This window comes from Pezoporus flaviventris, unplaced genomic scaffold (assembly GCF_033815535.1).
Source record: "Pezoporus flaviventris isolate CSIRO_AGI_PZ_B2104156 unplaced genomic scaffold, CSIRO_AGI_Pfla_v1 ptg000002l, whole genome shotgun sequence".
Lineage (NCBI taxonomy): Eukaryota > Metazoa > Chordata > Aves > Psittaciformes > Psittacidae > Pezoporus > Pezoporus flaviventris.
The window spans coordinates 61,899,767-62,121,617 of record NW_026892550.1 but is presented as its reverse complement, the minus strand read 5'-3'; the positions used below and the strand labels follow the sequence as shown (position 1 = coordinate 62,121,617).

Sequence of the window (221,851 nt, the reverse complement as noted above, 5' to 3'; positions counted from 1 at the left end):
TGGTGTAGTAGAGATCAAAATTTAAGGTGAGTTGTTTTGAATGTTTATTGACACATGTTTTGAAAATCTCTTTCTGTCTAAGGAAAGCAAAGAATTTTGGGAAGGGATGTCTTCAGATCTTCAGGTGGAAAGACAGCAAGATGGGGCATTTCTGTCAGCTTTACATAAAACAAATAGGTAGAAAGCAATAACAAGTGATATAATAGCTGTGTTATTCTGCTACTCTACAAGTACTGGTAGTTTTTGAAGGGTGTTGAAAGAAAGGGGTTGATTCTTCACTATACCTGTTTTGGGTTTTTTTATAGATCTCTCATATTGAAGGCCTAAATATTCATTTCTCAGAAATAAAGGCTTTCTAGAGATCTTTAAAAAATAGACATAGTTTAAGATGCTGCGAAAAAGATCACGTCTAATTTGCCTTTTAGGTGGCTATCTAGCTAAGTCAGTGCTGACACTGTGGATATGTTTGCCAGCTGCCCCTCTGGAAGTAACAAATGCAGAAGAGTGTTCCACTATTTTGTAAATGAAATTACATACTAGTTAGCTGAGGTGCGACACTGCCAGTGTACTGCAGCACATAATTCAATCTGATTTAATTTTTCTCTTCATTCTGTGCCACTCGTACAATCCAGCTCTGCTGCCAAGCTCTTCAAACACATTTCCAGCAGCGGCATGAGCTGAACAAGAGCCTCTCATTCTCTGACAGGCTCCTCGGGCAGCTGTGTGGGTGGCTTTGGAGTTTTTGTGGTCTTTCATGTGGTTGAGTTGCTGATGGGCTGTTTTGTCTGCTTTGCCCTCCTGGGTATCAGTTCCCTTTGATTTTGAGGAATTTACACATCTTTATCCATCTGAGAGTATGGTTCTGTATAAAAATCTCCTGAATTATGCAAAATGCACTTCTTCATAAGAAAAATTTATCTTCTAAATCCATGACCTGGATTCCAGTTGGATTGTGTAAAAAACTCAAAATATGATATTGAACATTTTATTTTTTTTATTTCCCTGTTTATAATACAGGGAGTCCTTAGAAAGCACAACCTGATTATAGTTTATTGACTATCAATAGAGAAACAAAAATACAAGTTATATGTTTTTCTGCAAAATTTCTCAAACTAAATTTTGTGACTTTTGCAGACAAATCATATGCAAAGATACAGTTGAGTAGAAGCAGTGGCACCAAATTGTGGTTTTAAACATAATTTCAAATATTTCAAATGATAGCGAGATTTCAAGAGTCGTCTTGTTCTTCCTTCTCTTTGATCAGCTGCAACGCCAGTCTGTGCTCCCAAGGGTTTACAGGCACTGATCATTTTTACGTGGTTGCAAAATGGTACCATGTATAACCATATTAGCTCTCATATTTGCTTGGAAAGAAAAAGGTATATTATTTCCCTGCAGATAATAGAAAATACAGGGTTAAACTGCATAGCTGATATGTTAATGAAGATCTAAAAAATAGTTCAGATTAGTCCTATGCTCCTGAAAATCTTTATTTTTATCTTTATAATATTGAACTGCCAATGTATGATAAGCTGCTAGATGGAAAAATCTTTGAGTGCTTGTTACCACTTGTTACTGAGCTGCGGACACTGTTTTTCCCTAAGGGTGGCTGTTTGTTAAAGGGAAGCTTTATCGCAGTAGGGTTCCTGACATAACAATGTTTACCATATAGCAAGAACACATAAGTGCTTACGGCATCTGCAGATAAACACAGAGAATGTGGACAGTGATGACAGGAGGAGAATATATTTATGATTGTTCAGCTAATTAGTATGATTAAATTAGAGACAGATGGGATAAACTGCAGCATATAGTAATTTTTTTGACTCAGTTGTTTTAGTTCAAATGGGCTTCTAAGGGGTATGGAAGAAGCCTCTAGACTGAACAAAACACACTGCTGTAGTAAATAGGATGACTTAATAAATCTTTTTACCACTGTCTGACTCCTAGGCTACATTGTTCTAAGTCTTTATGATCTAGGGATTTAGGAAGCTCCCTAACAGTACAAATGGTAGTATTGAGCTTGAGAATATGTTTATTTTTCCCTGACAGACTTACTCTTGTCTGCCAGCAAATCTTAGTTTTGGAGGTCTGTTGAAATTATGATCCCATAAAGTGGTTTATATTCCAAGTATAAATTTTTGACATGCTGTTTAAAAAGGATGAACTCATGGTGAATTAAAAAGTCCTAAAGAACTGAACTTGTAAATGCACGTTTAACAAAGCTCTATCATAGTAATGAGACTCTTCAGAGCTAGTTCTGTCCAGCCATAAACTATATAAACTGGGATTTGTTAAAAGGGTTGCAGCAAAAAGGTGGGTTTCAGGGCTGCTTTGATATGCCATTGAAACCAACACCTATCCCTCTCCAACCTCTGAAATGTTTGTCTGGTTAAGGTGAGTACAGGTGAGAGCTATCTAAAGGGAAGTTGGAGGTGATGCTAGTCCACTAGAAGCAGACATAAGTAAGGTGAGAATTGTATTTGTTTCTTTTATGGATGGCATATAGCTGCCACTTGTGTTCTTCAACTGAATGGTTTTAGTTCCTCAATGGCAGTAAAGCAACGGCATTCATTTCCAAAAAGGCTTATGTTCTGTCTGTATTTAGTCATAAAATAGGAATCAGCATGGGCCTGTAAATCTTTAACATTATCTACTAATGGATAGATTATTGAAATATACAATACTGGAGCTTATTTAATATATCAACACAGAAAAGAAGAACTGGTACAGAAATTGCTTGCACTGTGTTTGGTTAGGATACCTAAGCCTTTAACTCAGGTCTGAATTAAAGCTACAACAATTATTGAATGCTATTTCTTCTCTGGCTCTCAGCAAGCAGACAAGCAGAGAGGGGAAAAAAAATGAATGCCAGTTCTGCCTTCTGACCAGATGCATACCAACTCTGTCAGTGAGAACTGTTAAACTGTGCATGGTTATTCTAACTCGGTGCTTCATAGGCATGGTCTCTTTTCCTTTCATGAAGCAATGAAGAGAACAGGGAGGAAAACTGGGGTCCAGAACTCATATCTCTGAGTGGAAGGGCCTCTCAGTGCTTCCTCTGACAAATAAATCAGTTTCTACTCCTCCCACCCACCTTGTTAAAAGGAGGTGCCTTAAGCCACTTACTGGGCCTAAAATAGGCAAGGCGTGGATGAGAGTAACAAATGCATCAGCTGCTGCATCACAAAATAAGAAGGAATTAGTAGTAATGTTATACTCTAGTAGTTCTGTCTGCATTGATGATAGCGTCACCGTATAACAGACAGACTATAAAGAGAACACTTTTTCAGTAATGGTGCCTGTGCAATTGGATTTAGATCTGTCAAATTCCGGCAACATGAGATGTTCAGACACACCATCTGAGGCTGCATTTTTCAGTTTGTTGTGGTATTTTTTCAGGCAGATGTTATAAATTAACTATCAAAATATTGAAAGCAGGCAAAATCCTTTCTGGTAGTGTTCAAGTGTGATGTGGAATCCACACAGACACTGAAACTGATATGACTCAGCAAAGATCCTGAAGTGACTTCAAATGATTTTCTGCTGCCATTTGCCCATTTCTTGGCATGCAGCATCAACCACGCATCTTTTTAGCTTCCCAGAAATCTGTGAAGTGTTGAGCTCTGATGCTTTCCGTCAGCCACAAAGGGATGTGAGTACTTTAACCATTAGTCTCCTTTTGCACAGCCACATAAATAGAGTCTAGTGAATGTAACATATGTCAATATAGAGTTGCACCACCATGGCAGCTACAGTTTAGAAGTCAGATTTCTATGATGCTTACCAAGTAACTTTAAGGTAGCCAAACTTTTGCTCCATCTTTTAAATAAATATGACTAATTTACCTGGTAATTCACCAGCGAGTTCTCAGGCATTGCTTATTGAATACATAAAAGATTGTCTCCAGTTATGGTAAAATATGCACACTATTTTAATCAATACTGAAAGTAGTTATGGAAAGGTTTTTAACTGTATCTGCTGACAGATAAATGTACATGAATAATGTACACAGGTAAGCTTTTATCTGTTCTGTAAGCATAGATACAAGTAATACCAAGCAGCTTGACCATAAGCAGGTTTTTGCTCCTATTACCCTGAATTGCTTGTCTAGTAACAAAAAACAGTTAATAAGCCCAGTCCAAATCATGGTCTTCTATTCAGAAGCTACATCAGTGTGGCCATGTTGTTAAGCAACTGAGTTTGAGCTCTGTGATAATGTGACAGAAATTTGTTTCAGCCTTTTGCCTTACAGAACATTAAGTGTGTGATAGCTGGTGATATTCTGATATGAACAATTACATTTCCCTCCCTTCTGTCCTCACAGTAAATTGCTTTCTTAAAAGGCTTTCCTGATGGACTCTTTAAAGTAGGAGAGATGCAAGTATTTTAAAAATACTTATTCTTAAGGGAAAATAGAGTCTGAAAAGCAGGGACTCCACGAGCATAAAGCTACTACTTGAAAGCACTTTGTCTCACCATCTGTGTCAGTCCCCAGAGTGTCAGAAGAGGCAGACTGTTATGTGTAAGCAGTTTGCCTCATCAGAACCCAAATGGTAGTGGCTATTTATTTGCCTTACTTTCAGAGGAGTGATCAGAACATGAGCCTCAGCACTTTTTATGGTTATGGGTGAAATGACAGAGCTGCTGCTGTGAGTGAAGCCCAGTAAGTATCTCTGAAATACCTTAGTGTCTCTTAAAGTGTCTCTTAAACCTTAAATTTTAATTAAATTTGGACTTTTAAATATTAACACAAATTAATTTAAGTTTTTTTCCTAGCATCAGGGGACAGATTATGTTAGGTTACGCATGTAACTGTGCTCTAGGACAGTGCTAAGTGCTTTTCTCTTTATAATTGAGAACTACTGGTTAGGAGAAAGGAAGTAGTGGTAGTGCTACGTACTAAATGTGGCACCCTCAATGATATCAGTCAAGTCTCTGTCTTCAAAATTTGCTTGTTTGCTGCTGTATTTATGACACGCTTTCCAGATCTCCTTAACATCACAGACAATTCCCCTGCTTTCCCATTCAAGTGTGATAATTACTGAGATTTAAACATGGCTAGAGATGAAGTTTATTCATTTACTTGGAGCAGATTATCCTTGGAGAAAATGACAATATTTGAGCTAACTAGCAAGTATGTTATTGTTGCTTGTACCAGACCTGCTTAATGGTCAAACTGTAAACTATACCAGTGTGGGCTACTACAGTCCTTATCGTATGTTGCTGCTCTTATAAATGACTGTAAAAAATATGTCTTGAAGGAATCCCATAATAAAAGTAACTATCTTGCAAGAAGTCAATTTCAGAAAGAAATCAAAAGCTTACTTTAGTTACTGAGACAACTGGAATTCGTAACACAAGGACCATTTCTGTTAAGCCAGAGTTTGCTGAATATACATGCCACTCAGAAGAGATGCTTAAATAAACTTCCTAACAGTGTTTCTTTCTTCTTCTTACCAAACAGTCTGTTATATATTAAGTGATGTCTATTTAGCCATGAAGGCCTAGCTTAGCATTTACAACATCTAAAAAGCAGGTATTTAGCCCACCAGAATGGCTCAGAATACCTGTGTCAGTCACCCAGACCCTAGGTAGTGCCTGTGGGGAATCAGAACTATTTCTGGACCTAAAGGTTACTTTGGTGATAGTCTAAGCATAGAATCGTAGAATCACAGCAATACAGAATGGTTTGGGTTGGAAGGGACCTTAAAGCTCATCCACTTCCAACCCCCAGCCAAGGACAGGGACGCCTTCCACTAGAGCAGGTTCCTCCAAGCCCCATCAGCCTGGTCTTGAACACTGCCAGGGACAGGGCAGCCGCAGCTTCTCTGGGCACCCTGTGCCAGTGTCTCACCACCCTCACAGGGAAGAATATTTTTACCTGTGCTTTGGCTATGCAATGGGGAGCATTTGCTTAACAAACACTACTGTTGCTTTGTCAAGTCCTAAAAAGACCACAAAACCCACACACTTTGGTTAGAAATATCATCTTTTCTATACCTATTTCCACATCTATGTGGGGCAGCTGCCATGGCCATTAAAGGCCATAAACATCTCTTCCTCTATATTCTTGCTAAACCCCCAATAAAATGTGTTTGTTAAATCCCTACTTTTTTAACATCCTGCAGGCTGCTGTTGACGTGTAGTCCCAGAATTGAAATGCTCTCCTTTTTTTAACTACATTTTTCTTTCTCTCTTGGATTTTTGGTACTTTGCTTGCATCTCTTAGATACTGATTTTTCCACAGAGCTTCTCTATCTTGCAAACATAATTCCAGCAATTACAGTGACTTTTTAGGTATATGTTGTTTATGGTTGTAAAACTTATTTTTTCAGTATAGGTACTACTATGTTTTGGGTTTGTTTTTTTTTATTCTAAATAGAGTAGTATATGTTCCTTCATCTTGTGTGTTATATGTATTCTATGATTCTATGATTCTATGTATGCTGTGTACATAAGTTCTCAGTTTTCTTCAAAGGGACTACCTTTTCCAATGCTTCATGTGTTAAAAGTAGGGAGAAATGAAGGTTGATGAGTTATACAAGATACAGTAACATTTCTTTCTAGCTCTTCTTTTAGTGGCTTCCAACTCTATCCAGGTAATCCATGGATAACAAAATTTGTACAAGTACTAGCACTGTAGCGCCTTTTTTCAGATTCAGAGCCAGTACTCAGCCTAGGATGGCTCAAGGCAGTAGTACACACAATTTCTTAGTTACTCTTCCCAGTTATCAGTATCCTTTATTAATGTTAATTTTTACATAATTGTTAAACAACAACAATATGCTTGCCATAAAATAAAGATCTGAAGTGTTCATTACATTAAAAGAAATACACTGAGGATATAGGCGCATTGGCAAGTCTGGAAACAACTAAAACAGAGAGGACTGTTTCATATTATGGTTGTTTTCTTTATAAGCAAAATAGCTAGAAATTTTCTGAAAACAGTATCTGAGTTCTGTAGAGACTGAAATACCACAAGGTGGCTGCAAGATTTTACTATATTATTAGCAATTGTTATTATATTTCTGTAGTTGCATGAAACTGGAAACAAAGTCCAGTGGCTTTTTAAATTGGTTGGAAACAGAAGTGCCAAGGCATTAACAGGACTGTTTCTTCTTATCCCACAAACAGGCAATTTTAAGGAATGTTTATCAGTGTGAAAATGTCTGTGTGTGTATATACAAGTTCTGCATGACAGAGCTAAATGACTTGACAGCTATTTCTGTCTCTCAGTGTGTTTCTGATACCACAGCTCACTTTCAATAAATGCACAAATAAGGCTTGGATTATTCTGCAGTGTACTCAGTTCAGTGGAAGGTAAGCTGCAGACAGGATTTACATCCATGAAGATCGTATGAACTGTTTGTTCTCTCCTTTTTTAAACAAACTCCCTCATTATCAAAGATGCCAATTCAGAAAACAATATGAATCTGAGTATAAAGTTCGGCATTTTAAATATCATTAGCTCCAGTAAATCTCATACAGGCTTTTTAAATGATTTGCTGAATAGGAGACAGAGTTTCAGCTACATTAGGGTTAATATGTTTCTCAATTTTAGCCTTTCTAAGCAGTTATCTTGTGCAAAATCCACCTTCAGTCTTCTGATAGCTCTCTATTTGTTTTATTTTTATCTTGTTTATGAGAGCTTGCTGAGATTTTTTTTGGTTTTAATTTATTTGTGCATCTGAAAATATCGGGGTATCTGCTTGGCTATCACACGTTTAACCTTACTGCTGAGGCTTGTTTATGTGTCATGGGTAATGGAGAAAATGTAACTATTGTACAGTGCTTTAAAGCTTAATACCTTTGAATGTGTACCCAGCTGCAGAGGAGTTTATACCTAGCTGTTGTAGTAGCATCTACTACTACTTTTTCTGTTTATCTCATTTTTTTCAAAACCAGTTAAGAAAAATATATGTGCATATTTATGAAAGAGATGAAACCTGTTTGTCACAGAAATTCTCGTATAAATACAGCTGTGGCCTCTGAGAAGAATATAAATCTAGAACAACAGATATGTTGTTCATCACGGGTATTTTTCTGTTTGTTTTATTGCTTCACTCTTAACTTCACCACATGACTTTTAAAGCTTGTTGCCTATGTGGTGTTAGAAGTTATGAAGTATAAACCCTTTAGCTTAAAGTCTGGCATGTTCATTTTCCTGAAAAAGCAGTAAACACTAAGGAATTTTTTACATCCCAGCTGGAACTGATAACTGTAGTCTTGAAAACTTTTCAACAATATTGATATTTCAATCTGTACAGATGATAGGATTCAAGGCTAACAGACAACAGTGGCCTTGCAAACTTCTGTAGATGTTTCTGTACATGGACTTCATACAGGCACAGCTGACTCCTCTCTAACTGTTGATAACAGTCCATATCAGCCTCCCTATTTGCAAAGTCAGAAAACATCTCTTACAGCTGTGCAGCTATCTGGCTAGCAAACTTGCATTATTTTTCTTTCTTATCTTTCTGTGACCCCCTGGAAGCAGTCCAGGGACTTCTTGAATTCCACAAGTTCCCACAGTTCTGTGGCTCACCAGATGAAAATTGCTCTAGGCTCTAGGCCTATTCACAGATCTGCTTTAAAAAAATGGTCAGAAAGATTAAGTTATCTTGAAACTCCTTACTGTTTCATACATGCATAGACACAATAACTTTTGTTTTCAGTATAAAATGTTAACTGACCTTTATCAAAATCCAGTTAATTTTTTAGCTAGTCAAAATATGAGGAGGAAAACTTAGGAAAGTTTTCCAGTTCATTTTCTCTTGGTTTTAATCTGCATTTAAACCTTAATAGGTTTTAAGAAGGGAGTTTATGTTTTTAAATAAGCTGAAATAAAATACTGCTAAGATAAATTTTAACACTTCAGACTGCCCTAGCTACAGTCCTGAGCCTTTGTGCTGAGATTTGAGAGATTTAAACCACAATCTTCCCACAGATTTTGAAGGGAGTCAGACAATAGTAAAACTGCATATGGCTCTGAAAATCACTCCATGCTTGCCCGCCTAGCATTGTTGGCCAGAGTTATTCAGGGTAATTGTGCATATGTGTACTGTCTTCCAAAATATATCAATGATTTTGTGGAATAAAAATGTCACAGTGGGGAGTCATTCCAGGCTTCCACCACCAAAACCATTCCAGAATTGCTGCACTATTTGCTTTTCCCCTGCAGCCCTGCAGTGATATCCATGCTTTGTCCATGTTTTGTTGGCTCATCTGATTAACAGCTTCTACTTGTTCACATAAACTAGATTTTATGCTAACAACAAATAGCTGCAACCAAAGGCTAGGACATTTAAAGCCAGTGACATTATGAAAAGGTGCTTCTCTTTTAATCTACACCATTATATACAGTGACACTTTTTCCCTAGCATGTATCAATTAAGTATTTCAGGTTGCATGTTCAATAAGCAAAAGGTGACCTTGCACAAACAACACTGACAATGTGATTTGAGCATAATTCTTTGCTCAAAGCTAAAAATATTATCTCACATTATAGAAACTGCAGGTATTTCCACCTTGTAAAATTTCAGTATGTGAATGTTTTTTTTAAAGTGTTAATAGAAAAGCAGGACTATGTCCCAATATAGAAGCTGCATAAAGCAACAGGTATGGCATGGCTTATGATACTATCTCTGGACAGTGACACTAAAAGAATAGGCTGATGAAGACCTAGAGGGTAATCATGGAATCGCATGTATCATAGAATGGTTTCAGTTGGAAAGGACCTTAAAGATCATGCAGTTCCAGCCCTCCTGCTATGGATGGGGACACCTTCCACTAGACCAGGTTGCTCCAAGCCCCATCCAGCCTGGCCTTGAACACTGCCAGGGGCAGCCACAGCTTCTCCTACTCCCATGAACATAGACTAATGCATGTAGTGTAACTTCCATTTTGGAGCAACAGTGGCCAGTCCTAAATTCTTAGGATAAAGACAATAAGAATAAGCAAACACACAGTGATATCTGCTCGTTAATCCTCTGAGCTAGTTTGTCATCACATTCAAAACAAGCTGGAAATTCAAGTGACCCCTGCAGCTGTGTGCTAGAACATTCTACATAGTTTACCAAATTTGCCCCATTAAGATGATAGGTCAGGGTATGATGTGCTAGTACAGACAGTCATTGCATACTTGATTTGGAAATTAATTCAGAAAGCTGGTATGCCAAGGCTAAAGGGAACCCAGTAAGATAAACCTGACTATTCAAGGTCAAAACCTAGGAAAATAATGACTGTGCTATTCAGGCCAAGTGCTGGAATGAGATGTGCTGGTCTGTGGGTGTGTTTAGCTAAATGCTGGGATTAGTTTTCCCATTGGTTTGCTCTTGTTGTTGTTTGACATAGTGTCCAAGAATGTGCAAGATCTGACTGAGGTTTGTTTTTCTCATAACTGACGCAAAGTGTCAGAACAAGGTCAACAAAGGGGGACTCTGTGGATTCCAGGATATTTAATAATTTTGTGCTTCAGCCTTTCCCCAATACCTACCTGATTGATAAGCATACACACAGAGATACTTTCAGGGTCTTTGTGCTTTGTGCATTCCCTTTCTGCATAAAACTTGTAGGAATGTAATTGCCTTGAGACCTCTATGCTTTCTTAAATCTAGCTGCAGCTGCCACAGGGATGCAAAAGCTTGGGAGAAAGGCATGTGTAGAGACACTGTGATCATAATGATTTTGTTTCCATGAGGACAAAGAATAAAGAGAAATTTTATAAGTAATTCTTAACAAGTTCAAGAACTACTCAGCTTTCTGAAACTCTTTCGTGATAAAGAAGAAATTTCTTATGTATTAATGCAACGTGCCTATCTTCACCTTCTCTGTAATGGGTCTTGTTGCAACATAATTGAAGCTGACATAAGGACAGTGGTTCAGCCTAAAAACAGAATTTTATCAGTGTGATAAAACCAAAAAAGCTCATTCTCAGACTGTGCATTTATCTTAGTAACCACAAGGAGGGGAGAGATACATTAGTGTTGAAGTGGGAGGTACCGAAATTCTATCAAGTAGCTGCTCATCTGGAGTATGCATCAAATTGTTTCCTCTGTTGTGCTCAAATCATAAGTCATCTAGACAATGGATCTACAGTTAACAAAGAGGGTATGTACATACTATGAGTGGTATATACGGGTGCTGGTAGTGCCTTTCCAGAAGGCAAGGTATCACTATGAGTTTACTGCATGTTTACTGTATTTAAGAGAAATGGCTACTTAGCATGATCTTACACACTAATTTGGGAACGAAAAAATACAGTCTGGGACATGTCTCTAGAAAGCTGTCAATCTTCAGTTTCTTTTAGCCATGTAGGTATCTTTTTCATATATTATTGATTAGATTAGATTGGTCTGCAATCTGGATGTGCTGCTGTGGAAGATTTTTTGGTCTGGCAGCAAAATCATTATAACTATCATCGCAGTTATTACCTTTGCTAGTAGTCAGAGTAGGGAGATAAAGTGTCAGCTTGAAGTAGAGGCTAGCATTTTGTAGCTTCCCAAAGCCTGTGACTGCCTATCCTCTCCAATTTTTGAGGCCTGGAAGATAAAAGAGATTTTAGAATGTTTCTCATCTTTCTCCTTACAAAGAGAACCTTGAAAATATGGCATGATTCAAAACCAAGAAATCACTGAGGTGGCAAAGCAGCCAAGATTTTTCTGAGAGCTAACAGGTTATTTGCGGTTCTTAGAAACTCAGTTCTGGAAAGAAGAACATAGCTATATGCTACAGGATTGCAGGGAAGGCAGCATGTGATGCTATCAACTGGAGCATGAGGTTACAGCAAGCTCCATAGTAGGTAGCAGGAAGGAACATCTCATCTCAGTAACACAAGATGCAGTTTGGATCAGGTGGAGCAGACAGCACTGATAGTAACTACCTGGCTGACCTAATATAGGCCAAACATTCAAAGGAACTAAAATTGCATTATGTATGGTATTACAGTAGTACCGATTACAAGATTTTCTTGTTCCAAACAGCATTACAGGATAGGAAAGCTGGATTTTTTCCTATTATGGAAGACAAATTAAGGTTTCAGAAGCTGCTTTATGAAGCAGTGTTGACAAGTTTTGTAGGCATTACACCTTTGGAAGATTTAGGATGAAAATGAAAAGTGCTTCTTTCTGGCAATAGGGAGAACACTTTCAATCCTGCGCTCTTATTCTGAAACCAGGTATAAACAGATATATTAAGAACAGCTCATAGTTTGTGCCTTACAGGCTCCTTTTTTTACAGAGAGGTATCTTTGTCTTTGCCTGAACAACTTTTTCCTGTGGGCACTGACCAACTCCACATTGCTGCTTGTGGCATTACAGGATTCTCTCAGCTGAAACTCCGCTGTAGTTTCTTCTGAGCTGGCATATCTACAGCCACTAAATGTATTGACTGGTTATCCTGCTCTGAGGTTAGGGTTAGGATTAGGGTTAGGGTTGCCATCAGTCTCATTGCTGTCACTGCATCTTTATTTGTCTGACTGCTTCTACAAAAGGTGCTCTTTAATTGTGGTGGCAGCTAGTTTTTGGGAATTTGATAGCCAGACACTGAGATACCAAAACAAAATAGGCGTGTTTGAAAATTTAGGCTTTCCATCTTAATCCCATGCCAACATCCTGGCATCAGTGTAATAGCGATGTTTCTGAAAGTCCTGGATCTTTGTTACTGTTCATACTTTATTGTTTCTTGTATTTCTTTCAAGTGCTGCTTATGGTTTTCTGCTAGTTACTCTTCATGATGTACTTTTCCCGTTAGCAAGGCAACCATATGTGTACTCCTGCCTGTCTTAGGAGTGAAGATACGCAGTAGCGTGGAGTTGAAGCTATTCCACTAGCCTCTGCCTGACATGACTGAGAAGCAACAGCATGAGCTACATGTGTTACTACCCATGTTAAATCAAAACTACACATAGAGGCAGCACTGAAGACATTTGGGGCTTATTTTGAAACATTTGTGGTCAAATGGCAGGGAAAGTGTATGGCAGAGAAAGTGTATGGCAGAGAAATTTCCTTTCACATCTAAGCAATAGATGAAGTTAGATACCAGTACATGCTGTGGAACTGGAAAAACTGAAGGTAGAGGAATGCACTTCTGTTGTGGACAACATCAGCTATAAATCTTCATTGTCTGCAGCATTTAATAACGTAGAATTCAGCTAAATACGTAGACAGCTACTTTTCACCTTTCACTGCTAGTAACTCAGGCCCTGGCTTGTTTGGAGAATTGTCATTTGAAAATATTATGTATGCCAGCAATTACGCTAAACTGTTCTGTCAGTAGAATGCATCAAGTAGTCAAAATGATGCACCATTTACAAAGTGCCTAGTTCCTCATTTGCTTACAACAGCGTATGAATAAACATCAAGCCAAGGTCTACACTGCAGAAAAACTTTCTCACAAATTCTTAACACATCTAACCTGTATTTGTGAAACAGATTTTAAAATCGCTGGTGGTGTGTCGTTTCAGTTCTGGGGACACACTGTGCTTGCAAAGCTTTTATGGGGTTAGGAGACCCTTCTTCAGTCTGTTTCTATTTCAGGAGACTAATGTCTCTCAGGCTGTGGTAACAAAAGGGTTTCCTTTCAACAGCACTGTGGGAAAAACACAAGTACATTTGAATATTGTCTGTATGACAGCTTCCTCAGGCTCTACAGCTGACAGCTATACTGACTGAGAGCTACACATTCAAAAAACCTCACAGTAGGCAAAGCTCTGCTGACTTTAATAGGAGTTACTCACATGATGACTACAAAATCAACAGTTGTTATTTTTCCCATAAAGACTTGTTTGAGAAAGCAGGTCTTGTGGAAGACTTGTTTAAATACAAACCAAGTATTGGACCCTCTTAAGAAGCTGCCCGATTCACACTAGTATAAGTCAGAATCATTCATTCACGGATTATTTCTTTGTCACTAAAACATTAGGTAGATTAGCAAAACAAAAGCATTCGTAGCTCAAGGTCCTTTCTGCCTGTTTAGCTTTTAAACAAACCCATTTCTGAGTTTTCCCTTTGCACCTTCTCCCTAGACTGATTAGCCAATGTTTGTTGTCTGTAGTTTTGCAATTTCCACTTCTTGGAAGATATGTAAATTAAGGAAACTTTATTATCTCAGAGCTTTGTGCTTCCTTGAAAAAAGCAAAAGGTTTACTGTTAAGGTTATGTGTGAAAAGTCACCTTCTCATATGTAAAGAGCTCAGCCGTCTGTCTTTGTTTTGATGTGGGTGCGGATTAACCGTTGAACAAAAAGTGTTGGTAAAGTTCACACTACTTAATGCTTTTGTGAAGACTTGCTTAAATACAAACTTTCTAAAATGAAATGTAATTCAAGTCTTCTCAATAAACAAACATATTTTAATTCCTTCTTTAGCTCATTGATACTCACCTGGGAGCCTTTGCTAAGTTTAAATACTGTCTACATCAAAAAGGAGTTCTGACTTTTATATTTGAAAGCTTGGGTGTTTTTCCCATCTCTAACATTTGTTCTAATAAAAGACATTATCTCTTCCTGCAAACCTTGCTTCATTATACTGTAAAATGTAGCAGAACTAGAAGGAATCCAAGAGGTTATTATGGAGAGATTTCTGAAAGGTGGACCAAAAAGAACACAACTTTTTTTAGAGAAGGAGCCAAATACCTGACAGAGGTTTAACAAATAATAATAATAAAAAAAAGGCGGAAAGGAAATAAATCGAACACACCTGATGACCTCTGGCACTCTCAGGATGCCGAACAAAGGTTTTGCAACTAAACTGAAGAGCAAAACTAAAAATGCTTGTTTTCACTGGAGAAAAACAAATATATTTCTATGTCTTCACTAAAAATGCCCCGTCCTTATTGACTGTTAGCTTCTGATCTCTCTTGCAAGAAAAGATGAATTTTAATACTCATCTTTTTGCAATGAATTTGATTCATTGATTGCAATGAACTGCAATGAATTTGATAACTCAGTATATTTATCATTCAACATAGTCTCCCGACTGGGTGCTGATTTGTCTTTCAGCCATTCCCTAGCGTTTGCACATGAATATAGTTCAACAGCAATCACTTCAGAAGCTGGTTAAGAAGCAGCATGGAGATGCCATCACCAGCCCCATCTGTTGAGAGGAGATTCGCCGTGGGATTTAATATGAATGTTCTCTTCTAACGACCGGCTGCCTCTCTAGGGAGTGGCATATCAGACTGCACATCAGAGTGTGAAAAGAGACATCATCCAGTACTCCTCTTTGGTGCTAGTAGTCCTACCTCTATTTTTGGATACGTGCTTCTTACCTTGTGCTCTGTTAATTTTTTTATATAGACTGTGGGGTTTATACTAGGTAATGAGTGGCAGAAGGAGCAAAGAAGCAATTAGTTTGCCCGTTCAGAAAGCAAGGAAATAGCCAAAAAATGAAAGCCTTGTGCACCTAATTGCCCTGGAGACACATCCATCAAGGACATTGCAAATGCAAATCTATGTAGATTCTTCAGGGTAAACTACTGTCAACTGTACTGATACCTGACAAGTTCTTTGATCTATTTTAATTGCACCAGTTTGTAGCCTGGTAAACAGATTAAGGTTTGAGTTCACCATATTTCTGTTGCAGTTTGGAAATGCAGTTTGTTTTAATTTAATCATGATATCGTAAAGGCGGTATGCAGCATTTTCTTTGAAATATGAGGGATTAAGAGTTTCACCCGGAAGCTTACATGATTTGAAAACTTCTTGGAGAAAGATTGGCTTCCATTTCTTTTGCAGTCAAATTATCACTTCCTCTGTCTGCATGGCTGTATCATTCATATATAATGTACACAGGTCATCATGATTTGTCATTTAGACACGTTTTGGGGACCCAGGATGGTCTTACTTTCCAACATCAGCTCTGCCACTGATTTCATGAATAATGGCGGGTGAGTCATTTTGTCTTTCAACTTCAGTTGCTGTATTTATGAACAGGAATAACATCTGATGAAGTTGTGCATGAGGATTAATTTAGGAAGGCAGGCAAAATTCCCCTTATATTAAAAAATAAAGTTTGTCTGATAGCTGTTACAGGCAAAATCATTATAGACTATGAACGTATTAGAATATCAATGTACAATGGGAATATCTTCTGAACTCTAACAGTAAGGGGATTTTGCTGTGGGGTTTTTGTCTTTAATAGGAGGGAGAGCCAAGCTTGTCTTACTCACAGTTTTGATGCCAATGTGACTGATATCTTGTGGGATGGAACTGGTGACTCACAGATTAAAAGCAGCAAAGTGATGCCCTGTGAGGATAACTTTCTGCAGGATGCAAAAGAATTTTGTGGTTTCTTGCAATGCTAATGGCAGATGGCAGTCATGGGGTGAAAAATATTGCAGATATGAATTTTGACTCACATTTTTTTAAGTTAACATCCATTATTTCTAACAAGAATTATATCCATAGTTCTTTGCATTAAAAATGGATTTGTAGGGGAAATAGGAATGACCTGTTCAGGTTTTTCATTTTCACCAGGCTAAACCTATCTGCCTAATTGCATAACTCAGCATCCAAACTGTAGAATTGTTTAAAACAAAACAAAACCAACAACAAACTTATCATTGCAACCAGCTTATCCTGTGGCATTTGAAATGTATCTTTGCATAGCCTAGTAAAGCAAACACTTCAACCCTTTAGCAGTTATCGTAATTAACTGTTAACAGTGTTCTCAGGAAAAGCGTGACATTTTGTTAATGTTCTACAGAAACATAAACATAACCAAGGGAGAAGTTTGTTGTGAGCATCACAAAGACAGCTGACACAGAACTGGGCTAGACTGTAATGGGAAAGAAAAGGAAGGAAGATTAGTTACTAATACATCTCCTGACATTCACCTTTATAGTCTCAAATCCTGTGGTAGCATCTCTTCTCCAACCTGTGAAGAAATATAAGGGTCTGACTCCCTTAAATTTAGTGAGTTTATACCAAAGATGTGTTCTGTGGCTGGCATCTTATGTGAAAATGAAGGAATATTTCTCTGGAGTTTTCAGAAGCAATTGCCTTTTCCAGGTGGATGATTTCCATTTGACCTACCCAGGTCAAATTCTTATTTTGCTAGCTTAGTGCAAACTCTAGCAACTGAAGGTAATAAGCGCATTTCGGTTTCCTCATACTGACTGCGGCCTTTTTAAGAGGATATTCTGCCAAGCGGAGGAAAAGGCTTATGACAAACTGATACAAATCTCATAGACAGCTTTTAAGTGCCAGGCCACTGTCTCATAAGGACAACACTGCATATTCGCAGCAGGACACTGATGTTATGTGTATTTCAGTCTTGCACTTCTGCTGAGTGAGGATAGCACATCCTCAGGGAGATCTGCCTAATATTTGAAGAAGCTTGAAAGAGGGAGAAAAAATAATATGCGTACCCTGGGAGATGAGAAAAGACGAGTGGGAAAAGAGAAGAGGGAAAGGCAGCTGACTGGAGAGAATATAACAGTAGGCAGCATAGGAAGTTGAAATTGGGGCATAACATGGCTCATGGAAAAAACCTTTGCTTTCAAGTGGCTGGAGTCAGAGAAAATGGTGACAAACATCAAATATGATGTTAAAATGATAAACAGAAAGCTCTATTGTTACTCTGCCTGTGATGCTAGCAGGTGCTCACATCTGATGGAGTGGGAAGGAATGGCTCACCCAATAAGGATGCAGGAAGGCCATGAATATTCAGCTTTTGTCTTTTCCCACCTCATTTTCTCTCTCATTCTCCAAATCCCCACCCCTTTTAACCTGCCCCCCCCCCCCCCCCCCAAAATTTCCTTCTTTTCAGCAGTTTTGCAGAGAGTGTGACATTTCTACCAGCCCCCTCAGGATGGCTGGAAAGTAGCTGAATGGGCAGGGTGGAAGAAGGGTGGAAATTAGGGCTGAGCTGCTCTCTGTGCATGCAGCCGTGCTAATGGACTGGGGAGAAACGGCCTCTTCTGCCTCTGTGCTTTTCCCTCTCCTGACCCATGGCAAGCCATGCTGGTGCCGTGGTGCTGCAGGCCCAGAGGTGCTTCCTCTTCTGCTAGAGCCGGCTTACCAGTTTGGGCATGGCAGTGGTGGAATGGAGCTATGAAGGGCAAGGCTGTAGGGCAAGAGGCAGTTGTCTCAGGAGGTGCCTTTGCAAGCAGAAGATGCAGGTATTAGGGAAATCAGGGGAAGGCCCTGGAGGCAGTGCTTTGATGAGGCTCTGAGAGGTGCAGAGAGCCAGCTACCAGGTACAAAGGGCCCCTGCTGTAACACAGGCAACAGGATTTGAACAGCTTTGCCTGGATGGAGCCTGCACGTACTTTGCTGTATACTTGTACATGCAAAGACTTGGGGCAAGGAGAACAGAAGGTGTGAGCCATTTCACCTAGAAAACTGGGACACCGGGGTTGGGGCAGGCAAAAAAGTGGAGGTGTGAATAAACAGGAACAGAAAAAAGAAAGATGACAAAAGCACTGAAAAAGTGAACAGTATTTTTCCAGAGCAAATGGGAGTTGGAAAGCTTCTCAAAGCTGAACTGTGAAGGATATATAAGCCTTGGACTCCTTGTTTTTTTTCTTGCTTTCAACGACAAATGAAGACTGTTTTGGGAAGCAAAGCTGGAGGTAAAGAAACCGCTGGTCATTAGCTAGCTGAGCGGAACAGCTTTCTGGATAGCTAGGGATGGAAGAAGCAATTTTCTTTGTTCATTGTTTCCCCACAAATGATGTTTGGTCATTTTAAAGTACTTTGACATAAAACCTTTTATGTAAGCAACACACCACTGTGACCTGCTGTCCAACATTAGTGATGACTTTGTCTTGATTGCGCAGTTGTCTTTTTGTGATACAGAGTGGTTAGGAAATACACCTGCATCCTTGTGAGGCAGCTCAGTGAAAAAATGCAGGGGTTTGGAATACCTTACATTTGTGTTACTTACATTAGATCAAATGTCCCAACTCCCTCAATGGGCTGCTATGGGAACAACAGTCCCATGGCAGGAGCAGAGGAATACTTTATGCCAATGTTTCTGTGAAATCCACGTAGTTCACTGTATCATTTAGGATCCGAAACTGTACTTCCACAGTGGGTATATTAGAATATTTGCAAATTCCTCAAAATCTTTCCTTCTTACTGACATCAGTTTCTTTTGAATTTGCAAATTGCTTTTCCTGCAGTCATTGATCTCTTGCTAATACTGTCTTTCTCATTGACCGTACCTGAAAATGCAAAAGCATGATACAGTGGATTATCAGCTGTTTATTGGTAAAATCAGTATATGAGCCTGTGGAATTTCTCACTCTTTAGATGTGAATATCTAGGCTTGGGTAAAAGATGAATTTTTGAGAACATGTTAGCTAGCTTCAACCTACTTCTCTAATCCCATGAACATGCTAATGAAGTTTGCCTTGTCAATATCAGACCATGTTAGTATTAGACCACGTTAGAGTTTACTCACAAAGAAGTAATAAAATAACCACTTTGTTATTGCACCAAGGCAAAACTGGACTAGTTTGGGGCAGGTGATACAAAGGAAAGGGAGGAATCTTGAATCTTTATGGGCTCTCCGTAGTAGGAAGATAATTATTGAAAACTACTTCCACTGCTTTCAGCTGTGTGTTCTCCCACCACCTTTGAATCACTTCTGATATATGTTGTATGCTTTTAAACTCTGTTCAGATCCCTTGCCTAGTGAAAGACTAGACACCACCTTTTTTTTCCTGGATCACTTTTCTCCTGGATTTCTCTTGGAAACTAAGCTAAGGCATATGGAAAATCAAGAGGTTATTGGTAACAGCCAACATGGCTTCACTAAGGGCAAATCATGACAAATTTGGTGACCTTTTATGATGGGGTTACAGCATTGGTGGGTAATGGAAAAGTGACGTATGTTATCTACGTGGGCAAGGCATTCAACAGCGTCACACATGACTTCCTTGTCTCTAAGCTGTAGAGGCATGGATTTGACAGACGGGTCACTCAGTAGATAAGAATGGCTGGATGGTTGAACTCAAAGAGTTGTGGTCAACAGCTTGGTGTCCAAGAGGAGACCAGAGCCTGACGGTGTTTCTCAGGGGTCGGTATTGGCACCAGCACTGTTAAACATCGTAGCAACAGGGACAGTAGGACTGAGTGCATCCTCTGTAAGTTTGCCAATGACACCAAGCTGTGTAGTGCAGTCAGTACTCTGGAGGGAACATAAGATAGATGTGGACCTGTTGGAGCAAGTCCACAGGAGGCCACAAAGATGATCAGGGGGCTGGAGCACCTCTCCTATGAAGACAGGCTGAGAGAGCTGGGCTTGTTCGGCCTGGAGAAGAGAAGGCTCTGGGGAGACCTTGGAGCAGCTTCCAGTGCCTACAGGGGTGCTAAAGAAATCTGAAGAAGGACTTTCTCCAAGGGCATGTAGTGATAGGAGAAGGGGGAATGGCTTTAAACTGGAAGAGAGATACAGATTAGAGATTTGGAAGATCTTCACTGTGAGTGTGGTGAGACATTGGCACAGGTTGCCCAGAGGAGCTGTGGCTGCCCTGCCCCTGGCAGTGCTCAAGGCCAGGTCAGACAGGGTTTGGAGCAACCTGGTCTAGTGGAAGGTGTCCCTGCCCATAGCAGGGGGCTGGAACTGGATGAGCTTTAAAGTCCTTTCCAAACCAAACCATTCTGTGATTCTATCATTCTGTGATTAGTGATTTGAACTGTCTGAAGAAACAGGTCTGACAGGTTCTGAGAACAGCAGCAGGTAGACAGAATAATCACACTGCTTGGAGAAGAGCAGGGAGACAAGGTGAGCAGCTGTGGTGAGCTGTGAGCTGCTGGCTCCTCTGGCCCCGTCTTGTGTAACTTCATTTTTACAAAGAAATTGAACATTTTTGGAAGGGTGAACAAAGGGTGAACAAAGCAAAGCAGTGGAGTCCAGAGGCAAGTTGACCACTCTCTTTAAAGTCCCACTCACAAATGAGCCCTTTTCACATGGGTCATGAAAAGGTAGCAGGCTGTGATGCTGCTTTTATTGCCTGGACATCTTGATTTGACTTGAATATGTTTTGAGTTCCACTGAGCTTCTTTCTTGGGAGGCACAGAAATCAGATCACATATCATTTAACCGTGGCACCAAAAGGAGACATTGCTCACAGTTAATTGAGCAGACCTGTGACTTTATCTCCTCCCTACTGCTGAAACAGTTAACGGTGTTGACATGTAAATTATCCTTACTGTTTGTTTAATAAAGAGCAGAAATTGTTTCTCCCAATCAAGTACAGTCCACCCAAGGAACTATTACACAAATGCCCCAGGACTTGCTCCCAGCTACTTGGTTGGTAAATTACATAGTTAATATGTGCCCCACCTCTTCCTTATCAGACTAGGAACCCTATTTCATCATCAGGAAAACTACCACTGATGCAACATAGCCAGCAGTGTTTATAAGATAACTGCAATCCCTACACCTGACATGCACTGTCAAAACCCTGTTGGCCAACTCATCATCAGAGTACACCAACTGCCATACTCCCTATGGAGAGATCAGTGCTGTGCAGAACCTGCCACTGTGCAGATTTCACCTGGGGTGTAATATTTGGACATACCAGAATTACCATCTCCACAGCTCACATACTTCCCAGTTGTACTTGTCAGCTTAGCGACACTGGCAATCAAAAATACAATAGGAATGGGAAAAAAACCCTCTGACACTGTTTGCAGCTTCTGTATCCATCCCAGTCAGATGAACAGGTACCTGCCTTTGGGCTCCTGCGGTACTTCTGGAGCCAGTTTAACTGGTTCATATATGGCTCATCTGCTCTGCCAAAGCCAATAATGCCTGGGGCACCCAGGGTAGCCTGTTGTGCCTGTTGGTAGTGCCAAGGGTGCTTCACTCTTGCTAGGTAGCTTTTCTTTTCCAGGCTGGATGATCTTAAGAAGATCACTACAGACTCTGATGCCGTTGATTGTTTTGTGGCTGAGGGAGCTCAAACTGTTTTGAACCTCAGCTTGTTTAAAAATACAAAACAAGCATTATACGAAATGCCTGCATAAATAACAAGGTGTGTAATGCATTTCTGTTTCTCACAGCTATCTGACATTATGGACTTTAACACAGAAATCTAATTGCCTGTTTTCTGGCACAGTGCAAAAAGAAGCTTAAGGATGAGAATATGCCACCGGGGAAGTGAAAGGAACAGTAGGGATCTCCGCAAGTCAAATGCTTATAGATACCTGTTTAACCATGGCCTCAGTCATACCAGCATATCACACTACCTGTGTACCTTTGCTGTGAATCAGAGAAGGGAATTAAGTACCTTTAGCTCTTTTTCTTTTCTAGACTACATTACAGCTTGATAGGTCCTTTATTCCCATTCCCAGTTCGGACGTGCACGCTGACGCAAGGGAAAGGGTGTTTGTTATAAGTGAAATGTGGGCACGTATAAACTGTGTGTGCATGCAGGGGGGAAATTATGGTGTTTGGCTATACAATAAGCCAGTATTACTGCTGAAACTACAGCCTGAGGCACTGCCTTCCCCCAGAATAATACATAAAAGGGGGCAGCTGGAATATTTTTATTGTGTCTGAGTTTGGTTATGCGCTTTGCAGTGTAGCCCCACAGAGTGGCCATGCTGAAAGGGACAGGATGCAGCAGCATGAGGTCAGGACAACACAGAAGTTTGGGGGAGTTCCTGCAGCTGGCAGTGCCTGCATGGGGAACCACAGCTGTGGACCTCTGGCGAGCTGATGAAGTAATTTACATGAAGGCTTGGACAGTAACACAGCATAAATGAAGCCATAGGTGTAATGATGTTTTGAATCAAAACAAACCAGTCCAAAATTTAAATCAATAACAAGTGCTTAAAGCTATCATCAAGGAGAGAATTACCACTGACACAATGGTCCACAGTTTTGTAAGGCAGACCAGTGAACTTCTCTGAAGGCCACTTTGTGGGGCTTCCTGTGAAATTACATGTGGCTCCTGAGATAGTGCTTTAATGCAAAATGTGTATCAGCATATTCTTAACTGTAGGTATGTGAATTGCTCATTGAAGTCTTGCTTACCTACATGGCTGAAATGAGACATAGGATGTTGTTTCACAATACTTTTAGCTGACATAAGCCAACACTGCTGCCCAGAACAGCTCTAGGGTGAAGTTAGAAGATCCAGTTGAGCCAAACTAACAGGCAATTGCTGCTGAAAGGAGGTGTTTTTTCCTGTCTGCCCCTCTGACCTGCCTCCCTGCTGCTGGCCCTGCCCTCCTTATACTTCTGCTGCCGTGGCTCTGCTATTCCTCTGACCCTTCAATGAGCCATTCCAGCTCCCATGCAGTTAAAACACCGCAACAGTTGTCCAATGGTTTAATGAGCTGAGCTGGCTCACGACAAGGTCACTCGGGCTTTAGGGCTGCACAAAGAAGGACCTGGATCCACAGCTGCAGACAGGTGTTGAGGAGAGGGGAAGGAGGGTGTTGGACTGATGTTTTTGGCAGCAACAAGCTATTAAATTGGCTCTGCTGCATCTTCCAGCTGCACCCAGAGCTAGCCCTGCTGCAGTCCCACCTGGCTCTTGTGTTTTGTTTCCCCACCACCTAGCTCCTTGTGCCAGCACCAGCGTTTGCACAGCCAGCTATTGAATTGTGCCAGGCATCAGAGCCAAAGCAGCAAAGACATTGTTTAGCTTTAACCAAGATCAGCTTTTCAGATGAGTGGCAAGGGGGCAGGAAGGAGTGGGGTATGGGAGCAGAGGAAAAGGGTTTTATTTTTCAGGCGCACTGACTGCTTGAGGTATTAGTGAAAGTACATCCCTGGAGGTCTGGTACTGTGGTTGAGTCCTAGAAAATGAGACATACCGAATTTCCAGAGCATATTTGCAAGAAGCTCAAAGGGGAAAGGCAGTGGATTTCTCTGTTTCACATTTTGTTTGCTGACTTCTTCCAAAGGGTAACTTGACCCAGTTACCCATCTCAGGCAACCCCAGATTTCCTATTAAAGTCACCCTGAGATTTAGTAAGGAGTGCGTAAATGAATCATCTACACTGACTTCCTCTTTTGAAATACATTTGACCTGTTTGTTTGGTAGATATTTGGTTTAAAACATAATAATTGTTATTACTGCTGAGACAAATGCAACACAGTGCCAAAACCTAAACTGGATCAGCTCTCAGTTTTGCATTTTCAAGTTCCAGTTACCCAGGCTGTCTGTTTTTAGTTCCAAATCATCACAAAACAACCAGATTTAACTTCTCAAGAAATGCTGGATTTACTTGAAAGAACTTTGTAGATATTAAGAGATTGCTGGATGTGTTTTAGTGTTGGCTGTAATGGCTGATGTTTAAAAGCTTAAATTTTAGATTACACAAGACTAAAGAGCATAGAGCCAAAAACAGAAAAGCTGGACTGATAATGTGAGTGTAGCCCACACATCAGCTGCAGAATAGAGTTCAGAAACACAGTTTTCCTTAAAAATAGCCCTGATAATCTACTGCACAAAGAGTTGTCATGACAGGACTGAGGAGGGAGCAGAGGGCAGGAATGAGGTGGTGAGGTTGGAGGAGGAATGGGATAACAGCCAGGCCCCTGAAAGAAATGTCTGTATGGTTGTAACCTGTGGAGATGTCCTGGTGGGCATCAGTCAGAAAGAGAGAGTAAGTGGAGGGGTGCAAGCAGGAGCAGTGACACACTACACCTGCTACCAAACACCATGCTCAGGGAAACCTCATAGCAGCCATGGGCTTGTTTGCAAGTATTTAGAATAACTATTTTTCTGTCTGTGGTTGGGAAAAGCCCCCACTTTGCCACATTGCAAACTCTTTACTGCACTTGAGTGCAAAGTTCATTGGCCAGGTATACTATTTTAACATGGAGGTATTTTTTCTTCCATACCTGTCCTTGGATGTGAAAAGAAATTGAGCTTCTCCTGCCGTTCCTGCAGGACACTGAAATTTGCTCTCAGTATATATGTATACAAGAGCAGCTTCAGTGTTTGTGAGGAAAAAAAGAAGGGTCAAAAAAAAAAAAAAGAATGAGGAAAATTAATTTTAAAATTTAAATTCACTTTAGATTTGTAATATTTTTTCTGCAGTAATCACACTTCTGTGTTCCCTTGCTCTAAGTAATCCATTCCATTAATTTAATGTGTTAGTTTTCAAATTAACCCTTGGAATCACACATTAGATGAGTTCAGGTTAATTTAAAGATGTATTTTATGAGACTCAGAGCTATAGATGTCACCAAATGACATGCAAGAAGTTATTATAAGTCAGTCAAAACTTGGGCCAAGTAAGCCCAAATCCCAAGCATTCATTCCACAAGCAGACCTCATCCTTAACATCACCTTAAACCAGGTTGGCCGTGTACATATATTTTTAGCATGATATAAAATGCCTTTAGGAACAGACCATCTTTGGGCAAAGTCCATTATCTTATAAGAAACAAGAAGAACATTTTCACCAAAGAAAGAAATATCGAGAGGTAGGCTCATGTTACCACATTACTAATGATAAGATGGAGAGATACTGCATGGTATTAGAGCTATTTAGAAAGCCTATCCTCAGTCAAAACCAGCTTGCTGGTTTCCTTTAACAAAGCTGTTGGATTCCTCCAGGCTCTTTTCAGTTGTCTAAACTGATCTTGCTGCTGCAGCTCTTCTTTTGCACTAGTGCTGCCATTTGTCTGAGCTGATACGTTCTGGTAATCCAGCAGAAAATAAATTCAGTAGAAAATAGTTTTCTGCCATGAAAGGAATATGTCTATTACCTTTCACATATGTCACTACTACTTTTGTTAAGCTTGTGCCTACAATCCTTTTCTCTATTCTTTATTCTTCTGTATAAAATTGTTGTTTGCTTCCTGTAAGATACAAGTTATATTGGTGGCTCTCTGGAAGAAATCACATGAAATTTCTTCACCTTTCCTAATGAGTATAAATTGAAGTTGACTTTTTTTTTTATGTCTGTGCATGCATAGATGTTTGATTTTGGTTACGTGTTTATGGCTTATCTCTTAGTACATTAAAATTCCATCAATTTGCATTACCCATTTGAAATTTCACCTTTTTTTTTTTAACCTAAAATGTTCTATGTTTTATTATTGTTCTATGAAGATATAAAGAATACAAAATTTTTACAAATTAAAAGTTCAGCTGCTCAAAATGAGGGCAAAAACTATTGCATTTTGGCTTGGTTAAGGTTTTTATATAAGCGCAGAACATAATTTAAGAACAAGCCCCGTATTTTGCAAGCATGGGGCAATAACATATAAATATCCCACTGACACCTGAAGATTTAGAACCATATTACTGAAGACTGTTATAGTTTAGGGATTTTAATATTTTGTGTCATGCAAGCTGCTGAAATAAAGGCATGTTACACCTATGCAATTTCATCACCTTGTCATTTAGACTGGACCATAACATAACCTGAGATGATGCAGGTAGCGGAAATACAACATACCACTCATTTCACTAACTCAAATGCTACATGCTGAAAAAAGTTGTTACTCCTGTTAAATAACCCTCTTGTGCCCATTTCTATTAAGGCTTCACAGTTTAATCTTTGAAAGCTGCTAGTGATGTTGAAAATTATGAAGAATTATGAAAATACTGTGCAAACTAAACTGCGGGTCTGTCCTCTCCCAGTCTGTTCCTACTGTTGCTTTCACTCACACATGGTGCTGTAAGGCAATTAATATGAATTTAGTTTATTCATTTTGCTCATCCCAGAAGTATGAAGTTTCATGCATGTACGCCAAACTCACTGTTTCATATACTGTAGTTCTGTTTACCCATGTTTGGAAGTTTCAGAAAGCTCACTACAGGAAAACAGGTAAAGTTTTTCCATTGCACAGTGGAAGAGGCATAATGGTAGGCCAATATTATACCTGTCACGAAGAGAATATTATACGTGTGTCCCATTGTAATATCTGTGTTAGTTTAAAGACCCCAAGTCCCTCAGGGAGCACCACAAATCCATATAATATCCCTTTGTGCCAGAGTTTTGTATTTCTATCTCTGATTTAGTAGACAGATGTGAAAAACCATATGAAGCCAGATAACTCCCTAGTAACTACACAGCTGCAAATGTTGAAGAGAGCAAATCATTCTGGCTAAGGTCAGTATTAATTTATGCTCAAAACTTTCCTTCCAGACATGACATTTTTTGATGGTATAATATATCTTTCTGTTATTTTGGGCTGATCCCTCCCACATTGATCAAGCTGCTTCCCCATCTGTGGCCTCTTCTAGCATAAAGTTGTAAAGCATTCGAATCCCAGTATTTGCTTTTCCTGGGCAAGGGAAATAGTCTTAACTCACAGACTAGGTTAAAAAAGTCTCAAGACAGTGGAATTTCAAGGCTTTATGATATCTTACATCTATAAGAGTTTGCAAAAACACTTTCTTCTCTTCTTTCATCTTGTTATTTCTGCTCAGGAGGGCAACACAACAGAAAAAAGTTCTAGTTTGCTTTTGTCACTGGCCAAATTCTGAATGTTCATGTCTTTTTTTCCTCCCTTTGATCTGCCTAAAACCCCTACCAAATTCCTATTCTGCTATGACCCCAGGTTTGGCAGAACCACTATATGTACTCTGTATAATATAAACAGATAGAGCAAAATAAAGTACTCCTTTATAGACAATTGGCGTTAGCTAGTGGTCATTCATGGCAGGGTAACATGGTTGCCTAATGCTTTAAAATTTGAAGTGGATTGAATAACCACACAGTTTTAGAAGGTATTTTAATGATGAACTGATCTGATTTAGCTTGGACACCTGCCTTTCCCATAAAGGAGAACATTAGTTTTATTTTTTTCTTAAGTATATTTGGAAAGATACTAGGTTAAAGAAGGTCATTCAGAAGTTTTAAAACCTCTTATGTCATCCCTCTGTGTTTAGTTAGGAGTCTTTCCACTTTCTTTAAACATTAGCGAATCAGTTCTTGAAAAAGAACAAGCAGCTGGCCTTCAATGGGAAGGCTTCGAACACAGCTTGATGTATTGTAGACATATGCCTTTTTGCTGTCAACCAGACAATAAAGTTATAGGTCTGTCCTAACTTGGCACATTCAGCAGTTCTGTCTAGTTTCAGCCCAGCACGATGCTTATGAGGCTGAAGGGCTTTAGGTCAGCTTGGAGCATAAGTGGGAACAAACTGTCATCTGCACAAAATACATTGTTTAGATATACCTGCAAAAGATTACCCCACATACACACTGTCCAATGCTAAATGAATCTATCACATTTTGACAGCATCCCAGCAAATGATCTTATTGACTCTGGGAGTAGAGCAAGGGGAATTAATGTGGAAAGGAAATGATTCAGGTTCAGAAAAGTATTGCAAAAGAAATGTTGTAACCTACTGATGTAGGTGACGCATGGTATGAATGCTACAGTTCTCCTTGGTATTATTTCATAGAAATTAATTATGCCTTGAGAAAAACACCTGTCTGTGTAACATATCTTTTAACTCTTCCAACCCATGGTACAGAAATACCAGATTCCTCACTGGAGAATCTCAGACAATCTCAGTACAGGTCCAAGATCATGACTGGGAACAGACTTTTTAGCAGGGCCTGTAGCAAGAGGACAACGGGTAATAGCTTTAAACTGAAGGAGGTTAGATTTAGATCAGATATTAAGAAGACATTTTTTATGATGAACATGGTGAAACACTGGAAAAAATTGTAGATGTAGATGTTATAGATGCACCATCCCTGGCAGTGTTCAAGGCCAGATTGGATGGGGCTTTGAGCAACCTGGTCTAGTGGAAGGTGTCCCTGCCCATAGCAGGGGGGTTGAACTAAATGAGCTTTAAAGGTCCTTTCCAACCCAAACTGTTCTATGATTCTCTGATTCTATGACTTGTGTCACAACACACCGTGTTGTGGTGTTCATGCCTGGTTTTGGAAATAGCTATTTTATTTCTGCTAATTACCGATTTTGCCTGCAGGATTTCCTCCATATGCACAAAGGTGCAGTGTTTGCATATAAGGCAACATAAGAGGATTTGTTTTTTTTTTTTGTAGCCACTTGCACTTCAAATTAAAAAGTCATAGGGAAAGCATATGGTCTCAGAAAAAACAAATGAATAAAGATGCTTGCATTTGCAAAATTCAGATCTGGAGTAAATACAAATAGACTGTTACCTGTCAGAATTTAGGGAGTATGCTTATTTTGGTCTGGGTCATCACGACGTGAACCCAAAGTATTTACTTCTTTTTGAAATGAAAAATTTCACCTCTGAGAAAGCTTTAGGTTATCTTGAAAAAAGATAGCATAGCTCTAAAATTGAGATATCCAGCAATTCTAAAGGATCTAAACCCTATAAAAGTCACTAGGACAATTTCCATTGATGCCCACTGAATTAGTGTCCAGTCTTAAGAAACAACAACTTTAGTTAGCTTAATCTTTAAATATTCCCTTGATAGAAAGTGCCATGTAGTGTTGAGCAAATAGTAAATAGAAGTTACTAAAGTGAAAAGGCCTTAGATGACAATCGTGCTCTTGGTCTCCCAGCCTTCTAGACCAGAGGCCTAGCCAAAGAATGCCATGGCTCCTTCTGAGCTAACATGCCTGTTTCTCTACCTGTAGTGAAAGCCAAAGTGGGGGCCTGATGAATGGGTGTGTCTCTGCTATGAGCTTGTGACATAGCTGGGATGCACATCCAGGAGTTTGGGGGTATTCTGAGTGCTCAAGTTAAGGTATAGTTACTGTGATCTTTGAATACAATAAACCAGCAAGTTAACTGAGTGGGTTGAGTATGGTTGTAGCCTTTTGCATTCTTTGGACTTTGTTGTTTAAACTAGTATTTTTGCTATTAGAGATACTTTCAAGACACTCCCTATGTCCTTCTCAGTTTTATTAGTGTCTCTCTACTGCTTATGCTAGTGGTTGTATTCTATTCTTAGAGATGTTACTTCGCCAATATACACTGCCCCTTAAAATCACTCTTATTTATTGCCTACAGCATACATGTAATATCCATCTCTAGTAATTTGCAGATGATCTCTCAAAAATGCTGCCAAAATTCCAGGAAGCTTCAGGATGGTCCCCCTTATGTGTTGGATATAGTGTTTAATGGCAAACCCATTTCAGAAATGCTTGTCACGTTTTTTCAGCTGTGCACCTGCTTTGGAAAGGAATCTGAAGTGGAGACTGATGTTGCCTTCACAAGATAGAGCATCCTAACTCCAGGCACAGTATATCACTCAGCAAGCAGAGTCAGCAGCAGAAATTCCAGTTACTGTGTTTTGTAAATGCCAGATGTTAAGCTTCAGCTCTGTAGCACTAAACTGCAAAGTGCCACGGATCTCATGCCAGAATTAAGGTTGCCTGTTCATAGTACAGACATGTCTTTCATCTAAGGAAGAACCAGAGATAAGACAGATACTGGCAAAGGGAGAGAGGAGAAGGGAATTTCTACATTTATTAGTCATGTTGTTAAAGAAAGAGGAAAGATTTTATCATGCCTGCCTTGCTGTAAGCAAGGCTCTGGGTTCACAAGATCGGCTGGTAAGTGTGTAATTGAGTCTTGTTTCGTACATGATAATGCTAGAAGGCTGACATCACTTTTCTTACAGTAAAGAGGAAGAAAGTTGTGTCATCAAGGTGCTTGCTGCACGTATACCTCTGTATGCATGATCAGTAGGTGAGCATTAAACTGCCAATTGCTCTAGCAGCCATTAATAAAATGTGACTGGGCATAAGACAGCGGTAATCTAAACAGGGAGGGGAGGAAAGCTACGTCATGGACACTCCACTGGCCCAGCCTGATGAAAGGGCCAAAGTCCTCCTAGCTACTACCCACTGCTTCATAAATGTGTACCTGGTAATTAAAGCACTTAGCGTGAACGAAATAAAAGCTAATAATGTGAATGGAATGATAGCATTCTACTTATGGTAAGCCCTTTAATGGAAAATAGACTTATTTACTAATGGGTTTTGTTTCACTGGTAAGAGGAGCGTGGTCCCTTTAAAAGCCTTGGCCTCCTTTTCTAAACGTTGTTGCTGAGCTGTGCCCCACCCCTGCATAAGCAACACCTGCATACCTGCAGGGTACTTTCTTCTCTATAGCTTGTACACCTTGATAATGTATGCTGGTGGAGTGGTCTATGTTCGCAATGCTTCGCCATCTGTTTTATTAATATAAGGACATTGATCTAACATTTGCCAGATTCCCAGTGATGTAACAACTTAAAGCACTTCTAATATCCTTTCTGCGGCATTTGTGTTCTTGGTAGCCACTGGGCTGATGAGTTTTAAAAGGAAAAAAAGGCACACACACACACAATACAAAACAATTCCGTATGGCTTGGCACTGCAGGAGCTGTGTACCACAGTCTTATCAGCAAACTGATAGAGTTTCAGAGTGGTTTCTTAGTGTTGACTGACTGCTTCTGACATATGTTAAGCTGAATTGGGGTTTATGCAATTGCTGTGGATACAGAAATGTGTTAACATGTCCAGGAATCCTCACAGTACAGATCCTATGAGGTCTAAAGAAGCATGTTGGATTTTAAGGAGGAGCGAGGCACTTGGGATTGATACAGTATTCAAAGCTTCCAGAAACCTTTCTTCACCAACCTGTACATATGTGTATTGCTCTAAGAAGAAATCATTAGCTCGCAGAAAAATATGCAGAGGATCGTGTTCTTTGCCTCGTGACGTGCATGCTGCTGAAGTTCTGCAAGGGACCAGGCTGCTGCTTTGAGGAGCAGTAGGTTTACTAACAGGCTTAAGGCTACTTTCAGCCATTTCCTTTTCTCACCAGTAGTGTGGAGCGGAGCATTACTGAAGCACTCTGATGGTTATCTGCTTTTGGTAGGGCTCACCAGAGTAGAGCAGACATCCTCCAACAGGTATTTTGGGTCTCCAGCACACTCAACACACAGGCAGCGTATTTATAGATTTAGGTCACATTTTCCTTGTTCAGTGGAGGAATAGGCGAATAGGGAGCTCCAAGAGTGTATGTAAAATGTAAATGGACTAAATAAGATACTCCTTTGAAACAATGTGATCTTCATTCTGTGAGAAGGAGGGAGAGAGAGAGAACAAAATGTTAGGAGTGAGACCAGGGAGGTAAATACATGGAGGAGAATAATAATCATAGAGCACAGGCACAGTGTAAACTGCAGAAAGAGGCAGAGGAGAAACAAATGTGGGGTTTACTGGGTTAGCACAGCAGGAGATAGAGAGATGGTTAGCAAAGAACAAAAATGAAGGCATGTGCATGCCCACCAGCCGGAGCTGCACAAATATCAGCTGGGGAGGAGCTCTCTGCCCATGCTTTACAGGATCAAAGAGCAAGTGCAGTGTTTTGGTGTATGTACAGTGTGTAACACAATGCAGTTGCAGGCCTGATTACCATTAAACGATAGTGTAGACACAATCAAAAATTACCACCCCAGTAGGAAAGGCAAGACAAGGGCTTGGCAAACCACTGGCTGACCTAATCTGTCACTCTTTGTTTTGTTCCCAGTTATTCATTGTAGAGCTAATTAGTGGCATGTTGAAGAGCTGAGCTCATTACAACTTAGACTTCTTTGCATCTTCTTCAGCTAATCTTCAAACCAACTACAGAGTTTTGGTGCATTTCATTTTTGTAGACAATGCCACTGTATTCAAACCCCGTTGTGCTTTCTTTTGGCATTTGCACATTGTCACTGCCATTAGTAGGGCTTCTTTCAGTGCAATGGCTGGAGATTGCCTAGTGTAGAAATGCTGCTGTTCTTTTTTCTGGACTATAGTCCTTGCCTGGAGTAGGTGGGAGCAGTATACAGATTTTGCCCCACACACTTCATATCACAAGGACCTCACTGGTGTGTAGATGGAGAACTGAGCTGCACTAGAGAGAACTTCCAGGTTGACAGACAGCTCTGGAAAATCAAATCAGATTTAAAGAGAAACACACAGCATATAAGGGCTCTGCACTGATAACAAACATTTACAACCACTAGATCATGACAACTGCAGCACGCAGGGATAATTGTCTGTTATAAATGGCACTCTAGTAAGGAGGAGACCAGTGATCTGTCTTTAACATGATTATATACCACAAATCAACGATAAGGCAGGCACTGCTTCTGTGATTCACTTTTGCCAAAGATGAATGACCATAAAGCAAAGAAAAACAAAAGTCAAAACAAAGCATATAATATGTGGATGCTTTTCAGCCTAAAAAAAATCTAGAAATTAATTCTCTTGTAGACTGATAGACTCGTATATCTAAGCAATACAATCATAGAAAGAATGTGAGGTTTATGAATTCATTTTGGCCTTAGCATTCACTCTGCAGCATCCTGCACCATGCAGCACACAGGAGCTGTTACACTGGGGAGACAGGAGAGTAGAGTCCTGACAACTTGCAAGTCCCAGAATCCTTGTGTGCACATTCTTTGTGAGCCAATGGTGCCATTTCATGGCTAAATTTCAGGTTAATTAGTTACATCTATTGTATTTCCCCAAAAGCGTAACTGTCATTGTCTTTAATTATTTGGAGATAAAAATTTGCATTCTTTTTTGAGTATGACAGTTACGTATAAAATTCTGCATGCATACTGTGTTTTTCAAGCAAAGAAAAAGATACAGTATTTGAAGCAAGGAGCTTAATATCCACATAAGGATGAAACCACATTAGAACAGCATCTGGGGAAATGAGCTGAGGTAAAGGTTGGTAACTGGAAGAGTGAATGGATGGGAAATGTGAATGTAAAGGAAAATAAGTGTATTTGTAAAGCAATAGATTATATAATTTATTTTGCATGTGTCTGGCTAGAAAGTTCTCATGATGTTTGCAATCTTAATGGAATTAAAATTTCTTGCTTTTGGTGCCCTAATATTGAAAAGCTTTCAAACGGGATTTTGCAGAGACAGCAGGCAGGTTGTACCAGGATCACAGAAACCAAACAAGCTGCTTTTCTCTGTTTAATGTTGCTTCTGCAAATGCCATGTCCGCAAAGACAAGAATGATTTATTTAATTAATCACAAGGCATGACTGTAATTTTATTTCTCATCTGAAAAATGAGGAATATGGTTACAGCAGTACAGTGCCCCATCTCCATGACAGACCTTTGGGACTCTAGCCTAAAATTGGGACAGTGCCTTAGCAGTTTTGTCAGCTGAATCCTAAATCTGAATCCTAAACTGTTTCTTAGAGTCTCTGTGTTTTCCCTAGAGTGTATCTCATCTAAACACTGACCAAGCTTGACCTATTTTGTTCAAGATTTGATGAGATCACAGTGCAAGCCTGTCTAACTGCAGGCCATAAATTGTTGTAATCCTCCATCTGGTTGCTCTCTGACAAGCATAAACTTTGCTCAGCCAGGTTGATAAAGTCTGCCAGTGCTGTCTTCTATGTGCCTTAGGCATATGAACAGGGTGGGGTAGCAAGAGGGTTCCCCAGGCTGTAGGGCTTATATACTGTGTGGCTGGACTTTGCAGGAGCTGGACCAACTGTTCACTCACTGTAAGTCCACTTCTAGATTGCAGTTTTTGAGACAGAATAAGGCAGCATTGCTGTCGCTTATGATTTGCAGTTTTCTGGGGACCTTCCGTGGTGATGTCCATGCTGAGTGTTTGATCCTTCTCTATAAAGAGGATACTTTTAGACAACCAGATAAAATGCTTTACACTGAAAACTACTTTATACCTTATTGTCTGAAGAGGAAATGGGTGCCTTAATCTTGCCTTTTGGGTTTTTTTTTTTTGTCCTTCCCCATTTTAAAGAAACATTGACTATGGTATTTAGAAAACCATTTAGTTTTCTTAAGTGCTGGTAACCTGTGTAGTCCTTTACCTTCTCTCTGATACCTCCACCACCAGCAGAATCTCTAGTATGTGTAGCATGCTTTGGTCCTTTAACTGTATTATTAGTAGACTGAGATCGTCACTTGTAATTCAGGTTGCCCAGTACTTCCTACATTGAGACTATATTGATTTTATGTGTTCAGAACTTCATCAAACATTAATTGTCCTCCCTGTGTACTTCAGGCAGGATATGTGTAGAAAATGTCAGCTAAAAGTTCAAGTATTTCTGAAAACAGGATAAAGAATAACAAATTGATTTGCCAAAGCTGAACGTATTAGAGAACCCTTTTTTCAGAGAGAGAGGGTCTAGTGCTCCTGTCCACTCAGGAAGAGAAATGAAATCTGGCAGGCAAAGGAAAGATGAATTTTGTGTCAAGAGATCAGCTATGAGCTGTAAGCCAATCTCAGTTTTGCAACTAAATATTGCAAAACCAGTTTTCATAATGGCTACCTGCAGCATGAACCTGGGGAGAAAGGAAAATCACTCTCCATTATTTGACCTATTTGTTCTGTTCACTGAATGAGACAGGGGTCTTTAGGAAGGAACATATATGAGCATGAAATTAAAGATGCACCCAAACTACTGGTAAGATTATATCAGCAACAATAATTTTGATCAGTCACAACTTTTAGGTGCTTTTTTTTTGTTTTACAATTTTTACTTGTAAGAGGGTTTACAGATGTGATTTATCCAATAGTGTATGAAGTGTGGAGGTGGTTGCTTTTAAAACTAAAGCTTTTAAAGCTGCTCAAACTTGTTTGCAAAAAATTTGGTTCTTCTTGGTCAAGCAAGAAAACAGTGGAGTTTAAAATTGGTCTAAACGTTCTTGTATTGTGTGCAACCTTGTTCAACACTTGGCATGACTACCAGGATGTTTGAAACCTACAAGGTAAATTCCTCCTGCAGGTGCAAATGGAAACTGATACAATACTGTACATTTATTATCAAGGCTGGCTGTGACTGAGAACTCGCAGAGAACCCATTGTTTTGGGATGACTAATCAAATACTGATTTGCTTACTCTCTGGAGTTCAGTTTCTTCCATACCTTATGCAAAGAACAAAGAAAAACTCTGGAACTGGAGAATATAAAAGAAAAAAACATGGGAATGCAGGCGTACGCACTGCCCAGATACTGGCTTCTTTAAGCCAGCTGAGCACAGTTCTGCCTTTTGAAGAGTCAGTTAATGATTTTTGATGGGATCCTTGTGATTCTTTGGCCTCTCTTGGTTTATGAACAGCAGAGGGGCAACAGGTTTCTGCTTTTTACTATATAAAGCAGTGTCCAGCAGTTGCCTTTTCTAATATGCAGTAATCATACCAGCACACTAAATTCCTCAGTACTACCATGCTTTCTCCTAGCTGCCTGTTATTCACCAGTGAGCACTGCTCCTATGCTTAGTATAGTTCTTCTCTAAGCATGTTTGCAGAATTGTTCAACATGAAAATATTTTTTCCTTGTTTAAAAAAGAAAGTTCACAAAGTCTACCACAAATAACCACTTTAAACTGGCTGAAGCCAACAACATTATCAAAAATATAAGTTTTGCCCTTTCTCCCACCTCAGTCCTGCCCCTGCACAAGATCAGCACAAGGATTTGGACAGCCACACAATGAACCAGATCAGGGAATTGTTCCAAATTAAAAATGTGCTTGGCCCCAAAACATTTGTTTTCCCCAGCCAGATCAGTTCCCTGGGCCTGTTCAGCTCGCAGCTGCACCAACAACTCTGCCAGCACAAAGGGGATGGGTGACATGGGGTTAGGGATGAGCAGCTGTTGTGGAGGAGGAGGAAGGGTGGGACTGTTTTACTACTGACTTATACAGCCAAGAGTGACACTGAACTTGGGCACCATGACTTAGACTTGCACCATTTCAGACAAATTGAAAAGAGGTTTCTAAATTACTCAAGATAAGTACCATTTATATGGGGAATTAAAATAAGACATGGTGCCTTTTTATTTTAAGCTTTTGATCATTATATAAAATGGGCTCAGTATTTTGTCACAAAATATCAACAAAACGTGGAAGTAAAGGGATGCATTTAGGTGCAGTGTGTGGGGTTGTTCAGCCTGGAGAAGGCTCAGGGGAAACCTTGCAACAGTCTTCCACTACCTTAAGCAGAGCCTACAAGAAATATGGAGAGGGACTTTTTACAAGGGCAGGTAGTGCTGGACAAGGGGTAATTAATGGCTTTAAACTGACAGAGGAGAGATTTAGATTAGATGTTAGGAAGAGGTTCTTCCCTATGAGGGTGGTGAGGCCCTGGCACAGGTTGCCCAGAGAAGTTGTGGCTACCCCATCCCTGGCAGTGTTCAAGGCCACACTGTATGGGGCTTTAAGCTACCTGGTCTAGTGGAAGGTGTCCCTGCCCATGGCAGGGGGTTGGAACTTGGTGAGCTTTAAGGTCCCCCCCAACCCAAACCATTCTGTGATTCTATGATTTTGCTAGTCTTCAATGGTGTAATATAGTTGTGTCCTCTTCAGGTATAAAGGAGGTAAGAGCCCTGCATGCCAACAGTCGTCATGGTTTTCCCAGCCTTCATCCATTGCCATGATCCAGTCCTCCCTATGGCTTCTTTAGCCTGTGGATGCTAGTGCAGCTACTGACCATGGCACTCCCTAGCCCTGCATAGCCACTTGCACAGTACTGGTCATTAGTACACTAGTAGTGCAGCCAGTGCAACCAAGTGACCATGGTGTAAGAGCTCAGGATAACCAAACCACCTTTGATTCATTTTCTCATAGAGTTATTAGTTTTCATTTTATATCTGCCACTTGTCTGAATAAATTTTAATATATCGTTCTCTGGCAGTTTCTGCAACAAGATATAACTGGGACAAGGACTGTAAGAACTTGAAAACAGTAATTAAAATAGGAGATAAGATTACTTTTAGTGGTGTCTTCCAAGAAACCAGTAACAGAGCTAGGTTATTCCAGTTAAGCTGAGTGACTGAAGAGGAATTTAGTTTTAAAAGAACTACTACATGATGTCCATTATCTCTTGCTGAAGTGATAGCCAGGAGAAAGTGAAACTACCTTCAGAAGCTTCTACCTGGATGCAGGCAAGATCAAAAGGGACAATTTTGTTCTTTAGAAAGTACAGTACTGGTGCGGTACAGTGGGCAGGAGTACTGCGCTTCGTGGCAGCATGTGATTAGGCATCAGAACAGAGTGCAAACTCCCTTCTTTACCAGCAATATATTGCCGGAACAAAGTCCTTACATCAAAGTCTATAGACAAAACAACCAATAAAGGAGATAAGGGAGGGCCCTGCTTATTACTTTGTTTCGGCCCAAAACTTTTGGATTCATAACTTTTAATAAAGATCTTGGCAGCTTTAGCTGGGTACATTACTCTTCAGAAAGTAGCAAATTTTGGTCTGAATCCCATCATCTCAAGGGTGGAAAAGATGAACGACTGCTCATTCTGATCAAAGACCTTTCTGGTATCTGCAGATTTATGGCAGGAGCCTTATTTAATGTAACAAAGGGAAATACATGTCATAACCTTGTAAACTTATCAGTTCTACATTTATTCTATATGAATACCACTTAATCACAGTGGGCCATTTTAGGAAGAACTTCTAAAGGCAAAATGGGTTCTTTGTTCTTTTGCATATGAGAGTGAGCCAGGAAACTAAGGCAGGTCCCAAGCAGACATTTGACTCTACAGAGACAAACTCATGAAGGGTTCATTCTAGAAAATAAACAGATACACCAAAGCAGGAGTATAGAGAGACCTCATGTCACAGCTTCTGTCTTCAAGGCCTTTCACAGCTTAGTTCCTTTTTATGTGTGATCTACACAGTGCCAGCTCAAAGCTTCTCTTCCATGAGGTAAAACTGAATCTTGGCCCTCAAGGATGAGAACAGATCGACTTATGTAATAAAACGGCTTACTTTGTCTTCCACTGGGGGATGCAGAAGTAATTTTTGTGAGGATGGCACCAGAACAGTTCCTCCAAGCACCAGTTTCCTTAAACAGCTCAAAGTAACAATATTTCTGCATGCCCATTACAGTGCCGGTGATGGGCCTCTGTGCTCAGCCCCACTCAGCCAGCCTTAGGCAGGTGCTTAGGGTGGCTGAGGCTGCTGGGGAGCAGAGGAGTTGGTAGGGAGAGAGGTGGATGGGAAGGAGAGGAGTCCCAACAGCCCCTTCACTCCAGCTGTGCACAGAGGCCAGTGGTGACAAGAAGGCCACTGAGCCCTCTTTAATGGGGTCAGGATGTCGGATGAGAAGCTTTGCTGCTGCTATTTTGCTGCCCTGTTCAGTCTGTGTCTGGAGGCCCATCCCACCATACTTGCATGGGCTGAACACTTCTGCAGTGGTGCAGGACTGAAGTATTCAAACTAGTTCAAACCCAAGTGCCTTTCTCGACAGTGGAAATCAGCTATGAACTCTGTGCTGCTGTGGCTAGAGAGCTCCTTGTATCCAGATGGGTGTGGAAAACAATATGCAGCTTTGCACAGTTACGATGACCTCCTAAAAATACTCCTTACCTTCTCCCACATGCTGTCTTCTGCCCGAGGCATCTTTCCCAAACACATGTGTGTTGTTGCTAAACAGTCTGCATATCCTATTTTAATAATGCTGAGGTGGGAGGCTTGCTTAATACCTCACCTGTGCAAAGAAGAGGCAGACAAGCCATGAAGGATAGGGGTTGATAAACTTTACCAGCCAGGCCAGGTAGCAAGGAAATAATGAAATAAAATATCCTTAGAAAGCTGTTATACTTCTTGACAGAACTGCCTCTTCTCTCTGAAAATATTGTTGGTATTTTCCCACACCAGGGCAACACTGTAATGGCTAAAAAGTACTGCAGTGATTTTAATGTAAATAATATGTGTTTGATACAACTTAATTATCCATGAAACTGCTTTCTTGCAGAAAGCTGGTGTACATAAAGTTGAAGCAAAGTTACTGAGTTTGGAGCTAAACTGTCTCCAGAAGGCATTCTATCCCTGGAAGCTCCTGAATAAGCCAGAAGAAGCCTGGCTGAGGCTAACAAGAAATACTAAATCATAATCTGCATATGACCTCTAAATTTAGAGGAAGATTGAAAGCTAATAGTAGTAGTAGCAGTATTAGTAGCAGTATTTCTTACATATTTGTTACATAATACAGTAGTATAAAATATGCAGCATAATTAATATCTTTTTAGCACTTTGCCTTCTGATATGCTGATTCTGAGACAGATTTTAAAGGTGATTAGGCAGGTGCCTGGTGGTGCCTGGTGAGATGTCAAAAAGTGCCTATGAGATTAAAGTTCCCTTTGAGAATCTTGTTAGAAGTTTATTTGCATAAGTGCCGCAGGTCCGTTAAAATACAGGTTCACAGGCCTTATGACTGATGGGGTCATTGGATTGTACACCTGATCTGTTGAAAAGTCAGGCTGTTTACAGAAGGGATAGTTCATCTTTTTCTTCATTTCCCCAGCCTCATGGCCTGTTTTCCTTGCACCAGTCTGAATGATCATGTAGTTGCAGAGGAAAAAGAGGAAAAAAACACAAGTTCTCTGTCACCTCTTGATATAGCACAGTTATTCAGGCCAATGCAGAGGAGGAACGCTGTTATAGAAGTAGAATCAAGCAAGACACCCAGGTGTATGTGCCCCTCTCCTTTCCTTTTTTCATCTTCCTCATGTTTTTCAGAATACCTAGGCAGATGCTAATGATGTTTAATTAAAGTATATTAAAATAGCCAATGGAGTTAGAAGTGGTGAACGTACAAGTAAGACACTCCTGATACTACTCACACACAGAGTAATGGGCTTGGACAGTTAGCTACGAGTTGGACATCTTAACCTGAAGTTTTGACTCAGCTGTGTACCAAAACAGCCCAGCCAGGGAAGCCTTATGGCAGATTTGACCATGGAACACTGCTTCTGCTTGCCCTCTGGTCTTCTCACGCAACAAGAACCCATTTCTAACCAGCTCTCTCCTGAACAACCATTCTGGTTGTTAAACATCGGCAAAAGGCCATACTTAGCTGTTTTAGAGCCCTTTTTAGGTAAAGGAGCATATTAATGTGATTCTCTCCAAGCCTCAATGTAAGTAGAAAATAATTTGATTCTCTTATGCCAAAGCAAACCAACCAGTCAACCCTAACAACAGCAAAAGCCATAAAAATGCAGTTCTAACAAGACACCTGACAAACTGCAGTGCTTCCCTAATTATCTGCTTGTCATATCTGTTTAGTGTGAATCATGCACTAAGATACTCAAGTAGTGAGGATCCAGTGGGTGGAGCTTGATGCCACCCATGGTCCTGCCAAGTCAGGCTGCAAAGCACAGCAGACCTCAGGCACATGTAAGGCCTTTCCTGTGTATTTCTCTCTGTGAGACCGTATCACCGAGACTGCCAAGCTCTTGGGGCAGACACTACTGCTGCATTCATCACTCTTTACCCAGGACACGTGGCCCTGATTTAAGCATTGCCATAGTACAAAACCCAGAAGCAATCTCATGTTTTTCATACCTTGCTTGCAAATATCCCCATTACATTGACAAAATTTAAAGGCATTTTAGTTTGTCTTGAGATAAACCCTTATCAGTTATACCTGCAGCCCAGTGTTGTACTGTATCTGTGCATGACTGCATGTAAAAAGTATACTTGCTAACTGTAATTGCATACAGTACCACCCCAAAATACGAGTTAAAACTGATTACCAAAGCTCACTCATCTTGAATCACTTAAGGCTCAAAATTTAAGCAGTAAAATACTAATTTTATTCCAGACTTCCCCCATCAATATTATGGCATCATTCTTTGTGGGAGTTCCTCACTGTGCTTCTGTTGTAGCATGCTGCTTAGCAATGTAGTAGAATTTACCTGTTTGCAATTTATGTAGTATTTCCACAAAGCAATTGATGAATTTTAGATTATGAAGTTAAAAAGAAGTGCTAACATCACAGCCATAACACTGGGTGTTTTTTAGTGCTGCTGTCATGATCCTTCTGTGACCTTGGGCAAGTCATTCCAGTTCTGCATCTTAAGACTTCTAATGAACCTGGGTGGGAAGGTGGGTGACTCCAGGACTACTGGTCATCCTGTAAAAAACTCAGCCTTAGCTTTTCTGGGCCTCAGTTCTGATAGGTTTTAAAGAGAAGTTAATACGTACCTAGAACTTCATATACATGTGAAAATTCACTGGCGTAAGTACAAGGTGTAATTACACCAGTGTATTGTTATATTTTGCCATGTGGAAATATCTCGCACATGTTACTTCATATCTCCTTCCAGGAAGCATGACTTGGTAAAAGCCAAAGGAATTGTTAAATAATCAGTTTCAGTTCAGCCCAGCTTGCACTGTGCACACCCAATTACTGTCAGCATTCCTGTAAGCACAGCAGGTAAGAGAGGCTTTACTGTTCCTCAGGTGGGCTGTGAACTTCCAGGTAGGTCCACTTTCGACCAGACACTTGCAGATTCAGATAGAGTTCAGGTTTTCACTTCAGAGGGCCACCAGGGTAAGACCTCATTGCTGTATATCTGATTGCACAAGAAGCCTCAAGCACTTTAATAGTTTCACTTGCATAAAGCAGGAGTAACCACAGCAGTACCTATGGCCAGGATGAGGTCCACACGTAAAGCACGTGGGGACAGTGACCTGGTATTGGAAGGTGTTACAGCAGCTCCTGCAGTATTAAGCACTGACCAACCTAGGGGCTGAATCACCTGTAAGCAAGAGACAGGATGGATGGACTCCAGCTCCATCGGAGCCTTTCAAGACTGAATTCTAATAGCCAGTGTCGCGGCACTTGGAGCTTTCCCTCACCCTCGGCCGCCACAACATCACGGGCGGATCCATGAGCGCCTTTTTGACCTCCATAGGCCCCGAGGGCGGCCGCGCCAACACGGGTTGACACCGGGACGGAAGGAGCGTGGGTGACAGGGGCTGAACCCACCCGAGCTCCTTCCCGCCTCCACCTCCCCTCCCCTCCCCTCCCCTCAGGACGGCCGCTGGCCGGCGGCGCGCGCAGCGCTCCTAGTGGGGCCCGGCGGCGGGCGGTAGTTTGGAGAGGATCCCTTGCCGGGCCGGTGCAAGGAGGGGGGGGGGAGGGGGAGGGGGGGGGGAGGGGGAGGGGGAGGGGGGGAGGGAGGGAGGGAGTGGAAGAGTGAAGGAGCGCAGCAGGGCGTGTGCGCGCGCGTGTGCCGGGGAGCTACGCGCTGGTGGCGCGGCGCGCGGCGGGGCTGGGCGGCTCCGACTGCCTGACGCCAGCGAGACCGGATCGAGCCAGGCGCTGAGGCAGGGCGAGCGAGACCCCGCGCCGCCGGTAACGGCAACTTCGCGTTACCCACCCCGCTCCCATAACCAGCCCCTTGCTCCTCTCCCCGTTTATCGCGCCGGGCGGCACAGCCTGCGGCGCTCTTCCCCTTTCTCCTTCCCGGCGGGCCGAGAGAGGTTGCTCCGCGCCGTGGAGGGAGCGCGGCTCCGCTCGTTTCCCCGGCATGATGGCGTCCCTCCGGTTGCCCGGGGGAGACCCAGGGCCGCTTGCCAGCCGGCCGTTCCCGGCTCGAAGTTTGTGGGTAGGTGCCGCGTCGGGCCCGGCGGGAGGGAGAGCCCGGCTCCACCGGGAAGCCGCCCTTCTGCCCCTTGGTGAACGCGGGGTTGCTCCCGCGGCGCAGCCCCGGCCGTCCGGAGCAAGCTCTCCTTTGTGTTTGTGAGGAAAAGCCTGCCCCGGCCGGCCCGTGTCCCTGACCGCTGAAGGTGGGGGTTCTTTCCTCATTCCTTTCTTTCCACAGCCCCTTCCCCTCCTTTTTCTTATTTTAACCTCCCCCCTTTAATGACAAATCTGTGCTTAGAGGTCAAGGTAAGTTCAGTAATTTTTTTCCTCCTCCCTGTTACAAGGTCTGAATGCATGAGATTTTCCCGTCCCCAGTGTAGTTTCTTCATATACTCGGACTCTACAGCCAAGCTGAATATAGATCTTTAAAGCCTATTATAACTTACTGGTGTGGAAATATTCAGTCATGCCTTCAAAAGGATCTTGGCCAAATCTTGACTTTTTATTTTTTTTAATAAACTGAAGTCATTTGGAGTCCTGAGTGAGAAAGGGTTGCCGTGCTTGCTCTTTTTTTAGTAGATCAATCTGACGAAGATGCATGGTCAGACCTTACAGTTTGCTTTTACGGTGTCTGAATAATTGGAGTTTATTCTGAGCAATAAGACTTATTTGGGTGTATTTTGGGAAAAAGTGCTGCTTGCTGCATGTTAAAACGTAAAAATTTTATTCAGGGAAGAAGTATTGTTAGATCCAGGTGGGGAGGAATAAAAATAGATGATGTGTATTTCAGATACAAGCAAATGGAAAAGCTCATCGCATGAAGCATGTCAGTGTTTAATGGATGTAAGCGTTTAAGGATATTATATCTTGAAACTAATGTGCTTAGGAAAAAGCTGTATTTCAGACATGTTATAGCAGGTAGTTCAGATCTCTTTTGCACCCAGAAGTCAACTTTGTATTTTCTCCCCCAACAGTTATATGTGATTTTAAGCAGTGTTTGAGAATAAGAGTGAAAACTGCAGCTAGCACAGCCCACAGAGACTACGTTTCTTTGCTGGCATGTGTCTGTAATTCTGCTTAGGCTTCATGTGGCTAACAGTGTGCACCTTGTCCTGTCAAACAATAGGAGCTAGTCATGTGAGGGAACCTGAGGTGTTGACTTCATTTTTTTTCTTTTATTTGTCAGTAACTGCTGAATTATGGGAGATGAATTTCTATTTGCAACTGATTAATACTTACTTTATTTTCCATAGAACCAGCGAACAGTGCTGTGATGCTTTTTAGAGGTTCTCATTGGATTTTAGTGCAAGTTTTGTGTGATCACTTCTTTACTATGACTGGAAGACTGGAAGAGAATCATTATAAAAATGAAAGATACCTAGCCCTTTCTGAAGTTCTTGCTGTGTTCTTACTGATGAAATCTTGCAATTTACTTCAGGCTGTAATTGGGCACTTGAGAGAAATTTCTCTTGATTTGGGTGATCCAGAAACCTTCACAGCTACCAGAGAAGATTTGTTCAAGGCATGATCAGGTTACCCTAAGGGTAGGGATTTGTCCTTCCTTTGGTTTTGATCCCATCAACTGTTGGATATGTAATCAAATACATTTTTTTTCCTACTCTCTTCTGTTTGGTTTGTCTTTTTGTGTACCCTTGAAGATGTGATGATCCAATACATTTGAGAAAAGGTGACTGAGTAAGCAGATGGAGATGTTTCTGTATAAATATTAACTATCAAATGTTTGAAAGCTGATGAATGTTTGCTTTTCCTCTGTTGTTTGAACACTAAAGAGTTGAACATAAAGAAAAGCAATACAGAGGTTAATAAAAGTGCTGCTAGTGTTTCTGTGTATTGGGAAATTACTCAGATTAAATGATGAGGTTTTGCTTAGTATAAAGATTTAAATTTTAAAAAATGACACTTCCTTTTATTGAAGTGTGAATGCTTCAATATTACAATGCATATTACATATAGCCAGTGTTCTGCTCTACGAAGCCCAAGCTGTGTGTGTAGAATAAAAGCTCATTTGAGTAGTCTTGCAAGCCTAATGGAGGCATCATCTCAGCTTTATAAATAATGTAAGTTGTGTATAATGTGGGGTCCCCAGAGGCTGCAGAGAAAGCATCATTACCAGCCTTTTCAACCTGCTGGAGATCTTAAATTGATTTGCAGCACTAAACTGGTGCAAAATGATACATCAGGATGACACAGGGTCAACCTGTAAAAGTCTATGATGTGAGCCCGTTAGTTCAGTCATCATAATTAAACTGTATTATGAGGGCAGCAAAGCAAGTGTCTGTGACATGTCCCATTGTGCTTCAGATATGGGTGGCTGAAGAATCAAATACAGAGAGCACCGTGTGTATTATTTAACTTATGCAGGAAGTGGTTGAAATTAAAGCTTGCGGCCCTGTCAAGAATAAATGCTGAACTAGTTTAGGTTGACTCTTAACCTCTTTCTTGCAGTCACTGGCAACTGGAATAGATGAAGGCATGTACAGGTTGGAGGTGTATGTGGGGGAAGTGGTTGTGAGTGAATCTCTCTGCATTTTGTATACCTTTCCAAGCCTGAAAATCAGCTAGACTGTACCTGCAGACTGTGCTAGCTGGTATTAAAGGGAAAAACAGGCATTTCCTAGTATTTTATTCTACTGAAGTTTGTAACAGCCTGTTGAAGTGTTCCTGCTGATCTGAGTTCTTGTATAAGACAGAATTTTAGTCATATCTTGAGCTATATGACCAATTTGATTTTGGAACAGAAACTGTAATTTTGAATATGGGTTGGCATAGGTCACTGCTCTTCTTAGTGAAGGTATCTGTGGCCTTGGATTCATGTTTCATCTCTAAGTAGCTTAGGAATTTGCATGCCACAGATAGGAAAACCTTGATTATATACCAAACAGATCTTGTTGTTCCTGCTGATAAAATCACTGTGCAGTGTGTTAGGAAAGTTTAGAGATTTAAGCAGAGAAAATAAATGGTCAGTAATGGCAAGAGATGTGTTGCTCACCAAGTTCAGTTGCATCTTGATAGCATGCCCTTTAGCTTAGGTGCTTTCTGAGTGGCAGATAAAAGAAAGCTCGCTTTCGGTTGCAGCGTCTTGCAGAATTTGTATATGGAACTCTCTTCTGCTGTATGAATGCAGATGAATAAATGGAGCTACTTTATTGAAGAGAGAGCGATAAAATCAGATTTCACAAATTACCGTCTAGTTAATAGATTCTACTAATTTTTGTTTGGTTTTAATTTCTGGTTCAGGTTTTGATGACAAACTCACCCAGTTGTGCTTTCGGAGTGGGGAAAGGTGTGTTCTGCACATAAAAACTTCACTTGTTTTCCTCCAGTAGCTGCAGACTGGTATACTTCCACAGGCCTTTCCTCTGTGTGTAGCAGTGTCTCAAAAAATTGAATGCATACAAGTCTTAAAAGGTGATACGCAGTTCCTAGAAGTTTACATTTGAAGTTACTGAATAGAAAATTTGAGTTTGAAACATAAACACCAAGTTGGCAAGTGTGGCTTGAAATGCTGGTGACTTAAAGGATTTCTGCGCAGGCATCTTGGACTTCTGTAGCTATTTTGCCCAAGCTACGATGGTGTAACTTTAGAACAGCACAGAGGATTTTTGTGTTAGAACAGTGTTTTTAATTTGGGATGGGAAAGATTTTAAATTGATACTTTCTAATTGCTAGAGTTGAATCCCTGCAGGCTGCCCTATAACTGTTTCCTTTAGAATGTCACTATTTCTTAAGATTCAAAATAAGCAGAGAATATGTTAGATTGGGCCTTTTGTGAAGGGCTTTGCAGAGGGTGGATTCGGGGGTGAGGAGGAGAACACTTTTGGCAGCTAATGGCTGCCACAAAGATCCCTATCCTCCTCAGAGGACAAATGTTAATTTGCATTACAGAAGGTTTTGGGGTTTGTGTGTATTTGAGTGGGAGATGTCTTTGTTTTTTAACTGAGAAGCCAAACATTTCATAAAATAAACAGGCTAATTTCAAGGAACTTAAAACGTTCTTCAAAGTGAACCCAGATTGTACAGGATTTCTCCCTCCTTCAGCTTTATGTGTGTATGTATTGGCTTTGAGAAGTGCCTTCTGGCCGAATAGGAGCAAAGATTGAGCACACTACCTCTAATTAGACTGTGTGAGGTCAAGCATTCAGTGCAAGTAAGGCTGAACTCTGCTGAACTGTGTGAATGGGTCCGCGTTTATTTATGTTTTATTCTGGGGGAGGAGGGAGGATGTGTATCAGGTACTGTGGCACTGGGATTATGATGGTGGAAGTGTTGCACAGCTGTGTGACCACGGTGCTGCCCTCTTATAGCACTAGTGTGTGAGACACAGTTGCTGGGTTGAGCTGTCGTTAAGTTACAAAAGCTTTTCTGCAAGTACAGATTCCTTTACTCAGTTGTACTCTTCTTGCGGGTGCTGTCTCTTGCGAAACTGCATAAAAGCTGAGTTCAGATCAAGAGTTGAAACTTTTTTTCCCCTCTAGACTTGCAAATGCAGGGAACTTGACCAGTACAGCTATTCTAGTCACTTGGGCAGTTCAGTCATTCAAACATAGATCTGTAATTGTTCTAGACTATATATCACTTGTATTTCAAAATGAGATACCCACTTGGGAGACTGATACTAGATGTCACCAGTCTTTCTCATTTTAATCTTTCCCACTTTTTCCCCCAGCATGCACAGGCAAAGTCTAGGGAGTAGGGAGGGAAAAAAATTATTTTAAAACATGCATTTTTATAAATAATTATATTTAGGCACTGTTCAAAGCAATATCATCTGATACTGCTGGCATGTAAGCAAATCATTAACGTGGCTCACCAGTGATTTCTGAAGCATTATTTCATATTTCTGTGCTTACAAAGGGAACACTCATCCCAATATGGCAGCAGATGAGACTGAGAGCAATATAGACAGTCTGAGTTCTAGCACTTAATGGTATTCAGAAGCATTTAATTTGCAAGTTTTTGCCATTGAAATCATTAAAATGCCAATCCACATCAAAGTGATGTATGGACTATTGGTCCGGTATTGAGTAACTTGGAAGCAAGATACCCATTAAAAATTTTTGTACAATGCTGAAGTGATTATAGACAGAATTGCGAGTTTTCACTGTCTCCTTGCTGCTGTCCCGATCATGAGTGTAGGGTAACATCTGCCCTCCAGCTTTGACTGGTGGACCTTCACTCAGTACTTGGTCTGATGTACTGTTTGAGGAGAAGCTGAAAATGTATCCTCTAAATACAGATTTTGTGCAAGAGTAGAAGTTGAATTTTAGGATTTACAGCATTACAGTTTCTTCTACAGAGATTGCAAGACTGATGTACAGTTTAAAAATTTGTGTAGGTAAGTGAAAGCAAAAAGGTGTGTGCACACAGGGCTAACATCTTGACACTGATACAGCAGGTCAAAAAGTCTTCGATGAATTCAGAGAATTCTTTATGTTCAAAGTGCTTGGGGCAAGTTGATCGTACTTCTGCTTGCTTTTCTTTGTCACGTTGTTAAGTACTGAGAATTACTGTCTCATTTGTCTGTGTTTACATGAAAGACTGACTTACTGAGGATATTTTTCTTAAAAATAATTTCATATTTTTGATTTCAGGCATTTTAAGGCATTGACAATAATAGCAGCATTCTGTGTGGTGTTGTGTGATGAAACCAGGGCATGAGACTCTTGAGGACACCTTATTCTTATGCTGGTATGTATATAGGGTTATTCACACTTGATAGCTGTGCTGTATGTCCCTGTGCACCTATGGGTGCCTAAAATAACATTCACTGCTGTTGCAAGTTAAGTTACTTGGATCAGATGAAAGTAGACTAAACCTATATATAGTTGGGAAAAGCTTGTAAATTCATCAAGGTGTGTCTATGTAATACTATTTACACATAAATATTTAAATACTGTTTAAATGCTTAAAACCATAAAATCAGTTTTAGTTAAAGATGAATTAAATAACTAGAAATTCATGTTGCAACAAATTGTGGCTTCCACTTAACTATGTTTCTACGGGAGATAGGAGGAGGAAACATCTGCTGTTTGGTTAGATGCTGTTAATGAGCTGCATGGTTGACTTTATTCTACCAATACATTTCACCTTTGTACCTGTTAGGTTTCATTTGAATATTGACATAAGAGGAATTAATCTAATGTCTTTGTGGACTTACATGTACCTTACTAATAAGGACTTTCAGCTGGCATGCTGGGAGCAAAATACGTGGCTTGTAAGTAGTCGTATTTCCAAGACAGGTGAAAGAGAGCTCTCAAAAATTTTCTCCAAGACAAATTTGGAAGAGTGTGTGTGTGAGAGAGAGAATGGAAGATAGTGTGAAACTGACACATCTCATGTTATTTCACTTGATGGCTTAATTCTCTGTGGTGTCCATGTAAATTAGAAAGCTAAAGAATAGCAAAAGTGCATGGGTTGGGGTTTTTGTGGTTGTTCTTGTCTGTTGTTTTTAAATTCTGTCCTTTTCTTTCTAGCTCCCTCAAGGTGTTACAGAACAAACTGCTAGTGTTCTGGTAGGACAGAAAAGTTGGCACCTTTGCTCACTGTTGGCCAGTTGTTTTGTTTTTTTTTTCCAAGGGCTTCTGAGCTGCATGCTATGAGGCAAGTAAGTTATTTCCAAGTTAGGCCACTAGTGCCGACTTAGGAGTGTAGATTCTGCTCACAGGTCCTGGGAGACAAACATGACAAGGGTTAGTCATGGTTACTTAAGTTACCTGGTGCTATAGTGGTCAGGATGGTATAGGAACCTCTATAGATCAGTAGCTTTCAGTAGGTCACAAGCAGTGAAAAAAGGGGTAGAAAAGCATCTTCATACCAGGGCTGTATGTGAAGCAAGGTGGCAGTAGTGAGGACTTGCATTTGAATGGAATGAAGCCATGTGTGAAGCCAGACTTCGAGGTTACAAGCAGTGGAGGAAGGATGAGCGAGGCAACTCAGACTTCTGGATGCTTTGAAAATATTCTGAAATATTCTAAAAGTTACGTAAAATTTGGAGAGGGATTATTTCTTGTGGTATTGTCCTCTGCTTTGCCTTCTGCTCCCCCTTGTTTGGATTTGAAATTCTTAAAGGTAGTACTTGCTTAAGTATAGTTCTTACTGTTAAGTTGGAGGGCAGTTTTTAATAGGACTTGGTGAAGTGGTCAAAATCAGGGAAACAGTGATCTGATTGAGATTTTTATCATTATTTATGAGAGTCTATTATTTGTCGAATTACTTTAGCATTACTAGAATATTACTTTAGAAAGCAGTTCTTCTGTGACTCTGCCTGTGAATGGCAAATAGAGCTTGGGCCCTACCTCTACCTGGTAGCAGTTGATGTGATTCTGTATTTGTGTCAAGGCAAGCAGAGTTCTCTCCAGTTTTCCTGGAACAGTTGTTTTTTTGATGTGGGCCAAATTCTTGCTTTCAAATGATTAGCACATGGTTGTGTTGAGAGCTTGACAGAATCACAGGGTGGTTGAGATTGGAAAGGTCATCTGGTCCAGCCCCCTGCTCAAGCGTAGTCGCCTAGCTTGCCCAGGACTATGTCCAGATGACTCCTTTTTATCCAGTTGTATAACAACAGCATTATTGTTTTATCACAACAGTAATGAAAGTTGATTTGAAATTTACCCGACCTTCTCATAGATATGATGGCTTCAGGGATTGTTAAATGCCTAATGTGATTACAGTGATTTAATTTCAAATGTGTAGTTTTGGGGAATTTCAAACACATCTGAAGTGTGTGCTTCCCTGCACAGGTTGGAAAGAGATGAGGAGCACAGACTCAACTTGTGTGGCTCTACTGAGGTCTCACCATGGATCTCCAACATTTAGGAGCAGAGTTTCATCTCCCATCACACAATCTTTTGGTCTTTCCTCTTGCTGTCAGATGCTTCTGCCTTTTTATCACTGAGGAGACAGGTAGATAGCTAGCGTGCACAGACATTGGTTATGTCTTTGTCTGTGTTCTGCTAATTACCTGGTGAATGTTGTGATTTTGAAAAATGTGAATTTTGACCTTGCTGAATGTCTTGGAAAACTTGGCTTATGTCCAGGTTGCCATCTCGGGTATTGCAGATTCCTGTTTTGCATTTTTTGCCCACTACTGGCTTTACAGTCTGCCATACTTAATAATAGGCCCTTTATTATCCGTGCTAGTTAGTGTCAGTGTTAAATGCTTCCACTTGGATGTGGTAGCCAAATAAAAAATCTTTGTCTTTATTAACTTAAAACCTTAAGATAATGTAATTATAGCTTCTGTAATGTGTCATATTAGATTTCGTCTGGAAAATATTTTAGAAATACTCTCAGAACTCTGTGGTGTGTGGTATTTTTTTTGACAGATGAATAGGGGATAATTTTTCTTTTTGCTGTAGTTTGCTGTCTGGTTACCTAGAACAGAAGGCACTGTCAGCAGCATGGGGGGTGAAGTGCTTCCTAGGGTGGTTATTCAGAACCAGCTGGGGCAGAGCTCATTGCTCTGGGGATGAGATGAGGTTTTGCAAATCAACTGAAGTACTCATGTCTGAGTGTGAGCTAATCTTTGTCTGTGTATCGTGTAAAATCAGAGGGGTGTCAGTTCTACAAGACAGAGAGAACTCTTAACAGTTTGACTCCTCTCAGCCTCAGCCACAGGTTTCTTTGCATATGCTGGCTGGTGACTTGGGTGCTCATCCTGCTCTGAGCTGTTCCAGCTGTTCTGCTGGACCACAGCAGTGGTTTTTGTTGTTGTTTTTGCTAGGTTAGGAAGGTGAATTGGCCAACAGAATGTAAGCAGATGGGAAATTATGTTGGGAGTACCAAAGCTGGCACAAGGGAGTTAAGGGAAACCTTTTCTCTTTGGGTGGGAGCAAGCTGTTGAGCTGCTCATCTGCTTGTGGACCTGTGACCTTGCTGGCCCAAGGCAGCTGTTGGAGGTAGCCAGTTATAAACGAGCACTGTAGTACTCCCAGATGAAGACTTCCTTAATACGCTTGCCAAGCAAAGGTCTAATTTACAGGGTTTTTTCCCAGATACTTAGGTTGGTGATTAGCATGGTGAGGTTAGACTGCCAACAGTTACATCAGCCACAAAGCCCCAGTGTAGTTACATTGGCAGCAGAATGACAGTGATTAATGATACAGTATATTTTATGGGGGTGAGGGAGGATGGATGGGAAGGAGCACTTGAACAAGCTTTTCTGTTGAAGTGCTGTTCTGCTAGTATAAACTGCAAGCTATATTAGAAATGTTTTTCTGGTTTAATAAAACTGTATGAGCAGAGCACATCTAGTGCATGTATGAGACAGGACCAGTGTTTTTCCTCATGGGAAAAGTGTCCTCAAACTTTTAACTTCTTAGTAGTGGAAACCTCTTTTTCCTCTTTAGAGGATGAAAATAAATTGAAACAACTGGCCAACCAGGTACTGTTAGCAGCATTATCAAGAAAGTAAAGAAAAGCTAAATATTAAATCCATTAGAAACTCTTCTGTAAAAGCAGACTGATATTTCCAGAAATCACTGCCAGTGAAGACAGTTAGGGCACCTGAAGCTGATACGTTATGTAAACTAGTGCACTGCTTGTGCATCTTCTGGGTTGTGTACCACTGTGTAAGTCACTTTCAAATTTTTGGCTTTCAATCCGTTTTTCTCAAAAAAAAAAAAATTTAGAAAGCACTTGTTTTAACGAGATAAAGTAGATATATTTAAACCCCCTTTTTCTTGTTACTGCTAGCTATTGAACATCTTCACACACTGCACCTTTGTAATATATTTCTTCAAGGAATCAGACTATGTAGAAATTTAAAATAGAAACTTGAGTTTTTTTTTTTCTCTAGAGGCAGTGCTGGAGTGATTGATGTTCTTGCTGAATTCCCTTGTAACCTTCTGTTATGTGGGAAGTTTTTTTTACTCTGACTTGGCTACGGGCTTCTTTGAAATTTTGTTCTGTGCAGAAAGCATCAGCTAACTTAATTGGCATAAGCACTCCAGAGCTGTTTACTACGGTTTACTGGATAACTGTTCCCTTTGCCTTTGTCCCCACTAGTTTATCAGCTGTGACTGTTGCTCATGGTCAGACCCAATGTATTTCCTGTGATTTGTGAATTGGGAGCATTGGTGGCAGGCTGCTTTAGCTGAAGTCTTGTATTTGTGAATGCAGGCAGGTTTCCATCACACCTTTGCCTGGCTTCTGGCCTTCCCTGACTTGGGACACAAGGGCTCTCAGTCTTCTAGGCCAGCAGTCAGGGTTATTTGAGCCTAAAGGCTTGTTATCTCAGGAACTGGGGAGTACTGGTTTTATTCCCAGAATTAAAGGCTTAATTTAGATTGTTTAAAGCCAAGTAATCTGAAATCTTCATGTGCTCTTTTTGTGCGCTGGCTTTCAGCCTGGAAGTAAGTAGTCATGGAGAGTTGTAAGTTCTCGAAGTTCATCTTTGCAGTCTGACTCAGCAGCGTGTTTGGGGCTTGGAGTCCTGTCCTCTGTAGTAGGATGGCTGTAACTGTTCAGTAGCATAATGTAGTGGAAAATTTAGAAACTTTATGGCTGTTTTAGCTTTCCTACTGACGACCTCACAGAACCTGTCTGTGGTGTTTGGGAATTACTGTGTCTTCTTGTCTCAGCTGTAAGGTTGCAGTAGTGTAACTTTGCAAAACCTGAATTTTGAAACTTGAAACTGGTCTTGGAAAACTGTTGTGGAATGAATAACAAGTTGCCTTAATTCCATATGCGGAATCATATAGACTCTGTTATTAAAAAAAGGTTGCAGATAAAGAAAGGGTACCAAGTAATCCTTTATGTGGCTCGATTCCTTTTCCAAAGTCATAAAAAGCTTACAGATAACCAGGGGATCAGATAGATAAATTACAGCCATTTTCTCGTATTGTAAAACTTCCGTATTTTCAGTAAGCAATGTAGGAGGATGTCTCCCACTTCCTTTCAAGTTATGCAGTTTCCAAGTGCTGTATGAATTATCAGTTCCTATCTGTGGGTTGAGGCCTTTGTACAAAACCCTCCAAAGCCTTGATCTCAGGAATATGAGAAAACAGTTTGACGTGAGATTCTGCAGATGTTCTGGCACAGGGCTGTGGCAGCTGCTTTTGCCTCATCCCACAGTTTTCTTGGAGCTTTCTGGCTTTTCACATATGGTCACTCCCTTGTTTTGCCCTTTCAGAAGAGTGACTTTTGGATCTGTGCTCAGCCGTTCCCTGTTGGCAGTAGTTTGGAGGCACTTTTGTTGGCTGTGGTGAGTCTGATAGTGCTGGTACATACTTCAGCCTCAGTCCTGGTGCCTTTGCCCTCAGGCCCCTCGATGCAGTGGTCCCTTCGAGATCTTATGTTCTTGCTCAGGGCAAGCTGCCTCTGGCTGAATGACTTGCTGCCCTCTTCCTCTGTGGTGTGAAGGCGTTGCTTGGGGGAATGGCATGTGCTCTCACAGAGCTGTCTCGATGCTGCACTGCTAACAAATGTTTTGTGCTGATGGTCACCTCTGTGGCTTTCTTTGTCTAAGACTTGCCTCTCAGTCAATAGCTTTCAAGAGGTTCATTCTCTGTTTGTTAGCAGGAGAAGCTAAGTCTTGACATGAGAAAGTGGCATGCCCAAGGGAAATGGGAGCTAAGTATCCTGAGCAGCAGCCCAGTGCCCTTCACAACAGTACTCCTGCTGACAGAGTTTTACAGGCTCAGGTATGGCAGGAAGAAACTGCATTGATAGCAAAACCAGTTGCAGTCAGTAGACTTGTTTGGGTTAAAATGATCCTGAGAACAGAGCTTTTGGGCTTTGGACTTCATTGGTGAAACGACTGTCATCTGGAAGGTTGCTGGCCTCCAAGCACAATAACATGAGATGCCTGTTTTGTTCTAAGTGTGCCTGCAGGTTTGGGGGAAAGCTAGTGCTCTTAATGCCTGATGTACAGGTGAACCAAGAATTGTTCCTTTGGTTCTATAGAGTTAATTGTCTGATGGAAAACATTTGTAAAAGTAAGAAACCATGTAGATCCTTTCATTCTAGTGTGTCCATAACTTTATTCTTTCACAAGTATAGGTTTTAGTATTGATGAAATGGTACCTTGATCTAGGATTACACTGGGGTGTAGTTGAAGGCAATTCAAGTTTTTAGCATAGGCTCAGACTTGTACCTCACATGCCAGTAAAGGCCTTGATCAACCTAGATCTGGGCTTGCTGGTATATTTTAAACACAAACGTGAAGTTTCCTTGACCTGATCGTCAGGAGGATCCCTACAAATTTGTATTTGGCTGGAAATCGTAATATTTAAAGAGTCTCATTTTCTTGTGTGTAAGTGGCATCTTGAAATACTGTGATCTTGGCTGCTTCCATTTGTAAAGGGTCTGTTGAGTTCAGGTGGCTTGATGCATACCAAGATACTCAAGGGAATCTGCTGTGATGTGGTAGTGCAGCTCTGCTCACAGGGACCAGAAACAGACTGGGTTTTGTGTCATCTGAAGTCCAGTTCCTGTTTTCAGCAGGCCACTAGTCATATGCTGCCATGATTGAAATCTGGCAGATCTTCATGTTTGTTTCTGGGTTGTACTAACTTGGTTTTGAAAGCTGTATCATCTTTAAACACTTACTCTGTCCAGAATGGTATTTGTGAATTGCAGGACACTTCACAAAATTTAACCTATATATTTTGCTCTGCCTCTTGACATTTTAAAGACATGATAAAGGTACAGTGCTTTAAAGGTCTATCTAAGGGAAAAAATAGCTCCTTAGTTTTTGCAAATAAGGCAAAAAATAGGAAAGCTAGAGAGATACTTTTAAAAAAGTAAAGCATGCATCTCATGAAATGCATTGAAATATCTTCAGTATTGGCAAACTGAAGAGGCTGTTCTTATTTCAAGTACATAAACGGTGGGTGGGGGACTAATGTATAAGAAGATTAACTGATTTATTTTAATGATGTTCCTTTTTGGTTTAATTTTCATCATTTTTTTCTGCTTTGTTGAGGCTTGACCTTATAGTGTTTCTATTACTGGAAGAGTAATTTTTTTCTCAGCTTTTGTTGTCTCTTGCTTTGGTGAAACATTCTGCTCTAAAGCTGGGGATCTTGAGCTGTAATTTAACATCTTTACTTAATCTCTGATAAATGAGGTCTGGGTCAGTCTTTAGAAGTGGTTTAATGCAGCTGACGTAACTGTATTGGCGCATGCTCTTGGTAAAATGAGTCATTTGTAGGAGCAGCGGCTTGCATAAGCTGAGCATAACTGGAGTGCTAGTGGGGTTCCCTTAAAAAATACCCTGTTGTGGCTCTACTGTGGTTGGGGCTGACAAATTCCTTTCTAAATCTGTGCAGCCTGTGCTAGGCTTTGCTGTTCTGTGAAGACAAAAATGTATCTTGCATTTTATAAGCTTTACTCAAAAAATCTCGATGCCTGGGTGGTGAGGGGCTTTTTTTTATTGTTTTAAAAGGTTTTTCTTTATGCTGCAAGTAGATGTTTTAACTACTGTAAAAAAAACTCCACAACCTGAATCCCTGAAAGTGACATCAGTAAATTTTCCCCATCTCACCTGTGAAGGAAGTTCCTCCCGCCCTGTGCTGATGAATTGGAGGGAAATGCTTTTTTCAGCTGATAAAAAGAAATAAAATTCCATGCCCTTCCCAAAGGAGGAATTCAACAATTGGACAAGTGGCGTGGGACCATGTGTTGGTTTGTAAAAGGATATAGTTTGTAAAGATGTTTCCTTTGATGCCTGTGATGAATATAGATGTGTTTCCGTTGGAGAGGGTTTTGATTAAATTATGCAATTAGAGCTGACCAGACAGATCTAAATATAGGAAGAGGTTTCAGTTATCCTGCCTTTGTGTGTATTAACACACCCACACAGATGTGTGTTTGTTATTGTTGTAAACAACACCTGTTTTCTAAAGACAGTTCAAAAAGTCAGGAAAGGGAATGGTCTTTGTGGAAAAAGGGAGTTATGCAGGAGTTTTATGATTAAAGGGAAAAAACCTCCACTGTTTTCCTCAGCTTTTTGACCTTTTAGAAAAGGACTTCCAACTTTAATAGCTAGAATAGTCATGGCATCTTTGCGGATATCTCATGTTCACAAAGCTGTAGTCAGTTCTCCAAAGCTGGCTGTCAGTTGTCCTGCATTTGTCAGGATATTTCCTGTGTCATCTAACAATGCTTGGCCAAGCTCCTTGCACACTTCTGTACTCCATAGTGCTCCTCATGCCTGGTGGGACAATGTGTGGAGTTAAATACCGACCAGCACAAGAGGATAAACCTGCCCCAAATTTCACAGTGAAATACCCACTAGGATGGCTGGTAACTCATTCTGTCTCATAACAACTGTTCATATAACTTTTTCTTTGTAATGTTTTGTCTTAATTCAAGAATTTCTTTGAGCTCTTCAGCTTGGAGAGAGTGTGAAAAATGAAGATCATTTTCTTCATAGTATTTGGGGGTGGGGAAGCACACCTCATGAACACCAATCTGGCAAGTTTTGTGGTTCATAGCGTTTTATTCATTTTATAGGTTATTTCAGTGAAGCTCATGGTTTTGTAATCCCACCTGTGCTGGAGTTTTGACTGAATCATCAAATTACAGTTCCTTCCTGACTTCAGTCAAAATATTAAATTGCTGTTTTAGAGTTATCTTTGATAACACATTCGATTTAGTCCCAACTGCTTGCCAACACCAGAAGGGATTTGTCCACACCTGAGTGTACCTTTTGATGTATCCTACTTGTACTAACCCTGGTGTGCAATAGGCTTATCCATCTTCCTGACCAAGTAATTTGGCAAAGTTGGTGTTAGATTTTTTTTCTGTGGTCTTGGCAAGTCAAACTAGCATGGCAAGGAGACAAGTGGGTGTTGGAGGAAGAGCTGGCAGTTTGTGACTTTGTGGAGTCTTATAGTTCATCTGAACACAGGAATGCATAAAATTCAGCAGTGCAAGCTAGAAATCTACCATTGTTTCTCAACTCTGGTGAGAACTGCATGATTTGAGGATCTGGTGATCATTTAAGAGGCTGTATGTGTTAAGTGTTTTTTGTAAACAGGCAGGAGCTGTCCTTTAATGAAGGTGTAGGTATGACTCTTGCGAGATGTGTTCAAATTCGTTTCCAGTACAGTTTTTAATACATCAAAACAGTTGCAAAGGCATTGTGAAGAAGTAATCTTGATCAGAAAAAGGGCAGATTTAATTCTTGATGCATCTCTTAACTGGGAAAGCACCTTTGCTATGTTCTTTACTCACAATTACGCATTTGCTTACAAAGACTTATGCCATTTTAGTGGAATTGTAACACAGGATTCAGTTTCTAATGTATATGGAAACTTGGTATTTTCTCTGGAGATGCAATAGTGAAGACAAAAATAAATCTTTCATATCTAGTAACTTCAATTTGAGAAGGCAAAGTACAAATCCAGAAAACCTATAAGAAGAATTTGCTGCTGTTTTACTCTTGGAATTGGCATAATGGAGACTTCAAGGGCAAGGAGGACCTTGCCTGCCAGGAGCTGAGTGGTGTAGATGGAGGAAAAGCTGTGGTTCGTTGTAGAAACTGGCTGGACATTGTGTACTTGGTTTGAACTGTGGTGAGCATTGGGAAGGAGCTGTCAGATAATGATAGTATGAAGTTATTTCTTCATGCTCTGAAGTAATTGGGCAGTGGGGGTTTTATTGTTTGGGTCACTGTTACCCCACTCGTCTCTCTCAGTAAAACATACGCTGGCCCTACTCCCTCATTTTGACCAAGTGGTGAATCTGCTCTTTGGTGTTCAGGTCACACTCAGAACTCATAGATTTGATTTGTCTTATCAAGTAAGTTAGAAGTTGTACAAGTCCTTCTTCTAAAGTCAAATGTTACTGCCCTGTTGGGAACATGTAGGTGTTTCTTACAAGAAGCTCTACGAGCTGCTGTTACAGTTAGCTGGGGTGCAGTCAGCACCTGCTCTTTACATAACACTCTTGCTTTCCTACTGCCTGCTGAACTAAAGGGTGCATGTAGGTACCTAAAAGGATTTTCTCTCTGGGCAGGAAAATGATATATGGGAGGTTTTCTTGGAAGGGAATCCCTCAGGCAAGTAGCATGAGCAGTGGGCCTAGAGGAGGTTTCACAGACCTGGGTTTTTGGTTTCTCAGGATCCAAGGCAGAGAGAGGCTGCTTCACAGAACAGGCTGGAAATACCCTCCCTGCCGTTACTGGGCATAAGTAAGGGAGGTCTAATGCAGCTTGAGGGGAAAAAAGCTGCCAACTTCCAATAAAGATGTTAAAAGTGTTTCAGCACCAGTATGCTCCTGTTTCCTCAAATAATATGATATGTGTCAGAAATTAACACAGAATCACGTATTTGTTTTCTTTAATTCTTTCTGCCATGCCAAGAAGACACGTAAAAAAGTTTTGGTTTTCTTCTTCTTTTCCTATTTCAGAAATACAAGGGGAGCCAAGTCAGGTGCTGTATAAACTCTCTAAGGAGTTTTGCAGTACTTTGAAATGAAACTTGATTTCTTTTGCATCTGTATTGTAATGCCACTGAGTCTTCTACTGGATTTCTGTGCATTTTTCCAAGATGAGCAAGATCTGATCTTCTACTATAAGAAAGTGCAAAGAAAGAACTTTTTGATTAAAACCAGAGTAATTCAGCAGAAGACTCTGGACTTTTGTTTTACAAGTCACATCTCTTGAAGAAAGAAGTCAAAGCGTTTTGCTGTTTGCTCTAGAGAATAGGGAGTCAGAGGAAGTTAGTGCACAAGCTTTGTAACACATTCTAGCGTTACAGCTGCTTAGACTGTGTGCTTAGTAAGACATAGAAATCATTCTTGCAGGAGTAAAGTGACAGCTCCCTGGCTTCTATGCCAAAATCTGATCTTTTTTTTTCTGTTTGTAAAAAAGCTCTAAATACTGTACTGAGTACATGAGTTGCTGAAAAGATGTGTCTTTCAGAGAAAGTAAGTTACTAAATATTTTTGAGAAGCAAATTAAAAATCTCTCTGCTTGTTATTCCTTTATATTGTCAGTAAATAATGGACTCTAGGAAGAGGTACATTGAATAAGTAAGATAAATTGAATTTTTGTACTGTAGTCAAAGGCTAGGCAGTTTTCTCTCTTACAATTATGTAGATTCTCTTCACTGTGGTTCCTGCCACTTATGTCAAACTGCTGAGTGTATATTAAAAATATTTAAAAGAATACTTTTTGCCTGCATCACTGAGCCTGTAATACAAACAATGAAATTAGTAGAAAAGTTAGAACTGCTTCTTGTTTGCCTGAAACTTGGGCTAGGATTTGTTTCACTTCCCATCCTCCAGGAGAGGATCATCTAATAGTCCTAACCCTTTCTCCACCCACCAAAACCAGTCATTTATGCAAAGTGAGACAGTTTCCTATGGGCTCTCCTTTGGGAATTTGAAAACATTCTCTTTGAATATTTTACTGTCAGCTTAGTATTGCTGACAGAATTAACTATCCCTTCTTTGAGGGCTAGAAAAATAGAACATTCCATGACATTTTGCCTAAATATATTTGTTTAAATACAAGGCTGGCAAAACATCTATATCTGTAATGCTCACCTTTTTTCTTTTTTTTTTTTTTATTAGCTTCTCACAGGCTTCGTACAGGTTTGTATGTAGTCCAAAGACTACAAAAGAGACGGCAGCAGTGAAGGAAGACAAATAAAGCAACATTGGCATTTAAAATAAATTTGTTGATTTCAACTCATCTATCACCAGGCAGAACATGTAATAAAAAGTGCATGGGTTTTGATATGTAAAGAGTGGCAGATAAGTGGGTAACAACTCGATTTCCTTTAAACTGACTCCAGGCTGCCATTTGGGGGGTGTCCTGTCACTTGGTTTAGGCTTCTGTTTCACCCATACCTTGTGAATAAACATACCCTTCAAGGGCTGGTGGTCCTTCAGTTACTGGAAATACTAACTCCCACTTTTCCAGAAGGGCACAACGTATTTGGGGAAGAAGCATGCAGGCTGTGTCATCTGCTGACTCGTGGTTTAATCTTTATTTTGCACTTCCAGCTGATAAGACCACTTTGTGCAAAAGTTAATACAGGAAATGATGCCCTGCAAAAACCAAGAGTGACAGAAAGGGAAACGGAATGTACTGGCAAGAGCTCAGCACTCTGGATGTGCTCTCTGCTTCTTGGAAATTAAAAACTCCACCTACACTGCCTTTTAAACTTTTTTTTAGCTTAATGCTGGTATTGGAGTTTAGTGTGTGGAGTGTACAGTAGCCTGTGGGTTTTCTCCCCTTTTACTTTATCTTGTGGCTTGTTCAGGGTTTGCAGTGTGCTTAGATTTGCAGGCAGGACTTCAGCAGGAGTCCCTGAGCTGGAGGCCTGTGGCCAGCTAGGTCCTGCTGAGCTGCATTACTTCCAAGCATATCCACAGTACCTGATACTGCTCCTTCTGCTCCTATTGGATTTCTTGCCACAGTTGTTGCGACAGATGCCAGCTGTTAAGATAATACGTTTGATTGTGATGGTGAAATAGTTTTATGATTTTGGGAGTGTGATGTGTGTATGTTGGGAGGATTTGATCCAAAAACTTTGGAAAATCTGTTCCTACGGCCTGACTACTCGGGGCTGCAGCTGAATGTCATCTTAGTCTTTGCTGAGTTTGTATGCTACTAGCTCATGTTAGGGTTGCATTTTCAGGCTAGTATAAACACAGTCTTACTAGACAGGCAAGTAGGTTGGCCACTTATTTTTAAAGTAGTTTGGTGAAAATGGGTCAGGCCTAGGTAGAACCATGTCTGCAGTCATTGTTAATGTTGACAGAAGTTTGGATCAAGATTTATACTTCATACTTCCTTTTTGATTAGAACTTCAATCAATTCAAGTCTCTTAAATATTTTTTTGTTTCATTTGAATAAATGTGAAGTAGAAAGCTCGGCTTGATTTCTTCACGATACACCACTGGAATTTCTAACTTTTGTGTGTGGAACCTGTACATTTTGTGTGAAATAACATTTATGATTTTAAGAGCAGCAATCTTTTCTTAGTATAACTATGGAATTGTGTCTGATGTGGGTGTGCTGCCTCCTATTCTCTGTGTGTGTGTAGGTTGCTGGTTGTTTAGGGGTTTTTGTGTCTTTCTGATGGCAACAAAAACATTCATATCCTTTTCCCCTTCTCCCTTCCTCTGCAACCTGTTGGTATCCAGTCCAGGATGCGTTTCCTGTCTGTCTTCATGCTCTGTTTGAAAATTGGTGGGTTAGTGCTCTTTGTCTCATTTTCTCCTCCCTGACAGTGCAGGGTCTCTCTTGCTTCCCTTGGCAGAGCCTTTTGGCTGATCCCAGCCTGGACAAGTGTGAAACAACAGGGACTTCTTCATACGTGGTGTTCCTCTCCTTCTTCACCCATTGCTGCATTCCATTTCATGTTTCCCAAGTCAAGGACCACTGTGCTGCCTGAAATCTTCTTATCAGGACTTCCTTGTCCTTCCCACTCTTTCATATGTCCATGAGTGCACTGGGCAGGCAACGTGCTCAGCTTGCAGTGGGAAGGGTCAGGATGTAATCAGTAAAAGTTCATGATATCTTTCCCTCACAGTCTGCTTATGAGCTATGTGAGGGATTTTTAGTGTGATGAGAAAGTGTAGTTTTCTTTCTTATGTGAGATGAGTGAGGGTGAAGATCTTTCTAGTTTTTTTTCTTCCTTTTGGTTTGTTCCTCAAAGCAAGCCAACTGCTTTGAGCTCAACTGGTTTTGTTTCAGATCATAGTATGTGCAAGTCTGGTGCAGTGATTTTTAAGATGCATCACTGGTATTTATATATATGGTATATATATAAAATAAATAAGTAAAGCACCAGTGATCTTGCACAGGTTCCTTGGGACATTTTGCTCTTTAAGGTCACAACAGGTAATTGGTAGACAGGAGTGCCCTTCACACTGAACAGTGAAAGATGAAATCTGGGGAGCTTGGTTTAATGCGAACTGCATTTCTAATATAGGACTAGATGATCTCCAGAGGTCCCTTCCAACCCTAACTATTCTGTGCCCTTTTGTGGAGTATGTGTGGAAACATAGCCATGTCTTCTTGTGTTTTAGCTTTTTTTTATCATGCCTTTTGTGGTACTAACTGAGGCCATGCTCAGACATCAAGCAGAAGTATTGTTTGAAGTTGGCAAATGCAGTTGCTCTCCCTCTTGCTGCCTGGCACAAAAATCCAGGGTGACCTGGGGAGAAGGATATACAGGGTTCAGCAACAGGCCCTGTGGCTTAAAGGTCTTCATCAGGTGTGCCTTGAGTACAGTTCTGGAGGCTGTCAACCCTTTTTTTTTTTTTTTTTTTTTTCGGTTGGTTTTGGTCACTTTTGTGGGTGGGTGGTGGATGTTTTAATTGTTGCTATGTTAATTTAATATTTTTTCTATCCCTCTGATATTCTCCTGTAGGTTGTTTGCCAGAAGGGTTTAGAGTCATGAGGAGGTTGTGCCTGTCAAGGGGGGATGTCAGCCCCGCCTTCCTGGGACTGGAGGACTGAAAAGGGGGAAGGACCAGAATTATTTCATACAGGCTGCTTTTAACTACTGACACAATCTGCTGTACCCTAGTGGTGGTGGAAGAACAGGAGAATCTGCTGCTTGGTTCTGTGGTACCACCACAGTGGGGTCACCATGAATGTGACAAGTTTATTCTCCTTCACCAGCCCAGCAGTGAAGAGGCTGTTGGGATGGAAGCAGGGGGATGAAGAAGAAAAATGGGCAGAAAAGGCTGTTGATGCATTAGTGAAAAAACTGAAGAAGAAAAAAGGTGCTATGGAGGAACTGGAAAAAGCATTAAGCTGTCCTGGTCAGCCCAGCAACTGTGTCACAATTCCTCGTTCCTTGGATGGTAGGCTTCAGGTTTCGCACCGGAAAGGGCTACCACATGTAATTTACTGTAGAGTGTGGCGCTGGCCGGACCTTCAAAGCCATCATGAACTGAAACCACTGGAATGCTGCGAATTTCCCTTTGGTTCAAAACAGAAGGAGGTTTGCATCAATCCCTACCACTACAAGCGGGTAGAGAGTCCTGGTAAGTTCTTCCTTGTCTGTACCTTTACACCTTATCTGAACAATGCAAAGTATGGCAATTAATCCTGTGACTGCCATCTTAAATAAGCAGAAGTGGTTGTTTGCACATGTCAGATTCTTCCTCTGCAGTTTATCTGGATGTAAGCATTAATAAGCAGTTCTCTGTTTCACATGGCAAATGCTTCACTTGTGTAAATGTTTTATCGCTATACAGAGGCATAGTCTTAATATATGCCTTAGGCTGCTAGGCTTGGTATCACCTGGTTTTGTTGGTGACCACTATCCTTCAATTAGTTTGGTTTTTACTGTGCGGACCAATGTATAAAACCCTGCAAGCTAATGTAAAGGATTACTGCAGTCTGTGCATGAAAGCCATTCTAACATATTGCAGTAGCGGTATTATTTCCAAATTACTGTTATCTTCAGTCACTTCTGTTTCTTCAGACCCCTGAAGAAAATACTGTCTTTAGGATGTCCCAATTTTGTCCTTTTGAAAAGACTATAATTTTAGACAGCAGAATATAATTCCATCAGTTTAAAGCTTTGATAGCAGTGTTTCATTGTATGTGAAGTTCTACCATCAGCCTTTCTGTAAGCACAGTTTGTTTACCTGTTACCCACTTCTTTTTCAAGTTGTAACCCATTCTCGCTGTCTTCTCTTAAAAGGCCAAATCTCTTTTTGATAAATCTGTGCTAAACTTATGCAAGTTTGTTATCAGGGAATACTTACTCCCAGGGACTAAGATGAAATGTGCTTGGACACATCTACACTAGTTTCCAGCTACTGAGGTTGTACAGGGACATCTGCAGAAATGCAGTGCAGGCATGGGTGGACTTCCCCGCTTTAAATGTGTTAGGCATTCCATAAACTGCAAAGCTGCCTCTCCAGACTCGCATGGACACTTTGAGAACTACACTGAAAATCAGGTTGTTGCAAGGTTGTTTTTCTGGGGATGGACATTGCATTTGTCTTGGATCTACAACAAATAATGCATATAGAGATGTTAAATATTTCACTTTGGTGTGTTAGTATTAACTTGGAAAGCATGTGAATTGCAGAATACCCATAATGTATGTATTTATGCAGCAGAAGCTTGAACAAAGGAACTCTGCACTGGAAAAACAGTTCTTAAAAAGTTTAAAAAAAATAAAGGTTAAAATTGCTAACAATTCCATGTTAGGCAGAAGTGGGATAGTAGAATAGTTATGTCCTTTTACTGCTGGCTGTTTGCATATCTCTGTGCTAGTTGTTTACATTCAGTGTTCCAAAATATTGAAAATTAAAATTCCTGAAAGAGATTTATTCCTGTCAGATTGAGCAACAGTTGGGCTTTGTTATTGTAATGTCAAATGGCATGGTCTAACTCATTTTGCTGTAATCTTGAAAACAATTACTCAGTTTCAGAACATTCTCATTTGAACCATCTATACCATATTTAAAAATAGGTATTTGTAAACCTGTTGTCATTTTAATAAGATATGTAAATTAAAAATAGTTTAAAGTTTTCAAAAGATGGCTGAAATATGCATTTTAGTTGAGTGCTGCTAAGTAGCTTAAGTGGTTAGAAAGCTGGGGTTTGCATGTTAAGTCATCTTACGAATTTTGTGTTTGGGAAATGAAGCAAAAGTTATTAACTGTAAGCTTAAATTCTGGGTTGCTCTTTAATTGGTTTTGGATGAGGTAAAAATCTCTACATTCATGTAGCTACAGAATTTTTGTTGGGGGAAAAAAAAATTCCAAACCAGTAACTTAAGTTGGAGATGGTAGAAATAAAATGCTTTCTGTTTTGTCCAGAGAACACCCTTCTTCCGGAAAAGCTAGATATGCTGCCTAAAGGGCAGCTGGGCAGTTTTCCTGTAAGCATGCTGGTTATAATCAGTTTGACAGAGCTGGCAGAAGTATTCAGTCTTCCACAAGCTAAATGTGTTGCTTTAACCACTTAAAATATCCTGGAGGTAGCTGCTGACCAAGAGCTACTGTTGACCTCTGCTGAGGTGCCCTGTTAAATCCAGGTCTGGAGGTACAGTGTTACATGCATGATGAAGTTATGTCTTGAACTTTATAAACAGCTTGTGTGAGTGAGAGTGGGGCTGAAGCCCATTGTGGCTTTACTGAGTTCTCTGGCTGGCTGTGTAAAGGAAGAAGGGTATATATTTAGTCATCCACAGGCCTGCTGTTGTTTGGGAGGATACTACATGGGGATGGTGGGAAAGCATGGCTTTTGGAAATGGGTGGTAGCTGAACTCCTGTTTGGCTTGGAGAGCTGTGCTTCATACCTTTATGACTTCTTTTCCTGCCCCTTCCCTGTCCTTGCTGTCCTCCAAATGTCATCTTTATCTTCCTTTCCTGACAGTCACTCCCAAATTCTGCTAACCATTTTTTCCCATTTTTGCCAGGACATTAAAACACCACTATTGCTGCATAAGTGCTTACACTTTGAGATTAATGGGTAGTGGGAATTCATGCATGAGCCACTGTTTCCAGCAGTGTATGGGCACGAGCAGATATCAAGGTTTGCATTTCCAAGGCCATCATAACAGTCAGGAGGGTTTGAAATGTACTGTCTCTTGACAAAATAAAATTGAAGCTCATATTGCATATGATGCACATTTTGTGTGCAAGGTACGTCATGAAATTCTGGTCTGATAGTGTGGTCTGTATTTAAAACTCCTTTGTGCAGATCCAGTTACTGGAGAACTGAAGCGTACAGTGCATGCATTGGGTGGCATCTATGTTAACTCTTCTGGTTGTGTGTGGTTTGTTTCAGTGTTGTGTAAGTTTTGAGGAACAGATTAGCAGTAAATCCTCAAATACATAAAATCAGGCAAAGCTCTGTGTTTGGAAGTTAGTGCTATGGACGCATCACTTTTTCTCCTTGTGCCAGAGGGATGCATGGATTTTCTATCTTTATACTTTAATTCATCCTTGCTGTTCAACTTGAAGATAAGCTTGGAAAACACGAGAATTGGCATGCTGTGGTGTCTGCAAGCTGCAAATCTACACCTGAATGCAAACAGGAGATTTTTCTGTTAGTAGGGTAGATAGGAACCAGTTGTAAACAGTCAAAGGAGGTGGAAAACTATCCGCAGTCTCAAATAGGGAGCCTCCCAGTGTCCCTGAGCACAGGCTGTGCTGCTGCATCTGTGCAAAGGGGGATGTGGCATCTGGCAGGGTAAGGTGTGGTGGTACATATGAATGCCTAACCTGACCTGGAGGTTCTGTGCAGGCATGGATGCCTATCTGATCCTGCAGATCAAGAAAACTAAACGGAAAACTGCATTTTGTCACAGTTAGCTTGGCAAGCTTGGTGCCCTTGTCTCACTCTCTGTGGGGTCAGTTGGGGCAAGGCAACATGGGGGCACGGGGTGAAGGCGAGGAAGGGTGGCCTTCCTGTCATGGTCAGCTTGGTATCAGCAAGCCCCCCAGGCGATAAAGACCTGGTCCATAACTGGGTACATAAACAGCTCCTGCTCGCTGTGTTGTGCCAGCACAGCTGTTTGTGTGGCCTTTGCTGAACCGGCTCACAGTCACTTTTTCCCTCCCTGGCTGTGTTGTCTTCCAGGATGATCAGAGCAGCGCAGGGGCTTGCTGTGTGATTGGGGGAACATCAGTACTAACAGAGCCCTGCGGATGATGTGGGGAGGAGTGGAGGTAATGGAAAATGTGAGGAGAAAGTAGAGGCTGCTTTGTTGCTGGGGATGGGAACACAACCTTGTACTCGACTCTTGGGAAGAAGTATTTCCTTGAGGTGTGTTATGGTAGCTCACTGGTGCTGTTTCATATGTCTCTTGTGTGCAAAATTATTTCTGGTGCAGGGTAGTTAATGGCTGTCAAATTTCTCCTTTGGCAAGGCAAAGCAAAGCTTTTAATTAAGGAGGGCAGGGTCTAAATTTGATGCCTTTTATAAACTGGCATGCTCAGCCTAACTGGTGTGCTCACTTGGCTGAATCTGCTTTTTCTTCTCAGTGTTTTTTACTTTTGTTTTGAGATATCTGGAATTCAGGGTTGTACCTGGCTTGGGACTATCCTTAAGCATGATCAAGACTTGACAAATAATTAGGTGTAGAGTGTAGGTAGGGAGTGTGAGAAAAAAGTGAACACGATGTTCTTCATCTCTCAAAAAATGCCCCAAATAATCTCTCAGGTTTTGCTGGCGAACATGTGAAATGACGCTTGGAAGTTCTTCCTGGGATACTCCCTTCCCTTCTTTTATTCCTTTGGTTTCTGTGGAGAAACAGCCTCTGTCACTTGCCTCTCTCCTCAGTTATGTCAATAGGATCAGGTGAAAGATGTCATCCAGAATTTAGGGGGGCAGAATGGGATTTGTCTTTTAAATCTTGATCCTGTTTGCTCTAACAGCAGAACAAAAGGAATGGGATAGGGAGCATGGAAGATGAAAGGTGCTTAAATTGACACTGCTATTAAAGATGTAAAAATAAATCAGACCTATAATGTGACTTTAGGAGACGTAGTTAAGTTCTTTTGCCTTAGCTAACAGGAAGGAAGGAAGATGAAGAAACTGAATATTTCAGTTTATTAAAATACTAGTGAACACTAGCTGTTGGTTCCATCTGGTGCAGAATTGTGTTCATTTGCATCTTGCTCATCAGCCTCCTAGGAGGCTAAAGAGGATTTGAGTTTATAATATGTAACAAAGGAGGAAAAAGAGGAATTAATTTCACTTCTGTGCTTTATATGTGGAAGTAGTTGAAGGTGCAGAGTGTTTATGTAAACTCTTACATGCTGCCGCACAGCTGCATGATGTCTCCTCAGAGTGTCCAGAATCTGCTGATGCCTCCTCAGGGGTCAGGTTTGGGAAGAAACTGTGTTCATTGATCTGAGTGAGCTTAAACCTCCCTTGGGAAATGCAGTTGTTAACTTTTCAGTATTCATTTCTGGAGGTGCCTCTGATGGTCTGCTGTGTTTGCAAGATGCAGTGCTGGGGGTACTAAAACCAGTCAGTCTAGAAGCAGCCAGTCTGTCCTCTGAAATATTCTAGTTCCGTGGATCAGCCTGTCAGCACAGACACTTGGAGGTAGAAGATAACTACAGTGGTTCAGGTGTTTTTGCAATTACCAGTAAAGTATAGATAAATAAGGTTGGATGTTTTCTTCTGTTAAGCATCTCCTCTTTGGGAAGGCTGGCTGCAGTCTGCTCTACGTCATGGGGCTTTATGAAGCCAATGGTGACCGTGTTCCACCCCAGTCAGGCGATGAGCAGCAGTTACTTTTTCATGACACAGGCAAATACAGTTGAATTGTCAGTTCTGCTTAAAGATCATGATGTTCCTTTACATTATAACCAAGAATTCAAAGTGGACATGTGCTCCAGCAAGCTTGCTGTTGGCAAGGAATGTTTTACCTTATGTACAGCTGTTTTTTGCCACAAGAAGAGGCCAGGTCCCCAGGCTCTGCAGGAACGGTAGGTGTCATGCTGTTTTTTGCTCCCAGTGTGGACTACTTGCCTGTGACTTTAACCTGATTGTTTTCATATTTGTCTTTGATCTCCTCTGCTGTTTGCTCTAAGCAAGACTCCATGAGGCTGCACACTTACTGCAGGCACCAGGGGTGCAGAAAGAAACTTGAAATGGTGGAAATCCTGGGTAAGGCAGGTTTAGACTCATGTGGTCCTGGAAGTAAATGTTCCTTGAATGCTCCACTGTACAATGTTGCAGCTGTGGTCCTCAGTGAAAGAAAAATAAGGCATGTTTAAAGGACCTTTTTAATGCTATTTGAAATAAACAGATTTCTGTTTGTGTATATTGGTCTGGTAATGCTTTTGAGTTCTCTTTTTTTTCAGTACTTTACAGAAAAACGGAATGAGTTAGTCTGCTTTATCTGCCTGTATTCAATTGTCCCAGGATCACTGCATAAAAAAAGGATATTCCTAAGCTAGTTCTTGACTTGGATCGAGAAATGAGAAGAGGATCTTTAAAACCTGTCATGGCATACTCCCTCTGTGCTTCCAACCTGACTCAGCCTGTTGCAGCAAGTCACCTCTCAGATTGCTCACACCTGCAAACAGCAGGGTTCAAATGTGGCTCCTGGGACTGTCAGATTGAGTCTGTCCAGATCAAATTTGGAACCAAGAGAGAAAAATTGGGAGTAAGAAGCAAGTCCCTTTGGGTCTGCAAGCTTGTCTGGCTGAGCTCTTTGGGGTCCTGGCACTTGCTTGCTGTCTCCCACCACCCAGCACCTGGGAGACCAGGGCTCGACATGAGAGCCTCCGTGCCACTTCCAGCAAGATGAAAGAGCTTTGATGGCCCAGGCCAGAGGGAGCCCAGTGGAGCGGCTCCTGTCAGCACCAGGCCTGGTGGAGGATAATGGCATCAGTGCCAGGCATTGGAGAGAGAATGGCCAGGAGACCAAAGGCAAAGAAGAAGGTGCTGTGGGGGATGTAAGGGAGGAGCATCCCTTTGGAGTTAATATGTAGAACGCAGTTAGAAAAATCCTTGTTCCCTCATGGGAACAGCAGGATTTGTGCACCTCTGCAGGCTGCACCTGAATTTTGCTGTATTGCTGTGTAAGGCTGCTTGGTGTAACTTTAAAAATAGCATGCTACAACAGGTGGGCACAATTACAGGGCTGTTTCCCAAAATAGCAAGCAACTGTCAGTGTGCTTGGCAAGCAGGGTAAAACTTTCTTCACTTTTGCAGGATTCAGTTCTAAAATTTTCTACCGTAACTATGGGTGGTGACATGGGAAGCAGGATTTGAAATCAGGAGGCAGAAAGGAGGGAATAGTCTTAACAGCAGGGTTTTCTTGTCTCACCTCACCCCATGTCAGAAAAATGAGCTGCAATAAAGGAATAAAAGTTGTCAAGAAGGATATGTTTGTGTCTTTTTTTTTTTTTCTTTAAAATTAATCAGATTCAGAAGTTTCTTCTGACTAAAAGACCAGACTTCCAAGTTTTAACCTACTTGGTAGGATAGTGGCCATGACTTTCATACAGGTAATTTGAACCCTGATCTGTGTAAATGTCCAAGTTAACATACAGTATCACTGTAACTTCTTCCTGTATCAGGACTGCTTTTCCCCCAGATCTGCTTACAAGAACTCCTTTTGTGCATACAATTAGTACTAAATTCTGAAATTTGCCTTGACAAATGTCAGTTTAATCAAAATATTAGCTTATCAGAGCATCTGCAAATAAAATCTAATGTTAGCTGAATATTGTAATGCAGGAAATGTACTAATATTACTTGCCAAATGCATTTAGAACAGATGTCTGATGTAAAAGTAAAGTCAGTAAAAAGCAACAACTGTTCTGTCTTTTTAAGTGCAGTCTTCAGTGGTAACTATGTAAAATGACAAATCAAGCCATGGGGTCTATTGAAACTGTAAAATAAAAGAGTTGAGAAAACAAGAGAGTTTTCAGCTTTCTCCTGGAAAAGGAAGTCTGGCATGTTTGTTACCCAGAACAGGCTGCTGAATAGCTATTATTGAGCCTTTTCACTGGCAATTATTAGAACATAGGTTTGGAGCAAAAGTCCAAAAGGCTGGCATTTCTGCCTTTTTGAGAGAACAGTAAAGCAAAGTTGTGCTACCACAGTCAGTAGCACAGCCTTGCTTAAGCCAGGTGGTATTGGAACAACCTAAAGTAGTTAGATCCTCAGAGACTGCTTTTGCCAGAACGCTATTAATCTTTTTTTTTAACCAAGAGTAAACTCTATCCTAAGTATAGCCATGTAAATGTCTTTGTATGTGAGAACTTGTCCTCTGGTGAAATAATACTTAATTTTGCCAGGTCTTGTTTTAGGCAGCATGGGAAAATCTAATGACATCAAAACTTTTCTTTCTACTTGGCGCTTTCTTGTTTACAAGCAAGATGTTGAAAGTCCCATTTCAGTCAGCATGCTTTGGTGACTCTCTGCTGCAGGCAGAGAGCCAAACTAAGCGTGCTGAGCTGAGCATATGGTGGTACTTGTTCTGTTCCCACTGTGGGACTGGGCTGCTCACCAGGATGCCACAGCCCACTTCAGCTGTTGTGGCCTCAAAGCCAGGAAAATAAGCTGTCTTTTAGAGGGATGAAATTCATTAGGTTAACTGCTGCTGTGTTTTGTTTCCCTTTCTCCTACTAACACGTCATTTTTTCTTACTGCTTCATTTTTGCAGTATTTTGTATCTAGTGTGGAGTGCAATCCTCAAGCTTCTCCCCCGTCCATGTTTTTGTACCCATTTCAAGGTAGCACAGACTGGTGTGTGAGGATTTTCCTCCTTCCCAACAGACAGTTCTATTTTCCTACTAAAACAGAAGTGGCTTTGCATAGATTCATATGAAAACACAGCTATATGGTGCTTGGAAATTAAAGCATGCTGTCTAACAGTAGTGACCTCAGGTCTTCACTAGGGCTGAGGGCCCTGTTGTGATAAGAAGCTTGTATAAACACTTCTACAAACATACTTCGACCAAGTTGTCATGATTTTTAAGAGCAGAAAGTGCAGCAGCAATTGCTTATCTTTTTCTTTCTTTTATTTTGTAAAGCTCACAGAAGAAATGGAATCTACTTCAGCAATGAAAGGTGATCAAAGTCTGCTTTCTTATATATGTGGCCCCTTGGTGTATTTCATTACTTGGTCTTTCAATTGCCAGATGTGCAGACAGATGTACCTTTGCAAATCTTCATGTAACATGCAAAGGGGGAACAAAAATGAGCCCTCAAGGGAAACTAGCTGTCATCTGGGCTTGTGCATCTGTGTAGAAAATATGCTACTTTGAAAGTACAGTAGGTCCTTCAGCTTGGATTAGGTGTGGAGTTCAGGTTTGGTTTTAATAGAAAAACTTAAAAAGTCATAATAATAAATTGCAGACTTTCTAATTTATTTCTAAAATTATCTCTGGAATGTGAAAACAGAACAAAAAAAAATCTTCACTCTAGGACAGCACACCTGTTAGTTTTCTGAAGAACAGCATGATGTGCTAAGAGATTAAAAAGAGCAGAGATCAGTAGCTTTCTTCAAAGGCCACAATTACATTTTCATAAAAGCACTTCTTTCTTGGTGTGGTTAGTTGGAACATTTATCTGAACAGTCAGATTGTCTTAGATCTATCTTCTATATTTTTGGCATTCTTGGCTCTTAGATGGAATAGCCCTGTGGGTGAAGTTGCCCTGTAGCTGTAATTTCTTGAATACAGCTGCACTTGCTTGGTGCTGGCATACTCTGGGTATTATTTGCATGGTAAAAACAAGCTGCCCAGTTCCCAGGCTGTCTTGATAGATGCAGGATTTCTTCTTAGCTAGAGTTCCAAAAACATACCCATCCAGGCAGCTTATGTTCCAGGTGGTTTATCTTCCTCTTCAGTACTAGTAATATTACTGCTAGTAATCACATATTAACTCTCAACTCCAGGTCCACATTGACACAAAATCTTGGAGCAAAATTTAGCCATGGTATAGCCCATAAAACCTTTAAATCTGGTGTTTGAGAAAGTACAGAAATCAAGGTGTCTGATGACTTGTAGTTCTATTCCATTAACTGGTTTTCACAATTCTAATGAGGTTGAATTTGCAAATCTGTTGCAGGAGCTTTTTAAGCAAATGGTGTATTCGATAGTATGTTTCCCTTAAATATATGCATCCCTACTGAATATAGAAACAGTTATCTTTAAGAACAGATCTTACTGTCTTTTTTTTGGTATCCATGTTCTGTTCCGTTGAAGAAGGTAAAGAGGAAGGGAAAATTCTGTCTGCAAACTGTTAGGGCAGCACCCTGCAGAGATCAACACAGCAAAGATGTGTGTGGCTTCATTATTCTATAGCAACAGGTGTGTTGGCTTAGCGCAGTATAACTCTCGCATGCTTTCTCCACTTCAATTATACCTCTTCCTGGAGCTGGCAACTGCAGCAGAGATCAGCCTTCTCCCCTGCTGAACTGAGCCTCAGTAATTTGTTACTCCATATGGTTGAGGTCTACAGCCTGACCAGAAGCTCAGCGCCTTACACAGGGGAGTGGGAAGTAAGAAGGGTATGTATCCCCGGTTAGGTTTTGAACTCCTGGCATCCTTCCATACTTGATAAGGTCCCAGTCCGTGCTCATGTCTTCACTCCTGAGTGAGCAGGATTCACATTAATCCTTCTGTGACTCCAGTAGGAGCACCTAGCCTGCGAAGAAGCCTGAGAGCTGCAGGGAGATCAGGTTACTGCAGCAAGTGACTGTCTTGAACTAGAGTGCTGTAGTCTCTGTCTTACCTGACTTGGCCTTTCAGGGCTATTGCTCCTCATTTAAGGTTGTATACAGAGGGAGGATGTGAATTAGGGGCAGCTCTCAAAGTAAATTATGCAATGGTGTTTTTGAGACTGTGGTGTATCAGTAACAGTTGTATTCTTCCCCTCTTCCCTTTCCACCCTTTCCATGTTCTTTTTGAAGTTGGCATTTAAACATTTGAGGTAGTTGGAGAAAAAGTGTAGGTATGTGTGAAGGAGAGCTGGGAAGAGACTTGTTCTAATTTTGAGTCCTTCTAAATGTCACCAGTGATTCTGCCCAACAGGAGAAAATATGTGTATATACCATGGGAAAATTTGGCACTGCTTTATTTTAATTGCAGAAAACATACAGAAAATATCCTGTTCTGCTATTTTAAAATGCTATAAATTGTGTGGCTTCCTGTGATGTCATATGTGTCATTGTTTAATGTGAGGTAGGGGGTGGGAAAGGTAGGTGATGTACTTTCTGCACAAATTAACTTCAGCAAAGTAATGGTTTGACCTTCATCCACAGGAAAGGAAGAGATAGGAAAGCTGTGTTTTTAATGCTTGGAAAAGTAAGGAAGAATCATAAAAGCAGGAAAGGGAAAATACTTTTTAACACATGATCTCATTGTTACTTTTTTCACTGGTAATTTATTAGCCCAGCAAATGTTGACTATGACAGTTAAATAGGGCTTAGCCTCACTGCAAAAGGACTGTGAGGTTTAACAGAATGAGCTTATTTCTGAGAGATCCTAATATTCAGAGAGATTGGGTTTGACGTGCCACGTTGTGAATGAGGGGTTTTGCGATCCTCCCTGAATGTTGAGTAACTTTTATTTTAATATTTTTTCTCTGTTTTTTTTCCTAGTGACATATAAAAATGAATGGCTACATTGGAGGCAAGGGACAGTCTGCACAGCCAAGGGAGATGCAGCTTCTCCTTGGGTGTTTTGCAATTGAGAACTTCTGTAGGATGGCAGATGGTTTGGATGTTTTGTTTCAGAAAATGTTGTAATTACAAACTTCATATATTCCTTGTAAAGTGGGGTTAGTTAAAATTTTCACATCTAAATAAATCCACTTAGGCTGACACCTCCCTCAAATACTTGAGATCTGTTGGAATCTCAGTGAAGCCGCTCTAAGAAGTGAGACATGAGACATCAGAATAAATCTTTAAAACCTGCTCCTGACTTTTAACAGGCAGCCTTAATTTCAGTAGTGAGGGATTTGTTTGGTTTTTTTTTCCCTCAGTATATGTTCAATGAAGATTTCTGGGATCAGGTTTTACATGCATTAATGCCACTAGTGGGCAAAAATCAAGTGGCTTAATTTCTCTCTTAGGCATATGCTGGGAAAAAAAAGGGTAAGGCAAACCTGCCTTTTTTGTTGTTAATCTATGACTTCCTTTAGGAATAAAGGGCAGGTTTAATGTGGCAACTTTTTGTATCCATTTTAAACATAGATCTAGACCTCAGGCCTGGTGCACTGAGCAGTGTCCTGGCACTGTCAGACTCCAGGACACTCACATAAATATCTGAATGCTTTTGGACAAGTAAAGATGCCCCATTGTCTTGGAAGAAGCTGTTTTGACAAGATGTAGCAGCAGATGTCTGGGAAACACCTTTCTTAATCTGAGTGATGATTATGTCTGTATAGCATGGTTCTGAATACATGCTCCTCTTCTGTGTGCCCACCATGTGTTGAGGACAGGGCAGGGGCCTGGCTTGCTTCCACAGGTTTTTGTGGATTTTTGGCACCCTGTCTTGAAGGCAGACTATCCCAGGGGGTTTCTTCCGGTTGCCCTTAGCCACAGAGCTGGGAAATGAAGGTGCTGAAAGGAGGCAGGTGTGGAAAGGAGTAACTTCATTATTTCATTTCTGCTACTTTGTGCATGGATCTCCCTCTCCCCAAAATCTCAATCTATAACAAGCCTAGATTTTAGTCCTTTGAGTTGCTTGGACTTTGCTGTGAAACATTCAAGGATAGAAGCTGAGGCACTGGAAAAAGAGCTGATTCTTTTATCTTAGTGTATCTGGTATCATGTTTGTATTCCAAGTTAAAGAGAGAGCTTTGTTTCTCTGCTGGTGAGGAGGCTTTTGGAGTGTGGTGAGACTAGACTAGTAGTTTCTGATGTGTGTTTCTCTGATCCCACAGTAGTATATGGTTGGAGCTCAATTGCTGTTCAGTTGGGTTTTTTGAACTACGTAATTTTGTTTAAATTGTACATTTTGTAAACTGACTTGAAGAATTAATAACTGTTTTAATACTAACTTGTAAGAACATAGTCCATGTTAAAAATAAAATTACAGCTGTTGGGACCAGCCTGAGTTCAAGGCCTATTAGTATTGTCTTCAGGAAAAAATATGTGTCCTTATTAGCAAGGGTTTGGGTTACAGGCCATTACGTGATTAGCAGAATCACAACTGCAGCAGAATGAACTGCATGTCAGCATCGTAGTGTGCTTACTTCCCAGCATTTCTGTGTGCAAATAAAACTAGACTGCAGAACTATGGTTTGTTCTTGGCTCTTCTTCCCTGGCCTTCTGTGAAAACAAGCTCCCATCTGGCAAACCAGGTAGCTAGCACAATTGCTATGAATTCAGGCTATGCAGTAACTGGATATAAGGAAAAGAATTCTTGCTTAGACAAACACTCCTAGATTTGATTACCTTGTTTTTAAGGCAGATGTGAATATGCCCTAGAGGAGGAAGAATGTGTTTTTTTTTCCCCTGTATAACCTAGTCCTTCAGAACTGAGTGTCTAATGCTGTGCCTTTTCTCTTTTTCCCTTTCCAGTCCTTCCTCCAGTGCTGGTTCCAAGGCACAGTGAGTACAACCCTCAGCACAGCCTCTTGGCCCAGTTCCGCAACCTGGGACAAAACGAGCCCCACATGCCGCACAACGCTACTTTCCCGGACTCTTTTCAGCAACCCAGTAATCATCCGTTCCCCCACTCGCCCAATAGCAGCTATCCAAACTCACCTGGAAGCAGCAGCAGCACCTACCCACATTCTCCAGCCAGCTCAGACCCTGGAAGTCCTTTCCAAATGCCAGGTACAGTCAACTTCGGTTCTCCTTCAGAAGGAAGAAGGTGGTTGGCCATCTCTGGTATTGTGATTTTTTTTGTTTAATAATAGCAAATTATCAGCCAACAGTTGTGTTCAATAGTGAGCTGAGAGATGCAAGGTAATAATGACTAAGTAAGTGCTTTCTAAGTATTTTAATATCGTGACACAATTAAAACATTACAGTAAAACTTACGGGACGGGGGAGAGATTCAGAATGTTGGGGACCAGTTGAACAATTTAGCCCACAAAACATAGTGTTTAATGAACAAGAAGTGTAATGCTAGAGAGAATCGTTGCTTAGGAAAGAGATCATCATAAATTTGGCACAAGGCTTTATTTCTGCTGAAGAAGGATGTTTCTCAAGGGCATCATGCTGTTGCTACTTGAGAAAAGTTCTTCACATAAATGTAATTTCAAGAAACAAATACACTTCAACTGAAAACCAGGTCTTTAAGGCCCTGGGAAGAAATCTTCAGGCTGTTTTACTTCCTAAATTCAAAGAAGTAACAATCTTTCTTTGTTGACTGATGTCCATAGAAAATTCTGTGAAGCTGTCTTTTTTTAGTCTTTGTGCGTGGGTGGGTTAAAGTATTACAGAAGCAGTCTGAGAGAGATTTCTTTATCAAAATGCTAGGAGAAGGATGCCATACAAATACTTAACTGATGTTCTGTTTGCATGTTTTATTCGAGGGCTGAGGGAAGGTGTGTGTAATCAAGGCGACAGACCTGTGAAAATCTGTTTCCTATTACATGAAGTTAACATCCTTAGATGTCTGCTGCTGATAGTTGTTTCTCTTTAAAATTTTTCTCTTGTGAGTGGAGACTACTGAATTTGCAGAGGCAGGAGGGAAGGAAAGTTTGTGTTGGCTTTCTAACAAATGTGAAAAGTTGTTGCAAAATCAGCTGCCTTTCCTTCCTTTCTTTCTTAATATGATTGGTGTGGTTGGGGCTCATCCAGCAGAGATAAAGGCTTCTCTAAGAAGGTCTTCCTGAGCACTGGCTTGTAGAAGTTCTCTTGATCTTTTGAGGGTCTGTACTGCCTACATGCCCATAAAGACAAGTCAGCAGCTGCAGTGAAGAAATTGAATTAGGGGGGAGGTGAAGATACTGATGTCTTTGATGCTTAGCTCTGTACAATTGTTAGTCTTGTATTAGTAGGGAAGGAGGCTGAGTTTTGGCAAATACAAAAAAAAGGAGCAGCGCAGTTACCCAGAGATCTTGAAAACTTTCTAGATAGTGCCTGATTTGTTGCCTGTGGCCTTACAATTTTGTTTCCGTGCCTGTGAATCACTAACAGTATGTTTGAACACACACCAACATTTAAGGCTTAGTGAAGCCCAAGACTTAAACTCCAATGCAGGTTGTTAAGCTTTTAATGCAGCCTTGGTATCATCTCCATCTTTCTCTGCTGCTCATCATCCAATTGAGGGTATACACATAAGGGAATTAGCAAGGTACCTGCCAGCATTAGATGTAAAGCTCTCAACAGATTATCTGCTAAACAATAAGTAGTTAATAGATTTAAATGAAAACTAAAAAAATCCCACACAAAACCCCTGCCACCCCACAAAACCCAGTGCTTACATAGCAGTGATTCTCCTGCCTTTTGTTGATTGCTAATTTGATTTTCAGGGTTTTGGAGGCCCGTGTGATTATTTGCTGTGGTAGTTTGCCATCAATGTTCTCAGTAATGGAAGTTAATGTGGGGTGAGCAGCAGCCTTGTTTGCCAGAGATAGTACAGTGGTAATCTAATCTCCCTTTGCATGAACCTCTCTGCAGTTGATTTGGAGGAGAGTGTCCTCTGGTCTATTGGAAAATGGTGACATTGGCAACTTCCTGCAACTTCTAAGAAGCCATTTGGGAAGCTTTCCCAGAAGTGAATAGGCCACTGAAGAGCAACTTGAGTACCTGTCTGGGAAGCTTCAAATAGGGCAGTGTGTTAGTGAGTATAGTCATTGTGCATGGGCTGGTTTTATGCTAGTGATTCAATCCTGAACAGGTCAGTAAAACCAGTAAGAGACACTAAGATAAATTCCAGACCAGGGTGGCTACTTCTGTAGAATTTGGGTTCCTGAACACTACTGTTGCCAATGTAGGGAAATAGAGCTAACACTTTGCAATGACAATAATAAGGTCCTTGGATATATCTGGGATGTTTGCACACTTTTCTAATGAAAACATCTTGGCAACAGGAAAGTTCAAACTGGAAGTTTTCTGCTCTGACTTCTGTTCACATTTACCATATCTACTTCTGTCCTGGTGCTGAGACCTTTGCGCCTTAATGTCTATATGTCACTTTCAACCAAAAACTGTGGGTTGGAAACACAGCTGAGCTTTCTTTTGTGTCTTGGCAGGGGTGAAGTGACTTGTTTTTATTTCAGTTGTGCTTAATATGCACAGTAATTCTTTGCTTTCCTGATTCAAGGTCTGTGATTGCTTTCTCAGATTTCTGGTGGGTGGAAGTTTATAGCTGAGTCAGGCTGGAAGCATTTCCAGGCTTAAACTGTTTATGTAGGTATGTAACTATACTTTAAAGAGAGGAAGGACTCGTGTATCTCTGTCTTTTCTACATTTAGCTGATACACCACCTCCTGCTTACCTGCCTCCGGAAGATCAGATGACACACGATACTTCCCAGCCAATGGATACCAACATGATGGCACCTGCAATTCCCCCTGACATACACAGAGGAGGTAAAAACACTTCCTTCTTGTCTTTTGCTTTACTTCTTAAAAGTAAAGAATTTTCAGAGCTTACTTTTAATAACTGAGTTTCAGTTTTGGATGTGTGTTATGAAAATTTTTATCTTTATTAAAAAACAGTCGTAATTATTTCTGTTGCTGTAAGGGATGAAACAGTGAATCTGGAGATAAAAAATTGTAAATATTAATTTAGGACAAGTCGCTATCACATGACTCTTTGAAAATGTAAACTGTATGGGGCTTATTACTTCCTTACTCCCAACCAATTCAATGACCAAGGTCATTTTATGTTTTGTACCTGGAACTTCCACTAATCCCCAAACAGAAGGAATCCTATGATGCTGCACGTTTCTGCATGTGATGCTGAAACTACAGGTGTGCAAGGAAAGGAATCTCTTTCTGTCTTATGATTACATTGATTTATTGGGATAATGCAGTTAATACTCTATAAAGCCTGCTGAATTGTGGATGACAGTTGATATGGTCATGCATAACTCTCCAAGCAAAGATTAGATGGATGCTGATACTGTCAGTTATGTAAACTCTCAGAGATATTTTACATGGGCAGCTGGAGTATCTGTATTTTTATCTGTGAGACAGTAAATCTTATAAAATTGCCTTTTCTTACTAAGTTTTTATCCTGAATTCCAAACTTCAGTATGCTGTGCTTTTAACAATTTACCCTTCTGGTCATAAGGGCATTGGAGGGTTGTGGGTTTGGTTTTGGTTTTTTTTTTTTGTATTTTGTGTTGTTCCATGCTATCTTCCCATTTTTGTTCCATCTTTGCGTCATGCAGTGATGGTACTTGGTTCAGAATTCAGAGCTGTTGGCCTGTGGTGTGGCATTGCCATAGACTTCAAAATTTGTATTAAAACCCTGTTGCTTTATGTGCTATCACACAGATATCGTTTACACATTGCTTTTTAAAGCCTTTGCAGCCAACCATGACTGCTGACTAAAGGGTTTAGTGCATTTATCACATGATCACAAGTATATGAAAAATTTAATTGTTGTTTGATTTTTTTTTTTTAATTTTTAGTTTTTCTTTTAACTTGCTTTGTTGTGAAGCTTAATGTCCGGTTTCAGGAAGTATATTTGCCCTCTTAGAACAATTTGGATAACTTTTGTATAAGCCTGTTTACTCTTTGCATGGAGTGAGTTTTGCATGTGATAAAACCCATCTCTAGCATTTCCACTTTTCCTTGGCTCCTTACACTCTATGTGTAGTCCTTGCTGGCCTGAAGTACATTTATCACCGTTTATGCCTAACTGCAGTCCTTTGCATGTTTGTCCCTTAAACAAAATATACAAGTACTGTAGAATTCCTCTAATACATGACAGTTGATGAAAAGGGTTTGCATTTTTCTTCTTGCTTTTTAACATTTCACCCTCTAAAAATAAAACCTGTGTCTATTAGCATTTTTCCCTCCTAGTAGTTTAGTAAATGGATTTTCATCTCTGTTCCGTCATTTAAACAAACTGACCAACCCTTACATCTCTGTGCCTTAATGTGTTTATTATTCATGTATTTCTGCTGGAATAGCGCTACTTTAAAAAAATCTGCTGCAGGTTGTACAAGAAGAGCTTTTACTGTGAATTTATTGCAGCATTTTAGTTGCAGACTTTTTAGAAGCATGTTCTTCATGGTGATTTGTTAGTCTTAGGAGATTTGATTTAATAAGCTGCATCCTGTCAATGAAGTTGGGTGATTTCCATTGCTGGCCCATGCTGGGAATAGAGAGACTGAACACACCTGCTCTGCATGACTTAAAGCAAATATAAGGAAGTTAGTATGAAATCTGTGTGAGAGAGATATGATTAATTCTGTAAGAACGGCCAGCTGGCAAGATTTCTTTCTGACTTTGAGAACTGGGACAAAGTTGCAGCTTTGATAATGTGATAATCTTCATGGGAATTAAAAGGGTAGCAACATCTTAGTGATAATTAATTAGTGGTAGGGGTTTTTTCTATTTTTTTTTTTTTTACAGTGACATGAAATTATAGACAATGCAAGGGTATCAGGAAAGATCAGCTCATTTCTACCAGGGTTTTAAGGAAGTTATTGGTCAGCAGTGCACGCTATGCTCAGAAGTTTGGCAGTGATAACACAGTGTGTTATCCTGCTCTTGATTGTTTGCCACCTTTGTATCTGCTGGGTTGGGGGGGGTCTTTTTGGTTTTTGTTTTGCATGTGTCAGAAAACTCATAGTGGTGCGATCTGTGAACAGAGGAAAATACGAACTCTAGTCTTAGTTTGCTGATTTCAGTAAAGATTTGGGGCTTGGAGAAGAAAATCTGTGGCCAGAGAAACAAGTTTTCCTATAATACCAATCTGGTTTACATTTTAGCACTTCAGCCTCTAGTTGGAACTTTAATCTCCAAACTATCTTCAGCATCAAGTCCAACTGTGCTAGGCTTAGCAGTGAAATAGTCTCTTTCATTTAAAGAAAACCACATAAAGCAACTGTATCCCTTTACTAGCCTCCTTTTATTTGGATGCAGTTTAGTAATTTGTAGCTGTATTTGTCACTTGAAAGAATGTGCACTGGGTGGAGATGTCCGAAGAAACCTATGCCATTGTTGGACACCCACAGGGAAAGAAACTCTTTGGTAGACCTTTGGTATCATCTGGAGAAATTGTTCCCTGTCCACAGTCTCAAGTGTTACCTCAAGACTTAATGTGTTTCTAGAGCTTGATGGGTGGAAGTTGTGAACCAGGAATTTCCTGTTGGCATTCTGCGTAATTCCCAGCTTCAGTGAGGAGCTGCTTGGTTTTAGGGTAGAAAACCATGTTCCAGGAAATCCTTGCTATTGCTCAACAAGTAGTTCTTTTGATGATGAACAGTTGCAGATTTTGGGTTTGGTAGCACTTGATGAATAAAAGATTCTAATTAAATAATGTCTTCCTCTATTTCATCAGCTCTTCAGCCCAGCATAATTGTTAGGATCCTGCACATTATACCCTTTTTCATCCTTCAGTCCCAAGCATTATCTATTCGTACTGAAAATGTGCTTCATGCGTGTTCTGCAGACAAATGTCTCTCTCTCTTGGTTTTTGAAGTCTCCTACCCTTCCCTCGAGAAGCTCAGGAGAAAGATTTGTGCACACCCTGAATGCTGAAAGATTGATCTGCCAGCTATATGTATTTAAGTTACCTTGCTATGCTTCTTGGTATCCAATGTTATAAATGGTCTTTTGTGCAATGGTGTGATGTTGTTTCTCTCTGACACTATGCAACTTGCTGAGGAAACTTGGAAGGAAAAAAGGGGCTTATAAAAGGTGGAAACAAGGACAGGCGGCCTGGGAAGAATAGAGGGATGTTGTCTGGGAATCTAGGAACCAGGTTAGGAAAGCTAAGGCCCAGTTAGAATTAAACTTGGCTAAGAATGTGAAAGATAACAGGAAGGGATTCTACAGTTACGTTGCAAATAAAAGACAGACTAGGGACAGCATAGGCCCCCTCCAGAAGCTATCGGGAGAACTGGCTACCCTGGATTTGGAGAAGGCTGAGCTTCTTACTGACTTCGATCTTCACTCTCAAATGCTCTGAGCACGCCACTGAAGTCTTGAAAGGCAAATGCAGAAACTGTGAGAATGAAGACCCTAGGCCCACTGTAGGAGAGGAGCTGGTTCAAGACCATCTTAAGAAGCTGAACATACACAAGTCCATGGGACCTGATGAAATCCATCTGCAGGTCCTGAAGGAGCTGGCAAATGAAATTGCTAAGCCACTGTCCATCATATTTGAAAAATCATGGCAATCAGGTGAAGTTCCCAGTGACTGGAAAAAGGGAAATATAACCCCCATTTTCAAGAAGGGGAAAATGGATGACCCAGGGAATTACAGACCAGTCAGTCTCACCTCTGTGCCTGGCAAAACCTTGGAGCAGATTCTCCTGGAAGGCATGCTAAAGCACATGAAAAACAACAAGGTGCTTGGTGACAGCCAGCATGGCTTCACTAAGGGAAATCCTGTCTGACCAATTTGGTGGCCTTCTATGATGGGGCTACAGAACTGATGGACAGCGGTAGAGCAGTTGATATCACCTACCTGGATTTGTGCAAAGTGTTCGACACTGTCCCACACGACATCCTTGTCTCTAAATTGGAGAGACATCAATTTGATAGGAGGACCACTAGGTGGATAAAGAACTGGCTGGATGGTCACATGCAAAGAGTTGTGGTCAATGGCAAAATGTCCAGCTGGAGACCAGTAACGAGTGGTGTCCCTCAGGGATCGGTGTTGGGACAGGTCTTTGTTGATGAGAAACTTAACATGAGCCGGCTTCAGTGTGGGTTCGCAGCCCAGAAAGCCAACCACATCCTGGCCTGCATCAAAGGAGCGTGACCAGCAGGTCGAAGGAGGTGCCCCTCTCCTGCCCCTCTCCTCTGCTCTTGTGAGACCTCACCTGGAGTATTGTGTGCAGTTCTGGTGTCCTCAACATAAAAAGGACATGGAACTGTTGGAACAAGTGCAGAGGAGGGCCATGAGGATGATCAGGGGACTGGATCAACTCTTGTATGAAGATAGGCTGAGAAAGCTGGGACTGTTCAGCCTGTAGAAGAGAAGGCTGCATGGAGACATCATAGCAGCCTTCCAGGATCTGAAGGGGGGCTATAGGGATGCTGGGGAGGGACTCTAGCAATAGGACAAGGGGTAACGGGTTAAACGGGTTAAAACAGGAGATCTTTAGATTGGAGGTAAGGAAGGAATTCTTTACTGTAAAGGTGGTGAGGCAGTGGAATGGGTTGCCCAGGGAAGTTGTGAATGCTACAGCCCTGACAGTGTTCAAGGCCATGTTGGGCAGAGCCTTGAGTGACATGGTTTAGTGTGAGATGTCCCTGCCCATGGCATGGAGATTGGAACTTGATGATCTTAAGGTCCTTTCCAACCCTAACTATTCTATGATTCTATGAACTTTGCAGTAAGCACTGAGGTGGTAATTTGGTAGCTGTTTAAAATAAAGTAGAAGTTCATTTACTAGATTAGAAAGGAAGCTGAGTTACATAATCACAGCATTTTCTGCTGTTCAGGGCCGCATCATAATGTGGTGTAGAAAACTGAGCAGGGATACTGGGGCCCTGTTTTTTGTGTGCCCATGAGCTTCCTGCACTTTTCTGTTGATACTTCATGCCAACCCTTGTCTTTTGTGAGTATTGTGCAGGTAAAGGTATGGTGAAATATTCTGTTATATGTCTGTGGCTACGAAAAGTTCAAATATAATTGATAATACAAAAGCCTTCATTTAGCTGCAGTTGCTTATCCAGCTCATCTTTCAGTGATCTGCAGCCGAAATCTGAAGCTTTGTTAATCTTTACAACCTGAGCCTGTATTCCAGTGCCATTAGATTGTAACATTTTCTGTCGTTGCTTTACAGATGTTCAGGCAGTTGCTTATGAAGAGCCAAAGCATTGGTGCTCCATTGTCTACTATGAGCTGAATAATCGTGTTGGGGAGGCGTTCCATGCTTCTTCCACCAGTGTCCTGGTGGATGGCTTTACTGATCCTTCCAACAACAAGAACCGATTTTGTCTGGGACTGCTCTCGAATGTTAACCGCAACTCCACCATTGAGAATACAAGGCGGCATATTGGCAAAGGTAAGGTTTGGATCTTTCCATCTGTTTTTGGGTTTGGGAGAGGGTGGGCATTTCCCCTAGACATGTGACAGCCTAGGTCACTTGTCTCAAGATGAAACTGGTCTTCCCAAGTACATGGACTAAGTGCTTTTGTTGGTAAGTATATAATTTTCTGGCCAGTTCTTATGAGCAAAGTATTGTTCTTACCTGGTGTGTAATTACAGGAACCTTTTACACTTAATCAGTTTTTAATTGCCAGAAGGCTTATGGTCTTAATTAGAAGGAGAGCTTAAGGAAGTTTGTCTAATTAAATGTCTTGACTTACCTTGATTATTGGTGTATATTGTAACTTCTAGTTCTTGGCGTGAGATCTTCAGCTAGCCCTAGTTCCAACATAAATTAACTATCCTAACACGCATTTAGAGAAACAAACTGATAAAACAGTTTTTCCAGTGCATTTTTCTCAGGATGGTGATTCTTTCAGTGAGAATTTTGTGCTTCCTTTCTATGGCTGTGACAGTGTTCCATGTATGAGAAAAGTTTCTGGGTTAATACAGTTTTATAAGAACTTGCCATACAAATGACACACAAAGCTTGACATTGCCTTCTGCAATGGAGCATTCCTGTGATACATTTTTTAAGGTGTTTACACTAGTAGTAAACTCTAAATCTCCTGAGACAGTTGAAGGTTCAGCGTGCCCTAGGCAGTGAGGTGTGTTGTTGAGCATGTCCCAGGCAGTGGGATGTATTCTTGTAAGTGCCAATTAATGAAGTATCTTCCTCCTTCTTAGAGGAGGAAAGAATTGAAACTGAAGAGAACTGTTGGGTCTTCCAAGTTTGAGCCCTTGATCTGGAGAGCTTTACTGTACATGAGGACTTGTGCAGCTCTCATGCAGTACACCAGACCTGTGTTATGCCACTCAAGTCCTAATATTTCTTTCTTCTTTTTCTCCCCATCCATCTTAGCAAGTATCAGGATATTTATTTAACACCTCATTCATTTTCCTGTTAAAAATAACCCAGCTGCAAGCAGAGTTCTGCCTATGTACTGAAGCAGAGTGTGGAAGAGACACACTTGAATAAGTAAATGTATGCAGCTAATGATGATGTAGAACTGTTAGTCTTTGAGGAAGGAGGGAGGAGTAAATCCCAAACTTGAAGACATAGGCGTAAATGTTATTGCAGATCAGGTGGAAGTATATATGTACTCACACAAGTACACGCATAGTAAGTGGTAAAATCTTACATGATGGAGCACATCATGTAAGACTGGACCTTGGTTTAGTTTTTAAATTCTGTCTGTTCACTTCTCTGACTTGTGACATTGTGGGAGGTTAAAGATCTAACTAGCAAATAGTCCATTTTTGAATGTGAAAGGCAAATTTTCTTGCTTTCTCAAAGCCTTCGGAACTGAGTCCTATTGACAGCAAATCTCCACAAAGGTTCCATATATGTTGCTCTTCTGGGGCTTGCTGCCATCAGTGGCAGGTGAGGGAGCAGACAGTAGAAGGGGAAGGGCCTATAAGATTTGTGTATATGCCTATTTGGTGGCTAAATCTGAGGAATGTAAAGGCCAGACTTTTTCCCCAGTTTTCTAGAATTAAACCAAGCTGAAAAAACTCATGCTACCCAAAATAGCATTGAGGACATTTCCAGAGAGAATCCAGCTTGGGGCTGGTTTAGTATCTACAGATTATGCAGTAGGTTGCTGCTCTCTCCACCTGCATTCCCAATTATTGTTTTATATAAATATAATGGGAAAAAGTTCAGGTGGTCAAGCCATCCAGTGTACTGCATCAAAACTACTGCTTGTTCATTTCTGTTGAATATACAACATGTTAAAATGCAGGAATTGCCGATTCTCCTTACATATACATGCATACACACCCTCTTTTCAAGTTGTCTGCTGATAAAACAAAAGTAAAGATGAAATTTAAAGACAGATGATGCCCATGGCAGGGGGGCTGGAACTAGATGACCTTTAAAGTCCCTTCCAGCCCAAACCGTTCTATGATTCTGTGGTCTGATATGCAATTGTTTATCTCTAAGCAGAAATATATCTCTGTTGAGGCAGAGCATTAAAAGTAGATACACAGTGTGAATTTGTCTAACCTCTTTATGTCAACCTTCTTCTCTCAGGTGTTCATCTCTATTATGTTGGTGGGGAAGTGTATGCTGAATGTCTTAGCGACAGCAGTATTTTTGTGCAAAGTCGCAACTGCAACTACCATCACGGGTTCCATCCCACAACGGTCTGCAAAATCCCCAGTGGCTGCAGTTTGAAGATTTTCAATAATCAAGAGTTTGCTCAGCTTTTGGCTCAGTCGGTGAACCATGGCTTTGAGACAGTGTATGAGCTTACAAAGATGTGCACGCTCCGTATGAGTTTTGTAAAGGTATGTGAAAATTTGCTTGAGATTATTTTGTAAGCAAAACACATTGTTTTTTCTTAATGACATGATTTTGAATGGACCAGTGTCTCCCTCAATTGACCTGTTAGTAAATTTGGAGTCTTAGGTACAGAATAATTATTGTTAAGTGTAAGACCATACAGATTGTCATGAAACAAAGTTGCCTTTCTGGACAAAAATCTGTCTTGATGCACATACTTTGAAAGCTTGAGGTGACTTGCAGAAGGTGTTCACATAAGTCTGTAGTCACTTGTGAATCATTTCTGTCATGTCTGTTGGCTGTTTTAATTTCCTTGAATTGCCACTTGTAAATTTTTAGTGTTTCAGTTGAATTCTTGCATTTAATACGTGTATAAATTGTATGTATGTAGAATTGTTTGCATAATTACTCTGGAATTATGGGGCTTGTCTTTTTAATTTGTGGGATATGGCAAGATACAGTACAAGTAAGTTTTGAAAAGAATTGAGTCATTATTATGTGACCTGAAAGTGGAAAAAACACCAATTCATTATGTAGCATCATCTTTTGTCCCTTTTTTTGTCCATTGTTACTGTCCACGCCATCTCCTGCTCTTTAAGAGGCCCATTGGAACTTCATGCTCCTGTTCCTGGGGATAGTGTTTTTGGATACTTGAGCTGGGACTGCATTGTATGCCATTACAGTTGTGGAAGTGTAGATAGAATAGCCCTCTAAATCGGTCTTGACCAGCAGCTGCCAAATATATATAACTTTCAACTCCCAAAATATACAGAACTTTCTATTTTAGGGGGGCATGCAAGGTCAAGATTAGTGATGTGGCTGTGTCAGCATAGGCAGTGATATAAAAGGGCTGGTCACATATGTAAAAGTAGTCAAATGAAGATGGTAATACGCTGAAGTGTTCTGCTTGACAGGAGGATAAAAATTTTCAGATCTGTTAGGACAGGGGTTCCTAAAACAGAGTGAATTGTTTAGAGCTCTACATCCTTAAGAGTTGTGTGGCAGTGTTGCCTGAACAGTTGCATAGGACTTTGTGTGTGTTGGATGTTGTGCTGCACAGTTTAGAGCTGCTGACACCTGTGTTGGAGTTGGGGAATTCCTTCATTAGAGGTTAAAGCAGAGCAGAGCAAAGTGTACCTGTGGCTGTTTTAGTCTTGTCTCCAGACCTACCCCCAAAACGTTTCACTTAAAAAAAGATTTTGCATGCTGTTTAAATATCTGCTCATATCTGTGGTAATTACTGCAACTGAATCAGGTATGAGCTGAAACAAGACCTGTTTTCTCTTAATTTGAAGAAATAGCCTACTGGGGAATGATCATGCACTCTATCTCCAAAGAGAAATATTTCTCATTTATCTCTCTGTTTATCATGTCCATTCTGCGAATAATGCTTTGGTTCTTGTCAGACAGATGCCTCACCCCCACTTCCATGGTGTCAGTTTATGACCCCTTTTTTTAATTTACTGATCTGTTTGGCAGCATTACCCCCCTAGTTTGTTCTGGTTTTGGTCCTGGCAGAGAAGACTTGATTATCCTCCTCCTCAGAGGCTTTACTGGGACATCATGCAGCTGGCAGTGAGATATGGAGAAATTTTGCACTGCCACAGGTTATGTCTTCAAGAATTCAAGACTTCCATTCTATGAGATGAAAAGATCTCAAAATGACACTTCCTCCAAATTTAATTATTTAAAAAAGAACGAACCCTTCAGATTTGTTTGTTGAAATGTGTTAATAGTTGGTGCCTGAAGGGTATTATGCTACTCTGCTGATAATGACTGTTAAAGCTAGATTATTTTGGTAAGAAGGAGGATGATTGAAGTATGCTTGTAGCATGTTTGATATTATAAAATAAGATGATAATTTTCCTTTCCCTGCTTACTACCATTCTGTTTACAGGGTTGGGGAGCTGAATATCATCGCCAAGATGTGACAAGCACTCCATGCTGGATAGAGATACATCTTCATGGTCCCCTTCAGTGGCTGGATAAAGTACTTACTCAGATGGGCTCTCCTCATAATCCTATTTCTTCAGTGTCTTAAAAGGTCCCAAGCTCCTGCCTTTTGGAAACAATTGAGCCTTGCGTATACTTGAAAGATGTATGAGTCAGACACACACATTTTTATTCCCCCTCTCTTCTCACCCCAAACTGGCAACAGCTGAATAAGAGCCATGAAAAGACTTGACTTCTGTGACCAACTGTTGGATTCAGAAAAAAAAAAAAATCCCTTTGACATACTGTTCCTATCAAGAATTTTAGCTTACATTGTAATGTACTCTTGCAAAGTTGATTTGCGGGGCTTAGTGGAACGGGGATGACCGAGCCAAAACCACAATCTGTCAGACCAATCTCCAGAAAGATCTTCCAGTAGCTGGCATTGTGAGATTCTCTTTCAATTTCCTGTTGTTATCCCCTTGTCCTCTGGCGTGATGTTGGTGAAGCCTGCTCTTTGCAGGCTCTCTGCAGTACATTTTAAAACCATTTGTCTCAGCTGATGGTTGCTTTTCTCTCTAAAAGAAAAAAAAAAAAAAAACAACTCATAAGGTTTAATCTCAGTAACTGTGTAATAACCTTTGAAACTGTGTCCTGACCATACTGCTGTAAGAATGTTAGGTATGTTTTTTGCTAAATGTATGTACGGTGTATTTGAAAGTTTAGAAATTAACTAGATTTAGACCATAAAGGAATTAGGAATATTTGAAGGGGGGGGAGGTGGCAGTGGGAAGGCAAAATGACAACTGAAATGTAGGATATATTGTAAACATAGCTTGTTAGTTTAAACTAAGGTCTGAGTTTTGCTGTGCATTTCATTTTTATAATGGCTTCATCTTGTTAATTCTAACTAATTTTGCCTCTTCATTTCCCCCCCCAAAAATCATGCAGCTGGCTAATTCTTTTAACCATGAAGAGGGCAAAATGATTAATTCCTGCAGTTTGTGAGATGCAGCTCTATGTATTTCAAGACAAAATTGTATAGAGTGCTCTTAAACTATTGAGTGGTTTTATACAGTTTATGTAACAGAAGTAGGCTTTTAATTTTGTAAGATAATCTTATTTTGCCAAACCTAGTAACTGTTGATTGTTTGGAGGACTTAAAAATCCCTGTGTGGGTCTATTTCAAACTTTAAAGAAAACATATATTTTTAATTTTTTTTTTTTAATTTTTTTTTACTGCTTGGTTTATTTTCTTCTCATTGATCTTTTATATTCATGTAAGCTGTAGTACTTCAAGTACCTTTATTCCAAAACTGGTGGGTCCTCTTTACTGGAAGTTTTGAATAAAACCTGTTGTTACTGCTTACATTTGATTAAAACCTTGTCTTGTCCACTTCTTAGTAGACTCTTAACAAATAACATAAAGATACGGTCTTGGAGAAGGAACAACTAAAAATGAAGATATGCTGAGCTTAGACACTTACGATCAGTACAGGTTAGTAACCCTGCTAAACTCAGTATATGAGATAAATGGGTACTCTAAAGGGGTACTCTAGAGAAAGATTTGTTAGCCAGGAAAGATTAGAATGGTTGCAGTACCACTAAAGTATTCTGGCCACTTAATTAAATGTCTGTGAGTTTTCAACACACAATATTTGTATGAGAGGAGATTTTGCTGAGGTTGCATGGTCAGTGGGCTCTCACTGCTCCTTGCCATGGTTGTGGTGGAGAGCCTCCATGTTCCTTTTCCCATGCCTCTGCCTTTGCTCAGGGGAGGTGACGGAAGGACTGTCCCTACAGCTGCCAAGTGGCTGTCAAGTGCTGAATGATGGGAGTTTGAGAGAACTGGGGTTTGGTTAGAGATCCAGTGTCTGTGCCTGGCTATAATGGTCCATGCAGTGCTTGAGCATGAGGGAAGGCTGAAGAGCAGAGATGAATGTGTGTCCAGCCACATGTATGTATGTATGTTTATGTCACTGTACTGAGTAATAAATAGCCCTTTTGGGAAAGTCAGTCCCTGTTTTGTTGTTTTGTTTTTTTTTTATAAAGTTAATTCCTTTGCTTGGTTCAGTATACATACATACATTTTTTAAACTAACCCTCTTTTCTCTGCTGAAGGAGAAAAATGTCCATAATGTTCAAGTTCCTTTTTTAGGAGAACATGGTTAGTGACTTTTTTTGTATTTATAAGTTCCATGAACAGATCTATTTGTTTTTTTTTAATTCAGTTTAACACATCTTTTTCATAAAGAAGCATTCATAGCACAAATGTAAGTCTTAAACATAAGTAGAATTTAAAGATGACCAAAAAGAGAAAAAATGCTCTTTGCTGTTCAGTCACTGTCTTTGTTTTTTCCATTTTCAGCCCCTGCTACATTAACTTCCAGTTGTTCCCAGCCACTTTCCTTTCTTTAGCTGGAATGCAGCACTGAGGAAGTTACTTTTTTTTTATATCAATGCTGTAACTATCCATCATGCAAGTTTTAAGAGCATTTCTATTTGGATGGTTTCATATTTGGATGATTCTGTGCAGGTTTGAAATAGCTTTGGAGTAAGAAAAGACAGCTTTACACTGTTGCTGGTTTTGAATGCGAGTGTCTTCTACGTTTTAGGCTGTAATACCTCTCTGGTTTTCCTAAACAGGGATTAAAATTAGAAGATACTAGCTCTGCAGTGTCTCAGAAACCTTCAGTGGTAATATTTCTGATAATACTTTCCAGTCTTTGTAGCTGTTGATACTGTTGAAGTGTACATTCCAATTTCTTTCATTGTTACCCTGCTTTTTGTTTGTGGTGAGGAGGCATTAGATGTAAGGAAAAAGTGTGTCTTCATGTAATGGCACAGCTGCACAGTATTAAACCAGTTGATTGGATTGGAGTAGCACCTGAGACTGTGTGCTGGTTATGGCTGGGGTAGATTAGGTTAATTTTCTTCACAGTAGCTGGTATGGGGCTATGTTTTGGATTTGTGCTGAAAAAAGTACTGGTAACACAGGGATGTTTTTGTTGCTGCTGAGCAGGGCTTACACAGAGCCAAGGCCTTTTCTAACCCTCACCCCACCCCATGAGCAAGTAGGCGGGGGGTGCACAGGAAGCTGGGAGGAGACACAGCCAGGACAACTGACCCCAACTGACCAAAGGGATATTCTAGACTATATAGCATCATGCTCAGCATATAAAACTGGGGAAGAAGAAGGAAGCAGGAGTGCGCATTGGGAGTGATGGCATTTGTCTTTCCAAGTTACTATCAAATGTGATGGAGCCCTGCTTTCCTGGAGATGGTTGAAGACCTGCTTGTCAATGTGAAGTAGTGAATGAATTCCTTTTTTTGATCTGCTTGTGTGTGTGGCATTTGTTTTACCAGCTGAACTGTTTTTGTCTCAACCCACAAGTTTTTTCACTTAACTATTCCAATTTTCTCCCCCTTCCCTGCAGGGGGGAGTGAGCAAGCAGCTGTGTGGTGCTTAATTGCCAGCTGGCGTTAAACCACAGCAGACTAATAGCCAGAAAAATAGGAGGTAGGACAGAAGTTACCTTGGAGGAGGTAGCTGCTAGCCTGGTGCTTTTGTGAAGACTTTTGGAGTGCCTTGGATAAATTTTCTTACTGATTTTCTCCACTTTGTATAGTTGGAGTCAGAAAGGACTGAGAGAAGGACAAGACAGAAGGAAAAGTGTCTTGCTGACTTCTCACAAAGCAGAGAATTATGAGAGCTAGAAACTCAGTCTGCAGTGTCAGTTCTGTAACCAGGTGAGTTCCTGCTACCTATTTGGTTTTCTTTCCCCATAATGTCCTGGGTCTAGTCTTCTGAACAGCAGAGTTAAACACAAGACACTACTTCAGGTTGAAAACCCAACATGGTCCCTATTAGGAGAAACTGATAAGGTATGGATAAGTGCTTTAGAAAAAGAATTTGGGGAAAAGCAGGGAACATATGTGCAAACAAATACTTCCATGGAGCTAAATCTGTTTTGAAATCTGTGCTTTGGCTTTTAACTGCTGGAAAGAAAATAATTCTACCCAGGTGGAGATGGCTTTTTAACCATTTAAGTCTCTAGTGAATCTTTAAAAGACTTGTTGAAAGCTAAGAGAGCTAGTCATAGTTACTTGTGTGGTTTTAGGAAGATATGGAGAGAAATAATTAATGTTTTAACATATCGTGTATCTGAGTTCTGGACCTGATTTTATAATGCTCGCTAACTTTGTATTGCTGCCTAGTTTGATAAAGCTACTTTCTTATTTAATCGCTTTTCTTGCTACTGTAGGTATGTTTCCACAACTGCAGTTGTATTTTTTAGCCTCAGAGTGCAGTTCTGTGTTTGTTGTCAATTGAAGACAATAAATCAGTGCAGACATGTATGAAATTTATATGGTCCTTTTTTAGTGTGCTGTCCTGGGTTCAGCAGTAGCAGTCATTTTTCCCCTTCTTGGTAGCTGGTGCAGTGCAGTGTTTTGACTTTTGGCCTGGGAGCAGAACTGATAGCGATGTTTTGGTTTGGCCAAGGACTTTGTGAGCCTCATGCTCTGCCAGGGAGGAGGGGAAGCCAGGAGGAAGCAGAGACAGGACACCTGACCCAAACTGACCAAAGAGGTATTCCATACCACAGCACGTCATGCCCAGGATGTAACTGGGAGTCAGCCGGAAGGGCTGGGGGACTGCAGGGTTGGAGGAGGTATCGGTCGGAGCTTGGTCGGGCTTGGGGGGCGAGTTATCAGTCAGCTGGTGCTGAGGTGTTGTATTCTCTTCCCTTGTTATTTCCTTTATCATTATTATCATTGGTGGTAGCAGTAGTGATCTGTGTTACATCTTAGTTACTAAACTGTTCTTATCTCAACCTGTGGGAGTTGCATTCTTTTTGATTCTCCTCTCTGTCCCTCCGGGAGTAGGGGGAGGGAAAGAAGGGGGGGGGGGGGGGGTGTGAGTGAACGAATTACCTGTCTGGGTTTAAACCACGACATGTGCCTATCTCAATTTTTTCCTCTGTCTTGCCACACTAAACCTTTGAATTGACATTATGGAAGTTAGCTGTGTTTTGATGGTCTCTTTGTTAATTGCTGCTGGTTGGTTCTGTTCAGCACACTGTAGCCTCTTATTCTGCTCTTAAAATTCATGATTCATAACTGTGAACTGGCAGTCACGTTTTTCTGGATGTATGCCTAAATATACAACATAACTCTACCATCACCAGTCATGGCAGAGCAATGTATCTTTTACATGTATCATCTCACAGTTCATTTTCTTCAAATACATTTATAATTCTGTGCAGAAGAGAAGTGAAAGTGAAAGAAAGTGTCTTTACTCTGTCTCCTTCTGTCCTTGACTTAAACAGTTTGACCTGGGTACAAAGATGAGCAGGTCTGTTGCAATGAATGGACAAGATGGGTATCATTTTCAATCTGGTCTGATAAATGCTTTACAGTTAAAAATGACGTGGAAACTTGGTGTATGTTTACTTGTCATGTGCTGCTGAAGTCATCAACAGTAATGTCAAACAAACCCCCAGATTTTACTGAGTCTAAAACTCTGAATTTGATTCAGTCATTTTTCAGGAATACAAGAATTCTTATTCCAATGGGTGCAGATTCCTAGTTTTCTCTTGGAAACTGGTTTGTGATTTCCCCTTTTCATCCTGCTGCTAAGGTGTGAATTGAAAAATTGATACCATCTCTTCATGATTCTGCCAGCTCATCTGAGACTTTAAATCCATAAAGTTCAGATGAGGCTACTGTGGAGAGAGCATTTTGAAGAAATGAGCATCTTCATATGCTTCAGATGGTAAACAGGACTTAAGATCTCTCATTGCAGTGATAAAAACTCCCACTTACGACTGTCTATTGCAGTATATGTAAAATGAGCTATAATTGTATTACAGAGGGGATTCTGCCAAACGGGCTGTTCTTGCTCAAAGAGTTTGGTTTAAGTAGACAGGTCGCTTGCTTAGATGTGATAGTAACAACACAGTTTGCCTTTGTAAAGAATATTCTAATTTTCCCTTTGCAGCTTCTTCCTCCCCCCCCCCCCGCCATCCGTGTGACATGTAAAAACATTCCTTTATATGAAGATATGTTTTAGGCATTCTCCAGAAGCTATCGGGAGAACTGGCTTTGAAGAAGACTGAGGTTCTTAATGATTTCTTTGCCTCTCAGTCTTCACTGGCAACTGCTCTGACCACACCACCCAAGTCTTGGAAGGCAGATGCAGGGACTGTGAGAATGAAGACCTGAAGACCTTAGGCCTACTGTTGGAGAGGATCTGGTTCGAGACCATCTTAAGAACCTGAACATACACAAGTCCATGGGACCTGATGAAATCCATCTGCGGGTCCTGAAGGAGCTGGCAAATGAAGTTGCTAAGCCACTGGCCATCATATCTGAAAAATCATGGCAGTCAGGTGAAGTTCCTGATGACTGGCCAGTGTAGGCACGCAGACAGAGCAGATGAGAGGGGAGGCTGCAGTGCAGAGCTTGGAGTGTAGAGAGTGCCTGCGCTGGTCTTGGGAGGTGAGGGTGCACAATGGGCAGGGCTGCACACGGTGGTCCCTGGTGGAGGTCCTCCTGCAGCAGGTGGCCGAGCTGCGGGACACTGTCAATAGACTAAAAGATGTCAGGGAAGCTGAGAGGAAGCAAGACTGCTTGCTGCAGGCCCAAACTGTGCAGGGGCCTCAAGCGTCCCATGTATTTAGGGTAAAGAGCTGCTGATGAAAATTCGAAGGAAAGAAGAGGCTTATAAAAGGTGGAAACAAGGACAGGCGGCCTGGGAAGAATACAGGGATTTTGTCCAGGAACCTAGGGACCAGGTTAAGAAAGCTAAGGCACAGTTAGAATTAAACTTGGCTGGGGATGTGAAAGATAACAGGAAGGGATTCTATAGGTACGTAGCGAATAAAAGACAGACTAGGGACAACATAGGCCCCCTCTGGAAGCTATCCCTGGATTTGGAGAAGGCTGAGCTTCTTACTGACTTCTTTGCCTCGATCTTCACTCTCAAATGCTCTGAGCACACCACCCAAGTCTTGAAAGGCAAATGCAGAAACTGTGAGAATGAAGACCCTAGGCCCACTGTAGGAGAGGAGCTGGTTCAGGACCATCTTAAGAACCTGAATGTACACAGGTCTGTTCATGGCTATCAGGTGAAGTTCCCGACGACTGGGAAAAGGGAAATATAACCCCCATTTTCAAGAAGGGGAAAATGGATGACCCAGGGAACTACAGACCAGTCAGTCTCACCTCTGTGCCTGGCAAAATCTTGGAGCAGATTCTCCTGGAAGGCATGCTAAGGCACATGAAAAACAACAAGGTGCTTGGTGACAGCCAGCATGGCTTCACTAAGAGGAAATCCTGTCTGACCAATTTGGTGGCCTTCTGTGATGGGGCTACAGAACTGATGGACAGGGGTAGAGCAGTTGATATCACCTACCTGGATTTGTGCAAAGTGTTCGACACTGTCCCACACGACATCCTTGTCTCTAAATTGGAGAGACATCAATTTGATAGGAGGACCACTTGAAGGATAACTGGCTGGATGGCCACACGCAAAGAGTTGTGGTCAATGGCAAAATGTCCAGCTGGAGACCAGTAACGAGTGGTGTACCTCGTTGTTGGGTCCGGTCTTGTTTATCATCTTTGCTGGTTACATAGACAGTGGGATTGAGTGCGCTCTCAGCAAGTTTGCCGATGACACCAAGCTGTGTGGTTCGGTTGATACCCTGGAGGGAAGGAATGCCATCCACAGGGACCCTGACACGCTTGTGAGGTGGGCTGATGCCAACCTTATGAAGTTTAACCATGGCAAGTGCAAGGTCCTACAGCTGGGTCGGAGCAATCCCAGGCACAGCTACAGGTTGGGCAGAGAAGAAATTCAGAGCAGCCCTGCAGGGGACTTGGGGGCGCTGGTCGATGAGAAACTTAACATGAGCAGGCAGTGCACATGCGCAGTCCAGAAAGCCAACCATGGACATGGAGCTGTTGGAACAAGTCCAGAGGAGGGCCGTGAGGATGATCAGGGGACTGGAGCACCTGTATGAAGCTAGGCTGAGAAAGTTGGGGCTGTTCAGCCTGGAGAAGGGAAGGCTGCATGGTAACCTCATAGCAGCCTTCCAGTATCTGAAGGGGGCCTATAGGGATGCTGGAGAGGGACTCTTCATTATTGACTGTAGTGATAGGACAAGGGGTATCGGGTTAAAACTTAAACCGGGGAAGTTAAGGTTGTATATAAGGAGGAAGTTCTCTACTGTAAGGGTGGTGAGGCACTTGAATGGGTTGCCCAGGGAAGCTGTGTATGCTCCATCCCTGGTGGTGTTCAAGGCCAGGTTGGACAGGGTGACATGGTTTAGTGGGAGGTGTCCCTGTCCATGGCATGGGGGTTAGAACTAGGTGCTCTTAAGGTCCTTTCCAACCCTAACTATTCTATGATTCTAAAATCCCATTGTCCTTATGTAGAGTAAGTGACAGGAACAGATAGGGATGTTCAGAAAAACACAAGCTGTGAAATGACAGGTCTAGGAAAAACTCAAAGAATAATGAGCAACCCACCCTCAGCGGCTCTATGAGCTCTCAGAGCAAGAGCAGGCATAGAGCCAACTACAGCAAAGTTCAGTCCAGGCTTAGAGACCAGTAACTGTACCTCCATGGAGCTCACGGGTCCAGGAGTAAAGCACGTGTGTGGAAGGCCCAGGTGTGAGGCTTTTCAGGGCAGATGGAGCTTATTGGTGCAGGGGGCACTCAGGTCCCAGAAAACTCCTTTTAAGACAGCCCTTGACACTTGGTTTCCGTTCTTTGCGCGCAAGGGCTGCTGTCTATGTTCTCAGTGTGATGAGACAGACCTTGGTGGAGCTGGGAAGTCTAAGAGTTATTTTTCACCAAGGAATAACAGAAAGAAACTCTATCATGAGTTCTCGGCTGCGTAACCAGTTGCTCAGAACAGGATAGATCTCTACTGAAAACCCAGCTGCTGAGGTGTGAATTGCACAGCTCTGAGAAATACATCTGAGAGAAAGAGCAACAATGAGACAAATAATGATACATGTTTCAAGAAAGGATCCCAAGTAAGAAGCTTATGGATGTGAACAAAGGAGTCATCTTCCAGTACTTGACTTCTTCCATCCCAAGGAACCAGAAACGCATACATACACAATAGTACATTTGAAACAGAACTTGCTTTCTGCTGCTAACAGGCGAAACGTGTAAAGAAGCATTCTTTGTCTCATGATACGAGTGAAATAAGGGTTTTCTGTATTTAGCACCTGCATATCTTTGACTGAGAAGTAGACTGATGTCCACAGTCTTGCAGACCTGCCCTAAGCTATTTGACCGGAAAGTTCTGAGCGCACATTGTCCGCAAAATAGGAATCTTCAAGATATCTTAAACTGGACACCCGGAATCATTGAATAACCGTAGGTTCCAGTGGATATTTTCAGTGCTCCAGAGCTGAGAATAACAATCTCCAACGGGCTTTGGTTTAATTAGAAAATCTTAACATGAACACCAGTAGTGATTGGCATATGTTCCTTTGTAAGATCAGATGGCATATTAATATAGGTAGTTAAAACATTTAGCTGCAAAAAGACCACAGTGAATCTCATTTTCATACAACTGGCAGTATGTTTTAGAGGATAATCTACACATTTCTTACCTTTTGCAGATGATGAGGATGACTGTCGCTAAACTTTTTATATAACAGCAACTAAACGGTGGTATTCTTGTCCACCTGAGCTCCTTACACCTTCCCACTGCTACAAATACTTTTAAAAGGCTTTTGCAACAGGAGAGCTGACCTAAAGCTTTCAGCAGGTTTAATAGATTTTGTTTAAAGGTCAGAATAAGATGAGACTGATATCATTCTGTTAAATAAGTTATAGTGATGATATTTCAATACAATCACACAATCACTTCTGCATCGCAACTATGGTGTGACAACAGGGCTACAACTTAAAGGGGAGGGAGACACTTAAATCACAATGCGAAGATCTGGGGTAAGAAAAATACAGCTTTTCTGTGAAAGAGCACTAAATAGTTGGTCTGGACAAGATAAGCAGATAGGGGATCTACAATTCTGGCTACTCAGGATTGCCTCAGGCAAGCAAGGACTTACACTTGCATTTCAAGTGATCTCACAAAGGACTCCTTGAGTTTGGCTGGAGTTAAGGTACAGTACATTAAAGCCTACTCACCTTTCTGATCTAGTCCTGGTTCCAGTCAGAATATTTTTGAATGTTTCCAGCTCTTTAAGCCCCTAATGTATTCACATTTTGAACTAATACAGAGGAGAAAAACCCCATATATCATGCTGGGAAAACACACAGCTTGCATGTGTATTTGTATTCATTTTTCAAACTATTTGTATTTCCTTTCACCCAGTGAGGGCTTAATAGTTTCACCATGAATGCTTGTCCATTCACATGCAAATTTAGCATGCAGATAAAATACGACAAAATTTTCCACAAAGAAGAGATTGTATTTTATGCTGTGACATTTCTGTTCATTATTTCCTGGGATGTTAGACACTTTTAAAAGATAGATAAATTTGGCATGGAAACCTTCATTTCAGAGGGAAGTGTGCCTTTTTCAAAACGAAGGGAAAATATTACCATAACTAAGAAAATAATACTTAGCATTTTTAAACTGTCTTTTCTCCATGTGTCTCAAAAGCATATTGCAAAGAGTAGCCAAGACTGTGTCTTTCCCCCCCCAAAAAAAGGATTTTCTGTAGCAAAGGGAAAGCTGGTGCCCATAAGAGCACGTACTTTGATGCAAATGTGAGAGATGGAAGCCCACAAAAGCACTGAAAGCACACAGAAGAACTGAAAAGGTGCCTAAGCATCTGAGAGCCCCTTGAACAAGATCTGCCTAAGCGAGCATCTCCACGGAAAGCACGTTCCTCAGTGGATCAGGGACTCACGGCAGACAGTGGCATACAGTGGAGTTTTCTCGAGGCGGGGAAACCCAGGCAAGCATCGAGACCTGCTGGGAACCGGGTGGGACCACCCTAAGCTCCTGCAAAAGGCAGCGCTGGGAACACAGAGAACATGGCATAGAAGGGTGTGCGGGGAGGACAGGCACCTCTTGGAAGGAGAGACATTCCAAGGCCGCCTGCACAGGTCCGAGCACACATGCCACGTAACCCTGAAGGAAGAAAGGTGGGCACTTATCAGAGAGCAAATGCTGCAGCTCCAGCAGGGGTGACCTACACCATCTATGTTGGTGGTGGCCAATGCCTTCGCTCAGATGGAGTGGCTGAAGGGGGTGCCTGCAGTGGAGGGGGTTGTGAGGCACTGGAACAGGATGCTCAGAGAAACTGTGGAGGTGTGGCCCTGACTTTTGTGCACTCTGGCGGCGGTGCTCCCAAAGACCGTGGCCGGGCCGACGAGGGCGGCCGGGGCGCAAAGGCTGCCCGGCAGCTCCTGACTGGCCTTTCCGCGCCGCGTGTGAAGAACACAATGGCCTTGGAATTGTGGTTAGAACTTTAATCCGAAAGACCCATTTTCTTAAGCAGGGCTTAACTGCTGCCTGGCTTTTCAGAGGCAGCAGCACAGCGCCTGCAGGATCCATCTCCGTCTTGGCCGCGCGTGTAAACAGGTGAGGATGTGTATTGTCTGAGATGCCAGGGAGGAGACTTGGGATTCCTCGTGGCTTCTCAGAGCATGGAGGGCTGCAAGAGAAGGAAAGAGAGCAGAGCTGAAACCCACCAATCTGCAGAGACCAGCAGGCATCCCTTCCAGACCATGCCAGCCCCAGCCATCCCTTTCCCTGGTCAGGAGGCGCAGGCGGGGCAAACGGATCACCTGGAAGCTGCTGCTCAGGAATGCAACAAATGCCCCCGAGATGTTCCCTGGAGCAGGACAGGGCATGGCAGCACGCTGCCCAGGCTCTGTCCCCTGCCCCACCAGCCCCAGCACACACAGCACTGTCCCTGCTTACCTTCGCAAACCTCCAGGAGCGTGTCCGCGCGGCTCTCCTTCAGGCACCGAGCGGCCATCCCTGTGCAGAGAGCTCCATCAGACCTGCTGCTGCCCAGCACGCTGCCGGCAGCACGGCCCCGCCTCTGCCGGTTTGGCTGCACCCCTTCCTCCCCTCAGCAGGGTGACCCCAGGGAAGGACAGGACGCAGGGGGAGGTGGCACTGAGCAAGGTGCCACTGAGCCCCGCTGTGAGGGCAGGGGTTGGAGAGGGAAGCACAAGAGCCCCTGGCTGCACAGGCCTTGCACGGGGCAGTCGATGCTCTGGCAGCCACAGGGCTGCTCCTCGCTGCCAGTGCAGCAGATGGGACTGGGGCCAGGCTGCCAAAAGAGGGACTCCAGGGGCCGCGGCTTACCAATGAACCTCACAGCTGCCAGTCGCACGCTGACCTGAGCGTGCTGCAGGTAAAGCAGGCTCTGACGCACATATTCTTCTGCTCTGCTCTGCTCCTGCTCCAGCTGGAAAGAGCACAATGGCCCAGGGCTGACACAGACCTTCCCCAGTTGCCTGGGCCGTTCCCTCCTACCAGCACCCCACACCTCCCCTTGTTCCTCAGGCCATGTGTGTCTCCCAGCCAGGAGCCCTGTGGGGCTGAGGTTCAGAGACAGCTGCAGGCAGAGCAGGGTCTGGAGCTCCTGAGAGCCCCCTGTGCCACTGCCAGGGCCCAGATGTGCCTCCTGCAACATCCTGAGGGTGGGGAGGTGAGAGGAGCACCCCGTGTCCAGCCTGGGACTTGTCCTCACCAAGCGCTGCACAGTTTGCCATCTCTCCAGTGTCTGCACGTGGTGACTGAGCCATTCCCATTTGAGCACCTTCGCAGCTGCACAGATGGCTTCCTGAGAGGCCTGCAGAGGGGGACAAGGATTGGGGAGATTGTGGACAGGGCCTGAGACCCAAAGGCCTGGCCCTCAGCACTTGCAGGGACAGCTGGGAAGCCCCTGCGGACTCCGCTCTTCAGGCCTTGGTGGTCACGGACTGCTGCTGAGCCCTGCTGGACCACGTAGGGCAGGTGTGGGAAATGTCTGTGTCAGCTGCTCCTGCCCTCACTGATACCCAGGCCACCCCTGCGGGCTCAGCACACCCTGCCCCGCACCACGGCTTAGGTTTGGAATCCGTACCTTGGCCACGCTCTCGATCTCGTCACTCATGTGCAACATGAGTGGGACCAGGCTCCTCCGCACCTTCTTCTGCATCTGCCGCTTGTCCTTCCAATCCGCCATCTGTATTGCATCTTTGAAGAGGCAGATGGAGAGCTCTTGCGTCTGGCTGCACTCCTGGTAGGGAGGAGGACAGGAGGGCTTCAGTAACAGCTGCTCCCTGAGCCAGGGCGTCAGCGTGGCTGAGGGGAGGGGCCTCAGGTCTCCCAGAGCCATCAGCCTGTCGGGGAGAAGCTGGGCTGGGCTGCAGAGACCAGAAGCCATCCCCACGAGAGCGCGGGGGCAGAAGGAGAGGCTTAGCCCTGGGCAAGCGCTGCCGCCAGGCTGTGCTGCCGGGCAGTTGCTCTTGCAAAGGGCCCGTGAGTGGGACTCAGGTTTCCATAGCAGCCTTACATCATCAAAGAGTTGAAGGAGCTTCTCGGCCAGCTCCAGAGCGATGGAGCTGGCCTTCTTCTTCAAATGACCTATTACGTTTCTGAACGTGAGCAGGGCCTTCATCTTGTTGTCGCTGTGGGCGCTCTGCAGGGCCTCCATCAAGTCTGGCAGCATGACCAGTATTTTCCTTGCCTGTAAGAAGCACAGAATTTCTTTCTTGTGAAGTGGTGAAAGACCACCCAGGCCAAAATGCTCTGGCCATTAAGCACCAGCCTCCTGTCCGGCTGCATGGGCGGTGGCACAGGAATTCCTGCAGCAGCCTCCTGGCAGGCCTTGCCTGTGGGCGCACTGAGGGGATGGGGGCACGTGAGGGGACTTTGAGGGCATCTAGAGCCGTCACCCCAGGTCCCGACTCCCAGCCCAGGTCAAGCCACCGCGTTCCCCACTGCCCAGCACCAGGTGGCCAGCACGGCTTCACTTGACTATGCCCTGCTCACCGAGTCAGGTGACTGTGACAGTGTGACGAGGCCTTGGAGCACCAGGGAGAGCAGCCTTGGAGGCATCAGCAGCTTCCGGATTTCGTACACCCCAGCAAACATTTTTGGTGTCACATGGCTGGAGGCGAGCAGCTGAAACAAAGATGGCAGTGAGAGATGGACCAAGCCTGCAGGGCTCCCTGCACAGTACGGCCCCTGGGTCCCACTGGCAGCTCAGGGCAAGGGCACAGGGGACGGAGAGCCCATCCTGGGGGACACTCAGCGCTTGTGGGACACACCACACGCTTGTCTGTGCTGGCTCCGCCTGTGCAAGCAGAGCACTACCTGGGCAGACAGGGGCTTTGCGCACCCGCACCCAGTCAGCGTGGCCCTGCGTGGCTGGGGCAGGGGAACTTGGTGCTGGACTGGCCCTAAGGGGCTGTGTCCTCCTCTGGGACCGTATGGGGCAGATGGCAGGGGTGAGGGCCGTGCCCATTTTCCTGGAGAGGCAGGCACGGCCCTGAGCATGAGCAAGGAGTGGGCTGGTTACTCACAGCCAAGAGCTGGATGCAGGCCTCCGCTTTGTAGGTGCTGAATCTCCATGGCACACTCAGGTAGTGGAACCTGATGCTCAGCTCCCTCAGGCTGTTCTCCAAGATGAGGCGCTGGGAGAGCAGCACTTCCCACATGGCCATAGCAACACTGCAGACGCAGAGCACTCTGTCGGCAGGGCCACCTCAGCCACCACACGGTGCCTGGGCCAGTCCTGCAGCAGCCAGGCTGTCCTGCAGCAGCCAGGCTGTCCTGCAGCCCTGGCCCTTCCCGACCCCTTGCTTGGAGTGCCTGGACAGGCAGGAGGGGGCTGAGATAGTGTTCCCCATGGGGTAGGGAGGAACCTCGTGCCGGGACTCGGATCTAACTTGGCTAGCTTTGGCTACTGCAGGCCTGGCCGACCCAGCAGGGGTGGAGAGAGTGGGGGGGTGCAGGGCCCTGCTCCTCAGGGGTGCCCTGTAGTTTTCTGTGGGCCTCCAGCCCCTTCTCCCTGCATAGAACAAACCCACAAGGGCTGTGGGGGTCAGTACCTGTCACATTCTGGAGAGAGATGCACGAGTCGCAGGATCACATCCCCTGGCCACTGCTCTGCCATCATTAGAAGCAGCATGTCCAGGGTGTGCCAGACTGACAGTGTGTTGATGTGCTCCAGGTTATTATAGATGCAGCTAACGATGACTGGCACCTGGAGGGCACACGAGTGAGGGTGGTGCTGCCACCAGACTGCAGCCGTTTCCTCAGCTGCCACTGAAATGGCCGCCCCTCCCATCCTACTCTGCTGGTGTGAAATGGCTTCAAGGTGCCTGAGGCACCTGGGTGAGGCAAGGCCGATGTAGGGAGGAACAGTGCCTGAAAGGGCTCAAGGGCAGGGCAGCCACAGGCTGCTTACCTCCGTCAGCCAGGAGGCAGGTTCTGTCATGGCCACATCCACAATGCTGATCAGTTCCTCCTTGTCGCATGTGCATGAGTCTCTCATGGCCTCGATGGCCTTGACAAGGATGACCGTCTTATCAGGGGGTCGGAGGTCTTCCCCAAATGCCTGCGGGAGGAAGGAAGGCAGGGAAGGCGTCTCACACCGAGTGCCCTGATAGTGCTGCTCAGCTGAGCAGCGAGAGCAGCTCTGGCGAGAGTACCCACAGGAAAGCTGGCAGCAGGGGCTGCAGTCGCTGCAGGGTGGAGGATGAGAAGAGAGGGGCCTAGGGTGAGGGAGGAGGGCTGGGGCCGTGGGCACGGTGTGCTGATCCTACAGAGAAGCGGGGCTTCCTGGTGGCCAGGAGAGCTGGAGCTGCTGCTGGGACACCGGAGTGCAGCCCTCTGGAGTCCCTGCTCCAGAGCAGCAGCAGCCCTCTCACCAGGGACAGTGAGACCATGGCAAGCCTGCTCGTTCTGGACCCCTTTGCTCACACCAGTCTCCTGCTGATGCCCTGGACAAGGCCCAGCAAGGGAGAAGCTCATTACCTTTACAATGCTCCTGGTGCTGCACACGGAAAGCCAGGAGGGTTTCCCAGCTTTCCTTTCGCCTCCACACTGGGGATGCTTTAGATCATCCTCTGGTGATGTCACACCTAAACAAGAGGGGATCACAGGAGGGTCATTAGGACACAGCATTGCTTACCATCAATGATGGCTTTGGCTATGGGGACCACGGAACAGCTGGGTTCTGAGAGGTCCTGAGAAGAGTGGGAAGCAGAGCAGCACAGTACTGGACTTGTGGTGAGCATTCAGCTTCTGCAGCAAACCAGTAGCTGGGATGCTATTGGGAAAAGCTGGGAAAGCAGCTGTGAGGGGCAAAGGAGGTGAGGGAAGAGGGCAATCTCTCCTGGACAGCCTCCAGCAAGTACAAAAAGAATCCACTGCAGTGCTCAGGGAAACAAGCAGGACTACGAGGAGATGTCTGTGTGTGGAGGGATGCAGCCCAACACAGCTTCTCTTACATTTTTGCTGCTGGATGCATCTGCAGAGGTAATGAAGAGTATCCAAAGCCTCATACTGGATCTCCCAGATCTTGCTAGTCCAGCAAACAATGAGATGTCCCAGCAGCTGTCCCAGGAGGCGGTCATGGATAGCGTCGCCGTGGGAAGAGCTGTTGTCATCTGTAAGCAAGCTCCAGACCTGGGCAAGGGAGGCAGGATGGGTAGAAGGGCTGAGAGGCAGCAGCTGCGACAAAAGCCCTGAACCCGAGAGTCTGCCCCGGGGAAGGATCCTGGCACGTCAGAGCTCTGCAGGGCCCTCCCAGAGCAGCGAGCTGGGCAGCAGGGCAGGGAGAGCTGCCAGGCCTGGCCTCCCGCCATGCTCCTTGGGCAGTGCTGTCCTTCACAGGACTGGCTTCTGGAAGAAAGGGTGCTGGGGAGGAAAGACTGGGGGAAAAAGAAAGAAGCCGAGACCCTCGCCCAGGGCAGAGCTGTGCTGAATGCCTCAGGCATCTCGAGCTGCAGGCTGCTGCCCACGGTGGGCAGGGAATGGGAGACAGCCTGGCTGGAGGGTGCCTGCCTCCTTACCTGCACCGAGGAAGAGCTGTCCATCAAATCGACCAGCTTCCCAATCCTGACCACAGCCCTTTCACATGCAGCTGCATTCTTAGTGTCGGTGAAAGGCAGCAGCATCTGGAAGGAGAGAAAGTGCTGCTGTGCCCTGGGAACTGGTGCCTTTGCCAGCAGCAGCAGCAGCAGCAGCACTTCTCAAGTCCCGACTGGACCCATGCAGTTTTTGTGGCCCTGAAGGGAGGCAGAGGCCACCCCAGGGTAGAGTCTGCTTCTTTCTGCGCCCTCCCCGAAAGCACAGGCCTGTGTCCCCTCTCCATGAAGGCTGGGCTTTTGGGCAGCACCCTGCAAGGGGGCGGTGGGTCTGCAATGGGGGAATGGGCATACTGCTCTTTGGGAAGCCAGGAGTGCGGAGCGTCAGGGCTGGGCTCCCTGTGCAGGACAGGCAGGTTCCAGTGGGTCTCTGCCCCAGTCAGACCTGGGCAGAAAAGCAGGAGGGACTGCGAGGCAGGGGAAGAAGGACAGCAGCCACAGCCACTGCTGCGGTGCCTGAGGAGAGGGGTCAATGCTCCCCACTCCTTTGGTGCGAGGAAAGCTCTGGGGATGGAGCTGGCCCAAAAGTGCCATGGGCCAGGTTTTGCCATGGCACAGAAGGAGGCCGCAGAGGAGAAATGACGTTGACTGCAGCCAGGGGACACGCTGCTCCTGGAAGAGCACGGTGGGCCGTGTCTGAGTCCCCCAAGGGAGCCGAGCACCCTCTGTGCGGTGTGCTGTGTGCATGGTGCTGGGGAGGACACCGTCCACTCCAGAGTGGACACTCCTGTCCCTCCAGAGTGAGGAACAGCCCCTGCGAACCCCGCTCTCTGCCAGTGCCGCACCTGCAAGATAATCCTCAGGTCCTTGCAGCCAGGGGAGCTGAGCACCAAGCTCTTAAGCAGGATGTCCATGGCATCCAGGGTCTGCAAGGAGGAGAAAGGTTGTGTCAGTCTTTCTGCAGTCCCTCTCTCCCTGGGAATGGATCTAACTCCCCACGCCAGAGGAGGACACCCCTGCCACCTCTGGTTGGCCAAGGGAGGCCTTGGGGCAGACAAGCTGCGGCGGGCAGAGGAGCCAGTCCAGAGGCACTGGACATGGTGAGGCCCAGGGGAAGGAGATGAAGGGACGAGGGTGGGAAAGCAAAGCTGACACCCTGCCGTGCCTTGGATCTCTGGCTGTGTCTCAGCACGTGGCAGCCAGGGAGCAGCTCTGAGTGCTCCTGACAGCACAACAGCACTTACCTTAAAGTAGAGGAAATTGTCTAGGCCCTGCATGTCTGTTTTAGGAGGAAGCAAGAAGACACTCCTGAAACAGGCCTCTAAAAGGCTTTTCTTCTTGCCCCCCAGTGCCATCTCCACTTTGCTGAAAAGAGAGAGAGAGGGGCCTGTGAGACGCGGGTGCTGGGAGCGCTGCCTCCATGCCTTGGCCAGGTGGACACAGACCTCTGGAGCAGAGGCCCCCAAGCGGGATGGAGCCCTGGTGTGTGGGCAGCATTGCCAGGAGGCACCTCCTCCCTCCTTGGCATGGCCCAGGCCGAAGGACAGTCCTGGCAGGAAAGTCTCCCGCCTCCCACTTTTGGAAGCAGCTGAGACGTGGAGGGGCCCTGCAGGATCCCTCTGCTTTCCCCTCCATCTCTCCGCAAGCCGCGAGCAGGGCAAAGAGCAGGCCCTCTGAGGGCACCACTGGACTCTGCCGGGATGGGAGATGCCCATGGGCAGGCCCAGGGCCACGGACTGTGCAGAGGTGTCAGCCAAACCAGGGGTTGGGCACATACCTCATATGGGCGAGGGCAAGCATGGCTTGCTGCCGCACGGCCGTGTGCAGGTGGTCCACGGGCTCCTCTTCCACCAGCGCCTGCAGAACACAACCGGGATGGGACCTGGTGGCCGCAGGCACCAGGCGGCAGGGCTGGTGGAGACCCTCTGTCCCCAGCCCAGCACCGGCCCCCAGCACGGCCCTGCTGCAGGGCTGCTCAGCGACACCCGCATCCCCTCAGGCAGCTCAGTGTCTGTCCGCGCACGCTGGTCCCTGCCCTCCCCCTGCATGGGCCCCGTGTGTCCTCACAGTGTGCCGGCGCCTGGCAACTTGCCCCCTTCCCCAGAGCAGCCGGGGGTCCCCTCACCTCGATGTTCTTTGCCACCTGAAATCGGTGGTAGAACTCCTTCAGTTTCTGTGTGAAGCCCTCATCTCTGGCATCCTTGCTCAGGGTGGAGACGGTCTGCAGGAACCGAATCTTCTGAGCCTCCTCCTGGGCAGCCGGGGAGCAGAGACACAAACGGGCAGTGTGAGAAGGGGCCAGCAGGACTGGAGCACTGGGGCTGCAGTGCTGTGCAGGAGCCCGGGGGTGCAGCCGCGCCCAGCCAGCAGCCCCCAGCAGCCCTGGCAGCAGAGCCGGTGGCCCCGTCAGGAAACGCAGGCACTGCTACCCTGGAAATGGCTGTAATTACCTTCACTGAGCTCTCCAGAAAAGTCTGGATGAACTGCATGGATGCAGCGTGTCCCTCCGCCATCCTCATCAGACAAGGCAAAGGTGTAGCGCGGGGAACGAAGAATGTTCCAAGAAGTGTCTCGGCACCGCAGGGCTGCTGGGGCAGCGGGGAACAACGTGGGCTGCGCTCAGGGGTCTGCGCCAGCCTTGCGCTCCCGCTCTGTCCCGTCACTGTCCTGCCGGACACTGGCATGAGCGGTATGACCCGTTGCCTTTTATACGGTGGCCTGGGGGGTCACCTAGGGCACGTCACAAAGGGCACCATGGTGGGTCAGAAAGGGAACGTCACTGAGGGCACCATGGTAGGTCATAAAGGGCACGTCACTAAGGGCACCATGGTGGGTCAGAGAGGGCGTGTCACTAAGGGCAGCATGGTGGGTCACGACGAGAACGTCGCTAAGGGCAACATGGTGGGTCACGAAGGGCACGTCACAAAGCGCTGGTCACAGAAGGCACCACGGTAGCCCACCACTCAGACCGTGAGGGACAGGGTATTCCTGTGAGGGGCACAAGGCCTGTTCTCCCCGGTCACTTGAGTCCCCCCGGGGTGCCCTGAGCCCCATGTTTCGCTCATGTCGCATGGAATCTTGTTATGGCAAGATAACTGGCGTGTGTCATGATGTTCACAGCCAGACTAGTCAAGGGGTCTCAAAAAGACCATGAGTAGAACTGCACGCACACGTTAAACTGAACGAGAAAAACTTCTAAAGCAGATTTTTTCACTTGCTTTTTCTGTTTTTCAGGTACAAAAAAGCAATGATTAGGCTGCATTTTTAGGAAGAAAATAACTACCAAAAGCTTCAACTAGATTTTGAAAATATTCTGTTTCTCTGGATGATAACCAGCAAGTTTTCTGCAGCAATGAGCTCTGCCATTTAGACTCGAGGAAAAATGTTGCTTGATACTAAGCTTTTCTGGAGTAGCGGGTGTCAATTCAATGTGATTTTTGAAAGCATAAGGAGTCTTTTCTGAAAGTGTTTTATGAGCCTGTCCTCCCAACATGGTATCCCCTCATCGCTGGTACCCTGACAATTTTTATCAGGCGGATGTTTCTTTTGGAAAAATCCAAATTTTTTAGAATAATGTTATGTTTCAGAGAGTATGTTCTGGCATCTGCTGAGCCCTGGGGAGGAACAGCTTAATACTGGTTGATAGGCGAGTTTTGATGGGATCCTGTGATTTCAGATTTCCTGAAGCAGTGACCCTAAGTGCCTCAAAAAGCAGCAAGCAGGGATTTCTGCTTGTACCTATCTCTTCTGGAAAGCCCCAGTTATAATCATCGCTGCTCTGCCACAAAGCTGCTTGATCTGTGGGAAATCACTAAGCCTGTGTGTGCCGCTAGGACCTGTCAGCCCATTGGAGATTATTCTTCCCTGCTTCACAGAGCTGCGTATTAAAGTCTAGGAGATATGTAGACGTCGTGACAGTATGCAAGGAAAACCAATTGAATGACTGGGTCAACTGCTGAGGTGGGGGTCAACTGCTGATTTGGGGTCAATTGCTGAGGTGAGTAGCTGGATAGAGGACGCCTTCAACACCTGAGCGGGGGGAAGCTCAGCGTCCAGGAGCCTCAACTCAGAGCGGCACCAGCCACCGAGGGAGCCTCACGTCCTCGACAGGACTTGCCCAGGAGCCGGCAGCTCAGCTGACGCGAGCAGGGACTCACAGGGGGCGGTGCCCGGAGGAGCGGCACCAGCCCTGGCTGGGTAAAAACCTGCCCCGGGGATCGCGGCGACCAGGGCGGGTGGAGGCAGTTAGCGCGGGCAGGCCTGCGGGATGGGGAACGCTCGCCTCATGACCAGGGCCTGGTCTGGGAGCTGGGCTCTGGGTGCCCCGGCGATGGCCAGCGTAGGCACCCAGACAGAGCCGATGAGAGGGGAGGCTGCAGTGCAGAGGTCGGAGTGTAGAGAGTGCCTGCGCTGGGCTTGTGAGGGGAGGGTGCACAATGGGCAGGGCTGCACTCGGTGCTCCCTGGTGCAGGTCCTCCTGCAGCAGGGGCTGAGGTGCGGGATGCTGTCAATAGACTGCGAGATGTCAGGGAAGCTGAGAGGAAGCAGGACTGCTTGCTGCAGGCCCAAACTGTGCAGGGGCCTCAAGCGTCCCCTATAGTTCACGGAGGAAAGAAGGAGGCCGTTAACCCAGGAAGCTGGGGAACAGCACCAACAAAAAAAAGGAGGAAGAAGACAAAACCAAGGGGCTTCCTCGTAAATCTGTTGTCCCCACCCAGAACCGCTTTGCTGTCCTGCGGGGGGCTGATGAGGAAACACTTGCATCAGAAACAGCCGGCTGGGGTACTGCTAAAGAAGATCACTACTGGTGCTGCCGGGAAAAAGCAGCGGGTCATAGTAGTAGGGGACTCTGAAAGGCACAGAGGCACCCATCTGTCAGCCTGACCCATTCTCAAGGGAGGTGTGTTGCCTACCAGGGGCACGGATCAGAGATGTTGCAGAGAGGCTACCTGCTCTTGTAAGTCTCACTGACTATTACCCACTTCTAGTGATCTATGTGGGTGCTAGTGATACAGATAGCAGTAGCCTGGAGAACATAAAGAAGGACTACAGAGCCCTAGGAGAGGTGGTTAGGGGCTCTGGAGCGCAGACAGTCTTCTCATCAATTCTTCAGGATACAGGGGAGGACCCCAAAAAGGCTAGGAGGATTGGCCAGGTTAATAAATGGTTAGAAGGGTGGTACCATAGTCAGGGGTTTGGGTATCTTGGACACGGGACCCAAGTAAGTAGGCCAGGTCTAGTGGGGTCTGGTGGAGCTGGTCTGATAAAGAAGGGAAGAACAGTTTTGGTAGGAGGCTTGCCAGACTGGTCAAGGATGCATTAAACTAGATGTGTTGGGGGAGGGGGGCATCATTCCATCCCAACACACCCAGTCAGTTGCCAGCACCTATAATAAATGCTTGGAGCAATGTAGAGATACTCCAGCTGCTCCAGCCAATGAGCCGGCTTCATTTGGAGCTTGGCTCAGGTGCCTCTATACAAACGCCCGTAGCATGGGGAACAAACAAGAGGAATTAGAGATGTGTGCACGTCTACGGGGGTCGCAGAAACGTGGTGGGATGGCTCCTATAACTGGAGTGTTGGAATGGAAGGTTGGGCAGAGAAGAGATTCAGAGCAGCCCTGTAGAGAAGGACGTGGGGGCATTGATCAATGAGAAACTTAAGATGAGCAGGCAGTGTGCACTCGCAGCGCAGAAAGCCAACCGTATCCCGGGTTGCATCAAAAGGAGCGTGACCAGCAGGTCGAAGGAGGTGATCCTGCCCCTCTCCTCTGCCCTTGTGAGACCTCACCTGGAGTATTGTATGCAGTTCTGATGTCCTCAACATAAAAAGGAACATCTCCAGGGAAGGCACATTCCTCAGTGGATCAGGGACTCACGGCAGACAGTGGCATACAGTGGAGTTTTCTCGAGGCGGGGAAACCCAGGCAAGCATCGAGACCTGCTGGGAACCGGGTGGGACCACCCTAAGCTCCTGCAAAAGGCAGCGCTGGGAACACAGAGAACATGGCATAGAAGGGTGTGCGGGGAGGACAGGCACCTCTTGGAAGGAGAGACATTCCAAGGCCGCCTGCACAGGTCCGAGCACACATGCCACGTAGCCCTGAAGGAAGAAAGGCGGGCACTTATCAGAGAGCAAATGCTGCAGCTCCAGCAGGGGTGACCTACACCATCTGTGTTGGTGGTGGCCAATGCCTTCGCTCAGATGGAGTGGCTGAAGGGGGTGCCTGCAGTGGAGGGGGTTGTGAGGCACTGGAACAGGATGCTCAGAGAAACTGTGGAGGTGTGGCCCTGACTTTTGTGCACTCTGGCGGCGGTGCTCCCAAAGACCGTGGCCGGGCCGACGAGGGCGGCCGGGGCGCAAAGGCTGCCCGGCAGCTCCTGACAGGCCTTTCCGCGCCGCGTGTGAAGAACACAATGGCCTTGGAATTGTGGTTAGAACTTTAATCCGAAAGACCCATTTTCTTAAGCAGGGCTTAACTGCTGCCTGGCTTTTCAGAGGCAGCAGCACAGCGCCTGCAGGATCCATCTCCGTCTTGGCCGCGCGTGTAAACAGGTGAGGATGTGTATTGTCTGAGATGCCAGGGAGGAGACTTGGGATTCCTCGTGGCTTCTCAGAGCATGGAGGGCTGCAAGAGAAGGAAAGAGAGCAGAGCTGAAACCCACCAATCTGCAGAGACCAGCAGGCATCCCTTCCAGACCATGCCAGCCCCAGCCATCCCTTTCCCTGGTCAGGAGGCGCAGGCGGGGCAAACGGATCACCTGGAAGCTGCTGCTCAGGAATGCAACAAATGCCCCCGAGATGTTCCCTGGAGCAGGACAGGGCATGGCAGCACGCTGCCCAGGCTCTGTCCCCTGCCCCACCAGCCCCAGCACACACAGCACTGTCCCTGCTTACCTTCGCAAACCTCCAGGAGCGTGTCCGCGCGGCTCTCCTTCAGGCACCGAGCGGCCATCCCTGTGCAGAGAGCTCCATCAGACCTGCTGCTGCCCAGCACGCTGCCGGCAGCACGGCCCCGCCTCTGCCGGTTTGGCTGCACCCCTTCCTCCCCTCAGCAGGGTGACCCCAGGGAAGGACAGGACGCAGGGGGAGGTGGCACTGAGCAAGGTGCCACTGAGCCCCGCTGCGAGGGCAGGGGTTGGAGAGGGAAGCACAAGAGCCCCTGGCTGCACAGGCCTTGCACGGGGCAGTCGATGCTCTGGCAGCCACAGGGCTGCTCCTCGCTGCCAGTGCAGCAGATGGGACTGGGGCCAGGCTGCCAAAAGAGGGACTCCAGGGGCCGCGGCTTACCAATGAACCTCACAGCTGCCAGTCGCACGCTGACCTGAGCGTGCTGCAGGTAAAGCAGGCTCTGACGCACATATTCTTCTGCTCTGCTCTGCTCCTGCTCCAGCTGGAAAGAGCACAATGGCCCAGGGCTGACACAGACCTTCCCCAGTTGCCTGGGCCGTTCCCTCCTACCAGCACCCCACACCTCCCCTTGTTCCTCAGGCCATGTGTGTCTCCCAGCCAGGAGCCCTGTGGGGCTGAGGTTCAGAGACAGCTGCAGGCAGAGCAGGGTCTGGAGCTCCTGAGAGCCCCCTGTGCCACTGCCAGGGCCCAGATGTGCCTCCTGCAACATCCTGAGGGTGGGGAGGTGAGAGGAGCACCCCGTGTCCAGCCTGGGACTTGTCCTCACCAAGCGCTGCACAGTTTGCCATCTCTCCAGTGTCTGCACGTGGTGACTGAGCCATTCCCATTTGAGCACCTTCGCAGCTGCACAGATGGCTTCCTGAGAGGCCTGCAGAGGGGGACAAGGATTGGGGAGATTGTGGACAGGGCCTGAGACCCAAAGGCCTGGCCCTCAGCACTTGCAGGGACAGCTGGGAAGCCCCTGCGGACTCCGCTCTTCAGGCCTTGGTGGTCACGGACTGCTGCTGAGCCCTGCTGGACCACGTAGGGCAGGTGTGGGAAATGTCTGTGTCAGCTGCTCCTGCCCTCACTGATGCCCAGGCCACCCCTGCGGGCTCAGCACACCCTGCCCCGCACCACGGCTTAGGTTTGGAATCCGTACCTTGGCCACGCTCTCGATCTCGTCACTCATGTGCAACATGAGTGGGACCAGGCTCCTCCGCACCTTCTTCTGCATCTGCCGCTTGTCCTTCCAATCCGCCATCTGTATTGCATCTTTGAAGAGGCAGATGGAGAGCTCTTGCGTCTGGCTGCACTCCTGGTAGGGAGGAGGACAGGAGGGCTTCAGTAACAGCTGCTCCCTGAGCCAGGGCGTCAGCGTGGCTGAGGGGAGGGGCCTCAGGTCTCCCAGAGCCATCAGCCTGTCGGGGAGAAGCTGGGCTGGGCTGCAGAGACCAGAAGCCATCCCCACGAGAGCGCGGGGGCAGAAGGAGAGGCTTAGCCCTGGGCAAGCGCTGCCGCCAGGCTGTGCTGCCGGGCAGTTGCTCTTGCAAAGGGCCCGTGAGTGGGACTCAGGTTTCCACAGCAGCCTTACATCATCAAAGAGTTGAAGGAGCTTCTCGGCCAGCTCCAGAGCGATGGAGCTGGCCTTCTTCTTCAAATGACCTATTACGTTTCTGAACGTGAGCAGGGCCTTCATCTTGTTGTCGCTGTGGGCGCTCTGCAGGGCCTCCATCAAGTCTGGCAGCATGACCAGTATTTTCCTTGCCTGTAAGAAGCACAGAATTTCTTTCTTGTGAAGTGGTGAAAGACCACCCAGGCCAAAATGCTCTGGCCATTAAGCACCAGCCTCCTGTCCGGCTGCATGGGCGGTGGCACAGGAATTCCTGCAGCAGCCTCCTGGCAGGCCTTGCCTGTGGGCGCACTGAGGGGATGGGGGCACGTGAGGGGACTTTGAGGGCATCTAGAGCCGTCACCCCAGGTCCCGACTCCCAGCCCAGGTCAAGCCACCGCGTTCCCCACTGCCCAGCACCAGGTGGCCAGCACGGCTTCACTTGACTATGCCCTGCTCACCGAGTCAGGTGACTGTGACAGTGTGACGAGGCCTTGGAGCACCAGGGAGAGCAGCCTTGGAGGCATCAGCAGCTTCCGGATTTCGTACACCCCAGCAAACATTTTTGGTGTCACATGGCTGGAGGCGAGCAGCTGAAACAAAGATGGCAGTGAGAGATGGACCAAGCCTGCAGGGCTCCCTGCACAGTACGGCCCCTGGGTCCCACTGGCAGCTCAGGGCAAGGGCACAGGGGACGGAGAGCCCATCCTGGGGGACACTCAGCGCTTGTGGGACACACCACACGCTTGTCTGTGCTAGCTCCGCCTGTGCAAGCAGAGCACTACCTGGGCAGACAGGGGCTTTGCGCACCCGCACCCAGTCAGCGTGGCCCTGCGTGGCTGGGGCAGGGGAACCTGGTGCTGGGCTGGCCCTAAGGGGCTGTGTCCTCCTCTGGGACCGTATGGGGCAGATGGCAGGGGTGAGGGCCGTGCCCATTTTCCTGGAGAGGCAGGCACGGCCCTGAGCATGAGCAAGGAGTGGGCTGGTTACTCACAGCCAAGAGCTGGATGCAGGCCTCCGCTTTGTAGGTGCTGAATCTCCATGGCACACTCAGGTAGTGGAACCTGATGCTCAGCTCCCTCAGGCTGTTCTCCAAGATGAGGCGCTGGGAGAGCAGCACTTCCCACATGGCCATAGCAACACTGCAGACGCAGAGCACTCTGTCGGCAGGGCCACCTCAGCCACCACACGGTGCCTGGGCCAGTCCTGCAGCAGCCAGGCTGTCCTGCAGCAGCCAGGCTGTCCTGCAGCCCTGGCCCTTCCCGACCCCTTGCTTGGAGTGCCTGGACAGGCAGGAGGGGGCTGAGATAGTGTTCCCCATGGGGTAGGGAGGAACCTCGTGCCAGGACTCGGATCTAACTTGGCCAGCTTTGGCTACTGCAGGCCTGGCCGACCCAGCAGGGGTGGAGAGAGTGGGGGGGTGCAGGGCCCTGCTCCTCAGGGGTGCCCTGTAGTTTTCTGTGGGCCTCCAGCCCCTTCTCCCTGCATAGAACAAACCCACAAGGGCTGTGGGGGTCAGTACCTGTCACATTCTGGAGAGAGATGCACGAGTCGCAGGATCACATCCCCTGGCCACTGCTCTGCCATCATTAGAAGCAGCATGTCCAGGGTGTGCCAGACTGACAGTGTGTTGATGTGCTCCAGGTTATTATAGATGCAGCTAACGATGACTGGCACCTGGAGGGCACACGAGTGAGGGTGGTGCTGCCACCAGACTGCAGCCGTTTCCTCAGCTGCCACTGAAATGGCCGCCCCTCCCATCCTACTCTGCTGGTGTGAAATGGCTTCAAGGTGCCTGAGGCACCTGGGTGAGGCAAGGCCGATGTAGGGAGGAACAGTGCCTGAAAGGGCTCAAGGGCAGGGCAGCCACAGGCTGCTTACCTCCGTCAGCCAGGAGGCAGGTTCTGTCATGGCCACATCCACAATGCTGATCAGTTCCTCCTTGTCGCATGTGCATGAGTCTCTCATGGCCTCGATGGCCTTGACAAGGATGACCGTCTTATCAGGGGGTCGGAGGTCTTCCCCAAATGCCTGCGGGAGGAAGGAAGGCAGGGAAGGCGTCTCACACCGAGTGCCCTGATAGTGCTGCTCAGCTGAGCAGCGAGAGCAGCTCTGGCGAGAGTACCCACAGGAAAGCTGGCAGCAGGGGCTGCAGTCGCTGCAGGGTGGAGGATGAGAAGAGAGGGGCCTAGGGTGAGGGAGGAGGGCTGGGGCCGTGGGCACGGTGTGCTGATCCTACAGAGAAGCGGGGCTTCCTGGTGGCCAGGAGAGCTGGAGCTGCTGCTGGGACACCGGAGTGCAGCCCTCTGGAGTCCCTGCTCCAGAGCAGCAGCAGCCCTCTCACCAGGGACAGTGAGACCATGGCAAGCCTGCTCGTTCTGGACCCCTTTGCTCACACCAGTCTCCTGCTGATGCCCTGGACAAGGCCCAGCAAGGGAGAAGCTCATTACCTTTACAATGCTCCTGGTGCTGCACACGGAAAGCCAGGAGGGTTTCCCAGCTTTCCTTTCGCCTCCACACTGGGGATGCTTTAGATCATCCTCTGGTGATGTCACACCTAAACAAGAGGGGATCACAGGAGGGTCATTAGGACACAGCATTGCTTACCATCAATGATGGCTTTGGCTATGGGGACCATGGAACAGCTGGGTTCTGAGAGGTCCTGAGAAGAGTGGGAAGCAGAGCAGCACAGTACTGGACTTGTGGTGAGCATTCAGCTTCTGCAGCAAACCAGTAGCTGGGATGCTATTGGGAAAAGCTGGGAAAGCAGCTGTGAGGGGCAAAGGAGGTGAGGGAAGAGGGCAATCTCTCCTGGACAGCCTCCAGCAAGCACAAAAAGAATCCACTGCAGTGCTCAGGGAAACAAGCAGGACTACGAGGAGATGTCTGTGTGTGGAGGGATGCAGCCCAACACAGCTTCTCTTACATTTTTGCTGCTGGATGCATCTGCAGAGGTAATGAAGAGTATCCAAAGCCTCATACTGGATCTCCCAGATCTTGCTAGTCCAGCAAACAATGAGATGTCCCAGCAGCTGTCCCAGGAGGCGGTCATGGATAGCGTCGCCGTGGGAAGAGCTGTTGTCATCTGTAAGCAAGCTCCAGACCTGGGCAAGGGAGGCAGGATGGGTAGAAGGGCTGAGAGGCAGCAGCTGCGACAAAAGCCCTGAACCCGAGAGTCTGCCCCGGGGAAGGATCCTGGCACGTCAGAGCTCTGCAGGGCCCTCCCAGAGCAGCGAGCTGGGCAGCAGGGCAGGGAGAGCTGCCAGGCCTGGCCTCCCGCCATGCTCCTTGGGCAGTGCTGTCCTTCACAGGACTGGCTTCTGGAAGAAAGGGTGCTGGGGAGGAAAGACTGGGGGAAAAAGAAAGAAGCCGAGACCCTCGCCCAGGGCAGAGCTGTGCTGAATGCCTCAGGCATCTCGAGCTGCAGGCTGCTGCCCACGGTGGGCAGGGAATGGGAGACAGCCTGGCTGGAGGGTGCCTGCCTCCTTACCTGCACCGAGGAAGAGCTGTCCATCAAATCGACCAGCTTCCCAATCCTGACCACAGCCCTTTCACATGCAGCTGCATTCTTAGTGTCGGTGAAAGGCAGCAGCATCTGGAAGGAGAGAAAGTGCTGCTGTGCCCTGGGAACTGGTGCCTTTGCCAGCAGCAGCAGCAGCACTTCTCAAGTCCCGACTGGACCCATGCAGTTTTTGTGGCCCTGAAGGGAGGCAGAGGCCACCCCAGGGTAGAGTCTGCTTCTTTCTGCGCCCTCCCCGAAAGCACAGGCCTGTGTCCCCTCTCCATGAAGGCTGGGCTTTTGGGCAGCACCCTGCCAGGGGGCGGTGGGTCTGCAATGGGGGAATGGGCATACTGCTCTCTGGGAAGCCAGGAGTGCGGAGCGTCAGGGCTGGGCTCCCTGTGCAGGACAGGCAGGTTCCAGTGGGTCTCTGCCCCAGTCAGACCTGGGCAGAAAAGCAGGAGGGACTGCGAGGCAGGGGAAGAAGGACAGCAGCCGCAGCCACTGCTGCGGTGCCTGAGGAGAGGGGTCAATGCTCCCCACTCCTTTGGTGCGAGGAAAGCTCTGGGGATGGAGCTGGCCCAAAAGTGCCATGGGCCAGGTTTTGCCATGGCACAGAAGGAGGCCGCAGGGGAGAAATGACGTTGACTGCAGCCAGGGGACACGCTGCTCCTGGAAGAGCACGGTGGGCCGTGTCTGGGTCCCCCAAGGGAGCTGAGCACCCTCTGTGCGGTGTGCTGTGTGCATGGTGCTGGGGAGGACACCGTCCACTCCAGAGTGGACACTCCTGTCCCTCCAGAGTGAGGAACAGCCTCTGCGAACCCCGCTCTCTGCCAGTGCCGCACCTGCAAGATAATCCTCAGGTCCTTGCAGCCAGGGGAGCTGAGCACCAAGCTCTTAAGCAGGATGTCCATGGCATCCAGGGTCTGCAAGGAGGAAAATGGTTGTGTCAGTCTTTCTGCAGTCCCTCTCTCCCTGGGAATGGATCTAACTCCCCACGCTAGGGGAGGACACCCCTGCCACCTCTGGTTGGCCAAGGGAGGCCTTGGGGCAGACAAGCTGCGGCGGGCAGAGGAGCCAGTCCAGAGGCACTGGACATGGTGAGGCCCAGGGGAAGGAGATGAAGGGACGAGGGTGGGAAAGCAAAGCTGACACCCTGCCGTGCCTTGGATCTCTGGCTGTGTCTCAGCACGTGGCAGCCAGGGAGCAGCTCTGAGTGCTCCTGACAGCACAACAGCACTTACCTTAAAGTAGAGGAAATTGTCTAGGCCCTGCATGTCTGTTTTAGGAGGAAGCAAGAAGACACTCCTGAAACAGGCCTCTAAAAGGCTTTTCTTCTTGCCCCCCAGTGCCATCTCCACTTTGCTGAAAAGAGAGAGAGAGGGACCTGTGAGACGCGGGTGCTGGGAGCGCTGCCTCCATGCCTTGGCCAGGTGGACACAGACCTCTGGAGCAGAGGCCCCCAAGCGGGATGGAGCCCTGGTGTGTGGGCAGCATTGCCAGGAGGCACCTCCTCCCTCCTTGGCATGGCCCAGGCCGAAGGACAGTCCTGGCAGGAAAGTCTCCCGCCTCCCACTTTTGGAAGCAGCTGAGACGTGGAGGGGCCCTGCAGGATCCCTCTGCTTTCCCCTCCATCTCTCCGCAAGCCGCGAGCAGGGCAAAGAGCAGGCCCTCTGAGGGCACCACTGGACTCTGCCGGGATGGGAGATGCCCATGGGCAGGCCCAGGGCCACGGACTGTGCAGAGGTGTCAGCCAAACCAGGGGTTGGGCACATACCTCATATGGGCGAGGGCAAGCATGGCTTGCTGCCGCACGGCCGTGTGCAGGTGGTCCACGGGCTCCTCTTCCACCAGCGCCTGCAGAACACAACCGGGATGGGACCTGGTGGCCGCAGGCACCAGGCGGCAGGGCTGGTGGAGACCCTCTGTCCCCAGCCCAGCACCGGCCCCCAGCACGGCCCTGCTGCAGGGCTGCTCAGCGACACCCGCATCCCCTCAGGCAGCTCAGTGTCTGTCCGCGCACGCTGGTCCCTGCCCTCCCCCTGCATGGGCCCCGTGTGTCCTCACAGTGTGCCGGCGCCTGGCAACTTGCCCCCTTCCCCAGAGCAGCCGGGGGTCCCCTCACCTCGATGTTCTTTGCCACCTGAAATCGGTGGTAGAACTCCTTCAGTTTCTGTGTGAAGCCCTCATCTCTGGCATCCTTGCTCAGGGTGGAGACGGTCTGCAGGAACCGAATCTTCTGAGCCTCCTCCTGGGCAGCCGGGGAGCAGAGACACAAACGGGCAGTGTGAGAAGGGGCCAGCAGGACTGGAGCACTGGGGCTGCAGTGCTGTGCAGGAGCCCGGGGGTGCAGCCGCGCCCAGCCAGCAGCCCCCAGCAGCCCTGGCAGCAGAGCCGGTGGCCCCGTCAGGAAACGCAGGCACTGCTACCCTGGAAATGGCTGTAATTACCTTCACTGAGCTCTCCAGAAAAGTCTGGATGAACTGCATGGATGCAGCGTGTCCCTCCGCCATCCTCATCAGACAAGGCAAAGGTGTAGCGCGGGGAACGAAGAATGTTCCAAGAAGTGTCTCGGCACCGCAGGGCTGCTGGGGCAGCGGGGAACAACGTGGGCTGCGCTCAGGGGTCTGCGCCAGCCTTGCGCTCCCGCTCTGTCCCGTCACTGTCCTGCCGGACACTGGCATGAGCGGTATGACCCGTTGCCTTTTATACGGTGGCCTGGGGGGGTCACCTAGGGCACGTCACAAAGGGCACCATGGTGGGTCAGAAAGGGAACGTCACTGAGGGCACCATGGTAGGTCATAAAGGGCACGTCACTAAGGGCACCATGGTGGGTCAGAGAGGGCGTGTCACTAAGGGCAGCATGGTGGGTCACGACGAGAACGTCGCTAAGGGCAACATGGTGGGTCACGAAGGGCACGTCACAAAGCGCTGGTCACAGAAGGCACCACGGTAGCCCACCACTCAGACCGTGAGGGACAGGGTATTCCTGTGAGGGGCACAAGGCCTGTTCTCCCCGGTCACTTGAGTCCCCCCGGGGTGCCCTGAGCCCCATGTTTCGCTCATGTCGCATGGAATCTTGTTATGGCAAGATAACTGGCGTGTGTCATGATGTTCACAGCCAGACTAGTCAAGGGGTCTCAAAAAGACCATGAGTAGAACTGCACGCACACGTTAAACTGAACGAGAAAAACTTCTAAAGCAGATTTTTTCACTTGCTTTTTCTGTTTTTCAGGTACAAAAAAGCAATGATTAGGCTGCATTTTTAGGAAGAAAATAACTACCAAAAGCTTCAACTAGATTTTGAAAATATTCTGTTTCTCTGGATGATAACCAGCAAGTTTTCTGCAGCAATGAGCTCTGCCATTTAGACTCGAGGAAAAATGTTGCTTGATACTAAGCTTTTCTGGAGTAGCGGGTGTCAATTCAATGTGATTTTTGAAAGCATAAGGAGTCTTTTCTGAAAGTGTTTTATGAGCCTGTCCTCCCAACATGGTATCCCCTCATCGCTGGTACCCTGACAATTTTTATCAGGCGGATGTTTCTTTTGGAAAAATCCAAATTTTTTAGAATAATGTTATGTTTCAGAGAGTATGTTCTGGCATCTGCTGAGCCCTGGGGAGGAACAGCTTAATACTGGTTGATAGGCGAGTTTTGATGGGATCCTGTGATTTCAGATTTCCTGAAGCAGTGACCCTAAGTGCCTCAAAAAGCAGCAAGCAGGGATTTCTGCTTGTACCTATCTCTTCTGGAAAGCCCCAGTTATAATCATCGCTGCTCTGCCACAAAGCTGCTTGATCTGTGGGAAATCACTAAGCCTGTGTGTGCCGCTAGGACCTGTCAGCCCATTGGAGATTATTCTTCCCTGCTTCACAGAGCTGCGTATTAAAGTCTAGGAGATATGTAGACGTCGTGACAGTATGCAAGGAAAACCAATTGAATGACTGGGTCAACTGCTGAGGTGGGGGTCAACTGCTGATTTGGGGTCAATTGCTGAGGTGAGTAGCTGGATAGAGGACGCCTTCAACACCTGAGCGGGGGGAAGCTCAGCGTCCAGGAGCCTCAACTCAGAGCGGCACCAGCCACCGAGGGAGCCTCACGTCCTCGACAGGACTTGCCCAGGAGCCGGCAGCTCAGCTGACGCGAGCAGGGACTCACAGGGGGCGGTGCCCGGAGGAGCGGCACCAGCCCTGGCTGGGTAAAAACCTGCCCCGGGGATCGCGGCGACCAGGGCGGGTGGAGGCAGTTAGCGCGGGCAGGCGGGCGGGATGGGGAACGCTCGCCTCATGACCAGGGCCTGGTCTGGGAGCTGGGCTCTGGGTGCCCCGGCGATGGCCAGCGTAGGCACCCAGACAGAGCCGATGAGAGGGGAGGCTGCAGTGCAGAGGTCGGAGTGTAGAGAGTGCCTGCGCTGGGCTTGTGAGGGGAGGGTGCACAATGGGCAGGGCTGCACTCGGTGCTCCCTGGTGCAGGTCCTCCTGCAGCAGGGGCTGAGGTGCGGGATGCTGTCAATAGACTGCGAGATGTCAGGGAAGCTGAGAGGAAGCAGGACTGCTTGCTGCAGGCCCAAACTGTGCAGGGGCCTCAAGCGTCCCCTATAGTTCACGGAGGAAAGAAGGAGGCCGTTAACCCAGGAAGCTGGGGAACAGCACCAACAAAAAAAAGGAGGAAGAAGACAAAACCAAGGGGCTTCCTCGTAAATCTGTTGTCCCCACCCAGAACCGCTTTGCTGTCCTGCGGGGGGCTGATGAGGAAACACTTGCATCAGAAACAGCCGGCTGGGGTACTGCTAAAGAAGATCACTACTGGTGCTGCCGGGAAAAAGCAGCGGGTCATAGTAGTAGGGGACTCTGAAAGGCACAGAGGCACCCATCTGTCAGCCTGACCCATTCTCAAGGGAGGTGTGTTGCCTACCAGGGGCACGGATCAGAGATGTTGCAGAGAGGCTACCTGCTCTTGTAAGTCTCACTGACTATTACCCACTTCTAGTGATCTATGTGGGTGCTAGTGATACAGATAGCAGTAGCCTGGAGAACATAAAGAAGGACTACAGAGCCCTAGGAGAGGTGGTTAGGGGCTCTGGAGCGCAGACAGTCTTCTCATCAATTCTTCAGGATACAGGGGAGGACCCCAAAAAGGCTAGGAGGATTGGCCAGGTTAATAAATGGTTAGAAGGGTGGTACCATAGTCAGGGGTTTGGGTATCTTGGACACGGGACCCAAGTAAGTAGGCCAGGTCTAGTGGGGTCTGGTGGAGCTGGTCTGATAAAGAAGGGAAGAACAGTTTTGGTAGGAGGCTTGCCAGACTGGTCAAGGATGCATTAAACTAGATGTGTTGGGGGAGGGGGGCATCATTCCATCCCAACACACCCAGTCAGTTGCCAGCACCTATAATAAATGCTTGGAGCAATGTAGAGATACTCCAGCTGCTCCAGCCAATGAGCCGGCTTCATTTGGAGCTTGGCTCAGGTGCCTCTATACAAACGCCCGTAGCATGGGGAACAAACAAGAGGAATTAGAGATGTGTGCACGTCTACGGGGGTCGCAGAAACGTGGTGGGATGGCTCCTATAACTGGAGTGTTGGAATGGAAGGTTGGGCAGAGAAGAGATTCAGAGCAGCCCTGTAGAGAAGGACGTGGGGGCATTGATCAATGAGAAACTTAAGATGAGCAGGCAGTGTGCACTCGCAGCGCAGAAAGCCAACCGTATCCCGGGTTGCATCAAAAGGAGCGTGACCAGCAGGTCGAAGGAGGTGATCCTGCCCCTCTCCTCTGCCCTTGTGAGACCTCACCTGGAGTATTGTATGCAGTTCTGATGTCCTCAACATAAAAAGGAACATCTCCAGGGAAGGCACATTCCTCAGTGGATCAGGGACTCACGGCAGACAGTGGCATACAGTGGAGTTTTCTCGAGGCGGGGAAACCCAGGCAAGCATCGAGACCTGCTGGGAACCGGGTGGGACCACCCTAAGCTCCTGCAAAAGGCAGCGCTGGGAACACAGAGAACATGGCATAGAAGGGTGTGCGGGGAGGACAGGCACCTCTTGGAAGGAGAGACATTCCAAGGCCGCCTGCACAGGTCCGAGCACACATGCCACGTAGCCCTGAAGGAAGAAAGGCGGGCACTTATCAGAGAGCAAATGCTGCAGCTCCAGCAGGGGTGACCTACACCATCTGTGTTGGTGGTGGCCAATGCCTTCGCTCAGATGGAGTGGCTGAAGGGGGTGCCTGCAGTGGAGGGGGTTGTGAGGCACTGGAACAGGATGCTCAGAGAAACTGTGGAGGTGTGGCCCTGACTTTTGTGCACTCTGGCGGCGGTGCTCCCAAAGACCGTGGCCGGGCCGACGAGGGCGGCCGGGGCGCAAAGGCTGCCCGGCAGCTCCTGACAGGCCTTTCCGCGCCGCGTGTGAAGAACACAATGGCCTTGGAATTGTGGTTAGAACTTTAATCCGAAAGACCCATTTTCTTAAGCAGGGCTTAACTGCTGCCTGGCTTTTCAGAGGCAGCAGCACAGCGCCTGCAGGATCCATCTCCGTCTTGGCCGCGCGTGTAAACAGGTGAGGATGTGTATTGTCTGAGATGCCAGGGAGGAGACTTGGGATTCCTCGTGGCTTCTCAGAGCATGGAGGGCTGCAAGAGAAGGAAAGAGAGCAGAGCTGAAACCCACCAATCTGCAGAGACCAGCAGGCATCCCTTCCAGACCATGCCAGCCCCAGCCATCCCTTTCCCTGGTCAGGAGGCGCAGGCGGGGCAAACGGATCACCTGGAAGCTGCTGCTCAGGAATGCAACAAATGCCCCCGAGATGTTCCCTGGAGCAGGACAGGGCATGGCAGCACGCTGCCCAGGCTCTGTCCCCTGCCCCACCAGCCCCAGCACACACAGCACTGTCCCTGCTTACCTTCGCAAACCTCCAGGAGCGTGTCCGCGCAGCTCTCCTTCAGGCACCGAGCGGCCATCCCTGTGCAGAGAGCTCCATCAGACCTGCTGCTGCCCAGCACGCTGCCGGCAGCACGGCCCCGCCTCTGCCGGTTTGGCTGCACCCCTTCCTCCCCTCAGCAGGGTGACCCCAGGGAAGGACAGGACGCAGGGGGAGGTGGCACTGAGCAAGGTGCCACTGAGCCCCGCTGCGAGGGCAGGGGTTGGAGAGGGAAGCACAAGAGCCCCTGGCTGCACAGGCCTTGCACGGGGCAGTCGATGCTCTGGCAGCCACAGGGCTGCTCCTCGCTGCCAGTGCAGCAGATGGGACTGGGGCCAGGCTGCCAAAAGAGGGACTCCAGGGGCCGCGGCTTACCAATGAACCTCACAGCTGCCAGTCGCACGCTGACCTGAGCGTGCTGCAGGTAAAGCAGGCTCTGACGCACATATTCTTCTGCTCTGCTCTGCTCCTGCTCCAGCTGGAAAGAGCACAATGGCCCAGGGCTGACACAGACCTTCCCCAGTTGCCTGGGCCGTTCCCTCCTACCAGCACCCCACACCTCCCCCTTGTTCCTCAGGCCATGTGTGTCTCCCAGCCAGGAGCCCTGTGGGGCTGAGGTTCAGAGACAGCTGCAGGCAGAGCAGGGTCTGGAGCTCCTGAGAGCCCCCTGTGCCACTGCCAGGGCCCAGATGTGCCTCCTGCAACATCCTGAGGGTGGGGAGGTGAGAGGAGCACCCCGTGTCCAGCCTGGGACTTGTCCTCACCAAGCGCTGCACAGTTTGCCATCTCTCCAGTGTCTGCACGTGGTGACTGAGCCATTCCCATTTGAGCACCTTCGCAGCTGCACAGATGGCTTCCTGAGAGGCCTGCAGAGGGGGACAAGGATTGGGGAGATTGTGGACAGGGCCTGAGACCCAAAGGCCTGGCCCTCAGCACTTGCAGGGACAGCTGGGAAGCCCCTGCGGACTCCGCTCTTCAGGCCTTGGTGGTCACGGACTGCTGCTGAGCCCTGCTGGACCACGTAGGGCAGGTGTGGGAAATGTCTGTGTCAGCTGCTCCTGCCCTCACTGATGCCCAGGCCACCCCTGCGGGCTCAGCACACCCTGCCCCGCACCACGGCTTAGGTTTGGAATCCGTACCTTGGCCACGCTCTCGATCTCGTCACTCATGTGCAACATGAGTGGGACCAGGCTCCTCCGCACCTTCTTCTGCATCTGCCGCTTGTCCTTCCAATCCGCCATCTGTATTGCATCTTTGAAGAGGCAGATGGAGAGCTCTTGCGTCTGGCTGCACTCCTGGTAGGGAGGAGGACAGGAGGGCTTCAGTAACAGCTGCTCCCTGAGCCAGGGCGTCAGCGTGGCTGAGGGGAGGGGCCTCAGGTCTCCCAGAGCCATCAGCCTGTCGGGGAGAAGCTGGGCTGGGCTGCAGAGACCAGAAGCCATCCCCACGAGAGCGCGGGGGCAGAAGGAGAGGCTTAGCCCTGGGCAAGCGCTGCCGCCAGGCTGTGCTGCCGGGCAGTTGCTCTTGCAAAGGGCCCGTCAGTGGGACTCAGGTTTCCACAGCAGCCTTACATCATCAAAGAGTTGAAGGAGCTTCTCGGCCAGCTCCAGAGCGATGGAGCTGGCCTTCTTCTTCAAATGACCTATTACGTTTCTGAACGTGCGCAGGGCCTTCATCTTGTTGTCGCTGTGGGCGCTCTGCAGGGCCTCCATCAAGTCTGGCAGCATGACCAGTATTTTCCTTGCCTGTAAGAAGCACAGAATTTCTTTCTTGTGAAGTGGTGAAAGACCACCCAGGCCAAAATGCTCTGGCCATTAAGCACCAGCCTCCTGTCTGGCTGCATGGGCGGTGGCACAGGAATTCCTGCAGCAGCCTCCTGGCAGGCCTTGCCTGTGGGTGCACTGAGGGGATGGGGGCACGTGAGGGGACTTTGAGGGCATTTAGAGCCGTCACCCCAGGTCCCGACTCCCAGCCCAGGTCAAGCCACCGCGTTCCCCACTGCCCAGCACCAGGTGGCCAGCACGGCTTCACTTGACTATGCCCTGCTCACCGAGTCAGGTGACTGTGACAGTGTGACGAGGCCTTGGAGCACCAGGGAGAGCAGCCTTGGAGGCATCAGCAGCTTCCAGATTTCGTACACCCCAGCAAACATTTTTGGTGTCACATGGCTGGAGGCGAGCAGCTGAAACAAAGATGGCAGTGAGAGATGGACCAAGCCTGCAGGGCTCCCTGCACAGTACGGCCCCTGGGTCCCACTGGCAGCTCAGGGCAAGGGCACAGGGGACGGAGAGCCCATCCTGGGGGACACTCAGCGCTTGTGGGACACACCACACTCTTGTCTGTGCTGGCTCCGCCTGTGCAAGCAGAGCACTACCTGGGCAGACAGGGGCTTTGCGCACCCGCACCCAGTCAGCGTGGCCCTGCGTGGCTGGGGCAGGGGAACCTGGTGCTGGGCTGGCCCTAAGGGGCTGTGTCCTCCTCTGGGACCGTATGGGGCAGATGGCAGGGGTGAGGGCCGTGCCCATTTTCCTGGAGAGGCAGGCACGGCCCTGAGCATGAGCAAGGAGTGGGCTGGTTACTCACAGCCAAGAGCTGGATGCAGGCCTCCGCTTTGTAGGTGCTGAATCTCCATGGCACACTCAGGTAGTGGAACCTGATGCTCAGCTCCCTCAGGCTGTTCTCCAAGATGAGGCGCTGGGAGAGCAGCACTTCCCACATGGCCATAGCAACACTGCAGACGCAGAGCACTCTGTCGGCAGGGCCACCTCAGCCACCACACGGTGCCTGGGCCAGTCCTGCAGCAGCCAGGCTGTCCTGCAGCAGCCAGGCTGTCCTGCAGCCCTGGCCCTTCCCGACCCCTTGCTTGGAGTGCCTGGACAGGCAGGAGGGGGCTGAGATAGTGTTCCCCATGGGGTAGGGAGGAACCTCGTGCCAGGACTCGGATCTAACTTGGCCAGCTTTGGCTACTGCAGGCCTGGCCGACCCAGCAGGGGTGGAGAGAGTGGGGGGGTGCAGGGCCCTGCTCCTCAGGGGTGCCCTGTAGTTTTCTGTGGGCCTCCAGCCCCTTCTCCCTGCATAGAACAAACCCACAAGGGCTGTGGGGGTCAGTACCTGTCACATTCTGGAGAGAGATGCACGAGTCGCAGGATCACATCCCCTGGCCACTGCTCTGCCATCATTAGAAGCAGCATGTCCAGGGTGTGCCAGACTGACAGTGTGTTGATGTGCTCCAGGTTATTATAGATGCAGCTAACGATGACTGGCACCTGGAGGGCACACGAGTGAGGGTGGTGCTGCCACCAGACTGCAGCCGTTTCCTCAGCTGCCACTGAAATGGCCGCCCCTCCCATCCTACTCTGCTGGTGTGAAATGGCTTCAAGGTGCCTGAGGCACCTGGGTGAGGCAAGGCCGATGTAGGGAGGAACAGTGCCTGAAAGGGCTCAAGGGCAGGGCAGCCACAGGCTGCTTACCTCCGTCAGCCAGGAGGCAGGTTCTGTCATGGCCACATCCACAATGCTGATCAGTTCCTCCTTGTCGCATGTGCATGAGTCTCTCATGGCCTCGATGGCCTTGACAAGGATGACCGTCTTATCAGGGGGTCGGAGGTCTTCCCCAAATGCCTGCGGGAGGAAGGAAGGCAGGGAAGGCGTCTCACACCGAGTGCCCTGATAGTGCTGCTCAGCTGAGCAGCGAGAGCAGCTCTGGCGAGAGTACCCACAGGAAAGCTGGCAGCAGGGGCTGCAGTCGCTGCAGGGTGGAGGATGAGAAGAGAGGGGCCTAGGGTGAGGGAGGAGGGCTGGGGCCGTGGGCACGGTGTGCTGATCCTACAGAGAAGCGGGGCTTCCTGGTGGCCAGGAGAGCTGGAGCTGCTGCTGGGACACCGGAGTGCAGCCCTCTGGAGTCCCTGCTCCAGAGCAGCAGCAGCCCTCTCACCAGGGACAGTGAGACCATGGCAAGCCTGCTCGTTCTGGACCCCTTTGCTCACACCAGTCTCCTGCTGATGCCCTGGACAAGGCCCAGCAAGGGAGAAGCTCATTACCTTTACAATGCTCCTGGTGCTGCACACGGAAAGCCAGGAGGGTTTCCCAGCTTTCCTTTCGCCTCCACACTGGGGATGCTTTAGATCATCCTCTGGTGATGTCACACCTAAACAAGAGGGGATCACAGGAGGGTCATTAGGACACAGCATTGCTTACCATCAATGATGGCTTTGGCTATGGGGACCATGGAACAGCTGGGTTCTGAGAGGTCCTGAGAAGAGTGGGAAGCAGAGCAGCACAGTACTGGACTTGTGGTGAGCATTCAGCTTCTGCAGCAAACCAGTAGCTGGGATGCTATTGGGAAAAGCTGGGAAAGCAGCTGTGAGGGGCAAAGGAGGTGAGGGAAGAGGGCAATCTCTCCTGGACAGCCTCCAGCAAGTACAAAAAGAATCCACTGCAGTGCTCAGGGAAACAAGCAGGACTACGAGGAGATGTCTGTGTGTGGAGGGATGCAGCCCAACACAGCTTCTCTTACATTTTTGCTGCTGGATGCATCTGCAGAGGTAATGAAGAGTATCCAAAGCCTCATACTGGATCTCCCAGATCTTGCTAGTCCAGCAAACAATGAGATGTCCCAGCAGCTGTCCCAGGAGGCGGTCATGGATAGTGTCACCGTGGGAAGAGCTGTTGTCATCTGTAAGCAAGCTCCAGACCTGGGCAAGGGAGGCAGGATGGGTAGAAGGGCTGAGAGGCAGCAGCTGCGACAAAAGCCCTGAACCCGAGAGTCTGCCCCGGGGAAGGATCCTGGCACGTCAGAGCTCTGCAGGGCCCTCCCAGAGCAGCGAGCTGGGCAGCAGGGCAGGGAGAGCTGCCAGGCCTGGCCTCCCGCCATGCTCCTTGGGCAGTGCTGTCCTTCACAGGACTGGCTTCTGGAAGAAAGGGTGCTGGGGAGGAAAGACTGGGGGAAAAAGAAAGAAGCCGAGACCCTCGCCCAGGGCAGAGCTGTGCTGAATGCCTCAGGCATCTCGAGCTGCAGGCTGCTGCCCACGGTGGGCAGGGAATGGGAGACAGCCTGGCTGGAGGGTGCCTGCCTCCTTACCTGCACCGAGGAAGAGCTGTCCATCAAATCGACCAGCTTCCCAATCCTGACCACAGCCCTTTCACATGCAGCTGCATTCTTAGTGTCGGTGAAAGGCAGCAGCATCTGGAAGGAGAGAAAGTGCTGCTGTGCCCTGGGAGCTGGTGCCTTTGCCAGCAGCAGCAGCAGCACTTCTCAAGTCCCGACTGGACCCATGCAGTTTTTGTGGCCCTGAAGGGAGGCAGAGGCCACCCCAGGGTAGAGTCTGCTTCTTTCTGCGCCCTCCCCGAAAGCACAGGCCTGTGTCCCCTCTCCATGAAGGCTGGGCTTTTGGGCAGCACCCTGCCAGGGGGCGGTGGGTCTGCAATGGGGGAATGGGCATACTGCTCTCTGGGAAGCCAGGAGTGCGGAGCGTCAGGGCTGGGCTCCCTGTGCAGGACAGGCAGGTTCCAGTGGGTCTCTGCCCCAGTCAGACCTGGGCAGAAAAGCAGGAGGGACTGCGAGGCAGGGGAAGAAGGACAGCAGCCGCAGCCACTGCTGCGGTGCCTGAGGAGAGGGGTCAATGCTCCCCACTCCTTTGGTGCGAGGAAAGCTCTGGGGATGGAGCTGGCCCAAAAGTGCCATGGGCCAGGTTTTGCCATGGCACAGAAGGAGGCCGCAGGGGAGAAATGACGTTGACTGCAGCCAGGGGACACGCTGCTCCTGGAAGAGCACGGTGGGCCGTGTCTGGGTCCCCGAAGGGAGCTGAGCACCCTCTCTGCGGTGTGCTGTGTGCATGGTGCTGGGGAGGACACCGTTCACTCCAGAGTGGACACTCCTGTCCCTCCAGAGTGAGGAACAGCCTCTGCGAACCCCGCTCTCTGCCAGTGCCACACCTGCAAGATAATCCTCAGGTCCTTGCAGCCAGGGGAGCTGAGCACCAAGCTCTTAAGCAGGATGTCCATGGCATCCAGGGTCTGCAAGGAGGAGAAAGGTTGTGTCAGTCTTTCTGCAGTCCCTCTCTCCCTGGGAATGGATCTAACTCCCCACGCCAGGGAAGGACACCCCTGCCACCTCTGGTTGGCCAAGGGAGGCCTTGGGGCAGACAAGCTGCGGCGGGCAGAGGAGCCAGTCCAGAGGCACTGGACATGGTGAGGCCCAGGGGAAGGAGATGAAGGGACGAGGGTGGGAAAGCAAAGCTGACACCCTGCCGTGCCTTGGATCTCTGGCTGTGTCTCAGCACGTGGCAGCCAGGGAGCAGCTCTGAGTGCTCCTGACAGCACAACAGCACTTACCTTAAAGTAGAGGAAATTGTCTAGGCCCTGCATGTCTGTTTTAGGAGGAAGCAAGAAGACACTCCTGAAACAGGCCTCTAAAAGGCTTTTCTTCTTGCCCCCCAGTGCCATCTCCACTTTGCTGAAAAGAGAGAGAGAGGGACCTGTGAGACGCGGGTGCTGGGAGCGCTGCCTCCATGCCTTGGCCAGGTGGACACAGACCTCTGGAGCAGAGGCCCCCAAGCGGGATGGAGCCCTGGTGTGTGGGCAGCATTGCCAGGAGGCACCTCCTCCCTCCTTGGCATGGCCCAGGCCGAAGGACAGTCCTGGCAGGAAAGTCTCCCGCCTCCCACTTTTGGAAGCAGCTGAGACGTGGAGGGGCCCTGCAGGATCCCTCTGCTTTCCCCTCCATCTCTCCGCAAGCCGCGAGCAGGGCAAAGAGCAGGCCCTCTGAGGGCACCACTGGACTCTGCCGGGATGGGAGATGCCCATGGGCAGGCCCAGGGCCACGGACTGTGCAGAGGTGTCAGCCAAACCAGGGGTTGGGCACATACCTCATATGGGCGAGGGCAAGCATGGCTTGCTGCCGCACGGCCGTGTGCAGGTGGTCCACGGGCTCCTCTTCCACCAGCGCCTGCAGAACACAACCGGGATGGGACCTGGTGGCCGCAGGCACCAGGCGGCAGGGCTGGTGGAGACCCTCTGTCCCCAGCCCAGCACCGGCCCCCAGCACGGCCCTGCTGCAGGGCTGCTCAGCGACACCCGCATCCCCTCAGGCAGCTCAGTGTCTGTCCGCGCACGCTGGTCCCTGCCCTCCCCCTGCATGGGCCCCGTGTGTCCTCACAGTGTGCCGGCGCCTGGCAACTTGCCCCCTTCCCCAGAGCAGCCGGGGGTCCCCTCACCTCGATGTTCTTTGCCACCTGAAATCGGTGGTAGAACTCCTTCAGTTTCTGTGTGAAGCCCTCATCTCTGGCATCCTTGCTCAGGGTGGAGACGGTCTGCAGGAACCGAATCTTCTGAGCCTCCTCCTGGGCAGCCGGGGAGCAGAGACACAAACGGGCAGTGTGAGAAGGGGCCAGCAGGACTGGAGCACTGGGGCTGCAGTGCTGTGCAGGAGCCCGGGGGTGCAGCCGCGCCCAGCCAGCAGCCCCCAGCAGCCCTGGCAGCAGAGCCGGTGGCCCCGTCAGGAAACGCAGGCACTGCTACCCTGGAAATGGCTGTAATTACCTTCACTGAGCTCTCCAGAAAAGTCTGGATGAACTGCATGGATGCAGCGTGTCCCTCCGCCATCCTCATCAGACAAGGCAAAGGTGTAGCGCGGGGAACGAAGAATGTTCCAAGAAGTGTCTCGGCACCGCAGGGCTGCTGGGGCAGCGGGGAACAACGTGGGCTGCGCTCAGGGGTCTGCGCCAGCCTTGCGCTCCCGCTCTGTCCCGTCACTGTCCTGCCGGACACTGGCATGAGCGGTATGACCCGTTGCCTTTTATACGGTGGCCTGGGGGGTCACCTAGGGCACGTCACAAAGGGCACCATGGTGGGTCAGAAAGGGAACGTCACTGAGGGCACCATGGTAGGTCATAAAGGGCACGTCACTAAGGGCACCATGGTGGGTCAGAGAGGGCGTGTCACTAAGGGCAGCATGGTGGGTCACGACGAGAACGTCGCTAAGGGCAACATGGTGGGTCACGAAGGGCACGTCACAAAGCGCTGGTCACAGAAGGCACCACGGTAGCCCACCACTCAGACCGTGAGGGACAGGGTATTCCTGTGAGGGGCACAAGGCCTGTTCTCCCCGGTCACTTGAGTCCCCCCGGGGTGCCCTGAGCCCCATGTTTCGCTCATGTCGCATGGAATCTTGTTATGGCAAGATAACTGGCGTGTGTCATGATGTTCACAGCCAGACTAGTCAAGGGGTCTCAAAAAGACCATGAGTAGAACTGCACGCACACGTTAAACTGAACGAGAAAAACTTCTAAAGCAGATTTTTTCACTTGCTTTTTCTGTTTTTCAGGTACAAAAAAGCAATGATTAGGCTGCATTTTTAGGAAGAAAATAACTACCAAAAGCTTCAACTAGATTTTGAAAATATTCTGTTTCTCTGGATGATAACCAGCAAGTTTTCTGCAGCAATGAGCTCTGCCATTTAGACTCGAGGAAAAATGTTGCTTGATACTAAGCTTTTCTGGAGTAGCGGGTGTCAATTCAATGTGATTTTTGAAAGCATAAGGAGTCTTTTCTGAAAGTGTTTTATGAGCCTGTCCTCCCAACATGGTATCCCCTCATCGCTGGTACCCTGACAATTTTTATCAGGCGGATGTTTCTTTTGGAAAAATCCAAATTTTTTAGAATAATGTTATGTTTCAGAGAGTATGTTCTGGCATCTGCTGAGCCCTGGGGAGGAACAGCTTAATACTGGTTGATAGGCGAGTTTTGATGGGATCCTGTGATTTCAGATTTCCTGAAGCAGTGACCCTAAGTGCCTCAAAAAGCAGCAAGCAGGGATTTCTGCTTGTACCTATCTCTTCTGGAAAGCCCCAGTTATAATCATCGCTGCTCTGCCACAAAGCTGCTTGATCTGTGGGAAATCACTAAGCCTGTGTGTGCCGCTAGGACCTGTCAGCCCATTGGAGATTATTCTTCCCTGCTTCACAGAGCTGCGTATTAAAGTCTAGGAGATATGTAGACGTCGTGACAGTATGCAAGGAAAACCAATTGAATGACTGGGTCAACTGCTGAGGTGGGGGTCAACTGCTGATTTGGGGTCAATTGCTGAGGTGAGTAGCTGGATAGAGGACGCCTTCAACACCTGAGCGGGGGGAAGCTCAGCGTCCAGGAGCCTCAACTCAGAGCGGCACCAGCCACCGAGGGAGCCTCACGTCCTCGACAGGACTTGCCCAGGAGCCGGCAGCTCAGCTGACGCGAGCAGGGACTCACAGGGGGCGGTGCCCGGAGGAGCGGCACCAGCCCTGGCTGGGTAAAAACCTGCCCCGGGGATCGCGGCGACCAGGGCGGGTGGAGGCAGTTAGCGCGGGCAGGCGGGCGGGATGGGGAACGCTCGCCTCATGACCAGGGCCTGGTCTGGGAGCTGGGCTCTGGGTGCCCCGGCGATGGCCAGCGTAGGCACCCAGACAGAGCCGATGAGAGGGGAGGCTGCAGTGCAGAGGTCGGAGTGTAGAGAGTGCCTGCGCTGGGCTTGTGAGGGGAGGGTGCACAATGGGCAGGGCTGCACTCGGTGCTCCCTGGTGCAGGTCCTCCTGCAGCAGGGGCTGAGGTGCGGGATGCTGTCAATAGACTGCGAGATGTCAGGGAAGCTGAGAGGAAGCAGGACTGCTTGCTGCAGGCCCAAACTGTGCAGGGGCCTCAAGCGTCCCCTATAGTTCACGGAGGAAAGAAGGAGGCCGTTAACCCAGGAAGCTGGGGAACAGCACCAACAAAAAAAAGGAGGAAGAAGACAAAACCAAGGGGCTTCCTCGTAAATCTGTTGTCCCCACCCAGAACCGCTTTGCTGTCCTGCGGGGGGCTGATGAGGAAACACTTGCATCAGAAACAGCCGGCTGGGGTACTGCTAAAGAAGATCACTACTGGTGCTGCCGGGAAAAAGCAGCGGGTCATAGTAGTAGGGGACTCTGAAAGGCACAGAGGCACCCATCTGTCAGCCTGACCCATTCTCAAGGGAGGTGTGTTGCCTACCAGGGGCACGGATCAGAGATGTTGCAGAGAGGCTACCTGCTCTTGTAAGTCTCACTGACTATTACCCACTTCTAGTGATCTATGTGGGTGCTAGTGATACAGATAGCAGTAGCCTGGAGAACATAAAGAAGGACTACAGAGCCCTAGGAGAGGTGGTTAGGGGCTCTGGAGCGCAGACAGTCTTCTCATCAATTCTTCAGGATACAGGGGAGGACCCCAAAAAGGCTAGGAGGATTGGCCAGGTTAATAAATGGTTAGAAGGGTGGTACCATAGTCAGGGGTTTGGGTATCTTGGACACGGGACCCAAGTAAGTAGGCCAGGTCTAGTGGGGTCTGGTGGAGCTGGTCTGATAAAGAAGGGAAGAACAGTTTTGGTAGGAGGCTTGCCAGACTGGTCAAGGATGCATTAAACTAGATGTGTTGGGGGAGGGGGGCATCATTCCATCCCAACACACCCAGTCAGTTGCCAGCACCTATAATAAATGCTTGGAGCAATGTAGAGATACTCCAGCTGCTCCAGCCAATGAGCCGGCTTCATTTGGAGCTTGGCTCAGGTGCCTCTATACAAACGCCCGTAGCATGGGGAACAAACAAGAGGAATTAGAGATGTGTGCACGTCTACGGGGGTCGCAGAAACGTGGTGGGATGGCTCCTATAACTGGAGTGTTGGAATGGAAGGTTGGGCAGAGAAGAGATTCAGAGCAGCCCTGTAGAGAAGGACGTGGGGGCATTGATCAATGAGAAACTTAAGATGAGCAGGCAGTGTGCACTCGCAGCGCAGAAAGCCAACCGTATCCCGGGTTGCATCAAAAGGAGCGTGACCAGCAGGTCGAAGGAGGTGATCCTGCCCCTCTCCTCTGCCCTTGTGAGACCTCACCTGGAGTATTGTATGCAGTTCTGATGTCCTCAACATAAAAAGGAACATCTCCAGGGAAGGCACATTCCTCAGTGGATCAGGGACTCACGGCAGACAGTGGCATACAGTGGAGTTTTCTCGAGGCGGGGAAACCCAGGCAAGCATCGAGACCTGCTGGGAACCGGGTGGGACCACCCTGAGCTCCTGCAAAAGGCAGCGCTGGGAACACAGAGAACATGGCATAGAAGGGTGTGCGGGGAGGACAGGCACCTCTTGGAAGGAGAGACATTCCAAGGCCGCCTGCACAGGTCCGAGCACACATGCCACGTAGCCCTGAAGGAAGAAAGGCGGGCACTTATCAGAGAGCAAATGCTGCAGCTCCAGCAGGGGTGACCTACACCATCTGTGTTGGTGGTGGCCAATGCCTTCGCTCAGATGGAGTGGCTGAAGGGGGTGCCTGCAGTGGAGGGGGTTGTGAGGCACTGGAACAGGATGCTCAGAGAAACTGTGGAGGTGTGGCCCTGACTTTTGTGCACTCTGGCGGCGGTGCTCCCAAAGACCGTGGCCGGGCCGACGAGGGCGGCCGGGGCGCAAAGGCTGCCCGGCAGCTCCTGACAGGCCTTTCCGCGCCGCGTGTGAAGAACACAATGGCCTTGGAATTGTGGTTAGAACTTTAATCCGAAAGACCCATTTTCTTAAGCAGGGCTTAACTGCTGCCTGGCTTTTCAGAGGCAGCAGCACAGCGCCTGCAGGATCCATCTCCGTCTTGGCCGCGCGTGTAAACAGGTGAGGATGTGTATTGTCTGAGATGCCAGGGAGGAGACTTGGGATTCCTCGTGGCTTCTCAGAGCATGGAGGGCTGCAAGAGAAGGAAAGAGAGCAGAGCTGAAACCCACCAATCTGCAGAGACCAGCAGGCATCCCTTCCAGACCATGCCAGCCCCAGCCATCCCTTTCCCTGGTCAGGAGGCGCAGGCGGGGCAAACGGATCACCTGGAAGCTGCTGCTCAGGAATGCAACAAATGCCCCCGAGATGTTCCCTGGAGCAGGACAGGGCATGGCAGCACGCTGCCCAGGCTCTGTCCCCTGCCCCACCAGCCCCAGCACACACAGCACTGTCCCTGCTTACCTTCGCAAACCTCCAGGAGCGTGTCCGCGCGGCTCTCCTTCAGGCACCGAGCGGCCATCCCTGTGCAGAGAGCTCCATCAGACCTGCTGCTGCCCAGCACGCTGCCGGCAGCACGGCCCCGCCTCTGCCGGTTTGGCTGCACCCCTTCCTCCCCTCAGCAGGGTGACCCCAGGGAAGGACAGGACGCAGGGGGAGGTGGCACTGAGCAAGGTGCCACTGAGCCCCGCTGCGAGGGCAGGGGTTGGAGAGGGAAGCACAAGAGCCCCTGGCTGCACAGGCCTTGCACGGGGCAGTCGATGCTCTGGCAGCCACAGGGCTGCTCCTCGCTGCCAGTGCAGCAGATGGGACTGGGGCCAGGCTGCCAAAAGAGGGACTCCAGGGGCCGCGGCTTACCAATGAACCTCACAGCTGCCAGTCGCACGCTGACCTGAGCGTGCTGCAGGTAAAGCAGGCTCTGACGCACATATTCTTCTGCTCTGCTCTGCTCCTGCTCCAGCTGGAAAGAGCACAATGGCCCAGGGCTGACACAGACCTTCCCCAGTTGCCTGGGCCGTTCCCTCCTACCAGCACCCCACACCTCCCCTTGTTCCTCAGGCCATGTGTGTCTCCCAGCCAGGAGCCCTGTGGGGCTGAGGTTCAGAGACAGCTGCAGGCAGAGCAGGGTCTGGAGCTCCTGAGAGCCCCCTGTGCCACTGCCAGGGCCCAGATGTGCCTCCTGCAACATCCTGAGGGTGGGGAGGTGAGAGGAGCACCCCGTGTCCAGCCTGGGACTTGTCCTCACCAAGCGCTGCACAGTTTGCCATCTCTCCAGTGTCTGCACGTGGTGACTGAGCCATTCCCATTTGAGCACCTTCGCAGCTGCACAGATGGCTTCCTGAGAGGCCTGCAGAGGGGGACAAGGATTGGGGAGATTGTGGACAGGGCCTGAGACCCAAAGGCCTGGCCCTCAGCACTTGCAGGGACAGCTGGGAAGCCCCTGCGGACTCCGCTCTTCAGGCCTTGGTGGTCACGGACTGCTGCTGAGCCCTGCTGGACCACGTAGGGCAGGTGTGGGAAATGTCTGTGTCAGCTGCTCCTGCCCTCACTGATACCCAGGCCACCCCTGCGGGCTCAGCACACCCTGCCCCGCACCACGGCTTAGGTTTGGAATCCGTACCTTGGCCACGCTCTCGATCTCGTCACTCATGTGCAACATGAGTGGGACCAGGCTCCTCCGCACCTTCTTCTGCATCTGCCGCTTGTCCTTCCAATCCGCCATCTGTATTGCATCTTTGAAGAGGCAGATGGAGAGCTCTTGCGTCTGGCTGCACTCCTGGTAGGGAGGAGGACAGGAGGGCTTCAGTAACAGCTGCTCCCTGAGCCAGGGCGTCAGCGTGGCTGAGGGGAGGGGCCTCAGGTCTCCCAGAGCCATCAGCCTGTCGGGGAGAAGCTGGGCTGGGCTGCAGAGACCAGAAGCCATCCCCACGAGAGCGCGGGGGCAGAAGGAGAGGCTTAGCCCTGGGCAAGCGCTGCCGCCAGGCTGTGCTGCCGGGCAGTTGCTCTTGCAAAGGGCCCGTCAGTGGGACTCAGGTTTCCACAGCAGCCTTACATCATCAAAGAGTTGAAGGAGCTTCTCGGCCAGCTCCAGAGCGATGGAGCTGGCCTTCTTCTTCAAATGACCTATTACGTTTCTGAACGTGAGCAGGGCCTTCATCTTGTTGTCGCTGTGGGCGCTCTGCAGGGCCTCCATCAAGTCTGGCAGCATGACCAGTATTTTCCTTGCCTGTAAGAAGCACAGAATTTCTTTCTTGTGAAGTGGTGAAAGACCACCCAGGCCAAAATGCTCTGGCCATTAAGCACCAGCCTCCTGTCCGGCTGCATGGGCGGTGGCACAGGAATTCCTGCAGCAGCCTCCTGGCAGGCCTTGCCTGTGGGCGCACTGAGGGGATGGGGGCACGTGAGGGGACTTTGAGGGCATCTAGAGCCGTCACCCCAGGTCCCGACTCCCAGCCCAGGTCAAGCCACCGCGTTCCCCACTGCCCAGCACCAGGTGGCCAGCACGGCTTCACTTGACTATGCCCTGCTCACCGAGTCAGGTGACTGTGACAGTGTGACGAGGCCTTGGAGCACCAGGGAGAGCAGCCTTGGAGGCATCAGCAGCTTCCGGATTTCGTACACCCCAGCAAACATTTTTGGTGTCACATGGCTGGAGGCGAGCAGCTGAAACAAAGATGGCAGTGAGAGATGGACCAAGCCTGCAGGGCTCCCTGCACAGTACGGCCCCTGGGTCCCACTGGCAGCTCAGGGCAAGGGCACAGGGGACGGAGAGCCCATCCTGGGGGACACTCAGCGCTTGTGGGACACACCACACGCTTGTCTGTGCTAGCTCCGCCTGTGCAAGCAGAGCACTACCTGGGCAGACAGGGGCTTTGCGCACCCGCACCCAGTCAGCGTGGCCCTGCGTGGCTGGGGCAGGGGAACCTGGTGCTGGACTGGCCCTAAGGGGCTGTGTCCTCCTCTGGGACCGTATGGGGCAGATGGCAGGGGTGAGGGCCGTGCCCATTTTCCTGGAGAGGCAGGCACGGCCCTGAGCATGAGCAAGGAGTGGGCTGGTTACTCACAGCCAAGAGCTGGATGCAGGCCTCCGCTTTGTAGGTGCTGAATCTCCATGGCACACTCAGGTAGTGGAACCTGATGCTCAGCTCCCTCAGGCTGTTCTCCAAGATGAGGCGCTGGGAGAGCAGCACTTCCCACATGGCCATAGCAACACTGCAGACGCAGAGCACTCTGTCGGCAGGGCCACCTCAGCCACCACACGGTGCCTGGGCCAGTCCTGCAGCAGCCAGGCTGTCCTGCAGCAGCCAGGCTGTCCTGCAGCCCTGGCCCTTCCCGACCCCTTGCTTGGAGTGCCTGGACAGGCAGGAGGGGGCTGAGATAGTGTTCCCCATGGGGTAGGGAGGAACCTCGTGCCGGGACTCGGATCTAACTTGGCTAGCTTTGGCTACTGCAGGCCTGGCCGACCCAGCAGGGGTGGAGAGAGTGGGGGGGTGCAGGGCCCTGCTCCTCAGGGGTGCCCTGTAGTTTTCTGTGGGCCTCCAGCCCCTTCTCCCTGCATAGAACAAACCCACAAGGGCTGTGGGGGTCAGTACCTGTCACATTCTGGAGAGAGATGCACGAGTCGCAGGATCACATCCCCTGGCCACTGCTCTGCCATCATTAGAAGCAGCATGTCCAGGGTGTGCCAGACTGACAGTGTGTTGATGTGCTCCAGGTTATTATAGATGCAGCTAACGATGACTGGCACCTGGAGGGCACACGAGTGAGGGTGGTGCTGCCACCAGACTGCAGCCGTTTCCTCAGCTGCCACTGAAATGGCCGCCCCTCCCATCCTACTCTGCTGGTGTGAAATGGCTTCAAGGTGCCTGAGGCACCTGGGTGAGGCAAGGCCGATGTAGGGAGGAACAGTGCCTGAAAGGGCTCAAGGGCAGGGCAGCCACAGGCTGCTTACCTCCGTCAGCCAGGAGGCAGGTTCTGTCATGGCCACATCCACAATGCTGATCAGTTCCTCCTTGTCGCATGTGCATGAGTCTCTCATGGCCTCGATGGCCTTGACAAGGATGACCGTCTTATCAGGGGGTCGGAGGTCTTCCCCAAATGCCTGCGGGAGGAAGGAAGGCAGGGAAGGCGTCTCACACCGAGTGCCCTGATAGTGCTGCTCAGCTGAGCAGCGAGAGCAGCTCTGGCGAGAGTACCCACAGGAAAGCTGGCAGCAGGGGCTGCAGTCGCTGCAGGGTGGAGGATGAGAAGAGAGGGGCCTAGGGTGAGGGAGGAGGGCTGGGGCCGTGGGCACGGTGTGCTGATCCTACAGAGAAGCGGGGCTTCCTGGTGGCCAGGAGAGCTGGAGCTGCTGCTGGGACACCGGAGTGCAGCCCTCTGGAGTCCCTGCTCCAGAGCAGCAGCAGCCCTCTCACCAGGGACAGTGAGACCATGGCAAGCCTGCTCGTTCTGGACCCCTTTGCTCACACCAGTCTCCTGCTGATGCCCTGGACAAGGCCCAGCAAGGGAGAAGCTCATTACCTTTACAATGCTCCTGGTGCTGCACACGGAAAGCCAGGAGGGTTTCCCAGCTTTCCTTTCGCCTCCACACTGGGGATGCTTTAGATCATCCTCTGGTGATGTCACACCTAAACAAGAGGGGATCACAGGAGGGTCATTAGGACACAGCATTGCTTACCATCAATGATGGCTTTGGCTATGGGGACCACGGAACAGCTGGGTTCTGAGAGGTCCTGAGAAGAGTGGGAAGCAGAGCAGCACAGTACTGGACTTGTGGTGAGCATTCAGCTTCTGCAGCAAACCAGTAGCTGGGATGCTATTGGGAAAAGCTGGGAAAGCAGCTGTGAGGGGCAAAGGAGGTGAGGGAAGAGGGCAATCTCTCCTGGACAGCCTCCAGCAAGTACAAAAAGAATCCACTGCAGTGCTCAGGGAAACAAGCAGGACTACGAGGAGATGTCTGTGTGTGGAGGGATGCAGCCCAACACAGCTTCTCTTACATTTTTGCTGCTGGATGCATCTGCAGAGGTAATGAAGAGTATCCAAAGCCTCATACTGGATCTCCCAGATCTTGCTAGTCCAGCAAACAATGAGATGTCCCAGCAGCTGTCCCAGGAGGCGGTCATGGATAGTGTCACCGTGGGAAGAGCTGTTGTCATCTGTAAGCAAGCTCCAGACCTGGGCAAGGGAGGCAGGATGGGTAGAAGGGCTGAGAGGCAGCAGCTGCGACAAAAGCCCTGAACCCGAGAGTCTGCCCCGGGGAAGGATCCTGGCACGTCAGAGCTCTGCAGGGCCCTCCCAGAGCAGCGAGCTGGGCAGCAGGGCAGGGAGAGCTGCCAGGCCTGGCCTCCCGCCATGCTCCTTGGGCAGTGCTGTCCTTCACAGGACTGGCTTCTGGAAGAAAGGGTGCTGGGGAGGAAAGACTGGGGGAAAAAGAAAGAAGCCGAGACCCTCGCCCAGGGCAGAGCTGTGCTGAATGCCTCAGGCATCTCGAGCTGCAGGCTGCTGCCCACGGTGGGCAGGGAATGGGAGACAGCCTGGCTGGAGGGTGCCTGCCTCCTTACCTGCACCGAGGAAGAGCTGTCCATCAAATCGACCAGCTTCCCAATCCTGACCACAGCCCTTTCACATGCAGCTGCATTCTTAGTGTCGGTGAAAGGCAGCAGCATCTGGAAGGAGAGAAAGTGCTGCTGTGCCCTGGGAACTGGTGCCTTTGCCAGCAGCAGCAGCAGCACTTCTCAAGTCCCGACTGGACCCATGCAGTTTTTGTGGCCCTGAAGGGAGGCAGAGGCCACCCCAGGGTAGAGTCTGCTTCTTTCTGCGCCCTCCCCGAAAGCACAGGCCTGTGTCCCCTCTCCATGAAGGCTGGGCTTTTGGGCAGCACCCTGCCAGGGGGCGGTGGGTCTGCAATGGGGGAATGGGCATACTGCTCTCTGGGAAGCCAGGAGTGCGGAGCGTCAGGGCTGGGCTCCCTGTGCAGGACAGGCAGGTTCCAGTGGGTCTCTGCCCCAGTCAGACCTGGGCAGAAAAGCAGGAGGGACTGCGAGGCAGGGGAAGAAGGACAGCAGCCGCAGCCACTGCTGCGGTGCCTGAGGAGAGGGGTCAATGCTCCCCACTCCTTTGGTGCGAGGAAAGCTCTGGGGATGGAGCTGGCCCAAAAGTGCCATGGGCCAGGTTTTGCCATGGCACAGAAGGAGGCCGCAGGGGAGAAATGACGTTGACTGCAGCCAGGGGACACGCTGCTCCTGGAAGAGCACGGTGGGCCGTGTCTGGGTCCCCGAAGGGAGCTGAGCACCCTCTCTGCGGTGTGCTGTGTGCATGGTGCTGGGGAGGACACCGTTCACTCCAGAGTGGACACTCCTGTCCCTCCAGAGTGAGGAACAGCCTCTGCGAACCCCGCTCTCTGCCAGTGCCGCACCTGCAAGATAATCCTCAGGTCCTTGAAGCCAGGGGAGCTGAGCACCAAGCTCTTAAGCAGGATGTCCATGGCATCCAGGGTCTGCAAGGAGGAGAAAGGTTGTGTCAGTCTTTCTGCAGTCCCTCTCTCCCTGGGAATGGATCTAACTCCCCACGCCAGGGAAGGACACCCCTGCCACCTCTGGTTGGCCAAGGGAGGCCTTGGGGCAGACAAGCTGCGGCGGGCAGAGGAGCCAGTCCAGAGGCACTGGACATGGTGAGGCCCAGGGGAAGGAGATGAAGGGACGAGGGTGGGAAAGCAAAGCTGACACCCTGCCGTGCCTTGGATCTCTGGCTGTGTCTCAGCACGTGGCAGCCAGGGAGCAGCTCTGAGTGCTCCTGACAGCACAACAGCACTTACCTTAAAGTAGAGGAAATTGTCTAGGCCCTGCATGTCTGTTTTAGGAGGAAGCAAGAAGACACTCCTGAAACAGGCCTCTAAAAGGCTTTTCTTCTTGCCCCCCAGTGCCATCTCCACTTTGCTGAAAAGAGAGAGAGAGGGACCTGTGAGACGCGGGTGCTGGGAGCGCTGCCTCCATGCCTTGGCCAGGTGGACACAGACCTCTGGAGCAGAGGCCCCCAAGCGGGATGGAGCCCTGGTGTGTGGGCAGCATTGCCAGGAGGCACCTCCTCCCTCCTTGGCATGGCCCAGGCCGAAGGACAGTCCTGGCAGGAAAGTCTCCCGCCTCCCACTTTGGAAGCAGCTGAGACGTGGAGGGGCCCTGCAGGATCCCTCTGCTTTCCCCTCCATCTCTCCGCAAGCCGCGAGCAGGGCAAAGAGCAGGCCCTCTGAGGGCACCACTGGACTCTGCTGGGATGGGAGATGCCCATGGGCAGGCCCAGGGCCACGGACTGTGCAGAGGTGTCAGCCAAACCAGGGGTTGGGCACATACCTCATATGGGCGAGGGCAAGCATGGCTTGCTGCCGCACGGCCGTGTGCAGGTGGTACACGGGCTCCTCTTCCACCAGCGCCTGCAGAACACAACCGGGATGGGACCTGGTGGCCGCAGGCACCAGGCGGCAGGGCTGGTGGAGACCCTCTGTCCCCAGCCCAGCACCGGCCCCCAGCACGGCCCTGCTGCAGGGCTGCTCAGCGACACCCGCATCCCCTCAGGCAGCTCAGTGTCTGTCCGCGCACGCTGGTCCCTGCCCTCCCCCTGCATGGGCCCCGTGTGTCCTCACAGTGTGCCGGCGCCTGGCAACTTGCCCCCTTCCCCAGAGCAGCCGGGGGTCCCCTCACCTCGATGTTCTTTGCCACCTGAAATCGGTGGTAGAACTCCTTCAGTTTCTGTGTGAAGCCCTCATCTCTGGCATCCTTGCTCAGGGTGGAGACGGTCTGCAGGAACCGAATCTTCTGAGCCTCCTCCTGGGCAGCCGGGGAGCAGAGACACAAACGGGCAGTGTGAGAAGGGGCCAGCAGGACTGGAGCACTGGGGCTGCAGTGCTGTGCAGGAGCCCGGGGGTGCAGCCGCGCCCAGCCAGCAGCCCCCAGCAGCCCTGGCAGCAGAGCCGGTGGCCCCGTCAGGAAACGCAGGCACTGCTACCCTGGAAATGGCTGTAATTACCTTCACTGAGCTCTCCAGAAAAGTCTGGATGAACTGCATGGATGCAGCGTGTCCCTCCGCCATCCTCATCAGACAAGGCAAAGGTGTAGCGCGGGGAACGAAGAATGTTCCAAGAAGTGTCTCGGCACCGCAGGGCTGCTGGGGCAGCGGGGAACAACGTGGGCTGCGCTCAGGGGTCTGCGCCAGCCTTGCGCTCCCGCTCTGTCCCGTCACTGTCCTGCCGGACACTGGCATGAGCGGTATGACCCGTTGCCTTTTATACGGTGGCCTGGGGGGTCACCTAGGGCACGTCACAAAGGGCACCATGGTGGGTCAGAAAGGGAACGTCACTGAGGGCACCATGGTAGGTCATAAAGGGCACGTCACTAAGGGCACCATGGTGGGTCAGAGAGGGCGTGTCACTAAGGGCAGCATGGTGGGTCACGACGAGAACGTCGCTAAGGGCAACATGGTGGGTCACGAAGGGCACGTCACAAAGCGCTGGTCACAGAAGGCACCACGGTAGCCCACCACTCAGACCGTGAGGGACAGGGTATTCCTGTGAGGGGCACAAGGCCTGTTCTCCCCTGGTCACTTGAGTCCCCCCGGGGTGCCCTGAGCCCCATGTTTCGCTCATGTCGCATGGAATCTTGTTATGGCAAGATAACTGGCGTGTGTCATGATGTTCACAGCCAGACTAGTCAAGGGGTCTCAAAAAGACCATGAGTAGAACTGCACGCACACGTTAAACTGAACGAGAAAAACTTCTAAAGCAGATTTTTTCACTTGCTTTTTCTGTTTTTCAGGTACAAAAAAGCAATGATTAGGCTGCATTTTTAGGAAGAAAATAACTACCAAAAGCTTCAACTAGATTTTGAAAATATTCTGTTTCTCTGGATGATAACCAGCAAGTTTTCTGCAGCAATGAGCTCTGCCATTTAGACTCGAGGAAAAATGTTGCTTGATACTAAGCTTTTCTGGAGTAGCGGGTGTCAATTCAATGTGATTTTTGAAAGCATAAGGAGTCTTTTCTGAAAGTGTTTTATGAGCCTGTCCTCCCAACATGGTATCCCCTCATCGCTGGTACCCTGACAATTTTTATCAGGCGGATGTTTCTTTTGGAAAAATCCAAATTTTTTAGAATAATGTTATGTTTCAGAGAGTATGTTCTGGCATCTGCTGAGCCCTGGGGAGGAACAGCTTAATACTGGTTGATAGGCGAGTTTTGATGGGATCCTGTGATTTCAGATTTCCTGAAGCAGTGACCCTAAGTGCCTCAAAAAGCAGCAAGCAGGGATTTCTGCTTGTACCTATCTCTTCTGGAAAGCCCCAGTTATAATCATCGCTGCTCTGCCACAAAGCTGCTTGATCTGTGGGAAATCACTAAGCCTGTGTGTGCCGCTAGGACCTGTCAGCCCATTGGAGATTATTCTTCCCTGCTTCACAGAGCTGCGTATTAAAGTCTAGGAGATATGTAGACGTCGAAACAGTATCCAAGGAAAACCAATTGAATGACTGGGTCAACTGCTGAGGTGGGGGTCAACTGCTGATTTGGGGTCAATTGCTGAGGTGAGTAGCTGGATAGAGGACGCCTTCAACACCTGAGCGGGGGGAAGCTCAGCGTCCAGGAGCCTCAACTCAGAGCGGCACCAGCCACCGAGGGAGCCTCACGTCCTCGACAGGACTTGCCCAGGAGCCGGCAGCTCAGCTGACGCGAGCAGGGACTCACAGGGGGCGGTGCCCGGAGGAGCGGCACCAGCCCTGGCTGGGTAAAAACCTGCCCCGGGGATCGCGGCGACCAGGGCGGGTGGAGGCAGTTAGCGCGGGCAGGCGGGCGGGATGGGGAACGCTCGCCTCATGACCAGGGCCTGGTCTGGGAGCTGGGCTCTGGGTGCCCCGGCGATGGCCAGCGTAGGCACCCAGACAGAGCCGATGAGAGGGGAGGCTGCAGTGCAGAGGTCGGAGTGTAGAGAGTGCCTGCGCTGGGCTTGTGAGGGGAGGGTGCACAATGGGCAGGGCTGCACTCGGTGCTCCCTGGTGCAGGTCCTCCTGCAGCAGGGGCTGAGGTGCGGGATGCTGTCAATAGACTGCGAGATGTCAGGGAAGCTGAGAGGAAGCAGGACTGCTTGCTGCAGGCCCAAACTGTGCAGGGGCCTCAAGCGTCCCCTATAGTTCACGGAGGAAAGAAGGAGGCCGTTAACCCAGGAAGCTGGGGAACAGCACCAACAAAAAAAAGGAGGAAGAAGACAAAACCAAGGGGCTTCCTCGTAAATCTGTTGTCCCCACCCAGAACCGCTTTGCTGTCCTGCGGGGGGCTGATGAGGAAACACTTGCATCAGAAACAGCCGGCTGGGGTACTGCTAAAGAAGATCACTACTGGTGCTGCCGGGAAAAAGCAGCGGGTCATAGTAGTAGGGGACTCTGAAAGGCACAGAGGCACCCATCTGTCAGCCTGACCCATTCTCAAGGGAGGTGTGTTGCCTACCAGGGGCACGGATCAGAGATGTTGCAGAGAGGCTACCTGCTCTTGTAAGTCTCACTGACTATTACCCACTTCTAGTGATCTATGTGGGTGCTAGTGATACAGATAGCAGTAGCCTGGAGAACATAAAGAAGGACTACAGAGCCCTAGGAGAGGTGGTTAGGGGCTCTGGAGCGCAGACAGTCTTCTCATCAATTCTTCAGGATACAGGGGAGGACCCCAAAAAGGCTAGGAGGATTGGCCAGGTTAATAAATGGTTAGAAGGGTGGTACCATAGTCAGGGGTTTGGGTATCTTGGACACGGGACCCAAGTAAGTAGGCCAGGTCTAGTGGGGTCTGGTGGAGCTGGTCTGATAAAGAAGGGAAGAACAGTTTTGGTAGGAGGCTTGCCAGACTGGTCAAGGATGCATTAAACTAGATGTGTTGGGGGAGGGGGGCATCATTCCATCCCAACACACCCAGTCAGTTGCCAGCACCTATAATAAATGCTTGGAGCAATGTAGAGATACTCCAGCTGCTCCAGCCAATGAGCCGGCTTCATTTGGAGCTTGGCTCAGGTGCCTCTATACAAACGCCCGTAGCATGGGGAACAAACAAGAGGAATTAGAGATGTGTGCACGTCTACGGGGGTCGCAGAAACGTGGTGGGATGGCTCCTATAACTGGAGTGTTGGAATGGAAGGTTGGGCAGAGAAGAGATTCAGAGCAGCCCTGTAGAGAAGGACGTGGGGGCATTGATCAATGAGAAACTTAAGATGAGCAGGCAGTGTGCACTCGCAGCGCAGAAAGCCAACCGTATCCCGGGTTGCATCAAAAGGAGCGTGACCAGCAGGTCGAAGGAGGTGATCCTGCCCCTCTCCTCTGCCCTTGTGAGACCTCACCTGGAGTATTGTATGCAGTTCTGATGTCCTCAACATAAAAAGGAACATCTCCAGGGAAGGCACATTCCTCAGTGGATCAGGGACTCACGGCAGACAGTGGCATACAGTGGAGTTTTCTCGAGGCGGGGAAACCCAGGCAAGCATCGAGACCTGCTGGGAACCGGGTGGGACCACCCTAAGCTCCTGCAAAAGGCAGCGCTGGGAACACAGAGAACATGGCATAGAAGGGTGTGCGGGGAGGACAGGCACCTCTTGGAAGGAGAGACATTCCAAGGCCGCCTGCACAGGTCCGAGCACACATGCCACGTAGCCCTGAAGGAAGAAAGGCGGGCACTTATCAGAGAGCAAATGCTGCAGCTCCAGCAGGGGTGACCTACACCATCTGTGTTGGTGGTGGCCAATGCCTTCGCTCAGATGGAGTGGCTGAAGGGGGTGCCTGCAGTGGAGGGGGTTGTGAGGCACTGGAACAGGATGCTCAGAGAAACTGTGGAGGTGTGGCCCTGACTTTTGTGCACTCTGGCGGCGGTGCTCCCAAAGACCGTGGCCGGGCCGACGAGGGCGGCCGGGGCGCAAAGGCTGCCCGGCAGCTCCTGACAGGCCTTTCCGCGCCGCGTGTGAAGAACACAATGGCCTTGGAATTGTGGTTAGAACTTTAATCCGAAAGACCCATTTTCTTAAGCAGGGCTTAACTGCTGCCTGGCTTTTCAGAGGCAGCAGCACAGCGCCTGCAGGATCCATCTCCGTCTTGGCCGCGCGTGTAAACAGGTGAGGATGTGTATTGTCTGAGATGCCAGGGAGGAGACTTGGGATTCCTCGTGGCTTCTCAGAGCATGGAGGGCTGCAAGAGAAGGAAAGAGAGCAGAGCTGAAACCCACCAATCTGCAGAGACCAGCAGGCATCCCTTCCAGACCATGCCAGCCCCAGCCATCCCTTTCCCTGGTCAGGAGGCGCAGGCGGGGCAAACGGATCACCTGGAAGCTGCTGCTCAGGAATGCAACAAATGCCCCCGAGATGTTCCCTGGAGCAGGACAGGGCATGGCAGCACGCTGCCCAGGCTCTGTCCCCTGCCCCACCAGCCCCAGCACACACAGCACTGTCCCTGCTTACCTTCGCAAACCTCCAGGAGCGTGTCCGCGCGGCTCTCCTTCAGGCACCGAGCGGCCATCCCTGTGCAGAGAGCTCCATCAGACCTGCTGCTGCCCAGCACGCTGCCGGCAGCACGGCCCCGCCTCTGCCGGTTTGGCTGCACCCCTTCCTCCCCTCAGCAGGGTGACCCCAGGGAAGGACAGGACGCAGGGGGAGGTGGCACTGAGCAAGGTGCCACTGAGCCCCGCTGCGAGGGCAGGGGTTGGAGAGGGAAGCACAAGAGCCCCTGGCTGCACAGGCCTTGCACGGGGCAGTCGATGCTCTGGCAGCCACAGGGCTGCTCCTCGCTGCCAGTGCAGCAGATGGGACTGGGGCCAGGCTGCCAAAAGAGGGACTCCAGGGGCCGCGGCTTACCAATGAACCACAGCTGCCAGTTCGCACGCTGACCTGAGCGTGCTGCAGGTAAAGCAGGCTCTGACGCAATATTCTTCTGCTCTGCTCTGCTCCTGCTCCAGCTGGAAAGAGCCACAATGCCCAGGGCTGACCACCAGACCTTCCCCAGTTGCTGGGCCGTTCCCCTCTACCAGCACCCCACACCTCCCCTTGTTCCTCAGGCCATGTGTGTCTCCCAGCCAGGAGCCCTGTGGGGCTGAGGTTCAGAGACAGCTGCAGGCAGAGCAGGGTCTGGAGCTCCTGAGAGCCCCCTGTGCCACTGCCAGGGCCCAGATGTGCCTCCTGCAACATCCTGAGGGTGGGGAGGTGAGAGGAGCACCCCGTGTCCAGCCTGGGACTTGTCCTCACCAAGCGCTGCACAGTTTGCCATCTCTCCAGTGTCTGCACGTGGTGACTGAGCCATTCCCATTTGAGCACCTTCGCAGCTGCACAGATGGCTTCCTGAGAGGCCTGCAGAGGGGGACAAGGATTGGGGAGATTGTGGACAGGGCCTGAGACCCAAAGGCCTGGCCCTCAGCACTTGCAGGGACAGCTGGGAAGCCCCTGCGGACTCCGCTCTTCAGGCCTTGGTGGTCACGGACTGCTGCTGAGCCCTGCTGGACCACGTAGGGCAGGTGTGGGAAATGTCTGTGTCAGCTGCTCCTGCCCTCACTGATACCCAGGCCACCCCTGCGGGCTCAGCACACCCTGCCCCGCACCACGGCTTAGGTTTGGAATCCGTACCTTGGCCACGCTCTCGATCTCGTCACTCATGTGCAACATGAGTGGGACCAGGCTCCTCCGCACCTTCTTCTGCATCTGCCGCTTGTCCTTCCAATCCGCCATCTGTATTGCATCTTTGAAGAGGCAGATGGAGAGCTCTTGCGTCTGGCTGCACTCCTGGTAGGGAGGAGGACAGGAGGGCTTCAGTAACAGCTGCTCCCTGAGCCAGGGCGTCAGCGTGGCTGAGGGGAGGGGCCTCAGGTCTCCCAGAGCCATCAGCCTGTCGGGGAGAAGCTGGGCTGGGCTGCAGAGACCAGAAGCCATCCCCACGAGAGCGCGGGGGCAGAAGGAGAGGCTTAGCCCTGGGCAAGCGCTGCCGCCAGGCTGTGCTGCCGGGCAGTTGCTCTTGCAAAGGGCCCGTCAGTGGGACTCAGGTTTCCACAGCAGCCTTACATCATCAAAGAGTTGAAGGAGCTTCTCGGCCAGCTCCAGAGCGATGGAGCTGGCCTTCTTCTTCAAATGACCTATTACGTTTCTGAACGTGAGCAGGGCCTTCATCTTGTTGTCGCTGTGGGCGCTCTGCAGGGCCTCCATCAAGTCTGGCAGCATGACCAGTATTTTCCTTGCCTGTAAGAAGCACAGAATTTCTTTCTTGTGAAGTGGTGAAAGACCACCCAGGCCAAAATGCTCTGGCCATTAAGCACCAGCCTCCTGTCCGGCTGCATGGGCGGTGGCACAGGAATTCCTGCAGCAGCCTCCTGGCAGGCCTTGCCTGTGGGCGCACTGAGGGGATGGGGGCACGTGAGGGGACTTTGAGGGCATCTAGAGCCGTCACCCCAGGTCCCGACTCCCAGCCCAGGTCAAGCCACCGCGTTCCCCACTGCCCAGCACCAGGTGGCCAGCACGGCTTCACTTGACTATGCCCTGCTCACCGAGTCAGGTGACTGTGACAGTGTGACGAGGCCTTGGAGCACCAGGGAGAGCAGCCTTGGAGGCATCAGCAGCTTCCGGATTTCGTACACCCCAGCAAACATTTTTGGTGTCACATGGCTGGAGGCGAGCAGCTGAAACAAAGATGGCAGTGAGAGATGGACCAAGCCTGCAGGGCTCCCTGCACAGTACGGCCCCTGGGTCCCACTGGCAGCTCAGGGCAAGGGCACAGGGGACGGAGAGCCCATCCTGGGGGACACTCAGCGCTTGTGGGACACACCACACGCTTGTCTGTGCTAGCTCCGCCTGTGCAAGCAGAGCACTACCTGGGCAGACAGGGGCTTTGCGCACCCGCACCCAGTCAGCGTGGCCCTGCGTGGCTGGGGCAGGGGAACCTGGTGCTGGACTGGCCCTAAGGGGCTGTGTCCTCCTCTGGGACCGTATGGGGCAGATGGCAGGGGTGAGGGCCGTGCCCATTTTCCTGGAGAGGCAGGCACGGCCCTGAGCATGAGCAAGGAGTGGGCTGGTTACTCACAGCCAAGAGCTGGATGCAGGCCTCCGCTTTGTAGGTGCTGAATCTCCATGGCACACTCAGGTAGTGGAACCTGATGCTCAGCTCCCTCAGGCTGTTCTCCAAGATGAGGCGCTGGGAGAGCAGCACTTCCCACATGGCCATAGCAACACTGCAGACGCAGAGCACTCTGTCGGCAGGGCCACCTCAGCCACCACACGGTGCCTGGGCCAGTCCTGCAGCAGCCAGGCTGTCCTGCAGCAGCCAGGCTGTCCTGCAGCCCTGGCCCTTCCCGACCCCTTGCTTGGAGTGCCTGGACAGGCAGGAGGGGGCTGAGATAGTGTTCCCCATGGGGTAGGGAGGAACCTCGTGCCGGGACTCGGATCTAACTTGGCTAGCTTTGGCTACTGCAGGCCTGGCCGACCCAGCAGGGGTGGAGAGAGTGGGGGGGTGCAGGGCCCTGCTCCTCAGGGGTGCCCTGTAGTTTTCTGTGGGCCTCCAGCCCCTTCTCCCTGCATAGAACAAACCCACAAGGGCTGTGGGGGTCAGTACCTGTCACATTCTGGAGAGAGATGCACGAGTCGCAGGATCACATCCCCTGGCCACTGCTCTGCCATCATTAGAAGCAGCATGTCCAGGGTGTGCCAGACTGACAGTGTGTTGATGTGCTCCAGGTTATTATAGATGCAGCTAACGATGACTGGCACCTGGAGGGCACACGAGTGAGGGTGGTGCTGCCACCAGACTGCAGCCGTTTCCTCAGCTGCCACTGAAATGGCCGCCCCTCCCATCCTACTCTGCTGGTGTGAAATGGCTTCAAGGTGCCTGAGGCACCTGGGTGAGGCAAGGCCGATGTAGGGAGGAACAGTGCCTGAAAGGGCTCAAGGGCAGGGCAGCCACAGGCTGCTTACCTCCGTCAGCCAGGAGGCAGGTTCTGTCATGGCCACATCCACAATGCTGATCAGTTCCTCCTTGTCGCATGTGCATGAGTCTCTCATGGCCTCGATGGCCTTGACAAGGATGACCGTCTTATCAGGGGGTCGGAGGTCTTCCCCAAATGCCTGCGGGAGGAAGGAAGGCAGGGAAGGCGTCTCACACCGAGTGCCCTGATAGTGCTGCTCAGCTGAGCAGCGAGAGCAGCTCTGGCGAGAGTACCCACAGGAAAGCTGGCAGCAGGGGCTGCAGTCGCTGCAGGGTGGAGGATGAGAAGAGAGGGGCCTAGGGTGAGGGAGGAGGGCTGGGGCCGTGGGCACGGTGTGCTGATCCTACAGAGAAGCGGGGCTTCCTGGTGGCCAGGAGAGCTGGAGCTGCTGCTGGGACACCGGAGTGCAGCCCTCTGGAGTCCCTGCTCCAGAGCAGCAGCAGCCCTCTCACCAGGGACAGTGAGACCATGGCAAGCCTGCTCGTTCTGGACCCCTTTGCTCACACCAGTCTCCTGCTGATGCCCTGGACAAGGCCCAGCAAGGGAGAAGCTCATTACCTTTACAATGCTCCTGGTGCTGCACACGGAAAGCCAGGAGGGTTTCCCAGCTTTCCTTTCGCCTCCACACTGGGGATGCTTTAGATCATCCTCTGGTGATGTCACACCTAAACAAGAGGGGATCACAGGAGGGTCATTAGGACACAGCATTGCTTACCATCAATGATGGCTTTGGCTATGGGGACCACGGAACAGCTGGGTTCTGAGAGGTCCTGAGAAGAGTGGGAAGCAGAGCAGCACAGTACTGGACTTGTGGTGAGCATTCAGCTTCTGCAGCAAACCAGTAGCTGGGATGCTATTGGGAAAAGCTGGGAAAGCAGCTGTGAGGGGCAAAGGAGGTGAGGGAAGAGGGCAATCTCTCCTGGACAGCCTCCAGCAAGTACAAAAAGAATCCACTGCAGTGCTCAGGGAAACAAGCAGGACTACGAGGAGATGTCTGTGTGTGGAGGGATGCAGCCCAACACAGCTTCTCTTACATTTTTGCTGCTGGATGCATCTGCAGAGGTAATGAAGAGTATCCAAAGCCTCATACTGGATCTCCCAGATCTTGCTAGTCCAGCAAACAATGAGATGTCCCAGCAGCTGTCCCAGGAGGCGGTCATGGATAGTGTCACCGTGGGAAGAGCTGTTGTCATCTGTAAGCAAGCTCCAGACCTGGGCAAGGGAGGCAGGATGGGTAGAAGGGCTGAGAGGCAGCAGCTGCGACAAAAGCCCTGAACCCGAGAGTCTGCCCCGGGGAAGGATCCTGGCACGTCAGAGCTCTGCAGGGCCCTCCCAGAGCAGCGAGCTGGGCAGCAGGGCAGGGAGAGCTGCCAGGCCTGGCCTCCCGCCATGCTCCTTGGGCAGTGCTGTCCTTCACAGGACTGGCTTCTGGAAGAAAGGGTGCTGGGGAGGAAAGACTGGGGGAAAAAGAAAGAAGCCGAGACCCTCGCCCAGGGCAGAGCTGTGCTGAATGCCTCAGGCATCTCGAGCTGCAGGCTGCTGCCCACGGTGGGCAGGGAATGGGAGACAGCCTGGCTGGAGGGTGCCTGCCTCCTTACCTGCACCGAGGAAGAGCTGTCCATCAAATCGACCAGCTTCCCAATCCTGACCACAGCCCTTTCACATGCAGCTGCATTCTTAGTGTCGGTGAAAGGCAGCAGCATCTGGAAGGAGAGAAAGTGCTGCTGTGCCCTGGGAACTGGTGCCTTTGCCAGCAGCAGCAGCAGCACTTCTCAAGTCCCGACTGGACCCATGCAGTTTTTGTGGCCCTGAAGGGAGGCAGAGGCCACCCCAGGGTAGAGTCTGCTTCTTTCTGCGCCCTCCCCGAAAGCACAGGCCTGTGTCCCCTCTCCATGAAGGCTGGGCTTTTGGGCAGCACCCTGCCAGGGGGCGGTGGGTCTGCAATGGGGGAATGGGCATACTGCTCTCTGGGAAGCCAGGAGTGCGGAGCGTCAGGGCTGGGCTCCCTGTGCAGGACAGGCAGGTTCCAGTGGGTCTCTGCCCCAGTCAGACCTGGGCAGAAAAGCAGGAGGGACTGCGAGGCAGGGGAAGAAGGACAGCAGCCGCAGCCACTGCTGCGGTGCCTGAGGAGAGGGGTCAATGCTCCCCACTCCTTTGGTGCGAGGAAAGCTCTGGGGATGGAGCTGGCCCAAAAGTGCCATGGGCCAGGTTTTGCCATGGCACAGAAGGAGGCCGCAGGGGAGAAATGACGTTGACTGCAGCCAGGGGACACGCTGCTCCTGGAAGAGCACGGTGGGCCGTGTCTGGGTCCCCGAAGGGAGCTGAGCACCCTCTCTGCGGTGTGCTGTGTGCATGGTGCTGGGGAGGACACCGTTCACTCCAGAGTGGACACTCCTGTCCCTCCAGAGTGAGGAACAGCCTCTGCGAACCCCGCTCTCTGCCAGTGCCACACCTGCAAGATAATCCTCAGGTCCTTGCAGCCAGGGGAGCTGAGCACCAAGCTCTTAAGCAGGATGTCCATGGCATCCAGGGTCTGCAAGGAGGAGAAAGGTTGTGTCAGTCTTTCTGCAGTCCCTCTCTCCCTGGGAATGGATCTAACTCCCCACGCCAGGGAAGGACACCCCTGCCACCTCTGGTTGGCCAAGGGAGGCCTTGGGGCAGACAAGCTGCGGCGGGCAGAGGAGCCAGTCCAGAGGCACTGGACATGGTGAGGCCCAGGGGAAGGAGATGAAGGGACGAGGGTGGGAAAGCAAAGCTGACACCCTGCCGTGCCTTGGATCTCTGGCTGTGTCTCAGCACGTGGCAGCCAGGGAGCAGCTCTGAGTGCTCCTGACAGCACAACAGCACTTACCTTAAAGTAGAGGAAATTGTCTAGGCCCTGCATGTCTGTTTTAGGAGGAAGCAAGAAGACACTCCTGAAACAGGCCTCTAAAAGGCTTTTCTTCTTGCCCCCCAGTGCCATCTCCACTTTGCTGAAAAGAGAGAGAGAGGGACCTGTGAGACGCGGGTGCTGGGAGCGCTGCCTCCATGCCTTGGCCAGGTGGACACAGACCTCTGGAGCAGAGGCCCCCAAGCGGGATGGAGCCCTGGTGTGTGGGCAGCATTGCCAGGAGGCACCTCCTCCCTCCTTGGCATGGCCCAGGCCGAAGGACAGTCCTGGCAGGAAAGTCTCCCGCCTCCCACTTTGGAAGCAGCTGAGACGTGGAGGGGCCCTGCAGGATCCCTCTGCTTTCCCCTCCATCTCTCCGCAAGCCGCGAGCAGGGCAAAGAGCAGGCCCTCTGAGGGCACCACTGGACTCTGCTGGGATGGGAGATGCCCATGGGCAGGCCCAGGGCCACGGACTGTGCAGAGGTGTCAGCCAAACCAGGGGTTGGGCACATACCTCATATGGGCGAGGGCAAGCATGGCTTGCTGCCGCACGGCCGTGTGCAGGTGGTCCACGGGCTCCTCTTCCACCAGCGCCTGCAGAACACAACCGGGATGGGACCTGGTGGCCGCAGGCACCAGGCGGCAGGGCTGGTGGAGACCCTCTGTCCCCAGCCCAGCACCGGCCCCCAGCACGGCCCTGCTGCAGGGCTGCTCAGCGACACCCGCATCCCCTCAGGCAGCTCAGTGTCTGTCCGCGCACGCTGGTCCCTGCCCTCCCCCTGCATGGGCCCCGTGTGTCCTCACAGTGTGCCGGCGCCTGGCAACTTGCCCCCTTCCCCAGAGCAGCCGGGGGTCCCCTCACCTCGATGTTCTTTGCCACCTGAAATCGGTGGTAGAACTCCTTCAGTTTCTGTGTGAAGCCCTCATCTCTGGCATCCTTGCTCAGGGTGGAGACGGTCTGCAGGAACCGAATCTTCTGAGCCTCCTCCTGGGCAGCCGGGGAGCAGAGACACAAACGGGCAGTGTGAGAAGGGGCCAGCAGGACTGGAGCACTGGGGCTGCAGTGCTGTGCAGGAGCCCGGGGGTGCAGCCGCGCCCAGCCAGCAGCCCCCAGCAGCCCTGGCAGCAGAGCCGGTGGCCCCGTCAGGAAACGCAGGCACTGCTACCCTGGAAATGGCTGTAATTACCTTCACTGAGCTCTCCAGAAAAGTCTGGATGAACTGCATGGATGCAGCGTGTCCCTCCGCCATCCTCATCAGACAAGGCAAAGGTGTAGCGCGGGGAACGAAGAATGTTCCAAGAAGTGTCTCGGCACCGCAGGGCTGCTGGGGCAGCGGGGAACAACGTGGGCTGCGCTCAGGGGTCTGCGCCAGCCTTGCGCTCCCGCTCTGTCCCGTCACTGTCCTGCCGGACACTGGCATGAGCGGTATGACCCGTTGCCTTTTATACGGTGGCCTGGGGGGTCACCTAGGGCACGTCACAAAGGGCACCATGGTGGGTCAGAAAGGGAACGTCACTGAGGGCACCATGGTAGGTCATAAAGGGCACGTCACTAAGGGCACCATGGTGGGTCAGAGAGGGCGTGTCACTAAGGGCAGCATGGTGGGTCACGACGAGAACGTCGCTAAGGGCAACATGGTGGGTCACGAAGGGCACGTCACAAAGCGCTGGTCACAGAAGGCACCACGGTAGCCCACCACTCAGACCGTGAGGGACAGGGTATTCCTGTGAGGGGCACAAGGCCTGTTCTCCCCTGGTCACTTGAGTCCCCCCGGGGTGCCCTGAGCCCCACGTTTCGCTCATGTCGCATGGAATCTTGTTATGGCAAGATAACTGGCGTGTGTCATGATGTTCACAGCCAGACTAGTCAAGGGGTCTCAAAAAGACCATGAGTAGAACTGCACGCACACGTTAAACTGAACGAGAAAAACTTCTAAAGCAGATTTTTTCACTTGCTTTTTCTGTTTTTCAGGTACAAAAAAGCAATGATTAGGCTGCATTTTTAGGAAGAAAATAACTACCAAAAGCTTCAACTAGATTTTGAAAATATTCTGTTTCTCTGGATGATAACCAGCAAGTTTTCTGCAGCAATGAGCTCTGCCATTTAGACTCGAGGAAAAATGTTGCTTGATACTAAGCTTTTCTGGAGTAGCGGGTGTCAATTCAATGTGATTTTTGAAAGCATAAGGAGTCTTTTCTGAAAGTGTTTTATGAGCCTGTCCTCCCAACATGGTATCCCCTCATCGCTGGTACCCTGACAATTTTTATCAGGCGGATGTTTCTTTTGGAAAAATCCAAATTTTTTAGAATAATGTTATGTTTCAGAGAGTATGTTCTGGCATCTGCTGAGCCCTGGGGAGGAACAGCTTAATACTGGTTGATAGGCGAGTTTTGATGGGATCCTGTGATTTCAGATTTCCTGAAGCAGTGACCCTAAGTGCCTCAAAAAGCAGCAAGCAGGGATTTCTGCTTGTACCTATCTCTTCTGGAAAGCCCCAGTTATAATCATCGCTGCTCTGCCACAAAGCTGCTTGATCTGTGGGAAATCACTAAGCCTGTGTGTGCCGCTAGGACCTGTCAGCCCATTGGAGATTATTCTTCCCTGCTTCACAGAGCTGCGTATTAAAGTCTAGGAGATATGTAGACGTCGAAACAGTATCCAAGGAAAACCAATTGAATGACTGGGTCAACTGCTGAGGTGGGGGTCAACTGCTGATTTGGGGTCAATTGCTGAGGTGAGTAGCTGGATAGAGGACGCCTTCAACACCTGAGCGGGGGGAAGCTCAGCGTCCAGGAGCCTCAACTCAGAGCGGCACCAGCCACCGAGGGAGCCTCACGTCCTCGACAGGACTTGCCCAGGAGCCGGCAGCTCAGCTGACGCGAGCAGGGACTCACAGGGGGCGGTGCCCGGAGGAGCGGCACCAGCCCTGGCTGGGTAAAAACCTGCCCCGGGGATCGCGGCGACCAGGGCGGGTGGAGGCAGTTAGCGCGGGCAGGCGGGCGGGATGGGGAACGCTCGCCTCATGACCAGGGCCTGGTCTGGGAGCTGGGCTCTGGGTGCCCCGGCGATGGCCAGCGTAGGCACCCAGACAGAGCCGATGAGAGGGGAGGCTGCAGTGCAGAGGTCGGAGTGTAGAGAGTGCCTGCGCTGGGCTTGTGAGGGGAGGGTGCACAATGGGCAGGGCTGCACTCGGTGCTCCCTGGTGCAGGTCCTCCTGCAGCAGGGGCTGAGGTGCGGGATGCTGTCAATAGACTGCGAGATGTCAGGGAAGCTGAGAGGAAGCAGGACTGCTTGCTGCAGGCCCAAACTGTGCAGGGGCCTCAAGCGTCCCCTATAGTTCACGGAGGAAAGAAGGAGGCCGTTAACCCAGGAAGCTGGGGAACAGCACCAACAAAAAAAAGGAGGAAGAAGACAAAACCAAGGGGCTTCCTCGTAAATCTGTTGTCCCCACCCAGAACCGCTTTGCTGTCCTGCGGGGGGCTGATGAGGAAACACTTGCATCAGAAACAGCCGGCTGGGGTACTGCTAAAGAAGATCACTACTGGTGCTGCCGGGAAAAAGCAGCGGGTCATAGTAGTAGGGGACTCTGAAAGGCACAGAGGCACCCATCTGTCAGCCTGACCCATTCTCAAGGGAGGTGTGTTGCCTACCAGGGGCACGGATCAGAGATGTTGCAGAGAGGCTACCTGCTCTTGTAAGTCTCACTGACTATTACCCACTTCTAGTGATCTATGTGGGTGCTAGTGATACAGATAGCAGTAGCCTGGAGAACATAAAGAAGGACTACAGAGCCCTAGGAGAGGTGGTTAGGGGCTCTGGAGCGCAGACAGTCTTCTCATCAATTCTTCAGGATACAGGGGAGGACCCCAAAAAGGCTAGGAGGATTGGCCAGGTTAATAAATGGTTAGAAGGGTGGTACCATAGTCAGGGGTTTGGGTATCTTGGACACGGGACCCAAGTAAGTAGGCCAGGTCTAGTGGGGTCTGGTGGAGCTGGTCTGATAAAGAAGGGAAGAACAGTTTTGGTAGGAGGCTTGCCAGACTGGTCAAGGATGCATTAAACTAGATGTGTTGGGGGAGGGGGGCATCATTCCATCCCAACACACCCAGTCAGTTGCCAGCACCTATAATAAATGCTTGGAGCAATGTAGAGATACTCCAGCTGCTCCAGCCAATGAGCCGGCTTCATTTGGAGCTTGGCTCAGGTGCCTCTATACAAACGCCCGTAGCATGGGGAACAAACAAGAGGAATTAGAGATGTGTGCACGTCTACGGGGGTCGCAGAAACGTGGTGGGATGGCTCCTATAACTGGAGTGTTGGAATGGAAGGTTGGGCAGAGAAGAGATTCAGAGCAGCCCTGTAGAGAAGGACGTGGGGGCATTGATCAATGAGAAACTTAAGATGAGCAGGCAGTGTGCACTCGCAGCGCAGAAAGCCAACCGTATCCCGGGTTGCATCAAAAGGAGCGTGACCAGCAGGTCGAAGGAGGTGATCCTGCCCCTCTCCTCTGCCCTTGTGAGACCTCACCTGGAGTATTGTATGCAGTTCTGATGTCCTCAACATAAAAAGGAACATCTCCAGGGAAGGCACATTCCTCAGTGGATCAGGGACTCACGGCAGACAGTGGCATACAGTGGAGTTTTCTCGAGGCGGGGAAACCCAGGCAAGCATCGAGACCTGCTGGGAACCGGGTGGGACCACCCTAAGCTCCTGCAAAAGGCAGCGCTGGGAACACAGAGAACATGGCATAGAAGGGTGTGCGGGGAGGACAGGCACCTCTTGGAAGGAGAGACATTCCAAGGCCGCCTGCACAGGTCCGAGCACACATGCCACGTAGCCCTGAAGGAAGAAAGGCGGGCACTTATCAGAGAGCAAATGCTGCAGCTCCAGCAGGGGTGACCTACACCATCTGTGTTGGTGGTGGCCAATGCCTTCGCTCAGATGGAGTGGCTGAAGGGGGTGCCTGCAGTGGAGGGGGTTGTGAGGCACTGGAACAGGATGCTCAGAGAAACTGTGGAGGTGTGGCCCTGACTTTTGTGCACTCTGGCGGCGGTGCTCCCAAAGACCGTGGCCGGGCCGACGAGGGCGGCCGGGGCGCAAAGGCTGCCCGGCAGCTCCTGACAGGCCTTTCCGCGCCGCGTGTGAAGAACACAATGGCCTTGGAATTGTGGTTAGAACTTTAATCCGAAAGACCCATTTTCTTAAGCAGGGCTTAACTGCTGCCTGGCTTTTCAGAGGCAGCAGCACAGCGCCTGCAGGATCCATCTCCGTCTTGGCCGCGCGTGTAAACAGGTGAGGATGTGTATTGTCTGAGATGCCAGGGAGGAGACTTGGGATTCCTCGTGGCTTCTCAGAGCATGGAGGGCTGCAAGAGAAGGAAAGAGAGCAGAGCTGAAACCCACCAATCTGCAGAGACCAGCAGGCATCCCTTCCAGACCATGCCAGCCCCAGCCATCCCTTTCCCTGGTCAGGAGGCGCAGGCGGGGCAAACGGATCACCTGGAAGCTGCTGCTCAGGAATGCAACAAATGCCCCCGAGATGTTCCCTGGAGCAGGACAGGGCATGGCAGCACGCTGCCCAGGCTCTGTCCCCTGCCCCACCAGCCCCAGCACACACAGCACTGTCCCTGCTTACCTTCGCAAACCTCCAGGAGCGTGTCCGCGCGGCTCTCCTTCAGGCACCGAGCGGCCATCCCTGTGCAGAGAGCTCCATCAGACCTGCTGCTGCCCAGCACGCTGCCGGCAGCACGGCCCCGCCTCTGCCGGTTTGGCTGCACCCCTTCCTCCCCTCAGCAGGGTGACCCCAGGGAAGGACAGGACGCAGGGGGAGGTGGCACTGAGCAAGGTGCCACTGAGCCCCGCTGTGAGGGCAGGGGTTGGAGAGGGAAGCACAAGAGCCCCTGGCTGCACAGGCCTTGCACGGGGCAGTCGATGCTCTGGCAGCCACAGGGCTGCTCCTCGCTGCCAGTGCAGCAGATGGGACTGGGGCCAGGCTGCCAAAAGAGGGACTCCAGGGGCCGCGGCTTACCAATGAACCTCACAGCTGCCAGTCGCACGCTGACCTGAGCGTGCTGCAGGTAAAGCAGGCTCTGACGCACATATTCTTCTGCTCTGCTCTGCTCCTGCTCCAGCTGGAAAGAGCACAATGGCCCAGGGCTGACACAGACCTTCCCCAGTTGCCTGGGCCGTTCCCTCCTACCAGCACCCCACACCTCCCCTTGTTCCTCAGGCCATGTGTGTCTCCCAGCCAGGAGCCCTGTGGGGCTGAGGTTCAGAGACAGCTGCAGGCAGAGCAGGGTCTGGAGCTCCTGAGAGCCCCCTGTGCCACTGCCAGGGCCCAGATGTGCCTCCTGCAACATCCTGAGGGTGGGGAGGTGAGAGGAGCACCCCGTGTCCAGCCTGGGACTTGTCCTCACCAAGCGCTGCACAGTTTGCCATCTCTCCAGTGTCTGCACGTGGTGACTGAGCCATTCCCATTTGAGCACCTTCGCAGCTGCACAGATGGCTTCCTGAGAGGCCTGCAGAGGGGGACAAGGATTGGGGATTGTGGACAGGGCCTGAGACCCAAAGGCCTGGCCCTCAGCACTTGCAGGGACAGCTGGGAAGCCCCTGCGGACTCCGCTCTTCAGGCCTTGGTGGTCACGGACTGCTGCTGAGCCCTGCTGGACCACGTAGGGCAGGTGTGGGAAATGTCTGTGTCAGCTGCTCCTGCCCTCACTGATGCCCAGGCCACCCCTGCGGGCTCAGCACACCCTGCCCCGCACCACGGCTTAGGTTTGGAATCCGTACCTTGGCCACGCTCTCGATCTCGTCACTCATGTGCAACATGAGTGGGACCAGGCTCCTCCGCACCTTCTTCTGCATCTGCCGCTTGTCCTTCCAATCCGCCATCTGTATTGCATCTTTGAAGAGGCAGATGGAGAGCTCTTGCGTCTGGCTGCACTCCTGGTAGGGAGGAGGACAGGAGGGCTTCAGTAACAGCTGCTCCCTGAGCCAGGGCGTCAGCGTGGCTGAGGGGAGGGGCCTCAGGTCTCCCAGAGCCATCAGCCTGTCGGGGAGAAGCTGGGCTGGGCTGCAGAGACCAGAAGCCATCCCCACGAGAGCGCGGGCAGAAGGAGAGGCTTAGCCCTGGGCAAGCGCTGCCGCCAGGCTGTGCTGCCGGGCAGTTGCTCTTGCAAAGGGCCCGTCGGTGGGACTCAGGTTTCCACAGCAGCCTTACATCATCAAAGAGTTGAAGGAGCTTCTCGGCCAGCTCCAGAGCGATGGAGCTGGCCTTCTTCTTCAAATGACCTATTACGTTTCTGAACGTGAGCAGGGCCTTCATCTTGTTGTCGCTGTGGGCGCTCTGCAGGGCCTCCATCAAGTCTGGCAGCATGACCAGTATTTTCCTTGCCTGTAAGAAGCACAGAATTTCTTTCTTGTGAAGTGGTGAAAGACCACCCAGGCCAAAATGCTCTGGCCATTAAGCACCAGCCTCCTGTCCGGCTGCATGGGCGGTGGCACAGGAATTCCTGCAGCAGCCTCCTGGCAGGCCTTGCCTGTGGGCGCACTGAGGGGATGGGGGCACGTGAGGGGACTTTGAGGGCATCTAGAGCCGTCACCCCAGGTCCCGACTCCCAGCCCAGGTCAAGCCACCGCGTTCCCCACTGCCCAGCACCAGGTGGCCAGCACGGCTTCACTTGACTATGCCCTGCTCACCGAGTCAGGTGACTGTGACAGTGTGACGAGGCCTTGGAGCACCAGGGAGAGCAGCCTTGGAGGCATCAGCAGCTTCCGGATTTCGTACACCCCAGCAAACATTTTTGGTGTCACATGGCTGGAGGCGAGCAGCTGAAACAAAGATGGCAGTGAGAGATGGACCAAGCCTGCAGGGCTCCCTGCACAGTACGGCCCCTGGGTCCCACTGGCAGCTCAGGGCAAGGGCACAGGGGACGGAGAGCCCATCCTGGGGGACACTCAGCGCTTGTGGGACACACCACACGCTTGTCTGTGCTAGCTCCGCCTGTGCAAGCAGAGCACTACCTGGGCAGACAGGGGCTTTGCGCACCCGCACCCAGTCAGCGTGGCCCTGCGTGGCTGGGGCAGGGGAACCTGGTGCTGGACTGGCCCTAAGGGGCTGTGTCCTCCTCTGGGACCGTATGGGGCAGATGGCAGGGGTGAGGGCCGTGCCCATTTTCCTGGAGAGGCAGGCACGGCCCTGAGCATGAGCAAGGAGTGGGCTGGTTACTCACAGCCAAGAGCTGGATGCAGGCCTCCGCTTTGTAGGTGCTGAATCTCCATGGCACACTCAGGTAGTGGAACCTGATGCTCAGCTCCCTCAGGCTGTTCTCCAAGATGAGGCGCTGGGAGAGCAGCACTTCCCACATGGCCATAGCAACACTGCAGACGCAGAGCACTCTGTCGGCAGGGCCACCTCAGCCACCACACGGTGCCTGGGCCAGTCCTGCAGCAGCCAGGCTGTCCTGCAGCAGCCAGGCTGTCCTGCAGCCCTGGCCCTTCCCGACCCCTTGCTTGGAGTGCCTGGACAGGCAGGAGGGGGCTGAGATAGTGTTCCCCATGGGGTAGGGAGGAACCTCGTGCCGGGACTCGGATCTAACTTGGCCAGCTTTGGCTACTGCAGGCCTGGCCGACCCAGCAGGGGTGGAGAGAGTGGGGGGGTGCAGGGCCCTGCTCCTCAGGGGTGCCCTGTAGTTTTCTGTGGGCCTCCAGCCCCTTCTCCCTGCATAGAACAAACCCACAAGGGCTGTGGGGGTCAGTACCTGTCACATTCTGGAGAGAGATGCACGAGTCGCAGGATCACATCCCCTGGCCACTGCTCTGCCATCATTAGAAGCAGCATGTCCAGGGTGTGCCAGACTGACAGTGTGTTGATGTGCTCCAGGTTGTTATAGATGCAGCTAACGATGACTGGCACCTGGAGGGCACACGAGTGAGGGTGGTGCTGCCACCAGACTGCAGCCGTTTCCTCAGCTGCCACTGAAATGGCCGCCCCTCCCATCCTACTCTGCTGGTGTGAAATGGCTTCAAGGTGCCTGAGGCACCTGGGTGAGGCAAGGCCGATGTAGGGAGGAACAGTGCCTGAAAGGGCTCAAGGGCAGGGCAGCCACAGGCTGCTTACCTCCGTCAGCCAGGAGGCAGGTTCTGTCATGGCCACATCCACAATGCTGATCAGTTCCTCCTTGTCGCATGTGCATGAGTCTCTCATGGCCTCGATGGCCTTGACAAGGATGACCGTCTTATCAGGGGGGTGGAGGTCTTCCCCAAATGCCTGCGGGAGGAAGGAAGGCAGGGAAGGCGTCTCACACCGAGTGCCCTGATAGTGCTGCTCAGCTGAGCAGCGAGAGCAGCTCTGGCGAGAGTACCCACAGGAAAGCTGGCAGCAGGGGCTGCAGTCGCTGCGGGGTGGAGGATGAGAAGAGAGGGGCCTAGGGTGAGGGAGGAGGGCTGGGGCCGTGGGCACGGTGTGCTGATCCTACAGAGAAGCGGGGCTTCCTGGTGGCCAGGAGAGCTGGAGCTGCTGCTGGGACACCGGAGTGCAGCCCTCTGGAGTCCCTGCTCCAGAGCAGCAGCAGCCCTCTCACCAGGGACAGTGAGACCATGGCAAGCCTGCTCGTTCTGGACCCCTTTGCTCACACCAGTCTCCTGCTGATGCCCTGGACAAGGCCCAGCAAGGGAGAAGCTCATTACCTTTACAATGCTCCTGGTGCTGCACACGGAAAGCCAGGAGGGTTTCCCAGCTTTCCTTTCGCCTCCACACTGGGGATGCTTTAGATCATCCTCTGGTGATGTCACACCTAAACAAGAGGGGATCACAGGAGGGTCATTAGGACACAGTATTGCTTACCATCAATGACGGCTTTGGCTATGGGGACCACGGAACAGCTGGGTACTGAGAGGTCCTGAGAAGAGTGGGAAGCAGAGCAGCACAGTACTGGACTTGTGGTGAGCATTCAGCTTCTGCAGCAAAACAATAGCTGGGGTGCTGTGGGAGAGCAGTTGTGAGGGGCAAAGGAGGTGAGGGAAGAGGGCAGGCTTTCCTGGACAGCCTCCAGCAAGCACAAAAAGAATCCACTGCAGTGCTCAGGGAAACAAGCAGGACTACGAGGAGATGTCTGTGTGTGGAGGGATGCAGCCCAACACAGCTTCTCTTACATTTTTGCTGCTGGATGCATCTGCAGAGGTAATGAAGAGTATCCAAAGCCTCATACTGGATCTCCCAGATCTTGCTAGTCCAGCAAACAATGAGATGTCCCAGCAGCTGTCCCAGGAGGCGGTCATGGATAGCGTCGCCGTGGGAAGAGCTGTTGTCATCTGTAAGCAAGCTCCAGACCTGGGCAAGGGAGGCAGGATGGGTAGAAGGGCTGAGAGGCAGCAGCTGCGACAAAAGCCCTGAACCCGAGAGTCTGCCCCGGGGAAGGATCCTGGCACGTCAGAGCTCTGCAGGGCCCTCCCAGAGCAGCGAGCTGGGCAGCAGGGCAGGGAGAGCTGCCAGGCCTGGCCTCCCGCCATGCTCCTTGGGCAGTGCTGTCCTTCACAGGACTGGCTTCTGGAAGAAAGGGTGCTGGGGAGGAAAGACTGGGGGAAAAAGAAAGGAGCCGAGACCCTCGCCCAGGGCAGAGCTGTGCTGAATGCCTCAGGCATCTCGAGCTGCAGGCTGCTGCCCACGGTGGGCAGGGAATGGGAGACAGCCTGGCTGGAGGGTGCCTGCCTCCTTACCTGCACCGAGGAAGAGCTGTCCATCAAATCGACCAGCTTCCCAATCCTGACCACAGCCCTTTCACATGCAGCTGCATTCTTAGTGTCGGTGAAAGGCAGCAGCATCTGGAAGGAGAGAAAGTGCTGCTGTGCCCTGGGAACTGGTGCCTTTGCCAGCAGCAGCAGCAGCACTTCTCAAGTCCCGACTGGACCCATGCAGTTTTTGTGGCCCTGAAGGGAGGCAGAGGCCACCCCAGGGTAGAGTCTGCTTCTTTCTGCGCCCTCCCCGAAAGCACAGGCCTGTGTCCCCTCTCCATGAAGGCTGGGCTTTTGGGCAGCACCCTGCCAGGGGGCGGTGGGTCTGCAATGGGGGAATGGGCATACTGCTCTCTGGGAAGCCAGGAGTGCGGAGCGTCAGGGCTGGGCTCCCTGTGCAGGACAGGCAGGTTCCAGTGGGTCTCTGCCCCAGTCAGACCTGGGCAGAAAAGCAGGAGGGACTGCGAGGCAGGGGAAGAAGGACAGCAGCCGCAGCCACTGCTGCGGTGCCTGAGGAGAGGGGTCAATGCTCCCCACTCCTTTGGTGCGAGGAAAGCTCTGGGGATGGAGCTGGCCCAAAAGTGCCATGGGCCAGGTTTTGCCATGGCACAGAAGGAGGCCGCAGGGGAGAAATGACGTTGACTGCAGCCAGGGGACACGCTGCTCCTGGAAGAGCACGGTGGGCCGTGTCTGGGTCCCCCAAGGGAGCTGAGCACCCTCTGTGCGGTGTGCTGTGTGCATGGTGCTGGGGAGGACACCGTCCACTCCAGAGTGGACACTCCTGTCCCTCCAGAGTGAGGAACAGCCTCTGCGAACCCCGCTCTCTGCCAGTGCCGCACCTGCAAGATAATCCTCAGGTCCTTGCAGCCAGGGGAGCTGAGCACCAAGCTCTTAAGCAGGATGTCCATGGCATCCAGGGTCTGCAAGGAGGAAAATGGTTGTGTCAGTCTTTCTGCAGTCCCTCTCTCCCTGGGAATGGATCTAACTCCCCACGCTAGGGGAGGACACCCCTGCCACCTCTGGTTGGCCAAGGGAGGCCTTGGGGCAGACAAGCTGCGGCGGGCAGAGGAGCCAGTCCAGAGGCACTGGACATGGTGAGGCCCAGGGGAAGGAGATGAAGGGACGAGGGTGGGAAAGCAAAGCTGACACCCTGCCGTGCCTTGGATCTCTGGCTGTGTCTCAGCACGTGGCAGCCAGGGAGCAGCTCTGAGTGCTCCTGACAGCACAACAGCACTTACCTTAAAGTAGAGGAAATTGTCTAGGCCCTGCATGTCTGTTTTAGGAGGAAGCAAGAAGACACTCCTGAAACAGGCCTCTAAAAGGCTTTTCTTCTTGCCCCCCAGTGCCATCTCCACTTTGCTGAAAAGAGAGAGAGAGGGACCTGTGAGACGCGGGTGCTGGGAGCGCTGCCTCCATGCCTTGGCCAGGTGGACACAGACCTCTGGAGCAGAGGCCCCCAAGCGGGATGGAGCCCTGGTGTGTGGGCAGCATTGCCAGGAGGCACCTCCTCCCTCCTTGGCATGGCCCAGGCCGAAGGACAGTCCTGGCAGGAAAGTCTCCCGCCTCCCACTTTGGAAGCAGCTGAGACGTGGAGGGGCCCTGCAGGATCCCTCTGCTTTCCCCTCCATCTCTCCGCAAGCCGCGAGCAGGGCAAAGAGCAGGCCCTCTGAGGGCACCACTGGACTCTGCCGGGATGGGAGATGCCCATGGGCAGGCCCAGGGCCACGGACTGTGCAGAGGTGTCAGCCAAACCAGGGGTTGGGCACATACCTCATATGGGCGAGGGCAAGCATGGCTTGCTGCCGCACGGCCGTGTGCAGGTGGTCCACGGGCTCCTCTTCCACCAGCGCCTGCAGAACACAACCGGGATGGGACCTGGTGGCCGCAGGCACCAGGCGGCAGGGCTGGTGGAGACCCTCTGTCCCCAGCCCAGCACCGGCCCCCAGCACGGCCCTGCTGCAGGGCTGCTCAGCGACACCCGCATCCCCTCAGGCAGCTCAGTGTCTGTCCGCGCACGCTGGTCCCTGCCCTCCCCCTGCATGGGCCCCGTGTGTCCTCACAGTGTGCCGGCGCCTGGCAACTTGCCCCCTTCCCCAGAGCAGCCGGGGGTCCCCTCACCTCGATGTTCTTTGCCACCTGAAATCGGTGGTAGAACTCCTTCAGTTTCTGTGTGAAGCCCTCATCTCTGGCATCCTTGCTCAGGGTGGAGACGGTCTGCAGGAACCGAATCTTCTGAGCCTCCTCCTGGGCAGCCGGGGAGCAGAGACACAAACGGGCAGTGTGAGAAGGGGCCAGCAGGACTGGAGCACTGGGGCTGCAGTGCTGTGCAGGAGCCCGGGGGTGCAGCCGCGCCCAGCCAGCAGCCCCCAGCAGCCCTGGCAGCAGAGCCGGTGGCCCCGTCAGGAAACGCAGGCACTGCTACCCTGGAAATGGCTGTAATTACCTTCACTGAGCTCTCCAGAAAAGTCTGGATGAACTGCATGGATGCAGCGTGTCCCTCCGCCATCCTCATCAGACAAGGCAAAGGTGTAGCGCGGGGAACGAAGAATGTTCCAAGAAGTGTCTCGGCACCGCAGGGCTGCTGGGGCAGCGGGGAACAACGTGGGCTGCGCTCAGGGGTCTGCGCCAGCCTTGCGCTCCCGCTCTGTCCCGTCACTGTCCTGCCGGACACTGGCATGAGCGGTATGACCCGTTGCCTTTTATACGGTGGCCTGGGGGGTCACCTAGGGCACGTCACAAAGGGCACCATGGTGGGTCAGAAAGGGAACGTCACTGAGGGCACCATGGTAGGTCATAAAGGGCACGTCACTAAGGGCACCATGGTGGGTCAGAGAGGGCGTGTCACTAAGGGCAGCATGGTGGGTCACGACGAGAACGTCGCTAAGGGCAACATGGTGGGTCACGAAGGGCACGTCACAAAGCGCTGGTCACAGAAGGCACCACGGTAGCCCACCACTCAGACCGTGAGGGACAGGGTATTCCTGTGAGGGGCACAAGGCCTGTTCTCCCCTGGTCACTTGAGTCCCCCCGGGGTGCCCTGAGCCCCACGTTTCGCTCATGTCGCATGGAATCTTGTTATGGCAAGATAACTGGCGTGTGTCATGATGTTCACAGCCAGACTAGTCAAGGGGTCTCAAAAAGACCATGAGTAGAACTGCACGCACACGTTAAACTGAACGAGAAAAACTTCTAAAGCAGATTTTTTCACTTGCTTTTTCTGTTTTTCAGGTACAAAAAAGCAATGATTAGGCTGCATTTTTAGGAAGAAAATAACTACCAAAAGCTTCAACTAGATTTTGAAAATATTCTGTTTCTCTGGATGATAACCAGCAAGTTTTCTGCAGCAATGAGCTCTGCCATTTAGACTCGAGGAAAAATGTTGCTTGATACTAAGCTTTTCTGGAGTAGCGGGTGTCAATTCAATGTGATTTTTGAAAGCATAAGGAGTCTTTTCTGAAAGTGTTTTATGAGCCTGTCCTCCCAACATGGTATCCCCTCATCGCTGGTACCCTGACAATTTTTATCAGGAGGATGTTTCTTTTGGAAAAATCCAAATTTTTTAGAATAATGTTATGTTTCAGAGAGTATGTTCTGGCATCTGCTGAGCCCTGGGGAGGAACAGCTTAATACTGGTTGATAGGCGAGTTTTGATGGGATCCTGTGATTTCAGATTTCCTGAAGCAGTGACCCTAAGTGCCTCAAAAAGCAGCAAGCAGGGATTTCTGCTTGTACCTATCTCTTCTGGAAAGCCCCAGTTATAATCATCGCTGCTCTGCCACAAAGCTGCTTGATCTGTGGGAAATCACTAAGCCTGTGTGTGCCGCTAGGACCTGTCAGCCCATTGGAGATTATTCTTCCCTGCTTCACAGAGCTGCGTATTAAAGTCTAGGAGATATGTAGACGTCGAAACAGTATGCAAGGAAAACCAATTGAATGACTGGGTCAACTGCTGAGGTGGGGGTCAACTGCTGATTTGGGGTCAATTGCTGAGGTGAGTAGCTGGATAGAGGACGCCTTCAACACCTGAGCGGGGGGAAGCTCAGCGTCCAGGAGCCTCAACTCAGAGCGGCACCAGCCACCGAGGGAGCCTCACGTCCTCGACAGGACTTGCCCAGGAGCCGGCAGCTCAGCTGACGCGAGCAGGGACTCACAGGGGGCGGTGCCCGGAGGAGCGGCACCAGCCCTGGCTGGGTAAAAACCTGCCCCGGGGATCGCGGCGACCAGGGCGGGTGGAGGCAGTTAGCGCGGGCAGGCGGGCGGGATGGGGAACGCTCGCCTCATGACCAGGGCCTGGTCTGGGAGCTGGGCTCTGGGTGCCCCGGCGATGGCCAGCGTAGGCACCCAGACAGAGCCGATGAGAGGGGAGGCTGCAGTGCAGAGGTCGGAGTGTAGAGAGTGCCTGCGCTGGGCTTGTGAGGGGAGGGTGCACAATGGGCAGGGCTGCACTCGGTGCTCCCTGGTGCAGGTCCTCCTGCAGCAGGGGCTGAGGTGCGGGATGCTGTCAATAGACTGCGAGATGTCAGGGAAGCTGAGAGGAAGCAGGACTGCTTGCTGCAGGCCCAAACTGTGCAGGGGCCTCAAGCGTCCCCTATAGTTCACGGAGGAAAGAAGGAGGCCGTTAACCCAGGAAGCTGGGGAACAGCACCAACAAAAAAAAGGAGGAAGAAGACAAAACCAAGGGGCTTCCTCGTAAATCTGTTGTCCCCACCCAGAACCGCTTTGCTGTCCTGCGGGGGGCTGATGAGGAAACACTTGCATCAGAAACAGCCGGCTGGGGTACTGCTAAAGAAGATCACTACTGGTGCTGCCGGGAAAAAGCAGCGGGTCATAGTAGTAGGGGACTCTGAAAGGCACAGAGGCACCCATCTGTCAGCCTGACCCATTCTCAAGGGAGGTGTGTTGCCTACCAGGGGCACGGATCAGAGATGTTGCAGAGAGGCTACCTGCTCTTGTAAGTCTCACTGACTATTACCCACTTCTAGTGATCTATGTGGGTGCTAGTGATACAGATAGCAGTAGCCTGGAGAACATAAAGAAGGACTACAGAGCCCTAGGAGAGGTGGTTAGGGGCTCTGGAGCGCAGACAGTCTTCTCATCAATTCTTCAGGATACAGGGGAGGACCCCAAAAAGGCTAGGAGGATTGGCCAGGTTAATAAATGGTTAGAAGGGTGGTACCATAGTCAGGGGTTTGGGTATCTTGGACACGGGACCCAAGTAAGTAGGCCAGGTCTAGGGGGGTCTGGTGGAGCTGGTCTGATAAAGAAGGGAAGAACAGTTTTGGTAGGAGGCTTGCCAGACTGGTCAAGGATGCATTAAACTAGATGTGTTGGGGGAGGGGGGCATCATTCCATCCCAACACACCCAGTCAGTTGCCAGCACCTATAATAAATGCTTGGAGCAATGTAGAGATACTCCAGCTGCTCCAGCCAATGAGCCGGCTTCATTTGGAGCTTGGCTCAGGTGCCTCTATACAAACGCCCGTAGCATGGGGAACAAACAAGAGGAATTAGAGATGTGTGCACGTCTACGGGGGTCGCAGAAACGTGGTGGGATGGCTCCTATAACTGGAGTGTTGGAATGGAAGGTTGGGCAGAGAAGAGATTCAGAGCAGCCCTGTAGAGAAGGACGTGGGGGCATTGATCAATGAGAAACTTAAGATGAGCAGGCAGTGTGCACTCGCAGCGCAGAAAGCCAACCGTATCCCGGGTTGCATCAAAAGGAGCGTGACCAGCAGGTCGAAGGAGGTGATCCTGCCCCTCTCCTCTGCCCTTGTGAGACCTCACCTGGAGTATTGTATGCAGTTCTGATGTCCTCAACATAAAAAGGAACATCTCCAGGGAAGGCACATTCCTCAGTGGATCAGGGACTCACGGCAGACAGTGGCATACAGTGGAGTTTTCTCGAGGCGGGGAAACCCAGGCAAGCATCGAGACCTGCTGGGAACCGGGTGGGACCACCCTAAGCTCCTGCAAAAGGCAGCGCTGGGAACACAGAGAACATGGCATAGAAGGGTGTGCGGGGAGGACAGGCACCTCTTGGAAGGAGAGACATTCCAAGGCCGCCTGCACAGGTCCGAGCACACATGCCACGTAGCCCTGAAGGAAGAAAGGCGGGCACTTATCAGAGAGCAAATGCTGCAGCTCCAGCAGGGGTGACCTACACCATCTGTGTTGGTGGTGGCCAATGCCTTCGCTCAGATGGAGTGGCTGAAGGGGGTGCCTGCAGTGGAGGGGGTTGTGAGGCACTGGAACAGGATGCTCAGAGAAACTGTGGAGGTGTGGCCCTGACTTTTGTGCACTCTGGCGGCGGTGCTCCCAAAGACCGTGGCCGGGCCGACGAGGGCGGCCGGGGCGCAAAGGCTGCCCGGCAGCTCCTGACAGGCCTTTCCGCGCCGCGTGTGAAGAACACAATGGCCTTGGAATTGTGGTTAGAACTTTAATCCGAAAGACCCATTTTCTTAAGCAGGGCTTAACTGCTGCCTGGCTTTTCAGAGGCAGCAGCACAGCGCCTGCAGGATCCATCTCCGTCTTGGCCGCGCGTGTAAACAGGTGAGGATGTGTATTGTCTGAGATGCCAGGGAGGAGACTTGGGATTCCTCGTGGCTTCTCAGAGCATGGAGGGCTGCAAGAGAAGGAAAGAGAGCAGAGCTGAAACCCACCAATCTGCAGAGACCAGCAGGCATCCCTTCCAGACCATGCCAGCCCCAGCCATCCCTTTCCCTGGTCAGGAGGCGCAGGCGGGGCAAACGGATCACCTGGAAGCTGCTGCTCAGGAATGCAACAAATGCCCCCGAGATGTTCCCTGGAGCAGGACAGGGCATGGCAGCACGCTGCCCAGGCTCTGTCCCCTGCCCCACCAGCCCCAGCACACACAGCACTGTCCCTGCTTACCTTCGCAAACCTCCAGGAGCGTGTCCGCGCGGCTCTCCTTCAGGCACCGAGCGGCCATCCCTGTGCAGAGAGCTCCATCAGACCTGCTGCTGCCCAGCACGCTGCCGGCAGCATGGCCCCGCCTCTGCCGGTTTGGCTGCACCCCTTCCTCCCCTCAGCAGGGTGACCCCAGGGAAGGACAGGACGCAGGGGGAGGTGGCACTGAGCAAGGTGCCACTGAGCCCCGCTGCGAGGGCAGGGGTTGGAGAGGGAAGCACAAGAGCCCCTGGCTGCACAGGCCTTGCACGGGGCAGTCGATGCTCTGGCAGCCACAGGGCTGCTCCTCGCTGCCAGTGCAGCAGATGGGACTGGGGCCAGGCTGCCAAAAGAGGGACTCCAGGGGCCGCGGCTTACCAATGAACCTCACAGCTGCCAGTCGCACGCTGACCTGAGCGTGCTGCAGGTAAAGCAGGCTCTGACGCACATATTCTTCTGCTCTGCTCTGCTCCTGCTCCAGCTGGAAAGAGCACAATGGCCCAGGGCTGACACAGACCTTCCCCAGTTGCCTGGGCCGTTCCCTCCTACCAGCACCCCACACCTCCCCTTGTTCCTCAGGCCATGTGTGTCTCCCAGCCAGGAGCCCTGTGGGGCTGAGGTTCAGAGACAGCTGCAGGCAGAGCAGGGTCTGGAGCTCCTGAGAGCCCCCTGTGCCACTGCCAGGGCCCAGATGTGCCTCCTGCAACATCCTGAGGGTGGGGAGGTGAGAGGAGCACCCCGTGTCCAGCCTGGGACTTGTCCTCACCAAGCGCTGCACAGTTTGCCATCTCTCCAGTGTCTGCACGTGGTGACTGAGCCATTCCCATTTGAGCACCTTCGCAGCTGCACAGATGGCTTCCTGAGAGGCCTGCAGAGGGGGACAAGGATTGGGGATTGTGGACAGGGCCTGAGACCCAAAGGCCTGGCCCTCAGCACTTGCAGGGACAGCTGGGAAGCCCCTGCGGACTCCGCTCTTCAGGCCTTGGTGGTCACGGACTGCTGCTGAGCCCTGCTGGACCACGTAGGGCAGGTGTGGGAAATGTCTGTGTCAGCTGCTCCTGCCCTCACTGATGCCCAGGCCACCCCTGCGGGCTCAGCACACCCTGCCCCGCACCACGGCTTAGGTTTGGAATCCGTACCTTGGCCACGCTCTCGATCTCGTCACTCATGTGCAACATGAGTGGGACCAGGCTCCTCCGCACCTTCTTCTGCATCTGCCGCTTGTCCTTCCAATCCGCCATCTGTATTGCATCTTTGAAGAGGCAGATGGAGAGCTCTTGCGTCTGGCTGCACTCCTGGTAGGGAGGAGGACAGGAGGGCTTCAGTAACAGCTGCTCCCTGAGCCAGGGCGTCAGCGTGGCTGAGGGGAGGGGCCTCAGGTCTCCCAGAGCCATCAGCCTGTCGGGGAGAAGCTGGGCTGGGCTGCAGAGACCAGAAGCCATCCCCACGAGAGCGCGGGGGCAGAAGGAGAGGCTTAGCCCTGGGCAAGCGCTGCCGCCAGGCTGTGCTGCCGGGCAGTTGCTCTTGCAAAGGGCCCGTCAGTGGGACTCAGGTTTCCACAGCAGCCTTACATCATCAAAGAGTTGAAGGAGCTTCTCGGCCAGCTCCAGAGCGATGGAGCTGGCCTTCTTCTTCAAATGACCTATTACGTTTCTGAACGTGAGCAGGGCCTTCATCTTGTTGTCGCTGTGGGCGCTCTGCAGGGCCTCCATCAAGTCTGGCAGCATGACCAGTATTTTCCTTGCCTGTAAGAAGCACAGAATTTCTTTCTTGTGAAGTGGTGAAAGACCACCCAGGCCAAAATGCTCTGGCCATTAAGCACCAGCCTCCTGTCCGGCTGCATGGGCGGTGGCACAGGAATTCCTGCAGCAGCCTCCTGGCAGGCCTTGCCTGTGGGCGCACTGAGGGGATGGGGGCACGTGAGGGGACTTTGAGGGCATCTAGAGCCGTCACCCCAGGTCCCGACTCCCAGCCCAGGTCAAGCCACCGCGTTCCCCACTGCCCAGCACCAGGTGGCCAGCACGGCTTCACTTGACTATGCCCTGCTCACCGAGTCAGGTGACTGTGACAGTGTGACGAGGCCTTGGAGCACCAGGGAGAGCAGCCTTGGAGGCATCAGCAGCTTCCGGATTTCGTACACCCCAGCAAACATTTTTGGTGTCACATGGCTGGAGGCGAGCAGCTGAAACAAAGATGGCAGTGAGAGATGGACCAAGCCTGCAGGGCTCCCTGCACAGTACGGCCCCTGGGTCCCACTGGCAGCTCAGGGCAAGGGCACAGGGGACGGAGAGCCCATCCTGGGGGACACTCAGCGCTTGTGGGACACACCACACGCTTGTCTGTGCTAGCTCCGCCTGTGCAAGCAGAGCACTACCTGGGCAGACAGGGGCTTTGCGCACCCGCACCCAGTCAGCGTGGCCCTGCGTGGCTGGGGCAGGGGAACCTGGTGCTGGACTGGCCCTAAGGGGCTGTGTCCTCCTCTGGGACCGTATGGGGCAGATGGCAGGGGTGAGGGCCGTGCCCATTTTCCTGGAGAGGCAGGCACGGCCCTGAGCATGAGCAAGGAGTGGGCTGGTTACTCACAGCCAAGAGCTGGATGCAGGCCTCCGCTTTGTAGGTGCTGAATCTCCATGGCACACTCAGGTAGTGGAACCTGATGCTCAGCTCCCTCAGGCTGTTCTCCAAGATGAGGCGCTGGGAGAGCAGCACTTCCCACATGGCCATAGCAACACTGCAGACGCAGAGCACTCTGTCGGCAGGGCCACCTCAGCCACCACACGGTGCCTGGGCCAGTCCTGCAGCAGCCAGGCTGTCCTGCAGCAGCCAGGCTGTCCTGCAGCCCTGGCCCTTCCCGACCCCTTGCTTGGAGTGCCTGGACAGGCAGGAGGGGGCTGAGATAGTGTTCCCCATGGGGTAGGGAGGAACCTCGTGCCGGGACTCGGATCTAACTTGGCCAGCTTTGGCTACTGCAGGCCTGGCCGACCCAGCAGGGGTGGAGAGAGTGGGGGGGTGCAGGGCCCTGCTCCTCAGGGGTGCCCTGTAGTTTTCTGTGGGCCTCCAGCCCCTTCTCCCTGCATAGAACAAACCCACAAGGGCTGTGGGGGTCAGTACCTGTCACATTCTGGAGAGAGATGCACGAGTCGCAGGATCACATCCCCTGGCCACTGCTCTGCCATCATTAGAAGCAGCATGTCCAGGGTGTGCCAGACTGACAGTGTGTTGATGTGCTCCAGGTTGTTATAGATGCAGCTAACGATGACTGGCACCTGGAGGGCACACGAGTGAGGGTGGTGCTGCCACCAGACTGCAGCCGTTTCCTCAGCTGCCACTGAAATGGCCGCCCCTCCCATCCTACTCTGCTGGTGTGAAATGGCTTCAAGGTGCCTGAGGCACCTGGGTGAGGCAAGGCCGATGTAGGGAGGAACAGTGCCTGAAAGGGCTCAAGGGCAGGGCAGCCACAGGCTGCTTACCTCCGTCAGCCAGGAGGCAGGTTCTGTCATGGCCACATCCACAATGCTGATCAGTTCCTCCTTGTCGCATGTGCATGAGTCTCTCATGGCCTCGATGGCCTTGACAAGGATGACCGTCTTATCAGGGGGGTGGAGGTCTTCCCCAAATGCCTGCGGGAGGAAGGAAGGCAGGGAAGGCGTCTCACACCGAGTGCCCTGATAGTGCTGCTCAGCTGAGCAGCGAGAGCAGCTCTGGCGAGAGTACCCACAGGAAAGCTGGCAGCAGGGGCTGCAGTCGCTGCGGGGTGGAGGATGAGAAGAGAGGGGCCTAGGGTGAGGGAGGAGGGCTGGGGCCGTGGGCACGGTGTGCTGATCCTACAGAGAAGCGGGGCTTCCTGGTGGCCAGGAGAGCTGGAGCTGCTGCTGGGACACCGGAGTGCAGCCCTCTGGAGTCCCTGCTCCAGAGCAGCAGCAGCCCTCTCACCAGGGACAGTGAGACCATGGCAAGCCTGCTCGTTCTGGACCCCTTTGCTCACACCAGTCTCCTGCTGATGCCCTGGACAAGGCCCAGCAAGGGAGAAGCTCATTACCTTTACAATGCTCCTGGTGCTGCACACGGAAAGCCAGGAGGGTTTCCCAGCTTTCCTTTCGCCTCCACACTGGGGATGCTTTAGATCATCCTCTGGTGATGTCACACCTAAACAAGAGGGGATCACAGGAGGGTCATTAGGACACAGTATTGCTTACCATCAATGACGGCTTTGGCTATGGGGACCACGGAACAGCTGGGTACTGAGAGGTCCTGAGAAGAGTGGGAAGCAGAGCAGCACAGTACTGGACTTGTGGTGAGCATTCAGCTTCTGCAGCAAAACAATAGCTGGGGTGCTGTGGGAGAGCAGTTGTGAGGGGCAAAGGAGGTGAGGGAAGAGGGCAGGCTTTCCTGGACAGCCTCCAGCAAGTACAAAAAGAATCCACTGCAGTGCTCAGGGAAACAAGCAGGACTACGAGGAGATGTCTGTGTGTGGAGGGATGCAGCCCAACACAGCTTCTCTTACATTTTTGCTGCTGGATGCATCTGCAGAGGTAATGAAGAGTATCCAAAGCCTCATACTGGATCTCCCAGATCTTGCTAGTCCAGCAAACAATGAGATGTCCCAGCAGCTGTCCCAGGAGGCGGTCATGGATAGCGTCGCCGTGGGAAGAGCTGTTGTCATCTGTAAGCAAGCTCCAGACCTGGGCAAGGGAGGCAGGATGGGTAGAAGGGCTGAGAGGCAGCAGCTGCGACAAAAGCCCTGAACCCGAGAGTCTGCCCCGGGGAAGGATCCTGGCACGTCAGAGCTCTGCAGGGCCCTCCCAGAGCAGCGAGCTGGGCAGCAGGGCAGGGAGAGCTGTCAGGCCTGGCCTCCCGCCATGCTCCTTGGGCAGTGCTGTCCTTCACAGGACTGGCTTCTGGAAGAAAGGGTGCTGGGGAGGAAAGACTGGGGGAAAAAGAAAGAAGCCGAGACCCTCGCCCAGGGCAGAGCTGTGCTGAATGCCTCAGGCATCTCGAGCTGCAGGCTGCTGCCCACGGTGGGCAGGGAATGGGAGACAGCCTGGCTGGAGGGTGCCTGCCTCCTTACCTGCACCGAGGAAGAGCTGTCCATCAAATCGACCAGCTTCCCAATCCTGACCACAGCCCTTTCACATGCAGCTGCATTCTTAGTGTCGGTGAAAGGCAGCAGCATCTGGAAGGAGAGAAAGTGCTGCTGTGCCCTGGGAACTGGTGCCTTTGCCAGCAGCAGCAGCAGCACTTCTCAAGTCCCGACTGGACCCATGCAGTTTTTGTGGCCCTGAAGGGAGGCAGAGGCCACCCCAGGGTAGAGTCTGCTTCTTTCTGCGCCCTCCCCGAAAGCACAGGCCTGTGTCCCCTCTCCATGAAGGCTGGGCTTTTGGGCAGCACCCTGCCAGGGGGCGGTGGGTCTGCAATGGGGGAATGGGCATACTGCTCTCTGGGAAGCCAGGAGTGCGGAGCGTCAGGGCTGGGCTCCCTGTGCAGGACAGGCAGGTTCCAGTGGGTCTCTGCCCCAGTCAGACCTGGGCAGAAAAGCAGGAGGGACTGCGAGGCAGGGGAAGAAGGACAGCAGCCGCAGCCACTGCTGCGGTGCCTGAGGAGAGGGGTCAATGCTCCCCACTCCTTTGGTGCGAGGAAAGCTCTGGGGATGGAGCTGGCCCAAAAGTGCCATGGGCCAGGTTTTGCCATGGCACAGAAGGAGGCCGCAGGGGAGAAATGACGTTGACTGCAGCCAGGGGACACGCTGCTCCTGGAAGAGCACGGTGGGCCGTGTCTGGGTCCCCCAAGGGAGCTGAGCACCCTCTGTGCGGTGTGCTGTGTGCATGGTGCTGGGGAGGACACCGTCCACTCCAGAGTGGACACTCCTGTCCCTCCAGAGTGAGGAACAGCCTCTGCGAACCCCGCTCTCTGCCAGTGCCGCACCTGCAAGATAATCCTCAGGTCCTTGCAGCCAGGGGAGCTGAGCACCAAGCTCTTAAGCAGGATGTCCATGGCATCCAGGGTCTGCAAGGAGGAAAATGGTTGTGTCAGTCTTTCTGCAGTCCCTCTCTCCCTGGGAATGGATCTAACTCCCCACGCTAGGGGAGGACACCCCTGCCACCTCTGGTTGGCCAAGGGAGGCCTTGGGGCAGACAAGCTGCGGCGGGCAGAGGAGCCAGTCCAGAGGCACTGGACATGGTGAGGCCCAGGGGAAGGAGATGAAGGGACGAGGGTGGGAAAGCAAAGCTGACACCCTGCCGTGCCTTGGATCTCTGGCTGTGTCTCAGCACGTGGCAGCCAGGGAGCAGCTCTGAGTGCTCCTGACAGCACAACAGCACTTACCTTAAAGTAGAGGAAATTGTCTAGGCCCTGCATGTCTGTTTTAGGAGGAAGCAAGAAGACACTCCTGAAACAGGCCTCTAAAAGGCTTTTCTTCTTGCCCCCCAGTGCCATCTCCACTTTGCTGAAAAGAGAGAGAGAGGGACCTGTGAGACGCGGGTGCTGGGAGCGCTGCCTCCATGCCTTGGCCAGGTGGACACAGACCTCTGGAGCAGAGGCCCCCAAGCGGGATGGAGCCCTGGTGTGTGGGCAGCATTGCCAGGAGGCACCTCCTCCCTCCTTGGCATGGCCCAGGCCGAAGGACAGTCCTGGCAGGAAAGTCTCCCGCCTCCCACTTTTGGAAGCAGCTGAGACGTGGAGGGGCCCTGCAGGATCCCTCTGCTTTCCCCTCCATCTCTCCGCAAGCCGCGAGCAGGGCAAAGAGCAGGCCCTCTGAGGGCACCACTGGACTCTGCCGGGATGGGAGATGCCCATGGGCAGGCCCAGGGCCACGGACTGTGCAGAGGTGTCAGCCAAACCAGGGGTTGGGCACATACCTCATATGGGCGAGGGCAAGCATGGCTTGCTGCCGCACGGCCGTGTGCAGGTGGTCCACGGGCTCCTCTTCCACCAGCGCCTGCAGAACACAACCGGGATGGGACCTGGTGGCCGCAGGCACCAGGCGGCAGGGCTGGTGGAGACCCTCTGTCCCCAGCCCAGCACCGGCCCCCAGCACGGCCCTGCTGCAGGGCTGCTCAGCGACACCCGCATCCCCTCAGGCAGCTCAGTGTCTGTCCGCGCACGCTGGTCCCTGCCCTCCCCCTGCATGGGCCCCGTGTGTCCTCACAGTGTGCCGGCGCCTGGCAACTTGCCCCCTTCCCCAGAGCAGCCGGGGGTCCCCTCACCTCGATGTTCTTTGCCACCTGAAATCGGTGGTAGAACTCCTTCAGTTTCTGTGTGAAGCCCTCATCTCTGGCATCCTTGCTCAGGGTGGAGACGGTCTGCAGGAACCGAATCTTCTGAGCCTCCTCCTGGGCAGCCGGGGAGCAGAGACACAAACGGGCAGTGTGAGAAGGGGCCAGCAGGACTGGAGCACTGGGGCTGCAGTGCTGTGCAGGAGCCCGGGGGTGCAGCCGCGCCCAGCCAGCAGCCCCCAGCAGCCCTGGCAGCAGAGCCGGTGGCCCCGTCAGGAAACGCAGGCACTGCTACCCTGGAAATGGCTGTAATTACCTTCACTGAGCTCTCCAGAAAAGTCTGGATGAACTGCATGGATGCAGCGTGTCCCTCCGCCATCCTCATCAGACAAGGCAAAGGTGTAGCGCGGGGAACGAAGAATGTTCCAAGAAGTGTCTCGGCACCGCAGGGCTGCTGGGGCAGCGGGGAACAACGTGGGCTGCGCTCAGGGGTCTGCGCCAGCCTTGCGCTCCCGCTCTGTCCCGTCACTGTCCTGCCGGACACTGGCATGAGCGGTATGACCCGTTGCCTTTTATACGGTGGCCTGGGGGGTCACCTAGGGCACGTCACAAAGGGCACCATGGTGGGTCAGAAAGGGAACGTCACTGAGGGCACCATGGTAGGTCATAAAGGGCACGTCACTAAGGGCACCATGGTGGGTCAGAGAGGGCGTGTCACTAAGGGCAGCATGGTGGGTCACGACGAGAACGTCGCTAAGGGCAACATGGTGGGTCACGAAGGGCACGTCACAAAGCGCTGGTCACAGAAGGCACCACGGTAGCCCACCACTCAGACCGTGAGGGACAGGGTATTCCTGTGAGGGGCACAAGGCCTGTTCTCCCCTGGTCACTTGAGTCCCCCCGGGGTGCCCTGAGCCCCACGTTTCGCTCATGTCGCATGGAATCTTGTTATGGCAAGATAACTGGCGTGTGTCATGATGTTCACAGCCAGACTAGTCAAGGGGTCTCAAAAAGACCATGAGTAGAACTGCACGCACACGTTAAACTGAACGAGAAAAACTTCTAAAGCAGATTTTTTCACTTGCTTTTTCTGTTTTTCAGGTACAAAAAAGCAATGATTAGGCTGCATTTTTAGGAAGAAAATAACTACCAAAAGCTTCAACTAGATTTTGAAAATATTCTGTTTCTCTGGATGATAACCAGCAAGTTTTCTGCAGCAATGAGCTCTGCCATTTAGACTCGAGGAAAAATGTTGCTTGATACTAAGCTTTTCTGGAGTAGCGGGTGTCAATTCAATGTGATTTTTGAAAGCATAAGGAGTCTTTTCTGAAAGTGTTTTATGAGCCTGTCCTCCCAACATGGTATCCCCTCATCGCTGGTACCCTGACAATTTTTATCAGGTGGATGTTTCTTTTGGAAAAATCCAAATTTTTTAGAATAATGTTATGTTTCAGAGAGTATGTTCTGGCATCTGCTGAGCCCTGGGGAGGAACAGCTTAATACTGGTTGATAGGCGAGTTTTGATGGGATCCTGTGATTTCAGATTCAGGGGTAGAGCAGTTGATATCCTTTACCTGGACTTGTGCAAAGTGTTCAACACTGTCCCACACGACATCCTTGTCTCTAAATTGGAGAGACATCAATTTGATAGGTGGACCACTCGGTGGATAAGGAACTGGCTGGATGGTCGCACACAAAGAGTTGCGGGCAATGGCAAAATGTCAGGCTGGAGACCAGTAACGAGCGGTGCCCCTCATTGTTGGGTCTGGTCTTGTTCAACATCTTTGTTGCTGACATGGACAGTGGGATTGAGTGCTCCCTCAGCAAGTTTGCCGATGACACCAAGCTGTGTGGTTCGGTTGATACGCTGGAGGGAAGGAATGCCATCCAGAGGGACCCTGACACACTTGTGAGGTGGGCTGGTGCCGACCTTATGAAGTTTAACCATGGCAAGTGCAAGGTCCTACACCTGGGTCGGAGCAATCCGAGGCAGAGCTACAGGTTGGGCAGAGAAGAGATTCAGAGCAGCCCTGCGGAGAAGGATCTGGGGGCGCTGGTTGAAGAGAAACTTAATGTGAGCAGGCAGTATGCACTCGCAGCCCAGAAAGCCAACCGTATCCTGGGTTGCATCAAAAGGAGCGTGACCAGCAGGTCGAAGGAGGTGATCCTGCCCCTCTCCTCTGCTCTTGTGAGACCTCACCTGGAGTATTGTGTGCAGTTCTGGTGTCCTCAACATAAAAAGGTCATGGAGCTGTTGGAACGAGTCCAGAGGAGGGCCACAAGGATGATCAGGGGGCTGGAGCAGCTCCCGTATGAAGACAGGCTGAGAAAGTTGGGGCTGTTCAACCTGTAGAAGAGAAGGCTGTGTGGAGACCTCATAGCAGCCTTCCTGTATCTGATGGGGGCTTATAAGGATGGGAGGGAATCTCCATTATTGACTGTAGTGATAGGACAAGGGGTATCGGGTTAAAACTTAAACCGGGGAAGTTAAGATTGCATATAAGGAGGAAGTTCTCTTACTGTAAGTGTGGTGAGGCACTTGAATGGGTTGCCCAGGGAAGTTGTGAATGCTCCATCCCTGGTGGTACTCAAGGCCAGGTTGGACAGAGCCTTGGGTGACATGGTTTAGTGTGAGGTATCCCTGCTCATGACGAGGGGGCTGGAACTTGATGCTCCTAAGGTTGTTTCCAACCCTAACTATTCTATGAAAGAAAAACGGTGTGCCTAACTTCCCCTTCCTGTACCCTTTCTTGGATGATGACTTTGTACTTCTTGGTTTTCTGTTTATTATATTACTGAGTCAAATTTAGCACGAGCAGGAGGATGAGAGTCGATGTGTGTAGTGCTACAGTAAGACTCGCTATTTTCCCAGAGCACTGGTTCTTGGCAGGAGAGTAGTGTCTGTCTCACCTTTGGGACCTTCACTTCTGCCTTCTGTTGATACTTTTGAGTTTGGTAATTCTGAGCATTTTCACACATATGTGCGGCGACTGGAAGAGGGCTGTTGCCCCATCAGATATTTCTTCAAGCTTGTGGACCAGCCTCTTCAAGTCAAAATCACCATAGGCTATAGTGCTGGCAACAGTACTATTTAAAAACTGGATCCAAGCATGGCTCTGTTTTGAACCTGAGTTGGGCAGTGGTTTGACTACAAACTTTACAAACCTCTCAAATACAGCTTGGTCCCTGTGTCTGTTGCATTTGGTCCATATTGTTTTCTAAAGCAGTACAGAAAGAAGCTACTTTGATCTGCATGCTCTGAAGACTTACGGTTCCAGGAGCTGGATTTTTATCTTGTGCCAGGAGAGTAACTTTGTAAATACTCTTTCATGGGGTAGCTTTTACTCTGCTTGTAGGATTGCTTTGTACCACTACTGGTAACGACGGATTTGCTGCTAATTCAGAGTACCTTCTGGAGGTTGTAGCCAGTCTGTATTGCTTTTGGTATTTCAAGAATCAAGTAATTTCCCTGAGTGTTCCTGTGATTTCCAGAAGCAGGTTTGAACAGATGTAGCAATAGGGATCAGTTTGAATTCGATGAGCTTACATTGATACAAAGCAGCCATTTGCATTCTTATCAAAATAATAAAATATGAAACTTTCTAGAAGTATATAATCTTCAAAATGGTTCCTAGAAGATCTTTTAATGTTAGCATGGGCACATGTGTTAATTTAACAAGTTACCTTGATGTAAGAACCTCGAATTTGAGGAGCCACATTCAGCAGAGCATACTTTGAGGAAGCAGCCACCCATTCTGGCTCATGGGGTCTGTTAGCAACACACAAGCCCCAGATTAATCTGTATTGTGAGTAATGAACAGAAGCAAAGAAAAAAGGGTGTGCATACAGTGGCAAGGGAGGCTTCATGGAACTTGGTAAATTTTTATTTTCTTTTTTTTTCCTGATCTTCTTTCTAGTGTAATGGCCTCTGATATTTCCTCCCAACATAAACATCCCACTATCAATTGGACATGGGTATGGTGTCGCTTTACAATAAAATTATTTAGGGAGAGGAATTGAAAGCTGTTCTTAGTCTTATTTTCTCTCCCTTCTCTGCCCCAGTTACCCTAAAAGAAACAAGCTCAAGCCAGCACTGTGTCACCAACTTCCTTGTCATGGAGGAGCAAAAGGAGCAGCAGTGGTGACACAGATGTAGCTGGGAAGCTGAGCTGGTGAAAAGCAGGTACAGGAAGAGTAGATAGTTGAAGAAGTACCACGGGAGTGTGTTCACAGCTGGGTTTTCTTAGTGTCACTTGAAAAAGTATGGGAAATGTTCCTATGTATGCCAGCAGCTGTGGGTGGGTGACTGGGGTATAGCTGTGCTGGGACATGGAAAAATCCCAGACATGTTGGTCACACCTGGAACTTCACAGCCAAACGTGCACAGAGGCATGTGAGTGTTGACGCGGGAGTCACGGACAACGCAGAGACAATCAATGTGATCAAGCAATTGCCATTTTCTATAAAGACTTAACTCCTTTAGCGGAGCTAAAGGTTCTTCTTGGTGGCAAACACAGAGGCCAACCCAGTCTTGCCCTTGATTGTGGTAGCAGGCATTTTGTCAGCCTCAGTCCTTGCACCTTGTTGTCAATGCAGAGTTTCACCTGATTCATCCAGTAACAAGTCGCTACTACAGCAAGGCACACACAAATTTACATTAGCAGAGTAACTATTACAGGGTGCAGCAGCATACTGAAGATGTGATGGGAGCAAGGGACTAGCCAAAGAAATTTCTTACCAGTGGAATTCTCCCACACTCTTAAATTGTTCCATTACCTGCTTTATAACACTACTATTGTATTAGAATCTTTTCAGCTTTTGCCTTAGCATTTTCAAGCAGCTATGTAAGCGGAGAGGAGAAGCAGACAGGCCAACCCAATATGAGTGATAAGCAAACTTCTCCTTTATTTGTGATGCAGTTCACATATATATAGGAGTGGTATTCAGCCACTCCTCCTTGGCACAACAGTATTGGTTAGCCCTACACAGCTTCCTCCACATTCTCCTCCCATGTCCGGTCTCCAGTTACCTGTGGGGGCCACCCCCTGCCTTGCTCGCACAGTCCTCCAGGGCTCTATGGTCCTGCTCTTAGAGTCATTCTGCAACACAGCTACAGCAAATTTCCATACTCTAACATCTCTTTTACAAGTGACAAATCTATATAATACAAGGTGTAGTTTCTTACTAGCTACTGGCTAGTAAATACAGGTGGTTTTATACACAGAATCACAGCCTCTAATAATAGCTATTTTACAAGCACACATATTCAGGATGTTACTTTTCAGTTGCCCCCAAGTGATGTTTTGCAATCATTCGTTTTTCTCTTCCTCTATCTCATTCTGCTTGGGGTATTCACAGTCAGCTCCTGTAGCTGAGGCATCAGGTATCTCCATTTGTCCGTCCAGCTCATGGCAAGGCTGGACAAACTTTGCAGGTAGTCGCCATGGACCTGTAGGCAGGAGGACACAAATATACCCCCTCCCTCAGGTTATCAGTTCTTGAGAAGCAGACAGTCGAGGAGTTTGCTGCATCATTGCCCTTTATTTTTTTTTTTTTTTTCTCCTCTGCCACCCTGATGCAGCTTAGGCGACTGCTCATAAAGCTTGTGGTTGCACTACCCCTATCGCTTTTTCAGTTAGCAGTTCTTATTTCAGCCAATCTATCTATTACTCCAAGCCGTGGATTCACCCCCAGGTTACCTTAAACATACTAAGCAAAGCTCCTACCATGCACCTACTGTGTTGCAGGTGCTCTTAAGGCTTTGTCTGTGGTGTCTCTACAAACTGCCTCAATACCTCAATAGATTGAGAGGGCTTTTCGTAGCCTGCTTTGCACAGCTACAAACGCTGGCCTGCTCGGCAGCAGCTATAAATGCTTGCCTGCTTGGCAGCAGCTACAGCTGCCTGCCTGCTTCAGCAGCAACCATAAATACCTGCTGGCAACTGCACTTTTGCATTAACCCTTTCTTGCCCAAAATGTTAAACTGTTACCTGTTAAAAACTTTTACATGAACCCAACAACAAAAAATACACAGAACACCGTCTGCCCTCAACACATGCACACACACACGTATGGGATCCCACAAGCACACTCCACACAACTACGATATCTGAAGCACAAAATCCAGACAATCATTACTCCCACTACACAGTCCCATGTACAGAACATGGCACAAGGACCCTGTGGAGACTAACATGAAACAAGCTCTGAGAAGCATCATTGCAGTGCGAGGTGGCAGGCTCAACCTTAGCGGGTGTCCCCGCAGAGGCTCTGCCTTCCCCACATGGCATGAGGCTTGGGCTTTTATAGTGACCAAAATGCACACTCATTCCGACACAGGTGGCCAGCCTATGTTGGAAGAAGTGGCCAGCAATATCTATAAAGGTCTCCAAAGGTCGATAGAAACCTGGACATACTTATATTTACCAACTCTTAGTACATGAGTATCACAGAGAGACTGTATCAAATGAGTTGTATATGGGGTCCCAAGTCCATGGTCCATCACAGTCTGCCCAATATCCCTGATAAGAGCATAAGAGAGACCTTCCCACCACCAGAAACACACACAATACGTCTGTATCCCACGCTGGTCTCTCTTCCCTGGAGGTTGGGGGGGGAGGTGGGGCTTTTTTTTTTTTTTTTACTTTAACATAAGAAAGGTTGCTCCCTTCACTTTAAGAAGGACTGAAAACATCCATAAAATGGATGTCCTAAGCTCAAATTTCAATTCATTCAATCACTGACAAGGGGGGTGTCCTGTCTCTCCTTGGGCAGTTGTGGTTTAAACCCTAGCCAAACAGCTTGTTCACTCACTCCCAGCGAGTGGTGCCGGGCTGAGAGCAATCGAGGCCCCGCCCCCCGGGGCTCTCCCCTTCCCCGCTCCCAGAGGAACGGGGAGGAGGATCGAAAGAGTGCAACTCCTACGGGTTGAGACAAGAACAGTCCAGCAACCAATGTACAACACAAATCACCACCGCTACCACCAACGACAACAATGATAAGAGAAAATAACAAGGGAAGAGAATACAATACCACCAGCCAAGAAACGATTCCCACCCGGAAGCCTGTGTCCTTCTGGGTAACTCCCAGTTACCCCCCACCCCGGCAATGACGTGCTGTGGTATGGAATACCCCCCGGCTAGCCTGGGTCAGGCGCCCCATCTCTGCCTCCCCACGGCCTCCCCTCCTCCCTGGCAGAGCATGAGCCTCACAAAGTCCTTGGTCAGGGTAAACATCACTTAGCAACAACCGAAAACATTGGTATCACCAGCACTGTTCCCGGGCTGGAAGTCAAAACACAGCACTGCACCAGCTACCAGGAAGGAGAAACATGACTGCTACTGCTGAACCCAGGACAGTGGTGATGACTCTTTCCAGGGTTTCACCCATTGAGCTGGCACCCACCGCACACCAGAATCTGTAATTACACACATATAACCTCGACCAGTTAGTTTTACTTCCGCAGGACCTTTCCAAATGCTGGTTTCCAAATCCTTGTACTTGACCAGACCACCCTGAGTTTTAGTCATATAACCTGAACCTAATGCCTGACCATGTATTATAGCAGGGGGGGTCATTAAAGTCTCCTGTCAATCGCAAAAAAATCATAACATATACAGCTTGAGTAGAAGAGGATTTTAACCCTATTTTTGGTCACTGCTTGTCGGGCCTCCTTAACTATTTTGAGATCAAAAGCTTCCCACTCTTTACCCCCCTGCTGTGTAGTAAACACAGGATATGCGGAGAAGCCCATTGCAGAAAATTCACCCGTAATAATCGCATCTTTGATTAACCCACACGAACGGTGCGCAGGATTTGTGCCCCCTGATACCTCTCCCACCCCCTCCCCCTGTTTGCCTTCTTTAAGGAAGAGGTTTTGCGGAGGATAAGGTGGTGGCGCCAATGGAGACGTCTCAATCTGAGTCTTGAGGGCTTCAAGCTTTTTCATCAATTGTTGCAGCTGAGCGTCTCCAAGGCCAGTGAGCAGTTGCTGATGAGCCGAGCACACCGACCCGGGAGATGAAGAGTCAGAGTCTGGAAGCAGAGGATATAAATCTGGCTCGGATTCAGGGGACTCGGAGTCCAATCCTGGGTTGAACTCGGGGTCTCCGTTGTTCGCAACTATGTCTTTCTTTTCAGGTGTCTCTCGTTCAGTACATGGCCATCTGTGGACCTGGCTCTTGCTTTCATCGGCTCAGGGCGTTGATTTTTTCGGTGCTGTTCCAGGTACCACAGGAGGTGCAAAAGTCATAGCCGCAGCACTATGATGGCGGTTAGGGGAGACAGCCCCTTCTGGAGCTGTGGTGGCAAATACAGAAGCTACTGCCGCCCTTTCCTATTTCATCTCTTTCAAAGTCTCAAACACCAGTCTCCAAAATGTTTCTGTACATCTTTGGTCCCTTTACTAACCTCATCCCATAAGACTTGGCCAATTCGCTCCCAATCTGGAACCTCAAAAGCCACTTGCATGGTGGGGATAAAACCGCGATCACAGGACCACTTTAACAACCTCTGTAAGGCAGCACTATCATATTGCAGTCCTCTCTTAGAGAGAATGTGTTGGAGGAGCTTCACCACTGCCTGATCCTCTTTGGATAGCGTGGACCCCATCTCCTCCCCAGCCGCTCACCTGATCAGGGTGAGATTCCCGAAGTTTTGCAGACGTCTGACTTCCAGCGCCAGGGCAGCGCTGATTTTGGCTGGCTCTTCCCCCCCCTCTTTTCCCGTCGGAATTTCAAACTTGCATGCTGCAAATTACTGATCTGAGAGTCCCTGTTCGGGCGCCACTTGTTGACACAGGAGTCATGGACAACGCAGAGATGATCAATGTGATCAAGCGTTTGCCATTTTTTACAAAGCCTTAACTCCTTATATACTATTTCTTACATGCACTTACAGTGATTTGGCATATTATGATTGGATACATGTCTTGAAGACCCTTAGTGACTAACATATAATTGGTTAAGCACGGGTGTGAGAACTTGGCCTTGAAAGCTTGCCAACAGTCCACAGTTCTCAACTCAGTGAATTCCAGCTTCTTCTTATGTTGCTTGCTTAAGCTTCGTCGGGCCTCTCATGGCCTTGCTGTATCTTTCAGGATTATTCAGAGTTTATGTACCAATTATCCATTCTCCTGTGAGAACACTGCCTCCGCATGTGACCATCATGTTGGACTGGAGTGGAGGGGGAAAGGATCACCTGATTGTGGAATCGGTGATCTCTTTGTGTGTGGTGGTTATTTTCAGTGTTGTTTCAGAGTTGTCTGGGTGCTTTTGCTGTTTTCCATTCAATAGTAAAGAGGATGAAAGCATATGCAGAATATGTGGCCTTCCCTTTGTTTTTCTCCATGCTCTGGTCACCCTTGTGTTTTGAAAAAACATTGCATGTCTCTATGCATTGGAAATCACCATGGCCTCACACAGGTGGTGTATTCAATAAGCAAGTCAAATTTTGTTATTTCTACAACTGTATATGGGATGCCTGAAAAATGTGACATGACTATCACATAAACAGGAAAATGGCTCTTGTAGGGGACTTGAGTGTAGCTTAAAGCCTCATCCAAATAACACTGTTAGTCATCTCCCTATAGAAACCTTTCAGTGCCACCCAAGTTTGGAAAACGTGGTTGCAACTAGCTTCCACATGCTATCCATATTCCACATGGATAAACGAATAGATAGCAGATGTTGTCTTACACATTTGAGTCTTTTCATAAAATCAATCTGAGACATAAATATTCTACAAACGGCAGTTGTGGGTGAAAGCCTGCATGTGTGAAGGTTAGTATTTACACAGGAACAGGGCTGGACCTGCACCACTAAAAGCAGGGTTGGGGTTTCTCTGATCATCTGAAGTTTCTGGTAGCAGTAAAAGCCAGAGAGGTAGTGTACATCATTGGAGATGTAGTTGTCAGAGATCGAATACTTTTAAGCTCTGGCTACTGTATCAGTAAAATCTGAGTTAATTTTCTTAAAAAGAATACCAGGTAATACAACAGACTGATGACATCCTTTTTAGGCATGTATAATAATTAGGCACTCTCAAATTCCATATTTTCTTTATAAAAATCTATGTATTACATTCTGTGTCTGGTTTGGGTTTTTTAAATGCAAAACCAGAATGCTCCTTGTGAAGTTCCTACCTCTCATTCCTTGTAGCTTGCTTCATCTCTAAAACCTTTCTTTCTCTGACCTCTTACATAGGTTTTTGAAAGCATAGTAAAAGGGCTGGTTAATGAAAGAAAGTAGAGTACAAGTTAATGTGTTGCCATGAGTAGGTATTTAGTGTATTCCTGGAAAAGTAAACCATTGTGTTGAGGGGTTTGTTGTTTTGTTTTGTTTTGAAGTATCCTGTTGATTGTTTGTGGATTGTTGGGAGTGTAACATCCAGACTGCAAATTTGACATGGTTAACCTGGCATTGCTGGTTCACTATTAAAGTACAAATTCTATGATTGGAATTAAACTTTAAATTCCCGTTCTTTAGAGAAACCAAATTCTCCAAGACCTTATTTTTAAGGCACAAGTGAGAACAGAAAATAGTAACTTACTTTGCTCAATATAGGTTTCATGTGTGTGGCAGTTGCACACTTTAGTCACTTGTCAAAGGAGCATGGGTCTGAGGATAATAACCAAATGGGTCAGTGCTGTTTGTAGAAGCTGTCTGTGCTTGTTGCAGTTCTCTAGCAGCATCTCTTGTGAGCTGTGTAGGTGTTTTCTCTGGCTATCAGAAGAGTAGAGTACCTGAGAAATGGAGCTCAGTCCCATTTTTATAGTACACAGTAGCTGCTAACTGGCACAGCAGTTGCACAGGGCCCAAGTCTTCATGTAGTTTTGTAGTTGTTTTGCTCCATAGGTGATTAAACTGCAGATATACTGTAACACCTCTCAAAGTGATAATGGACTAAGTGTTAAGAAACTAAAGTTGAGAGACTGTGGTGTTGGACAAAATGAAACATGCACAGTGTTTAGAATCAAGCAGGCTAGGTTGGAAGTAATATTGACATGGAAATACACAATGTTAATGACTGGACGGAACTTAGGCACTATCACCTGATTTTGTCTCATCAAATATGCTTAAGTAATGATCTCGTGTGTGTGTGTGTGTGCGTTTTGTTGGGTCCTCTCCTCTCTGGGAAGCAGATGAAAACAGGTGAAGAAGTACAGTCCTAATACTTCGGGAGGGGGTGTGCAGAGATCTGCTTCACTTCCTTCCCTGGCACCTCCACCAATTGAATTCTGCCTCTGTAGATCTTAAGGGACGAGAAGGAAAAATCTGGAGGGACTCACTCTATGTGGTTTCCCTCTGGCTAAAGCTGACCCAGCAAGAGGGGGAGATCTCACAGTGGAACAGCTACTGTTTTCTTCAGAGGGAGTATGAAATTCAGCTTCTAAAAGGATCAGCCTAAAAGCCTGAGGGCTATGAAAGGAGGCAAAACATTTTAAAACTCCAAAACAGTGCTTTGGGTGCATTGAGATTTGTTACAGTTCTTAATCACCTTTGTCGTTAGAATGTTTCTTCTATGATTTGGCTTACACTTCCCTTTCTACAGATGAAACTGATTACTTCTTAGTCTGCTTTTGGTGGTGATGCAGCAAATCATCCACTATTGTCATCATAACACCTTATGCTTGAAGGAAGGTATGCTCCCACTCCTGCCCCTACTTTTCTATGTCTCCTCTTGTCAAAAACCTCATTTTTAAAATTTTTTGCTTTTCTCCACTTTTACATGTACTTGGTGAAATTTTCCTCTGGCATCCAGTTTGCTTGCACCTCTTCTAGTAGGGTGCTGTAGTCTACTTCAGGCCACACCAGTACTTTAAAACTATCAAGTGGACAGCTGAGTAAAGTGAAATGATGACTTCACTTCTTAAGTGCAATTCTGAGATGTATTTGCAACAGCATTTCCAGTCTGTGGTTTCCAAGCCTTTTTAGCAGGATGAGTGCCTAGCCAAATGGTTTTTGTTTACAGTTATGTATGTATGTATTTATTTTATACAAAATGTTGTCTCTTGCACTTGCCTTTAGTGATTGATACCCTACTAGAAATGGGGCTCCATTGTATTTTCCTGGGAATCCTGATGTATTCATCATCTTGTAAGGCTTTCATAAGGCTCTTGTGAGAAAGAAGCCTTTTCTTGGGGAAGGAAAAAGCTGGCCTAATTGCAGGACACTTACATGCATAATCCAACTAAAATCTTAAATTTTATATCCCCTGGAAACTGATCATGGGGAATGTCCAGATTAGTCTCCAAAAAAAATCAATTAAGCTAATCGGCAAAGGTTGTTTCCTTGGATCAAACTTTTTCTGTTCTTGCCTTTTTTTTGACTCCGTTTCAGAGTTAAAATGTGGTCTTTGTTATTTAGGTTGTATGAATTAAGAAAATATGTGGCCAGATAACTGGTATTAGGTCTGTACTTGTAGTCTGCTTCCAGAAAGTCTGACCATAAGCTTTTCAGAAATAACCTTTGCTAAAATACATGCTGCCCTGTTGTCTGAGATGCTGCAGTCATCATTAGGTAATGTGGGAGTGTTCATGTGCATGGTGTGAGAATCAAGAGAGGAAACTGCTATCAGAACTCACTGTGCTCACTGTATTGCTATTGTTATTTATGAAATGTTTTGTTCTAAAATATAATGGTAAATAAATATGATTTAAAATTAACTGAAAAGGTCAGAGGAATGGATTTGTGACAAATAAATGAGGTTTGAGTTTTTAATTATTATTTATTTCTTCCCCCTCCAGATACATTTCTGTTCCACTTGCTAAGGGATATCAGGTGAGGGTTGTACTTAATTGGAAGTCTTTGAAGATTCTGGTCAGTGGCCTCTGCTCTTAATGGAAGAGAGAGGAGATTTTGTCTTTTATGGTTAAGGAGCTTTTTCTACCACCTGTCTTGGCATTTAATACTATGTTAACAAAACCAAACCTGATTCATCTGTTTAAACATGCAGATATCTGTGGTCTTCCCTGTTAATTTTACATAGACTGATGGCATGTCACTGTCCTACAGAATAATGGGGCTGACTGGTGAAGTTTTGCATGTTTCTCTAGCTACTCTGATCTGAAGATGATAAAACATATGTCCCACAGATTTCTAGGGAAAAAAAATATGGACAATTTCTAATACTAAAAGCAGGTAGAAATTTTGGCAGAGGTGAAGGGAGAAGAGCTTTGTGGTTGGTGGTTGTTTTTTTTTTCAGGGGAGTTGGGGGTAAAGGAGAGGATTTTTCTTTTGTTTGGTTAGTTTTAGCAAAGACAAGCAAGGAGAGAAATTAAGGCCAGCTTTCCTTCTACTTGCATTTACCCCAAAAGCCCTTGAAGTACTGAGATGGGTAACTTGGTAGCTGAAAAAATATCTTGCTATTTAATAGGGACAAATGTGATATCCAGCTCTGCAACAAGAATTAACAACTGTGTGCGTATAAGGACTAGATAGGAAAGAGTGTCCTTACTGGTTCTAGTTGACCTATTTGTCTTGCACTCACATTTTTGCAGCAACCCTGGAGGTATTGAAACATGCATAGAAAGCTACACTGAGGAGGGAGAGTTCAATCCCTTTTCTTTACCTCAGAGGGACTAGAATAAGAAAGAGCAGGCGTAAACTGCAGAGAATAAAATTTAGTTTAATACTGGAGGCAGGGGGGAGAAATTCCTATCAGTAAAGGTTATAAAACCCTGTAAGAAGTTATTTGGGTGGGTTTTGGAGAATTGGTCATTGGAGATTGTCAATGACAGGTTAGAAAAATGTATGCTGTGAATAGCACAGGTGTTCTCTATGCTTTCTTGGATGGTTTCCTGCTGTGTGCGGTGACTGAGTGTTTAGGGCCTGGTCTGAACATTTAAGAACTGAATGCTGTCAGTGATGCTGATGTTAAGGACCCTTTTGTCACTTGAGCATATTTTCATTCCTATTGAGACATACTGATGTAATATGAAACAGACAAGAATATTTTTCCCCTCCTCCTTGTTCCATATGCCTGTGTAGTTAAAGTGAAGATGAATTAAAGCTAAAAAATTAAATGATTTGCACAGCTAACCTAGGAACAAACTTCACTTTCTGCTGAAGCATGTTCTGCTAATAGCATTTAACCTTCATTGGGAATGGCTGGAGTATGAACGCCTCATAGAAGATCATCCGGAAAAGAGCTCTTCCTGAAGCTTATCAATATTCCTGACAGGAATCTACCCAGTTTCTCTTTGCTGTCAGAGCAGCAAGACCAGAGAAGCAGTGACAGCTCTAATGGCAGGGTACTAATGACTGTGGAGAAATGTTACTATTGTAATTGGAAATGATACAAACGGTGTCACTAAAACAGATTGTCGATGCCATTTTTATTCTTGTCATGGGCTTAGTTATAAGAATGGATTCACTCTAAGGAGATGACATCACAAATTTTATGCTTTCCACAATTAGATGGACAGGTCATGAGGCTTTAACTCATGAAATGCTGTTTTTCCAGAACAGCAGCCAAAGTGAGGATTTGAATGACTACTTACTTTAACTTCAGTTGATCAGAAACACAGAAGAGGTGAAATGTCATTGATGTGATTCTGAAATGTGGCTTAAGACCTGAGAGTTCTGGTTTTATCTCCTTGATCTCTGATTTTCTCATTTGGTTGGAGGTTTGTTTTTTTTTTGTTAAAGATGTTGCTCTTTAACAAAAAGGTCTTTATAGCCAAGTATTTGGTATAAAATATTAGAAGCTTCTTTAAAGACAAAATCAAGGTCCCTTCAAGAAACTTCTCATTTCCCAAATAATTCTGCTGTTTTAATCCTTTGAGTCTTCACTCATTCCATCTTTTTCAGAATAAACAGGTACAAGAACTCAACAGCAGAAAGGGATGGTGAGGGTGAAGAGACACTCCAACGAAGGAGGTCTTCTTGAATACTTTTAATGAAACACTATCAATTTGTGCTTATCTCATGCTTTTAGGTATTTTTTAAGATCTAATGGGTCTCTGAGAACTCCATGATTGGTGACTGTCATCCTCACTGAAGTACTCAGCACCTATTTACTGTGTTCTAGTATCAGTCTTATTACATGAGAAGGAAATAGCACTAGGAATATATTCTCCTGGAACAAGCAGCAAACAAGGGCAAGGAATGGTGCGCATATATATATATTATATACATAACAAAGCCTTGTATTTGGGTGTTCCTGTGTTAATTTCCTAATGTTTCATCCACTGACAATTTGAATAGTCAGCCTCTGGCTGAGCACAGAGTTTAGAGTTGGAGCACTGCTGGACACTGGTATAACTGCTAGCAGAAACAAGCAGAAAGTCTGAGTCTAGACCAGATTAGGGATATGTACATAGATAAAAAACCAGAACATTTGGAAAGAACTAGATACAACTTTTCACATCTGACTGCTGGTGTTTGTTTCCACAGCACTGTGAGAAAGGCCATCCAACATGGCTGATAGTTTCGCTTTAATCAAATAGATATTTTTTTAATGCTGAGAAGCTGAAATAAAATATTGATGAGGAAAAAGTTCAGTTGTTCAGTCTGTCTCCTCTACTGAAATTGCAGAACATCAAATAAATAGTTGAATCTGGTCTGAAAAGGATGGAGGATGCTGATGATCATGAGTCATCTGTGGTGAATACTGCAGATATATTCATTCTCAACAATAAAAAATTTAAGTCCTTTAACACTGACCTATGCAGGAAGGTCATATAAAGTTTTCAGTTTGCGCCTCACACTGGTGCTCTGAAAGGTGTCTTAACACAGAAAGAGAACTATGGCTTAAAATATATGCTTTGTATTTTGTTTCTGGTTTATGTGGGAATGAAGATGACATTCCTATGTTACATAGAGATCCCTGACTTACTGCAGCAACCGTAGAGAAGGAAACAGCAAAATTCTTCTGGAAGGTAAAAAACTTACTGTAAAGGACTCCTAAATAGGGTTATAGCCACTTGCACATAATCTTCTGCGAGTAACTCTCCAAAACAAAACTGAGATGGAATTCATGCTGGCAGAGATGTGACTTTTATATTTTATATTCTGAAGCATATTGAATGCACTCAGAATAGATGTTCAATGTGTTTAAGTTCCTCAGGTTGTTAAAAGTCTGCCATGGCCGAACAGGGTAGATTTACTATGGTGATGAAGTAGTAATGAATTCCTTTGTGTCCAGAATACATCCAAGCTGCGTGATGAACGTACATAGCACTAGCTTCCCCTTCTGGCCAAAAGAAGTAAGTGATCCTGAAGGCAAGAGTCACACGAATTATTTCCCAGCTTTACTTCTACGTGCTAAACGCTAGATTTTAGAGAACAAATTAACGCTTAACTAGCACTAAGGAGGGGAAGTACTGGAGGAACATCTTTGTTGCTTCAAACGTAATATAATGATGTATTGAAATGAGGTTACTGTTGGAACATAGAATTCTTCTCTAAACATGGCCTAATTTGGAAAGCAATTAGACAAAAATACCAACTTCTGGACAGAAAGATTTCCAGTGTCCCTTTTAGACCCCTATTATCTGGTGCTAGAAACAAATATTCTACTGCTTTTCATATTCTGTATGCTAATTTTCTCTATGCAGCTGCATCAGCTATGACTGTAACTTAATTTGTCTTGAGTTTGGGGCTTTTTGGTCTTATTTAAAAATTCTTCTCTCAATTCTATGGCACAACATTTTGTAACATCAGCATAAGCTTTGTAAATGCAGAGAGTACTAGCATAAAAGTGTTTATTTTGTGGTATAAAGCAACAACACACAACATGATCCAATACTCTTTTTAACAAGCCCTTTTCAAGTTAGTTTGACAGCCTTTTACAATGTTGTATGACGATGTTTCTGGATATTTAGATAGTATAACATTGAATTTTAGCAGAATCTTTCCTCTCTGTAATTTTGCCTCCTGTTTGTTACATCTGCCTGGAAAAATAGGACATTTAAATCACTAAATAATTTTGCATTATAAGAAGGCTAGAGTCTTGTTTTAGTGGGCATTTTGGAGAGTAAATATGCAAATACAACATACATGCACACACATACAGACATCCCAGAGAAACACAAGCTTTCTGCGTGATAAAATGACAACCACATTTAAGTGCAGGAAATGGGCTTCCCTTCATTCCACGGGTTTGGTCCGAATTGCAAACACTTAGATTTTCATATATTTCAGTCTTGAATCCTGATTATCCGATTTATCACGGGCTTGGTTTTCCTCTTCATCTTGGCTGTAAGTGTCATTCTGGAACTGAAAATGTGTCTTGATATGTTTTGCTGCAATGTTATGTTCCTGTAGACAATTCTACCCACTATCTCACTTCCACCAATTGTGGTTTTCACCTGCTTTTGAAGCACTCAGTGTAGGGATAGTGAGACAAAGACCTCTGAGTACTGATGCTGTTGGAGATACAGGGGAAAACACTTGAATGCATGAAAGATTATGTCTTTACTCTTAATGTTTGAGTTGTCTACAACGGTAAACTAAGTTATGCATTCATTGTTCATTCCTTGCCCTGATGTATCCTTCACCTGTGAACTAAGGCAATTCGCATTTTGGTGTATAGCATTGTGCTAATTTCATATTAACCTAATAAATCTTTAGCACATGGAGCTGGGAGGAAGGAATATTGTACTTAGTCACTTGAAAGTGTCAGTCCTCTGCTCCTGTCTTTGTCAGCTGCTACAGAACTTACAAATTGCAGCCAATCAAGCCTTTCCTTAAGCAAAAAGTAGCTGGGAATGGAAATGCTTTGTTACAGTCAAGCATTGGGTTGCATTACGCTTCTTATGTTTGGTAGCATACTTGCTAGGGTTCCATTGCTGCATTGAAAATACTCAGGCGGAAGCAATTAATTATTTCCTTTTCAGCTGTGCAATAATGAACTACCTTGGAAATATTTTGATACCATGAATCATTGGTGGCTAAAAACATACACTTTAAGCCAAGCTTTCTTAATTGAGAGAACGCTTTCTTAATTGAGAGAAAAAAGTTAGTATTTTACTGGCAATTGACTTGCCTTTCCAGGTTTATAATTCTATCAATGAATCAGTCTTGCAGAGTGTTATTTAACTTGCTTTTACAACCAGCAGACTATACAAATAATATTTGGTGGGTTTTTTTCCCCCATATAGTGATTCTATTTTTTTCTAAGAAGTGTGAACATTTACAGAAAGAGTAACTGCTTTTATAAGAAAATATTTTTTAATCTGTTCTCTATGTCATTTTATATCAGGCATTTCATCATGAACAAACTAAAAAACTTGTGCATAAGCAGTAGAAAACTTTCCTGTAATGGCTGATGCCATTACTAATTTGCAATCGTAGCTCAGTTAATACCAACTAAAAACTTTCCTGTAATGGCTGATGCCATTACTAATTTGCAATCATAGCTCAGTTCATACCACCTAAAAACCATTGAAGTCACTGCCATAAGGTTTTGTGAAGAAACTTCAACCTCCGTTGTTTATAAAAATGTTACATGAATATAAACTATAATTGCTGAAGATGAATTTTTCCTCCTCTTTCTTCAGATAACTCTCTTGTAGGTCTCAGCCAAAGCTCAAAGTCCAAATTTCTTTTTCCAGGTTCTCAGACAGCTCTGACAACCCTGTGGCTCCTCACCAGCACTTTGTAAGCTGCTGATACTGCAAAGCTGTGGTAGTTTTGTCTCCAGACCTAGCCAGGAAGCTGACTTGCTGCTCTGTCCTGGACTTTGTAGTAAAACCTTCCAATGCTGGTATGCAGCAAACACTTGTTTGTGTAGCTGTTAATGAGCCTCTGGGGAGATTTGTTTCGTTTGTGCTGTTTCCTTGCGTGAGTCACAAATGCAAAACCTGAGGCCTGGGTTTATGTTGCATTTAAACGGGCAAACTTTCATCTGTGAATATGCTTTCCATTGTTTTTATTTCAGGTGTTATCTTTTAAAATGAGGCACATGGAGCAAGTGCTAAGACTGTTCTTAAAACGCCAATGGTCTTTACTGAAAATGAGACTGTAATCACCAGTTACCTTGCTTAGGACAAGGGGGGATGGCTTTAAGCTGAAAGCGGGTAGATTTAGATTAGATACTGTGAAGCCCTTCAGTATGAGAGTGGAGAGCCACTGGCACAGGTTGCCCAGAGAAGCTGTGGCTGCCCCATCCCTGGCAGTGCTCAAGGCCAGGTTGGTTGGGGCTTTGAGCAACCTGGTCTAGTGGAAGGTGTCCCTGCCCATAGTACGGGAGGTTGGAACTGGATGATCTTTAAGGTCCCTTCCAACCCAAACCGTTCTATGGTTCTATGATTAGTGTTGCACTGCAAAGAGGAGATTGGTTCAATGTTCTCTGCTTGGGTGAAAACTGAAATGAATTGAGGGCTGACCTCTGAAATAAAGGACAAATGGTCATTCAGTTGCTGCTCTAGTTTCAGCTCTACAGTCGCAGGGTAGTTATTCTATATCTTGGCTAAACCTGATATGCAGGTAGGATTTAACCCTCGCTATAAATGGATACTTGTTTGTTGCTCCAGTCAGCTATTGTAGGATGCAGTGGAGGAGACCGCTCATTTCTCCTGTGCAATGGAAGGCAATGGCTATGGCTCATAGCCGCAGAAGGAGAAGTGGTGCAGTGCTGGTTCCTGGGGATGGAGGGACAGGCAAGAGTGTTCAACAGGATGGACCCTGATGGAGTTTAGAGGCTGAATGTCAGTATGTGCTATGTCAGCCAAATTTCTAATACAGTTTAAGGAATATCTTGGGCTTTTCCTTGGATTGCTTGTAATAACAATAAACGCACAAGTTTAGTTCACTCATACTGGCCAAGAACTTGCATTTGCAAGTGAGCAGAGTGGACTAATACAGAACGGAGAAATACTGGAGGAGAAGAGAGAGAGTGAAAGCATCCAAGTGTTAGACTGCAGGTACGATGTGAGTAGTCAGCATAGAAATTGCCACGGAATTTGTGTTCCTGAATGAGAAGTTCATTTTGCAATAAGGCATAAATGGAGAAGGGGATTTGGGAGCATGGAAGAGCCTTCTTTAACACTTTTTCCATCCTCACCGGGGAGGAAAAAACAATGAGATAAAACCTCATCTCTAAGAAATCATGACTTCTTCCGGAAAGTGATGCAAATTACATAGTTCTGTAACCATAACCAGTATTGACTGTAGGGATGCCAGACACTTTAATATAAAGACAGAAGGACCAATAAGGAGTGTGGAATACAAGTATATCTTTACATGTTCAGGGAAAAGCTGGTAAATTTCAAGCTGATGCTGTTTATTTAATTTCATTGATTATTTGTCCTGCTGTAATTTCATTTAGATCATAGAAAGTGTTAGTCTTGTATCTGCCTTTGCAGCACATTGCTTATAGCCATGTCTATGAACATATTAAATATCATTGTGATAGTAATGTGCACACAGATTACTTTGGGACTCCTTAAAAAGGAAGTGGATGGAGCAGGGAAATTGGAGTGCTGCCAGAGAAAGGAAGAATTAATGAATCCAACTAAAACTTCAAGGGAAAGCCAGTTAGACAAAATGTAATTTTTCATGGTGGAATTTGGCAAAGATGCTAATGTTAATACTGTTTCTGCTGTGAGAATTTACAGAAGGCTCCTTTTCTATCATTTTATGATTGGGATTCAATAGCATATTTTGTCTGAAGGCTTGTGCCTCCCTGCACCCTTACTCCATGGCACACTTTACACTATGCTTGATTTAGCAGTGGCTCAGAAGTAAAACTGACATTTCATGAGTAACCAGCAGTACCATTTTCTTTAACATCTAAGGTAGATTTGCAGCAAGGAGGCTAAATCAGATAATTTTCCTTAAATCTTGGGCAAGTTTGCAGACTGCTATGGAATAAGTATGGGATGCACATTTTTATTCTTCTGACACCCCTGGGGGAAAAGAAGCCCAGAGAAAACAAAATGAAAGATGACTTAAATTTGAAATAAAAAACACTCAAACCAAACAACCCAAACCAACACATCTCTTCCCCCAGAAAACAAAAAACAACCAACCAACCAAAAAACCAGAACAATTTTTAAAAAAGGGAGAAAAACAAAGAGGGTGATGTGAAAAGCTACTGAAGTATGCTCTGGAACAACTCAGCCACAATGTTAAGTGAATTAATAATGACCAGGTAAAGGAACACATAAGCCAAGAGAACTCTGTATGTTGAACATAAGAAAGCACAAGAACATTCTGTCTGACCAAAATTCATAGGGCTGTGTGTAATAAAGATCAAAAAAAGATATGTTTGGCCACATACACTAAAAAATGGCAGGGGAAGCATAAGAGCAGTGTATAATGTGACAGAATGTAGATTAAAGAGACTTTAGATATAGTCCAACTTCTAAGGAAATATTCTGCCTATTCTGAAAGAGGTTAGAGTAAGATAAAATCAGAGATGGTAGAAGAGGGCACAGTGCTAGAAAACTGCATGATCTCTATTACAGAATACTGAAAGAAGAGGTGTATAACTGACAATGGGGGACTGTAGTTGCTGAATGGAGAAAAGCAAACTTGTTGAATAATGGAGTTGAAAGGAAAAGGGAAAAAAGGGGTCACATGAACAATTTGGATTTCCACATCTCACCAGTGCGTAAGGTCTTGAAAATGATTCTTGTAGGAAGACTACTCTAAAACACCTACGTGCTTGTGCACAGTCATATCAGATTGGTAGTGCAACTGATGAACTGTATAAAATAGCAGAAGTTTTGTTCTTAATTGCTGAATGCACAATTTAATCTCATTCCTATTATTCCAGTCCACAAGATTATCATAGACAGAGAACTGAACAATCCACTGTCCTCTTCAGCACTGACAAAATGTGCAATTTTATGTACACATTCATCTAGTTCTTGTGATAAGGTCAATGACAAAAGTATTCAAGATGAAAGCATACAAAATGGAATAAAATGCAGGATCAATGATCTGTGATGAAATCATAGCAAATGCAGTTTTTTCTTGGTGGTGCTGTTATTAAAATAGCAGGGATGTGCTACCTAGGTTTACGCGCAGCATTTGAATCGTGGAACCTGGGAAAACTTATTTAAGGAAGAGATGATAGTGATACATGCTAACTCTGAAGAATAAAGATCTGGTTAAACAAAAAGAGTTACATAAGGCTGTTTTGAAAGGAGGATCCTTGTCTCTTTCTGCTGCGGTTTCATCAGATGCTGATGGGACACAAAATTGCAGAGCTGAGAAGCTCTGAAGAGCAGATTGTTCAATTCTCTGTCTATGATAATCGTGTGGACCAGAATAATAGGAATGAGAATAAATCATGCATTCAGCAGTTAGGAACAAAACTTTTGTGATTTTATACAGTCCACCAGTTGCACTGCTGATCTGCTAGGACTGTGAATAAGTCTGATGCATTCTAGAAAAGTGCTAGTATCACTGTAAGGTTCAGCAGCCAGTTATGTGCATTCCTATTTACTGGAAATAAACACATGTACAAAAGTGGTGGTAGGGTGACTAGAGAAATAACAACAACAACAACAAAAATCAACATTTCACGAAAGGAATTTTTAAAATTCAGGTTTGTTTAACTTAGCAAAATGAAAACTGAAGTGTGATTTAATAAACATATTTGGAGGTCGGGTTTAAGCATTTCTTCCACCTTCCTGCAACCTGAAATGAAATCAGGGAATAGTAAATTGTCATGCACAAATTTAAAGTGGGTATTTTTAAGATTTCAGACCAGGAGCAAAATGATCATTTGCAACATCCTTCCTCATAAGGACAGGTCAAATAAATTGGTATTCTACTGGCACATAAGTTTGTGTACTCATGCAATGATCAGATTTGAGTTTGAAGTGTACCTCCAAAGAGAGGTATTTGGTTGTCACTGTTGTGTTCCTATAGTGTCTTTGATCTTTAGCATTCCTTCAAAGTTTATTTTTGCCCTGACTGGGTTTATTAGCTGGTTTCTGAGATAGCCAAGGTGTTGGATTAGGGTTTAGGGTCACCCTTTGAGACTAAACTGAGGTTTCAGCAGAGTTTGATGTGGAAGGACTTGCTTAGGGCATGCTGCAACATTGGGCACTGTCTCCTGTACAGAGTAGGGGGTGTGTCTCTCTCAACATCCAATTTATGTCAGTCAGCCGCTGACATTCTGCCTTGGTACAAGCTATCAAGCAGGTGGCTCTCTGGTCCCACAGTACCCTCCGTTCTGACTGAAGGCGCATCCCTGGAGGCAGGGAGGGTGAAGGACATGCTCCTGACATCAGGAAGGCTGTCCCGCCGGACCCCGTTGCGGGGCGCGGGATCCGTCAGCCTCTAGCGAGGAGCCGCCTCACGGCCACAGCAACACAAAGCGCGACCGGGGAGGGCAGCCTCAGCGCAAGCAGCCAGCATGGCAGCGGCGGAGGGAGTTCCTTTCCCTGTGCGAGCGCGGTTCCGGCTCACCGGGAGGACGTCACTTCCCCGGGGCGGGGCGGGGCGGCAGCCGGTAGGTGCCCGCGGGGGGTCTCTGAGAGGCAGGACGGTGTTGAGGTTTCCTTAGCGGTTTCCTCGGGTGAGGAGGACCGTCCCGCACCCGCCCCGTGTCCCCAGGGGATTCGGAGAGGAACTTTGTGAGACAGCGGTCCGCTACCCTGGAGGGCCTCTGAGTAGGCCGAGCGACAGGCGTTCAGCGGTGCTGAGGTACATCAGGGCAGGCCCAGCGAGAGCGGTGGCGGTGGTGGTGCCTGGTGTGCTGTATTGTGGCGGGCATCTGGCAGGTTTCAGCCGCGAAGATACTCAGGGGGCTGGAGCACCTCTCCTGTGAAGACAGGCTGAGAGAGCTGCTGGGGTTGTTCAGCCTGGAGAAGAGAAGGCTCCGGGAAGACCTTAGAGCAGCTCCAGTGCCTAAAGGGGCCAACAAGAAAGCTGGAAAAGGACTTTTTACATGGGCGTGTAGTGACAGGAGAAAGTTAGATGGCTTTAAACTGGAAGAGGGGATATTTAGGTTAGACATTAGGAAGAAAGTCTTTACTATGAGGGCGATGAGACACTGGCACGGGTTGCCCAGAGAAGCTGTGGCTGCCCCACCCCTGACAGTGTTCAAGGCCAGGCTGGATGGGGCTTTGAGCAACCTGGTTTAGTGGAAGGTGCCCCTGCCCATGGCAGGGGGTTCGAACAGGATGATCTTTAAGGTCCCTTCCAACCCAAACCATTCTGTGATCTTTTGTTCTTGTGTATTGCATGTCTTTTTAACTATTTTTCTGGAAATAAGGTGCAAAAAGCTCGTCTTGTGTAATTGTTTTAAAGCTTTTGCAGCAGCAAAAGTAAGGTATACAGTAATTTCAGTAAGCATAAGAGTTGGCTTGTACATGTTTTTTTAGGGTACTGTGTGCTTTTAGAGGCTGTCTTGTTTAAGAGTGCTTTTTATTTATCTGCTTGCTTATAAAAATAATTTCTTAAGTATGATAAATTCTATACAGGATTTGAAAACTTCTTTTTGTTCTGTATTTTCAATAGAAAGAGGGAACTATCTTATCTTGTTTAAAACAGTAAGTACGGATAAAATAAAAGTGGATGACTGCCTGTGTACTCATGTTTCATTTGAGTTTTTCTAAGTGCTTTGAAGGAAGTAAAAATGTGCTTCTTTCTCTTTAGGGTGTCTACAAACAGAATTGAACTGGTATCTCTGGTACTTTTAATTCCAAACAAGATGAAGATCCCATCTTTGCTGCTGAGATTCCCTCGTTGTTTCTTTAGAAGAGCTTACTTCCCGAACTTTCATTTCACTTCCAGAGTGGATTTCCTGTGCATTGAATCTCTTACGCCAGCACAGCACTATCAAACAAAATGGGTATCTTCGTCAAACAGTTTGAGGAGAGAGCTGAGTCAGCAGGTGGCCCCTAACCAGCAAGTAGAGGAACTTTCTAATGGAGAACACAGACTTGTAGACAGACTTTACAGTGGACTAATCCAGGGTCATAGAGCCTGTTTAGCAGAATCCATTACACTTATAGAATCAACTCAGAGCAGGAAGAAGAAAATAGCACAGGTGCTCCTTCAGAAGGTATTATCCTACCACAGGGAACAAGAAAAGTTAAATCAAGGAAAGCCACTTGCCTTTAGAGTGGGTTAGTCCTTTTACATCTGTCTGGTAGTTGCTTTGGTGGGATTAGAGTCCTCACGTTCCATTATCACTATTGTTCTTTAAGCATCATGGTCTGTAGTCTTGGATTGTTGGCTTCTGGTTGTTTGTAACCGATCTAGATCGCTTCAGCTGTCCAGTAGAATTATGGACTGAGCTGGGAAATGCTTTTGAAAAGTTCTGTAAATTACCTTTGCTTCTTGGGGGGATGTTATTTGCCTTATTTTTTATAACTATTACAAACTGATATATTAGGTAGTTATCAGATAGATACAGCTGTTATATACACTTAGTGCAGGATGTATTTCAGCAGACCTGGCCTTTACCTGAAGAAGGTGTTTTCTCGAATACTTCCTGAATCCCTGTTTCAGTCTACAGAAGGAAAAACATGTTCCTTCCTGTTTTATAGCCTTACTTTAAAGCAGCTTGCTTTACAGCTGAGGAGTCTTGAATTGGTTCTCTTGCAAACTATAAAATACTTTGCCCTTGCAAAGAGATGGGTGACTGAATTATACCATGGCCAGTTGTCATCTCTTCTGTGTGTGCAAAGGTAGTAAGAGCAAGAAATTGGGCATGGGAGTGAGAAATCATGGGAGTGAGTGGTCAATCTTGTTTTGCATGCTTTGACATGCAAGTAAGTTCCCTCATGTTTTGAAATAACAGCTCTTCAGGGTAAGGGCTTTTGCTTTTAGAGTGCTTCTTTTAGAAACAGTAAAAATCGCTACTTAGGATAAGATGTTTTTGAAGTTCAGAAGGAAAGATCAATATAAATAAACTTACTTGGAGGGGAGGAAGTATAGCCAAAAACTGGAATGTTATGTTGGTATGGGTAGGATGAGAGGTGGTGAAGTGAGTACTGCTGTGTTGCGAGGACCAAGGTAATGTATTTCAAGTCAAATTACAACTGCTTAGTTGTGGTGTAGTGTCCATTTACCTTTGTTGTGATACTGTGTTAAAGTATGAATTGTTATCAACTTAGATGTTGTTTTTGTGTGATGTATTTATTTGATTAACAAAATGGTTTTTTTTTCTTTCTAATATAATTATTTAGGGTTATCTGGTCCCCCTGGTGCTGGGAAATCGACTTTCATAGAATGCTTTGGGAAGATGCTTACGGAAAGAAAATACAAAGTGTCTGTGCTGGCTGTAGACCCTTCCTCTAGTACAAGTGGTGGTGAGTGTGAACTAAAGCTTGTGCCAGGTTTCTATTATCTTTTCAACTGTAGGAGTCTCTCTTTGGGTCAAATGGAGGGAAATTTGGGGCCTTTAAAAGTAAAATATTAAAAATGTTGGATCAAGTTTTCTTTTTTTCCCCATGTGATATGAAATTGCGAAATGTGTATTGTTATCCTATTTTGTCTGGGTTCCTCTCTTCCAGTCTCCGAATGTTGCCTTTACAACTTCTGGTCTGAAACTTTAGATAGCCATGGTTTTCTTTCTCTAGCTGCATTTATATATCTATTTTCCCATGAATGGAGGAGTAGAAGGGCACTCATTTCTGCTTGAATTTCAGCAGTGGCAATGCTGATCACTGTGCGGGAAGCATGTGCTAATTTAAAACTACTTAGAGGATGCTACAATCCAGACATGTTGATCAGGTTGGATTTTAGAACATTCATTAGTTTTTCTCAATAAGCATTTTTGGATTTCTGTTGACTCTACTAGTTTCTAAGTCTCCTGTGCAGTATCATTGACCATTTGTCTGACTTGTACAGTTACTTTTTTTTTCTAAATATACAATTCTTCAAAGTTGTGTGACTGTAATCTGTCACCCTTAAATAAAAAATTGTAGGGAAATTATAGGCTAAACATGCTTTAATTAATGGTCTCTCTGACATAAATAATAAAGCCTTGATTTTGATCTTTTTCTAATGGGCAGCTGCTTGGAAACATCATTCCTTTTTCCAGCTTCTCCACTGTTACAGAAGATGCTGCAACGTTTATGAATTAAAAAAAAAAACCTTCAGCATTGCAGTGACCTGTAGCTGAGGCAATGTTCTTGAATGTGTACAGTCAAGATGCATTTTGCAATAGCAAAATATGATAGCAAAACTGCGCCAATTCAAAGAATTGAGCATCTCTCATCTTTTGGAATGTACATCATATGTGGAGATCTCACTGAATCCCATTTAAAGTTTGGATGAATAGAAGGAAGGCAGGGATGCATGTCAGCCTTCTTAAAAACATAACTACATCATCAAGACGTATCAGAATCATAAGGTAGACGCTTGTCCCTTTGGAGAGAAACAGCAAAGATTTACTTGTGTGGCCTGCTGTGTATAGACCTCAAAAAGCCTTTCAGGTTCCTTCTGACCTAGAATAAATTCTTCGTATTTAGTAGCAGCAAGGACTGCTAGCACCCTTCCAGCACCCTTCTGCTAGCAGAAGAACCAGGCAGTAACTTCGTAGTCCTCAACAAAGTCTTGAGCAACTATTACTGGGATATTATTTGACTGACTTTGTCCAAGAGATCAGTCTCTTCTCATTTACTGGGGGATGGAGAGGGGAAAGTTTAGCTGTCTTGTGCTTTTTAAAATCATTCAATGTTACATGTTTAAGGTTCTCTCTTGGGTGATAAAACACGAATGACTGAGCTGTCAAGAGACATGAATGCATACATCAGACCATCTCCAACCAGAGGAACTCTCGGAGGTGTAACAAGGACCACAAATGAAGCCATTCTGCTGTGTGAAGGAGGTGGCTACAATGTTGTTCTTGTAGAAACAGTAGGTATGTGTTTAGGGTTTCAATTAGCCTATTGTGATCTCTAAAGAAGGTGTGTTACTAGGTCTGTACTTCCATCCTTGATTTTGCTGATGCTTTTGTACATGATAACTAGTTGAAAATTAATGCCCGTTCTGTCAATTTTCTAGTCCTGTATGTTTTGTAAAAATTGTTGTGTTTCCTGTTGTCTCTGTTTTGTTAGTGGGATTTGTTAGTGGTGCAGTACTGGGACCTGTCATGGTTACTGTCATTAATGTGACTGAAAGCTTGGAATAAATGGTGAACTCTGGATTTAATTTTTAGGTGTGGGACAGTCAGAATTTGCTGTGGCTGATATGGTTGATATGTTTATATTGCTGCTACCACCTGCAGGTGGAGATGAATTACAGGTACTTTTCAGTTGCTCTTATTTATGTATTGCCAGGGACTAGAAAGAGAAACTTAAACCCAGAATGTATCTGTGCAGAAAGTCCATAGCCAATAGTGTTCTGTAAGTTACACTGCAACTACTGAAATCTTTTCAGTGTTTTACCAAGTTTCACAGTTAGGATCTGATATCAGCCCCTGATTTTGGAAGTGTTAGGCTGTAAAATTACGATACTCTGACTTATTTTGGCATATTTACTAGTTATATATTGGAGGGTGGCTTTGTAGTGCAGGAAAACAGAAATCAGTATAAATACGTTTTCAAACTTGGTCATGTTTTGGTTAAACTAAAGTCTCTACCTGTGAAATAGGTTATCATGTAAACTCCAATATCCATGTCTAGGGTTCTTGCGTCAAAATAGAGTAATAACTAGTAACAGCAGAGGCCATTGGTGCTACTCTTGCATGACTAGCTCATACACGTATAAAAAAGTCAGTAAGAGCCACTAGAAAGAAATAAAGCATTTTGACATGCTTTTTGTGATAAATTAGCATGTCACAGTCCTTCTGGGTATTCATGATTTCTCTCCCTGTTGCATTTAGGGTATCAAACGAGGTATAATTGAGATGGCAGATCTAGTTGCTATAAATAAAGCCGATGGTGATTTAGTTGTGCCTGCACGAAGAATACAAGCTGAGTACGTTAGTGCTATGAAGCTGCTTCGCAGACGTTCAAAGGTTTGGAGACCAAAGGTTTGTGTCCTTTGTTATGGTTTATGTGGGATTTTGGGTGTGGTTTTGTTTTGTATGATGGTGGTGGGTTGTTTGTTCCCCTCTTTCCTCCCCTCCCCCCTCCCAGTGCTGAATGAGTTAGGATTGTTGTCCTCTCATCTAGCTATACTAGTCTCCCTGGGCTCTTTGATCAAAATTTTAGTTCTGTTGTTTACACCATGCTAGAGTTGATTGCTGCTGTTTCTGTTTCACCTCTGGTCTCAGGGTACACTATATGAAACTCTGTTCAAAGCCAGTCCTGCTCCCTATGATTTATGTCCTGAGCTACAGCAGACCTACTGGTAACATCATAGTGGTACAAGCTTGTCTTGCTTTTTATAAACTGTACATATCTTAAAATGTCCCATAAGCTATTTCTCCCTCTTTTATAACTCTGAAGCTCATGATTATTTTGTTCTTTCATGTGTTCATGTGCTTTCTTTATTGCTTTAATTTTATTTTTTTATTATTTCACACATAATGAAAGTTTTGGGACAAGGACCTCATCTACTTCTGTATGCAGTGTCTAGATTATTGGAATTATCATCCTGTGGGCCTTTAGCTTTAATGCAGTATTCAGTCTATCAAAAGGTTATGGTAAAGTATAGAGGAAAAGATTCAGTACTAATTTTTAGTCTGTGTATATAAAATAAGCACACACATACTCTCTCATTTTATTTAGACGTGTGTGTATAAAGGACCCTTTATAGACAGGGTGTATATATATATATATGCTTATACACACACCCTACCCTGGTATTAAAATTGACCTATTGAATTAAGTTTAAATCAGCAGGGCTGCTTGAAGGCTAGTCATCATTTTGTAATTTTTATTTCTAGATCTGAGGAGAGCTTACGTGATAAATGTGAGCCAAAATAACTGTTTGAGACAAGTGAATTAAACAGGTTATCAGAAATTTCTTTCAGTGATTGCAGTGTCTGAAAACTGAAAGAAAGAAAATATTGATATGTAGGGTCTGTATGCTATCCATTAGATTGGGGAAAGACAGAGAGACGCTTTAAACAAAAACAACAACAAAAAACATCCCGCCACAAACAAAAACCCCCAAACCTAACTATTCCATTTAAAGGATCATGTTGGATGTCTGAAATATTTTTGGCAGAATAAATTCCTAGTATAGAATGCATATGCAAAACCCAAAACATAGTCTGAATACATCCTTTCTGGAATAGTTTAAGTGCAAAAGACTAGCTGCCAGGAAATATCTACCAGAATACGTAATTAAGTCTACATTGAAGTAAAACAGCACCACTATAACTTTTAGCTAAAGAACTGTTTAAAAATATTCTTACTATACAAGCAGTTGAACAAGGCCTATTTACCCCAAATGCTGCAAATTTTGGGGTCCCCTTACAGTTGGTAGAATTCCAACTCTGAGACCTTTAAAAAAAGTAAGCAGCACAAAGCTGCTTATAGCTTCATGGAGGGTACTGAAGTAAGCTTGACCTATGCATTTCTTAATTTTCATACAATCATACTTGCTGCAGTAATTGAAACCTCAAACCCAGTAGTTACTTGCCTTTAAAAATTCTTCTGAATCGAACAGGTAATGCGCATCTCTGCCAAAACTGGAGAAGGTATCTCAGATATGTGGGATAAAATGACAGAATTCCGTGACCTCACACTCACAAGTGGCGAATTGATTGCCAAGCGACGGAAGCAGCAGAAAGTGTGGATGTGGAATCTCATCCAAGAAAATATGTTGGAACATTTCCGGAGTCACTTGGCAGTCAAGGATAAGATTCCACTTCTAGAAGAAAAGGTTCTTCGTGGTGTCTTGTCACCTGGGCTGGCAGCTGACCTGCTGCTGAAAGCATTCAAAGATAGTCTCTAAGCATTATATTCTACTTTGTTCTTATTAAGCGCTTTATGTAAACATGAACATTAAATACAGTTTTTGTATGTGTGGATTCAAATGTTTTACTACAGCAGACATTAATAGAATACCTATCCAGTACTCTGCAAGAAAAATACTGTAGGATTTTGTACATACGACAACCATGACAAATCCAGTCACTACAGACTTATTGGAAAAAAATGCATTTTAAAGTCTAATTTGTACACACCATAGACCCACTGATCGAACATCCCTGTCCATGTCAAAATGTGATTTGGGGAGGGTGAGAGAGAAAGGTTTGTGGAGGTGCAGAGTTTTGTTTCAATTATGTGACCATCTTAGAGCAGCTGACACAGCAGCTCTCCATTCTAATACAGCATCAGCTGTTGCCAATGTGTATTGCTTTTTCTTTCCTCACTTTGAGTGACAGCAAGAACATTGGACACCCTGGCAGCACCTGACCACAGTTTTAGTTTGAAATAAATTGTATGCATATAAATAGCATATAGTGGTGTTCAGTCCCTGTTTGGAAACTATAGTTAGTTATTATACACTAGGAGAAGGGAATTTTAACAATCTCAGTTTCTAAATAGATGTTGCAATACAAAAGCAAAATTTAGTTAGACTTTTTTAAAATGCAGACATCAGATGGAAAAATGTAACCCATGATGTTTTAATAGCAAATGTCTTTAGTAATAATGGTTTGAGGTTTTCCGATCTCAATTTCTTGTGGTTCATACGGAATGCCCTGTTGTGTTTGGTTTTTTTTTTCCCCACTCTCTTGTAGAATACATGGGTGCTTATACCCAAAAGTACCTTTCTGTTATTTGTTCTTTATTTCCTTTGCGAACAAATCTGGAGGAAGCATTTTCCTGATCCATGACCTAAAAAGCGGAGCTCATCTGGTATATACTAAATATGAAGGATAAAGTAGAAAAATGCTCCTTTTTGGAGACTTGACAGAAACCCAGTAAAATAGGAGGTTTTGTGAGTCTATTGTTGTTACATAAATTGACTTAAAATACTGGAAGTGATAATTCTTAGGAAATTTTGATTTTCTGAACACAGAAGTTATGGTGTCTTTAATTTTTATTTTAGCTCAGTTTCACCTGTTTGGCTTCTGAAGAAGCACAAGCCACACAGAGTTTTGAGTTCTGGCAGCCTATATCTGAATACTTCAGACAATTTCAGGATAGCAGTGAATTCATTTACTTAGATCTTTTTTTTTTTTCTTCATTTTTTTTTTTCCCCCAAGATTATTTTCTTTTCCTTCCTTTCATCTGAACTGTAATAATGTGTTCCAACTATACTTACTTTCTCCTGGGAGACCTGTGTGCTTCAGAATTTTGATTCCTGTGTAGGTATAATTTATAGGTATAATTTTTACGAAAAAATGAGTGATTGTTGAAAACACTGAGGATTTTGTTTCCTTTGGTTTGTCAAAGTGGCACAAATTAGTGCAAAAGAAACCTCCATCCTTGATGCTAGCGTTTTGGTTGTTTTTCCCATTGTATGATGGTGTCTTGCATAATTTTCCATATACTTTTACTCTAAAGATAATGTTTTACTCTAAAGACCCTTATACTGAGGTATGACCAGAAAGTAAAGAGCAAACTGCAGGACAAAGTGAAAATAGTTTGTACTTAAAAGCAATGATCCCCATGTATATTTGCAGAGCAATACTAACAAAGAAGCATTGTGGTGTTTTGTGGGACATACAGTCAAGGCATTTCTTTGTTAAGAAAGTTTGCACTGGTGTAGTTGGTGTTGGTGAATTTCACCACATGAATTGTCAGAACTTCAGTGCTCTGACCCCATATTTCTATTTATTCAACTTTTCATCCCAAATGAGTAATCTGGGATCACTGCAATCAGTTACATAGAAGTATTTGAAGGATTATAAGGGGTGGCAGAAGCATAGTGACTTTGTTACGACTGTCCCGAGTGTTGTTGTGGAATTAAAATACATCACTTACAGTTTCTTTTCTATCAAAACAGCCTATATTGTGTATGACAGAAAGTTCCCCAAACTGAAAACAATGTCTTCTCTTCTTTCAGCTTTAAATATTAGATGTATTTTTATGGTACCTAGAAGAAATGGCAGTCAGGTGGAAAATGAATTAATGAGAGCAGCAGCATTTTAACTGGTGAGTTCTCAAGTTTTTGTAGTCCATTTGTTTCAGGTGATAGTTTTTGAGGTGACCTCATTTGTGCTTACCTGTTACATCAAACACTTATTATTGTCATTACTTTTGCCAGGGACTGCTGTTTTCCTTGTCTGCTATATGTGAGCTGTCAAGAAAGTAAAGTAGAACCTGCAGCTTTGTTTAAATGACAGCTGCTCAAACAGAATATGTTTTAGCACTTCCTCAGTATTTGTTTTCTGGACACAGATCTTTTGACCCACTCAAGCTATGGGCCATCATTATTTTCTCCTTTTGTTGCTTCTGTTAAAGTATCATTAATTTACTAATGTACTCTTAGCAGAAGACAGTACAATGGCTTAAGCAAGTTCTACTCTTCATGCAACTGCATTTTTTTCCTAAAGTAGAACATTAAATGAGAATTAGATTTGCCTTCTTTATGTCTTCATTTGTGCCTCATGCTTCAGTGGACAGAGAAATACCCTTATACTGAAAAGGGTCTTTGGAAATGTTAGATAAGGGTCCCTGCTCCCTTTTTCAGCGATTCCCCTGAAAAAAATTGTATTGTGCAAACTATGAACTGTCTCACGTAAGAGAATCACGTTGTTTTATAGGTTCTAAAATATTTATGTGATATGTTTTAGAGTCAACTGCTGTTCAGTTAATTGTGTAGTTTTGTGTATGTGCTCACAGGCTACAGAAATGCATTGTCTTCAGCAGGACTGCATAGCTTTAGATGGTAGGCTACAGTTTAGTAAACAATTCAGTATTTCCCAACATAGGGAAGAGCATTTCCAGCTCATCATTTCTAACTGTGGATTAAGTGGGGTAAAATGCATGAAAACGTTGTCATTCAAGTAAACAGGCTTTTGAGAAAGGATAGTAAACAAATCCATTGAGCAGGATGTTGACATATTCTTAGTTTCTAGAGTTGTTAAGTTGCTCTCATGTTAACAAAACCACAGCTACTACAGAACAGCATGAGCAAATTGTATAACTGTATGAGAAAATGATAGCAAGATTAAGTTAGTAGTTAGAGGCATGATACAGTAAGTCGAATTGATATGGGAGGTAAGGAACAAACACTTCAGATACACAAACTCATGTCCTATGAAGTCTTGCAGCTGTATGTAAGTGTGAAACTTTTCCCCAGGTCCTTGTGTAATAGATGTTGCTGGTGTTTCACAGCTGGAAAAACAAGTGTGATGAGATGAGGTGATTTACCCAGGACTCTGAAACAGGTCAGCAGAGTATAAGGGTTACAGTCCAGTCGTCTATTTTGAGCCCCGTGTATATTTACAGCCATGTTACTTAAGGTTGAAAAAATGCTCTTAGCAAGTTCATGCTCTCAGTATGACTTACTCCTTTCGTATTTAATCTCTCTTGTTTTCAGTGACGGGACCAAGTGACCCTTCTTGACTACTGTTCTGTTGTAATGTCCTGCTTTAAGTAATAGAAGAGTTTTACTTGATCTCTGATCTGCCCTTGTCTTTTGTAAATGCTTCCTGTTCTTGCATGCTTGTTCAGTCTTTATGTTCCTTCACATACATTGTTTCTTTCTTTGTGAAATCTGCAGTGTATTGGCTGTTTGTGGGTCTTGTGATTTTTGGAGATGGGGATTGAGCAAAGCTGAATGATACAAATGAACTTTTTTTTTAACCTTTTGCATTTATCTTCCTAAAGTTTTCTTTCTTAAAATAATGTGGTAAGATTCAGTTATTGACTTGCTGTGTACTGGTGTAAACACATTTATTTCCTCTTTACTTTTTCTTACTCAGAGTGCTCTATTGCTTCCCCCTTGGATGCATAGTCAACAAGCAGCACTATCCATGAGTTAAAATGAGAAACAGTTTTACAGAATTTAGTGCTTCTGTAACTATTCCTGCTGGACTATTCTAAATCAGATATCATTTGAAGAATGAATGAACAGAAGTTGATGAAACAGGTATTTAAAGAAAAATTAGTGTGTTCCCCTGGAACTTATGATTTGACAGTCAACAGTGACTAATTAGCAGCAGGTATACTCTTCCAAAAACTAGTTCAACTAGTCCATGGTCATATTGCTTACAGTTTATTTAAAAATACACCACCACCACCACCCTCCCATGGTAGGACATTAACAAAATTTGTGCATTGAGAATAAAAATTTCAAAACTAAAAACTCCTCCGCAATTACAGTACATATTTAGAATGGAAATATGATAGACATAGTCTGTTCCCTGCTGCCATACTGAAGTACGGTTCAGCTGGTGAGCAAACAAGGAAAAGAGGAGCTAACATTCATGATTGTGGAGAAAGTACATTATGAAGCAGAAAGAAGAATGTCTTTTTCCTCTTTTTTTCTCCCATGGGAGCATAGGAATTGTCTTTAGACAATTCACTGGCAAGCTGCAGAAATTGTTGTGATCCGCAGTGTTTGCTCTGTGAGGTTTACAAAAATGATAAATTCTATTCCCTTTTCTGTCTCTTGGGTTTGTATGCTGCATGGGACTAGTCTAGTGCAGACACTTGTCCTTTGGAACCAGGTGGTTTTCTTTTAATTGTGCTCTTAAGTGGGGAAAAGCTAGAAGTCCTTGTAGTTTGTGTAAATGATTGTTTGCTTTTAACAAAGTCGTCAAAAGCTTCACATTACAGAGTGTATAATGAGATTCCTGTATTTTTCCTTCAGATACTATGGCGAAGTGATTTCCTCCTATATGTTACTTACTATGTCTCCTGGTAGAGTAGTATAAAAAAGCTACACAGCTTTTAATTTGCTCAAATACTCATAAAGTTATTTAGGGATTAACGATATTTTTGCTTTGTTTCTTCTATTGCAAGTGACTATTATCACCTAAAGATTATAACCGATATAGTTTATAATCCAAAGACAATTATAACTTGAGATGATTGAGCTGACCTGCACTGTGGCAGACTGCAGTGGCTGGGGATGCATAATGTATGTATAATGAGAAGATGCTCTCATTGACCATGTGACTTGTAGCATTACAAAGTCACACTGCTAAAGGTTTCTCTCAGCACTGAATCTGTGACACAAGGATCCTGTTTGTAGTTTTCTAATTGAAACCAGTGGAAGGGGAGAGTAACATTAGTTTTTATGACTTGTTGCTTAGCAGCACTGATCAGCAGAAGTATAACTTTTTTTCCTTTTCCTGTAACCTTGGTGAACCCAGGCTTGGACAGAGCTCACTAGCAGACAGGGATTTCTGAAGTCATGCATAACTGTTGTTTGGTATCTGTTAGCAGCATCTGAGGAAACTGTCTCTTCTTGACCTCTGTTACCTTTGCCCTTTAGTCTTCTTTCTCTCTTGCATCAAGTCTTAGAAGAAAATAGACATCCTAAGAAGGTGTGAAGGATGAGAAGTTTAGAGACAAGCCAGCTGTGCTAAGACGTATCCTGCTGCTTATTGGGAAAAGGAGCCAAGGTGGTTCCCAGATTGTGATGTCAGACCCTCCTCTCATGGCAGGAGAAACAGACTTCAGTCATCACAGTAAGGACCATTTTTATTTAGAGAAGCTTCCCCAGTATTTTTTGAGTAGGAAAAATAATCTGGAGAGGAAAGGGAAATCAGGGCACTAAGAATTTCCTGGTTTATATCTTTTAGGAGAGATTTCACAAACTGAACTAGAAAGGATATTGAATGTGTTTGAAAATTATTAGGGATCTGCATTGAATGTAGATACAAAGACAATTGTCTCCCTCCAGTCCCTCCCTTTTTTTAATCTGATCAAATCTGTCAGAACCTGTAAAATAAGCACAAGGAGGAAGTTGGCTATTTTGCCTTGCTTCTAAACTGTAAATTGTCTGACTGGACAAAGGATCTTTAGTGACATCACAAACTGCAACAATTAATGTGCTTTATCATGTCAGAAGGTCAGACTTGGACCTTTGACTGTTACTCAGATTCTTTCTTTTACTTCTAGATAGTAAGTAAGAAATCTCAGTATTTATGTACTTTTTCTGCCAAAAAAATTTAAGATCATGAGACATCTGTAAGCTTGTGGACATTATGTGGAAAATAATGCCTTGTCAGTCTGCTGGTGTTCTTTCCTCCCTCTCACCTCCTCTACTGACTTCTCTCACCTATCCACACTTCAGGAGTCATTGGCAGCTGTTAACAGCAGTACAGGTCAACATATTAAAAGGTCAGTATGTGTTTCACAGGCCTGTTACACTCTGGTGTCCCTTCTCTTCTGAAGTTCAAAGGGAAACTGCCATTTGGCTATCGTGGTCTCTTAAAATTCATGGAGAGGACTAATACTGTTGTTATTGCACAGTTGAGGTGAGATAGTCACTTCCACAAGAAACTGTCTTCTGTCCGATGTGTCATGTGAAAAGCATGGCAAGTGTATGGTATCTGGCACAGCTCAATAAACAGCAAACTGGAATGTGAATTATATTGCGAATATTGCTACCAATTATTTTTTTTTTTTAATTGCACAAGTCTTAACAAAGTGATCTGCCTGGAAATCCTGACAACTGTCTGAGACTAAGAGGAATGACTTTCCATGCACTTGCTTTTTTTTTTTTGAGCTGTGAATACAATTTGTCTGGCTGCAGTGAACAACAGCTGCTAATATTCATTATCTGCAGGACTCAAAACAAGTAACTGAAGTCACATTCTGAACTTCTGATTTACAGGAGGAGGAGGGAACTTAGGTCAAAATCAAGGAGCTGCTAAAACAGTTTCAGCAAAAGCAAAAAACTATTGTTGTTTGCAAGTGTTGTGATGCAGAATACATGACTGGTTCTTTGTGCACTGGCACTAGAACTGAATAGATTTAAAAAATTAACATTTCATATTTCAGATAATTAAAAGTGTTATCCTTTACCTTTTCTTTTAGCGGTCCGTTAGAATGTGGCATTCTCTTAGAAGCAAGAAAGTGTCTTTACTGTGAGATTCTTTAATGTTGGCACCTGCAACAATGGGGCAAACCATGGCCACTGTATAGCACTAACACAACTTTAGTTGTGCTCTAAGCCTCTGAATGTTCTACTTCTGTAACAAGATTAATCAGTTGTTCTGAATTATGATGTGTTGAATAAGCAAGTCCCAGTTTCATACTTGCAGGATGTGTATGGCTTTCAGTTTAGCTGCAGACACTGCTCCACACACCTATTTCCACAGCAAACAATTCCTTGCTGTGCACTTGCTCAGACTAGAAACACTCTCATTTCTCCATAGCCTGACATCAGGAAAGGATGGCACTGGAGCATGTGCCTAAGTGGGATTGAACAGGGCTCTGAGCATACAGATCGCCCGAGTTCTGTCCCATTAGGTGAGTCAGTTTTCCATTTTTTGGGGTAGTAAATTTCATACGCAACAAGACAGGAAATTTCAGAGCAAAACTGGAATAATTAAATAATCTTGGTTGGTCCACTGCCAACTCTTTCATCTTAGAAAACAGTGCTCTGGAGACATGCACAGGTCCTGTAAATGAAAGTAGTCTGGATAGCCCTCGTCTAACATTCTGAACGTGTATCCGTTCATGAGAATCCTAAGTGCAAGGATGTTTCTGTGGGACAGTTTGAATTGTTTTGGTTTTGTAAGTTCTTTTCTTTATTGGCTGCTGCTTAAGGTTAAGGTTGGATTAAGTGGATCCTCAGGTTAGTGTGGCATTTTTCATGTAGGTTGCATCATCAAATGACCATAAAAGATTTTTGGAAGCAAGACCTGTATAACTGCTCAGAAAGACAAATAATTTTACATTGAAAAGCTGAAATAGAGATTCAGATATTGCACAAGCTGGATGGAATTAAGGCTATTCTTTTTTTAATTTTTTTCGTTTCTAAATTTAAAAGCCGTAACATTTTCTGTGCTTAATCTAGAGTGTAGCAAACCACTTTGTTTACATGCCAAGAAATTGCAACAGATAGAATCAAATTGCTACAAATGACACAGGTAAATCTGTTTATCCTAAAAATTATTCCTCATTCAGCTTCTCAGTAACTTCATTTTCTACCTGATACTTGATAAAACAGCGACAGTGATTCACAGAGAAAACAATGGCTTAGAAAGTGTTCTGACGACGCTGCTGGAAGGGCAGCGAATGTCCTTCCTTCTCAGTTGCAGTACTCAGAGAGAGCCCTTAGATGGTGCCGTACCGCAGCGCTCAGCTCTTCAGGGCTCTGCTCAGTGTCCCACAGGGGTGGCTCTTCCACGGGGTCGAACTACTGAAGGATGCTTTTATAAACGGGTAAAAGGCTTCCTTAGCAGCTGCCAGATCTCTTCACCCACTGATCTGGGGCTACTGCTGAAATTTAAACTTTTTCAGTGAAGTTGTTGAGTAAAAGAAAATAAATTCCAAAATGTCGCAGGAATAAGTTGTAGAAGCAAAAGTGATCATCAGGGCCCATGTATTCGCATCAAGGTGTTTCACAGAGTCAAAGCTTTCTGTCCAGGAGAAGAAATGTTTTCGTGTCCTCTCCCCTCCCATTTCCTAAGTGTTATACCCAACCACTTGCTAAGTGATGGATATTCCTGTCCTTTATTTTCTGCATATAGAATCATAGAATGTTTTGAGTTGGAAGGAACCTTAGAGATCATCCAGTTCCAACCCCCTCCCATGGGCAGGGACACCTTCCACTAGACCAGGCTGCGCCAAGCCCTGTCCAGCCTGGCCTTGAACACTGCCAGGGATGGGGCAGCCACAGCTTCTCTGAGCAAGACTCTTCCAGTGCCTTACCCACTCTCACAGTAAATCCATAAATTAATTTGTGGATCCATAGGTCTGAAATTTGCCATAGCTCAATCTGGAGAACATGGATAAGCTGTCTCAAGGCACTGTTAATTAAGATCTGTAAATGCAATCTGTCAGTAGAGACATACTAAATATTAAATTCAAACATAGATTTCAGTAACTGCTATAATTTAATTCTTATAAAACTTGAATCATGTCATACTTAAATATCTTTGTCAATAATATTGCTGTCTAGCTATCTATCTCTTAAACAAAGTGCTTTTAAATAATAGCTAAAGAGGTTTTGAGGGCATTTGAGAATCATCATGATGGAAGAACAGAGCTCACCCTGGGAACTTCCTCACACAAACATGGGTGTGGTCTTGTGGCTTTCAGGTTAAATATTCCATGCCGTGAAACTCACTTTCTTTATGAAGAACTGGGGATGCAGATTCAGGAATTTGAGTTGTGATGTCAATTACAAAGGAATTGAAATGGAATTTCCTTGAGCAGGATGGGTCTCAAGCCACAAAATAAGTTTTGTTTGGAAGCTGTTGGTGAAATTATGAAAGGGAGTTATGAGACAGCGCTCAAATACTGTATCTTTATCTAGCCTTTGGTTTTGTAGCAAGGCAGGAGAAAAGTGAAATGTTGAAACTAAACTGATCTCTATCTCTTGCAAAAGAGGTGACTGGTTTTTTTTCAAGGTTGAGAGTATAGCCTTCCTATGATTTTACTGTGTGCTTATACATGTTCCTGTGATTTGTAAATGGATTAGATTGTTTCCCACCTTTTACCACAATTTGTGGACGTTCAGCCTGGGAATTTTCCACCAAAGCAAATTAAATAATTCATGTTTTCAGAATGACTTCATTTAGTCATGACTTCTATTTATTTAGGGAGAGGGAGGGAAAGAGCTGGTGTTGTTACAGTCTCTGCTGTATTTTTTTAATCTCTCTAACTTCCTATAACCCAACTATTTTTTTTTTTTGACATTTGAAATGTACCAGACTGCATAAACTGAGTATCCACTGTGCA

General features: G+C 47.6%; 13 protein-coding genes across 17 annotated transcripts; 2 read left to right on the top strand and 11 right to left on the bottom strand.

Moving 5' to 3' along the window:
- Positions 1 to 42,513: 42,513 nt before the first annotated feature.
- Positions 42,514 to 91,443, top strand: SMAD1 (SMAD family member 1). Of its 4 annotated transcripts, none has more exons than XM_061441581.1 (7): positions 42,514 to 42,588; positions 63,593 to 64,214; positions 77,198 to 77,455; positions 80,047 to 80,163; positions 85,551 to 85,772; positions 87,891 to 88,147; positions 90,040 to 91,443. In XM_061441581.1, exons 2-7 carry the CDS (start codon positions 63,815 to 63,817, stop codon positions 90,181 to 90,183), a joined length of 1,398 nt encoding a protein of 465 aa, XP_061297565.1. In that variant the 5' UTR covers positions 42,514 to 42,588; positions 63,593 to 63,814; the 3' UTR covers positions 90,184 to 91,443. The 4 variants fall into 4 exon arrangements, with proteins under 4 accessions (XP_061297565.1, XP_061297557.1, XP_061297537.1 ...); XM_061441573.1 differs by lacking the exon at positions 42,514 to 42,588 and adding an exon at positions 42,617 to 42,768; XM_061441553.1 differs by lacking the exon at positions 42,514 to 42,588 and adding an exon at positions 42,876 to 43,004.
- Positions 91,444 to 101,723: 10,280 nt separating this feature from the next.
- On the bottom strand, positions 101,724 to 105,214 carry LOC133275661 (uncharacterized). Its single transcript, XM_061465692.1, has 6 exons — positions 105,120 to 105,214; positions 104,592 to 104,739; positions 104,059 to 104,190; positions 103,580 to 103,753; positions 103,148 to 103,303; positions 101,724 to 102,874 (listed from the first exon to the last, which is right to left on the bottom strand). The coding sequence occupies exons 1-6, from the start codon at positions 105,197 to 105,199 to the stop codon at positions 102,146 to 102,148; spliced, it is 1,419 nt and encodes a 472-aa protein (XP_061321676.1). The 5' UTR covers positions 105,200 to 105,214; the 3' UTR covers positions 101,724 to 102,145.
- Positions 105,215 to 105,383: 169 nt separating this feature from the next.
- LOC133274702 (maestro heat-like repeat-containing protein family member 7) lies at positions 105,384 to 109,956 on the bottom strand. The gene is made up of 10 exons (XM_061464243.1): positions 109,553 to 109,956; positions 109,228 to 109,353; positions 108,880 to 108,959; positions 108,347 to 108,467; positions 107,948 to 108,028; positions 107,088 to 107,192; positions 106,524 to 106,701; positions 105,994 to 106,154; positions 105,479 to 105,628; positions 105,384 to 105,401 (listed from the first exon to the last, which is right to left on the bottom strand). The coding sequence occupies exons 1-10, from the start codon at positions 109,784 to 109,786 to the stop codon at positions 105,384 to 105,386; spliced, it is 1,254 nt and encodes a 417-aa protein (XP_061320227.1). The 5' UTR covers positions 109,787 to 109,956.
- A 3,775-nt stretch (positions 109,957 to 113,731) lies between these two features.
- LOC133275654 (uncharacterized) lies at positions 113,732 to 117,222 on the bottom strand. Its single transcript, XM_061465681.1, has 6 exons — positions 117,128 to 117,222; positions 116,600 to 116,747; positions 116,067 to 116,198; positions 115,588 to 115,761; positions 115,156 to 115,311; positions 113,732 to 114,882 (listed from the first exon to the last, which is right to left on the bottom strand). The coding sequence occupies exons 1-6, from the start codon at positions 117,205 to 117,207 to the stop codon at positions 114,154 to 114,156; spliced, it is 1,419 nt and encodes a 472-aa protein (XP_061321665.1). The 5' UTR covers positions 117,208 to 117,222; the 3' UTR covers positions 113,732 to 114,153.
- A 169-nt stretch (positions 117,223 to 117,391) lies between these two features.
- LOC133274691 (uncharacterized) lies at positions 117,392 to 121,788 on the bottom strand. Its single transcript, XM_061464233.1, has 11 exons — positions 121,555 to 121,788; positions 121,230 to 121,355; positions 120,882 to 120,961; positions 120,349 to 120,469; positions 119,950 to 120,030; positions 119,096 to 119,200; positions 118,532 to 118,709; positions 117,950 to 118,162; positions 117,735 to 117,763; positions 117,487 to 117,636; positions 117,392 to 117,409 (listed from the first exon to the last, which is right to left on the bottom strand). Exons 1-11 carry the CDS (start codon positions 121,786 to 121,788, stop codon positions 117,392 to 117,394), a joined length of 1,335 nt encoding a protein of 444 aa, XP_061320217.1.
- A 4,774-nt stretch (positions 121,789 to 126,562) lies between these two features.
- Positions 126,563 to 128,119, bottom strand: LOC133275644 (uncharacterized). Its single transcript, XM_061465673.1, has 3 exons — positions 127,592 to 128,119; positions 127,160 to 127,315; positions 126,563 to 126,886 (listed from the first exon to the last, which is right to left on the bottom strand). Exons 1-3 carry the CDS (start codon positions 127,745 to 127,747, stop codon positions 126,563 to 126,565), a joined length of 636 nt encoding a protein of 211 aa, XP_061321657.1. The 5' UTR covers positions 127,748 to 128,119.
- Positions 128,120 to 129,395: 1,276 nt separating this feature from the next.
- LOC133274685 (uncharacterized) lies at positions 129,396 to 133,957 on the bottom strand. Its single transcript, XM_061464222.1, has 11 exons — positions 133,559 to 133,957; positions 133,234 to 133,359; positions 132,886 to 132,965; positions 132,353 to 132,473; positions 131,954 to 132,034; positions 131,100 to 131,204; positions 130,536 to 130,713; positions 129,954 to 130,166; positions 129,739 to 129,767; positions 129,491 to 129,640; positions 129,396 to 129,413 (listed from the first exon to the last, which is right to left on the bottom strand). Exons 1-11 carry the CDS (start codon positions 133,790 to 133,792, stop codon positions 129,396 to 129,398), a joined length of 1,335 nt encoding a protein of 444 aa, XP_061320206.1. The 5' UTR covers positions 133,793 to 133,957.
- Positions 133,958 to 137,737: 3,780 nt separating this feature from the next.
- LOC133275633 (uncharacterized) lies at positions 137,738 to 141,228 on the bottom strand. The gene is made up of 6 exons (XM_061465665.1): positions 141,134 to 141,228; positions 140,606 to 140,753; positions 140,073 to 140,204; positions 139,594 to 139,767; positions 139,162 to 139,317; positions 137,738 to 138,888 (listed from the first exon to the last, which is right to left on the bottom strand). The coding sequence occupies exons 1-6, from the start codon at positions 141,211 to 141,213 to the stop codon at positions 138,160 to 138,162; spliced, it is 1,419 nt and encodes a 472-aa protein (XP_061321649.1). The 5' UTR covers positions 141,214 to 141,228; the 3' UTR covers positions 137,738 to 138,159.
- Positions 141,229 to 141,397: 169 nt separating this feature from the next.
- Positions 141,398 to 144,935, bottom strand: LOC133274676 (uncharacterized). The gene is made up of 8 exons (XM_061464211.1): positions 144,887 to 144,935; positions 144,355 to 144,475; positions 143,956 to 144,036; positions 143,102 to 143,206; positions 142,538 to 142,715; positions 142,008 to 142,168; positions 141,493 to 141,642; positions 141,398 to 141,415 (listed from the first exon to the last, which is right to left on the bottom strand). Exons 1-8 carry the CDS (start codon positions 144,907 to 144,909, stop codon positions 141,398 to 141,400), a joined length of 837 nt encoding a protein of 278 aa, XP_061320195.1. The 5' UTR covers positions 144,910 to 144,935.
- Positions 144,936 to 149,604: 4,669 nt separating this feature from the next.
- Positions 149,605 to 157,999, bottom strand: LOC133274674 (uncharacterized). Its single transcript, XM_061464201.1, has 17 exons — positions 157,561 to 157,999; positions 157,236 to 157,361; positions 156,888 to 156,967; positions 156,356 to 156,476; positions 155,957 to 156,037; positions 155,103 to 155,207; positions 154,308 to 154,716; positions 154,063 to 154,169; positions 153,494 to 153,643; positions 153,135 to 153,289; positions 152,607 to 152,754; positions 152,074 to 152,205; positions 151,595 to 151,768; positions 151,163 to 151,318; positions 150,571 to 150,889; positions 150,008 to 150,160; positions 149,605 to 149,738 (listed from the first exon to the last, which is right to left on the bottom strand). The coding sequence occupies exons 1-17, from the start codon at positions 157,792 to 157,794 to the stop codon at positions 149,605 to 149,607; spliced, it is 2,784 nt and encodes a 927-aa protein (XP_061320185.1). The 5' UTR covers positions 157,795 to 157,999.
- A 3,741-nt stretch (positions 158,000 to 161,740) lies between these two features.
- Positions 161,741 to 169,985, bottom strand: LOC133262326 (uncharacterized). The gene is made up of 15 exons (XM_061441378.1): positions 169,548 to 169,985; positions 169,223 to 169,348; positions 168,875 to 168,954; positions 168,343 to 168,463; positions 167,944 to 168,024; positions 167,090 to 167,194; positions 166,526 to 166,703; positions 166,061 to 166,167; positions 165,492 to 165,641; positions 165,133 to 165,287; positions 164,605 to 164,752; positions 164,072 to 164,203; positions 163,593 to 163,766; positions 163,163 to 163,318; positions 161,741 to 162,891 (listed from the first exon to the last, which is right to left on the bottom strand). The coding sequence occupies exons 1-15, from the start codon at positions 169,779 to 169,781 to the stop codon at positions 162,163 to 162,165; spliced, it is 2,676 nt and encodes an 891-aa protein (XP_061297362.1). The 5' UTR covers positions 169,782 to 169,985; the 3' UTR covers positions 161,741 to 162,162.
- A 3,742-nt stretch (positions 169,986 to 173,727) lies between these two features.
- On the bottom strand, positions 173,728 to 181,976 carry LOC133274666 (uncharacterized). Its single transcript, XM_061464189.1, has 15 exons — positions 181,538 to 181,976; positions 181,213 to 181,338; positions 180,865 to 180,944; positions 180,332 to 180,452; positions 179,933 to 180,013; positions 179,079 to 179,183; positions 178,515 to 178,692; positions 178,050 to 178,156; positions 177,481 to 177,630; positions 177,122 to 177,276; positions 176,594 to 176,741; positions 176,061 to 176,192; positions 175,582 to 175,755; positions 175,150 to 175,305; positions 173,728 to 174,878 (listed from the first exon to the last, which is right to left on the bottom strand). The coding sequence occupies exons 1-15, from the start codon at positions 181,769 to 181,771 to the stop codon at positions 174,150 to 174,152; spliced, it is 2,676 nt and encodes an 891-aa protein (XP_061320173.1). The 5' UTR covers positions 181,772 to 181,976; the 3' UTR covers positions 173,728 to 174,149.
- A 22,810-nt stretch (positions 181,977 to 204,786) lies between these two features.
- Positions 204,787 to 212,053, top strand: MMAA (metabolism of cobalamin associated A). 2 transcript variants are annotated; one of them, XM_061441366.1, is made up of 7 exons: positions 204,787 to 204,827; positions 205,782 to 206,254; positions 207,320 to 207,442; positions 208,828 to 208,998; positions 209,296 to 209,381; positions 209,962 to 210,111; positions 211,698 to 212,053. In XM_061441366.1, exons 2-7 carry the CDS (start codon positions 205,837 to 205,839, stop codon positions 211,983 to 211,985), a joined length of 1,236 nt encoding a protein of 411 aa, XP_061297350.1. In that variant the 5' UTR covers positions 204,787 to 204,827; positions 205,782 to 205,836; the 3' UTR covers positions 211,986 to 212,053. The 2 variants fall into 2 exon arrangements, with proteins under 2 accessions (XP_061297350.1, XP_061297341.1); XM_061441357.1 differs by lacking the exon at positions 204,787 to 204,827 and having other exon boundaries at positions 205,626 to 206,254.
- The last annotated feature ends 9,798 nt before the right edge of the window (positions 212,054 to 221,851 follow it).

Bases quoted from the DNA above. Each gene is read 5' to 3' on its own strand.
- SMAD1 (XM_061441581.1), top strand. From the start codon at position 63,815: ATGAATGTGACAAGTTTATTCTCCTTCACCAGCCCAGCAGTGAAGAGG. The intron at 77,456-80,046 runs GTACAGTCAACT...TTCTACATTTAG, and splicing joins AAGTCCTTTCCAAATGCCAG to CTGATACACCACCTCCTGCT. The intron at 88,148-90,039 runs GTATGTGAAAAT...TTCTGTTTACAG, and splicing joins TCCGTATGAGTTTTGTAAAG to GGTTGGGGAGCTGAATATCA.
- LOC133275661 (XM_061465692.1), bottom strand. From the start codon at position 105,199: ATGCTGCTTCTAATGATGGCAGAGCAGTGGCCAGGGGATGTGATCCTG. The intron at 104,191-104,591 runs GTGAGTAACCAG...TCTTTGTTTCAG, and splicing joins CCTGCATCCAGCTCTTGGCT to CTGCTCGCCTCCAGCCATGT. The intron at 102,875-103,147 runs GTACGGATTCCA...CCCCCTCTGCAG, and splicing joins AGATCGAGAGCGTGGCCAAG to GCCTCTCAGGAAGCCATCTG.
- LOC133262326 (XM_061441378.1), bottom strand. From the start codon at position 169,781: ATGCCAGTGTCCGGCAGGACAGTGACGGGACAGAGCGGGAGCGCAAGG. The intron at 169,349-169,547 runs GTAATTACAGCC...CCGGCTGCCCAG, and splicing joins TTCTGGAGAGCTCAGTGAAG to GAGGAGGCTCAGAAGATTCG. The intron at 164,204-164,604 runs GTGAGTAACCAG...TCTTTGTTTCAG, and splicing joins CCTGCATCCAGCTCTTGGCT to CTGCTCGCCTCCAGCCATGT.
- LOC133274702 (XM_061464243.1), bottom strand. From the start codon at position 109,786: ATGCCAGTGTCCGGCAGGACAGTGACGGGACAGAGCGGGAGCGCAAGG. The intron at 108,960-109,227 runs GTGAGGGGACCC...TGTGTTCTGCAG, and splicing joins AGGTGGCAAAGAACATCGAG to GCGCTGGTGGAAGAGGAGCC. The intron at 106,702-107,087 runs GTAAGGAGGCAG...TCCCTTGCCCAG, and splicing joins ACAGCTCTTCCTCGGTGCAG to GTCTGGAGCTTGCTTACAGA.
- LOC133274691 (XM_061464233.1), bottom strand. From the start codon at position 121,788: ATGCCAGTGTCCGGCAGGACAGTGACGGGACAGAGCGGGAGCGCAAGG. The intron at 120,470-120,881 runs GTATGTGCCCAA...CTCTCTTTTCAG, and splicing joins CTTGCCCTCGCCCATATGAG to CAAAGTGGAGATGGCACTGG. The intron at 118,710-119,095 runs GTAAGGAGGCAG...TCCCTTGCCCAG, and splicing joins ACAGCTCTTCCTCGGTGCAG to GTCTGGAGCTTGCTTACAGA.
- LOC133275633 (XM_061465665.1), bottom strand. From the start codon at position 141,213: ATGCTGCTTCTAATGATGGCAGAGCAGTGGCCAGGGGATGTGATCCTG. The intron at 139,318-139,593 runs GTAAGGCTGCTG...CCTCCCTACCAG, and splicing joins TCCTTCAACTCTTTGATGAT to GAGTGCAGCCAGACGCAAGA. The intron at 138,889-139,161 runs GTACGGATTCCA...CCCCCTCTGCAG, and splicing joins AGATCGAGAGCGTGGCCAAG to GCCTCTCAGGAAGCCATCTG.
- LOC133275654 (XM_061465681.1), bottom strand. From the start codon at position 117,207: ATGCTGCTTCTAATGATGGCAGAGCAGTGGCCAGGGGATGTGATCCTG. The intron at 116,199-116,599 runs GTGAGTAACCAG...TCTTTGTTTCAG, and splicing joins CCTGCATCCAGCTCTTGGCT to CTGCTCGCCTCCAGCCATGT. The intron at 114,883-115,155 runs GTACGGATTCCA...CCCCCTCTGCAG, and splicing joins AGATCGAGAGCGTGGCCAAG to GCCTCTCAGGAAGCCATCTG.
- LOC133274666 (XM_061464189.1), bottom strand. From the start codon at position 181,771: ATGCCAGTGTCCGGCAGGACAGTGACGGGACAGAGCGGGAGCGCAAGG. The intron at 179,184-179,932 runs GTGCGGCACTGG...CTCTCCTTCCAG, and splicing joins ACCTGAGGATTATCTTGCAG to ATGCTGCTGCCTTTCACCGA. The intron at 178,157-178,514 runs GTAAGAGAAGCT...CCTCTTGTTTAG, and splicing joins ATGCATCCAGCAGCAAAAAT to GTGTGACATCACCAGAGGAT.
- LOC133274685 (XM_061464222.1), bottom strand. From the start codon at position 133,792: ATGCCAGTGTCCGGCAGGACAGTGACGGGACAGAGCGGGAGCGCAAGG. The intron at 130,714-131,099 runs GTAAGGAGGCAG...TCCCTTGCCCAG, and splicing joins ACAGCTCTTCCTCGGTGCAG to GTCTGGAGCTTGCTTACAGA. The intron at 130,167-130,535 runs GTAAGAGAAGCT...CCTCTTGTTTAG, and splicing joins ATGCATCCAGCAGCAAAAAT to GTGTGACATCACCAGAGGAT.
- LOC133275644 (XM_061465673.1), bottom strand. From the start codon at position 127,747: ATGCTGCCAGACTTGATGGAGGCCCTGCAGAGCGCCCACAGCGACAAC. The intron at 127,316-127,591 runs GTAAGGCTGCTG...CCTCCCTACCAG, and splicing joins TCCTTCAACTCTTTGATGAT to GAGTGCAGCCAGACGCAAGA. The intron at 126,887-127,159 runs GTACGGATTCCA...CCCCCTCTGCAG, and splicing joins AGATCGAGAGCGTGGCCAAG to GCCTCTCAGGAAGCCATCTG.
- LOC133274674 (XM_061464201.1), bottom strand. From the start codon at position 157,794: ATGCCAGTGTCCGGCAGGACAGTGACGGGACAGAGCGGGAGCGCAAGG. The intron at 156,477-156,887 runs GTATGTGCCCAA...CTCTCTTTTCAG, and splicing joins CTTGCCCTCGCCCATATGAG to CAAAGTGGAGATGGCACTGG. The intron at 149,739-150,007 runs GTAAGCAGGGAC...CTTCTCTTGCAG, and splicing joins GCTCCTGGAGGTTTGCGAAG to CCCTCCATGCTCTGAGAAGC.
- LOC133274676 (XM_061464211.1), bottom strand. From the start codon at position 144,909: ATGCTTGCCCTCGCCCATATGAG. The intron at 144,037-144,354 runs GTAAGTGCTGTT...TCCTCCTTGCAG, and splicing joins ACAATTTCCTCTACTTTAAG to ACCCTGGATGCCATGGACAT. The intron at 142,169-142,537 runs GTAAGAGAAGCT...CCTCTTGTTTAG, and splicing joins ATGCATCCAGCAGCAAAAAT to GTGTGACATCACCAGAGGAT.
- MMAA (XM_061441357.1), top strand. From the start codon at position 205,762: ATGTGCTTCTTTCTCTTTAGGGTGTCTACAAACAGAATTGAACTGGTA. The intron at 206,255-207,319 runs GTTAGTCCTTTT...ATAATTATTTAG, and splicing joins GCCACTTGCCTTTAGAGTGG to GGTTATCTGGTCCCCCTGGT. The intron at 209,382-209,961 runs GTACTTTTCAGT...TGTTGCATTTAG, and splicing joins CAGGTGGAGATGAATTACAG to GGTATCAAACGAGGTATAAT.